General features: G+C 41.5%; 1 protein-coding gene across 1 annotated transcript; it reads left to right on the top strand.

Moving 5' to 3' along the window:
* The first annotated feature begins 106845 nt into the window (after positions 1–106845).
* Positions 106846–275433, top strand: LOC125440940 (ubiquitin-conjugating enzyme E2 E2). The gene is made up of 6 exons (XM_048511120.1): positions 106846–107253; positions 117784–117967; positions 130145–130195; positions 252345–252477; positions 263535–263682; positions 274678–275433. The coding sequence occupies exons 2-6, from the start codon at positions 117792–117794 to the stop codon at positions 274773–274775; spliced, it is 606 nt and encodes a 201-aa protein (XP_048367077.1). The 5' UTR covers positions 106846–107253; positions 117784–117791; the 3' UTR covers positions 274776–275433.
* The last annotated feature ends 12925 nt before the right edge of the window (positions 275434–288358 follow it).

Raw genomic sequence — 288358 nt, 5'->3', positions numbered from 1 at the left:
ACTGGTACAATGGAGTAACCGTTTGGCCACCCCCCCTCAAATCTAGTGGATGAAGTTCAGGTTCACACGCATGCTGCTGGGGGTACAGGGTTCAGGATCCAATTTGGTAGCCAGTGGTCTTGGGGTGTACAGCCTCCCTCTTGGTCTTCTACAGGGATCCTTAGGGACCTGACCTTCTTGGAGCTGTTCCCACTAGTGGTTGCCATCCATTTGTGGTCAGACGCTTTCAGGGCAAAGCGGTTAGATTCTGGTGTGATAATTAGGCTGAGGTCCGGGTGGTGAATAGGCAGTCCAGCAAGTCAGGTTGAGTCATGCGCTTAGTGCGGGAATTGGTCCTGAAATGTCTGATTCACAATATCTCATTTCGAGCAGTGTTTATCCTGGGTCTTCGCAATGAAATTGCTGATGCCTTATCTCGCCAGCAGGTGGATCGCTTCTGCAGGCTTGCTCCGGAGGCCAAACAATGCCTGGACAGCTTCCCCGCTCATCTCTGGCATCTTGGCAGTGATCCGTAGTTGATTGTGTTCTGCACTCCATGGCTCCGTTTACCATGTCTGCCTACGAAGGGGTTATGAACCACTTCCAGGAGTTTGCCACGCAAAATGGAGTTAGGATGGGGCTGGGCATTCCGGAAGGCCTCCTTCTACAATACCTGGCTCACCCTCATGGATCAGGCTTAGCCTATAGGTCTATTCTTGTACTCTTAGCCACCATAGCTTTCTTTGCAAGTCTATGGGGATCCCAGACCCCACTGCTTTCTTCTAGGCCCGGCAGGCTGTTGCAGGTTGGCATCGTTTGAGCCTACACCCCCCAAACCCCAGGCATCCCATTTCCAGAGAGATGCTCCGTTCCCTTATGGGGCGACCGCTGCAGTGTGCACTTTCCCTTTCGAAAGGTTGCTTTTTTGCATTGCCTTTAACCTGGCCTTCTTTGGGGCTTTTCGAGCCAGTGAGTTGGTGGCCCCTCCTAGGCGTTTTCTCCTGGCACCAGAGCTCTTTAGGTTTAGCATGTCACAGCGGGCCCCTCCACGTTTGGCTAATCTATTCCAAGAAAGAGCAGTATGAGTGGGGCTCCCAGGTTTTGCTCCAGGCCATGCCAGGTGACCCCATTTGCCTGCCTTGGCATTCATGTTTGAATGTCCACCTGTCCCCAGACCGTACTTAGTACACTGGGATGGCAACCCTCTGGTTCGTTTCCCAGTTGGCAGCCATTTTCCAGCTTGCCGCACACCTTGGGGCCACCGGGTAGGGAATATAGCCTCCACTCTTTCTGTATTGGCACAGCCACATCGCAGCTAGGGACAGGGTCTCCCCAAGCCGGATTAGGGCTTCTGATCGCTGGCATTCACTAGCATTTAAGTCCTATGTACGGCCTAACCTTCTTGTTTGATTTTCTTTAGTGCTGCTCGATTGCCGGAGGTCGGCCTGGATTGTGGGCCTCAGCGTCATCCACCGGGACAGCCAGTATGCAGTGGAATCAGGCTGGGGTCAACACCTCGGTTGGGAGGATGCCATGCAGGTCCAGTGGGTTGGACATCGGGAAGGAAGTGGGAAGCGTTATTGCCCACAGTTGATGGCGCAGTGTCAGAGTTTAGTCACCCACATGCCATCATAATTCAGCTTGGCGAAAACGATCTCCTGGCTATAAAGAGACTGGAGCTGCCTATGCGGATAGCTGCCGACTTGCGGGAGTAGGAGTTGAATTGTTCAACACCAAGTTGTTTTGGTCCTGCCTACTCCAGAGGATGTTCTGCAGGGATGCTGAGAACCCAACCAAGGTTGATCTGGCTTGAAAGAAAGTGGACAAGGCAGCTGCAAAGGCAGTAGGGTACCACTGCAGAGAGGTTATTTCACACCTGGACATCACAACCCTACCAGCCTTGTTTCATTCAGATGGGGTGCACCTATCTGAATGGAGTATGGACTTATGGCTTCACGCCATAAGACAGGCATCTTGGAATGGTTATAGACTTGAAGCTGGGGCGGGAGCTGAGGGGGTTCAGCTCTGTGGCGGTATTGGGCAGAGGACCTCATCCTATTATTGGAAATCCGAGCCTGCGAGCCGGACATTCCGTGGTCAGGGGCCTCCTTAAGAGGCTTGGGGTGGGGCGGGCTCACGGGGCAGGCCGTGGTGCCTGCAAATGAGCCTGACACCCCAGCAGGAAGGGGTGCCACAAATGGGTCTGCACCCAGGTGGCATCCAATAACTTCCTGTCTTTTCCCCAACATGGTTGGGGACGGTCCAGGCATAGCAGGAGGATGCTGGCCCGATGCAGGATGAGGCCCTCTTGCTCCCCAGCTTCTGTTCGATTATTAATAAACGGGCTGTGGCCCAATTTATTCCAAGCAAATGTTATGCGGTTATTGGGTGCCAACAAGGCGAATTCGACGTATCTGCACGCAACTAATGGATTAAGTGTAAAACTTACTATATGCAGGTCACATCAGATGATATCATTCATAAGGGTATTTGTTGTATAGAAAAAGATGTAAAATAAATTATGCTGATTATTAAATTGCACGATGCATTAGTCAGTAAGAAAAAGAATCTGTCTTCATTATTCCCTGTGTAACAATGAACAGTAGTTTTGTGCTAAAGTGACATGAAACAAGAGAATGCTAATTTTAATTATTGAAAGGAATATAATTCCACATACAAACTGAGAAGATAAATACTTCTAATTAGACTACCATTATTCCTAAAAAGGGGTTTTGTGTGGGGGGTTTTTTTTGCATTTTCTTCAAGTATTAAAATTGTCATTTTTCTGTCCTGGAATGCAGAAGGCCCTTTTAGCAGCACCAATTTCTTAAACAAGATTCTTTAACATCATTACAATATTCTGAAGAGAAAGAAGACTAACAGCCCAATTCATATGGGGAGTGGAATGGGCTGTGGGAGTGGAGTGGGCCTGTCTCATCATCATAAGTGGCACCTACACCAGCAGGAAGGCTAAACAAGGTGGCGGGTGGGCTCTACAGAGCTTCACAGTGCCTGGAAGAGGCCTCCAGTTCCAGAGCTGCATCAGTATAAAGAAGGATGTTGGCGTGGCTGGGGACAGGCTAGGCCGCTAGGGTCATGTCTGGGGCGGGGGGGTGAAGCTGACAGTAGTTGGCTTCCCCTGGGCTTTCAGCCTGGGAGCACAGGTCTGTAAGTTACGGCATGAAAACACATGGTATAAGTCATTTTTAAATTGAGTTTTTTGGACATCAGTGGAGGATTTTCCACATTGCTTGCTGCACTGCCTGGCGCTCCATCAGCGTTGCCTCCTGTGCACCATCCTCAGCCACTAAAGAACTCTTCCCCCCCCCCCCTCAAAATCTGGATTGGGCTGCCTGAATAGCTTCATTTCATCTATGTAAATAGGACAAAATTTGTATTTCCAACATCTAATGTAAGTCATAAAGGATATGCAGTTGTTCCTAGCTGTAATTTCTGGGTTCTTTTCATGGGCTGCCCAAGTAAAATGCACTGTACTAGCCAAATCTGTAAGTTATCAAAGCATGGCTAATGGCAGTATAATCTTCCTTTCCTAGGAGCTGGAGCACTCTTATCAGTCTCCTTGGACCATTATGTCACTTGACCAAAGGTAGTGAATAGTGTCTTCTAACCTGTGAATCGTATTGTTATGGGGGAGTCCAACCTCATCCAGAATAAGGCCAAATGTCAAGCCAAGTTGACACACTGAGCATCCACCTACCATCAATATTGCCATCTTGTTGGGATAAGATTCAGCTTATTGAACTTCTGAGCCAAATAATTAATTGCCTCACTTTTTTATTTATTTTATTTACTTCATTTATACCCTGACTTTCTTCCCAATAGGGACCTAAAGAAGCTTTCATTGTTCTTTCCTCCGTTTTAATCTCACAACAACCCCGGAATACATAGGTCTGTCTTAGACTGAATCAGACCATCAGTCTGTCAAGATTAGTGTTTTATATTCTGACAGGCAGTAGCTCTCCAGGGTCTCAAACGGAGCTCCTTCACTTTATCCATTATTTGATCTGTTTAACTGGAACTGCTGGTGACTTAACCTGATACCTTTTTCACTCAAAGCAGATGTTCTATCATCAAGCCCTAGCAAATGACAAGGGTCCAGGCTACAGGTCACCCTTAACTGTTAAAATCACTCAGGTGAGCTCAATTTAAATTATCCATAAAATTAGGACTGATAGAGTTACACAAATACCTAACCAAATGATAAATTGGCATTCAAATTAAAGAGAGCATGAGAGCTTTTATTTGCAAAAACAACACACAAAAACATCTCAGTTAAAAGCCAAAATCCTTACTTTTTTTGTGATGAGTTGTAGGGATTGTCAATTACAGAATGACAATGGAGCTGGATGCAATTCAGTTTATGATTCAGAATAAATGCAATGTAAACCTTCCCCTGCACTAATTTCCTGTTCCAAAATGGTCCCATGGCCACATAACTAATACTGACTTCATTGAGTATCTGTATGGTTTCTACAACAGGGCAAATAGTACTTCTGCAGGAATGTTACAGTTCAGGAAAACAGAAGGCCCACCTTATAAATGACCCCTTGTAAATTGATATTCTCTTGTCTCCTCTCGGCATCTACTGGCATTGAGTCTGTAGGGGGTAAAGGGATGCAGGACACCTAGTGAATCAGGTTCCTCATGAGATCAGGAGCATTCTGAATCAGGTTCTAGGACACAGAGGCATAGCAAGGGGGGGAAGCGCCCAGTGCACCAGTGCGTCCTCCGCCCTGTCCCATCTCAGAATGCCCCTGTCCTGCCCTGCCACGCCCCCGGAATGCCCTCGCCACACTCCCACAGACGTGCGTGCCCAGTGTGTTGCGCGCAAACCCCCTCCCCTGTCCCCTTGGAGCTATGCCTCTGCAGGAAAAAAGATCCGTTTTGTCTGGCAACGCTTGTGTTCTCCCGTACTGTGGGAACACAAAATGCCAAAATGGATCTTTGTCTAGCATCCTAAAGATGTTATACTTATGTTGTGTGTAATCCACCAGAATTTCTGTCTTGAAACCAGGCCAAAAGCCAGACTGAAGTAGATCAAAATAATCCCAGTCACTTCCGTATTACCCTGAACTCCTGCATTGGTTTTTTTTAAATGAAAGAACATGCCACCTATACACACTAGTTTTCTTTTGTTTTATTTCTTTCTACAGAAAGACTATTTTGCCATACAGTGCAGAATGTCCATCAGCTCTTCCCATTTCTATAATGTCAACAGGTTTTGTGAGTTACAGCTTTCTTACAACATAGCAAGTAATTTTCCCAAGGACAAGCTTTTGACAACACAAACTATTCATCAGCTGCTGATGTGCTTCATTTCCTATATGCTTGAATTTTACTATACCACCTCTGGTTATTTGCAGGTGTCAGCTCGTTTCTCTCTGTTTGTTGCATACCATTATATTTCCCTCCCGTCTATTACCACTTTGCCCATACTTTGTTCATGGCAGTAGCTATAGCAGCAGGGGCAAAATGTAAGCAACCCATCCCCCACCCTGAGCCATATCTTCTGTGAATATACTGCCACTGAATCCACTTATCCATCATACATGCTCAAGAAGATGACTGAATAATAGCAACTCAGCCTATCTCAAACCATTTCCCCAAATTACTAAATGCACTACACTTTCCTTTCACATGAAAAATTATGGGGGGGAAGTGAATTCCAAACAGTGCTACTAGTGAGACAGCCTGTCTGGGAAGAAATAGCTGAATTTGCCTACAGTCTGCTGGTAATTTCTACAACATATCAATCACTTTCAGTATATAATTTGTCTGTAACAGCTTGTCACAATACCCACTATGCTAACATCTACCTAGGAATCTGGATCCATGGTTTTGGGAAACATACCTTTAAATATTTCTAAGAAACAATTAAGCTTCTGCCTTTCAAAAGTTTCCTTTTTTAAAGGGAAAAAATGATTCTAAATAAAGGCTCTGATTACACTATAATTTAAGTAAAATTACAGCCATTAGTTACTACCCTTTCTCACCTTTTGCATCCAACTACTCGTTTTATTCACAAATTATATCACTACCAAAGAATATATCAGCCCCTGAAATGTGCTAACTGTCAAAAAAATACAGAGAGTTATATCTGTATGATGTGCAACATTAGAGATTATTACACAAATATCTGTTTTGCTGTTTCTTTGTTCAAACTTATGCAACAATAGATTGAATTCAACTATTTGGGTTCCAGGATTTCCTAAATGAAAACAGAGGTCTCCTACATACAAAAGGGAACACTATATGCCAAAACTGGGAACTTGGGAAATGTTTGGACTATGATATTTGGACTACAAGCTTTCAAGAGTCAAGCTCCCTTTGTCAGATACAAGTAGGAATGGAGATCTCTGAGACCTTATACCTCAGACAGAAGGTCAGAGGAGTGCTGCAAAAGGTGCAATGCAAAGTGTAATCTGCTTGATCACCGTAATGAGCAAGCCTGATTAAGACTGATATCCTTTTTGCCATTTTATCCCCTAGTTGTGGTTTTGTTCAGAGGTATTTCATGTACAGCACTATGTATTTTAACTGTAATGGCCTTTGGCTACAAACAATAAAGAATATGGTATGGTATGTATATAAAATGCTGATTTCTTAAATGAGGATTTCTGGATACTGTTGTAGAATAATGTTGTTGGTCTCCTGGATAAAGCTGCTAACAATTGATGTAATCTTTGCAAAAGCAAAGCTTCATAAGGTCATAGCAAAATCATTTTTAGCTCTTCTTTATACTTTCAATAAGGCTAAACTGTTCTATAGGTACAAACCACCTTGGAACACTTTTGACTTTCATCTAATTAACACATACCCTTCTAAACCTCCAGTCATAAGTAACTCAGACTTAAAGTATTGCAACCAGGCAAGTAAACTTTATAAGCCCCATTAACAAGTAAATCCTCCACAAAGACAATTATGACAATGTTAACAGTACAGGATAAAAAGCATAGCCCTTTTCTTCATAGTGGAATGTGCGAAGCTTTAGCATGCAGTTGGTTTAGAAAATTGTTAGAAGATGCAGTACAAGCTTCCTTTTTACAGGAAGATCCTTGTAACATACACACAACCCAGCACTAAAGGAGGGAGGGCTGAGGGCACAGCTGATAGCTGCTGATAGCCCCGGCATAACCCACTCACTCACACACACAAGCTCTTCAGACAAATCCTGTCAGGAAATGTACACTGCCACCTTTTGAGGGAAAATTTATCTTTTCAACAGTAAAACGAACAAGAATTTATTTACAGGTTTTCTTTACTTTGATGGTACAGATAGTTTTTATGCTTTTTTCTTAGACAGGGAATACTTAGATGTTACATTCAGTTGAGAGTACTTTTACTTTAGCTGTTTACTTTAGCTGTTGTTTCAGTTCCAATATTATATATGGCTTCATACACTCAGTTATCTCCTTCAGGTAACCCTTCCTGAACAAGATCCTAAACCACCCACCCTTTACCCCTCGGGATTTCACTCTGGGCTGGGACAAAGCAAGCTCTGGGGTTTCTCAAAACCCACTCTTGACTCTGCCAATTATACTAACACACCCTCAGGAACTCTCTGGTCCCATATCTAGGTACGGTCTCCTCTAAGACTATAACCAAGCCCTTCATGTGGTCTTAGGAGTGTCCCCATGAATAGGTTTTCCTCTGTTCTTTCACCAACATCTGGCCACCTAGCCTCTGGTGAAATAAGGATCTTTTCCTCAGCTTTTGAAAGATTTATTTGGAAACTCTGGCCATCAAGCCTCTTGACTCTCACTGACATGATCTCTGACTGACTCGATCTCTCTCTCTCTCTCTCTTGACTGTCACGATCTGTCTCTCTCTGGTGAGCACATACCCTCTCTGTGTTTCTGGCTAACTGCAGTTCAGCCAGCCAATCAGATGGAGCTGTGGTTAACTCAGTGTGCTCCTGTTCTGTCTGAACAGCACCTTAATTAAACATATATTCAGTAATCCGTAATAATCCTCACTCTATTCAGCAACAGTTGCAAACCACACAATCAAAAAACTACCATCGGCTTGGCAACTGAAGAAAGCAGAGTAGGTTTTAACTCTGACTGGAACTTGTAGAACATGGTGACATTCACAAAGCTGACAGATTATGTGAATAAAAGTCTACTGTTTCCTAAACTACACTCTAAACATTTTTTCCTGGTTCAGTCTTCATATGCAATTTTCCAGTGAGCCTTTCTGAAGAGAAGCTGGCAGTCTTTCCTCACCAAAGCCAGCAGGAAGAGCAATAATATGTGGTCCACTGGGAACTTAAACACCAATCTGTCTTCGGTATACACAGTCTCATTGAAATCAAGTGCCAAGGAGATGAAAGCACTCAGAGTAAATGCCTGATAATGTTCAGCTTCTTGGACTCACTGAACTGCCCAGATGTGCACCTTAGAGAAAAGATTCAAAAATAGGATTTTTACTTTCAAGGCTGCTTTGCTGGAAGCTAAAATGATAGATCTCCAGTTTTCTTTTTTTAATGTAAATGTTCTCCTAACAGAGCCTAAAAATGAGTTTTGAAGAAGTCTCCTTTATTCAACTCTTCTTTTACCATGAACAGTAATAGAAACAACTTGACACCCACTGATGCACGGAAATATGGGTGGGAGGGCAGCGTGGTGGTAATAATGAAATCACAATAAAGGATGTTCACATACTCACTGCTTCAACTCACATTCCATTTGCAGAATGTAAACAGAGCCAATTTTTCAGTGATCAATTCATGACCATTTTGAAACAGTTCATGACTTGTTCTACAAGTTCCAATTTTAGCAGATTATTTTTCACATATCCAGACAGTGCAATCTGCAGCCTGCATACACACGATTTCATGTAGCCCAGTGGGAGTCCTAATTCTTTCTCTCCCTCCAACACAAACCTGCTGGTGCTCCATGCTACTTGGAAGCCAGTCATATACACAAATACCCAAAGAGCGAGCAATTCCACCTGTCAATTAGCTATTATAAGCAAATATTGTATTTCTTTGAAAGTGTTACTTTTTGGAGTTCACTTCAATCTGGGTTATCACATTATTTCTCACATGCCCATTTTCACACAGTCTTTTAGAAATTATGGTCTCCCGTTTTTGTCAATTAATTGATCTAACACCTATGACCATGAGGAGAATCATCTTACCTATTGCACAGATGCAAAATTCCACCACCACATCTACTGTACAACTGCAGATCTGTTCAGTTGCCATTTGAGGCAGACAGTGGGTCTGTGGATGGGCAAACAGATTGGAGCTCCAACTCACAGCTGACTGTGTGTGTCAAACACAGTAAATTCACCTCAAAGTTCTCAGCATCCTCATTCATCATGAGCATAATGGACTGTAGACCTCACACAAGTTAGAACCACCATGTGGAATGTTTGCAAGTGGTATTTTCAAATCAGTAAAACAATATTAAGCAGGAGCATTGTTTTCATACAAAGTGTGTTCAAGGTGGAATAAAAATGCAGGAACCTACAGATAGCGGCTATTTTAAGGTTTAAGCGTTATCTCGCATGGGGGTGGGGGCAATAATGGTATAGTTTATCATTATCCTCTAAGGTTTTTCTTGTTCAGTTGCATGGATTTGCTTCCAAAAGAAGTCAATGGATTTGTACTTAATGCTGTACCATTGGTCAGGTACAGCATTAAGGTACAGCATGTTTAGGATCTCTCCCCTCCCTTCACTTCCCCCCCCCAAGTGTGTGTGTGTGTGTGTGTGTGTGTGTGTGTGTGTGTGTGTGTGTGTGTGTGTGTGTGTGTGTGTGTATGTATGTATGTATGTATGTATGTATGTATGTATGTATGTATGTATGTATGTATGTATATATATATATATATATATATATATATATATATATATATATATATATATATATATATATATATATATATATATATATATATATATATATATATATATATATATATATATATATATATATATATATAAAATGACACATAGTTAATACTCACTAAGGAAGTTTCCACTCAGGAACAGACACAGTAGGTTTCTCTACTGTGGCAGCTGTAAAAGATCTTTGACATGGCAGGTTTTCCCTGTAATTTCCCTGCCCCAGTCTTCTGGTAGTAGTCATTGCCACTAGAGTGTTGCCCCTTTCTTATTGGGAATTGAATATAACTATAATATTATAACAATGTATCTATAAAGTTTGCTAAATTCCTCCCTTCATTTCTTTTTAAAAGTAAGTCTCTATCCTCTTTGCAGCGAATCAGTTTTGAGAAGGATCACAGAAAAGCTGAGGTGGAGCCTGTGAGGTACAGGAATTCAACACAATGCTTGGGGGGAAGTGGAGGGAGGGGAGAGATCCTAAACATCAGACTCAGAGTAACTAACCTGTGTGGAAATGCCCTAAGTGTCCTGCAGTATCACACCAAGTGCCAATCAAGTCCAACATTCTGTTTCCCACAGTGACCAGCCAGATGCTGTTTGGAAGCTCACAAGTAAGGCATGAAGGAAGCCAAGTCCCTGTGGCTTATTCCTAACATCTGGTATTCAGAGACAGACCCCATGAATTTGTTTACTGCTTTAAGGAAACATTCTAACTCATTGACTACCATTACTCCTCTGCTGTAACTTCCTGGTGATTGGGGACATTGTCAAGAGTAGTTGACCTACCTGGGAATAAGATGGCTGATCGGCACACAAATCTATGCGTTCTTGTTGAACCAGCATTTCATTTTATTGCTGTTTGGTTTTTTATTTTTTTACTTTAATTAGCTGCTTTATGCTTTGGTTTAAAAGCCATAAAAATACCCCTGTGTATTCACAGAGAGAGAGAGAGAGAGAGAGAGAGAGAGAGAGAGCATATTGCAGTTCCCTCATTCTGAGAGAAGCAACTGTGAGTCAGATAAATTCACAGTTCGCTTCAGAAAACTGAGGAATAAAGGCTTAATCTAGAGTCTGGATTTCTGATGACAACTGAGGTAATGTGAAAGAGCAAACAGCCTTCTTTGTAAATGATAACTCAGGATGCTGAAATAAAACAGTAAAAAGAATCATTTGGTATTGCACTATTACATTTTCATAAATTCTGAGCAGCAGTTCTCTTTTCCCCTACCCTCTATTTTTAGGACAAAAAAGGCAGTGCATAGGCTATATAGAATAATACGAATGCCTCACTAATTATGCCAATACGCAGGAAATAGGTCAGAATGAATTAGAAAAAATGTTCCAAACTAATTTAAAAATGGTCAGAACAAGGCAAGTAGGGAATAAGAATCATCTTTGCCCAAAGCTTATAGAAAAAGATTGTGAATCTAGAGAACAATGTAATGTGGGTCAGAGATAACACCATACCAGGAATAGATGTGCTAAAAAGGGAAAGTTAGCAAAATGTCAGGCAAGTTTAAAACATGCTAAACCTAAAAGAAACGAACAGGCCTTCCAAATCTAAGTTTAGCTACTCAGGAAAATTTGACCCTACAGGCAAAATGCTTGTGAAACATATAGTTCCTGGATGCAGGGAATATTGAAAACATGTTAATCCATGAAATCAGAAATACTGCTTGTCTTTATTGCTTAATCCTGAAGGGAGAGTTTTGGTTCAAATTAGACCTAACTGAAATCACTGATCTCTCAAGTTCCATCTACAAGTTTCAAAGTCCCTGTGTTTGTTGGGAAACAGCATAAGGACTTTGCATCACACATATGATGGGAGGTTTGTGCCTCCCAGTTGTGTACTTCCTACTCTCTTCAGTTTGTAATCACAGCATGCAAAGCACTTCATGAAACCGCTGCTGGCTCCATTGAAAAACTTAACGTAGCCACCTAAGTGACGTGATTTTTACAACAAAGCTAATAGCTGCTTCACAGGGTATTTTGAAGATGTGAAAACAGCAGGTGGTGGATACAGCTACTTCTCGCTGTGTGCTATGGTAGAAACAGAAAAGAGCCTATGTATGTCTGGGATGCACAAAACTCCTATCGCATGTGTAATACCACGTCTTGATGTTGTTCTCAAGCCCTTTCTCCACAGGCCAATTAAACAGGGATAAATCTGATTTTAAAAAAACAGGGGGGGGGGAGACTTTTCACTAGGATCCTGATCCTAGCGAAGATACGCTCCACATTTCCTCCCTCAACAAAGTTTTTTTGAGAATCGTGACTCACAGTCGTGGCCGAACAAACGGCCAAGGCTGCTAGCTACGTTAAAACAAAAGAATCGCACATAATGCGATTCTCAAAAACCCCTTCTCCAGCTCCCATCTGCAGAGCCACACAGGGAAAACGAGATGACACCATGACCCAGGGGGTCAGTCCTGCCTGCCTGTGAAGCTGCGCTTCGCAGGCAGGCGGGTGGGGGGGGGGGGAAGGCAGATTTGCAGATGATGCCAAATATGGTATTATGATAATACCAAAATTTTTGCAGGTGGGTTTCAAGACATACAGTTGACCAGGGCGGCCTGGGAGTGAAGGTTCTAGGAGGCTCGATAATAATTTTGCTTTTAGATAATCTGTGCAAAATGGCCATGAAGTACAGACCATTGAACAAAAATTCTAAGCCTTCATATGTATTTAAAATGCAAAATGAAATGTTAGCTTGTTAAAGTGTTAACTGATGTAAGATTCTTGCATTTTATGTTCGAGTGGGGGAAATTTCATGAGGAGATTTTGCAGGTGGGTCCTGAAAAGTAGAATAAGTTGAGAAGGAGGTCCCCAATTTAAAAAAAAAATGAAGAAGCATGTGATCGAGAAGATTCACTGCTTTTGCAGGTAATACAATGGTAGTAGCAAACTGTCTGCTCTGTCATCATAAATAAGGGTGGAAACCAGGAATTTCCTTCATTCTCTCAGTGTTATTGTGTAGTCATACTAGACCACTTCCCAGTAGGAGAATCAACCTGGTTAATCTTTTCAGTCCCACCTGTACAAATTCTGGTTGTTTAACCATTTGGAATACCCTGATACAGACTAATTTTATTCACATCCTCATAGGAGTAGCTATAACGGGGACATCCAGGGACAATAATCTTGGGTGGGCCCCATTGAGTCCTGTGGAGGGTGGAAAATTGCCCCCCCCCACTTCTGCCAGCCAGCCAGCCAGCCAGCCAGCCAGCCAGGCGCAGTGCAGAGCAGAGCAGAGCTAGGCACCACCCGGGCAGGCCTCGACTGGCTCGGCTGCTGAGGTGAGCCAGAGGGGGCCTCCAGTTTTTTCTGCCTGCCACCAGCCAAAGTAAGTGGGGCACAGGGGGCAGGGGGCAGCACAGGGGTCCTCGGGGGGCAGAAAACTGGGAGTCCACCCCGGGCTCCATTTTCCCTAGCTACACCACTACACATCCTTATTAAGTAAGCCAGCCTGCACCTAAATCCATGAGACTCATGTGATGGGGTCTGGTGGTATTATATTGAATTGTAGTCTTCATAGTAACACTTCCACACATGGTTACAAATTGTATATTTAACATGTATGAATATACTTAGTCATAATCATGATAAAATATTCACTGCATATACATTTGCAAGTTTGGAAGACACTACTTTTTATGTTGCCATATATCAGCAGTATTAATGGTCCCTACTCTGTCACCATCTTCACCTATGCCTATATAATTTGAGGACTGATAAATAGACCCAAGACTGTATGAAACCTTTCTAATAAATATGAGGCCAGAGACATTGCTTCTGCCAATTGTTTCCTGATGTAAACAGAAAATGATATATATGTTGGGCCTTCAGGTTTCAAGACTTGTATAGATTATTTCTTCCTTCCGTATCCCTAGAATGGCTCCTCACAAGTAGAAATCATGAAAGGACAGGAAGGAGGCCACATTTGGTCAATGATCTATGGAACATGCAAGCAGTGGTTTGCACTTTGACAGCATCATTTATCTGTCAAAGCTCTGTCTCCCTAGTAGGCAAATCTCATTTTGCATCATTGTACTGCCTACAGCAGGGGTAGGGAACCTGCGGCTCTCCAGATGTTCAGGAACTACAATTCCCATCAGCCCCTACCAGCATGGCCAATTGGCCATGCTGACAGAGGCTGATGGGAATTGTAGTTCCTGAACATCTGGAGAGCCGCAGGTTCCCTACCCCTGGCCTACAGAGAGCAACAGGTCTTCATTATATCATGCATCAAAAACTTTCTTGCCCAGTTTCTGCTACCTGAGAGCTTCTCACTGGAGAATCTGGGATATTGTGCAATTCCACTGAGGCACAACCACTAACTCTTAATAATGAAGCTTGCAGTCTTGTGCTTTGGGTCAAATTTATCAAAAGATCCACAGTATTCTAGACAGAAGGACGATAGATGACCTATTCCAACTATTCCCGAGCAGCACAATACGTGCTCTTGCTTGTTGTGATATGTTAGGATCAGGGTGAAACCACCAGACCAACAACAACAGTATCCGCAGTGAACATTGTTTGGAAAGTACTACCAGTCATAACCAACATATGGCAGTACATAGGGTTTTCAAGGCAAGAGATGAACAGAAGTAGTCCGCCATTGAATACCTCTGCATAGCAAATCTGGGTTTCCTTGATGTTCTCCCAGCATACTAACCAGGGCTGAACCTGCTTAGTTTCTGAGATCTGCTGAGACCAGGTTAGCCTGGGTCATCAAGGTTAGGGCTTGTTTACAGGGGTGAATTCCACCACTACTGACATCTGATCTATATAAGATCTATATAAAACCATAATTTGTTGAAGCTACACTTTCAGAAAATATTCATGTACACTAAAAGTTTAGTTTTAATATACCACAGCATAATAATTTATTGATTTTTGCTTTTCTAAACATTATTTTTGATTACTCAAATTATTTTCATTTTAATGTTTTGTCATAAGAACATTAATTTATTGATTTTTATGTACATGTATAAATTCCAGCTTGGCAGCATGTCACAATCTCCTCAATGTAGTTGTTCTCTGAGCCGCCACCACTTTTGACAATATGATAGTTCTGTTTTCTTGTTCAGATCCTTTGAACTCTATATCCTAAATGCATACATTGTACCAAATATTTATACTCTAAGCTGCATATATTTATATTTGAAACACAAGGTTTTAATCTTTTTTCCCAATGTGTTTTGGAGATTGTTTGGGTTTTAGAAATGATGTTAAAGGTGATGAAATCAAGAAGATTATGGTGACACCCATTATCATTCAGGGAGAATTTTTCACCAGATAGTTTCTAACAAACCATCATCTCATATCTAAGAGGAAATGTGTACAAATGTAGGTCTATTTTGCTGAGTGTTTACCTGAGTAATATCTTGATGCATGAAATTGTTTTCAAACGCCAAACCTATTAAATGAGGCTTATTTACCTCAAAAGGCTATGATTTAAAATAAAATGAACACAACACAAGTTTAGGGAAGACAAATTTGCAACTATAGGTTTGTTGAAGGACTTATTGGTAGAATCATATACAATACCAACATTTGTATATTCCGGTTCAACAAAATTAACAGGAATATACTTATGATAGCAATAATGTAACTGTTTCTCCCTTAAGACAAGATGAATGTTTTTGTAGGTGACTACTATCTTGAAGGTTGACTAAGATATTGCAACCTATCCTTGTCCAAACAACAGATTAGATCCAGCCAGCCTTTTCTCTCAAACTCACATAATCCCCCTCAAACTCATATAATTCCCCCCATTCCACTTGGCTTTTGTCCATGCAGGTTCTATGATCCCAGCATACCATTTTCTGGTCAAATGAGACCCACTCCCTATTTTTTTGCCAACCCAGTAATTGAGCCCAATCTGAACACAGGACAGTACCCATGACTGTTTTATCCTCAAACTTCTTCAATGTACAACTGTAGACACAAAACACGTGAACATAAGGGAGATCAGCTAAAATAGGGTTTCCTGGAGTTTGTTTGTTTTGACCCTACTGGCTCCTTTGAAATTCTGTCAAAGAGTTGTGATGGAAATGGAGTCAACCACAAAATAACTGCCACAAGAGCAAGAGTCAACCACAAAATATCAGGAAGTGAGGCTACGTATAACTCTGCTAGTAAATCTTCAACATTTCAGCAGAAGTTCTGCTTGTCCGGATGCCTTTCTAGAATGCACATATTGTTCAAAAATATCTTCTTGCATACACACAGCCTACCTTCAATTATGCAGTGAAAATCTTTTTTGTTGTGGTGGTAGCTGCTGCTGAAGCAACTTTTTAAAAAATGTGCAAACCCAATCAGATTTTCAGTGCAAAAGTCCTGCTGGGCTGGCCCAATCTGACCAGACCTACTTTCTAAAAAACATTTGATAGCTACCAGGAAAGGCATTGGTGGGTGTCATGGTACACATAGGTGTCACATGCAGGTCTTCAGAGCTAGAAGGTTCATCACCAAAGTTCCATGGTAGAGGAAGCAGAGTCAATTTTATAGTAACTCACCAAATCTGGACCCAAATATAATGGCAAACATATCAGTTAGACCTACTAACCACAATTTATGGTGCAGACCTCTGCAGAGCTTCTAAGCCTCTTAAAGTAAATGGAATTAGAAGGAGGTAATCCTGTGTAGGATTGCTTTGAAACTATGTTGGAAAAACTGCTAAGGAAATAAACAACTAGTAGCCTCAATAATCTCCTTTTTCACTGCCACTTCATATTTTATCATGGCAACATACTCCACAAAAAGAAATGTTTGCAACTGAAATGATTGTTTTCCTGCATCTCTCCTCCATGGGATTAAATTGCTGTAGATTCCAGTAAAACATGCTTTAAAGACAATCTTAGTAGTTCAAGGATACAAGCTACATATGAGATGCAACTGCACTGCCAATTATTAATTTTTCACCTACATTTGAAATATTTATCTACATTGGACTGTAATGATTAAGGGATAAAATGGATTAGAAGCACTAGAAAATAGAGCCTCCTAATCATCTGTAATCATGTCAATTACGGTAATACCCCCTATCCCACTGAACTGCTATCCCTCACTTTCGCACTGGCAAAATGTTTATAATTTATAGTAGGAGAACATTTAAACACTTCAGCAAGATTGGGGTTCTTTTCTCTCAAGGAATTACACAAGCTGGAGAAATGACAAGTTTCTTCCCGAGAGAAACTTATAATTAAGAGTCCCAATATTTCAAAAAAAAAAGTTGAGGCAAACAAGTAGACAAAGTGTGGGCTGGGAAGGAGGGTTTGGAAAAACAAGAAGGAATACACCAGCTGTGTGCATCAGAATCCACCTACGTATGACCACCTTTTGGTTTAGCAATAATCACTTCATCATGTTGAGCTCTCTACATCTACCAAGCTGTGCAGATTGCTTTGTGGAAACATTTTGAATTTAATAACCCATATCTCAGCATCACTTGTTATGTCCATTTTAAAAAATCAGATTCTGCACAGGAAAAATGAGACAAATGAAAACTAGGGAACCCACAAAGTTCTACAACAATAAGGAACTCAAGAGGGATAAAATGAATGGCATTGATGTTTAGGCATTCAAAGATAAACTGTTGAAGGCTTTCATGGCCAGATTTAACTGGTTCTGGTGGGTTTTCCGGGCTGTGTGGCCGTGGTCTGGTGAATGTTGTTCTTAACATTTCGCCTGCATTTGTGACTAGCATCTTCAGAGGTGTATCACAGAGAAAAGTCTGTTTCACACTGTGTCTAGTGAGAAGGGAAAGTTTAGTGGGGTATATTGTCCATGTCCCAGGATGGGGAACCAGTCATTAAGTGTTTGGGTGGAACTTGCTATGCAAAGGTGTGGTTGAGTGCATCATATTGCGGGTGAGGTTATCAGTTCATTTTTTAAGTACTGGGAACCAAGCTTTGCTAATTTTCAGAATCTTTTCTTTCAAGGGTTTTTCAAAGTAGAGAGATCAAATATAACTGCCCGTGAGTTTAGAAGAACACCCTAGTTTGGTGAAGTATGGGTGAGGGAGGGTGTTCAATTTTGGGAGCCCAAAGGGAGCGTCCCATCTTCTCTTGGAAACAATAGAAAACTGCAATGGAACGTGGGAACACCCCCTTTGGAGACTTATAAAAGTGGACCCTCTGAATGAAACTTCACCAATCTTTGAGATCCTCCTAAGGAGTGTTGACTGAAGCCATGTGCAAATTTGGTGCCTCTATCTTAAAAAATAGCTCCCCATTAGAGCCTCAAAAATATTCCCCACAGATTTTAATGAAGCTGAAAATTTTTCAGATTTAAAAAAAGCCAGAAAAATTTACCAGTAACACTCTTCTGCTTTTTTTTTTGAGGGGGGGGGGGGTCTAATAAACCTAAATCTGAAAAACTAAAAAAAATGGTACATACCCCTAATGTAGACTGGAGAAATTCCACATAAGATTGTTCTGTTAGTATACTGGACTATTAAAAAAACTGCTAGAAAAGCAAGTCAGAGATTGTCATCTGCTTGAATTGTTCTGCATCTCTGAATAATTTACCTGAATTATATATTTCCTTTAATAGCCAGGAATTAGGTGAAATGGGAGATAGGGCTCCTGCTGGTTCATCTACCATGTCAGGATCAAGTTTTAGATGAACTCTCAAGCCTTTAGCCTGCCTGTTGCTAGCTGACCTGATCATTGGCTGGGAAATCTAGCCTCTTTGGGATCAAAGGCTATTTGGGATCAAAGGCTATTGGTTTAGGTCTCTACATTGTTTGTCTGGCTCTCCTTCTACTCTTTGAAACTCTGCCTGGTCTGCCTCCCTGCCCGTTGGCTCATCTTGAAGAGCTGGAACCATATCTGTCATGCTGCTTGCCTGGAAATCCAATCTTGATTCGCTTGCTTGGAGTTCCTGGGATAGCCTGCTGCTGAAGTTGTTGGAATTTGCTGGCCGGAGGCTTTGTGGTTATATACCATTAGTGGGTTCACAACATGTACAGAATTTAACATAACTTGGTTTTCTATAAATTTTTTATCTGAATTGGATTTTAAAAAAAAAATCATAGCCTTCTCTCAGTTATAGTGATTGGGAAGGAAAGAGGGAAGAAATCCAAATGATACAGTTCAGAATGATCAGTTTGAGAAAGGACTGGCATTTTAATGACCACTCAAGATCAAGATAATCTAAAGGCTTATTTCAAACCTGGCTATTTCTTCCTTGTACTGCAAGGTCAAAGTCAGGTTAACTTTTAAGGGATTGTACAATCTACTCCAGAACAGCTGTGACACTTCTTTACAGCAAATTCTCCTCATTGCTAAATGTCAGATTTTGGGTAATTTCTTACTGAATGACAGGAGGCCAGGTAAAACCCAATTGGGAGGGGGGGCATAAAATCCTCACTTACACTGGGGAATATAATTACCCTTTATCTATCAATGGTAGAAAACATCTTCCTTTTTTGTTTTATTGACACACTATCGTACATTTGAAAAAACAGGAAATCTACTTTTTAACTATATTTCCCAAAGATATATATTACTATTTTTCCCTCTCAAAGAGAGGAAGAGGATTGTATTTCCCAAAGTAAGGTTTATTGATTAGGCTTCTAAGTACATGATAAAACTAAAAGATATGTTCAGTAACGGCTGTATATTCGCTGACTCTGCAGGCCACATGAGACAGAATAGAATATATTTTCACCTTCCAGGGGCCATGTTCAAGGTCACTGAGGCTATTTCTGTTGAGCTTTAATATCACACTTCTGCACGTGCTAAATTCTGGATATTACACTATTGACTTACAAAAGAATGACTTTTTTTCAGCTTGACTACTTTCCATTCACAGAAATTTATAGTCTTTGCTTCACTGCTTTTATTGGACGCACTCAGCAAGTGGAAAACCTCCACATGAATTTTGTAGGTGCCCATTTATGCAACAAAGTGAAACTTTTCCTGCTTGTATGTCTTTCAACTTTTTTGTCCCTGAGTTGAAACTATGCCCCTAGAATGATGTGGATAGTATCCTCTCAGTTTGCCCACTAAAGTTAACATAAACTAAAGGTGCAAAAAGGTGTGAGTAGCTGCTGGCCCATTTTTTTAAAAATTGAGACTTATACTTCAGTTACCACAAATGTCCAGAAATAGTTTTCTTCTATCTGGATTTTACACCAAAAAAATAGGGGGAGGGGGAGAATCCTGATTAAGACTTCTCCAGTGTGCCCAGAAAAGCAACAAAGGATAAATCCTGGCTGACCATATAATCTTGTGAATTTGTTTCAAAATAGTTTGCTGTAAATTCTTGGGAGGTGGGGGAGGGAGCCTTTAGTATTCCATGAAGTCTTTTGTACATAATAATTGCAGGGAACATTATGAATATTAATGCAGCTTAAATACTACATATGTATTTTCTCCTTTGGCATTAATCTTTGCCTGCTATCAGTAGATTACCAACACCATTGGTTACGCGCAAAATTACATTTTTAAATCTAAGCCTGTGTAAACACAACTATCTTTCCAAAAGAATATGCAAACACAAAAACTTTCTAAACATGCAGCATTCAGCAGATTAATGTTCCAGAGTATTAATTCCAGTGGAAAGCTGTTTAAATCCCAAACCAACTAATCAGACTGCTATCTATCTGGTGTCAAACAACATTCTTCTGCATTTTAGCTATGCTGGCATTTGTTTATGGAGACAGGGGGGTAGGGGGAGAAAACAAATGAACAGCAACATTCCCTCTGGGCTAAACACGAGACACAATAGCAGTTTGGTCTTACGGGGGCCTTTGGAGTTAATCAGCTTGTTCTTAGTAGCATTTTTTTTTAACCAAATGGTCTCTGTAGGGCCAAATGCTGTTCTCATTTAAGCAAGTTTAAACTAATGTGCCCTATGGGGACTAAAGACAAAAAAAGAGACATACTTCCAGCAATTCCAGTTAAGATAAAATGACAGTGTGATCCTAAGTACACCCTTTGAAGTCCATTCATACCAGTGAGTTTAGAAGGGTGTAACTTTGCTAAGTAACTTTTGCCAAGTTTCTCTCTTTTTTGACCCTCAATCTCACTTTTACAAGTTCTAGGGCTGTGGTGGCGAACCTTTGGCACTCCAGATGTTAGGGACTACAATTCCCATCAGCCCCTGCCAGCATGGCCAATTGGCATGCATGGCAGGGGCTGATGGGAATTGTGGTCCATAACATCTGGAGCGCCAAAGGTTTGCCACCACTGTCTAGGGAAATCCAACTGAAGAATTAGTACTATGGGAAACAAACATTCAAAGGCCAGCTGCTTTGCTTGTCCTAGCCAAAACCGATCCAAGGATGTGCCCGTTGCCTAGCAACCATCCTGCATTCAGTTCTTCTGAACCGGGGACTGTATTGGACTTTTAGGCAGTCAACCAACGTCTCTCCTCAGGAAGTACCAAGAAATGCAAAAGCCTTTGCCCTTCCACATTTGTAATGCCACACCATAGAAATCTTGTGTTCATTAGAGGTATCCCTCTGATGTCTTCAAACCCAATTTAGCTACCAAGCAGGCAAAGGTAAATGCAGACTCTTTGTATATTGCTAGTAGCTGACTCCTGGTGAAATAATGTTAACCTGTGAAGGAAAAGGAGCTTCTCTCACTGAACCCCACATGGTGATTAATGTAGTTATTTCCATTCTTTGCAGAGCACAGTATGTTTAAAAGGATAATTAGCACCACTCGGAGTTATACACCTCAGTACAGTTTCCGCAATGCAGACAGTTTGGCTTATCTTACAATACACTACCAGAAATTTCATCAACAAGGCAAAGCAGGTACTCAAAAACCATGAAAGCATATTCTCAGCACCCAGGTATAAATAGACCCTGTCAGACCATTATATATAAATCACTACTGTGATGCTGTTCCTAATTTTCTGGGAGCGTTTCATAACAGAGAATGGGCTTCTCATGATCACCTGTGCCAGACACTTCAAAATTTAATTTCGCACATATAGCACTGGTAATTCCTTCTTCATATGACAGGGAAGCAAGGCCCATACTTCATAGCCCCAGGTATAATTCAGTTGTCACTACTTTATCCTGCGCAATGTGAGGTCCAGAATGGTCATGTTGTTTGTATCAGGACAGAATCACAATGGCATTTATATCACTTGCTGCCTTGATACATTATGACATACAGCCAAAAATACAAACTGCCAACAGGAGTGATCTGCTTGCAAAAATAACCTTCTGAACCCACAGCCAATGCACCTAACTGTAATGCACTGATGAAGGCTTGATCAAACAAGTGTGATGCATGACTGGCTGTCTGCAGCTAATACTGGATTGAAGTCACTGTGTTCCAAGTTGATGTCACACCAGCTTTGACAATAGTGTTTGCTTTGAGATGGGTGCTTATGAATACACATGCATGAACCTGCTACTGGAAGAAGAGGAAGGTGAACTTGCCTCTGATTGGAAGATTGCTTTGTCCCTGTGGAGTGTAGGAGTTTGCAGATGGCACAATACGGTTGATGATTCAGTATTTTTCAGGCTGTACAATATGGTTTTGAATCAAAACTTTGAGGTGGTAACCAGAGGCATATCGGGGGGGATGGCACCCAGGGACAACACCTGCTCTGGGCACCCCCTGCCCTCTCCCTGTGCTCAGGGGTGGGGCTAGGGGTCAGAGGTGGGGACGGCTCAGATGGGCACTGCAGTGGCAGGCCGGGTCCTGGGCCAACCTGCTGCCATGGCACACATCCGAGCTGCTCCCCCCTCCCAGCAGGTCACCTCCTACCCTCCTCAGGCCCTGGGGAGGGCAGAAGTCAGCCTGCTGGGAGGCTGGGGAAGGCGCCACAGTGGATGGCCCAGGAGCTGGCCTGCCACTGCAATGCCTGTCTGAGCCACCACTGACCCCGAGCCCTGCCCCCGAGGGCCTAGGTAGGAAAAGAGGCAGCTCAGACAGGCACTGCAGCTAGTCTTTAGGTGCCTCCCACGCCAACCCAGCTCTTCCGAGCCAGGTCAGTTAAGGGGAGGAGGGGGTGGGGGCAATTTTGCGCTACTCTCCCCTGCTGGTGCGCCTGGGTTCATTCGACCCCCCCTGTCCTAGTGGGCAGTACATCCCTGGTGGTAACTTACAGAATTCAAAAGCTCACATGCCATTTCATCAGTTATTTACATTCGCTGTTGATTACATATTCTGATACGCAACACTGCAGAATCTTTATTCGAGAAACAAAACACTTGAGTATTTTTAATTGCTATAAGCAAGGGAAAAATTAAATACAATCATTAAATAAGAACCAACAAAACATATGGCCATTTCCTGCTGACACATGTGGATCTACTGCATTGTGAACAAAGGACCCATTGTTTCACTGCAAGATAGCCATTACCCATCCTGCATGAAATCAAACTAGGATTGCCAAACTGCTGATGGGCCTGAGGATCTTCCAGAATTACAAATGACCTCCAGACTTCAAAGAATTTTATTCCTGGATAAAATAATTACTTCAGAGTGCTATGGCATTATCTCACACTGAAGTCCCCCAATTCCCCCCACTCCCAGGCTCTAACCCCAAAGTATGCAATCATCATTTTTGAAATAGTTAATAAATGAGCTGCAACTTCTAAGTTGCTTTCCTGTTTCATATGTATTTTTACAGAGAGAAAGAGCATGGAACCTGCTAATAACATTAACATGAGATTGTTTCAGCATTAAAACAGTATTGTCAATGTAAGGGATAACATTTAATTTTATGTTCACTCTAGGCTACTATAGATTTTTCCCGACAGTATCTCAGAAGTAGTCAAAGCAAATGCAAAACCAAACTGGATTCCAAAAAGTTTTAACCTGACTACATTTTAAAAAATCTATGCAGCAAATTGCCAGGGTTGTCTTTTTCTCATCATTAGGGTCGGAGCAATGGGGAACTGCGCCCGGGCCCACATGTGCCCTACGCCCCTGCTGCCACAGCACTCACCACACCCCAGAAACACCCCCAGAATGCCCCTGCCACAGCCTGGCCACTCCTTCGCCATGAGGCATTGGGTCCCCCCCATTCTGTTGGCGCTACACCACTGCTCATCATCGCAATAATCTGATGACAAGTTAGACTGGAGTAGAGTGAATGACTTACAGCCACACAGTGATTTCTATAGGTGAGTAAGGATTTGGACTACCTTTAATTTTATAGGAAATTAAGACTGACAGCATTTTGTCAAACCATTTCCATAGCTGAGCTAAAACTGGAAAATCTCAGTCTCTCATTTCTTTTGGATGATGAACACATTGGTCGCTTACAAACATAACAGCCAGTAAATTGTCTGATAACTCTCTTAGTGCTAACTTATATTAAAAATCCTGCCAGATAACTCTCCTATTTGTCCATGTTTCCTAGTAAGCGTGAGGACGGCGTGTCTTATCTAAGTATAAGAAGAAATGTGAAAGGCTTATGTGGTTTCTTTGTGTTTGCTATTTCTAGACATGACCAAATATTATATTTGCATTCAAACTGACAAATTGCAGTATCCCCTAGAATATATGTAATATGAATTGGATCATTATAAAAAGATGAGGTGAGAGGATAGTCCCAGGCTCAGGTTTCAATTAAATGCATTTATTTATTTTTACATGCAGGTTAATATGTAGACTGTTTAAGGTTTCCATCTGAAACCACAGCATATCATTTAAGGGGGTTAGACATACTTCTTACAACAATACAGAATCTGTTCCTTTAAAACTATACTTCTGCCCCAGGATCTACAATAGGATCTCCAACATGAGACTCTGTTGGAATGCCATCATTATTCATACCCCCAGATATAAGCACAAGCATGCCTGAACTGATGGGCAGCTAACAGCCTACTATACACAAAACACTTACCTTGGGGCTCTGCATTGCACAGTGGACTTGTAGTAGTTCCTGGTTGTCGTAACTCCACCCACCAACTCCACCTTAAAGACCAGATCTCAACATACCTGCTAGCCTTAAGACCACTGGCTTTCTAACAGCCTTTATATTACTATTATATCAATATTACTGTTATGGCAGTTATACTGATATTCTAGTCCATTCCAAAAATGATACTTCCCCAAATGAAAGAGGCAAAGCACTTCCCTGGACCACAAGCTGCTGAACAAGAGGACCATGTGCTAGTGGTGTCCTCCTCTGTTCCCCTCCACCCACCCACTCTCTCTCTCTTTCTCTCCCCCTGTTACCTCTGCTGCCACAGGAGAAGACAGGCTTGTTTGAAACAAAGTTTAAAGTTGAGCAAGAGAGGTGGGTGGGGCCAAAAAGATGCTTTTTCTGTTCCATGCAAAAGCCAACTATTATTATCTTGATATATCAATATGAGTGTTTAGAGAAGAAGGAAGTAGCTGGCAACATGGAAGCGGGCAGAGGGGGAAGGTGTGGATGGCAGTGTGAGTGAGAAGGGTGGCACTAGATAGGCTGGCTGTGGGTGGAAAGAAGATGTCTGGGGCAAAGCTGTGCTCACTGGAAAATCTGCCTGCTCTAGTGGCGAAGCAAATTGTGTTTTGCCCTGAACAAGTTTGTCTTTTCATATTTAAGAGCCACTTCTTAGCATAAAGTGTTGTGCTATTATTCAAGTAGCTCAATTGAACGATTCCAGAGGTTTCTGGTGCTTAGTCGCCAATGGGATGTATTCACCCATCCCTTTTGTCTCTAATATTGATTCTAAAACCTAGCATTGGTATTTTTGTGATCTGTTCGGTAATGAGTCTTACAACATCAATGAGGACAATCACCCTTCTGCTGGTGAAGTTCCATGCTGGCATCCAGTTACTGAAGATGAAATAAAGCTATTGATCAATAATCTTCAATCTAACAAGGCACCTGGTTCTGATAGCATCCCAGCTGAAATTTATAAACCATTCGCCAATTGGTGGTCTCCTCTATTAACTGCTCTATTCGCTATGGTGAATAAATCAGGCCTGGGTCCATCCTTTTGGACAAATGCCACTATTATCCCCTTGTTTAAAAAAGGTGAGCAAGTTAGATCATTTAAATATTTAGGGGTTGGTTTTCACCACAAGCCTGGCTGGTCCAAACACAGAGACAAGACCTTGAAGGGTAGTAAAAGTGTTGCTGCTGCTGTTCTGAAGTTTTTTCCTTTTAATGGTGGCAGGTTTATTCTGGTGGCCCTGAAAGTATTTAACATGAAAATGGTTCAGCATCTAATGTACAGGGTTCCTATATGGATTCATGCATGGAAAACCACACTTGAACGGTTACAGTCCAGCTTTTTATATAAAATCTTTGGAGTTCCCCACTGTGTCCCTTATGCTGCCCATTGTAAGACCGAACCTTTCGGAGACTAGGGCTTAGGCTACCTCCTTCAAATTCTGGGTGTGCCTCTGCTTCCACTCTGACTCACATAGTTTGATCCAGCTTGCAATGCGTAAACTTCAGACTACTGACTGGTGGCTGCTAATCGAGGCTAAGATTTCCTCCTTGGGCCTCTCCTGGGACTCCTTGCTCATGCTTACTGCCACTGATCATCAATTAAAATTAGTTTCCCCACCACCACCCAACCTCTCTAAAATTTGAAAGGCAAGATTAGTTGATGTGAAGTATAACCCTACTGTTTCTCATAACAGGATTGTGACTCTTATCAGGCTAAGTAATGAAGACTGGATGTGAAACAAGAAGCATTAATTGGTAATGTGGTGTTTCCATTGCTACAGCAATTAATCCTAGGGCATAAATATGTTACCCCCAATTCCATCCATACATGAAGGCTGGCTTATGGGGTGGCTGGTACTGAAACCTGTCCAGCAAGGCGTCTTTGATGGAAAGTGGTGGGGAAAGGCAGTTCTGGACAGTAGAAAGTGTTTGTTTAAGCTTGGGGCTGTGCTCAGCCTTCTTTGTGTGATGGTTTTTATGTGTTCTGTTTCTTTTTAAAATCTGCACATGGCAGATTTTTAGTTATCATAAACAGGTCTACACATCTTGTGATCTACCAGACAATAATAAATATGCAGGTTTTATTTAACAGCTTGTAAATATTCACAGAAGTGCTAGCTGTTTGAGATCTAGTTTTTAATCGTTAGAAACAGAATTTGGAGAGTTCTTTATGTACCTGACTGGGCAAATTTTTTCCCAGAGGTTCCTTGATGAGGCTTAACGGGATGGATCCCTTCTTCTAGTCTAAGCCTTTCGCGCCATGCCAGTGGGACCAAGACGCGTACTTTGGCTCTAGCAGTCAAGGACAAACTCCAGCTCCACCTGGACAGAGGGGGTTCAGCGCTGCTGGTGTTACTAGATCTCACCGCAGCATTCAACATAGTAGATCATGAACTTTGGTCTACCGCCTTGCCGATATTGGTGTTCGGAGGAGTCAGCCTTATGTTGGCTGGCCTCGTTTCTCTGAGACCAGGGACTGCAGGTGGCATTGGGGAGAGAGAACTCGAGGTGTCATCCCACAGTTTTTGGGGTGCCGCAGGGGATGATTCTCTCTCCGATGCTTTTTAATATCTACATGCACCCCACGATGGGTCTGGTCTGGTGTTTTTGGCTGCGGTGTCTTCAATGTGCAGATGACATCCAGCTCATGTTCACGATGGAGGGCTGTCCGTCTTTGGTACCTGGAGCTCTCCAGCGTTGTTTAGAGGTTGTTGCTGGTTGGTTGAGAGCGAGTCAGCTGAAGTTAAATCTAGTAAAGACGGAGGTCCTATGGTTGGGTCGGGGGGAGCAACCAGTGGACTTTTGCCTGCCTACGCTGAACGCTGAGCATCTAGCCTCCTTCATCAAAAGCCTGGGAGTAACCTTGGACTCAGTGCTATCACTTGAGGCCCAGGTTACTCAGATGGCCCAGGCAGTGTTCCATCATCTGCGGCAGGCACGGCAACTGGCCTCATACCTCTCCCATTCTGACCTGGCCCGAGAGGTCAGTCTGTCTTGGGTCCGAGAGACATCCAACTGGACTCCCAACAATTTTGAAGCCATTTTGTATGGCTCTGGTCCCTACCTGATGGAACAGGCCTTTCCAAAGTAGATTCTCATTCCCTGCGGGACTTGCAAAAGCTCTCGCTGTAAGGCCTGTAAATTGATCCTGTCTCCACCCACAGGGAGTTTGGCCAGCCAGGTTGAAAATGTATACCCCATTCCATCTAGGTCTCTTGTGGGCATGGAGGGGGGAGGGTTTTGCCCCATGCACTGTATGCTCCTATTTTATAACATTTTGAGTACAGTATTATCTTCTGACATTTATTTCAGAATAGTTGTTGATTTTGCCGTTCTATTTATTTCTATTTATTTATTTTATTTATTTTATTTGGCTTGGCTTATTTATTTTATTTATTTATTTATTTATTTATTTATTTATTTATCCAATTTGAGACATTTGTGTGCTCAGTGTCAAGTGTCATTTTATCATCTACACATTGAGTGCAGGCATTTTAATTATCATCCATTATGCTTACATTGGGTTGTGTGTAATAGTTAGCCAAGCCACAGCTACAATCATGTCATAAAAATCTTAATGAGACTGAATTCCCTCTCCTGCTGTAGATTTCCTAAAGATTGTCAGATTTCTAAAGAGACTAAAATGGATTATTGAAGGCTTTCACGGCCAGATTCAACTGGTTGTTGTGGGCTATGTGGCTGTGGTCTGGTAAATCTCATTCCTAACGTTTCGCCTGCATCTGTGGCTGGCATCTTCAGAGGTGTATCACAGAGAAAAGTCTGTTACACACTTTGTAACAAAACATTTTAGTTTTGTTTGAGAGAGAAGGAGAATTATCTTCACAAGAGAAATCATTAATCCAACTCTTCTTCTTCGAGGCTACAAGAGATCCTTCATCTTTTACCTTAGACAACTGTTTAAAGTTGACTGCCACAGTTAGCTTTCACTTAATGATTTCCTTTATGTCACCCCTTCTTCAAAGAAATCAGGATGGTGACTATACAGCCCTGTGAAGCAGGGTGTACAGACAGGATTCTGGCCCAAGTCTACCCAGAGATCTGCCTGAATGAGCAGAAATTTGAGCCTGGTCTTCCCAGTGCAATTAACCTGGTCTTCCCAATAATTAAACACAAGGTTGATCTCCTACTTTTCTAAAAACATAAGAAATACCTACAGGGGAACATTTTAACCTTGACCAGCTAGCACCCACTATGCTTTCCTTGGGTGGTCTCTGCACGCACACTAATAATGTGTGTAACTCATTACTAATGAACCTGGTTTACCCTGTTTGCTTTTGCACTGGAGATTCCACCTCTCCGGAAAGCAATTGCAAACAGTTTGGGTTACTGTGGTTCCTTTGGTTTCTTCAAAAAGATGGCTATTTCAGTGACTTTTGCAAAACCCAGGTTGAGGGAAATATAATGAACTGAACCTATTTTAGGAGAGAGTCCTGTGCGAAGTTATTCCCCAAAATGGGATAAATAGCTTCCTCAGCTTGGGCTGTATGGAAACCATTTGTGTTAAACAGATTTGAATATCATATCTCTTATAAACATACCAGATCATGCTTTTATCTACACACCACTATTTCATTATTTATTGACTGAATGCTTCCAATATGTCAGTACTATGCATCTTAATGTGCATTAATTCTCTCTCTCTTCTTCTTCTCCTGACCATATGCACAAAAATAATAGATCTGTTTTACTTTTATGTCTGATAGATTGCTTCATAATGCAATGCTTGAGCGAATGCTTCCTATTTTCTTTAATAATAGATTGAATGTGTTGAATAGAATCCTGTTGTGGTACAAATATCTTCATAGAATTTATATGTAATTTTCTAGATATTACAACTTCTACTATTTCAAGTTCAACATTTATTATTTTGAATATAATGTAGAAAGTTTCCCCACCACCACCCAACCTCTCTAAAATTTGAAAGGCAAGATTAGTTGATGTGAAGTATAACCCTACTGTTTCTCATAACAGGATTGTGACTCTTATCAGGCTAAGTAATGAAGACTGGATGTGAAACAAGAAGCATTAATTGGTAATGTGTTTCCCATTTACAGCAATTAACTGAAAAGTATGTTACCCCCAATTCATCTGAAGGCGATTATGGGGTGGCTTATACTGAAACTAGCAGTGTCTTTGCTGGAAAGTGGTGGGGAAAGGCAGTTCTGGACAGTAGAAAGTGTTTGTTTAAGCTTGGGGCTGTGCTCAGCCTTCTTTGTGTGATGGTTTTTATGTGTTCTGTTTCTTTTTAAAATCTGCACATGGCAGATTTTTAGTTATCATAAACAGGTCTACACATCTTGTGATCTACCAGACAATAATAAATATGCAGGTTTTATTTAACAGCTTGTAAATATTCACAGAAGTGCTAGCTGTTTGAGATCTAGTTTTTAATCGTTAGAAACAGAATTTGGAGAGTTCTTTATGTACCTGATCAGCTCCAGAGGTTCCTGGATGAGGCGAACGTATTGGATCCCTTCTAGTCTGGTTTTCGCGCCAGCCATGGGACCAAGACGGTGCCGAACTGGCAGTGGATAAGTCGGGACATAAACTCCAGCTCCACCTGGACAGAGGGAGGTTCAAGCTGCTGTACAGGCATACTTAGATCTCACCGCCAGTATCTTCAACATAGTAGATCATGAACTTTGGTCTACCGCCTCTGCACGAGCATATTGGTACCGCCAGGAGGAGTCAACGTCTTATGTTGCAGCGCTGAAAGCCTCTTATTCTCTGAGACCAGGGACTGTGTGGTGGTGGTGCATTGGGGAGAGAGAACTTCGAGGAATTGGCCATCCCACAGTTTTTGGGGTGCCGCAGGGGATGATTCTCTCTCCGATGCTTTTTAATATCTACATGCACCCCACGATGGGTCTGGTCTGGTGTTTTTGGTTGCGGTGTCTTCAATGTGCAGATGACATCCAGCTCATGTTCACGATGGAGGGCTGTCCGTCTTTGGTACCTGGAGCTCTCCAGCGTTGTTTAGAGGTTGTTGCTGGTTGGTTGAGAGCGAGAGTCAGCGTGAAAGCAAAATTCTGAAAGTAAAGACCCGGAGAGTCCCTAAGGGTTGGAACGTCGGGGAGCAACCAGTGGACTTTTGCCTGCCTACGCTGAACGCTGAGGCTTTGCATCTAGCCTCCTTCGTCAAAAGCCTGGGAGTAACCTTGGACTCAGTGCTATCACTTGAGGCCCAGGTTACTCAGATGGCCCAGGCAGTGTTCCATCATCTGCGGCAGGCACGGCAACTGGCCTCATACCTCTCCCATTCTGACCTGGCCCGAGAGGTCAGTCTTTGGCCCGAGAGACATCCAACTGACCTCTACAATGGCCAAGGCTTTTATGGCCCTGGTCCCTACCTGATGGAACAGGCTTCCCAAAGAGACCTGGGCCCTGCGGGACTTGCAAAGTTTCTGCAAGGCCTGTAAAATTGACCTGTTCCACCAGGAGTTTGGCCAGCCAGGTTGAAAATGTATACCCCATTTCCATCTAGGTCTCTTGTGGGCATGGAGGGGGGAGGGTTTTGCCCCATGCACTGTATGCTCCTATTTTATAACATTTTGAGTACAGTATTATCTTGATTGGTTTTAATAGTTGTTGATTTTGCTGTTCTATTTATTTATTTATTTATTTATTTATTTATTTATTTATTTATTTATTTATTTATTTATTTATTTATTTATTTATTTATTTATAAGCCTCCTCATCCCTGAAGGGCTTTTGTTGTTCACCGCCCAGTTTATAAGTCTAATAAACAAACAAACAAACAAATAAATAAAGCTAATTTAGAAAGAAAGAAAGAAAGAAAGAAAGAAAGAAAGAAAGAAAGAAAGAAAGAAAGAAAGAAAGAAAGATGAACAGCATTTGATTTTAAATGAATTCAAACAGTGTTAGTTTAGCATAAGGTTCATGGACTAGACCTGACTCATCAAAAGAATGAAAAACATGCAGGGTCGATTCCTGATTTAGGTGGATTCTGCATTGCATAAGTATAACAACTTTAGGATGTTATAAAAAGCATTTTGGGGAAGAACTTCACACAGCTCTCTTTCCCAAAACGACTTCAGCCTGTTTCATTCCTCTCAACCTGAGTTTTTTAAAAAAATCACTAAATAAGTGATCTTTTCCCCTAATTCCGGTTGAAGACATTTCCTGCCTGGTTAGGAAACACAAACAGGCAGGAAACACTTTCTTTCTCCTGCCCAGACTTCTTACTTTTGTTTCCACCACTTGCACCTGCCATTTTGTGCGCTGCAGCAGATTCTCCGTGAAAATTCCCCTGGAGGTTTCCTCTGCTTGCAGTTCATCTATGCATAGTTTCACTGTAAAAAGTAGATAAAGTTTGTTTTGCCTAGCGATCACACACGTCATTTTTCCTTTTTTTTGTTTTGAGGGGGATGTTAGGGAAGCTATGGTGAAACAAATATACACATATTTCAGCTTCCCTAATCGTGTTGCTGTAGCTTTGATGACATCCCCCTCAGAACAAAACAGAAAGGAAAAATGACACATCCACAGGATTGCTAGGCAAAACCAACTTTATTAATATACTCTGTACAGCAAAATCATGTGCAGATGAGCTGCAAGCAGAGGAAACCTCTGTGGGAAATCTTCACCGACAATCTGCTATAGCACACAAAATGGCAGACTCAACTGTGAAATTGGCAAGAGCTCTGTGCAGCAGGTGGAAAAAAAGATCTGTTTTGTCTGGCAAAGCTTGTGTTCTTCCATGCTGTAGGAACACAGAATTCCAAAATGGATCCTAAAATCATTATATTTATGCTGTGCAGAATCCACCTTAGATAAATCATTTTTAAATATTTTAAGTCAATACATGTATATTGCAAGTTAACCCCCACAAAGTTTTTGACTGCTTGATATGTAATGGTCACTGGGCATACTCTGTATACAAACATTTGGAGTGCTGAACTACCAGTAATTTAATAAAGATATGTTTTATGAGAAACCAGAATTTCTCCTGGGGAAATATAATAGGTCATAATAGCCCTTTGAGAGCTTTATTATTCAGTACCAAGATAGTTATATGATCAGTTCCATTTATATAAAAATGCTCTGGAACAAAATGTTCAGGTGTTTGAAGAAGTTCAAACAGATTACATTAAATCACATGATCCAAAGCACTTAAAAGTAGGCCTTCAATTTTTGTCTTTAGAAATCTAAGGCTCAGCATTTCTTTCAATAACTCCAAACTATCATTTTTCTCCAGTTATCTGGCACCTTGGCTGTTTCAGCCAATTTCTTCCTATTGATCAGAAGTCACTCCAATGCAAACATTTTTCACAGTTTGTGTATTCTGCACCTTTTTTGTTATATCTCACTCTCCCCCCCCCCCCCCCCGCCCCCCAAAAGAGGCAAGTCAAAGATAAGGAAGGTTTTTTTTCTCCCTTTATCCTTCTTTTAGAAACATGCAGCCTGATATTTCCATTCCAAAAATATTCCAGAAAATATACCTTAGTGGTATTCTTTCTTTTTTTAAGGCCATGTGTGTGTATGCTATATTCTTAAAAATTGAAATGGTCTTGAAAAATTCCAGAATACTGAATATCTATTCTAGAAAAATCACAGAAGTGTTCAAGAATGTCTGGGATTATTTTAAGACTCCCAGGACTGTTTTTTCCTTCCATTTCTCAGGGCTCTCTAGCAATGGGATGGAGAATGGCAGCTATCCCAGGCAATTGTATTGTACACCGCCCAGAGCCCTACGGGGATGGGGCGGTATAATAAATCGAAAAAATAAATAAATAAATAAATAAATAAATATGATCAGATGTCAGAAGTCTGTCCAATCATGATGATTCTTACATCCCTCCAATTATATGTTTAGTTTTTTAACAAGTTGTTTCTTTATTATGGCTCCCATACCTTTTTGTTCCCTGTCTACTGAACAACTCCAGAACTTGAGGAATTTGTTTCAAAATTTCATTGCAAGTTTTTCTGTTTGATTTGCTGGGCGGTTAAAATGATGTTCCCTCTCTAATTCTTTTTAAAAGAGTTTTAATTGATTTGTATTGTATGGTTTCATTGAATTTTGGGGTGTTCCTTGTGGGTTTTTTAAATTAAATTTGTTGCAGTAGGTATAGAAGAAAATTTCTAAGTTATGTTTTAATAATAGTAAAATGTAGGTGATGATTTAGGCATTTTTTAAAAAACACAAATTTGTTTTGTTTGGATTCTGTGGTTGAATGATGATTCTATTGGGCTTGTTGTTCTGCTTGCATAACCTGGAATATTGCTGTTGAAATGAGATGAGGATCAGGAAGTAAGAGATGCTTTGACAGCTGTAGTGATGGAAGAAAGTGATGGAAGAAAGCTAAGGTATCTCCATGGCTAAGAAGATGAGGATTGCCAGATTCAAAGCATTTTGTTCCAGCTGGGAGGAATAGCATGGTAGTCATTTGACATATTAACATCTCTTGATTGGAGAGTCCAGGTCTGGTAAGTTGGAGTCCCAAGGTTTAGTACTCAGATTGGCTGAGACTCTGGGAGAACATGTGGGGTGGAGTCTGGAAAGAGGAGGGTTGTGGTTTTTTTTTTTTTTACAAATCTGTAAATTCAGTGCTATGAGGCTTCAAAGCCTTGTGCTGGAATTCTCTAGGGGTCGTGTCTATGTAGCTATGTAGACATAACCCCCTGAAATTAAAAAAAAGATGGAATTATAGCATGATACTGCTGACATGAACTCAGAAAATGGTGTCAACTATGAAGTCCAGGGACTGCACTGTGGCATGGAAAACATTTTAAAGAGCTCCACGCAGTATGTAAAAATGGTTCTACAAAAGAAACATTTCCAGAAAACCACTTTCAAAAAGGAAGTGTAACCTCAGCTTGTGAGTTCTGTGGGGCAGTACTTGGAATGAGTTGCTGGCTGGTTTTACTAATATGGTTTACTTCTCTTTACGAATTAACATTAAACATCAACTTATTCTTGTTACAATTCAAGGTCTGTTCAGGTTGCATTTCAAGTCCTTCTATTTACAGTCTACTGATATTGCCAAGTCAATTTCAATAACGCAAGTTGTACAGCTCCTGAAGACTCAAAAGGGCTTGATGAACGGATTTCTACAACATGATGAAAGGTTTCAGGAGAACTCTCACCCATTACAACCACAAAGAAAACCCTGAAGCAATAAACTCCAACATTTACAACATAGCAAAAACAACAACTACCTTCCCTGACCCAGCCTTAATGTACAAATTACCGTAACAAGGTGTTAGGAGAAACATAGAAATCAAGGTCCGAGTCTGGTACCCTTGTCTTCTCCAAAGAGCTCTGAGTTCTGCAGCATTCTGCTTCCCTTCAGACTCCACCCCTTTCTGGGTCAACCCATTCTGGGCCAACCCATTCTGGGCATGGGGGTTACAGAAGCTCGTGCAAATAAAATGTTTTGAGGCAGGAATTTTATTTCTTGCCTCAAAATGTTTGTGTGTGTGTGTAGAAAGGGCCTATATTAGACTTTATCATCTCTGAGGTTATTATATCACTTCCAGGGCTTTGCCAGGTCTTGGTTAAAAAAAATTAAATTCTATAGTCATTATTGGACAGAAGTCTTTGTAATTGGGTCTTCAGAAAAATATGGGAGTTTTAGATTAAAAGAATACATAAAAATGAGATAGAGCTGGGGGGGGTTGATTTTTGAACAGCAGACATGTACAAACAAAACAGCACACAAACTAGTAGAGATTAATCCTTACTAGAAAAAAAGCTAGGGATAAAGGCCACATATGAAGATCTGTTTCAAAATGCTTCAGAACAATATTTATGCAACTTTTCTGTGAACCTTACCACATGCTCTGCTAATTAGTATCTATCTGTGCATTCTTGTTTTACAACTGTTGTTACCTGCTATGAAGAAAACATTCTGCTATCTCTGACAGTAGAGGCACCAGTTCAGCCTGTGACGCTATTCTGCATAAACAGAAATATTCATCTTCATTCAACACTTAACATGACAACACTCACTGGTTGGCATAGAATAGATGGAAGATTGCTAAGTTAGCAGCATAACTAAACCAAATAAAGAATTTATCCTAAGATTATGATGCAGCTGGTGATTCAGTAGTCTAAATATACCATCTCTTGCAATGCTGAAACTTAATACTATTATTAACTATTCCTGTTGGACAACTTTTTGATTAAGGCTTAAAATAGATTAGGCCTCTATGATTGGATCCTTCCAGCCTTTTAAAAAATAAATATCAGGCATGTGCAGTGCTGATTTGCCTTGAGGTTCTGTGGGGAAGGAAGAGGGGTTTAATTCTTCCATGACTACATGGTTTCATCTGTAGGAATCATCTTTCTCCACATGATCCTATAAGCCATGAAAGAAAAAAAGATAGTCCAAATACAAGTGCCAGTCTTTGTTACTTTCTACACTTAATAGGAATGCAAACAAGAAGTGATTTTGACAGGAAAAGCAACCTCTGGGTGACTTGATGCCACCCAACTTGGCTGACTCAACTAGGCCTGGCTGCTCACTACTGTTCAACAGCAGCCATCCTATGAAAACCAGTATGGTGAGCTTCAAAGTAGGGTCTGGGAGACCCAGGCTCAAATCATCATCTTCCTGTGGAAGTTCACTGGGCAATTTTAGACCACTCATATACTTTCAGACTAACCAACTGACATGTTCGTTGCACTGATAAAAAGGAGGAGAGGACCAAATCGCTTTTGTCCACACAAAGGTGAGTATAATGGTGAGTATAATGGCTGAGAAGGAAGTGGCTAAGAATTAGGCAGGGAAAAGGAAGAGGATATGCAGGTTGCCTACAGCAGGGACAGAAGAAATGGAGATAAGAGGAGAAAGTGCAGAACCACCTGACAAGTCCTTGGGAGTTCTCCACTGTGCAAGTAGGCAGGCTCCTAGCACCACACATCTGGGCTATAGTTTTCCTAGGTAGAGGATGCTGGGTGGGAGTGGAAAAGCTTAAGACAATAGAATGGATACAGGTAGGTTGGTTGTTAGGTGGGAAGGTGAAGTCTGGGGAAAGTAGGGTTTGAGGAGGGGAGGGATATTGAAGGGGCATAATAATGCCAGAGAATCCACCCTTGGAAGCAGTCATTTCTTCCAGAGGAACTAGGGCTGCTAGCCTTCAGGTGAAGTCTGGAGATCACCCAGAATTACAACTGCTGCCCAGATGAAAGAGATACATTGCTCTGGAGAAAATGGCTGCTTTGGAGGGTGAAGTTATTTCTCTCCCAAAACGTCTCCCAGGATCTACCCCTAAATCTCCAGGAATTTCTCAACCTGGAGTTGGCAACCCTAGGGAACTAATCTCCAAAATTAGCAGATCTTTTGTGACTCCAGGAGATTTTCAGGACCCATCTGGATTTTGGCAACCCTAGAAGGAGAGAAAACAGAAAGAAATGCAGCCATTTTTTCCAGTGGGACAGAACTCTGACTTCTACAATTGTGATTCTAGATCTCCAGTCATTTAGATGCTTGAAGAAACAGATTCTGCTGTGAACTAGCTGAAGTACTTTGGGGGTTTGGGATCACTCTCTTTTGAGGGATAGATGCAGGCAGAGGATCTGCTTTTCCATAGAAATGCCGTTTATTCAAGTTGTCTAAGGCGGTTTCTGCACGGGCTGAAAGCAACGGCTTCAGCCCGGTAAAACACCGTTTTAGTGGGGACCCTTCGCACAGGCGCCGCTGCCAAATCAATGCAGCAGCACTCTGTGTTCGCCCAAACGGTGTATTCAAAACTCACTCGGGTAGCGAGTTTTCCTGCAAACGCCAGCTTTCATCCACTGCCATGCGAATGGCAGCGGGTGGGAGCCGGCGTTTTCCCCTCCCCTCCCCTCTCCGGCCCCAAACGCCTCCTTACATTCTGCTGGCAGCTGTGTCGCTGTATCGTCACTCTGAGGAGGAAAGGGGACACGTCCCCTGGTCTCTGGTGCTTCAGCCGTCGCTGTGGCAATGGGGGCATGTCCCCTTCCCTCCTCAGAGCAACGATACAGCGACACAGCTGCCAGCAGAAGGTAAGGAGGCGTTTGGGGCCAGGGAGGGGAATACGCGGCTGTGCGGAGTTTGCTCCAACAGCTGCGCATCCCATGGGGCCGTTTGTGCGAACGGCCCCAGAGCCTGCATCGGCATGATTAATGCCGATGCAGGCTCTCTCCCTTGGCTGTGCAGAAACAGCCCTAGTTAACAGCTATAGAGATACTATACATCTCCACTGATCTCTCTTCCAGCAGGAACCAACCAAGTAAATGCACCCCAGAAATATTTTACCACCAAGGGAAGTGTAATAGCATGGTTACACATGCAAAAATTTATATGTGTGCAGCATGATACTGACAATTAATGTTTAAGGATGAATAACCTCTAAGCCACAGCTTGTACTCAGAGTCTCTTAAGCTTAACCAGTTTTGAATTGAATCACAATTATGTCATTGACACATTCAAATACCTGCAATATGACATGGCAAAAGTGGCAACAGAAAGAAATCACATTTCTGTTCTCCAAAATGCCCTATGCAAATTGACCAGTGAGTACCTGTCACATGTCCCGATAAGGTAAAAGGAAAATCAAAGGGGAGCTTAACTAATAAGTTTCCTGCTATCTGGAAGTAACAGCTGGAGAAATATAATGCTCTAAGCTTTTAATATCTCTAAGATGATGTGATCTTATCTGATGGTCCTGTCAAACTCAATTTCCAGTACACTGAACTTTTCGAAAACCCTCCTGATATAATGGTTTTGATGTTGGTTCATAGGAATCTTTAACTTTTGGAGGAAAGAAATATTTAACTTCAATAATTTGTGGCTGAAATAGAGAATGGCACATGGTCAGACTCAAAAGTGCATCCATGAGTTCGATAGTGTTTTGTTTTATGGATTTAACCACAGTCTATATTTTATCAATGTGGGGGTTAGGTGTAATTCTGCTGTCATTGTGCTTCTTATGGCAGGGTCCAAATGGGAGACCTCTTAAACACAATAAGCACCATGAAGAAAGAGGGATGCAAACATAGAAAATAGGATGGGGAACCCAGTATGATATAGTGGTTAAAAGTGGGGGATTCAAATCTGGAGAACCAAGTTTGATTCCCTACTCTTTCACATGAAGATTGCTGGGTAATTTTGGGCTAGTCACAGTTCTGTCAGAACTCTCTCAGTCACACCTACCTCACAAAATGCCTGTTGTGGGGAAAGGAAGGAAAGACAATTGTAAGCTGCTTTGAGATTCCTTACAGTAGAGAATATAATAACAAACTCTTCTTTGTTATTTCTGAATAGTATTTACATAAAACACATTACAAAAATCAAGCATGGATAATTTGGGCAAATCGTGCTTACCCAGGAAGTGACATGACTGATGTTTATTTATTTAGGGAATGTATATGCCCCTTTTTCAAAGTCCTGCTCATGTTGACCAAGGCCGTTTTCGTACAGGCCAAAAAAGCCGATAAAACGATTGTAAAAATAGTGTTATGAGCAGGGAGTTCGCATAGCCGCCGCCGCAGAAACGACATTGAAGCAATGCAGCAATGCTCCAGCGGCCCCACAATGGTGTATTTGAAAATCGCTCAACAAGTGAGTCTTTTCAACAATGGCACTCCGCAGCCGGCGTCATGTGACACACCCACCAGGAATCGGTGCTGCAGAGCCTGCCTCCCATAATGGCAGCCCACATTGGCCAATCCTGGCACCAAACGCCCATGACATCTACCCTGGGGGGAAAAGAGCACCGTTTGTAAAGCACAGCCCTGCGAAGCACCAGGGTTCAGCCGATGCACTACCTGTTCATGGAGTGCCCACCCACGCGAATGCTCCATTGCTGCAGTGTTGCCAACAACACCAATGGTGCAACACTGTAATCAGCTGTGCAGTAAAGCCCCAAAAGACATACACACCACACAAAAAACTTGAACATCTATGTACTATGACTGATAAAAGTTCCCCAAGCTGCAAATATGATCTTCAGGGACTGTTCAGTCCCATCTGAAACAGGCTTAATTCTAATTCTCTTGCTGGCAACATGTTATTGGTCCTTATCCAGTATAATACCACAGCCAGACACTTGTCCAGAATATCTACCATCTTGATTGACTGCGTTGAAAAGTGACATAGAGCTGGATGTCATCACAGTGTCATCACTTTCAGTTTCATCAAACCAAGTCCTCAGCTGATCTCACCAAGTTAGATGTTAAGAGGTAACAGGGGTCAGAATAGATATAGCAGAACCTCAAAAAGACTAGGTAGAACTGGGTTCAAATCCTTATTCAGCTAAGAGGGTCACTAGGGAACCTTGGGTAACCAGCCACTTTCTCTGATCCAAACTCCTTCATAGAATTGTTGTTGAAAAATATATCGGTAGCCCTCTGAGTTTCTTGAAAGAAGGCCAAAAAAAAGTTACAACACAAAGGCCTTACAGAGGTCTATTATTTTTCTTCTTTGGTGAATATTAATAGGGTTAAAATTGCATCAAATCATCAGAGGTTTTGTTTTTTAACAAATAGGGACTGATCTTGTGACTGTGGAGGTTGTATTGAAAACAAATCTGCAGTCAAATATGAGCAGCACCCTGCCAATTATCTTGTAATTTACTGGCCTACAGCTAGATTGGGGTCTGCTTATATGCCTGATCTTTCACAAGTGACAAGGTGTCTCTTCCCATCAGTCTAACAAATCTGTATATGCTGTGTTTCTATATATATAATCACTAAGAGTGCAATCCAACCCAGAGTTACTCCATTCTAAATTCAATTAAATCATTGGGTTAAGACTGGAGTAATTGTATAGGATTGCACTGTGAATTTTTAAAGACATAGATTTGTGACACAAGGAAAAGCCTCAAATTTAAAAAAAGATGGAAACTAGGGATTCAGAAATCAGTTTGGTCAGTGAATACAAACTATTGTTGTGAAATATGACTTAAATATCCCTTTAGTTTGAATCATTATTTTGGTTGGTTGGGAAGCCAAACCAAAAGTAAAGCTCCAAAATCTGTTACCGTTTCTTTCAGTGTTTTTGAGCGAAAAAACTGACTATCCAAGTGAAGCTGAAAAGAGTTTTTGGCTTTCCCCCCTCCATTTTTTCTTTTGGATTTTCCTACAACCCAGTTCCCATGGCCCATTTAAGGGGGATTTTTAACACCCCCCTCAAAAAAAAAAACCACCCAAGGCTGGCTATTGGCTATGGCAGGGGTAGGGAACCTGCGGCTCTCCAGATGTTCAGGAACTACAATTCCCATCAGCCTCTGTCAGCATGGCCAATTGGCCATGCTGGTAGGGGCTGATGGGAATTGTAGTTCCTGAACATCTGGAGAGCCGCAGGTTCCCTACCCCTGGGCTATGGTAATGCAGCAGGACCCTGGGAGAAAGGCAAATGAACTAACACCACGATGACACTAAAGTCCAAGTTTACAGTTTGGTACCTAAATAGAGCCCTAACTTGGATAACTAAGGTTCACCTGATCTCATCAGATCTTGGAAGCTAAGCAGGGTTAGCCATGGTTAGAATTTAAATTAGAAACTGCCAAGGAAATCCAGGGCCATTTTACAATGGCAATGGCAAAGCAACTCTGAATGTCTCTTGCCTTGAAAACCCTACAGGGTCACTATAAGTCAGCTGTGACTTGACGGCACATTCTACTATCAAATGCTTCAGGTAACTGCCAAAACAGCAGAGCTACTAGGGCATTTTAATGACCCTAAGTAGCCACTGATTTTTCACAAGAAGCAATTGCCATTTATAAATTTCTGATTCATGATAAAGGACAAGGTTTACAATGTTTTTTTTTTAAATATAAAAAGATATAAAATCTAAAGCCTTATTCATTTAAATATTGGTGCTGCCAACCAGTAACAAGATTGACATTGCAAGTACCACGCATGTGAAATACAGAGGATTATCTGTATACATGTGGTAGTTTTATTTTTTGAAAGCTAAACAGTTCTTATTCTGGATTATGAGGATGGGTCACTGAATCTTCTGTAAGCCACCATGAAAAGCATCATATAACATTAATGTTTTAAGGAGAAAAAGGTCACCCAGAGCCATTCAGCAAAAACTATTCCCAGTTAGTCAGGATTGCCAAGTTAAATCAGAGGTAATGAAGGAATTCCTGTTGGTAATTATCAAAGAAGAAAATGTATACTATTGTCAATTCCTATTAGCAGATGCTGCATTTTAGGGAGAGAAAATATTTAAACATCAAAGATCCTTTGTAACATCAATATGTATTCAGTCCTGATTTGTTGTGTTTTACTGTCCTCCAGTGGATGCTCTTGATAATACACTGCAAGTCTACAAAAACAGTAAATTAGAATTCTTGTTTCAAGCTTAAACCAATGCTATATCCTGAAGCAGAAGGTAGTCCCAACACAAAGAGATTGATGGAGTTCTTCAGCAGATAGCTGATGTGTAAACAGTTCCTAGAAAGGAGAAAAACTGAGTAGTCGTGTGTGTAGCTGGCCATCTACGCAGCAATGTTAACAGACAGTGCCTACAGTATTTGTTACAATATTCTTTAATTTCAATAGGGACTGCCCAAGCATCTTACTGAGAGGGTGTGATAGAGACACTTGAGCTGTTGGATTGCTAATGGTACCCCATTCCAAGCTGTGCTAGTGATTTAGCACAGAATACTTCTTCCACTTTCTTCCATTAGGAGAAGGCATCAGAAGCACCACTTAGTGGCTTAATACACCTCGTGCAGACCAGACCTGCATTGAGCAGTGTGTGAGATTTCAGCCTAAGTAGTAGCTTTAATCTTTTGAGTACAGACTTATCATAATTGCCCTCTGTAAGTAGGTAAGATTGGCCTTTGCTGTTCTTAATGGAATATTAGTCTGGGAGGATATTTGAAACTGATTCTGTGATTTTAAAAAAAACCTCTTATTTTATGACATTTCAGCTGTCATGGTCTCTTGATAAGCATGAGACATTGGGATGCAGGCTGAATTCTGCAGCTGCTTCCCCAGTCCAGCACCCACATATACCTTCCTGAGTACCAATAACTTTGCTGGCCTCAGCTCCCTTAAGGACAACTCTGGAGCCAGGACAGGAGGAAGGATATCAATGGAAAGTAACTAGAAATGGATAGGGAGTGAACGATGTGTAGAAAGCACTATGGATTAGAGCTGGAGAGAACAAGCTCAGAAGGAGGTAGACTCTAGAGTAGAATTAACCTGGGTCATGACATTCACCTGGCCTGACAAGCTTCCTGACCTCTATAAATTTTACCTACATCAAAGTATATTTGTAGACTGCATTTTTATTTACATTTTGTGCCATTTTACATTTTAAAGTATCCTATTTAGCTTCATTTGTATCAACAAAAAATACAAAACTTCAGGGAGAAGAAAACCTTCTCTTTCATATATTGCCTTCCTTTGGTGAGAAAAGGCCTTTGTGAGCGTTCTGTGTGAAACTCTCATTCTCAGTTAGCTTTTTCTTTTCTCCTGTCATAATCAGTCCTCCAGTAACCTCCCAAGCCTGCATGGAAATCAGTTGGGAAAAGTATGAATTGGAGTGACTAATTTTAGCTCCATAACTAGGAATTACTAGAGGAGATGATTAAATTCTCTCAAAAAATGTTCCACGCTTACTGGTTTCTATGGGAAAATAGAATTTCTGAGATTCATGGATTATAACAATTGTTCTTTCTGAAAGTCATAACTGTTTGCCTTGTTATAATATTGTCAGGGGTTCCCTGATTTAAATTTACATTATTTTTGAGGTAGAGTAATCAGAACTGTACCCAGTGTTCCAAACAGGGCAGACCATGGATCTGCACAGAGGCAAATATTGACCATTTTATTTTCAAACTATTTCCTAATTATTCAAAGCATGGAGCTTTCCTGTTTCATTGCTGACACACACTGTCAATATCTTCTTTGAGTTGTCTAATATCATCTCAAGACCTCTTCTTGTCAGGATTTTACAAGTGCTTGGTTCATTCAGTCATGCAGCAGTTAACTGTTGTAGTATATAGAGTACTGAAGTCACATGCCTGGAATCACTTGAGCTTTAGGAAAGGTCTCTCTGCTGCTTCTTCTACCTAAAAGAGAGAGGCAAACAAACAGGAATAGAAACTGCACAGACACTCAGACCAAGCACTTGCATAGTATAGATTAGATCGAATTTGCTGTGCCCTATTACTTACTCTACTAGCTCAATACAATACCAGCACTTTTCCTTCCCAGGGCCAAACTACAAGAGACCTGAAATGGTGCCAGAAGATGTTATTTTCTCTTACACTTTCCCAACACCCCCCCCTCCCTTCCCAGTGTCATTTTGGATCAGAAAAAAATGCACATGGGAATGCAGGATCCTCTCCTTTCTGAACAGAAATTGACCCCTATGACACAGTTCAAATGACTTCCCAGGTGAAAGTACATTTTTTAGAGTGGCAGTGAGTCACTTGGGCAAACTCAGAGGTGCCCTACATGTCGAGTTGGCCCTCTTGTTTCCACCAGTTCACCATCAGCATACATTTTAAGTTAGAATTTACTGTCCCATGAGCATAATCTTGCTCTGACCTACAATGGACAACAAATGAAGCTTGTTTTCCTGGAGAATCTGACTTGGTTTTCACATCTTGAATAATTTTGTATCACCTGTAGAGAACCTTCAGGTATATAAAACACAGACCCAGAGATGTATTCTTTTTCAGTTTGCCCAAGAGTCTTTTGTGTTTCATCACTTCAGTTGGACTCAACTCTTCAGACATCCTTTTTGAAAACAGAAGCTCTAGTGTTGTTTATATTGTCCAAATTTCTGCACTGAAAACTGACACGAAGCATTCATTTATCTTCTTTCCCATCTCCGTTTTTTCACTCCTTTGTCTTACACCAGTCCAACCATAGTCCCAACCACTCTCCTGTCTCTAATATATTTGAAGAATTGCTTGAATATTTCCAGAAATCCTCTCCTCAGATCTTCTTTTTGCCCAATTTGTTGCCAGCTTAAATTTGTTATATCAAAACCTACCTGCCATATGTTGTAATGAAGTCAAGAGGAATTACTTCAGGTGGTGGGAATCAGAAATCGTAAGTTGCCATGTGTTTAAAATTATAAAACCTGAGATGAAAGGCAAATGTCAATAAAGTGTGGGTGTTTTTTTTCTAGAAACGCCTAGACAGAGGCGGAGAACAGGGAGAGGTCAGGTTACTCAGTTCAAACTACATGATGCTAGAGAGCCATTATGTGATTGCCAGATGTGTAATTTATTATTGTTATTATTTATCAAAAATATTGACCAACTGTCTTTCCACCTCAAAATGCTCAAGGTGGTGTACAGGATAAAATCAAATGACATTTTCATTATACTCTTATAAGGATACAAATCAACAGAGTATTAACAGCAGAAAAATAAAGAAGCAAGCAGCCACCCAATCAACGTGTGATTGGTGTTTGGAAAATGCTGCTACAGGAGGTAGTGATGGCCACTAACCTGGATAGCTTTAAAAAGGGCTTGGACAGATTTATGGAGGAGAAGTCAATCTATGGCTACCAATCTTGATCCTCCTTGATCTCAGATTGCAAATGCCTTAGCAGACCAGGTGCTCAGGAGCAGCAGCAGAAGGCCATTGCTTTCACATCCTGCATGTGAGCTCCCAAAGGCACCTGGTGGGCCACTGCGAGTAGCAGAATGCTGGACTAGATGGACTCTGGTCTGATCCAGCAGGCTAGTTCTTATGTTCTTATGTTCTTAACCATCACTATTCTTAAATCCGTTTTTTACAGTGAACATCTAAACAATCGCTCCATTCTAAGCCTGCTGGCTTCAATAGATATAGAAGGATGCAATTCTGTTTAGGTTTATCATTAACATCATTGGTAATTCATCTTTTTCTCTTTTCCCCAGTGGGGATCCAAAGTGGCTTACATCGGTCTCGTCTCCTCTATTCTTTCAACACAGCAATCCTATAGGTAGGTTAGGTTGAGTGTGTGTGGCCTGTTCAAGGTTACCCAGCAAGGTCCAAAAGCTGTGTGGGGATCTGAACCTGGATCTCTTGATACTCTAACCACTACACCACACTGGCTAAAGGTGCACTGGAAATTCATTCAGAGATAAGACTGTGGGTGGGTTTTGCTTAGCTACCCTGCTCCTGGTTTTTTACATGCTAATGAAAACCTTTAACTTACAGAAAACATGCAGAATGCAGATGCACACATCATGCAACATTCTGCTGGTACTAACAAGTATGCAAACATTTAAACTCTGTTCTGACTGCATTACAGAGCCATCAAGAGATAACTGCAGAAGTCTTGTCCTGTAGAGGACTATCCATCTTTTATCCTTCGCAAGATAATTGATTCTTACGGTCTGTTTCCTCCAGTGTTAATAGCAGGTGCAGAAGAGAGATGCCTTCTTGTTCTCCCATTACCCCACCACAACACAAATTTACTGGATGCCAGGATGAGAATAGTCAGTTGGGAACTATAAGTAATGCTCTGAATGTTCTGGTTCCTCATCACCACTTCAGTATTATTACAAGTGGGAGACCCTCAAGGAATTACAGGGGACATTTCATTTCCCCCCATCTCCTGTTCCCCACGTCATTTCATCTTTCCCTTCTCCTGGCAATGTCATACCCCCAATTTTCCCTGTTTCCTTCCAGCCGCCAACCAACCTATCTTTTATTTACACTGATGGGGTACGTTAGGTTCAGAATATGTAACTGACCCAATGTAGGCTTCCATGGCACAGTGGGGATTCAACTTTGGGTCTCCCATATCCTAGTTTGAAACTCTCATCATTGTACCATACTGGCATTTGTGGGGACAGGGGGAAGTTGCTGTTGAACAGTAACAAACAGCCAGGCCAGGATGTGGTATGTGGTAGCAATAACCTGGTAAATGCTGTTGGAACTAACCCTGATGAGTCTCCCCTCAAAGGGCAAAATAGCCCTAGCAAGGGCCCTTCCCCATCTCCTGTCTTTTCCTGACAAAAACATGGTTTGAGGGCTAGCAATACTGCATGGTTGCTTAGCAATGGCCACTGAAGAAGTTCATTTCTTAAAACTTGGGTTATTGGGGGATTTAACCCCCGATTATTATTATTTTAAGATTTCAGATTTTTGTGTAAACCTGGTATATTTTTCAGATTTGTAAAAAGATCTCTTTTCTCTGTTCATGGTTCTAATTTCTGGGTTTAAGTATTCACAGATCTGACCATGTTGAGATTAGATATGTTGATTTATTTATGCTTCATGCAGACTGAAGATGAAATACATAATGTAAGTCTGTCAAATCAATAGGACGAGGGGGCATATAAATAAGTTAGGAGTAGGAATGAAGAAATCTGCAACAAAGCATACCTATTAAACATGACATGTTAACAATTCAAGAAATATCTGGCTATAGGATTTAAGTTTTCAATAGAAAGGTTATGGGGCAGAGCAAAAGAAAAGAAAATGAGAGTCTGATGGGAAGATAGGATTTCCCCTCCTGCTACTCCTCACAAGTCCCTAGTTGCATAATATATTACTTACCATATTAAGCACCTGATGACTTTGGAAATGTAGGGCTAAGTTTAATATTCCATGTACGTTCTACATTTTTATGAGTTAACCAGAAATAACTGTTGAACCAAAAGAGTTCAAAGAAGTAACAGATTCTTCATAACGTAAAAATATCAGTTTCAGTTTGAAAAAATATATGTGGACAAATTGATCGGTTAGCATAGCGTTGTCTGATGCTTTAGCTCCTCCTTGTGGCAAACACTTGGTTAAATACAATAAAAGAAATCCATCATCTAACTTTTAAAAGTTTCAGCTGTGCCTTCAGAATGTTTCTCTTCAAGGAAAATCAAGCACAACAGCCAGTATTGTTAGTACCAAGGATGAAGGCAGTCTAAAAAGGCAGCTGTAATATTTGATCTTCTACAAATAAAAACTTTCACTGTGACAAAATTGATCTATAAAGCCACAGTCAGGGCTGGTTGGAAGTATTTTGTGTGCTTCTTTTCCTTCCATTAAATCCTTAACTTGGGTTCATGTCAAATAACCTATTGTTTTATTTCTAATACTTTTAACACTATATATGCAATACTTTTTTCTTTTCAAATATTTATAATTCCACAGAAAAATACGTGATAATGGGTGTTCAAACTGCTCTTGTTTCAAAGGTTTGTGATAAATTAAAGAGCAGCACTTTTATTGAGCAATAACTGTACAATAGTTCGTTGCAAAGGTAAGGCTTATGCATAGATTTAAATTTCATTAAGCAGACTTAAATAAACACATTTTGATTTTGGTACTTCAACAGATGGTGTAGACATTAAGTGTAGTGAACTCTAATCTGGTGAATCAAGTTTGTTTTCCCACTTGGACTAGTCATAGTTCTCTTAAAATTCTCTCAGTTCCACCTACCTCACAAGGTGTCTGTTGGGAAGGGGAAGACAATTGTAAGTTGTTTTGTACGGCGGTTTCCACACAGCCAAAAAACAGAACCCTAGGGATGGAAAAAAAACTGTCCCTGGGGTGCTGTTCACACAGCTGGAGCTGCTGCATCACAGCAGCGCTGTGTGCCAGCCCTCAAAACAGTGGGAAAACAGCTCTTTTGAAACTCACTCTTGAAACTCGTGTGCCAGCCCCCAAAACAGCGGGAAAATGACGCTTTTGACATTCTTCCAGCCAGCGTGATGCGAACTGCACCGGTGTGAGGTCGCCACTTTTGGCCCCTCTGGTGTGAGGAAGACACTTACCTTTGTTTCCTGTGCAGCTCTGGTCGGCTGGAAAGACATGCCCACACTGCCCTCCAACCCCCGGGGGGTCGGAGGGCAGCATGAGCATGTCTTTCCAGCCATCTGGAGCTGCATAGGAAGCAAAGGTAAATGTCTCCCTCACACCCTGGGTGGCTCCATGTGGAGCCACCCCTGCGGGCAGCAACGACGTCGGGACTGCCTGCACGAGACCGTGCGAACGGTCCCAACACTGCCTCCGGCTGTGCAGAAACAACCTAAGATTCCTTACAATAGAGAAAAGTGGGGTACAAAATTGATTGGAACAGACCTTGCAGACAAAGATATTCCTGTTTCCCCTCCCCCTGCAATCTATCCTGAACTTTTCTAGCTGAAGATCAATGGGTCTCTAAGAACCCACTGGGGTCTGTGAAGAAAAGAAAGAAATTGGTAGAAATCAGTGCCTTCCCTGGTCCCACAGATGGAACTGGCTTTAAGTCTTCATAACTATATGGTTGGAGGCAAGCCTGCTTTTCTCATCTACTTTATGAGTTAAATTGCCTTAATGTAACTACAGAGACTGATTTTTATCACCAATTATGGCTATGGTAAGTAATCACATCGAAATAATACCTCTGTGTGCCCCATTTAATTTGTCACACTTTTGTTCTATTCTTTCTCCAAGGAGTTCAGGGAGCTTTCCTATTTGCATGTTCAATAGAAGAAAGGGGAGGGAACAACTAGCCAAAAAAGAAGCATCTGTAAACACAAAATGCCAACATTCTTCAGTTCGTATGCACCTTATACAATGTCACCCCATGGAATGTGATGCCACCCCATATGTCATTCTGAAGCAGGGGTTCTTGGAAAGAAACCAGAGTTCTGACCGGCAGATCTGAGGATCAGTTTGCTGGATCGGAGCTGTTTCTTTTTTGGATGGAAGATCCCCCAAGTAGGTAGGGGTTTGAGCATTCTAACTTTGGATTGCATCAAGGTAAAAAATTTAAATCTCAAGGGTTGGTTTAAAGCTAACTGCAGTCAGTAAAAATACCTTCATTAAGCTATTGTTAGCCAAACCTGCATGGGCATAATAAATCTGGGTATTGTTTAACATACCTTAATTAAACTGAAGTGAGCTAGATCTGCATGAACACAAAAGTCTGGGAGAGACAGCGCAATTTCTGAAAAAGAATGGAAAGAAGTAGAAATTTAATACAATTTTGAAAATAAATTAATGATTTGAGTGCCCATTTATTCATACAAAGTGCACAAGTTTTAAAAGTCTGAAGCAGAGCAGCCTTACCCCTTAATAGTCTATCAATGGCTTCATATTGAAATATAATGAAACAAACAAAGAAAATTGACCAGACTGTTTTTCTTAATTTCTGGATATTCTACTTAACCAAAATAATTATCGTTTACCAGTATGCCACTGAAAAGTAGGGAGTAATCATAAGCAGGTCTGTTGAGAAGTAATTCTTATTTTATTCAATGAAGCTCTTCCCCAGGAAGAAGGGCTGCAGTCTTAGGGTTGAACTAGCCATGCTCTTTTTAAAAAGAAATATGTTCCTCCACAGACACACAGCAGCTGTGGGGAATGTCTGTCAAAAAAGAAAGGAGATCCCATTTGAGGATGGAACATTGCCACCAGGGGATGGATGGGCTCCTTCCCCCCTCACCATTTTCCTGTGCTAAAATAAGCACTAATGAAAAGTTATTTCCCATTATTGGGGTTCTGTTTACATGGGAAAATGGCTAGGGAGGGAGGGAAAGGCAGGCCTCATCCTTACCCATCACAGTGATCCAAGTCCAAACAGGCCCTTCTTTCTTTTTTTAACAGACATTCCCAGCAACTGCTATGTGGCTGTGAGAAGACAAAGTTAGGCCTGGGGAGCCTGGAACCCAAGCCCAGCTCTTTGAAAAAGAGTACCTCTAGTTTTGCTCTTTTTAAGTGGCCAATAAAGATTCACACACTTGGCCAATAAAGATTCTATTCTATTCTAATATATGGAAGATGGATTTCAGTAATATGAATAGGGACCATTAGCATTCCTTTCAGGTTCAGAACTGTGACTGAAGATAATAGACAGCAGACATGGGTTAATATTATATTATGTTATGCAACATCACTAATCTTTACACAAAGCAAGAAGGGAAGTATCTGCCCCTAAGAGTTCACAATCTAAAATTTGAGACAACCCAGACAATAATAACATGAACGGATAAACAAAGAAACCTTTGTATATTTAAAATGATAAATCTATAGTTGCTATGATAGCAGATTCCAATGTTGAAGAAAAGCATTACAGTAATGATGGATTTGATAGATGTGTCAAAATAAAATTTTATGTATAATATATTATACCTATATGTGTATCTATGTACATGTATACAGCAGCAACATTAATAATAAGCACACTACAGAAAGAAATCAATATATTTTAAACAGTTTGAAAAATAACCCCTTTGCTGAGAGAATCAATTCGTTTTTCATTTATTTCCCAAGATGAAATACTTGCAATGTTTATGTACTTTATTACCAAAATATTATAATGCTACTTACCACTTTTTACTTATATTAAAGTGTTTCGTTTCAATACCTCCTTATTATTCAGAAGCTTTTAAATAATTTCAGTCTTCTTGCAATTTTAGCTCTTGTTTGTCTTTCAAGTTTTCTTGTCCTCCTGTCTCATTCAAAATAACTTAGCAATTTATTTATGATTACCAGGCATGTCATTTTATTTGATCAATCATTATTCCTTACTAATTTATTCTATCATTTCCAGCATTTAATTCAATGTGTGATTCTTCATCCCACAAATACTGGCTGGAGGATGACAGATTATCAACCAAATCCCCTGCTCCAGTGGATCCCACAAACATATCAGTATTATCATAACACTACACTGGTGAAGCCTGGTAAGAAACTCATGCAGAACCCAAGGGGATGTTAGGGAAACTATGACAAGGTATCACCTGGATTGGGCCTGTCCAAAGTAACAGAAGTGTAACTTCACTACTGGTTCAACTCTATGGCTCAGGAGCAAGAACATGCCTGAATCAAAGCCATAAAAGGCAGGAGCAAGACCTGATCATCATCCTATAAATGGGTACAGTGGGTTGGGTTGCCAGTTGCAGCATAGGAAATGCCTGGATATTTTGGGTAGTTCCTGGGGAAAGCAGAGGGGAACTCCATGAGGATCTGGTGCCTATAGCCACCCCTCTGGTCTGAAGATCAGTTGTAATTCCAGGAGCACTTCAAGTAATCCTACTCCTGTTAACCATAGTTCTGTACCTGGCATGTGATGATAATTACATCGGCAAAGAGTGGAAAAAGTTAACATGAACTCAAAAGAGAGCCAAAAAAGAGTCCCCTACTTACTTCTTCCCACTGTGCTTCCACAGTAGAACTCCCACAATAGCAGGAGATTTCTCAGTCTGGATCTGTCAACAGGGCATCAGGGGAAGCAGTTGGTGCAGGTGTGGGGGGGGGAGCAAATTGGTGCTTCATTGACATACAACATCATTTCTGGTGAAAAACTGGAAGTGATGTCATCACATTCAGGTGGCATTCTAATATTCACTGAAAACATAATGGGTTACCAATTTCACACCAGAAATGAAATTGTGTGACAATGCAAAAATGAATTTCTTATCCTTACTCCCTGGATTATCCTGGTGGCATAGTAGCTAGGGTTGGCAACCCTACTCCACAGCCATGATGGATTATAGGATGAGAAGATATATGTTTATGGGCACACAGTAATTTGATGTTCTGATCATTCATGTACAATATCATTGGCTTGGGAATGGAATTATAATTTCTTAATCAAAATGTGAAAGAAAAACACATACTTTTCATTTACATTCCCTGTATCTTACTTCACATTCTTGGGAGGAGGGGAATCACCACTTTCATATTTTTCTTTTCCCTTCTTCATCCTGGAGATACTATTTCAGGTTTAATCCTCAGTCAAACATTAATGAATGACAAAGCCTATTTGTCAAGATCTAAAGCAAAAAAAAAAAAGGAAGTTGGGTGGGGGCTGTCTTGAATAATCTCCTCTAATTGTATTTCCCAAAATTCAGATGCTAATGAATTAGTAGATATCGAAAGAGAAATGGCAGCTGCAGCTTATCCCACTGTGCTGCTCGGTAATGACAATGTTATACCACATTAGCAATTGTGACATTAATAAAAAAGAAGCCCACAGGATTAGCAGGCGACAGCTGACTTTAGTCAAATGTAGGTCATGCTTTGTTTGCTCAGAGCTGGGTAATAAATTTCCAGGTAAGTGCTCTCATGTGTCACACATGTACACCAAGAGCATCATTTCAGCCACACTCAATGAGCCACCTTCTTGTATTTCTGCAAGCCATTTTTGAATTACTGTTAAGCGTTTAATTCCACCACAGCAGCTCTCAAGCTATTTAAAGCTATTAACTTGTATGACACTGATGTGTAGGTTTATTCTTCCCCACCTTCCCTATCACCACAAATATAAGTTAATAGCATCTTGGATCTGCTTTCCTTTTCACCGGAAGTAACAGCAACTCCTGAGTGTATTTAATAAAAGATATTGAACAAGTCTCCAAACCCAGAACATTTTGCTACTTTGGATAAAGAAAGGAAACACTGTTTGGAATGAAGCCAAGCAGTAGGAAGATAATTTATGGCACAATAAGACAGGCTTGAGCAGGGGTGGAACGAAATGTAAAAGGAAATAAAAGGAAACGCTTTCAGTTGCTACTTCTAAATATTCTTTCCTCAAAGTACCTTTGTTTGGACAACCATCAACACTTGGACTGAATCGCATCTTTGAGCATAACCAAGAGATATGAATATTGTGATTTGAACTCCAAAATAATGGTTTTCCCCAATGCAGGACCTGTTTCTTAAAATTCCATGGCCTGCACATTTTTGGCAAAACTACATGTGATACTTGGGACTCATACTCCAATATCCAAACATATAGCAGCAAACAAGAAACCACCGGGGTGTGTGTGGATTTATTTACTTATTTATTTTATTCTCTATCTTTCTTGCAAGGATGAGACAAAGCAAAGAGAGAGATAGGTTAACATCCACAATGGACAATCCCTGGCTTACAGGTAAGGTAATGTATCATATTGGAAGATGTATGTATGTTATTTGGGATCAAATTAAACAAAATGGTTTGCAGATCTATGTTTTTCCCTTGGCACAACCGCCACACCCACACTGCAGTTTCCCAAAGTAAATTAATTCCCTTATTCTGCAATGAATGAAAAAGTCAAAAGAAGCAGTCACCTCATCTAATCTTGTTTGCCCCACATTTTAGCTTTTCTAACAAGTCGCTGTTGATTGTTCTGACTGTAGGGAGGCCCGTGACATGGCCAAGGGCAGGAAACTGAGGAACCTCAACAATTGAAAGCATCTGTTTATCTATAATATGTGGACCTGCCCCCACCAATTTCCTCAACCAGGTAGCTGAAGAACGTTAGAGAGGATTGGCACTGGACTGACTGCCATTTGAGGACATCAAAGATTGCCCTGATTTTCTCTCTGGCCCTGGAAGTGAGAGACAAATCAACTGGGGCATCATACTATCACCATGGCAACAAGGGCTGAGTCAAGGTAGCCTCATGAAACTTGAACAAATTGTAAAGTCTTAGTACTCAGCTCAGAGTGATTAGCAAGCAGCCAGGATGGAAATAGAGGCATCTCCACTGCCACTGAGGCTCTTGAGTTCCCCTACCCCCGGTTCCATTTTCAAGTCTGTCACTTCCCTTTGTGATACACCTCTGAAGATGCCAGCCACAGATGCAGGTGAAATGTTAGGAGCAAGTTCCACCAGACCATGGCCACACAGCCTGGAAATCACACCACAACCAGTTGAATCTGGCCATGAAAGCCTTCGACAATACATGAAACCCACTATATTTGCAAAGAGGGATGCCATGTAACCAGAAAAAAATGGTTAACCCCTTCCTCACACTGCATGAGACAGAATATGTATTACATGCCCTCCCTCCTATCACAATCATTTGCACCATTCAGACATAATTGTGCCATTAGTGGTAACCACTGGAAAAGCAAAGGTGAACTGTTCATCAGATTTGCAGCTTATCCATGATCTACTCCAGATATCTGGGTTAGGTTCATACTGGTGAACATTTTATGTGTGCTTAAGTGACATATTTGCAAATTGCAATATATGAGATTTGTGTGTGTGTGTGTGTGTAGTGTCATCAAGTTGCTTCTGACTCATAGTGACCCTATGAATCAATGTCCTCCAAAACATCCTCTCATTAACAGCCTTGAAGCATGAACAAAAGTTTTCTGCTCCAGTCTGAGAATGGTATAGTTGTGCTTTGGTTTTCCAACTTTAACATAAATAGATGAACTGACGGAACATAAATCATTCCTATTTAACCCAGGCAGCAAATTGTTGGTGAAGACCTACTTAAATTGGCAAGCACGTAAATCATTTCTCTTTTGGACAACAGCACACATTATTCTCATTTCAAAGAAGGATTTCCTGATTTGTGTTTAAATGGACATGGTAGTGTGAAGGAAAAGGCTGATTGAATGCAACAATAACAAAAATTCCGCCTTTCTCTCTGAAAATACACGATTATTCAGCGGGAAGTGACAGAAACTGGCTGCAAACATTTGTAATGCATGCCAGTGATGTGCCATCGGAACATGATATGGTGATTATGACAATAAGTGGCCTGAAACAGCCATCATATCATGTGTCATTATGGATACTATTGCCTAGTTTCAGCTGAAGTGTTTGACCCTGAGGGGAATCCATGCCGAACTGCACAGGATTCTTGAGTGTAATTCCTGCCTAATGACTTTGAATCGCTGTTAAAGAGGAAAGAGGATAAGTGTACTCAGTTCTGTTGTTATCAACCCAGAGGGGAAGTGTTAACAGCTTTCAACAATACTTCATACACCAGTAGTGCCTTTTATAAGCACATGTCAAGAGGTACCGCTAAGTTATATTAAAGCATACAACTATATATATACTAATGGTTGAGATGGGATACATGATGTACAGGTGGTTGGCAACAAAGGTCAATTCCCCACAGTCAATTTATCACGTGATACTCACATAAAAAAAATCACAGTTTAAGCAAGGACTCCCCACTGCTTAAGTGCCGAACATGGATTCATCCCGGCTCGGGTGCGCGCTCTCCCCCTGATCACGCATTTTTCAGAAACCTGCATGGAAGTGCTGCTTTTTGAAAAACATGTGCTGTAGCCATTTCGGTGGGGAGGTTCAGGGGACAGAGTAGGTTTATTTTTCCTGCCATAGGGAGTGACGTGTAGCCTTCCAACCAATAAGAGTGTATTGGGCTGTGTGCAAAGCATGCACAGTCTTTTGTTGTTGTTGTGTGCCGGTTGAGGCTACGTAGAAACGTAGAAATGCTTATATGCAAATTCTGTAAACTGTAAACTGTGTAAAATGAAATTAGCCTTCTAATTAGCCAACGAAGCTACGCGGGTAAAGAGTTGGAATGGTGAAGCTGCACATTTACGTAGCTGCATGTGAAAAACAAGACGAGCATGGAGTATCGTTCCCACTCCAACACAATAGCCAATCAGAAGAAAGCTGCTCAAACGCATAGGTGGGGAAATTCTACTTACGCATCTGTGTAGCAATGTAGCTGCGCAGAATTTTTTTTTTAAAAAAAAGTTCCTGCCCCAACACAACACAACAGCCAATCAGGACGAGGAAGAACAGACCCACTGAGCAGATTGCTAGTTCGTGGGGAGTGTTTACATTGCTTGAAACCAAGATAGACACTGAGGTCTCATTAGACACACGCTGCAGTGGGGAGGGAGAAACCATGATGAAAAAGGTACTGTTTCTTTTGGAACCCGGATGTATCTGGTTTAGTTTTCCAGTGGGGATTCCACCAAAGTGGATTATTAATTAGAATAAAATGTATTGAGAGCCAGCGTGGGGTAGTGGTTAAGAGTAGTGGACTCTAATCTGGAGAACTGGGTTTGATTCCTTACTTTTCCACATCAGTGGCAGACTCTAATCTGGTGAAATCAGGTTGGTTTTCCAACTCCTACACTTGAAGTCTGCGAAGTGACCTTTGGCGAATCAAAGTTCTGTCAGAATTCTCTCAACCCCACCTACCTCACAGGCTCTGTTGTAGGGAGAGGAAGGGAAGGAATTTGCTAGCAGCTTTGAGACTCCTTACAGTTGAAAAAGGCGGGGTATAAATCCAAACTCTTCTCCTTGTATGTAGTGGAAACAAGTAAATCTTAAGGGCCCATTATTTATAGAACAATTAACTGTATAGAATGTAAGAGGGGAAGACCATGTTTCTTTCAAGGACCTATTTACATTCCTGTCTATTCCAACAAATGTAATTGTAATCAACTTAATACCCCCTATCTTCACTTCAGCTGATATACAATCTGACCACTATGTGAGCAGCATCATACATTCAAACAATCATAGAGTTGGAAGAGGCCTTACAGGCCATCTAGTCCCACCCCCTGCTCAACGCAGAATTGGTCTCTAGAGTATTCCTGACAAATGTTCACTCAGCCACTGCTAGAAGACTTCCAGTTCAGAAAAACTCACAACAAGCTTTTCCTCATAGGGCTTGGTCTCCAGACCCCTGATCATCCTCATCACTCTCCTCTGTACCCACTCCATTCTGTCTACATCCTTTTAAAAAGAGGCCTCCAGAACTGAACACAGTATTTTACGTACGCCCTGAGGATGTGATATACAGCCAGACTATGACATCTCTTGGGACTTGGATGTTATGCGTGTGATGATTCACCCAAGACCGCATTAGCCTTTTTTGCCGGTGCATCATACTGATTTATCATATTTACCTTACAATCCACCCATACCCCAAGATCTTGTTCACACAGTGTTACCCAGAATTGTGCGCCTCAACCAGTATGTGTGTTTTTCATTTTTGTTACTCAGATTAGAACTCTGCACTTGTCCTTGTAGAACTGCATCTTGTTCACATCTGTCCACTTTCCCAGTGTGTTCAGAACTCATTGGATTCTCTCTTTATTTTCCATGGTGTTTGCTACTCATCCCAATTGGTGGTGTCATCTACAAATTTAATGAGTAGTTCCTCCACCCCCTCATCCAGACCATTTATAAAAATATTGAAAAGTACTGGGCCCAGAAGTGAACTCTGTGGCACCCCACTGAACTAGGTTTTGGTGATTTGGTAAACTTGCATCACGGAAAAACCCAGACATATTCAAAAAGCCAAAAACACCTGGGGCCAAAAGATCCAAACTATTCCACTTTTTCAGGTTTCTCTCCTAATGCTCTGCTGCCGTTTCCCAAGCCCACCTGGTTTGGCTTTTCTCCTTCCACTCAGCTGCCATTTCCCAAGGTGAGCTTCTCTCCTTCCCCTCCACCACCAATTCTGAGCCCACTTGGATAGGTTTCCACTTCCCACCCAGTGCCCGCATGCTGATGGAGTCAGCCTTGGAAATATGCCACTTTTTCATGGCACATCTCTGTTATCCCCAGTGACATCTCTTTGTTTACTTTCAGGCTTCCCGCAAGTTTGTTTACTTTCAGGCTTCCCGCACTGTGGGGAAGTACTTTAGTGAGGGCAGGGTGGCTACGGAGTAGCACTGTCCTTGCCACCTGCCCAATCTGGATGGGGCTGTAAGTTAATGTGAAAAGGGTGCATGGCAATCTTGCTGGTTCACTGATGAGATCAGGGTGTGGACATTGGCAAGTTCTTTGTAAAACTGGAGCCAGGTTCATGATCTTAAGGCTGGGCTGTTGCCCTTAGGAAGGGCATTGTCTGAAGTAATACTCTCTTTATATGGGAGGGGAAAGTCTGGTGTCATTTGTCTGGCAAATCCTCTTGATAGCATGCCCTTAAATTAAGATTGGCATTCATTTTACCCTTGCTCTGCTCCGTGAGACTGGGCTGTACATGGTATCAAGATTATGGCTCATAGGGCACTCAGCTGATCCCAGCAGAAATGCCCCCCCCCCCACATCTGACCATGGTTTTCCCGGGTATCACTATAAAAAAATCATGTATGACCCTGTCAAAAGCTTTACTGAAATCAATGGGACATCTCATTTATGAATTCATTAGTAATTGTCATGGCTTAATTGACTACAGCATTTCCATACAACCTGAGGATCAAGTAATAATTTGATTAATAAAAACAATATACTTTATGCATCTTGGAAGTTGAAGGGGGCGGATGATAGGATCAATTCAGGGAGGGAGTCTGCCTGGGAGTCTTGGCAAATGATTTGCTTTCACATGGTTTTCATGTCCAGGCTTGTTGGTATAAGAACAGAGAGGAAATCTTATTCAGGCAGCTCTAGTTGCTTTTGGTGATCCAACCTATGGAGTAGAATGCAATTGTAGTGGAAAACCCAGTCCCATTGTTTAACTCTTCCTCATGCAAAACTAAGATCTTTGGCCGATAATTTCTAAAGCCACACGACTCTGTTGTTACTTATCGCTTGCTGTGGAACTAAGAAGATCAAGTGCTTGATTAGCTGGAAGTGACTCATCCCCTGGACAACCACCACTAGTAAGCAATTGAGGGGAAGAGATTTAGAATTTCTTTGCTATACATGTCCAATAGACTCATTACACAGCATATTTACAGCTGAATAATGATCCCATGCCCTTAAGTTGCTTGACAGCAAGTACTGACATAAAGAATGAAAATGCTATCAGATATACAATTCACTATCTAACGATAAGTCCAAAGATAAGTCCAAAGATAAGTCCAAATATTTACTGACAATCGTCATGGAACTTTAATAATAATAAGGCATCACAATATACTTGCATTTTCATCTTTAATTAACAGAAGTGGCAATAAACTACTGATTATTTAGCCATGGAAATATTATACTGCTTCATTACTTCTGATTTTTATGCCTAATAAAGGTTTACTGTACTACTATTACTTCTGATTGCCAAATCACAAAATTTCAAGACTTCCAGCACTTGGATCTTTGAAAAATTAAGTGTTTAACAAAACACAAAGTTTTGAGTAGGATCAAAAGACAGTGTCAGATGTTTATGGACCCTCAAAACTGTAGCCCCCATCTCCTATTAGCTCCCATTGGAAACAATGGGGGATAGGGGCACCCCCTTTGGGAGTCCATAACTTTGGACTCCCTGAACCAAACCTCACCAAACTTGGGGGGTAGCATAAAGACAGTCTCCTGATGATACGCTGAAATTGTGGTGCCGCTAGCCTAAAAACTGTGCCCCCCTGCAGGCCAAAAATGGAAAACCACTAAAATACCCAAAAACGAACCCAGCATTTTGATGCCCCCCACAAGGTGATGTCCTGGGCAGCTGCCCACCTTGCCCAATGGGCATTACGCCAGTGGTTTAAGATCCCATTCCCTTCACTTTCCTCCCCACGGCAGACACCTTATAAGGTAGGTGGGACTGAGAAAGTTCTGAAAGAATTGTGACTAGCCCAAGAACAGCCAGATGGCTTCATGTGGAGGAATGAGGAAATAAACCCAGTTCACCCAATAGTATCTGCCGCTCACATGGAGGAGTAGGGAATCCAACTCAGTTCTCCTCCATACCCTCCTCCACCCCATGGTGTGGTAGCTGTATATTTTATGAATTATAGTAACTAGACAGAAATCAAAAATGTTTAAGAAGTTGAATTGCTGATTGCTGAGATTGAATTGCTTTGAAATGTATTTCCCAGTTGTTCTTTGCAAGCAGATCTTGCTTTCAATCCTTAGGTTAAAAAACATTTACTTTCAGTGCCTACATACTATACTTTGTGCTTTTGACTTAGAGAATCTTGTGAAGATGTTTTGAAGCATTTCTTCAGCTGATATTTCTGATCCAAGCTTTAACAGAAGAATATAGGGCTTATTCTGAATTGCATTTCCTACTACTTTGGTTTATTCTGCCAACAATGAGACACCAATGCCTCAGGTTCCACAATCTGTTTAATTCAATTGGGCAGCATTCCTCAAGAAAGCTGTTCATCCCACATCTATGCTGCTATAGCTATTTTTATAATATCAGAAAACTGGATCAAACTTCACTGGATTAACAATGGTTTGGGGAACCTGCAGTAATTTAGAGAAGATGTGAGCAAATTGACTTGTAACTGGGGAATAAAGCTAGGATTCCTCCCTGTATCAACTGATCTCTTTGTCAGCATACTTGCTGGGTACAGAGCAGGTGCCATTATTGTCATTTCTGGGCTTGAGGTGGGTGGTGGGGCCTGGAACTGTAGTGGGGGAGATATTGGATTCCCCTACTTGAGAGTTTCATGGGCCTCCAACTTGTATATTCTAATAGTGGCCAAATCACAGGATACCTAAACCTGCTGACAGGAGCTGTGAACTGGCAAGACAGATCTTTTTACAAACATGAAAAGAGCCCCAGATTTGCAAAAAAATGTGCAACTTAAAAAAATCACATTGGATGGTTTAAAAAACACAAGAAATGATAAAAGGGGTGCCTACAGCTTTAAGCAGTGTATTCTCTCAGTGGCTATTGTTAGGCAGCCACAACATTCAAACTTCAGTTTTTGTGAGTAAAAGGCAGGAGAAGAGGCAGAGCCCTTTCTAGACCGATTTTGGTCTTTGAGAGACAGCTCATTTGGGACAGCCATGACTAGGACTGTTAGCTCCTCGATATTTTGTATCTGAATTTGAGGAAGGCAGAGTTTGGGATGGGAAACAGGACACTTAGAAAACATGTTGTGTTCCCAGTTGTGAGTGCGAAGTACTATCAAGTTGCAGCTGACTCATGGCAATGACTCCAACAAGGGGCTTTCAAGGCAAAAGGTTAAGCAGAGGTGGTTTGCTTTTCTGCACAGTCTTCCTTGGAGGACAATATAGATCTCAACTTGGCAAGTCGGTATTGGGATCCGTCTTTATTTTTATACCATCAAATGACCTTTTGGGGGTATATAATGCACACTAAAACAAACTGCAGTATTTGTACATGTTTGGTTCACAGAATTCTTTCGGCATCTAGGATCTAGTCTCAACAGCTGTATTTTTTAAAAAATAGCCATTCTTTAAGGAAATATTATACACACACACACACACACACACACACACACACATACATATAGGAGAGAGCAAACTAGTTATTTTGCTGAGTATCTTCATATTGTAGCCAAGAACTGAGAACTTCAAAGGCTTGATAAGGAATTTGTTTAATGTCATTGTTTGTGCCTACTGCCTTGGTCTTGACTGTTTTTCCACATGACACTCTATATCCAAAGATCTTATGCAAAGTGTTTGCAAGCTGAACAGGTCCTCATCCAATGATTGATCTGGATCTGGATTTTCTAAGAAGACTTGATGATCTGAACTTGTGAGATTGCTGTGCTGGAGAACTGGAATGTTCCAGGTAATGAAATATAGTGACTAAGGAATGCAGCAGCTAATTAGAATGACAGATATCACCGTAGTGCAAAATACTTGGCAGATACAAGTAGCTTGGCACTTCTATTAAGGTGTTACACATATGTGTTTTTAGGTTCAGGGATGGTGATTATGATGTGCTTTGTAGATTGGCAGAAAGTTGCCTTATTTTTTTTAATGGTTTCCGTTAGTGATCGTTTTTTTAAATCTCTTTCACTTAAATTTTAATCAACATCTCAGAGCTGTACATGGCATCATGCCAAAACAGTTAGACAGTGCCGATGGGAAGGGCTCCAAGTATTCACAGATTCATTTCTGACAGGCATGAAAAAAATGAAGCTTTCCCAAACCTTTGTGGAGATACCATCTTGCCTGCATTGACCATGAAGCAAAGGATGTTTAAACCAGAACAAGCAACTTGGGAACATCACAGTTGCACCCCCAAGGAAGCCACCAACACACACAGATTGAAGTCAGTGAGATTTTCAAAAGTTATTCAGATTGCCACCCTGAACTAATTTCTTCAACTTCACATTAAACACGAAGCCACATTTTTTTTCTTTTTCTCGATCCTATGAGAAGTGATAGTTAGTTGCCAAAGCTAAACAAGCAGTTTTTAAAATGACATTTCCTGCATGGTTCAAGGGACTGAGAGTCTGCTTCAGATCCAAGAATTGGACTTGAAAGCTTTCTAATTTCCTTTCTGTCATTCCCTCACCCACTCATATTATAACCCTGGATTGTAGTGATATTTGAATTGGAAGAGGAGGGAAGGAGGAATTGCCCCTGACCTGGAGGATTAGAAATAAACCAAGCCACTCACTGTTCAACTGAATATACCCAATTAAAGTTCAAATTATTTGTCTTAACTGAATTATGTTACAGATTTAAACAAACCAGATAAGTGTGTGTAAAACTGGCTTTTTTGAGTTTATTTAATTCACACCAATAATTACATTTCTTGGATGTCTAGAAATGCTGTTGGAATGTTACTGATTAAATGATAGGAAAATAAATTATCTGAAAGGTGTTTGCCTTCCATCTGCTGATCACTTTAATTGTGTCTTTTATTAAAGGAATAAATAATCACTAAGGACTTTTACAAACCAGAACTGGTGGCAGGAGAATTAAAACATCAGAGATAGAATTAGATTGCCATAAAATTGCGACATAAAAACAGGAAGCACAGATAAAATCACATAAGCTATTACTTTACCCTAGAATTGCAACATAAAACCAGCAGTCAGATGTACTCACACCACTGAAGCGAATCCAAACTCAATCTAATAGTAACAGTGCACAGCTTAGGAGAAGCTATTCCAAGTGTTTCTTATCTTGATTCATAATAAGAAAGATGAAAGTCTCCCACACATCCAGGAGATGTATTCAAAGCACAGAGCAAAGAGTCGGTGCATGTACTGATACACCAACCTTCTTGCTTGGTATCCTATCTTTGGAGTCCAGTAGTTGTTAGAGCATGGAGATATCTCCTAGTTATTGACAACATAGATTTAAATAGTTGGCATCAATAACCAGCTTTATTCCATTAGGAACTCAACATGCCATAACAAGAACATCAGCTTTTAAAATGGTGTTCACCTGCAGTAGGCATGAAACCACACAGATGTTTCATTGTTTCCTATGCCTCAAGCACATGCCAGTCCTGAGCTGTGGTCTGTGCTAAAGTTTTTTAGCGCTGCATCCCCCCTCCCCCGTCAACCTACTCTGCAAGAATCACCCTGTTGTGAATAACCCAAAAACGGTTTTTTTGATCACATTGACATTTTACAAGGAAATAACATCAAAACACATGATTCGGGGGTGGAAAGGCAGAGGCATAATTCTCAGTTTGTAGCCTGTAAAATTTTCTATTTATCCCAGATTCACGCAGAGGCTCTTAGAATTACGAAGAACAGCATTTCATTCCTCTGTTGGATGCTGGAACCTGTTGTACTTTATTAATAGTTTGTAATCTTCACCATCAGTATACCATTAAATGCTGCACCCTCCCACATTTGAAACAAGCATTCTGTCAGCCAATTGCTAAAGCCCTCCTTATATGCTTGCAATCGCTAGCAACAGCAACCTACCCACAGCTACTAAATGAGCACACCTACAAATTGGTGATGTATTGTGTGGATTGCTGAAATCAGCCTGAGGCACTGCATGTCTAACTTCATTTAGTACACTGCCTCACATAATGCATGTCAGTATGTTGATTTCTTCGCAATTGATGGGTTCCACCCAACTCTAGAAAAGCCTTGTTAATACAAAAGAAATTGGAATGCCACAAATACACAACCATAATCACAGCAGTTTAAAAAACTAAAAAAACAACAGTAGCATAGGAGAACACCTTTGCATTGCACTCTCTTTCTCTGGCTGATCTTCTTTCAAGTTTACCTGAGCCTTCCTAATCAGTTTCATCATTCTAAGTCCATTGGCTTCTATGAGTTTAGAAGGGTGTAACTCTGCTTAAGCTGGCATTGTACACTTTTCAATGCATTTTTCTATTTAGAGACAGAATACTTGTAAGTAAATGTATTCAGAAGTAAGTTAAATTGGATTTATTCACCGATAAGAGTACATTGCACTGGCGTAATGCCCATTGGGCAAGGTGGGCAGCTGCCCAGGGCATCACCTTGTGGGGGGCATCAAAATGCTGGGTTCGTTTTTGGGTATTTTAGTGGTTTTCCATTTTTGGCCTGCAGGGAGCGCTGTTTTTAGGCTAGCAGCACCAAAATTTCAGAATATCATCTGGAGACTGTCCTTATGCTACCCCCCCCCCCCCCAAGTTTGGTGAGGTTTGGTTCAGGGAGTCCAAAGTTATGGACTCCCAAAGGGGGTGCCCCTATCCCCCATTGTTTCCAATGGGAGCTAATAGGAGATGGGGGCTACAGTTTTGAGGGTCCATAACTTTGGCCCCCCTGAACCAAATTGCACCAAATTTGGGGGGTATCATTAGGGTAGTCTCCTGATGAGACCCTGAAAGCTTTGAGACTGTGCCTTCTGAAATGTGCCCCCCACAGCCTGCAACCCCCATTGACAGCAATGCAGAAAACTCAATGCAGAACAAAGATTCTTGGGCAAATTTCTAGGATGTTCCTGCAGGGGGTGCATTTTTGGATGGCACCAAAATTTTAGGGTATCATCTGGAGATGATGGCACCCCCCCCCCCAAGTTTGGTGCAGTTTGGTTCAGGGGGGCCAAAGTTATGGACCCTCAAAACTGTAGCCCCCATCTCCTATTAGCTCCCATTGGAAACAATGGGGGTTAGGGGCACCCCCTTTGGGAGTCCATAACTTTGGACTCCTTGAACCAAACCACACCAAACTTGGGGAGTAGCATAAGGACAGTCTCCTGATGATAAGCTGAAGTGCTTATATGTCTAAAAATGCACCCCCTGCAGGCACCAATGTCCTGGTGCAAAAAGAAATTTGGTCGTGGTGGAGTGGCCGCTCATGGGGGGGGGGGGCATCCAACTCAGGTTTTGCCCAGGGCTACAGTTTGCCAAGGGCTGCCTCGTTACACCCCTGGTACATTGAATTGCAGCTGGAACTAGAAGAGACTTCCTGCAACTTTCTTACTCTTGGCTGAACTAGGACCTATTTTCCACTCCAAAAAAAGTTGTGATTAACATCCCATCCAAAGTGTGTGGGGGAGGAGAACATTAGCGAGCAGTGCAGCTTTGCTCTGGTGCATTTGCCCCAGTGGAGGTGGCTGATGCACCAGCAGCTGGCCTTCCCCCAGTCCCATAATCCAGACATCCTGGCTATGGCGGGGCTGCACTGGCTTCCTGATAGGACAGCAGCATGGAGAGGCATTCCTGGGGACGAAGTTGATGTTAGTCAGTTCCCTCCTGGGACTGAGGGCTGGGAGCATGGTGCCCTGACCCTTGGACTTATGCTACCCTTTTGGTGGGGTAAGTTCTCTTAGCCCTATGGGGCTTTCCAGTGGCAGGGAGATTTCCTGAGCTGTTTGTAGCTTCCTGTGCTGCTAGAAAGCCCTCGTAGAGGTGGCGGAACAGCTCTGCATTGTCCCACCACACAGTAGCCCATGAGGAAAGCCCAGCATGCACTTATCAGCAAAAAAAAGAGGGTCAAAATGAATGGGTATATATCCCTGGAGGTCTTAAAAGTAACTCACCTATGGTCCATCACAAGAAACACATCCTAGGGAAGAAGTGTTCTTTGGTACTGGTTAAAAGCAGTGGACTCTTTTCTGGTGAACTGGATTTCTTTCCCTGCTTCTACGCTTGAAGCCTGCTGAGTGACCTTGGGCTAGTCACAGTTCTCTCAGAACTCTCTCAACCCCACCTAGCTGACAAGGTGTTTCTTGTGGGGAAGCAGTTTGAAACTCGCTTTGAATCCCCTTACAAGAGAGCAAGGTGGGACATAAATCCAAACTCTTCTTTTTCAGCTTCTTTCTGATAGATAAGATAAACTTTAATGTCATTGTGCACGCACAACAAAAATACAAACATCCCCCAATGCACATTTCTGCAGTCCTCACCCCATCTTCCTACAACACACATACAGCAAATAAGAAATGTGAGTAATATATCCAAAATTTAGCACAATGAAAAAATACGGACGAAGAAAAAAATGTTCAAATGATCCAGACCTGCTGACATACTTTTCCACACATCCCCACCCTAATATTCCTCCAGAGCGACCATCTTCTGTATTTACAGTGCAATCCTAAGCAGGTCTACTCAGAATCCTGCTGAAGTCTATTCAGTCCATATTATAGCAAAAAAAAAAGTATTCTTAGGATGACACTTTCATTGTACCTTGAGGGATATTAATGTTATACCATTTTCAGGCTATGTTATGTTTAGTGTTTCAGTTTGTGCAAAGAAGTACCACTGGAGTGGGGAAGATTCAAACCAAGATTCAAAGGCCAACTCTTAAATGTATTTAAATTTATGACAAAGAAAAGAAAATGATAGCAAAGTATTATCACTTCTTTATAATCATAATAACCTTTAAACTAGGGGCTCCAGAGATTTTGCCACACATGATTTAAAACATAGGCAAAAAGGCAACGTCCTCTTCTTCTCTAAATAGCATCATGACTCTTGTTAATTGATCTTTCCGATATTCCTTTAGGAACTTTTAAATGTAGAGAACATTTTATTTTGTGTCTTAGCTTTGTCATGGGTTCCAGTTGCTGCAAGAAAGGCATGTTGCTATATATTTTAAACAACTGAACTCCTAATCCAGGAATGAGTCCTGCAATGTGACAAAGGATTTCTGAAAAATTTGCTACTTAGATGGCTGTCCCCCCCCCTCTCCATATTACTATGAACCCCACAGACATCAGAACTTCTGCAGATAACTTGTAATTCAGCTTGTCTTTAATTATACAAGGGAGAAGATCCCTCCAGTTCACCCATCAGAAGTACTGATAAATGTTTTCATCTGTATGTAAAACCTGAAATGGCTTTTCCATAATAAGCAACTGGGATATTTGAGGATGTCTTTGAATACAATACAGGATTGCCCTGTTTGCAGGAGTCAAAGGTGCATTTATAGCAAGCCTGGAGAAATGGGCTGAGTTGCTTTTGTAGCCCTTTGTTCGCAATTGGTCCAAGTGCTCCTCGTAAAAGAGATTCCTTCTTCCATGTATGCCAGCTGTCAGCAGGCATGCCAGGAGATATTATACCAGCCAGAATTAAACCCTAATTTGGCACTGCACTGCTCACATGGTTTTCCCTTGGCCAACTCCAGCACTTTGAGGGCCAGAAAGAGAAAATATGAGTAAATCTGAAGGTGTCAAAATACTGTTTTCCAAAGTCATAAGGTAACACAACCCAGGGCAAACTAGAAATCTTGGCTTCAGCACTTTTTTAGACTTATAGAATTATGAAATTATAATGAAATGCTATTTATGAGTCTTGGCTCAATGCAGTATTAAGCAATTGCACTTTTACATGTGGTCATCACAGAGTTGTGTGATCATTGCCAATTACTGCACGCAGTCCTTAAAAACAATTCATCAACTGGGATCCTTCCATCTGTCCAAGACTCACATATCTTGTTTTATTTTGTATACACCCTTTTACTTAGTTGAATCTTGCCTTTTATGAGTAATTCATGCTTCAAAGCTTGGCACATACATTCTTCTTTACTTTCTGTGACAAGATTTTTATACACAGATACCAAACTCTAGCAAGGTGCCCTGCCAAGAATACTAACAGTTTAGCAGCTAAATCCCACTCTGGAGGAGAATTTAATTCCGACAACATGTAATTTAGCCCCTTGACTCAAATTTAGGGCATAGGGAATCCTATATTCATGAACCACTGCTCCTGTCTCTCTAACCTCCAATCAATCTTCCCTCTCTCAACTTCACACTCTGCAGAATAGTCAAAAAGCCTGCTTCCTGTCTTAGACTGTAGGTTGTCACTATTCATCACCAGAGTGAACCTAATAAGCTCAGTTACCAGCAGAAAAATGTGTTACCCATTGATCAAGTCTTTAGGAAAAGTTGTGAAAAGTAGCAATTGCCCATTTACACATACTCAGCCTCTGTTAAAGGAGCAGAACATTTTTCTACAGGTCTGTAGGCAACCCTACTTGTAAATAATTATTCACCTGATCTTGTAAGGAAAATAAGACTGTCATCCTTCATTTAAGTTTCACATAAGATGGCCCTTGGTTTTTGAGGTCGGCGTTATTGTTATTTGTAAGACACCAAAAATATATACAAGACAAGCCGGCAAAAACTACAGTAGGCTGAGGTCAGTCTCCCAGTTGATGATTCTTGCTTCCTCTCTTAGAGGCCTGAGACAGACAAAGCTCAAGTAGCCTCAGGTAAGTCTGCATTCCAAGGCATGGGTGTGACATAGCATGGGTGTGACATGGTGATTCCTAGCATTGGTAAAATACCCAGTGGTCCTGTTTTGAAGGATATGGATGGGGGCGGGGTCAAAATCCACACACATATTTTACATCTTGGAAAGCTTTTGAATGAAGCTTGATTATTAAGCATCAGAAATAATGATAGTGTTTACAACATAATTAGTCATGTCATAAAAAGTTGTAATTAGCCACTTTGGAATATGAGTTTGACACACTCATTATGTGTGTCTGCATTTCAAGCGCAATGCCGTTCTCTTAATAGTTCTTCTCCAGAACTAATGGTAACCTGATCTGGAAGCAACTTCACTTTCCACCGTTCACTTATCTGGCAGGCGCAGCTGCCAAAAGGGTAGAGACCTCTGTTTCCTCCAGATGCCTGGAGCACTACCACATTCCTGATCAATCCATTTAATTTTGTTTTTCTTCCAAAGAATTTGGGGCAGCGAACATGGCTCTTCCACTGCTTTTTTGTCTTCATAACAGCCCTGTGAAGTAAGTTAGACCAAGAGAGAATGACTGGCCCAAGGTCACCCAGTGAGTTTCGTAGCTGCGTAGGATTTGAAGCTGCATCTCCCAGTTCTCAGTATGACATTCTAACCACTATATCACACTATCTCCTAAGACCAAGACACTGATAAAATTAGGTTGCAAAGTGGGTCTGGCTCTTTAGATACTGCAGCAGCCGGTGGTGGATGATTGAGGGATTGGAGCACCTTCCTTATGAGGAGAGGCTACAATATTTGGGACTCTTTAGTTTGGAGAGGCGACGTCTGAGGGGGGATATGATTGAAGTCTATAAAATTATGCATGGGCTAGATAATGTCAACAGAGAGAAATGTTTCTCTCTTTCTCACAATACTAAAACCAGGGGGCATACATTGAAAATGCTGGGGGGGAGGGGGAGAGAATTAGGACTAATAAAAGGAAACATTTCTTCACACAACATGTCATTGGTGTTTGGAATATGCTGTTACAGGAGGTGCTGATGGCCACTAACATAAATAGCCGCAGGGACGTAGGTATATATATATAATATATATATTTATGGGGGGGTTGCCCACAGCCACAGTGCTTATAAAAGCAGCTGTCTGAGGCCAGGGACAGCAGACTCCCCTGCCCTCCCCTGCCCCCCTACCAGCTGGGCTCCCAGTCGGCAGCTGGCAGAGTTTTGCACACACCCTGGGCGGCCGCTGTGATGCTGGAATCCACCCACAAACAGCATCACTTTCATTGGTGTTTAAACTAGAGAGCCCAAATTCTCCTTTTAAATCCACCTTAAAGGGAGAATCTGGGGTCCCCAGTTAAAACAACATTGAAAATGATGCTGTTTTGGGGGGGATTATCCCCCACCCTGAAACAGCATCACTTTCAATGTTTAAACTGGGGACCTCACATTCTCCCTTTAAATCCATGCTGAAGGGGGTGGATTTAAAATGAGAATCTGGGAAAATTTGGGGGGTGACTGCTGTCAGGGGAGCAATTATTAAGCTAGCAGCACCAAACTTTCAGGGTATCTTTAGGAGACTCTCCAGATGATACCTCTTAGGTTTGGTGCAGTTTGGTTCAGGGGGTCCAAAGTTATGGACTCTCAAAGGTGTAGCCCCATCTTCTATTAGCTCTTATTGGAAACAGTGGGGGATGGGGCATGCCCTTTGTGAATCCATAGCTTTGGACCCCCTGGACCAAACTTCACCAAACCTGGGTGGCATCAATAAAAGACACTCCTGATAACACCACCCAGGTTTGGTGAAGTTTGGTTTAAGAGGTCCAAAGGTATGGACCCTCAAAAGTGTAGCCCCCATCTTCTATTAGCTCCCATTGGACACAATGGGGGATGGGGCACCCCCTTTGGGAGTCCATAACTTTGGACCCCCTGAACCAGACTTCACCAAACCTGGGTAGTCTCATCAGAAGAGTCTCTCAAACAATCCCTGAAAGTTTGGTGCTGCGTTCCCTGCAGACCAAAAACCAAAAAAACTGCGTTCCCTGCAGACCAAAAACCAAAAAACACTAAAAATACCAAAAAACCCACAAATGGAGGGCGGAGCTTTGGACATGCAATGTGGGGGTTGAACCCGAGGGAAAAAAAACCCTTACCTATGTCCTTGATAGCTGTAAAAGGGGCTTGGACAGATGTATGGAAGAGAAGTCGAACTATTGCTACCAATCATGATTCTCCTTGATCTGAGGTTGCAAAAGCATTAGCAGACCAGGTGTTCGGGAGCAACAGCAGCAGAAGGCCATTGTTTTCACATCCTGCATCTGAGCTCCCAAAGGCACCTGGTGGGCCACTGTGAGTAGAAGAGTGCTGGACTAGATGGACTCTGGTCTGATCCAGCAGGTTCATTCTTATGTTCTTATGTGGAATTCAAATAATTTAACAACTGGTTCTTGTGGTGAGATTCAAATAATTTAACAACCAGATGTTTACAAGTGCCATTTTAACAACCGGTTCTGCTGAACTGGTGCAAACCTGCTGAATCCCACCACTGGCAGCAGCCCTTTAGGATTCCAGGAGAGAGAACCTTTAATGTTGCCACAGCCCGGACAGTTGGGGCTTGAAGGTGGTAATGGGGACACTTAGTGTATCTGAACCTTAGGATATAATTTATAAGACAACAAGGTACTTTCCAATTCAAACCAAAATTAAGCTGAGGGGAGTTTACACATCACTGAAAATAATATAAGAACAATAATAATGCAATCTCACAAATTCACCAGTAGCTGCTCTGCTGAAATTCTATTGAGATGTACTGTTTCAGTACATTATTAATTTAATAACAGTCATTAGTTTTGATTTAATAACTTTTCTGTTTTAGTCCAATATAAGCATGAGTTTTGAAACTGATGCTGTGATCTGTTGCACTGTTAAGTATGCTTAAATTATACTTGCACTACTGGGATTGTAGATAGGTTTATGACATAATAGACTCTTGTTATGTGTGGCTCTTCATGAGATATGAAGTAGAGCAATATATCAAAGGTGGCATAAGTTACCTTTCTGCCAGGTTATCTTAGACTCAACTGTTCTCCTCTTCGGAGAATATTAGAAAAGCCCCAGGAGGTGAATTATTTAATAAATGTTTGTGTAGATAAGAAACCTGTATTGGGGGCATGTTATTTGCAGAATCAGAACCCCAGCTTCCATGGAATGCAGTAAATATCATATTTTAATTGATTTAAGCAACTCAGGGACTTGAGAAGAGAACTGAGATTATCTTTTACATTATAAATAATCTGCTAATTACTTCAGGCTTTAGATTATCTGTATGGGACTCTCATAATGAGACTGTGATATTTTCCCAGTCTGTAAGAAATCAAAGTGGTCTGTGCAACATTTTGCAAAGAAGTGATATATTTAAGGTAGAACGAGCTGTCCTACCCAAAGGGATCTGTTAATAATTATGTAAATTCTATTGCCTGGGTATGAACATATTTGTATAAAACATGCCATGCTGCTATGCATATGATAAGGTTTAATGTGAACAGTTTAAGCAGTATAGTTAAATGGCAAAGCTTAATTATTGTGAATAGTATAATTCAATGACCAAATATAATAGCTTGTATCAAAGCAATAGTAAATTTTCACACCTTGTAAAGAGATATGGCAATTTAATTTGTTTACTTCAAGCTGCTTCTAACTTGTTTGTGATCCTTGATAACTGAATTTCAAACAGTAATTATTGTGATCTGCATATTGGAAAGGAGCTCTTCTTGAATGGAAGGAATTAAGGGTACTTGCTTGCTTCAACACTTTTATGATTTTTTTCACTCAATCATTTCTTACCAGGTTTAAATTTCCCTCGGCTGGAAAATAAAACTGTTGCTTTAGCAAAGGCACAGCATTCAGCAATGCTGTCTTCAGCTCTAATGTAGCAGCAGTTCATTCACCTGCCCTTCATATGTATTTTGTAGTTGTGAACAGGACTTCAGTTTGGGGAGAAGGACTACATAGACAACTACAATATAAGCCTGAGAGATACCCAGCACTGTGTGCCTGACAAGTACAATTCAGTCCAATGCATCCTTCACTGTCAGGCAATACATAATTTGAGTGACCTGTGCACTTGATGGGAGTGGGGGGAAGTGCCACTGCTATAGACAAACTGGGGATCTGTACAAACTAGAATAATCAAATTCTTCATTTTAACTGGAACATCAGTTTTACAGTTGCCATTTTTATAATGTTGTATCAGCTCAACCTCACTGCCAAGTAGGGGGAAAATGCAGTATTGCCAATATTTGCCTTGGCCCCTGATGCGTTAAGCATTGAACTTTATACATGTAAATTCCAGAGATGAGTGACCACTATAAACATCACTCACATTTACATGAATGAGCTGTTGGAGTAGTTTAGACCATAGTAACCGAGCCCTAGTGATCATTCATGCTTTTATCTCCGCCAAGATCTACTCGAATGTTGCCTCTATATATGGTTGCCCTTGAAGATGATTTGGAAGGCAATCCAGCATGCAGAGCAGGATGCTAGCTGGCATGAATTCCCAACTTTACTGAATCTATGGGGACTTTTGGAATTTTGAGAACAAGAAGTGGGCGCCAAAAAAATGGCTGCCACAGGAAAGTAAGACTAGTCCAAAAACACTGACAGTTCAAAACAAGCATCCTCTTATAAGAAAGGAAGCCGTTTCAAAAAGGGTGCTCCTTAAAGACATAAAGGAGATACTTCTTGGGATCTTCTGAAGTATCTCCTACTCCAGTGAAATGGTGAAGATCCAGATTTGTATTTTTGCTTTAAGGAAGCTAGGAAACAATTGGGCAGCAAAAGTACCATTCTGGAGATCATTGGACTTCAGGTAGGATTGACAATTAGCATTTTCACCCCAATAGGAGAAAAATGGGAGGTGGAGTGACATCACTTTCTGATGTTCCCCAAAATGACATCATTATTCTCTAGGAGTTTCTTGACTTTCATATTAAAAGTCATTGATGGAATTCCTAGAGCATCATGACATCACTTCTAGGTACAATTGAAAGCGATGTCACCTCCCATCACCCATTTTTTGGAGCAGAGAAGCAGCAGGGGTTGGGAAATTGCCCATCATGGTGGGCAATCTGATAAACCTAACCAAAGGCAGCATAACATTCCACTGTGAAAGATCTTAATTGGTTGGCTGTTCACATGTTGTCTCATTTCACGTGCTGGTTTTGTCTGGCCACAGCACTCTTGATTTTAGGCCCTTTTTCATGTATCACCCCCCTTTCAAAAGTGAAATGTATGATGTGATGTCCATACATTTTCAAATTTGATGAGTTACCTTTTTTTTCACAAGAATCTCAAACTGTTCTCTCAGGAACTGAGCAGCCCTTATTGTATGGTTTCATTCAGTAGTGTAGGTGTGAAAAATGAAATATTGTTAAACAAACTTTGTCCCACCCTTAGCTAAAATATGTGTATTCTAGAAAAATAGATTGCTTTGACTTTTCACTCCATCCTAGGACCTTCACCCAAAAGCTACAGTCACATTATTTCACCACTTTACCTCTGTCATAAATTACTTGGCACTAGAGAGTTAAGGAACTGCCACAAAAGAAATCGAGAAAATTTAAAAATCAGACAGTGGTTTACAAAATCAGATTGCTACTTGAGTTTAGAAACTCTGATAGGAGTTTGATACATCTCTAAGTCCCTGAACATATGTTACAAGTAACTTCAAATAATGAAACCATATCAAAGCTGTCAATTTCTCTCTAGAAAGTTACAAAACTGGTTGTTTCTGTGAGCCTCCTGACCTTAGAGATCTCAGACCTCCTCCTCCACTAGAGACATTTACCCCAAGGAAAAAAATAACTGCAATTCACCCTTTCATCAGACTGAATTCTCCCCGGAGATTAGTCCCTATTCACATGGAATATTTTTAGGATTCCCATTTCTGACTCTCAGAAGAATAATCCTTCCCTCTTTGGGCTCTGCCTTAGAAGAACCGCTGCCTCTCTACTTCAATCCCCCTTCCTCCTAAAGAAAACCAAAATCCCCATGTGTGTCTGTGTTTTGACTGCTACTGAGGAACAGTAGTCCAGACCAGACCACTAGTCTGTCTGACACTTTCCCTCAGTAAGATTAGCACTCCCATCAGAGTACAGAGATGCTCTCTCTACCTTTGCCTCCAAAGCTATACTCTCCCAACAATTTTTTCTCAACACCACCAATTGGTTAACTGCCACTTTTCCCTCTAGCCAGTCAGATATTAGCTTTTGTTTCCTTCTTTAACTCTTTCCAGTCAAGTTGGTTACACTTTGACCTTAATATCCTATAATATATCACAGGTGGCAAGGAGAAATAGCACCTTTCCACTTCGGATGGCCCTGCCTCTCCTTGCTTCTAACACCATGGCTAGTTGTATTTTATTCCAGCTTGTTTTTAATAAATGGTTCCTCTTTGGTTTGTTCTTCTCAGCAGTTTTAAATGGATGGTGTGACCTTTTATTAATATAGCTGTTGTAGCTGTTGTTGTATGAGAGCCAGCATGGTGTAGTAGTTGAAGAGGAGGAGCAGAACCTGAGAAACCCAGGTTCAAATCACCACTTGTGCCATTGCTAGGTGACCTTGGACGAGTCACACACTCTCAGTCCTGACCCTGGCTAATATTTGGATGGGAGACCTCCAAGGACTACCAGGGTCATGATGCAGAAGCAGGCAATGGCAATCCACTTCTAAGTGTCTCTCACCTTGAAAACCCTACAGGGTCATCACAAATTAGATATGACTTGATGGTAAAAAAAAAACCCTGCTGCTGTATGCTGTTTAACACTTTTTAAATTGTTTGATGAATTTTGAAACTCTATGATTATTCAGGTGTAAAAGCAGTATAAAATATTTACACAAACAAACAAATACACCTGAATCACATCCCATTGAAATATGTCCAAATGCAAATCCAAATTCAGTTCCAATTAGTCAACTTATGCAATGCAACCACTACAATGCAACAGAACAAAACTGGACTGTCAATATTGTAAATTTAATGGAAGGATATCTGCACGCTGTTTTGCTGCAGTAGTATAAAATGAAATCTTCTGCATATTATGCAGAACCAAGAGTACTGTGTTAAATAAAGCTTACTCCTAAGTATATCTAGGACTATAGTACTAATTTCCCACTGGAACTTCTACAAATAGAACTATGTGTTGACATAAATCTATTTTTTCAGTGAATTTGGAAAAAAGGGTGTGGAGAAAAAAATACCCTCTCCCTTTAACACAGGCTGAGTATGTGTTATCAAGTCACTTCCAATTTATGGCAACCCTATGAATTAATGACCTTCAGAACATCCTAGCTTACTGTGTGGAAATACACAGCTGAAGCTCTATGGTTTAATGGGATGTTATTCACTAGGTGATTTTTAATTACCGCCAGGCCATGAGAAGCTTCAGCTGTCCATTTCCATACATTAAACCTCTATTTATGTCACAAAATATTTCTTTCCAGACCTCTTGGCAACCCTACCCCATACTGAGTCTCTAAATATTAAAAGCCTAAATCTCAAATGCAACTGTCTTCAATCATAAGCATACACATGGCTAGCTCTTCTGGGCAGTTTCCGAAAAGACCACCGCCTTCCTTCACAAACCAGAGACTTCATTCACTCCAGCAAATACAGTGTTAATTCATTTCCAATTAAACAGAGAACTTAAGCGTTTGCAAATCTCACTGATTTCAGTGGCAGAGTTAGGATTTAGAATGCTTAACTTTGACTAGATCATGCCCTGCTGCTCTCAGTGATGCCAACTCAGGGCTGAGCCATGTGGCGAAATTAGCTCCTTGAAAATGAGGACTACACATGTTTGGGCTAAATGGTGCCTATCATTTAAACATGCACATATTTGTTTCATTACAAGTACTTCTTGCTATTCAGCCCACACATCTAACACTGCTACAAAGCGGACTGAGTAAATATTCCGTAAAAGCGGACTGAACTGCAAGTTTTGATTGTGATAAGACATTACCTCTTCAGAACATGCACATCTCCGTCTGATATACTTCACTTGCATTTTCACCATGCCAGTCTGAACCTTGAACCCGCTCAATTTTAGCACAGACGGAAGGATGCATCAACTCAGCTTTCAACTTCAAAGCACAAATGTTACTATTAAGGTCTCGCTGTGGTTTTACTCAGCCTAACAAACTTGGTTTTGCAATGCAGCAAATTGGATTTTAGATCTCAGAATCTAGCTGCTTTAGATCTTAGACATTTTGAACTTATCAGCATGTACACCCCTAATATATTCTACTTTTAAAAAATTGAACTCATTTCTGTAAGGAACTCATTGGAGTAAGTTATTCAGCACCATTTAAAGCAGTTAAAACTGCCAGCTTGTACAATTCCCAATGTATCTTTTTGTTGGAAAACAAATGTTATATGACTGGCTCTGGCTCGGCTGCAGGAAGTGCTAATGAACCCGCATCTGGTTGGAAGAGTTGTAGCAGCGGGAACGGAGGGCGGAAGAGATAAGGAACCCCTTAACAAGGAAGGCATCAAATTGTAGCAGCATTAATATGTACAAGTCACTTCTCCTTTAGGCATACCAGCTCTAATACATCTAATTTATTTATTTAAGACAGGAACACCCTATTCCTCCTCATACATGAAGCACCTTATAAGTCTGTTAAAATAACATCATAAAAAGCCTTAAAATAATGTAATCTATCAACTGTAGCAGTAGAAAATATATCTTACAATTAACATAGCCAAAGTTAACAAGCCTAAAAAAATAATATTTATAACAAAGCAAGGTCATACCAAAATCCAGAAATTACTTAACAAAGGGGTTTTTCTACCTCCAGGAGTAGAGAGTCCCACAGATCTGGTACCACCACTAAGATAACTTTTTTCTTCCTAAGTGTAGAATCTTACATTTATCTCTGTTGAAGTTCCTTTTGTTAGTTTTGTCCAGCTGTCTAATCTGTCTAGATCATTTTGAATCCTGCCTCTGTCCTCCAACGTATTAGCTACTCCACCTAATTTGGTATCATCAGCAAATGTGATTAACATGCCTTCTAATACATTATCCAAGTCACTGATAAAAATATTGAGTAGCACTGGGCCAGGACAGAACCCTGTGGCACTTCATTTCTCACGTCTCTCCAGGATAAAGGATGAAGATGACAGCCACACTAGCTTTCCTCCAGTCTGCTGGGACTTCTCCTGTTTTCCAGGAGTTCTCAAAGATTACAGTAAGCAGTTCTGAGATTACTTTTGCCAGTTCTTTTAATATCCTGGGATGTTGTTCATCAGACCCTGGAGATTTGAATTCATTTAAAGTATTCAGTTACTCCTGTACTGGCTCTTTATTCTGTGCTGAATTTTCCCTACTGTATCTTCTCCCCAATAGAGCACTGTTTTTCTTTTGGGAGTAGAAGAGTAGTTCTGTCTTTTTTCTGTCTCCTGTTAGAATTTCACCATCTTCTCCATGAAGTGATCCTATCACAGTGATGGCGAACCTTTTCGAGACCGAGTGCCCAAACTGCAACTCAAAACCCACTTATTTATCGCAAAGTGCCAATGCAGCAATTTAACCTGAATACTGAGGTTTTAAAGGTTCTGGTGGGTTTTCCAGGCTGTGTGGCCATGGTCTGGTGGATCTTACTCCTAACATTTCACCTGCATCTGTGTCTGGCACCTTCAGAAGTGCATCACAGGGGGAAGTCTGTTACACACTGTGATACACTCTGTGACTTCCCTCTGTGATATACCTCTGAAGATGCCAGACATAGATGCAAAGACCACTCATTGCTAATGATCCATGAAAGCTTGATGGGGATTGGGGGGTGGTGATGGTGGTGGTGGATGGGAAAGCTGTCACTGCCCATGGACCCTGTGATCCATGGGCAGAGAAAGCTTGATGGGGGTGTGGGGTGGATGGATCAAAGGAGTCTGGAGCACCACTCTCTCTCTCTGAAAGGTAGCCTCTCAGAGAAAAGTGGGCTCCAGCTTGTCTTCTCAGAGAGAGAGGGGAACTCCAGCCTCTGCATTTGTTTGGGGTTTTTTTATGCGGAGAAAGGGTCCCTTTCTTGGCTTAAAAAAATACCCAGGCTGGAGTTTTGGAGGCCACCGAACAGGTCGCCGCCGCCATTTCCCCCTCTGCCCAAGGGAGAAAGCAGCCACCATCTCTCTGGGGCAGATGGGGTTCCCTGCTCAGCGCCACCTGCCCCTGCGCGCAAGGGGAGAGAAGGTGGCCCCAAGCAGGGAAACGCTGCTTCCATTCCCCCTCTGCCTGAGGGAGAAGGCACCTTCTCCCTCGGTCAGAGGGGAGTCCCTGTGATATGTACACATATATAGTTCACAGTGTTTTATGCTGAAAGTCTGATAAACAGAAAGGTAATTTAAAGGGCACCGAGAAACGAAACTCAGAGCAGCCTGACATTGGCCTTGAGTTGAAAGAAATAGGGCCCCACCAAGGAGATAAGAAATTAGCAGAAGACTTGATTGCTATAGAAACCAGTAGTTGTTATAGAAATTTTGTATATGAGGTGTTTTAGACTCAAGTTACATTAAAAATATGGGATGGAAAGGTGTGGTAAAAGGTGGGATAAGATGACCAGGTCTGTACGTTTACTTGACTCAAACCAATGAGCAAGAAGACAAGGAGGGATGTTTCTAAGAGGGTATAAATTATGTTACATAAGCAATAGCCCCTTTGAAGCTCCTCCCTGTTGCTAACATAGGAGAGTTCCCTCTTCTGCGCAGAATTGAAACAATAAAACTCTGAACACTGAAGAAGCTTATGGATGGTTATTTGTGAGTAACCTGACAGAGCCTTAGCTCTGAGGGCAGGGCTAAGCCCTGTGCCTAACAATTGCTCGACGCCGCCTGCTTCCGCAACCGGACAGCAGGTGGCCCCGAGCAGGCCAACGCTGCTGCCATTCCCCCTCTGCCCGAGGGAGAAGGCAAGCACCTTCTCCCTCGGGCAGAGGGGAGTTCCTGCTGTGCGACCTGCTCCCGCAATAATGGGACAGCAGAAGCTGACCCGAGCTGGAAACCAACACTGCTGCCATTCCTCTGCCGAGGGAGAAGGCAACACCTTCTCCCGGGCAGGGGGGAGTCAAGCATGCTCTCCACTTGCTTGGAGACCATGGCGGCCCGAGCCTGAGCCACGCTACTGCCATTCCCCCTCTGCCCGTTGGAGAAGGCAATCACCTTCTCCCGGGCAGAGGAGTCCCTGTGGCGCTGCTCACTGTGGGACAGCAAGGCGGCTAAGCTGAGAAGCATCACTTCCATTCCCCCCTGCCGAGGGAGAGGCAAGCACCTTCTCCCTCGGGCAGAGAGCTGCTTTCGGCGGCCTGCTCCTGCAGGACCCAGCAGGTGGCCCAAACGAGGGAAGCAGCTACACCATTCCCCCCCTCTGCCCGAGGGAGAGGGGCAAGCACCTTCTCCCCTCGGGCAGAGGGGAGTCCCTCTCGAGGCCACCTGCTCCACTTAGCGTGGGAGCCAAGCGGCCAACCAAACCAGCCGCCGCCTCCCCCTCAGCCCGAAGAAGAAGGCAAGCACCTTCTCCCTCAGGCAGAGGGGGTTCCCTGCTACGCGCCGCCGGCTCCTGCGCCGCGAGAGCTGGTGGCTCTGAGCAGATGGCCGCCACCATTCCCCCTCTGCCCAAGGGAGAAGGCAGCCACCTTCTCCCTCGAGCAGTGGGGGAATGGCGGAGGTGACCTGCTCGGGGGAGGGGGAAGATCCGGGCACTCAGTGCCTGGCGAGAGGCCTCCGCGTGCCATGTGTGGCATGCGTGCCATAGGTTCGCCATCACGGCCCTATCATATCCTTTTTCTTCCTTTTGCTATGGACATAACCAACCAACCCACCCCCTTTTATTGTTTTTAACATCTCTTGCAAGTCTGAGCTGATTGTGAGATTTAGCTTTTCTGACTATCTCCCTACATGTCTTGGTTATTTGTTTGAATTCCTCTTTAGTTATTTCCCCCTTTTTTCATTTCTTGTACATGTTCCTTTTATATCTTAACTCACTTGAGAGTTCTTTAGACATCTATCCTGGTTTCTTAAGATATCTCCCATTTTTCTCCTCATTGGAACTGTTTGAAATTGTGCCTTCAAGATCTCACTTTTATGAAACTCCCATCCACTCCTCTTTTAGTATTTCTTAACCACGGGATCACACCCAGTCATTTCTGAAGTTTACTGAAATCAGCTTTCTTAAAGTCTAGAATGCATGTCTGACTAGACTTTGCATCCCCTTTCCATTGTATAACAAACTCCAGGAGAACATGGTCACTCCCACCGAAGGACCCTATCACTCCCACACCATTAATCAGGTTATCCCTGACATTGTTGGTTAAGTACAGATCTAAAATAGCTGATCCCCTTGTTTCCTTGTCCACCTTCTGGACCACAAAATTGTCAGCAAGGTGAGTGAGGAAATTGTTGGACTTGGAAGTCTTGGCAGAATTTGACTTCCAGAAAATATCTGGATAATTGAAATCTCCCATTACTTCTATTTTTCTTCTTTGTGAAAGTTTACGGATGTCGCTCGGGAGGGCATTATGAACTCTTCAGTCTGGCTTGGGAGGCGTAATAAACCCCCCACAATGTGAGATGTGTGTTGTTTTCTCCTCTTAATTTTTTTGCAGATGCTTCCTGGTTCCCAGGATTTAAGTCATGGACCTGCTTACAGGTGTAATCATCCCTAACATATAGTGCTACTCATCCACCTTTCCTGGTTGATCTCTTTCTCTGGGATAGGTTATACCCCTCAACTATTACATTCATCCCACCAGGTTTCAGTGATGCCTATTATATAATATTTATTATGCCATGTTAAGAGTTCCAGTTCATCCTGTTTATTACCCATGCTTTGTATATTAGTCTAGAGACATCGAAGGCTTTGGTTCATGCCCTGTGGGTGCTTATTTAAGGTTTTATCCCTCTCATTGCTGGGTTTTTGAGCTATTTGCTCAGTCCTCTCTATAACCTTCAGCCTATTCTCTCCAGTACTACGTGAATTTCTTCCCACTTGAATATTGTCTCCCTCCTCCACTTCACTCAGTTTAAAGCTCTCCTGATAAGGTTTGCCAATCTCCTAGCAAAAATGTTCTTCCCTACAGCCATGAGGTATAACCCATCCCTTGCAAGTAGTCTCTCTTCATGAAACCGCAGACCATGGTCCAAGAAGTCAAAACGTTCCTGACGGCACCACCTGCGAAGCCAATTATTCACCTCCACTATTTTTCTTTCCTGCCTGGGCCCATATCCTTCAACTGGAAGTAGAGATGAAAGGACAACCTGTGCATCCAGTTGCTTCAGCTTCCTTCTGAGATCCTCAAAAATCAAAGTCCCAAAAGCTACGTCTAGCAATGTCATTTGTTTCAACATGGATTAAAAAGAAGGGATAACCGTCAGTGGGCTTGACAAGTCATCTTGTGTGAGCAGAAACACGAGAAGGAATACAATAAAATTAATTTAAGTGCAAGAGCCTACCACAGTCTTGTTCTCTAGCACAAAAACTCTAGCACAAGTAGAAATTCCAACCCAATGCTTTATGAATCCCCAATGGAACTGTGATGTCAAGGAGAATGCTGGCATTGTAATAAGGAAACAACAGTGTTCTGGACAGAATCCCACAGAAGACATTTTTTCTTTCAGAGAAATTCCTCTGAGGAAACATGAAACAGAATGTTGGATACAATCATAAAATGGTAAAACTGGCAGCACCATTTTGGACTGAAGGTAAGGAGAGTCTAATGCTTCACTATTTTGCAAACAAAATTAAAATTTGCACATCAGAAATTTCTAGTCTGTGTTTTTGCAGAGAATATTAATTTAGGGCAACTGCAAAATATAAAATCTCTCAGATTAATCTGATGTGGTATAGTCCACCCTACCTCTTCTTTCTGCAGCATCTATGGACCACAATTTATACTGTTCCATATCAGAGATGCCCAGTTAGGAGCCATTCTAGTTTGACTTTAAGAATGCATATTAACAAATTCCAGTAAGATGATTTTCTAGAATTAAATATTGATCCAGTCAGATTTGTTAGCAGAAATCGCTTCAGCTTTGTGTTCAAACATATCTTAACTGATACATCTGGTATTTATGTGCCATATTACAATCTGTTTGTGTAATGAAAATTTTCCAGGCAAAAGAGATCACTTCACCTGGAGAAAATGGCTGCTTTGGAAGGTGGATTCTGTTGCATTATACTCAAGTGAAGTCCCTCTCCTCCCCAAATCCCTCCCTCTTCAGGCTCCACCCCCAAAATCTCCCAGTATTACCCAACCCGGATCTGGCAACTCAGCCTACCTTTTCCAAAACTATAAAAAGTCAAAAAGCTCCACAAAATCCAAGATTCTACTGTGGACAACTTTCAGCTGTATGCAGTTGCAATACATATACAAAATAAAAACAAAACTCCTCAGCAGCAAAATGTTGTCATCAGTGAATTGTTGTCATCAAAATTGTTAGATGTCACTTAAGTAGTTTCAAATAGTAGTTGTATTGACCTGCAGTAGAACAGCTAGATTCGAGTCCAGTAATACCCTGGAGACCAACATGATTTTCAGGGTTTGAGGTTTCGAGAGTCAAAGCTCCCTTTATCAAAGTTTCCTTACTTTAAAGGGACAAGAAAGGCTTGTTTTTATTCCAGAGCACCCAGAAGTCCATGATTTCTGAACCGGTCAGACATTAAAGCTATGTTGATTACTTACAGGGCAGCTGTTCTATTATAGGCTTAAGCCTCATTCCCCCATCACTACATGCAGAAGCAATACCATGTAAAACAACCGTGTGAGCCTATTCAACTGTTTCATTATACCTTCTATTTGCTCCAAATCAGCTGACCATCGTTGTTTTCCAGACTCTTATTCTGGGGAAATTGTACACTGTTGTTAATCAGAGTTTGAGATCACCCCGTGGGGAGGAACTGCTGGCAGTAGGAAGGAACAGACTCCAAAATGTAGTAGATACAAATTAAACAGTTTATTGAAGCAGATCAACAACTTGACTTATCCTTTTACAGGACCAGTTCAGTAACTTTTTATTGTTACTGCTAGGCTTTTGTTGTTACTGCTAGGCTTTTGTTGTATCTAAACTGGACACTTAAGTGACAGATATAAGTTTGGAAAAGCTGAAATGTATATAAACCTTTGAATTGAGGCTCCTTGCCATATTTCCCCGTATACATAGTCTCAAATATCCCCTCCCAGCCTGCCTCTCACATCGCCAAGTGAGCTATTTCCCCAAAGCATTGCCAAGCCGAGTTATTTTCCCCATCTCTATTTTAAAGATATTCGTGCGCTGTTACACTCTTAGCAGCTGGTGGAGATTCCTTAAAAATATGTTCACAACCTGTTAAGCTGGTAACAGATTTGGTGGATCACGTGGGCAAGACCTGCTTTGCAAAAAGGAGTAAGTGCACAACTCCGCTGGTACACAGACGTGGGGAATTTGACTTTGGAACTCCGCAAGAGCATTACTTTGGAACTGTGTGTGTACATCTAGAGATGGAAAAACGGGAATTTTGGGTGGTTTTTCCTTCATCTCCTGATCTGCCGCGTGAAGACGCCCACAGCTGTCCACTAACTCCGTCAGTGAGCCAAACTGTATTGCAAGTGGGCAAGTCACAGATCGTATCCTGGCAATCTCTGCTGTGGGTGGTAGAAAACCATATTTCTAGTCTAGGGGGTGCGTGCGGCAGGGGAAATCATACTTCTTAGGGTCCCTTTTCAGTGTGTTCGAAAAAGCTAGCTTTCCTCTTTTCCCCCTGCCTTTCGAGATAGAGTCCATGGTACCAGGTAGTCTGAAAGTTGCTAAAGAGTACTCCCATTGTTTCGCTACAAAGCTCCCATGAGCCAATTAAGGAAAGCTCCCTTGAGCTACATTAAGTTCTAAGTCCAAGTATAGTTACATTGTCCCTTTAAAAGAAAGCTCCCGTGAGCTACGTTGAGTCCTGAGTCCGAATCTAGTTACGTTGAGTCCTTAATGAAAGCTCCCATGAGCTACTTTAAACTTTAAGTTCGAATATAGTTTCGCTGTACTGTCACCATCTCCATCTCCCTTCTTTTCTTCCTGGACATCTTATTGCCACACAACAGTTAATAGCGCAGTTGCGGCCACCAGCAGTCACAACTCTCCTCTAGGAAGCTGCCAATGCCTGCTCCTCCTCAGGTAACTGCAGACAGTACAGTGACTGTAATCATTCAGCAGTGGGAGAGAGGGGTGAATGCATGAGAGCGTGAATAACCACCACATTCCATTGTTTTTGTTTGTGTTGTTTTTAATCTGTTCTGTGTAAGTCCTGCCCCCAAGATATGTGCGCAAGGTGATTGGCTGGGAGTGAATTGTCACCACCACGGTTAGCCTTTTATATATTAAGATAACAAGAGAAAGTTATTTTGCATACAGAGTATTCAGCACATGTGCTCACAGGGAAGGGCAGGACAACAGTTCTAGGCCCTGAACACCCTACAGGTCTGGGAACCTAGGCAAAAGCACTGTTGGTATGTGGCCTTTTATTGAAAGATGGCTATAAATTTCATGACCCATTTATTGAGAGGTAAATGTGACCTTGAGACCCTCACATCTCCCCGTCTTACCTACCTTCTTAGGCTGTAAGCACAAACTGGAATGGCAAACCATGTACACTAGCCTGAGCTCTGTGGTATGTGATTATTGTCCCTGTACCAATACACGAGTTCTGCTGTGACTTGAAAGTAACCTTATGTTGGAAGTTATGCCATTGTGTGGATACAAGGATCCCCCCTCAATGTGACCTACCAGTTTCCACCATCAGCCAAATAAGTGCTGACAGGCAACAGCCATGATTACCCAAAGGTCTTCTGCCATAAATAGGCAAACAGAAACCAGAGTTGGAACAGAATACATCTTTACTCAGAGGTCTTTAAAAGAGATATTCTTTCCAAATTCCAAAAATTAGGCCTGGTATAAAAAAACACCTGAGCTGAGTACAGGCAGTTTTTGTGGAAACTTTGGGAAGGAAAGGGAATATTTGACTGTATGTCAACAGATTGCTTCACCAAATTCCAGTTGGTTCCTGGGTTCAATTCAAAGTAATGGCTTTTGTTTTTAAAGTCCTAAACGGTTTGAAACCTGAAGATGGCAATCTTCATCAAAGGCCTGGGGCTAGCTGAGACTGGCAATCTGCAGGATTATAGTTGCCAGACACGGCATAGCAAGTAGTGGCCGACTGGGGGAGGAATAGGGGGTGTACCATTAGCAACATGTGGTGCCGTGAGGCGTAGTGGTTAAGTGCTTGCACTGCCACTCACACGGTCAGGAGTTTGAGCCCCTGTGGGTCAGATATCCTGGCAGCTGGCTCATGGTCAACTCAGCCATCCATCCATTTCTTGGTTGGTAAATGAGTACCTTGCTCATAGCTAGGGGGTAAAGAATAGCCAGAGAAAGCAATGGCAAAGTGGTTTGCCTATAAAATCACTGCTTGTAGTGGTACCCCAGGGTTGGATATGACTGAAGGGGAAACTTTACCTTTACATTAGCAACAGTATGGCATCACTCTTCCTAGTCATACCTCTCTATAAGTCACCAGAAACTATACAGGCAATTCCTTGAGAGGACTGACATCATCCAACAGTAATTTTTTAAAGAACTTTTTCTCTTGCTGGTCATAGCACTGGCAGTGGAGAGAAATGGGAGCCATTCTTAGCAGCCCTTTGCAAGAGATTCACCAGCCTGTGGGGAAGTTAAAAGGGAAAATTCTAACAACACTTTGTTGCCAGTGCTGGCAATCCTCCCTTCACACCCACATATCGTTGATCCACCAACTCTCAAGCAGTGGGGCAAGAGAGCTGCCATCATAAAATCTCTCCCTAGTCAGGAGACCTGGAAGCTCCATCATCTGAAGTGAGGTAGACAACTACTTTTTAACTGAGGAGACACACATACCAGATTCCTCCATCAAGCACTGAATATGTTGTCCTTTTAGTCGCTGGGTTGAGATCTTTTTATATACCTAGGGTATTTTTAAAAGCTGATTATATGGTATTTTGCTTGGTTTTCTGGCTTCTGCTTTCACCATTGTGCTATATTTTTAAAAGTTTTTGCCATAAATAACTTTAAAGAATGAACCCTCTCCTCAGTTTTGCCATTCTTAAGTAGTTTATTTTTACAAGAGTTTTAGTGATTTTATCCTGCTGCCAGTATTTCCTATTTTATTGTAATATATATTCTTTTATAGCATGTTTTATATATTTGCATTTTTGAAGTGCTGGAAGCCATCTCAGAATTTCTTCTTTACTGAGAGCATGAGGTGATGATTATATTAAACAAAAAACAGAAGGGGGGAAAGTTGAGGAACAACCTTTTTGAGGAACAGATTCTTGAGGGGAAAGAGGAATTGATTGTACTGGTTATTAAAGGCAGTAGTCCTTCTAGAGAGGTGCTGGGAAATCTATGGGAAATGCAATTTTATTACACTGAGGCCAGCTTCCAATTTTAATGTGTAAGGAGGCTGCAATTGTTTAATTATAGGAAAGCAGTCTCTGTATTCTCGGAGTTTAACTATCCCATAGATTTACAGGTCTTGGGATAATAACACCAAATAATTTTACTGACTGATCTTGAGATAATCACCTTGCTGTGCCTTGGTTTTGCTCATCTCTAAAATGGAACCAATGCCATCTAAATGATATGTGCATTATTCTTCATGTCAGTATATCATTTATCAAATATCATTTATCAAAAATCAAATAACATTTAGAGGATATGATCAGCTGAATTCAAAATGGAGATAGGGACAGAACTGGGTCTCTACAGAGCTAAAGGAAATCCCAGGATTGCAAAATAAAATAAAATCTGGAATTGTAAATGAAAAAAAAGGATTAAAACTCTCCAAAAGAACAGAAATAATGCCTGTGGCTTTAAGAAAACAACAGACCACAGAACTTTCACTGATTCTTGAGGGTTGCTTGGCAACTAAAACATTATTGCCAAGCCTTTCAAATATTGGGATCAGTAAAGCAAAGCAAAAGGTTGGGATAGGCAGGGAAGGAGTGGACTGGGATGCAGAAGTAACCCTGGAAAAGGGCCTCTCTTAACTATAATGTCCTCTGACAGGGGTGGACTCATTAGGAACAAGCTCAGCATTGACTACTGAACTCTCACTAGTCATTCAACTTTGTCTGGCCTGATACCAAAACCACTAGTTGCCAAGGGGGCACTCTGACCAGGCCAAGTGGACACTGCAAGCTAGCCTACTTGCATGTGCCCCATGTCTTCAGCTTTCCTTCCTTTCTGACTCCTGACAGCTTCTCTCTGGAAAAGTCTTGCCAGGATGCTTGGCAGTTGGCACTGCACTGGGTTAACTCAAGGTTTCCAACAGTTCCAAGTGTGACCCGTTCTGTCACGCGGTCATCTGATAGCTAATTTTTTTACATTTTTGTAATCTCACCAGCTGCAAGAACAATGTGGGGAAAGACAACAAGGGATAGCAAATCCTTTGCCCATGGTGGGAACCTAGAAATCATAGGGGCTGACCTGGTGCTAGCAGTGGTCACTGCACAACTGGGACCATCCCAGAACTGCAGGACACCATACAGCTAGGCCCAGCACTGTACTCCTTGCCACTGCACAACAGGGCCAGATCTCTGGGCAGAGATTGTTGGAGGGAGGGAGTGAAACCTGAAGACAGGAAGATAAAGGTTGATGGGTTGGAAGGAGAAAAGAAACTAGGCAGGGAGAAACTATGGCCGTTTCCGCACGGCCCCCCAGGCCAGCAAGAATTCTGCCCGGCATGAGGCGGGAGGCAGACCGCCTTGGCGTCGTCTTGCGACCTCAGGAAGAACACCAGCCGGGCGACAGGCGGCTCCTCATGGAGCCACCTCTGCCCCCTTCCCTTTCCCACTCATCTTGTCCCACGTTGGCCGGCCTGCTGGCCTCAGGCCCGCCCGCTGCCCTCCGACCTCCAGGGGTGGGAGGACAGTGGAGGAGCTTTAGTGCTGGGCGGCCAACAGGTGGAAACCAGTAAGAGAAAAAAAAGGAGAAGAAACTGGCGTGTTCAGCGGTGCTGTTGCGCGCAGCGCCCGGAAGGCGTTGTTCCCCTCAAAACAACCCTTTAAGGGTTGTTTTTAGAGGCGACAGCGCCCGCCCTGAGGGAGGAAGGGCAGCCAGGTCAGCTGCGTTTCAACAGCGCCGCCTGTCGCGAGCGGCGTCCTGGGAAGCGGCGTTTTACGCCAGGCAGCGTTTGCAGCCCCATGCAGAAATGGCCTATGGGAACTGCCAGAAAAGGGAAAGAGAAAATAACGGAGGTGGGGGATACAAGGAAAAATGAGATTCTCCTATCTTGTGCATCCCCCACTTGTAATATATGTTTGTTTTACTGTACATGGCTTGTACATTCCATGTATTTTAAGTGTACACTTTGTGCTTGTGCTTTGTTTGAATCTGGATTGCGTTGTCTCCTATAGTCTCTTAGGCTACGATTCTGCTCATCTCCCATTCACACATACACAGAAATGTCTATGCCTTAAACTGTGATACTGGATGTATGTTCTGATTCTCGAAACTAATTTCAAATGTAAATGGGCAGAGAAGCATAAGGAAGATTCCAGTTGTATATGATGACACAGACTGTCTCAACTCTTTCCCATGTAGGTTCCTTTACTTCCAATCCATGCTTTACAGCTGAAATCGTGACAGTTTACAAGTTCTTCATCTATTCTCTCTCCCTTGCAAATACAAAAAAACTGCTGATTCATGAAACTGAAAGGATAGACCCACCAAGAATCCACTGCCTTCCCACTAACAACTACAAGGAAGGGGGAGAAACTTTTCACTTGGCTGCAGTCCAAGTAAAAAAAACAGGACAAACTTAGTCACTTCATGGTTCATTCAGAGTTCCCTCCCCCTGCCTGAGTTTCAATGCCTGGCTGTGTTTTTGAACCAAAATTGCTAGCCTTGTATTAACAAAAAAAAAAAATGCATGAGCAATGCTGGATCACAGGGCTAAACCAGAGCAGGAACTAGAAGTTTCATTTTTTTTCTTTAAACAGCATGCATGTGGGGCCCAATTTGGGTTGACTCTGTGAATAAGATGAAGTGTCCATAAAGTCATAAACTGTACTGTGCTGTTATTGCTAATTGCCATTGATAGATTTTCATCCATGACTTTGTCTAATCCTTCCTAAAAGGGTTAGCAGTCATTACCATATTCAGGTGTGTATGTGGAAAATGAGCCAAAGCTGCAGCGCACAACAACTGACCTGGATAGAGAAGCAGGCATATCGGACTAATAGATCTACGGAGGACGCCATTGCCATTAGCCTCCACACTGCTTTGACGCATCTGGAAAATCAGGGGAATTATGTGCGAATGCTCTTTGCGGACTTTAGTTCCGCATTTAATACAATCTCGCCACAAAGACTGGTGACAAAACTTGTGGATCTTGGACTCTCACATTCAATCTGTTTGTGGATTAGGGACTTCTTGTCTGGACGTTCCCAGAGGGTTAGATTGGGAAATCGGGTTTCCTCAGTTCTTACTCTAAATATGGGAACGCCACAGGGCTGTGTGTTGAGTCCTTTACAGTTCACCCTTTATACATATGACTGTACTCCTGTCTATCATAGTAACACCATTATCAAATTTGCTGATGACACAGCGGTGAGGTGGGGCTCATCTCTGGAGGATGAGAGTCTGCCTATCGGAATGAAGTGGACCCGACTGCTCTCATGGTGCAGGGAAAATAACCTGGTTCTTAACACTATGCTCTAAGACAAAGGAGCTCATAGTGGACTATAGAAGGAATAGCTCAGAAATTCAGCCCTTGACTATAAATGGAGATCAAGTGGAGGCCGGGTGGCTAGTTTTAAATTTCTGGGCGTTATGATTAAAGAGGACTTGACCTGGAAATTACAGACTGCCCGTGATTGGTTCAGAAAGCCCAGCAAAGACGGTACTTTCTGAGACTTTTGAAGGAAGAAACAAATAGATGGAAAACTTCTGGTGTCATTTTACCGCTGTGCTATAGAGAGTGTCCTAACCTACTGCATCTGTGTATGGTTATCCAGTTGAACAGTGGAGAATAGAAAGTGACTCCCAAGGGTGATCACTACTGCACAAAGGATTATCGGCTGCCCTCTTCCCTCCTTGGAAGAAATCTATAATTCCCGAAGCCTAAATAAAGCCCAAAATATTCTGAGGGACCCGTCTCATCCAGCACACTCTTTTAAACTGTTACCATCTGGCAGATGATACAGGGCCCTCAGAACTAGGACAAAGAGGCTTAGAGACAGCTTCTACTCTAGAGCTGTGGCTATGCTAAACTCCGCTGCTTCATATTGATGTATTTGGGGCTGTGTAGGGATGGGTGGAGGAAGGGGAAAGTGAGGATGATGTATGAGTCTGAAATTGTGTGCATCGAGGAATGCTGCTGTAAATTTCGTTGTGCGTGCACAATGACAATAAAATGCTTATGCTTATGCTAATTAGCCTCAGGATAAGCACTGATAAATCAAAGATCACATATATTAGCTCCATAACCTGAACACAGGGAATCATTATTGCATCACAGCAGCTACAGAAAGTGAAAAGGTTCACCTACATGGGCAGTGTGATCTCCCAGAATGGAGATGCAGAGGCAGATGTCAGGTGCCATGGGAAGGCTTCAGCCATTTTTTGAAGAACGAAGACGATCAGGTGCTCACCAACCATTGCCCTAAAGACCAAACTCTGCTTATTCACCTCCACTGTGAGCCTGACAGCAAGATCTGAAGGCATCAACAAGTATCAACAACAGGCTTGACATCTTCCAACAGAAGTGCCTACACCGAATCCTGAAGATCCAATATGGCCACATCACTAATGAAGAGGTGCTCCAAAGGAGCAGCATGTGCAAATGTAACCTCAGCTTGTGGGTTCTGTGGGGCAGTACTTGGAAGGAGTTGCAAAGAACCAAATTTAAACAAAACAGTTTACTTCTCTTTACAAATAACATTAAACATCAACATTTAACATTACAATTCAAGGTCCTGTTCAGGTTGCATTTCAAGTCCTTCTAGTTACAGTCTACTGATACTGCCAAGTCCAATTCTTCTTTGCAAGTGGGTTGGCTCCTGAAGACTCCAAGGGCTTGATGAACAGGATGCAACATGATGAAGGTTTCCAGGAGAACTCTCACCCATTACAACCACAAAAAGAAACCCTGAAACAATAAACTCCAACATTTACAACATAGCAAAAATAAACTACCTTCCCAGTAGTTCCCAACAATATTGCAGTTTACCTTAACAAGGTGTCAAGGGCTTATACAACCAAGGTCCGAGTCTGGTAGCCTTGTCTTCTCCAAAGAGCTCTGCAGCCTTTCTGCTGCTCTGAGTCTCCACCCCCTTACTGGTTCAACCCATTCTGGGCATGGGGGTTACACAAACTCTATACCATCTTTGCACACAGATGACTGAGGCCGTTTCCGCACGGGCATTTAATGGCAGCCTGGAGATGGCAAAAAAGCCGTCTCCAGGCCGCCATTCGCACAGGGGGCTCAGCTGCATCGCCCGCCCGCCCTCAAGGCCGCTGGCGGCATTTCCCAGAGCTTGGCGCTCTTGTTGAAAGCGCCATCGCCGGCCGCTGCCGGCCGAACGGCAGCGGCTTCAAGGCGCCTCCCACCCGGCACTTACCTTGTCCCTGGGCCTCCGGCGTCGCGAGCCGCCAGGCCTGGGGACATGCCCCTGCCCTGCACCGCTGGAGCAGGCGTGCGCAGAAGTGTCCCCAGGCCTCGACAGCGCCGAGGCCAGGGGACATCACGAATGCGGCCGGGCGCCGGCGCTCCACGGCGCCGGCTGCCCGGCTCTTTCCAGGACCGTTTGTGTGGACGGTCCCAGCGTCGTCAGGTCGGCGTCGGAAACGCCGACCCGGCCGCTTCCGCATTCGTGCGGAAACGGCCTGACAGGCTGGCCATGTCCGCATGGAGAATGGTTGGATCCCAAAGATGGCAATGAGTTGGATACCTCCTAATACCAAATAACAGCAAGGACGCCCCCAAAAGACCTGAAGGAGAACATTCAAGTAAAACGTGAAGGCAGCCTGTATGGAAAGAGGCTAAAAAACAGCCTGTATGGAAAGAGGCTATTGTATGGAAAGAGGCTGAAACACTCTCCCAAGATTAGAAATGATGATGAGCACTTGTTGCCTCATATGCTACTTAATATGATGGATTTGATGAAGATGATGATGATGTGTATATGCAGGGGCAATAACTGCTCATTCTGCTGTGTTGCGTAGCATTTACTTTAGTGTCATTTTTGTTACTGCTTTTCTACATCAATAGAGGCCTCAAGACAGCTCACAAAGGAAACAGTACTTCCTTCTGCCTACTCTGAAATGACTGAGCAATTCTGTAGGTGTCCCCTCATTCTAGTAGTATCAGAAGCTGAAAAATCAGAAGCAAAAAAATCACTTCCCAGTGCATACCATTCATCACTTTATACACTACTATCATGCCCCCTATTATTGGTGTTTGTCTAACCTTAGAAAGCCTTAAACAGGCTTTCCCCATAAGGAAGATGCCCAACTTTGTTTTGGTTTCTCATTTCCAGAGCTATATTTATTTTAGAGATAGGCAAATAAAACAGATTGCAAAGTTCAGCTGTACCACAAAATTGTACTAAGGCAGCATGATACTGGCAACGCTATTTTGAGTTTCTTTAATAATTCCCAAAATTGAGATTGACTTTTTTACTGCCACTGCATCCTGAGGTAATTTTTCAATACGTAGGCCATCATCATCCCAAGACCTTTTATATTCTGTCAGTTTAGGCCCAATTCTGATTTTTTTAACGCACATCAGACCATGACACTCTGCACCCATAGTAAAGGAGAAAGAAGGGGTTTTTAAATTTTTACCCTCACATCACTTCTCCCAGAGTTACCAAACACTGCTGCATAAGCATATGAAGGAACTCATGTAAAAGAATTCTACATCTGTGTAATTCTACACGTATTATACCTCATGTTAGAGAATTTCTGCCCATAGAGGTTTTTTTGCACAGTTTGTCTGGTTGGTTTTTCTTGTACTTCATCAGTACATTCAAAGGAAAATTGTGCTATGGCTGCATATTGCCTCTCCTTTCCTACCTACATTTACACTGGAATGATAGAATTCATGGGCCAGAGATTGAGCATTTGAGTCACGGATATGACTCAAAATTGCCATCATAAACTACCACAACAGGCTTGTCTGGCTCTGAAGATTGAACACTAGGGTGAAAAGCAAAATATGGTAGTTCAGATTTGGGAACTGCATGCAGACAAGAGCTCCCCATTTGCCTTGCTTGGGATGTGGACTTATTCTACAATGCCCAGTTAGCATGGAACTAATTTTTTCAATTCACTTTTATACTAAAAGTGAAAGAGTAGCATTAGCATTTTATTTACATTAAATATCAACTAAACTGAAAGTACTCAAAAAGAAAATGAAAAACGAAGTCTGGTGATTTGACTTTATTCTTAAAAGACTAAAAACAGCAACTGCAGCAGAGCAGAAGTCTTCTCTTTTAGTTCATCAGTGCCTGTTTTATGTTACAACTCTGTATATTGCTAATGGAATGAAGAAAACAAAGTTTTTAAAGTTTTTTTGTTCTTTCATATTGACTGTAGATTTCAGGGTTCTGCCAGGAAAATGTCATCATTTACCAATTTACAGTTATATTCAGGATGTTATTGTGACAGACATATTTGCCTAAAGAACTATGCCTAATTAATATTAATTTGCCTAATTAATATGATCTCGGATGTCTTTTTACTAAATGTTGCAAGTTAAATCCAATATAAATTCAATTGAATGTAAACTCAGGCCCCTTCTGCACACGCAAAATAATGCGTTTTCAAACCACTTTCACAACTGTTTGCAAGTGGATTTTGTTATTCCACACAGCTTCAAAGAGCACTGAAAGCAGTTTGTAAGTGCGTTATTCTGCATGTGTGGAATAAGCCTCACTTTCAGTGCAATGAAGTTACATCATGTCATACTACTTTAAGCAATACTTTTGTTCAGCTTCTCAAGTGAACAAAACTCCATGACCTAAATTTACCCTTTGCTCCAAACTCAACAGTACCAAGGAGTCTCTTAAAATTGCTAGCATAAGTTTGCCATTATGTGTTAATACAGCTCACTGAAATGTCACAATGACCTGAAAAACTTATAGGGACCCCTGTTGTTTTAATACTGCTTGGATTATTCAAAGATGACAGAGTCCCAGTTTCAGCAGCTCAGGTTTTACTGACAAAGCTACAGGATCTTATGCTACTGTTCTGACTTCTCTCTCAGCCTTCCAACTTCTATCCAGCAGCTGCACTTTTAGTTCCTTGTAAAACTCAAATTAGTTTTTTGTTTTAGCTAAATTGTTAATTTTTCCCATCATGATATTAAAAATATTCTGTTGCAATAGTTGTGATTGGATTGGACATAAATTAGAATATGAATGTTTTTCAACATGCAGCAAGAGCCAATTAAAATACTTATTGTAAAATAAATTAATGTGGAATTCGGGCAGCTGAATTCAGATTTACTAGAACTATAATGCAATTTTATGCTAATTAAATTATTTCTAAAATGATATAAATGGCTACTGTTATGTATTCTGATGCTGGTGCTTTTCAGTTTCATTGAAAGTAATTACGGGTATGCATTTTCTGAAAATTTCACACCAGAAAAGCAAACATCTCAAAGTTGTAAAAAAATTCAAACTCAGTATATTTCTTGCTTTCCTTTGGTTTTCTATGAATGTTTGAATGCTGCTACTTTCATTTAGAAAATGTCTACTTCTGGGTTTTGCCAGAAATCCAGAAAAGACACATTTGAAAAGTGCTACGTAAGTGTTCAATTTCATGACTTCTGCTGATGTAAGTGAGAAAAACATTCCCTTAATTCTTCCTATTGCTGCAATACAATGTCTGACGGAAGAGTTTAAACAATATCAGTTTGCAGGAAAAGTTTACATATGGCACTAGAAAAGATGCCCCTATCCAAATACTGAGAGAACAAATTATTTTGTGGTCTAAACTTCGTAAGTACATTTCCATTTTTTGTAAACTCTGCTTTCTCTATAAAATTGAACTAGGTAGAACCTCTGTTACTTGAGAACAAATCTGCTTGATACATTCATAGCTCTGAAGTGTACACATGCTTGCTGACCTCTACCGTTATACGTATTGCCTAAGTGATGGAATGATCGATGACAAACCCCCAGTCAATGGGTGAGCAGGTGAGTGAGTCCTGCATGCCCGTTGGTGGCTGACATTCCATCCCATACCCACCACTCTTCCTCTGACCCAGGAGCCTTCCCCTCTGCCCCAAACAACAAACAGGCATGCTCACTGCCCTGCCGAGCTTGCAACTGGCCTTTCCATTGGACCCTTCTGCCACCCCAAAAAGCAACCCAGCTTGGTGTGGCAGTGGCAGCTTGCCACCTGCTGCCCTGTTGAGACCTTCCCAAGCCTCCCCACTGCACCCTCTGTTGCCCCAAAAAGCAACCGAGACCAGCATGGCAGTACATTGCCCCACCACCCTCCCTCCCACCTCAAACAAACAGCAGGATTTACCTGACAGGATGACAAATGCCAGCCTTGGGTAAGTCCGGTTGCAGTGGCAGCTGGTCAACCACTCTCCTGGGGGGGGGGAAGAGGGAGGGATTCTCCCCCTTCCTGCCCTCCCCCCTTTTGCAGCCCATTTTATTTCAATTTAAAATTGGTTTTAAAGCTAATTAACCCTTAAAAGATTCTAGGGCAAACTAGTTCTGCAGCTGGGCCACAAGGTATGGCACACTGGTTGGTCTGTTTCGCTTTACTGCACCAGCCTGACTTTCTCTTTCTCCCTCCTTGAAGACAGCAACTGATCCAATAGAAGCACATTTATGATCCCTTTCTTCTGAGCCCGCTAACACCATTTTAAATTAACAGACAAATGGAAGTATGTTCCTTGTTTCTCTGCTGTGTGAAAAGGAATGTTAGGGTATTAAGAAGTATGGAAAATGTTAAAGTATGTGAGTGCCTGGGATGGGGACCACACTCCTTATACATTAGTGTTTTTTTAAGGAAATAAAAGCATGTGTTATGGTTGGGATTCTAATCTTAAGCACATAACCATTCAGATTTATGATCTAAATGGTGCTTATGATAATAACAAAGAAGATCCTTTGGATCAGAAACCAGCTGCTTGTGTGAGAAATTTTGTAAGACACCATATGACCAATCATGTTTGACTATACACACTTCACTGCCTTGGCAATGGGAGCCAGTTTTATCTTTCCTTGTCATTTTACATCGTTCTGCAAATGGGTACATAAATTGTCAACTCTACAGGGCAGGGACTGCAGGACGTGAAAATATTTGCAAGACATGCCCACCTTTTTTATGTACCGAAAGCAAGGAATTGCATTATGACTATGCCATTGTAGAGAAGGACAGCACATGCTATTATGTATCAAGGAGTTCCAGCCAATGCAGCAACAGCCTTTTTCTGATGCATTCTCTCAGTATTGAATTTGGCATGTTGAGATGAACATTAAGAGCTTTCCGGTGGAAACTGATTTATTAGCTCATTTGAGAGTTCCATGCTGTCACTCTGCCACAAAAATATACTTGAACACCAGGTTGCAAACCCTTGTGGTTTTACTGCACGTTTTACATTTCCTTATTTTTCCATAAATGTTTAATTTCTGGAGAACACCTTGGTTTTATCCTAAATTAGTCAGCTGAAGCAAAAAGGTCTCCCACCCTCTCCCTCTCTATATAAAATAAATTTAAAAAATGAAAATTATGGACCTAAACTTAATTAAACTTACGACAATCTCATGATTTTGTCTGGAGTTGCTCTCCCCTGCATTTACTACAAGAGCTATGGTTGTTCCTGACACAACCACAAGCCTGGCCTCAGGAGACCTAACAGTTGAGCCCACCAATGTGAGAGTGCCCTCTCACTGCCACTGCATTAACACAAGGGGTGTGTGTATTATGGAACCACAGGAAGCCATAGAGACAATTTCTGTGGTGAAGGAGAGACAGTACAGCAGCAGCTGGATCCAGAAGTCACCCAGCAGGAAAGGGGGCTGAAGAAGTAGCCAGAATGCTGGCACCATTAGCAAAGAAGAACCTGGGTTTGCAACAGATGGGTCCACTGATGACTACCTGACTATAGGAATGGCCACAGAGAGTAGTGTGAATTCTGCCACTAGTGGAAGTGTCCTGGAAGAACCTGGCATGGCAGCAGTCATGGCACCAGATGGCTGATCAGGAGGAAGAGTGGGCCTGGTAACCTGATAGAGCAGTGGTTCTCAACCTGTGGGTCGTGACCCCTTTGGGGGTCGAACTACCCTTTTACAGGAGTTGCCTAAGATCATCGGAAAACACATATTTCCAATGGTCTTAGGAACCGAGACAAAAATAATTTTATGGTTGGGGGTCACCACAACATGAGGAACAGTATTAAAGGGTCGTGGCATTAGGAAGGTTGGGAACCACTGTGATAGAGAATGGTTGAAAGTAGGTGGGCAGCAGGTAAGTTCACTGCTAGGCAGTCCATCATGGGGCCAACCTCCAAAACGGCTGGAAGTTAGAAAGGATGAGTCTTGCTCAATTAGGCCCGTAGGGGCTGGGAATGAGCTCTTTAGTATCAGTTGGAGGTGGAACAAAAGCCCAGGAGAGAAGGGGCTAGTGTGGTGGTATTATCAGAATGTTGAACTATAACTGAAAGACGAAATGCTTCCCAATAGAAACACATTGAACTATCATATAAAGAAGAAATTACACTAGATTCTTTCTGCTTCATGTTCTAACATTCTCTTAGCAGAATTTTTTTGTCCTTTGGAAGAAGATTCCATTATGCAAGTCCTCAACAGCAGCAGATATAGTACAGTCTAGGCACAAGGTTACCTCTTCTTATGGTCTTTGAAAGAGCAAAGGGTATATCTCTAACCTAACTCACACTGTTGCAGGAAGAAAGGCTTCAAGTTGATATGGGGAAAGGAGGTATTCATAATTGATTAAGTTGTCTCTTAGCACAAGCCGGGGGTGGGGGGAGAATCTAAACCTTATTGAGCATTTGAAACTGTAGTTGAATTTGTATATAATAGACCACTGGTTTATGACCAGTGTCACAGCTCTATGACTTTTGCCAAGGGACTCACAAACAGAATAACATTTGTATCAAATGCTATAAAGTTGAAAGCTAATTTCAAAAAGAAATGTCGCAAATAGCCCCGCTGCTGTAAGAAGGCCAACAACATCCCAACTGCCTCCTCATTTTTTCCTTTGAGATCCCAAGAGACAATATGAAAATAATTATGAACAGCTGCCTGCTCCTTTTCTATGATAAAGTACAGAGAACAAGCCACCTCTGATACCACTTGCTGATTTGTGGGAAACCATTAAAATGAGGTTGTGTAGTCCAACTTGAAGTTCCCCAAATGCCTGCAAAGCACAACTTCTGAATCTCACAAAAGCCATACAGAGAAGCCCAAGAGAGTCATATTTTGTTTTATCATTATCTTCCCCAGCATTTATTTACTTTTCTATTTTTATCCTATTCTATGCCAAAGGGTCAGGAAAGATTACAGTATTAAAAACTATAAATGGCTGTTTTTCCTCAGAACTTACAATCTGGAGTCATATAAAACCATCTACACTAGTTTTTATCCAAAAATGTTTCCTTACAAGTCAACCCCCTTTATTTTCCCTGCAACATACAAATGGTAACATTTAAGCTGCTGTTAGAATAGCTATTATCCATGTCGAATATAATACATCCTACCAGCCAATTCCAGTTGGTTTCCAAACACAGATCTCTCAAATAAATCTTGCCCCGACATCTTTTCCAGGATAACGATAGTTTACAGAGATGAGTGAGGGAAAAATGACTTCTACACTTTAAAATCACCCAGGCTTAGGAAGAGTTTGCTGGATCCATCTAGCTTTACTGGTTCTGAAAAAGGAGTTTTCCTTTCTGGCCGCTAAGAAATGGCTATCTGAGAATCATGGGACCTGCATTTGGGATGTGGGATTTAGCAGGGATAGGAACTGGGAGAGACTTATTGAACAAGCTGGCTGGATCTAGTCCAGTGGCGCAAGTATTATATACCATTTCATGTGCTTCTCTGAAGTTTAGACCTCTCCCGTTAATTTTGTGCTGGCTGGTATCACTTGAATAGATCTGGGAGCTAACAAACTCTAGGAAGACGCTGTGTAATTTGCCAGTGTCTGATATAAACCACCTTGAGATGGGTAGTACTAATTATTTATACAATATTGATTATGTACATGTTCCTTTTATACTGCATTTGTCTTCCTGCAAAGATCAGGAAGCTTTGGTGTAGTTTTCTTTTGTTACCAAACATTTTTTCTATGCAAAGTATGTCTGCTTTTTTCTTTTCTTTTGGAACTGTTTCCTTTTCACATCACAGTTCTATAAACAGAGCAAAGGATACTATAATAGGATCAACTAGTCTTTACAGAAGTTGGATCAGCACATATACTGTGTTTTAGCCCTTTTCACATAGTTTAAGTTACCAACTGACACAAAAAGTAATAAAAAGTATGTGTTCAATGCAAGCTTTTGTCAGCACTTAGAAGCCTAATTAGCAGCTGATAATTTGTCAACCTATGATGGAATTACCTACTTCAATAACTTTATTTGGTTGTAATTTGGTTAAACAAAGATGAAAAGTGTATTTTATATTTATTTATAATTTGATATATAGGCTTCTCTCCCCTGATGGGCTCAGGGAAATTTACAACATTCACACTAAATCAACTCAGTCAATACAGATTCCTACAGTAAAATATATCCAATGGTGCCATAATTAGTTCAAGCTAAGAAATCACTTTCTAGGCCACAGAAACAATTTATTTTTTCTTTATAATTTAGGATGCTGTTTACCAATGTTACATTTGAAAGCTGTGGCAACAGTCAGCATCACAGTCTTATCACAGGTTACCTGCAATTTTTTGTACTGTACTTGAACGGTAATAGATTTATCACTTCATAGCAAGGGGAACAGGAGCAATAGAAGATGTGCGAGAAAAAGCCAAATAAAATATCTCTGATTATCTGGGACGGTGTCAGTTTTTTGAGCTTTTTAAAATAATTAATGCTTTTGATTAATGCTATAAAGAAATATCAGTATTATTTCAATGACTGAACAAATAATGACATCAAATACATTCTCATACTTACAATTTAAAATTATTTAAATCCATTATGATTTTAAAAGTATCTTTTCCATTGTTCCCTTATGCTCTACTTTATTTCACTTGAAATGCAAGCAATGACACATCTGAAATACAGAGAATCGTATTTCTTTTTTAAAAAAATCACAATCAGAAGAACTGACTGTGACTTAGTGGTTCACAAATCATTGTTCTAGAAATAAATCAACAGAACCAAAGACATATCATACAGAACAAATATAATTTAGTTACGCTTAGATCCTCCATAAAGCTGAAGGAAACGGAACGGCTCAATTATATCTTCCAGCATTTCACTAGATAGACACATTTTAACTCTGTTCTCACACCAACTGTCATTGCCTAAACTTTCCACTCCTATTACCACACTGTCTACATTTTGTCCCTGTCACCTCCAATCAGGTAAGTTGATTGGTTGGTGAGAAGGAGAAAAGGGAATGGGAGAAGAAGAAAGGCTATGGGGCTTTCAAAGAAGGGAAAAATGAAGAAGAGTTTGGATTTATACCCTGCTTTTTTCAACTGTAAGGAGTCTCAAAGCAGCTTACAAACTTATCTTCTTCCTCCCACACCTTGTGAGGTAGGTGAGGCTGACAGAGTTGTGAGAGAACTGTAACTAGCTTAAAGTCACCTAGAGTCCATGTGTAGAAGCAGAAAAACTATCCTGGTTCACCACATTAGAGTCCGCTGGTCATGTGGCAGAGTGGGGAATCAAACCCAGTTCTCCAGATTAGCATCTACAGCGCTTAACCACTATATCACACTGGCTTTCCATAGTAGGGGAGGGAAAAAGGGATGTTCCCCGCAAGTGCTTCCACGTCCCCTGCTTATTATTATATAATATTACTACAGATCTTTTCTCAAGGTATGAATCTGACTTTTCTCTTCCTTTCTAGAAGCTCCCCAATTTTAATTCATTTGGTGAACTGTTCTTCTGGGGAAGCTGCTGGGGCCAAAGGAGTCATCTTCTTATGCTTGATTACTGATGTATGAAGCCTTAGTATGAGTATGAGGGGAGGGGAAGCAGTCTCTTGCTCCCCCAGGCACTGTTCTCAACTCAAAATGGCATGTTGCAATGCCCCTGTGATGGCAAAGGAGTTTCCATGAGTAGCAATATGCAGTTCTGTTATAGTCTTTCTTTCAAGACCCATCAGAGCCCACTGGACTTCAAGAAGAACTATACTCAGCTTCTCCACTAAGTGCCAGAAATGCAAGCTTGCCCAGAAATCTCAGCTCTTGTCAGCATGTACTAAAATGAGGCTTCTGTGCATTACACAGTTCCTTCCCCGGGAAAGCCTGAAAATTTGGCACTGAAACCCTAAGTTCCCTTTTCCTTTGAACTTTTTTCTTGATGACAAACAAGCCACCAGAAAAGAGTGAGGTGTCTGTATTCATGTGTACATGCACAAGAGTGGCCCCTAGGGAAGTCACTTTGTACACTCTGCCCCCTTAATCTGAAGGGCCCAGTGAATGAAACAGATTTAGAAAGGCGCAACTCTGTTTAAGATTGCATGGTAAAATCCCCACAATAAAAGACAGGGATATAGTAGGAGGTGATAGTGACAAAGGGAGGGGAAACTGCGCCCGGGACATGAACACCCCCAGCCCTGCCCCCACCATGTGCCTGTGATGGCGGTGCCCGGGGTGAGCCGCCCCAGATGTTCCCATTGCAACTCTGCCTCTGGAGGGAAGATATGTTCTCAATCCAGAATGACATAAATAAAAAGAGCATGATAAAGAGTGGGAGGGCCAGCATGGTGTAGTGGTCTGGGAAACCCAGGTTTGAATCCCTACTCTGCCATGGAAGCTTGCTGGTACTTTGAGCCAGCCACACATTCTCAGCCTTGGCCCTGGCTAATGTTTGGATGGGAGACTTCCAAGGAATACCAGGGCCATGATGCAAAGGCAGGAAAATGACCTTTAAATGTCACTTGCTTTGAAAACCCTAAGGGGTCCCACAAGTCAGCTGTGACTTGACAGCAAAAAAGAGAGGGATATTGAATAGTATATGTTATATACTAGTGGGGCCCGGCCACACATTGCTGTGGCTTATTGTGGTGAAATGGAAAAGGAACAGTAGCAGCAAATCAATTGCAGAAGCCAGCAGTACGTGCTCATGCAAACACGCAGGCTGATACTGTGCGATGTCATTGATGCGTGTGCCCGCATCCCGGGGGGGGGGGGGGATGGAAAGGCACCCCACACATCTAGACTGGCTGGCCATGATCCTTTACCTGGGAGTAAGCTTGGTTGGTGGCAATGGGTGTCACTTCTGAGGAAACCCTCTGAGGGGTGCAATGCAGCCATTCAAAGTATGTCACAGTTGCTGTACTGAGCTTACTGCTGAGTAATGCGTGCCTGGTTTTCTTAACTGTAACCGCAGTATTCAGGGAATCTAGGGTGCCTGGCCCCTCCCTCCTGTCCCTTGCATGTCACCCCTCATTCTCTTCCCTCTCTCACTTCTCTTCCCTTGCATGCCACCCCTCCCCCTCCCCCCCTTCCCTTTCCCTCTGCTAGGGTGGGTGGGTCATATCAAGATGCTGGGCCCCCTGCCTCCCCTCCCTTGCATGCCATCCCTCACTCTCTCCCCTCTCTCACTTCTCTTCCCTTGCATGCCTCCCCCTCCATCCCTTTCCTCTCCCTCCCTCTGTTCCCTTGCCTGCCACCACTCCCTCCCTCCCTCTCCCTCCCTTCCCTCTCCCTCATGTGTATGTGTGTGTATGTGTTTCACTTCCACTCAAGTTACTGCCTATGTACTGTTTTCACTGCTCATATTTGGCCATCTGAGCGAACATTCCAAGCAGCACAAACATTCTAAGGGTGACAGTTATACACAGACAGCTGCATGTCCTTCACCATGGAGCGCCAGGAAAAAGGCGTTTTACCTGGGCCAGGTGTGAAATTTCAGGTATGTGAACATCTAAAAACACTCTCACCTGGCTGACTATAGTGGCTGGGAATTTTCAGAGGCATTGGCCCAGCAGTTACTGAGGTATACTATTGTCAACAAAAACAGTTAGCTTTTTATATATATAGATAGACTATTCGATATATGATGCTAATATCATCAATATATATAAGATTATAATAACATTTCAGATGAGTCAACATAGTTATACCAATCATAATAGTATCCTAGTTTTTCCAGTGACTCCTATGCCATATTACATATTAGGTGTACAACAAAGAACAAACACATTTTATTCTAAACTAGGAAAAACTATTGCATATAAACAGAAGAATGTTGAACAAAGACTATTATGACTTCCCTGTTTTATTATTAAAGCAACAACGGCTGTTTGTAATTCTTTAAACCTCTAAACTGAATGGCAATTTTTGTTATTACTTTGTAACAAATGCACACTGTAGTCAAACATGCTGGCTTAATAGTATTGTTGAACCTTTGCAGCATTTTCAAGGATTTCCCCCCTCCTCTCTCACTTCTAAAATGCATGCTCAGGGCAGCTGACAGGCAAATATCCAGGAGCTGTGCTCCAGTGCACACAAGAATGAGCTTCTTGTCTGACAAAAGTAAAGAGACGCGGCAAGCTTCTCTTCTCCCGTCTCCTCTTGACTAACAGTTCAAAACTATGAGCTCCACTAATATTCAGTAACTCAACTCAGAGCAGATTTTTTTCCAGGGAACATGAAGTGGAATAGCCAACATTTTTTACCTCCAGCATTATCACCTCCAGCAATTTTACTATTTCACAAGACTGTGAACAGAAAGAAGGATGCACTCTCAAGATAACCTATAACAATCCTTCACAGTCGTGGACAGAATGGTGTCTATAATATCCCCAGATACCAATCCAAACCCAGATTTTAGTGACAGCAAATTCAACCCTACTGTTTAATTATTTTTTTAAATTACAATTAAAAAAACAATAAATACCAAAAAGCATATAAGAATAGTGTTGTTGGGTCAGGCCAACTAAGAACATAAAAAAGAGCCTGCTGGATCAGACCAGAGTCCATCTAGTCCAGCACTCTACTACTTGCAGTGGCCCACCAAATGCCTTTGGGAGCTCAGATGCTGGATGTGAAAGCAGTGGCCTTCTGCTGCTGCTTGAGCAGCATTTTAAAAACTGCTGTGAAGAACAGAACTTTTAGTTACAGTGCAATCTAATCAGAATTACACCCTTCCAAGCCCAGTGAATGAAACAGTTTTAGAAAGGTACAACTGCCCTGTTTAAGATTGCATGGTAAGATCCCCACAACAAAAGACAAGGATATATTAGGGGGAGACGGTGACAAAGGGAGGGGAAACTGAGCCTGGGGGACTAGTTCACCATCCTGTTTCCCAGAGAGACCAGCCGGTCCTCCTGGGAGGAGAGAAGCAAAAAACAGGGCACAGGGCACAGCAGGCAAGCCCTTCTCTTGAGGGTGCCTCCTAGCACTGCTAATCAGATACTTACTGCTGCTGAACATGGAGGATCCTTAAGTCATTAGGGGTAGTAAGCACTTTCCTTGAATATGTCTAATCTTCTATTAAATATATTTATGTTAGTGCCCATCACTCCATCATTTGGCAATGAATTCAGCAATTTACTCCACAAGTTAGAAACACTTCATGTAATTCATCTACGCCCATTAACTGCACTGTGCATCCTTGAATTTTAGTATTACAGGACAATTCTAATATTACAGGAGAAATTTTCTACTCACTTTCTCCACATCCATGATTTTGTAATCTATTATCCCTATGGTTGCCAATCATCAGACAGTGTCTGGAGAGCTGGAATGACAATTGTCCTCCAGGCTATAGGGATTGGTTTCCCTGGAAAAAGTGGATGCTTTGAAGGGTGGGTCTATGGTATTATATTCCACTGAGGGTTATTTTTTGCCATTTTATGTATAACTGTTAACTACACAGTACCTTCAGGTTGTGAAAGAGAACATGAATGCTCCCATCATTCACATAGAAGCATGGAAACTCGGTTTGTCCCAGATAAGCCAATAAGTTTCTTAAATCTACACCTGAAGTATTGATCCCACTGTTTCCATCTTACATCCTGGCTGAAAAGCCTTTGGCTGAGTTTTGAAACTATGGGAACTAACACTGTGCAGTTGTATTCCCATACAACATCTACTCATTCTGCCTACAGTCTTTCAATACTGCCCTCCCAAGCAGATGCAACACTTACTGTCTTCTCTTTCTTCCAGCTGGGACCCAAAACAACTTCTCTCTTTCATTGTATCTTCACAAGAAACCCTGTAAGGAAAGTTCGGTTGAGAGGGTGCAAGCGCAACTGATCCAAAGTCACCCAGCAAGCTTCCATGGCAGAGTGGTCATGTGAACATGGGCCTGATCTGCATTAATGAGTGTCACTATTTCCTAAGTGACACTCTAACCACTACAAAGCACTGCCTAGGATCAGCTGTCTCCAAATCCACACACACTGTCTGAACCTGACAAATCCCATTTATTCACCATGCTTTGGACAACGACAAAAAGCCCACGTAACTGTGCACTTTTTAACAAGGCAAAGCTTTCCACCCCTGTTGGGGCAGGCCACATGGTTTTTGTACCTTCCTTAGCCAAGGCTCTCCATATCCTTTCTTTTCTACCCCACATCCATTCCCGATTCAGGGGGGATTCGATACTTTCACTACACATTGGGGGTTTCCGCACCTCACACATTCTGCCAGGAGAGGCCACGCAACCAAGGGAGTCAGAGAAGTTAGCTGGGCTGCCTGGGATCTCGTCATGCTCCATTATGCCTCTCCTGTTCCTTAGCATAGAACATCCCTGGACTTCTCAGCCAGCACCACCCAACCCAAACACCCCGCCTGCAATCCAGACTGTCCTGAACCCCCGCCGCAGTTCTGCCCCTCTTTACGTCGCTCTCCCACCGCTCCTTCTCAGCCCCAGCGACCCTCCATCAGCCTCCCTTTCCCTTTAACTCGCGCTTTTGCCCCGCCCCTCCCTCCTGCCTGCACGCGGCCTTCGATCCCCCGGGCCGCGCGCGGCGTTCATGTATGCGTGTGTGTGTGTGCGCGCGCGCGCTCCGGCACCTCCGTGACTTTTCCTCCCTCTCCTTCCTTCCCCGTCATTCTGCGAAACCAGCGAGCCGGAGCGCGCCGCCGCCGCCGCCGCCGCCTCCTCCTCTTCCCCTCCCCCCCTTCCAGCCCCGAACTCCGGGCTTCATTGCCCGAAGACGAGAGCGCGCCTCCGTGCGGGGTTCACTTTTCTTTAGGCGAAGAAGGCGACGACGGTGGAAGCAGCAGTCGGGGCTGGAGAAGTCCGTGCCCACGGAGGGTGGAAGAGTGGCGGGCGCGCATGTCTTAGCGATCAGCCGGGAAGAGGAACTCCCCAGCCCTCACCCCCTGCTGGACTTCCCCCCACCCCCAGCCCCGGCCTCGATTCGGATTAACAAGCAGCCAACCGGAGAGTCAGCGACCCGCGCCCGCCCTTCTTCCTCCAGGTAAAAGCGCTTCCCTTGTCTTACCGCCCCCCCCCCCCCCCCCCGCAGCCCTGCCCACGTCTCATAGCAAGCAGTCCTGATACCCCCACCCTTATAACCCACGAGGCAGAAATCCCCTGGCCTCCCTCGCCCCACGCCTGAATAGTCTGGCACAATCCCTTCAACTCCTCCTCGAGTATTTTTAACCATACTGCCCATTATCCCGTAGGTACTTTTTTTTTTCACCTTCCCAGTCCTGTGTTTTAACAATGACTAAATATCCCCCCCTCCCCTTTCCATGCGGCCAGGCTTGTGGTAGATATTTTACTGCTTTTCAACCCCTCATATAGCTTCATTCCCCCTCGCTCATTCTGAACCCCCTACTCTCTTCTGCAGACACCATCATTTTGTCTGTACACCTGTGATACTCAAGATTGTTCCCTCTGAATTAGTTGTCCTATTCATCACCCTGTTGTAGCCATGGTTAAGGAAAGGGGAAAGGTTCCTCCCCCCACTTTCTGGGTATGTGGATTCTGATCTGCATTAATGACTGTGTCTGGAAACAGGATTGCTCACATCGGTCCTCTCTAGTTAGATCTCAGAAGTTAAGCAGGGTTAGCTCTGGTTGGTACTTGGATGGGACACTGGCCCTTTCCCCACTTACCTTAAGTCCCGCTCTGCAAGTAGCGCGGGGTCCCACTGCACTCCCCACGTCAGGGGCGGCAACAGCGCAGCCGCCCCGACGCTGCCGCTCTTGCGCCCTCTCAGCGCGCGGCATCCCTGGCGCTGGCGAAAACGGCACCTTTGGATGACCCCGCGCAGAGCGCGGGGTCGTGGGGACGCCCGGACGCGCACCAGGGATGCCGCGCACTCAGAGCAGCGCGCAGCGACGGCGGCAGCAGGAGAAGTGGGGAAAGGCCCACTGTTAAGGAAATCCAGGGTCATTTGACAGAGGCAGGCAATGGCAAACCACCTCTGAACATCTCTTGTTTTGAAAACCCAACAGGCTCACCATAAGTTGGCTGTGACTTAGTGGTGCTTTCCACCACCACTGGAAACAGGTGTATGAATTGCTATAAGATGGCAGAGTACAGGATTTGATTTTGGGTATGTGTGTCAGGGATCTGCCAAATAGTTCATGTTCCTTGAATAGATACATTCAAGTCAAATGTTGCTTACCGTTTCTTCTAGCCTTTGATGATGATGAGATTTGCTCCACATCAAGTGCAATTCTGTGACCTGCTCAGGTTCTTGTGGTGGTACCACTTCTCTAGGGTAGAGCCACATCCCTGTCTCCCCCACCCCTTATCTCCAAATATCATTCCCTGCAATGATCTGTATGATGTCCACTAACTCATCTTTTCCTTAGGTCCATCTTCACCAACTACAGTTGGAAACCTCTGTGCACAATATTTCTTCCTGGAGTCCCAATTGTCCACATCAACATTTTGGCCTTTTTGCTACCCATAGTCCATTAGGTGCTGATTTGCACAATAGAAAATGGCAAATAACAACACCCTTCTCCCTTGCCCCCCTCCTATACATTATTGTCCCTGTTGCTACCTTGAACTAACTATCCAAAGCACTTTCAGGTTTCATTAAGGAAGTATCAGCGCTCTCTCAAACTTAGTTACACATATATTTTTTTCCAATACAGCATATCATCTCTACAACAATTCCATCACGTTGAACACATACGTATTAGAATAACTATGCTTAGAACTAGTTCGCACATGACAGACTTTCTATGCAGATATTACTTCTATGTAAGAAACTGTTTTCTTCTGTGTAACAAACTATTTACCATTACATGTGATGGGCAGGTATCTATTTTGGCAAGTGGATTTCAGTAGTAATTCCCTCTGGGAAAATAAACACATGCAGTTTTCACTGCTCCCACCTGCTTGTTTTGTGCTACTTTTGATGGGCCCATTTGCAGAGTGGCCATACTCGTTGAATCCCTTGACAGTTTGGGCTTTTATACTTGGCCATTGTCTGCCATGCTCTCTAAGTGCTTTCTTTCATCCTCAGGTAGCAGTGATTCCTTCACTGTACCCTACCTGTGACCATCCAGCACATGAAATATATTTCTCTGTACTCCAAGGCACTAAAGCTTTTTGTCTCACTCCATTGTTCGTCTTTTGAGTTTTGTTGCTAACATGTATATTCTTTCTATATCATCCATTGTATTCTGTTACACTGGGCACACAATGAGGGAACTGCTGAACTGAATTACCAAGGGTTGGTTCCCTTCTGTGGGTGCCTATGTGTCCTTAATGGTTCCTATCTCCATATGCATGTAGCAAATCTCTTTTCCCTCCTTTCCAGTTAATTTGGAAATAATTTGTTGAGCAGTGAAGCACCCATCACCCTCACTCATGGTTGTTTTCTCAGATGGAGGAAGAGGATTAACCAACTTCCTTCTTCTCCTCATTCTGAGATTTAACAAACTCAAGGCATTTGTGTTGTTGGTGCAAACTTTTCTGTATCAGAAGAGTACTTTGTGATGGGGCAGTTTCCAACCTCCCTGTTCTTACGTTTTTTCCTTCTGGAATGTGTTTAGTACATATGCCCAGCTGCTGCCTGAACCGCTCCTTTCAAAGTCTCTTCTTCCAACCTCTTCTGTCTATTTTAAACCCATTTCCTTCTTTTCTCTCACTAGTTTTCACTCTCCTTTTCACGTCTTCCTTTTCTTCTCATGATTTTCCACAGAAATGTTGAATAAATGGAACATGTCATGTTTTAAAAGGTCCATTTCAACCTCTTGCCATTTCCAGTACTGCATAATTATGTCTGTGACATGTATCTCCCCCTCCCCCTCTAGGCAGCAGGAAAATGGGCGAGTTGTATGTGTCTGTTCTCTGTGTGTGTGTCTGTATCAGTCTAGACCAGCTGCTTCAGTCTTCCCCCCACCCCTTCACAAATCTTGGCCTAGTTGGTTATAAACCATACTCCATGGTCTCTTCCCTTCTTCCTCCCACCCCGCACAATTTCCTCAGAATGTTTCCAGGCTTCTGTGCTGTTTGGTTTCTAATGAAGATGAAGTGAGGTTAGTTTTTTCAGCTGTTTTTCGTGCACCCGCCAGAAAAGTTCGATTAATCTTTGCTTTTAGGAATAAAAGGCTGCTTGAGAAAGATATCATCACTATGTCTCCTTCCCATCCAGATTCTTGTTGCTAAGTTTCAATTTGTTTGGGATGTTTGGCAGTAGAAGGAATTGTAACATTTCATGGTGGTTCTGGAGTTTTTAATGTCAAATTCATAGAGAGCCAGATAGTTCATGCCAAGATTTCTTCTTCATTCTCTTGTGTTCTTGGAAAGACTTTAACCTCCCTGACCCTTGTGCATCCCTAATTGTTTCTTTTAGCAGATGCTTAAGAGCTTTTCTCTGAATGAGAAATAATATATTAGAAAAGAGATTTAGACTGCATCTTTTTAAAAGAAATGTTTATTGTCCTGTGACATAACCTTGAGGCTGTTTGATTGTGTGTGGTAGTTGTGATTTGCCTTTTTTCCCTACTGAGGGGATGCATACAGTTTCCTAAGATTTTGGGGTTCTAGATTAGTTTTGAACTATAAATCTTCTCTTCAGTTTCCAGGTATACTACAGATAGCAGTGTAGAGCCTTTGGATTCACTGTTGTGAGATAAGTTTTGTGGTGCTCAAGGTGATTATTGAGATCACTGAGGCTTGATTAATATTAATATAATAAACAAGAAGATTTATTTATTTACAGTTTGCTTTTAAAGAACAAACCAACAGCACAGGTCTCCAGGTAGAAAAAGTAGAAATCTGACCATGGCACAAAAATAAAGGAACAAACCAACAGCACAAGTCTCCAGGTAGACAAAGTAGAAATCTGACCGTGGCACAAAAATGTACAGGTTATGATTTCAGAGAGTGGTTAGATTTTCTACAATGTTTTCAGGCAAAGAGCCTTTTTATTGACTAACCACTATGTTGGATCCTCTCTTGCACACAAGATTCTGCCCAAACCAGCCTGCCCTTTCCTCAGAGTCAGACTAAATTGTGCAAGGTCTGCTCATCACCAGGCCTAACATCAGACCTGCCTAACAATCAAGCACTCTCTTCTCTCCCAGAGATGGAGCTAAACCACTCTGCCACACTACCAAGCAGAGCCACACTGCTCTTTTTCCTGAGCCAGATTTGAGCTATCACTGCTCCTCCCTGAGGCACAAGTCAACTCTCCTTCTCCAATGTTCCCTCCAACATCCCATACCCCATCTTGAGAGTGACTAGATGCTGGAGCAGCCCGTCTATGGGCTCATGTGAGTGACTGACAGCCTCCTGACTATCAAAATATTATTAAAGGCAATAAAATGTTTTCCTACATTGTCACTCTCCTCTGTTGATTTTTAGATTGTTGCTTTGTTTGTTTTCTTTTCATTTTGACCAGCTTTAAAAGCTTGTACTTCACAGACTATTTTTTTTTAAATCCCAGTTGTATTCAGCTTTAGACCTCTTCAGATGAAATACAACTTGACTTTTAGTTTAAATGTTCATAGGATATATGGCATATGATATGGCATATGTTCATAGGATATGTTTGTTTAGAGAGATGAAAAATATAGCTATACATTTAATGACAGAGTCAAACATTTATTTTCTGTTACAAAAGCTGGCATTACTTGTTAAAGTAATGATATGTTGTGGACTGCTGCTGTTATGTATTTATCTGATGAATGGTAGCCTGAACTTCTGAAACAAAATACTGTTGTTTTTCATCAGCAGTAATATTTATAGCACAATTGTAACAGTGAACATGTGCCTAAAATTTCCTGAAAGTGCTACTGATTTTTCGCATACTCAGTTCCAAATGATGTGCGTGTTAGATTCATTCCTCTTTTTCATAATATGTTACTGAACGATCAATAACTTGCACAACAGGTTTCTGAAGCAGGGTTGGAATATTATGATACAGAATTATAATATAGTCTTATTTCTTTTGGTATTTTCATCATTTCATTAAAATGTTACTGTATAAGCACAAGTAATTTTTCATTTTGAAACATGCTAGTGGTGTTTCATATACTTTTAAAATAAACTATTGGGAACTGGCTAGATGATTTTGTTACCTCTGATGTAAGCAAATTCACTTGTAAGAAAGGACCATTGAGCAGCAGGAATAGGACTGAAAGACAGCAGAACTTGTCACACTCTTATCCAATCTTTGGGAACCATGACTGTGGCAGATAACTGGACCATTAAGTCTTTGCAGGAGCCACTCTGGTGAGACATTTATTATACAATTGGCTGTCTTTAGCCATAAGAACCTTGAGCCATCCATGTATTGCTTAAAGCCATGAGAACATTGCCAGAGATGCTGCTGCTGGTGAAGCAGCCTTACTGAAGAGGGAGTATACTATGAATGTAGGTAGGGTATTACAATAATTCCAGATGCTATTCTTGGCTTTTTGTTGGATTTGTGGCTGTCCGGGCTCGTCCGTGGCTCCTGGACTCACCCCGCTGGGTCACGTGCAGGCCGGCACTGCGGGGGACATGAAGGCCGCCGAGAAGCCTCTTGCAGTGGCAATGGAGGCCTTAGAGGCCTTGTTCAAAGAGGAAGGCAGGGGGGAGAGGAATTTTAGGCCCAGTAGGACCTGCCCACCCACAGCTGAGGCGGATGTGGGAGATGGGCTGGGGAAGCAGCTGGGATGAGGGAGAGAAATGAGAAGGGAGAGACAGGAGCTCCTGCAGCAGCAGGGAATGTGGATGGTGGTGTGAAAAGGCAAGGGAAAGGGGCAACTCAGTGGTGGGAAGTAGGAAGGAGGGAAGAGGACCCTGGAGCCAAGACCCCCTGCCAGAACCTAGAGCACTGTTTAGGCTGGTCCCAACCCTGTGAAGTAACAGGGTGGGAACCTTTCACACAGGCTGGAAACCACTCTTCCTGTGAGGCCGCAGGGGAGAGGCAAACCCCTGGAAACTCCTCTCCCTGTGAAGCAACAAGAGGGAGAGAGAGAGAGAGAGAGAGGGAAGGAGGGAAGAGATACCTGAAAGGCAGAGGGTGGAAAGACACCAGGTGCCCTGTGGGCGCGGTTGTTTCTTGGCCCCTCGGGCCAACTGGAACATTGGCTGGGGCGATCAACCCCCAGGTCAGGGAAGGAGGGAAGGATTAGCCGCCCGAGAGCCCCGGGCAAGGAGGGGAAATGCCACAGTGGCAAATATTATAGGAAGTATATTTATTTATTTATTTATTGTATTTGTATTGTATTATTATTATGTATTGTATTCTGCTTCTCAGGCAGAAAGCAGCCACTTTGCCGTTGTTGTTTGTCTGAACCAATGAGAGACAGTGACAAAGTTCACTCTCCAGCTGAGATGGTTAATTTTGATTGAGTTAGTGGAATTAAAATTAATGAATTCTTAAAAGGGTGACAAGTTGATCTGATAAAAAAAGAGAGGTTATCTGTGCTTCAGGATTAGTAGGACTGGGTGTAAAGTTATGAATGTAGAAGAAGGTTTGCATGTTTTGGTTGCTCGCTGAAAATGTCTTATCCGGGGACCTCATAATTAGCTTTCAAAGTTTTCATCTGTTCATTGATATACCAGTTGGCATTCTAAGAACAATATCATTGATGGGTTGATTGGGAAGAAAAAAGTCATCCTGATTTGTGTAACTAAAATCATACTGGTTGAAATAGAGGCAGGAGGCCAGTGTATCACCCATTGTATGGATCCTAGTGAACATGTATATATTGGGTCAAGTTACATGTTATTTTAGTGTATCACTCACTGCTGCTTAACAGACTTGGGCTTATCTGATAATTTCAAAGGTGATGCTTAGATCTTAGAGGCTTACAGTCCTAAATCACGTCAGTTTCCAATTTGAGACAACCTTTAACAGATGCTGCTCAGAACTTTACGTGTTCTGTGACTCTTGTCAGATTGTTCCAAAAGGATTGGCCTGACATACAGTTGGTTTGATTTTCTATAGGCATGAAGTGATGTTTTGTAATAGCTAGATCATTACCTGATGGAGAAAAACAGCAAAGAGGGCTTGTGACAACTTAAATAGCTGCTTACTGTAGCATAAGCTTTTATAAGTCATCAGATGCATGAAATGGTCAACTAAGTGTGTGAAGAAAATACAGAAATGCTGAAGTGAAGCCCAAGACCAAGCAATGCAAAAGCCTACAATAGAAACATCTAATTACTGTGAATCGAACCAAAGGAATGGAAAATTCAAACAAATGAATATAATCACAATGGCTGTAATCTACTCCAAACTAGATGCCACTAGTGATGAATTAAAATGATACAAATGATACAAATGATGAATTATCGTGATACAAATGATACATTACAAATGATAATGCTCAGAAATCATGGGGGGCATTTCAGTCTCACAGAGTGTTCAACAGCACACCTTAAAGTCTCCACATTTTGAAAAGAAAGCTTCTAAGGAAGACTTTAGAGTGATGACACAGATAAAATTTATCAGCAGATTCACACCATTAACTATTCCCAACTAAAAGTGGGTAGCTCACTACAGGAAGTAGTTGTTCCTGTTAGATACATGTTTCAATATTTATTTACATCAATAGACAGTTGTACACCTCCTGATTAGGTCTGGCATGAATCTGAGTTCTGCACGTCTGTGAGTTAAACCTACTGTGATTCTTGTTTTGGTCTTTGGCTTTGGCTTCTGTGTTACAGTATTGAACTTGACCAGTTCATTTATCTGATAAAGTGGCCCTGATCCACAATATCTAATGCTATAATAAATTTGTTAGGATTGAAGATTCCCCCAAGTTGTGTGTTTGCAGTAGCATTTATTGATCTCAGGGGATTTCAACTCGCCCTTCTCCGATGATGTCCTGAAACCTGAGCAGAAATCTTCAATATAAATGTAGAAAATCCTTTATACCTAGAAAAGTTTTGTGTTTAGAATCTGCCAAATCATTATCTGTCCAATCAGGCTAAGATACTGAAATTCAAAAGGAGCCTGTAATTCAGAGGAGGTCAGAGATTTTTAGTGGACAGAGATTTCTGTGGTATAGTGGTTAAAAACAGTGCACACTAATCTGGAGAACTGGGTTTGATTCCCTACTCCTCCCCATGAGTGGTGGATTCTTATCTGGTAAACTGGATTTGTTTTCCCTGCTCCTCCACATAAAGCCTGCTGGGTGACCTTGGACTAGTCACAGTTCTCAAAGTGTATGTTGTGAGGAGAGGAAGAGAAGGAGTTTGTAAGCTGCTTTGAGACTCCTTATAGTAGAGCAAAGCAGGGTATAAATCCAAACTCTTCTACTTTTCTTCTTTTGATCTTCTGAAAGCAGACTATCACTCTGTAGCCATGATAAGCATGAGTTAAGTAGACAGATATGGCATGGGAAGATCTAAGCATTTTTTGGTGATCTAAAAGTTATCCAGTAAACATGACAAAGAGGAGAGTAATATGGGCCAATTCAACCATGGAATCCAAATTAAAAAGAGTAAGAGTAATTTTATCCACAGAAAACTTTGTGGATAAAACTGTTAAGAACATGCAAGGGAGGATTGTAGCCTCACTAGCTACTTTGGCTTCCCCAGCTTCTGACAATAGACCCTGCTTTGGAGGCATAATTGGCAGCATATAACTTTTTTAAAAAAAAATACAATGTGATTGGAGGCTTTTCCCGTACCCACATCACATTCTGAAAATGTGCAGCCTTTGCATCTATAGTTCCTGCAATTCTAAGGCATTCAGCTGTAAGAGTGGTGACAGAAAATATCAATGCTTGCCATTCTCTGTACTACAAAAAGGCCTTCAGGTGATTTCTAAACAAGAGGCATGCTCTGCTGAATGCAGCATTCTCTAGTAAATGTGTTTGATCGCAGACTTTGCTGGACAGGGTCATGCATGCAGCTTTCTCATAGACTGTCCCATGAAGTGAGCTCCCAGCTTGGCTATGGATTATCTTTGCTGATTTGAGGAATAGTGAATTTAGCTATTGCCTTGATTAAGATGATCTTAAAATAGAAACTTGTTTGTTAGTTACTTTCTCTCAAGCTACATGTTAATCATTTCCAGTTAATAATTTCCAGTTAGTATTATTTTGTCATAGCAAACTAATTAGTCTTTAAGGTGATGGACACTTGGTTATTTTAGCTGCATGGTTAACTAACATAGCTAACATTCTGGGATTTTTAGATGTTTGCATAAATTTTTAGTTTGCATAGATGTTCCTTGCCAAAATAAAAGGTTATACCAGAACCAGTTTTTTAAAATGTTATTTTACTTCCCAAGTAATGTGAACTAATAATCATCTGCTAACCCCAAATTTTCTAAAAATACACAATGGTTTGTTTCAGGAGACAACTGGACTATTGCAATTGTAGTGTTTTGAAGGGGTTGTATATTCAGCCATTGACCCTTTGTTTATTATTAGACAATTACTGTTCTGTTGACTGCAAAGACTTGAAAAATACCCTAAATTCTCACTTTCCATTATAAACGTATAGCAATTTGCTTTATTTGACCACACGTTTTCTTCAATTTGTGTACAGTTTGATACTATTTTCCCAATTTCTTCCCATTGTGGGCACATTCTGTATTGTTTAATATTGGTGAAGTCTGAAATCCTAAGGTTTTGTTTTTAAGTACTGCACAACTCCATAAATACAGTTTCTGTACACTTATTTCAGAAAGCTGTTAAGAGGAGGTTAAAAATAGTGGTGAATATTTAAGTTTAATAGTTTCAGAACATCAGCTTGTTTCAAAGTTTTGCTTCTTAATCTCAGATACATTAATGAGGAGAGTGACTAATCAGTAGCAAGAAGGTCACTCTGCACATTTTCAGAACTCACTTTTTAATTCCATAGACTATTCCAGATTTTGCTCTGATGAATTGAAAATATTTGTTCTGCTTTTCTGTCAGTCAGTAGAACTTGGATAATTGAAACCTGCTCAAAATATCAGCCCACAGAAATGCAATACAAAGAAAACAAAGAGAGCAAGTCGTTACTCATCATTCTGATTTTCACCCGGAAGCCTTCATAAGCAAGTTGCCTCTGAAGAGCCTCTAAAATCTTTGCATGGTTGAGGCCTTCCTCACATTCTACTGTAAAACAGGAGTGGCCACTGAGAAGGCCTTTTACACAGAAGTAAAATAATACTGAGCCCTGTAAGAATGGTTTTAAGGAAATTGAGGCTGAAATTGACACGGGTTAAAAATAATAGACCAGACATTTTCTTGAGGTAGATTTTGAAGAAAGGAGAATGTTTGGTATTCTTGTTAAGGGAATGGGTAAACAGCAGGTTGTGAATTAGGAACTAAAGCAATACAACTGCAGTATTTTAGTTTCTAACTAATATAGCAGTATTTTTTTTTTGTTTCAGAGTTTTCTGTTTAGCTACTCTTTGCGGTGTAAACTGTGTCTTTTTGTATCTAAAATATACTTAAGAGTATTGTTGTGGAAAAGGGTATTTGTTTCTCTGATGGAATTTTGTAAGGACAATAGTTTGATGAATAATCTGTTGGCAGTGATATTCTTTCTCACAGTATTAGAGCCAATTTTAATTTTTTTTAAATTGTTGTTTTCCATTTAGAGTCAAAGATGTCCACTGAAGGACAAAGAGTTGATGATAGTCCGAGTACTAGTGGAGGCAGCTCTGATGGAGACCAGAGGGAAGGCATTCAACAAGATCAAGAAAGAGAGCAGGTTCAGCCCAAGAAAAAAGAAGGCAAAATCTCTAGCAAAACAGCTGCTAAACTTTCAACTAGTGCTAAAAGGTACTTATTGTGGTTCTTTACAACATTTTTTTCCTTTTAGTTAATATCGCCAGTAGTCACTGATGTTGGAAAGTGTCCTTGACATTTTAACCCTCCAATGTGTGCGTTTATTGGCCTGTCCTGGTGTGATTGAACTTGAAGAGGACTTTATGTGTCGCTGGTTTCCTAGCTACATGGTTTTAGTAGTAGCTTATTTGATAAATAGTGGCATTCCTTTGCTACTGGTAAATGTAGACAATTTTGTGGTTGCAAAATATATATCTGTGTGTGTATGCACATGTGACTGATGTTTAGGCTTGACAGTGCAACTTATGGTTAATTAACCATAAACATTTCAGACACTTCAGTAATTCAGCATGATAAAAGACTACAGTAATACCTCTTGCTGTAAAAGACCCTGCTTCCTTTCCTCTGTTCGTTTGGTAAAATGTCAGTATGACTGAAAATACCTTTTAGTTTGATCATATTTAACTTGTAGACTTGCTTATACGTTTGACTTTCTTACCCCCAAGAGAGAGAGTAGATTTGGAGAACTGCTATTTAAAAGGCTGTTGCATCAGTCAGTGCTTGGATTCTGCACAGATGGAGCCTGTTTTATTAGATGTCCCCCAAGCACATGGCAGCATAAGCCTGAACAGAAGCATTCAAATCCTATTTCCAAGGAGCTCAAACCAATCATAGATTTTCAAGAATGTTGCTGGAGCTCAATCTTATATTTATAACTTGTGTAAAATTTAGGATTACTGATTGGTTTGTCATATTGCACTATGCTAAATCAACAACCTTGTAAGTGTTAAAATCTATGCAAGACCAATTGATATCATTGTCAAGCATATGAGTAGTTTGGGTAATGTAAGGCTTAACCCCAACAAAGAAAATCAAAAGCTCTTCTTACAGCAAATGCTCAGATAGCGATCTACTGCATACTAAAAGCCTTCCAAATTCACTTCCTCCAATCTCTACCACAACTTTTTAATGTCTTTCTTTTCCACTCACTTCCATGCACAACTCAGTATGGCTTGAAGTTATTATGAAGTAAAAATGATTAAAATCATACAAAAGAGCACATCTCAAATGTTCAATCAATATAATGAATGAATAAGCCTTTATTGGCATAGAGTTACAACAAAATATGAAAAGATAAGAAGAATAAAACAGTACATACACACCATAAAGTATCATTGACATTTGCTTATATCCAAAAGACAATTTGCAAGATGTTAATTGTATATGGGATCAGGGTTACTTAAAAGTTTTGAGATTGCCCTAGGTCTGAAGGAGCTAGGGGAAAATATTCTAACTATATTTCCTCAATCAATATAATTAAAAAATCCCTTTTTTACTACTCTAGATGTGCTATGTTCAAAATGTTGATAATTTTGTGGAAAGAATTGTACTAATAGTTTTATATGAATAAAATTTTCAGATGATGGCCTTTTTCACATGAGTTATTTGCAAAATATCTTTATGTCAAATGTTACTTTTTATCTTTTAATTCTCCACATCTATTCCACTGTTTGGTCTGATAAACATTTTTCCTTCATTTTTCCACCATTATGTTCCCAAGCACTTTAACCATGATGTTTTTTTTCTGACCCACTTCCAAACTAACTTCCCTTGAGCATGCAATCATTTTTATTTTTCTGTCCCACCAAAAACCTGATCCTTATCCATACCCCTGTTTTTGGCCAAACATCTCATTCAGCCATTTTTTCTTACCCTTCCCCCTCCATTTTTGAAAGGATTTAAAAAAAGAATTCTTTGTCATATTGCATTATCAATGTAACATTAGGGCAAAGACACAATCCAGGTTGATTGTATCAGCTTCCTTATTTTTATTTTGAGTTAGCGATGTAACATTAAGGTGAAGACACACTGTGTCTATAGTTAGGAGCCAATGAAATAGACAAGGGAAGTTTCTTTTGCTAGTGGAACTTGACAAATGTGTTAACATAGCTCTAATTTGGCTGGAAAACGTGGTTCTTTGTGTGTGTGAAGGGGGAGAGCTATCTGTTTCTGTTCCTTCAGATGATGGCGCTTGCTCCAGTGGGTTTTTTTGTTTCTATTTTGTGTAAACACATGACCCTTACCCATGCCCCCTGTAGTCATTCAACCTTCCCTTCAAGCATTTTCTCCTTTCCTTTCTCTTCCATTTTTTTTCTCTTTGTCATATCAAACTGGACATGTAATGAGTCAGACACACAAACTTGCATGGTTGTTTGCATCAGTTTTGTCAATTTCACATAGAACTTGTGATCTTAATGTTGAGGCAGACATACAAACTGGCTTGGTCAATTGCATCAGCTTTGTTAGTTTCATATTGAACCACCATTGTAACATTAGAGCAGATAGTGATTTTGAAGCTGGGAGCGATAGAAAACAGCATTAGGAATAATCGCTGCATATAATTGGAGACTTCTGTAGTAATGATTGTGTGTTACTGCCAATCACGTTTGACTGAAAAATATGGTTCTTTTGTGGGTGGTAAAGTTCCTTTGGGTAATGGTGCCTGCTCTAGGAATTGTTTTGGTGGCCAGCATGAAATTTCTATCCTTCTCCAAGATGTTTCATGCTATTTATTGCAGGCAATATGTATAATAGCTTTTGTATTCTATATATTGTGTTCTGTATAATATAGAAGACTTTCATAGAATAGGAATCATATTAGTAATCACCCCAACCATGGCACAGAGTTGTAAACTGTAGTATTGCAGTCAAAAATCTGCTTACAACCTGAGTTCAGTCCCAATGGAAGTCCCCCAATGGAAGTCAGTTTCAGGTAGCTGGCTGAAGGTTGACTCAGCCTTCCATCCTTCCATTGTTGGTAAAATGAGTACCCTGCTTGCTGGGGGTAAAATGTAGATGACTAAGAAGACAATGTCCAACCACCCCATTAAAAAGGTCTGCCTTGTAAACGTCATGATGTAACTGGTTGTGGTGGGTTTTCCTGGCTGTGTGGCCGTGGTCTGGTGGATCTTGTTCCTAACGTTTCGCCTCCATAGGACACAGTGTATAACAGACTTCCCTCTGTGATACACCTCTGAAGATGCTAGCCACAGATGCAGGTGAAACATTAGGAACAAGATCCACCAGACCACGGCCACACAGCCCAGAAAACCACCACAACCAGTTGAATACGGCCGTGATTCACCCCGTGGGTCAGTAATGAATACATTTACCTTTTTATTAACTATGATTCCTGATGTGATTGTAATAGTAAACACACAAAACTGGAAACTGGAATTTACTGCTGCCAGTGTAACCCATCAGATGGAATAAACATCAAGTCCAAGAGTTTGCTGCCTTAAAATTGATTACTCCGAGTAGAGAAAAACATATATTTTCTATGGCAGACTTTGTATGCTATTTAAGCCACAAAGACTAGGGAGAACTGAATAGATGTAGGCAGCACAGGGACACGTGGTAGAAAATTCATGCTGATGAAGTGATCTTCATGCTGAGGTTGACTACAAACCTTCATAATTGTTTCACATGCATCCTGCATTTCATAAGCATACAAATGGAATAACACTTCAGTTATCACTGAGCTGAAAAATCATGGTAAGGTTAACTGCTGAAACAAAAGGGAGCAGGTTGTAATTTTTGAAATTAATGGTTGAAGTGAGTGGAAGGTTTCACACACAAATGAGCTGTCTAAGATCAGTGGTGTATCTTGAGCTAGAATCTGACCTTCGCAAATACTACTGGTAATTTGACACTTCATGACAAAGCAGTATTGATAGTCGTTCAGTGTCACAAGCCTGTGTTCATATTTTGTGCCAGAAATATTTCAATAGTTTAGTTGATTTTTTAATGATATAAATGAAACATTTGCTGTTTATTAAGACTTAAATAATTTCATCAGTGTACAGCAAACATGGTCAGCAAGTCTTGGAAATAGTAATGGAAAATTCAAGCCAGAATGACTTTTTAAAGACAACAGAATAACAGTTCTGTGACTCAATAACTTGAATATGATCAGCATCTTGAAAGATCACATTCAGTCTGAGTGAAGTGAAAAATGGCATACTTGAACACTGTCATTTTTGTTCCCTTTCTTTGCTGTATCTGATCACGTGCTCTGTGTTGAACCAACTTAAGTTTTTGTTCAGCCAATTGCAGATCTAAAAACAGCTATTCTACAGTTATACAAAATTTTGAAGATAAAAAATAATCTATTTGGGGCTGGTTTTTCCTTGGTCTTGTAAACAAACTTAAGTCTGAATGTGTGTGAAAATCTGATGTAGCAGAGACATAGAGAGAGATACAAAGGAGTATCTTGGCTTTATCAGTGCAAAATCTGAATGGCTAAATATATTGCATACTAACGATATGCTGATTGTCAATAGCCCACAGTGACTAGAGATGTCATGAAAACATTTTTAAGCTAACCCAAAATATTAGATTTTGGTCTGAAGCTTGAGCTGTGTTCTTTCAGATAATTTTTGATTCATTCTGCTATCAGTTGTTTCAAAGAATACCTGAGATGTTAGGTTGTATATAGAAGTGAAAAAGTCTCTTTAAATAGGCTATTCGATTTTCTCGGGGGTGGGGGGGAGTAAAGAAACAGCTCTTTAGACTGAAAATTCTGTAGGCTGAAACTTTTTAATTTATTTGGCCTTTTGTCATAAATACATTGTAAAAAATTTTTTGGTTTTTTAAATGCCGATTGCGAAAGTGCATGTTCCAATTTTGGGTTCATTATTACAGATTTGTCTGATGGAACTTGGACATGTTTCATAACTTATTCATTATATATGACTTAATACTAGCTTTTAAGTTTACTTAGGAATGTTATAGGCCTATTACCTACATATGTAATTCTGACATTTTGGCTTAATGGCATTACTAGTGTATGAAGCATAATTTCAAGCGGAAATTTAAACAAGGAGTGATCTTCCTTTGTGGTCAAGACTTTTGAAATTTAAAAAAGTTTGAAAGGAAATTTAGTTTGTTAGTTTGGAATGTGTAAGCATTTGGCACCTTGTTTTAAGGATAGTTCTTAAAAGATTCTCTTATGCAATTAAGTGCTGGCATACCCACCCTCCTTTCAGCGTAACAAGGATGGATTTGTACATCTCCACTAATTATGTGGATTAGTGCTGATAGGAGATACTCTATTTGCTTATTGAGCAATCTTACCTTCTTGAGCACCATCGGAAACCATTCCTTATAGTCACCTTCTATCCTTCCTTCATTCCCTACCCACTGTTTTAAAGTGTCTGTCTCTAGACTCCAAACAATAAAAGGCTAGAGACAGTTTGTTTTGCTGGTGGTTTAATTACCTTCATTCAGTGTGTTTCTGAATTCAGCATGACTAATCCAGGCTGTGTTCACACAGCCTTCTTGGTTCCCTGTGTTTCTTCAGCGAGGTAAAGGAATTGTAGATACAAATTCTATACGTTTGAGGCAGGGAATGTATCATGAATTTCCAGTTTTTTAAAAAAACCCACTGTTTTCTGTGCTTTCAGTTGTGCAGTGAAGTGTGCCTCATAAAGCAGGTCAAGTAGCCTATACAGACATGTTCTTGGTTCATTAAAATAGTGAATAATAATTCAGTAGCTTTAAAAAAAAGGTTTACAAGTACTCATCCTTTGAAAACTGCAGGTCTGAATAAAATTAAAAATTTTAAATGGGATATTTTTCTATGGGCTTTCCATGCTTAAAAAAATCAGCGTACACACTAAATGAAAGATACCTAGGTGCATAGCACATGTTTTTTAAAGCTGTAGTCCTGTGTAAGCATATTTGGGGATAAATCCAGTTGTGTTCAGTTGATCTTATGCTTCATGCTTACATATTAACTAGGGCTGCTTCCGCATGGCCAGAGGTAGCGGCTTCCCACTGGCTTCGATGAAGCCAGTGGAGCTTCGGGACTGTTCACATAGTCCCAAGTGGGCAGTTCTGATGCCGATGCTGCCCGCAGGGGCGGCTCCAAGCGGAGCCGCCCAGGGTGTCTGAGAGGGACTTACCTTGCATTCCTCTGCAGCTCCGGGCAGCTGGAAAAACACGCCCATGCTGCCCTCCGACCCTCGGGGGTCACAGGGCAGTGTGGGTGTGTCGTTCCAGCTGCCCGGAGCTGCAGAGGAATGCAAGGTAAGTCCCTCTCAGACACTGGAGGGGCCAAATCAACTCCCTCACACCAGTGCGGTTCGCACCGTGCTGGCGGGAAGACTCCGCTTTTCAAAACCCTCGCTCAATGAGCAAGGTTTAAAAGAGGCATTTTCGCGCCACTTGGGGGGGGTGACAATGGCGCTGCTGCTGTGCGAACAGCACCCTAGGGACAGCGTATTTTTCTGGAAACAGCCTTGATTTCTTATCACACTAAACTAAAATGCTTTCTCTTAGGGTTTCTCTTGTATCACTACATTGATACCAATTAATTTAATGAGGTTGTTCACAACAGCAATCATAATAGTACATGTTAAATTTCAGTAGTTGGAAGTAATATTGCTGAGTGTAGACATATACTGATTTATTATTTCTTGTTCTTTTATGGAGCTGAATCCAAAACACGATCAGTGGAGAACTTTAGATGCAACACATGTTCTCAACTTGTTGAAGAGACCATAGAACAGAAAACAAAGAATGCACATACACAGTGGCAATGCTTGCTCCATTGGCTAGTGTACCCACAAGGACACATTAAAACCTTGTTTGAACTTGCCCTTGCCGATATCTGCCTTGCAAAATAACTTCCTCACATGGTTCCTAAAGGGATTAAAAGAATATAATGCCCTGCATTGGAAAGCTTTATTTTATTTATTATTAGATTTAATATACCGCCCTATCCCAACAGGGCTCAGGGCTTTCCCATCTCCATCCCTGCACTATCCACACTGTGAAAACAAAGGACCTATAAATGTGTGTGTCCCAGTGTTCCTACCAGTATTGTATTATTCCAAAACTTTTTTCTGAATAATCTGTTTAACAACCACCTTATTTATATTGCCATTGTTTTATAGTTATGATTTATTCAGCACTCTGGCCATGTCTGGCCACTCCCAGTTTAGCCAATCAGGCTAAGAACTCAAACCATTAGATTAACAATTCAGCCACTGAAGTTAATGTTTGCCTCTTGTCTTTCCCCAGAAAGGAAGGATTCCCCTTTGCCTTGGGAGTTTAAGACTCATTCTGCATAATCCTGAGTGTCCCCTTTTCTCTATAAGAAGCCCCCTATCCCAGTAGCCAGTGTTCACTATCTCTGGACAGCTCTTTGCCTATTGATATTGTCCCCAACATGTTGATATTTCTTCTACCAGAGCTAAGCATGGGTTGCTCAGCTCTATTCACCAGACCTTTCTGCTCCAAGATCAGGTGACTATAATTCTTACTCCCCAAATTCCCTTCATCTATTCCAAACCTCTACTCTCAACACTGATTATATCCTAGGACTTTGTGTGTTCTGTTGCTTTGATTAATGTGTGCTTGTGTACCCCTATTATCCTTGAATAAACCTGGGTATAAATATGCAACAAAGACCCCCCAAGGTTCCCGACCTTTTGCTAAGCCAAGGATCTGCTCTTGCTAATTCCCCCACTTTAAAAAGGACAGACTCCCACCATTTCAGGTAACAAGACAGCTGTTGGTCCTTGCCTCAGTCCATGGATATGGCTTGGGGCCAGTGCTATATAGTGTGGTGGATCAGGACCAGCCCAGGATGTAATTATTTGTTTTGTTATTTTGTTTAATTTATATCCCAACCAGGTCAGGCTCAGAGTGGCTTCCAACAATCAGTACATGAAAATACAATATATAATATAAGTAAAACATAGAATTAAAAGCATATTACTAATAAAATTAAAATATTATGTCATAATTTCATACCTACTAAAAATATTAATTTTTCCTGATGATGAGATGGAATCAGAAATGGTCATAGGCAGATGACCAACAATTGCCTGAAAGTCACAAATTCTCAAAGACTTGAGTCCAAGAGAAAAAGGAAAATGAATTGATGGAAGGGAAAGAAAAGAAAATAGAGAGGGAGGAAAGGGAAGAAAAAAGAGAGGAGGAGGAGGCCAGCTGATCAACCAAACCTTTGCTGCCTCAACCATATGCCTGGCAAAACATCTCTGATTTACAGGCCCTGAAGAACTGAGTTAAGTCCCACAGCACTCAGGTTTAAGGAGAGAGTTCCACCAGGTGGAGGCCAGAGCCAAAAAGATCCTTGCCTAGTTGAGGACCACCAGATAATCTTGGGGCCAAGGAACACTAGCAAATTGTTTCCTGAGGTGTTTAAAGTTCTCTGGAGAGTATATCAGAGAAGGGTTCAGTTTCAGGCATCTATGCTTCAATAATCCCACTCTAGACACCCTGGTCAGATCTTCTTGGACAGCATCTTGTCACTTGTACATCTGCAGGTATAACTGGGTGTCATCTGCATGTTGATGGCAACCCAGCCGAAAATTTTTGACCAGGTGGACAAGGGGACACATATAGATGCTAAAAAGCATTGGAGAGAGGTCACCCCTTGCAGTGTCCCACACACCAAAAGGTATTGTGTTGAGACTTTCTCTGTCCCTGACTTTGGAGAAATAGAGATCAGGCACTGCAGGACTGTCCCACATAATCTGAGGTCAGCAAGGCAGTAGGTCAACAGATGGTGAATGATCATGTTAAGCACTGCTGAGACATCTAAAACAATGGTAGCACAGACCCACCATGATCCAGCTGTCTGTGAGGGTGACCAGCATAGTTTCCATCCCAGGGCCAGGTCAAAAGTCAGACTAGGTGTGTTCATAAAGGCCTGAAAGTGCTTTGCTGCAATTTGTTCTCCTACCTAACCCAGAAATTATAAATTTGAAACTGGGCAGTAGATGGCCAGATCTAAAGAATCTAGTGTTGCTTCTCCCCCCGCTCCCCTGCCAGAAAGAAACAATTTGGCAATCCTCTTTTGTGCCCTCCATTGACCTCAGTCTTACTAATGTATAATTAGAACTATTTGACCCAACAGTAAAAACATTTCCATTCTACTTGGTGGCCAACTCATATCCAGTAAGTGCTTTCTCTTGCTTCTGGTAGTCTTGGGACACTAACAGCCCAGTCCACTTTGTTCAAAAGGACTTCCTTCCATATGCATATATAGAAGAGTACTGTCTTAGCATTTAAGTAAATGGTCTTGCTTAATGTTGTCACTGTTTACACATACAGAGAAGTACAAATTTGTCCTTTGTATTTTAGCAAATATTATTCTGCAGTGCATTTGGAATGCATGTCTAAAGGTTTTGAGAAGGCCTCATTTGCATTATATAAAAAAGCAATATTTTTGGCACATTAACCAGCTAATATGCACAAATTTCACATATTTTCCCCCCTAAGCAAAGATCTGAAAGCAAAGATGTCTTTGTAAATATACAGTGCAAGAGCTGAAATACAACAAGATCTATGTTTTAAGTACTATTTGCCTTTTGTACTTTAGCTGGAAATGGTCTTGCTTAATGTTTCACTGTTTACACATACAGAGAGGTACAGATTTGTCCTTTGTATTTTAGCAAATATTTTAGCAAAGACCATTTACTGGGAGAACATCTGATTTCTGTATCCAGAATGGTTTGTGTATGTGCTTTGATGTTTATTTGCATAGTCTTAGAGGATTGTGGCTCTGACCTGGATAGTCCAAGATAGCCTGATCTTATCAGATCTTGGAAGGTAAGCAGGGTCAGCCTTGGTCAGTATTTGTGATGAGAGACTACCAAGGAAATCCAGGGCCATTACGCAGAGGCAGACAATGGCAAAAACATCTCTTTAAAACCCCATGGAGTCACCTTAAGTTCTCTGAGATTTGACAGGAAAAAAAGACTTTAAATGTTTGGAGTCTTGGATTCTATACCTTCCTTTGACTTATGCAGTATTATCCTTCTTTGCAGAAGGGGTGTCCTATTGCTGAGTGCCTCACTTTAACACACACACACAAACTGGAGACGATTGGTGGAGTGGACAAATTAAGTTTTATTCACTTTAAGATCCCTACGTGTTTTGTGTGCACTTCAGCAGGGGATCAGTATTGACATTTCTCACAGCAGAAGTGTCTAGACTATAATATTTTACATATCCACCAGCTAAATAAGAAAGATTAAAAACCAAACCAAAATCTTTTATGGTTTTTTAAAAAAGAAAACTGTTATTGAATGTGTTGTGGTTTAGATGTGCTGTAGATATAACATTTCTGGAAATGTTGAAGTCATGTGTAGTATTAGTTATACCGTATTTAAGAACATTAGACTACCATCTGTAATGTATTACAGTACTCTTCTATATATGCATATGGAAGGAAGTCCTTTTGAACAAAGTGGACTGGGCTGTTAGTGTCCCAAGACTACCAGAAGCAAGAGAAAGCACTTACTGGATATGAGTTGGCCACCAAGTAGAATGGAAATGTGTTCACTGTTGGGTCAAATAGTTCTAATTATACATTAGTATAATTAGTGTAAACTTTGCTTTTAGCTTAGTAATTATTTTGATTCACGACTACTCTACCGTTTCTGCTCTCTTTTTTTGCTTAACATAGTTGTGTGCTTTGAAGACATAAGAGTGTTCAATAATGAATTAAGATTAACTCTGGTAATCTAGAAGGATAACGTATTGATTTGGGGTGGGGGAATTAAAGTATGTGTTGTAAGAGTAACTAAAATGTGCTATAACTATTTTTATGTTTACCCTGGGAAATCAATTTTTGTGCTTGTGATATTTTATAGGTTTTCTGTTCTTTACTAGATACACATGTTCCTGAAGTCAGAATTTAAGTCTGTTTTAGCAAAGGAAATTGAGGTCCTTGGAAGCAAGATTAGTTATAAATGTAATAAATAAATGTGGTTAGCATCTTCTTGTCTAATCCTCTTATGGGAGAAGACAACAAGTTAAAGAGGCTTTATTTAGCATAAGATTCTGGATAATTGTTCAAAATACAGTTTTGCATTTATTCTTTTGTCTTTTCTGAGGTTTTCCCCCTTTATTTTTGGATTTGTCTATGATTCATATCTTGTGCATGTTATTGTTGATTAGTCGCTTGTTTGCAGGAACTAATAAGTGATGACAGTAATTTACTGGAGTTTTTACTTGCATTATATAAAAAAAGTTTAAAGGTTACTGCCGAGTAGTCTTGATATAGGTGTCAGGTAATGACAGCCTGTTCATCTTCCACGTGGGTAAATCCTGTGTCTCACAAGATCACTTAAATTATAGTTGTTGATGACACTCTTGTGTACATTTAACACAGAGTAATAACAGTGGGATTTGTGTGTAAAGATTCACAAACTACATAGCTAAAAGTTTCTGACTTTAAGTAAACTTCAACAGAATGGAGTGGTAGAACTAAAGTAGTCTAAAGTTATCTCTTGTTTAAATTCTGTGTGCCTCTCTAGACTCATGTGCTAACATAAAAATAGACTTCACATTTGTCTTGTTAATAAGTTGCTAGTTTCAAAATTGTTTGTATTGAAGAAGAGCTGGTGTTTATACCCCACTTTTCAGTCTCAAAGTGGCTTACAATTGTTTTGCCGCCTGAGGAGGGGAGGAAGTGGTTCAAGGGTGCAGAAGGAAACACGGAAACCCCCATTATGTGGGTAAAATTTAGCCACTGTCGTTTTATTGGTGTGCTTGCAAAAGGAAGCGGAGGTGCAGCATAGGGGATGGATCCAGCACTAGGATCCAGCATTATGCCTAATGAGCATAATAGAAAGGAAGGAAGGTTAGTTGCACTTAGTGAGTTCTCTCTTCCATTCTTTTCATGGGGATTCATGTATGCACTTTATTTTATTTATTTACTTATTTACGGTGTTCATATGCCTCCTTTCGTGAATCTTGCTCAAAGAGATGCAATCTTACTTTTTTTCAGAAGTTGTCCATTCTTTCTTGGGAAACGGTTTGGTTTTTTACAGAAAATCACTGTTGATATTTGACCTTGGTAAGCTCCACACCAAATGGCTGGATTAAGTTTTTTCTAACGTTAGGGAATTTATAATTAGCAGTTCTTTGGGAGCATCTTTCAGAAAGGAAACTGGAAATATTTAGACGTGTATGAGGGTCAGTTATTTATACCCATAGTCCATAGCCTCAATAATTTGTGACTGATTTATCTAACAACTTTTAAAAAAATTAATTGGAGTACATGAAGTTGGAAGAAGACTTCAAAGAGAGGGGAAAGTTCAGTCTAACCTCTGTTTCTTTTCTTTTAAGAATTCAGAAAGAACTTGCAGAAATTACATTAGACCCTCCTCCAAACTGTAGGTAAGTTTTTCATGGATTTATTAACTTGAGTTAATATGTGAAAATTACACTAGAGTTTCCCAAATTCTTCAAACTGGTTAGTTTATTTTTTGGCTCAGAAGCTTGTAGTAATCATTGAAAACCAAATCAGATCCGTGGCAATAGTTGTTGATGGTGTTGTTGGCTAATAGAGAAAATGCATCATTTTAGGTTTTCTTTTTCTTGGATATGATCTTATGAAAGCATAATGAATGGTTGAATATTGGTTTTGAGTTTGGGTCATTTATGTTCATTTCCTGAACAATTTCACTCTTAAAAATCTGTTGTACTGTATTTCACCTGGTTTGTTGTTACATTATGTGATTGTCTATCTCCAATTATATATCTACCAACTTGACATGAGTTAATTGTTGGACTTCTGCCAGAAATATTCGACAGGGTTTATTCAGGAGACTGGTTTCTGTATCTGTAGTAATGGCAGCTAAAGTTTTAGTTCGGCATTTTAATTTGGATAACTTTTAAAAACAATGCTTGTGATATATCATGAATGCAAAGACTTCATAAATTTAAGTAAGTGATAAGTTGAGGAGCTTACCGGTATATATGCTATAAGAATATATTTTTTAACTCTGGTTTCTACACAGAAATAAGTGTGCGAGAAAATAATGTAATAAGGTTATATTGAGTTTTGAAATATTTCTGGAAGAACAAAATAATTTATGTTAAATAAGTAAAAGTATGATTAGACTTATGCTTTTTTGCACTTAACTACTCAGAGGGCAAAATGTCTGCAAAATATGTGGGTTTGTTGTTTTGGGCAATGGAACTAGAACTCTTGACTCAGATTACGTGGTGTAGTCAGTGGTAGGACAGTGTGAACCCTGCAAATGTATTCCCTGTGTTAATACCTGAGTGCTGACCCTATTTTGCACTGCGTCATTCTTAGTTAGCATTATCATCTCATAAAAAAAGTTTTGGTTGCTAATTGTATGTGTTGTTTTTCTGTGAAGGCAGCAACAGTATTTAAGAGGTAGTGAAATAAAGCAATTTTAGGTGTTATTGGCCTCCTTTATAAGTTGCTTGCTAGAAGTGAGGCTAGGTTTTGGAAATGAATACCATATTGGGTGCTGTGTGGTTTCCGGGCTGTATGGCCGTGTTCTAGCAGCATTCTCTCCTGACGTTTCGCCTGCATCTGTGGCTGGCATCTTCAGAGGATCTGATGTTGGAAAAGCAAGTGGAGTATATATCTGGAGTATATACAGTCTTGACCCTAGTATTTTTCAACACTGGCAGCCAAGTTCTGTTCATTTTCAGAGTTTCTTCCTTCCTGTTAAAATTGTCCATGCTAGGGTCAAGACTGTGTCAAACCAGCTCCACACAAACACAGGATGACCATAGACAAAAGAAACAAAGGCCAGGATACTTCTATTCAGATGCTCCCACCAGTGACCTTGCTATCTACAGGGTTACTCCCAGGCTATAGTCTTCATTGTTACTCATACTTCTATTCAGATGCCCTCAACTATTGACCTCGTTGCCGCCTTTGTTACTCACAGACAAGGTTTCCCCACCCACCCTGGACACTCCCCACACACCCTGGACAGATATATACTCCACTTGCTTTTCCAACATCAGATCCTCTGAAGATGCCAGCCACAGATGCAGGCGAAACGTCAGGAGAGAATGCTGCTAGAACACGGCCATACAGCCCGGAAACCACACAGCACCCAAGTGATTCCGGCCGTGAAAGCCTTCGACAATACAATGAATACCATAGTTATAGAGAGATCTGAATACTGTGCTTTGCTGTGATGTGAGCTGCGAATAAACTAACAAGTCTTAATTAGACATGTTTATCAATATATTTTCAAGTGCTGATTGTGAAGCTCAGGATTTGTTTTAGTTTTAATCCCTTAGGTGGTTTTATGAGGTTGTTTGCTTTCAGGGACAATAAATATTAGTACTATACTTCTGACAGCAGATGGGGGAATGCTATTAGTCTATTCGCAACAAAAGCAAATCCAGTATTGTGGCACCGTAGACTAACTGATTGTGGCATAAGTTTCACAGAGCAAAGCCTGTTTACATGACTTTACTTGCATAAAAGCTTGTGCCATGATAAATCCATCTGTCTTTAATGTGCCACAAGATAAGTCTTTGGGGTTTTTTTCTTGCTAAGAACTGGAGTGAAAGTTTTGTGCATTCTCCTTGATTTTTTTCCATAGATAAGTTGCTACTCTGTCTTCTTACCCACTCCCACTGTTAACTTTGAGGAATGGATTGCTATCACAGCCTGCATGTACAACATTTTATACTGGTTCCTTGCTTCTGCCAACCTTTGTATGTGAACCAAAGGAAAAATAGTGTCCTCCTATATCCTGAAGGGAAGTTCAGAAAATCAGTAACCATAGTGACACCAGAAGTTAAGAAAACCAGCAACTGCAGTGACACTAGCAAACTGCTGATGGCTGTTGATAAGTTTATTTTTATTTATTTTGTTAAGATATTCTAATACTTTTCCAGTATTAGAGCCCCCAAGGTAGCAAACAATCAAAATATTCAAACCAGTTTTAAAAATAAAGTAATAAAAATTGTTAACAGTATTATGCAAATCTGTAGTTGTCATTTGTAGGTGTGATGTTTTACTCTGCCTCCTTCCCCCCATACATATGCACATAGCAATTTTTCTTGTAGATAATTTTATTAACTAAGAGGATAAATCAGAAAATGCAAACCTGGATGAAAATAAAATCATAAAAGAGTGCAGTGTTTATCACATGAGCATATTTTGGAAACTCTGGGGACTAAACATTTATTTTTTAAATGCCACCCTTTCTCCAAAGGAGATCAGAAGGATATATAAGGCTCTCCCCATTCTTTTTTCTCAACTACGATTCAAAGCAAGTTAGCCTGAGAGAATGTGAGTGGCCCATGATTATCTGTGAGCTTCACAAAGTGGTTACATTTCAACACAGGACTTCCCAATCGTAGTTCAAAACCGTAACCATGACAACTCTTGGCTTGTTCACATTTCACAGCAAATGTGTGTACATTTTTCATGTATTTCTGTTTGTAAGGAAGAGCCCTTTAAAAATAAGACCAGTGCTGGTACCATGTAAACATGGAGTTTAAATTGCATGTTGATCACTCCATGCATTGAATACAATGTAAGAGTTTGTACAAAGAAAAATCAACTGCGCACTGTTCACAGATTGTAATGTTTTTATTGTGACATATGAACAGGGACAGTCGTTCTTTACAGTGGAATCTTCAGCTCTTAGTTAGAATGGTATAAATCTACTTAAAATGAGCTTACACTTCTTTCCATTTTATTAGACCTGACTGTAATTGTTCAAGAAAGGTGGGGCACATACTTTATAAATCAAGGACAGCTAAGGTTTCCCTCTAATTTCTACTGAATTATCTCTTTGTTGCAACCTCGCCTTTTCATAGAAAGTGTCTTACTCATTCTGTGAACTGGATGGCTCAGGCTATCCTGATCTCACCAGGTCTCAAAAACTAAGCAGGATTAGCCCTGGATAATTCTTGGATGGGAGACCACAAAAGAGGCCAAAGGTTGCTGTGCGGAGCCAGACAATGGCAAACCACCTCTGAACATCTCTTGCTTTGAAAACCCTATAAGGGAAAGCTCTAAGTTGGCCATCTTGCACTCTACATATATTACAAGTTGAACTGTGCACGTTTAATAATGTTTAGTTTCATCTGTTTATTTGCTCTATTTTGTTGTTTCCCACAAGGCCCATTTTTATATTCACTTTAACAGTGTTCTCAGGATAGAAAGACAATGAATCAAGGCTCTGTTATAATCTAGCAGTTGTTTCTGTGAAGAGTTTGCTTTTTATTTTTTTAATCATCAACTAATGATTAACTTGTCATTTAAAAAATCACCTAGAGGCCATTATAACCTGCAAGCTATGGAAAGCCCTAGTGACATAGTGATCTTATAGTGGAAATAACTGATTTGGAGATACAAAATTACCAGCCAGGATGCCATTTGGGTAAAACATAGGACTCTCATGTGAGAATATGAATGCACATTAGTGGAATAAGTGTTTTGTTATTTTTAATATACTGGGGATCATTTATGCAGAGTAAATATCATATACATTTAAAGAGGAAGTTTGAAGAAGTTAAGAATTTTCTTTGAGTAAAAATCACGTGTTTCAACATGATGTGAAGGGACGCTAATTTCTGTTTGAAATGGTGTATCAGTAGTACATGCAGCTTCACTTAGTTGAACCAAATGTCTAATATGTTTCTCATTTTCAGATGAGCAAAGTTCTGTTTCCAAAGACAATTGTAAACTATTGTGCTTATTCTTCCACAATTTATTACTAATTCTTCTCATATTCTTTGTGTCTATAAACATAAGAACATACAAAGAACCTTTCTCGATCAGACCAGTGGCCCATCTAATCCAACATCCTGTTTCACACAATGACCAATCATTTCCTCTGGAGATCCAACAAGAGGGCATGGAAACTGAGGGCTGATGTTGCTTCCTGGCACTGGTATTCTGAGGTTTACTGTCTCTGAATATAGAGGTTCCCTTTAGTCACCACGGCTAGTAGACATTGATAGACCTATCCTCCGTGAATCTGTTTAACCCCCTTTTTAAGCCGCCTATGCCTGTGGTCATCACCAAATTGTCTGTCAGGCCGTTTCCGCACGGGCGGAATATGGCGGCCTGGGGACGGCAAAAACGCCATTCCCAGGCCGCCATTCGCACAGGGGGCGCAACTGCTTCACAGTGACGCGCCAGAGGGCCAGAGAGCAGGTGAGTTGACCGGGCGACTGCGCCCAGCGGCACCGTCTTCCCGGTTCCCAGTTCTTTCTGGGACCGTCCGCATGGGCCGTGCGGAAAGGGCCTCAGCAAATCCTACACTTTAATCACTCTGTGTGTAAAGAGGTTTTTCCATTTGTCCACTCTCAATCTGTTGTCCATCAGCTTCATTGGAAGCCCTTGAGTTCTAGTATTTTGGGACAGAAGAAATAGTTCTGTCAACTCTGTCCCCCGCCCCTCCCTGCCTAAACCTCTATTATGTCCCCTATAAGCCATCTCTTTTCTAAACTGAAAAGTCCAGGATTCTTCAGGTTTTCCTCATAGGAAAGGTGCTCCAGTCCCCTAACCATTTTGGTTGCCCTCTGCTACCCTTTCTCCAGCTCTGTGATATTCTTTTGGAGAGATGGTGAGCTAGAATTGCATTTCAATTTCAATATACAGTAAACCAAATACTTGTTTCTGGATTTGTTTCTCACAGAAATATGCTTATTTCATGAATTAAGAAAAGTAATATCTCTGGACATTTTTAGCAATTTGGTCTATAATGGTTGCAAGTACAAAGTACACATTTCAGTTTTCTATTTTTGCATATATTTTAGCTTTGCTTATTTTAAACATGAAGTTATCTTGAGTGTGATCCTTAGTTCTTTGCCTTTGTGTGTGTGTGTGTGTTTTTGCAGGAATTTAATTTTCATTGTATTTTTGCTTTCATCAAGGATGAGAATAATGATAGCTCAAAAACAGATTATGTTTTCATTTCCACTTAGTTGTAAAGCTTCTTTGATATGAGGTGGCACTAAAAGTCTTTTGTAATTCTTTCATTATTAAAAACAAGACATAAACAGCCCTCCAAGCAAACATAACAGAGCTAATCTAAATACAATGAATAAACAATAGGAGCTGCTCAGCAGGGTTTTCTAAATCAAATAATGGTCCTATAGAAGAAAATGTTTTCAAAATATTTTCTATAGATAAAAGAATTCACGATTATCATTATGAATTAGACTTTGAAGAATGTATTCCTTTATCCTATCTGATATGGCCTTTGCAATGAGTTTCAGAAAAAAGATTGAAGAAAATGTAGTAAACCAGTGTGGGATGATATGCAGTTTGTCTAAACATTTCATCTTTGTCCTGTTTCACACATTTATCTGAATATGCAATATGACTCTATTGATATGTGTGTTCATTGGAAGCCCTCTAGTTCTTCTGCTATTCCTACAGTGTAATGTGATGTAGGTTGAATGTCTGGATTTAGGTAGGATGCATGTACAGCTCACATCACACACATGAGGCATTTGTATTCAGACACTTAAATGCACTTATAGAGAGCTTCTTCTGAATTTTGTTTGAACCAGTTCTCCCAACTTACAACTTTCAGTTTGGCTTTAAGCATTAAAATAAAGATTCAACCAAAAAAACAGGGGGGGTTACCCAAAGTAGGCAAGTAATCCAGCAACAATATCTCTTCATCCCCAGGGATGTAGCTACTGAAAATGGTGCCCAGGGCGATACTGAAATTCCGCTCCCCTCCCCCCAACATCCAACTCCCATCTTTTGGGAGTAGGGAGTCCCAACTCCAGTAAGGGTGAGAAAAGACAGACTTGGCTGTCTGCTTTGAAATAAAGTTGTTTTGGGAAAGAATGATGTGGTATTAGGAAGCACAATGTAGGGTGCCATGAATAAGTTGGCTAAATGTTTCGCTATTACTAATCTGATTTTTAAAAATATGTAATACTTATCTAGGGCTCAAACTTTAGACATACACTAGCTGTATTGCTACATATCAGAGGTGCTTGTAGTATTGAGACAGAAAATCTATCAGAGAAATTCATTTGAAGGTGATTTTGTTTTATATAAGAATTATATCCTTCTCCAGGAATGGCCAATTGTGTGGATAGTTTCTCAGTGATAAAAATGGAGGCTGAGATGTTTTTTGAATTGCTACTTCAGTGTAATTATGTAGTAACACTTGAGTACCTGCACAAAAGAAGAAAAATGTGGAGGGTTGTTAGTCCGTGTCACAAATTACATCTTGTCAACATTAGGAATAATCCATTTCAACAGTAGCATGTGAAATAAATCCAGCTGAAGAAACTAGGGGGGAAATGGTGTTGAGGGTGTGGGAATGGAGGTATACAGAATGATTTCACAGAAAATGTTTCCAAGACACAAGGTTTTACTACTGGGAAAATCTGTGGGAAAGCTGTGCAGGCAGACAAGGCTTTGTTGAACTATAGAATTGATTGCCTATATATGCCAAATATGGCATATGATATATAGACGTTTTTTAAACAAATGGCTGTCATCTAGAAATCATGCAGGCATCTGTAGACAAAATCCCTTCTTGAACAGATACTGTTGGGCAGTATAAAATTGGACAGTGCTTTTATCTTTTGGACCTGGAATCTGCCCTTGCAAAAAGCAACAATTGTGACTGGCTTGTGCACTGTCAGTGCTAGAGCACCAGGTATGCAGTCCAGTTTCTGGATATATAAAAGCAAGACTCCAGAGCTATGGACTCCAGAGCTCCCTCTTCCTACTTCCCTTCTGAAATGTTCCATTGCTGTAATTTCTGTAATAGGTAAAGGAGCTGTCTTCTTGCCTTTGTATCTGAGGAAGTGAACTGTGTCTCATGAAAGCTCATATTGGGTTCCTGTTTTGAATCCCTTTGTTAACAGCAGTCCTTTTTATAGAACCTGATTTGAAAAGAGTGATTTAATTTGAGGATTCATTGGTACCTTTCACATCCAGATATAAGGAAGTGGGTTTTAGGAAGCAGAAGTGTTTTCCCCCCATTGTGTCTGTTTCATAAAGTCTTCATTTCCATCTTGGCAGCCTTTACCCATGAAATCAAAGCCCCCATCATGAGTATTGGTTATCAGGGCCGGAGCTACAGAGAAAAATGTGTTGTTTTACAAGGGTCTTTGATGATAGAACTAATTTGAGCCAAGCTCAATATCATTTGTGCTTTCATGGGCAATAAAATGCACTCATAATGATATTCAGCATGGGCAGCTGCTGAATAGTTAAGACCACACGGAGCTTTTGAGCTGATATGGAGGAGGGGAAAGGAGGAAAGCCTGTGAGCTTTAGAAGCTACAAATGATTGTAGCCTTGACTTTTGCCAAATTACTGTTAAGTATTTTTCAAAATTAGGTTGATCATGCATATTCTTTATTCATAAGTCTTTCATTAAATAAACCTTTTTTTCCTTCCAAGTGAGGAAATAACAGTGAAGATTTGTTTACACGAACAAGTGAGCTTTATCCTACCCTGCCTGAAAATATTTCCAAGAATGCCAATGAAAAAAATAAATATTTGCTTTCTTTTCCAAGCCCCTGTTGTGCTGCTAAACATTTCAGATATTGATCCTCCTGAAGTGTAAATGCATTGCTTTCTTCTTAACATTCCTAAAACATGGAATAGCTTTTAAAAAATTAAAAATGGTGCCTGCTTTGTCTGTTGGAGTGATGATTTAACAAATACACCTTTTTTGTTGTTAAAGCTTTGAAATTTTAAAAAGGTAATACAGATCAATTTTTTGAGGGTTTTAAAATTTGATTATGTTGGTGTATGGCTTGAGTCCCCTAGAAGTTTTCTGCAAATGGAAGGATTTTCTGTTCATGGAGTATGATGTTCGCCTTTCTCTCTGCTTCCAGACATGACACTTCTAGGAGAGATCCCCAGTAATAGAATGGTAGTGAGGATTCCTTCCTTCCATGTGCAGAAATTCTTTGTTGGAGCTAAGCCAGTATGCTTCACAGGGAGGAAAGTTTCACAGATTTATTATTTTGTAATGTACAAAAGTATGCATCATTATAGTTTGCTTGTTCTAGAATTAGATTGGCTGCAGCATTTTGAATTATGTCAACATTTATTTCAAATGTTTCATAATTACTCTTAAGCTATTAAAATAACTTCTTCACTTGTCAGTTTCTTTTTAACCTGTTAATGTATAGTGAGAGCTGACCTGTCATGATTTAAATCGCACCAAAGCTAATTGATTTCAATTTTTTAAGTTCCTCTGTTGTTTAGATACTTTCTTGATGAAGTGCATACTAATTAATTTCAATGAAAAGGATAATCAAATGTCTCCTGTTTGGATTATAATTTTGTGTACAGATTGCATGCAGCATTTTCACATGGTTATATGTTTTTCACTTTTTCCCAGATGTTCACAATTGGATTGCAAATGCTTTGTGTGTGCAGATTCTAGAATGGTTGTCTCTGTGTACCCAGTGCTTTTGGCAGAGAAATTTATTAATTTTCAAAATAAGTGCTTTTCTTAGCTGCGGTTGGGAAAGCTTATCATTCTAGTTTTCCATCTTTGTCCATTTTGCCTCTGTACCTGATTCCCACAACACATGTCAATTTGTGTTGATGAGCTGTTGCATAGCTGCTGCACAGCTACCTGGGAACTGTACCTTGATCCAGTAAGTTCTGAGCATTGAACAAATATGATGAATGCCACTGCCTTATAATTGGGCAATGGCATCTTTTTATGATATACATGACCTGCCTGTGATGTTACGGGGATGTGCATTATCCATCATGGTAGATTCCAATCTGGAGAACTGGGTTTGATCCCCCACTCCTATACATGAAGCCTGCTGGGTGACCTTGGCCAGTCTCAGTTCTCTTAGAATTCTCTCAGCCCCACTTACCTCACAAAGTGTCTGTTGTGGGGAGAGGAAGGGAAGGAGGTTATAAGCTGCTTTGGGACTCCTTATGGTTGACAAAAGTAGGGTATAAATCCAAACTCTTTTCTTCAAGTGAGGCATTGAATTGTGTACATGCACTGATGGTGGTTACTTGGCCAGTGTCCTTAGTGAATGTCCTCAAAGATTCAAAATTAGTGAGAATGCTTTTCATTTTGAATGGCAAGCGTATTGTCTAGTACTCTTGGTGATCATGTAACGATCTCTGTTGGCAACAAACAGACGTTATGAATAATTTTTGAACACCCATTTGACTATAAAACAATACTGATTTAAAATGGAAAGAGTCTGATCATAATCTCAGAAGGATGAAATTCTTTAATGTCACTTCATATTTTTACCACTTTATGAAATTGATATTGCTTATTTTTCAATATTTTAACTAGCAGTTGGAATCAACACTGGAAAGTTCTTGTTCTGTGTGTAGTGTTACTTTGTATTTTAGTCTATATTTTGTTCATTGTCACAACATTGTCACATAACTACCTTGTTGTGCCCTTCACCATGATCTTGTCCAACCCCAAATGGTGTCTCAGATCCCGGAAGGAAGATTTGTGACATCTCAGACTTTTAAACTGTTGTGTTTGGAGATGAGAGGAATCAGGAGCAGGACTTTTGGACAGAAGGAAGGAAAAGAAGCCCTGAGAGCTACAAAGGGGACAGAGCTGTGAGGAAGCAAGGATTGCCAGGAGAGGACTGTGGGAGTGGAGGGGGAGAGAAAGCAAATTGAAAGCAGTGGAGAGATGGGAAGCGACCAGTTAACTGAGGGAAAAAATGAGAGTGGGTGGGGAGAGCCAACTTGAAAAGTTGGAGTTGGCAAAAGGAGGAAGACAAGACATTATGGAGACCAGGACAGTGGGAAGGGCAATGGGATTTTCTCACTCCCAGGAATGAGCCTGTCTCCTGCTTTGTGTGTATGTATAAATTGTCTGCCTCAGCTGCAGTCACTTAAAGTTCATCATTGTGTCTTCAGTACATTCCCACTTGGGGAACTGCACAGGCTGGCTGCGGAGATCTGACCAGAAGGCCTCTAGAAACCTTTGAGCACTTAGAGTACCCCCCCCACCTCCGCCCAGAGCCGAGAACAGGCAGGTTCCCCTCCCAAATAGTCATGACCCCAGAAAATTTATTAATAGGTGTTCATCTAGGATCTTCCCTCATGACTTTACAGTTTATACTGAAGCTTCCTTGATAGGCTGGGGAGCTTCTTACAGCTCCCTGCAAGTTTGGGATCATTAGTTGGAGAGTGATTCTAATACGCATATATATGTTGGAAATCAGAGCTGTCGGGTATGCTGTTGCATCTCTTTCAGCCACAGTCATGGGAAAAGTCTACTCATCATTAAGGACAGTACAGCTTCAAAGTGATATATGAACAAGCAAGGGTGTACGGGATCTACATCTCTCTGTCCTGAGGCCTCCTGATTATGATGATGAGCCATGCTACACAATGTTTTCCTGGTGGCCATCCATGTGCCTGGAGAGAGCGACACCATTGCAGATATCCTCAGCAGTCAGGTGTCTTCCATTCACGATTGGTCCTTGAACTGTCAGTACTTGATTCCCATTTTCAGATAATAGGTATTTCCTTATGGGGAAATTTTGCCTCCAAGGACAAAGCCAAGTGCCCTTTCTTGTGCTCTGAGATTGGGATGGACAACACTAGAGTTCTTCCAGTAAAGAATTACCTTCAAACGATAGGGTCTGTTCTCCACCATGTTCTCTCTTTTCTACACCTAACGGTGTGGCCAGACTTGGTCCGGTTGCGCAGGTGTTGATAGCATCACAGAAACTATCCAGACAAAAATCTTATGGGTCCAATTGAACATGCTTTGTCCATTTGAAATCATTAGTTGACATTTCAGTATTTGTTGTATTTAATGTACCGGTTTAGCCGCTTCATCTATCAGGGTTCATCGTGTTGCAGCTTCTGTATTCCACATGCCTGTTGGCCCTTGTTCTGTATTCTCAGCACCTCATTCCAAAAGTTTCTTGAGAGGGCCAACTTTCACCTTGTGTTTAAACCTCTTCTCCCTGTTTGGAGTTGTCAAAGACTTCTTTACTTCTGAACACTTGAAAGCCTTCTGGTCAGATCTCCGTGGCCAGTCTGCGCTTGCCCAGTTCCTTGCATGTGCCTGCACGTACGACACTCAATAAACAATAGTAAGTGCAACTTTGTTTTATGTAGCTTTTATTTCTCATAAATGTAACTATACTTAGGAATTAAAAACTATCATATGTGAGAAGCACAATTATGTGCTTTAAGGAGCCTGAGAAAAAAAATACAGGGAAGCAAAATGTTTGTAATGCTAGTGACTCATGCAATCAGTTCCAGAATCTAAATTTAATATTGTTGTTTGTGATGTTGAGCTTTATGTCATGGTTCAATTGATAGATGCCTGAGTTTGGATGGTTCAATTGATAGATGCCTGAGTTTGGATGATACCGTCAGTTAAATGTTTGCACCTTCTCCAGTAATAGTTCATTTTCTGTAGTGCAATGTGCTTCACAGAGAATCACAGACATGGGAGGAGTAATATTTTTATAATAAACTCTGGTGTGGAATTGTCAGTCAAAAACTTTTTAAATACAACTGCCTTTCAATGATTCTTAAGCTTACCAGGATGGGTACCCTCCTAACTGCTTCAGAGAGGTATTCAACAAAGATTAAGAACATAAGAACATAAGAAGTAGCCTGCTGGATCAGACCAGAGTCCATCTAGTCCAGCATTCTGCTACTCGCAATGGCCCACCAGGTGCCTTTGGGAGCTCACATGCAGGATGTGAAAGCAATGGCCTTCTGCGGCTGTTGCTCCCGATCACCTGGTCTGCTAAGGCATTTGCAATCTGAGATCAAGGAGGATCAAGATTGGTAGCCATAGATCGACTTCTCCTCCATCAATCTCTCCAAGCCCTTTTTAAAGCTATCCAGGTTAGTGGCCATAACCACCTCCTGTGGCAGCATATTCCAAAAGCCAATCACACGTTGTGTGAAGAAGTGTTTCCTTTTTTCATCCTAATTCTTCCCCCCATCATTTTCAATGAATGCCCCCTGGTTCTAGTATTGTGAGAAAGAGAGAAAAATTTCTCTCTGTCAACATTTTCTACCCCATGCATAATTTTATAGACTTCAATCATATCCCCCCTCAGACGTCTCCTCTCCAAACTAAAGAGTCCCAAACGCTGCATCCTCTCCTCATAAGGAAGGTGCTCCAATCCTTCAATCATCCTCGTTGCCCTTCTCTGCACTTTTTCTATCTCTTTGATATCCTTTTTGAGATGTGGCGACCAGAACTGAACACAGTACTCCAAGTGTGGTCGCACCACGGCTTTATATAAGGGAATGAGAATCTTTGCAGTTTTATTATCAACTCCTTTCCTAATTATCCCCAGCACAGAGTTTGCGTTTTTCACAGCTGCCATGCACTGAGTTGACATTCCCATGGAACTATCAACTAAGACGCCCAAATCCCTTTCCTGGTCTGTGACTGATAGCACTGACCCCTGTAGCATGTATGTGAAGTTTGGATTGGTGCAGTAGCTGAAAATGAATATGGATTAAGTAGCATTTATTTTTTAGTAATGCTATACATTTATCATAGTTTTGTTATTAATGCTATACATGGAGATAGTAACTTACAGCTGCCACTGCCTTTCCGCTTTGTTAGAATACTTTGAAATTTGAAGAACTTGTAATTGTTATTAATGTATTAGTGAATTAATGCAGCAGTTATGTGGGTACTGTTACTCACTGTAACTGACTTTAGTGTCCTTTTCTGGAAAATTTGCTAAACCGTGTATTTCATTCAATACCAGGTAAGGGACATTGTCCAAAAAGCCCCTTTGTGCATGGAAGACAATGTTCATTATTTCCTTTGAAGCAGTCTCCCACCCTTACCTCCACATTAGAAGCTGTACAGAACAGTCACCTGTATAGTTGAGGGAATCATTAAGTTGGTACAAGAAAACATCCCACTTTCAGATACAGATCTCCTTGCCAGCTTGAAGGAGTATGGCCATTAAATCTAAGGACCTAATCTCACAGTCTATACAAATGTGCCTGTTACAGAATGAAAATTAACCCGTATTGACTGGAACATTCAGCACTCAGCTTTCATTCTGTCTGTGTCATGCTGTCACTAACCACCCATGGGTTTTGTGTAAGGGGCTGTATTTATTAAGACAGAATATTTTCAGAAGATTAGTTTGTGAGAGGTAATTATTGATCATGTATTTTGAGATGATATTTCAGTTTACCCCAAATTACTGCGTTATCTCAGTTGAACTTTATTAACCAGGTTAGTGATGATATATAGGCTAGTATCCTGATATTAACATGGCTCCCAAGGTATCAGTTAGTTAGTTGCTTTATATAGCTAGTCTGACACTGGCGGGTCCTGGTACTTTAACTCTTTAAAAAAGCATGGCTTTTCTTAATTAGCTTATTAATTGAATCGCACACTGTATGACCTTAACAGCATTCTGTACTAGAGGGTTGTGTAGGGTCTTTTTGAAACAGCAGTCCCAGAGGACATTTGGCAGATTCATTACTATGCAACATCTCTTCTATCTAGGGATGGGGGTAGAGCAGCATATGCTGTGCCATGTGAAAGGGCACCTCAGTTGGCTGGTTCAGAGAGGAAATGAGCCTCAGCCCTGCTGCTTGTTGAACAGTTACTACCAGGGCTATTGGTGGGTGATGGCTATTTTCTTGAGCTGCTTTATGGCCCTGCTTTTCCTGGGGCTCTCATGGAGTGCTTGTCACAGTCTGCATCGAAGGATGACAGCTTTGGTACAGAAACTGTAATTAGCTCTCTGTTATTTATTTGTGCTTTCCAACCAATAAAATAACATCTGCCATTCATATTTTTGAAGGTGGCTTGTTTGCTTCACTGCCATATCTCATTCACAGAAATGTCCTGTTGGTAGCAGCAGGAATGGAGAAACACATTACAAAAATGAAGGATTATAGGAAAATGGTTGTAAACATTTTCATGGCTTCTTCTTGCGGCTTGTTTAAAGATGTGAAACTTAAAGATTTATTAGCATTTTCTTCAGTTTATTGCTGTGTGTTAAAAAGGGGAAAAACATTTTACTCAATTTGAGGATCAAATGATATACATGTACAGACATCAAAAATGAGCTGTATGAGTGTACATGTAACATATATGTAAAATGAACATGTATGCATTTTATTTGCTGATATAATTTGTCTTGTGTATGTTTTTACAAGGTTACTAATATGTTAATTAAATTGATGAATTTAATATGTCTTCCCAGGGATTATGTTGATTCTTTGTTGATTTTTCTTTTATCTCCACTTGATGGTATTTACCAGAAACTTTTATTGATTTAATGCCCTGCCTAATGAACTGATCTTAGTCTACTGTCTCTTTGGAAGTTGGCTCAGATCTTCTAGTACTTTCAGTTCTACTCTAAATTATTTTGTAGGTTGTGTGGAGGGAGAGTTGCCAATTTGTTGATTGTCTGTTTTAATGTTGTAACATTTACATGTGGATTTTATATTTGATATAAGCCATCCTGTGAATCAATTTGTGTAAAAATATTTTATAGAAAATTATCTTTTCTTCGGTTATACAGAGCAGTTGGGTTGGTAGAAGCCTACAGTTTCACTTTTGTATCAATATTAGTAGATTGTTGCGTGCGGAGGTGTGGATACTCGCTGCATTAATACAAACAACCATTTGTTTGTTGGAATAAAATCGGCTGCAGCCCCAATTTATTTTAACAATATAACAACCATGAAGCTGGGCGAGCATAACTGAGCACATCCTGGTCCCCAGGCAGCAACGCTGAACCTGGCTATAGGGCAGCCCAGCTAACCCCTCAGGCCCTTTGGACAGATAACGCTGTCTGGCACATCCCCCAAGGGAACAGGGACAGGAAGTTACTAGATGCCACTTGGACGCAAACCCAAATTGTGACACCCCTTCCTGCCGGGTAGTGAGCTCTTGGCGTGGCCCCAAGGCTTGCCCTATCAAGCTCTACCACTACCTCAGACCTCCTAAGAAGGCCCCCCGATGCGGGAAGGTCCGGCATGCAAGCTACTGCCTTCCCAAAAGGATGCGCTCTTATGCCCAGTGCCCCAATGAACTGCAACAAAACCTAGTAAAACATGAAAACTTAACTTAAAACCATGACCCAGGGAGGGTGGGAGGGCCCTTTTGCATCCCTGCCTTGCAAAGAGGATGTCCCCCGGCGGGCTAAGCCTTTTAAAGGCTTGCCTTGCCCCTGTCACGTGCCGGTACCCGGCCACATGACAGGTCCCCGCCGGCATACGAGGGAGGAGGCATTTCACTCCTACCTCCCCCGTCGCAACGGTGCCACCAGGGCGATACCTGGGGCACTTTTTTTTACTAAAGTTATAAAGTGCTAGTTTTGTTGTTTTGAACCTCAGGATCATATCACACACAATTGAGCCCTTCGGGGGAGGGCGGTTTATAAATATAATAAATAATAATAATAATAATAATTAATTTGTAATATGGATTATTAAATTGGGAATTTTGGGTAATGGTTCTGTTAAGATTTTGGAAGATGTACTATGGCATATAGGAAATTTATATGTGTGTTTTGTCAGGCCCCCAGTTCAGTGAATGCCTTTTGACATGTAATGTCCGAATTAAAATTAATGAAATACTTTTTTTCTGAAATATTTTAATGTAATTGGAGGTGGCAGCATTGTTCCGTCTGCTGTTGCCCTGGAGGGTTTTCCCTTCATGAAAATTATTTCGTGCAGGGTTTTTCCTTAGCCTTGAGAATTGTTAATTTATTTTGATGCATTAGGGCATGCATTCAGTTTTGCTGTTTTTCATTGTGCCTTGAAGAATCCATTTATTCACTTGTTAGTTAGTATCAATTTTCTTGCTGCTAAATAGTGGGAGGGGGTCTAATTGAACTCCTTTGTTGTATCCTTTCTCACATATTTTAGATGGATTTTATAATGTATGTGAAGGTTACATTTATTCGTTTAATCCTGGCATTTTTGGAGATTTGCTCCAGAATTGGTTCTAAATACTGTGTATCAAGATCTAAATATCAACAAATAACCTATGAATGAATATAAATTCTTACTTGTCAATTACAGTGACATTTGCTTTTGATCATACACAATAAGTATATTTGTCTGGTATATTTACTTTTATATTCTAAATCTGTTAATAGAGGTTAGTATAATCTTTGAAAAACCTATCTAGAAAACAAAATTTAAAACTTTTCTGTTTTACTATTGAAATACTTTTATATGATTGTTGGTTTTGGTTGTTGTTGAAGACGGTATTCAGTATTGCTGAACATGAGTGAAGTTTGTCCCTAGCAAACAATATGGAAAGGAGCCAAACTGTAACTGTTACTACAGTTGCATAATCAACCATGTACAACTTGTTTGTTACTTCTCAGAACTGGGCCAGTGTTTCAAAGAGAGAGCGTGCTGAGATGATTAGCAAATTCACAGCACTACTGTGAAATAGGCTACTTGGCCATAGTTGGTCTATTCATACTGATGCACGCTACATGTTTCTTATTGTTACAAGCACTGGTAATGTTTAATTTTAGTAGGTATTTCCACTGCAGTGCTTTAAGGAAGTAATGGTTTTAATGTACGAATTATTGTGTTACCCAGGTATAATGAGTGCCATCTGGTATTTTCTTTCAAATTACTTAGAGCTTTATGTAAATACGTGATACTCTGAAGAACTGAAAATGTCTGCTTCGGAGACTTACTTTAACAATTTATTATGTTAAGTATGCATTTTAGCTATGGTCCACATTGCAATTGCAGCAGTTCTGCTGAATTTTGGGTTTCATATCACTCTTGATTCAGGCTTATTGAATAGTCAGGGAAACACTTTAGTCCTGTTGAAACTAAATGTGTCTCTACCAGAAACCAGAAAAGTGCCCTTTTGAGAATGCTACACGAGCTATTCTGAACTTTTTAAAAAGAGAATAGCAAAATATATGTGTAATAAATACAAAGAAGGCCAGAGATGAAGACAGTTATACTGTATGTGAAATGCAAGGGTAAAACTAAATAAACTATTTTGTAAATAATGTAATGTCTCTGATCCAGATGTCTTTCCCAACATAAATAAAACTCAGTCAAATGTTCATATGTTTGTCATTTGTCCACAACCATGGCCTAGGCAAAGGGGGCAACTTCCAGGTCAGGCACCTTGAAGCCACACTGCACCCACCTGCCAGGATAAGAAGCTTTCCCCATTGGCACATTCGCCACTTGTGGCAGCGGATTAGGACCCACATTGGCACAGGGCTGTGCTGGTTCCAGATGAGGTGCCTGCCCCCTCCCCAAACTGAGCTGCCTGTGTACAATTTCGATAAGCTTCACACTTTGACATGTGGTTAGTGCTTATCTGTAATCACAATGTTCAATATACTGTTTTGGGAGTCTATGAAATGTTTTATGCCATTAAGTGACTGCTTTCTGATTGAGAACTTGATTGTGCTTATCTGTCCTGTTGTATGAAAACTTAATCTATAGCTACTTTTATGTAATTTGGAAACTGTTTTCTATCCTTTGTGTTTGCATTCACTTTTGTACATTAATGTGGCACCATTTGTATGTATGTACATTACAGTGTTTTATAAGCAAAAGACAAAACAAAAATGCAACCCCTTATCCCAAAAGTTTGTAGTTTAAAATTGATAACTGGGAACATAGAAAAGGGAGAGATGGCATCAGTGGAGCTGTGCTTAAAGTTCATTATGGCTGGGAAGGAAGATGTTAAGCATTCACAGAAACTGAGAGATTGGGAAGGGATGAAAGCAGAAAGGCCATCAGCACAAATGTTATAGCAATAAAGCAATTATTTGTAAGGAGCACAAAAGAAATACTGCATGGTTTTAATATATAACCATAAAATGTGCTCATCTTTAGTATACGTACTTTCCTGGTTGCTTTCCTTTTGTAGCAAGTGGCACTTCTTCATAATAACTGCTGTGAGGACCAAACATGGCATAAGTAGCTTCATACATCTCAACTTATTGTTTGTTAATAAGGGTTAATGTAACCATAATCTTAGGCATTCACCATTTGGCTACCAGTTTTCACAGTGTGATGCATAAGGCCAGGAAATGTAATCTGCTGTAAAATCATGTCAGCGTGAGACATTTATTTCAAATAATGAATAATATTTTTATTTACATAGTATTGGAATGTTTGCCAAATTAATTCAGGTATTTTTTTGAGAAAGGCATAATCCAACCAGGCTGCTATTAGGGCAAGTGCTACTCCAGCCGAGCAATTTCCTGGGGTTAACACAGTATGACGATACCACGTGCGTTTTCTTCTGCAAGGGGAAAGATATCTTCAGAAGTCCTGGAGGATAACTTTCTGTTCTAGTCATGCTGTCAAGGTAATTTTATTCAGACATAAAGCTAATAACTTTTTAAATACAATTAAACAGTATTCACACTTAAGCTTTTGTATGTAGGAATTAATCTAATGCAGATTGTGAACACAGTGGCAAAACCTAGGAAACCCTCTTACATGCTTTGTGTTATAGAATGAAAAAACTGATTCTATCTGTTAATCAGCTATGGGTAAAGTGTTTGTTAGCAGAAATATAAGAGCAGAGTTCAACCAAGACTAAGTGTTTTTATTTCAAGAGTATATTATGCATAGGCTTAAACAGAACATATTACCAATTACAGAACACAGATGCTCTGAATGGTATTACAGAAGAGTCCATTGGATACTTACCGTGAAGGGCTTTTCTACTGGAGGGAAGGGAAGACATCTTGCTGGAGATATGCTCGTCACCACTTGCAGGAAGGCAGGGACCAATTAGAATTCTTTTTGCCGCCTCTTCCTGTCTGGGTCTCCACCTCTCTTTCCTCAGTATCCCGTCTGACACAGCAGTAGGAATGAGACCCACTCAAACATCCACTCAACATAGAACGGATCAATAAAACTATCACAACACTGAACACAACAATAACTACAGCATGTATTGGCTCCATCCTACCCTCAACCTATTTACATTGGTGTTCGAAACTTATCATCGGAAAGAAATAGAGACCAGGGAGGGCCAAGATGTCTTCCCTTCCCTCCAGTAGAAAAGCCCTTCACGGTAAGTATCCAATGGACTCTTCTACTGGGGGGGGGAAGACATCTTGCTGGGGACCTCCCCGAGCAGTGTTCCCAATTAGGGTGGGTCTCTTTAATCTCCGATGATCGTTTCCAGAACTCTCTTGCCAAAGGCCACCTCCTTGTCCGCAATTGAGCTGAGCTTATAGTGTCTTACGAAGGAGGAGATAGACGACCAGGTTGCTGCTTTGCATATCTCCTCCACTGAAGCGCGGTTTCTTAGAGCTGCATTGGTTGCTGCGCTCCTGATTGAGTGTGCGGACACTCCCTGCGGACTTGGTAGGCCGTTGGCTTTGTATGCCTCAATTATCGTTGCTTTTAAGGCAGAACTGATGGCTGCCTTGGACATTGGGAGTCCCTCCTTGGGGGGCTGAATGTTGATAAATAGGGTTTCTGATTTTCTGATTTGCTCAGATCTTATCAAGAAGGCTTTAAGCGCTCTTCTGACATCCAGAGTATGCCATAAGTGTTCTTTCGGGTGCTCTGGGTTTGGCATGAAGTTGGGAATCGTGATGTCTTGTCCCCCTATGGAACGAAGAGTTCACTTTGGGAATGAACCCTGGGTCTGGTCTCAGGGTAACTCTGTCTTTGTGGAAGATGCATAATTTGGAGTTAGCAGACAGAGCTTGAAGTTCCGAGACCCTCCTTGCTGATGTGATGGCTATTAGGAATAAGGTCTTCATTCTTACCCACTTCATGTTTGTGGTTTGGATTGGTTCAAACGGCTGTTTTGTGAGGGCTGTTAGCACTGTGTGAAGATTCCAGGATGGGAATCTATGCACTGTGGGAGGTTGTAATAACTTGACTCCCCTGAGGAAGGCCATAATGTCTTTTTGTGTCGTGATGGGCGTGCCATTTATGGCTGGGCACACTGTTGCTATTGCCGCTAGCTGCCTTTTCAAAGTGGAGCTCTTAAGCCCAAGGTCAAATCCACGCTGGAGGAATTCTAGGAGGTTCTGTACAGATGGGTGTTCCGGATTCACAGCGTGACATGCGCACCATTTCCTAACGCCCATGATGAGTTGTAGATGCTTAATTCGTGGAACGCTTACGCAAGCTGCTAAGATGGTGTTAGTTACCTTGTTGGAAAACCCTTCGGATCAATCGCCTCCTCTCACAAAGCCACGGTCAGTTGTAGCCATTCTGGTCTGGGGAAGCTGATCGACCCCGAAATAGAAGATCGGGTTCCGGGCACAAGTGCATTGGAGGTGCTATTATCATTTCCTGAATCGAAGAGTACCAGGGTCTCCTGGGCCAATTTGGTGCTATCAGTATACGCTACTCTCTTGCTCTTTATTTTCCTCAGCACTCTGGGTATTAGCGGAAACGGAGGGAAGGCGACATCAGCCCTATAGGCCAGGGTGTTGTCAACGCATCCGTGCCTATCGCTCTGTGGTTGAAGAACCTGGTCATGAACAGCTCCACTTGGGTGTTGTTCGGAGATGCGAATAGGTCCACTAGTGGTAGTCCTAGTTTGTTTGTGATCCTCTGGAAGATTCGGGGGTTGAGTTGCCACTCCCCCTCCTGGATTTGTTGCCTGCTCAACCAGTCTGCTTTTTTTCTTTTCCTGATGTGCTGTGCTTCCAGGGACAACACATTCCTTTCCGCCCAGTGGAGGATTTTTGTCGCTTCCTGGTGGAGTAGTTTTGACCTTGATCCTCCCTGGTTGTTTATGTACATTTTTGCCGTGACATTGTCTGTCCTGACTATCACGTGCTTTTTCCTGAGACTGGGTTGGAAGTGTTCCAACGCTAGGAGAATGGCTCTTGTTTCCAGCAGATTTATGGGCAATCTGGATTCCTGTGTTGACCAGGTCCTCTGTACAAACTGTCTGTCTAGGGTAATTCTCAACCTCTTGGAGGCAGGCGCCTGTGAAGACCTGTGGCCTGAGTTCGTGAAGATATTTCTTCCCTTTGTTGAGGTTGCTTTGTTTCAGCCACCATAGGAGGCTGGTTTTGACCGTTGTGGGCAGAATCAGCTTTTTGTCTTTTTTCAGGATGATGTCTGTCTGGAACTGTCTCAGGAAAAGTTGCAGAGGTCTTGCGTGGAGGCGCGCCCATTGAGACAAGTCTATCACCGATATGAATAGCCCTAGAAGGCTTGCCAGTTGCAATAATGAGTGCTGTCTTGCTGCAATTACCTTTCTGGTAGCCTGCTTGATTTTTGATATTTTTTCCGGGGGGGATGAATAGAGCATCTGCTCTTGCGTCTATCGTGGCCCTAAGTGATCTTTTGCTAATCGCTGGCGCTGGTGTAAGGGAGCTTTTTTCTGTTTATGAGGAACCCGTGTTGTTGTAGGACCTGTTGTACTGTTTTATGTCCTGACTCCCTGTTGAGTGCTCCTGGATCGACCAAATAGGTCAGTTTAGGTAGGGGTATATGTAATTCCCTGTTGTCTGAGCAGGAATGATGGGTGCTAGTAGATTTTGAGAACGCTCGCGCGTCACTAAGCCAAATGGAAGGGTTCTGTACTGTAGGTGCCTTCCTCCCAATCAAGCAAAACCTGAGGAACCTTCTGTGGGAGGGGTGGATCATGACATGGCAGGTATGTTTCTTTCAAATCCAGAGACGCAGAAACTGCGGTTGTAGGGCAAGGGACAGACCTTAGTGTTTCCATCTTGAATTTTGGTGTTTTTACAAATTTGTTGAGGTGTCTTAGATTCAACACTGCTCTGTGGTCCCCTGATTTTTTGGGGACCGTAAAGAAGTGTGAATATATCCCTAGTGATTTTTCCTGCATCGGAACGTTCTCTATAGCCTGGATATGGATCAGGTGTTCTATGGCTTGTAGTGTTATTTTTGCCTTTTTTGGATCTTTGGACAGTGGGGAGTGGACAAAGTGCGATTTTGGAATTGACCAAAGCTCTATTGTGTAGCCGTTTTGCACGGCTTGTTGTACCCATTTGTCCACGTGTGCGCCCTGCCAGTGATGGCTGAATTTTGCAAGGCGACCCCCCACTGGGGGGTCCAAGCCGTCATTGCTTGTTACGATCTGGCTTGAAGTTCTTGCCTTGCTTATTGAAGGGGCGAAAGTTAGTTTTGTTCCGAAAGGAACCCTGGCTTTGAAGACTGCTCTGACTGTTCCAGCTGGGACGTGTGCCTTCTCTGGGGACCCTAGGTAGGGTTCTGTGGGATCTAAATATTGTTTTTTGAAACATTTGATTTCTTTCTGGTTTGACAGATTTGGGCATTGCCTTCTTTTTGTCTTTGGTTTCTATGAGCACCTGGTCTAGTTCCTTACCGGTCATTGCTTCCCCAAAAAATAAGAGTAGGCTGCTACAACATGCTTTGATTGTGTATCTGCTTGCCACATGCAGCCAGGCATTGCGCCTCTTACACCATGTTGGAGGCCATAGTCCTAGCTGTTAAGGTGATGGCGTCCATGGTTGCATCTGCTATAAATGCGTTTGCTATTAGCACTCTCTCAACTCCTTTCTCTCAGGGTCGCTTCTTCGCTGGAAGCTCTCTAGATTCTTTTAGCCACTCCATGGCTGCTCTGGACACTGTGGATGCAGGTGTTAGGATTTGAGTATAGCTGCTAACCAGTCATGAGACTCATAGCAGCTTCAGATCTGCGGTCAAGAGGGTCTTTAATGGATCCCTCTCCTTCTTTGGTTACTAGTCCCCCTGTGTGTAGGTATGCTACTGGGGAGTCTACGGGAGGGCTCTTGAGCATAGAGTGGAATGGGAGGGGTAATAAATAGGTCTTTTTGAAGGTGGCTGGTAGTGCTTTCCTACCAGCCGGGTTAAGCCATTCCTTCTTGATACGCTTAACGTAGTATTCTGGCACTGGAAAGAATTTTTCCTTTTCGGAATCTTTTGGAAAATAATTTTCTTTTCCTCTAGGAAATCCCTTAATGGTTTTGGTGGATGTACCCTCCCCAGTGGGTCCACTGGGTCTTCAAGGCCTCTTTGTCTGTCAAGTCTAGGGGCTGAGACCGTTTTTATTTATTAGCATGATTAAATCCTCGTTCTTAAAAAACTTGTTAGATTGGTCAGATGCCTCTTCTGAGGAATCTTCGCCTTCGGAGAACCTGTCTACTGCCTCCCCTTCTGCGTTGTCTGAGCCCTCATCATCCTCATCTGGGATTGCTATAGGGTTTCTACGGTGTCCTGACCCATTTCCTCTGGTACAACCGGTTGGGAGGCAATTTGGTAAGCGTTCGGCTGAATTTTCCCCTTGGCATAGCAGCTTAGCTGTTCCTGGCCGTTAATGCCTTCTCAATCTCAACTCCAATAACTCAAGAAGGTCTGTAGGGGAGTTGCTTGCCAGGAAAGAGATGGCGAATTGGCGGGAACCGCTAATTCCCTGTGGGAGGAGCCCGGGTTGGGGGCTGAAGAACCGCCATTGCCCGTCTGGGGTGCTATGCCTTCCCCTCTCCCTAAAGCCGTAACCGGACCGGGTTCTTGCCTTGGCGCGCTGGTCGCGCTTGTCTCCTCCCGGTCCTCCGTTGGTTCTGCCGAGCGTTCCCCGTCCAGCTGGCGGTGGGAAGCATTCACGTGGAGCGGCGTTCCAGCGGCGCGCCATGGGAAGCGCGCTGGCTCCCAAGCGTCGTCTTCGTTTTCTTTTTCTTGGGCGCGGGAGGTCCCTCCTCGCGCCCTGCCGCGTTCTCATTTTGCGGGCTTCTCCTTACCGGCGAGAAGCTTTCTACCTGTTTCTTGGCTCTGGTCCTTTCTGCCGCTGAGCCTGAGAAAGACTCCCTCGGGGGAGTGAATGAGCCGGAGTTGCTCATGATAAGTTGTCTGCCAGTCAACAAGACACACACACTTCCCAGTATATGGGAAAACAGCACTAACAATTACACATACAAGGTTGTTTGGGAAGGGATTGTCTCACAGACACACACAAAAAACAGTATTGCAAGTGGAGCCTAGCTGTAACGCTGCCAACCCTGCAAAGGCAGGAACAAATACTGAGGAAAGAGAGGTGGAGACCCAGACAGGAAGAGGCGGCAAAAAGAATTCTAATTGGTCCCTGCCTTCCTGCAAGTGGTGACGAGCATATCTCCAGCAAGATGTCTTCCCCCCCCAGTAGAATTGATTTTTTGTAAGATACTCCAGTCATACCTGCTGCTTGATACTTATTGCTAAGTACATAATTAGATATTAATACTAACATTGATAATATGTAATCCTGAAGATTTATAACAGGAAAAATAGTTACCACTTAGGTTGCTGCACATGTTCTTTCAACAGAAGACCAGAACTGCACCTCTTTGTCTTTGTCTTTCATTTGTCTCTCTTTTGATCTTGCTGATCCTGCAGACTGCTGATTTTCTGCTCTTTTCTTACCTGATGAGAGTTTGGGCAAAATATAGCAATACAATCTGTTTTAAAAAGTATAAACCCTCAGACGTTCTTTGTTATAACTATATACAACAGTTGTTAATATAAAAATCCTATCACAGTAATATTGCAAAAATCCCCCCTCCAAACTATGAGAGAACAGAACAGGATGTTATTGAACCTTTTACATCTGATACTATTTTATCCAGTTCACTCATGCAAATAATATTAGCGAAAATCCCAGCAAGTAGTTGAATGAGAAGAGATTTCTGCTTTCTAGAGAATCCAACTGAAGGAAGTAGATTTTGTGATCTTCTTTCACAGGTCATTTAAGCAAATCATGTTAAGAATAAACTGAGGAAAGCAATATCCAAGTCAGTTCCCTTCCCTGGTAAAATTGTAAGAATTCTGGGTAAGCAGTATGTTACTTCAGATTACAACAGTGCTCCTTACATTTCTCTGAAAATCATTGATTCTAAATAACTGTTAGGTTGTGTGGATGAAATTAATGTCAAGTGTTGCAAGGCTAGGCCCTTCAGTTCTGTCTGCAAGATCTGTGTAATCAGTCATTGAACTGCAAGATGATCAAACTGGAACCGCATGTTTGAAAAATAAATCCTCCAGCTTTCTGAGTATTACACTGTGATTTCATATTGTAAAAGTAGTTGCACAGAGACAGAGTGGTGAAGCCAGGAATTCATTTGCTGTTGTGATACATACATACTAAGAATCCAGACCTCAGGGATTGTTGTGTCTGGATACACTCTTCTAATATGCCATGGGACCCCCTGGCTGTGGTATAGATAAGCATTATCTAGGGTCCAGAACCAACACAGTTCCACGTGCGCAAGTAATATGTGCATAATTTCACATATGTTCCAGGGATTGCCAAGCTACTGTACTGGGAATCCTACTGTGAAATCCTTTGTTTTTGGAATAGCTGCTTGAAGGCAAGCATTTCCTATACTACAGGGAATAACAGCCTGAATTGTTTATCTTATGGGGAGATAGGAACATGGTTGGAATTACCACTTGTTTGATAAATCTGAACAGCTATGTTTCCCTCTGTCCCGCCATGAGCTGTGACTGGCAGACAGGATTACCTGAGCTTGTCAGTGAATGTATATTCTCCAAACTTGGAAATAAAATAATCTGAGAGCCATAATCTGGGTGCCATTATTGTTTATTAATAATCTAACTTTAATTATTTATATGGTGTGTATTATTCTAAGTATAATTCTGTGTTGCTAGCCACCCTGAGCTGGATGAATTTGGGAAAGGCAGAATAAAAACATAATAAATAAATAAGTACACAAATGATATCAGGTTAAATGTTTCAGTTGTTTCGCTCTTTGTGAACTCCAGACATAATTTGAACTGTTGTGAGTTTATGGACGTGAACATTCAAATGGGTCTAGGCAAACAATTAATTCACTATTTGCAGAGAACAGGTAAGGTAGCTTTACCACAGGAAGTGAAGAGCAAGAGATCTCATAACCTATGTTCCTTGATGTGGTTGGGAGCAGTGGAAGGAACATGAAGCTAAACACAGAAGAAAACTCACACATAGCATAGAAGAAAACTCACATAGAGCCTCTGGGAGCATGTTTCTGTTCTGGCAGAAAGTGGGAGGACAGAGGACTGGAAGACAGGTTGAGGGGCTTAGAAGCTCTATGGGAAAAATGCTGAAGCCGCATAAAATACTCAAGGGAAATAATAGGTGGCAAGGATAGGAGTCTGGAATTAATAGAGACAAAGATTCATGGGACTGAGAGAATGAGGAAAAGGCGATGTGGTACAGAAAAGAGAGACTGTGCAAAAGTTATTACGATCAATTATGTGATGGTGATGGGAAGGATCTTGTTGGATGATGTTTTGGAGGTTGAGGAAAGAAGATTGAGGGAGGGTATAGATTTCACATTGATTTGATCTAAAGTAACAAACCAGTGATGATCTTGGACACGTTCTTTCTTGTAACTTTGTAGCAGGGATCCTCAACCATGGCCCCCTCCTTTCCTGGTGCCTGCTATGTTTTTTCCCGGTGCCTAACCAGGTAGGGCCAGATGGGACTCTTTCCCAGAAGAACTTCTGATTGGCTATTGGAGATGTGACTGACTGTGCAGATTAAAATAGTACTGTTTCAGTTGCAGCTGCCACTACAGATGGTTTTATTCTCTTTATCCTCTTTCCTGCTATATTTTATGTTAATTCTTTCTGCACTTGATCTTCTGTCTGTTTGCCTCAGCCTCTTGTAGCAACTGTTTTGTAGTTAGTTCTGCCTCCTGTGGCAGCCATTTTATGTTTGCATCCACTACCCTCAGTTAGAATTCCAAAAATACCCACAGACTCAAAGAAGTGTCAGAGCTACGTAAGAAAGTTGTAATCTACTCCTGCCAAATTCCCTCAGATATCTTGTTTTTCATCAGTTCCTTTGAGGGTTTCCAAAACCAGCTGATTGAGATGCTCTGGAAATCAACTTTAAAATTTAGCTTTTTTGTATTTGTTCTCTCCACACATCTGTTTGGATATGTTATGAAACAGAAATAAGCAACCTTTTTGACCTGAGTGCTGGAAAGTCTCATCCATCTTGAAAGATTTTGGAGTGCTGAAGGAAGATGGGAGCCAGGCACAATAGGAGAAAGCCAAGCCCAATTAGCTCTGTCAAAGTCTTGCCTCAAGGGAGTCTGGGACTGGGAACATAAGCCACGCCCATCTCTTTTTTCTTCTAGTAAGTGCTTTGGGAATTCACCTTTGCTGCTTCAGTGGAGAACTGGCTGTGCATGCCAAGCAAAATTGTCTTCTGTGATGTGCTGGTTGTGACCTGCGTGTCATGGAAGATCCACCGAAACGGATTCTTAGCCACTGTGATCAGTTCTGTGACCCCTTTGCATTCTTACAGCTGTTCTCTAACACTATGTAAAATTGAAATTCCAAAAAAAATCCTAAGGATTTTCTGAAGACTTTATATTTGTTGACTTCCTCTGACTTTTAGAGTTCTGTAACTTGGGAAATTCAGGCCCTTTCCGCACGGGGCCAAAAACAGCGGCCCAGGGATGGAAAAACACCAGTCCCTGGGGAGCTGTTCGCACAGGCAGCAGCAGCGCCGTCCTGTGTGGCCCCGAGCAGCATGAAGGTGCCACTTTCCACCTCCCTGAGGGAGGTTTTTGGAAAGCGCCGCCTTCCCATCGGCGGGGTGCTGTTCGCACCCCGCTGAAGATGCCGCTTTCCCGTCCTCCTCCCACTCACCTCATTCTCCAGCGTCGGTCTGGAGGGCTGCTGAGACCTGCCCACACTGCCCTCTGACCCCTGGAGGTTGGAGGGCAGCATGGGTGGGTCCCTGCAGCCCTTCAGACCGATGCTGGAGGACAAGGTGAGTGGGGGGATGCAGAAGAGGTGGCTCCGTGCGGAGATGCCTCTTCTATGCCGGCCTCTGCAGGGGCTGCTTACACACTCCCATTCAAACAGCCCCCTCCCCTCCACCAGCATAATTTCTGCCGGTGGAGGAGCACCCTTTCCACCATGCGGAAAGGGCCCAACAGTGTAATCCTAAGAACACTTTTATGCGAATATGCACCACTGGATGGTTCTGAGAAGGACTGCACTGTAAATTAATTTCTAAATAAACAACTGTGTTTGTTTCAAATAAAGCATGAATTTTTCTCAGCTGCAACTAAATTTGATACTAATGCACATTTCTCAGTAACTGCCACAGTGAAAATAGTATGTGTTCCAATATGGAGCATTTTTGTCTTATTGATTTGTTCAAGATTTGCCAATTTCAGGATTTCATGCTTGTTATTTCTATTGCTGCACATTCAGGGATTCTTCAAGCATTTTAAACATTTTTCATTTGATGTAAGAAATATTATTGAAGCTATAATTAAAATTATAGTAGTGTTATGTACATGATAGCCATGTCAAGCTAATGCAGGCATGGGATTGAGCTCAAAAGGTTCAAACTTAAATAATTTCACTGAAACAAGGATGCTTCCTTGGATGAAAGATTGCTTTCATGAGAGGAAACCTCCATCATTAGTGAAAAGGAACCCATGGTTCTGAATTGAGAACAAATGGTTCTTAAATTCAAATTTTAGCAAACTTAATTGGTCACATTAACGTGCTTTCTGTCACATGCTTTCAGGACTCTCTTGAAACAATGGTAGACAATATGTATCGAATAGGTTGTCTTAAAATGATGAATCATCAGATTGGTGAAGATTACATAAGGCTGTAATTTAATTACTGTTGGCAGTTGTGGTCCTTAGAAGAAAGTCAGATTTTCTGCTTCTAGAATGCAAACATAAGTCTGGAGCAAGCAAAGCGGTAACACTCGGGTGGATTTCACAGAAGCCAAAAACAACGCCCCAGGGACGGTAAAAACTCAGTCCCTGGGGCGCTGTTCACATGGCTGCCACCTCTACAACAAGGCAGCGCCGTGTCCCCCACCCCTTTGGGGAAACAACGTATCCCTGCCGGCACCGTTTTTCAGCACCTCCATTTTGTTTCCCTACACTTAACTTCCCTCCCTGCAGAGCTGCATAGGGATGGGGAGGTGCGCCCATGCTGCTCTTCAACCCCCGGGGTTTGGAGGGCAGCATGCCACCCTGTCTCTGCGGAGCTCCACAGGGAGAGAAGCCAAGTGTGGGGAAACAAAATGGAGGTGCCTCTGTGTGGAGGCATCTCTGCGGGCCGTGGCTGCTCTGGGACTGCTTGCACCTCAGCGTGTGAATGGCCCCGGGGCATCATATATACTGCTGGGAAGCCGCTGTAGTGGCCCATGTGTAATATGTCTCCACTAACAAATCAGAAGAAAAACAAGCCATACTAACAAATCAGAAGCAAAGATGGGAAAAAATGTGTTCCTTCTTTCTCTGGAATAAAATCACCCTCCTTGATGATGACCATATACTGCACATGTACTGAACCAGGCCATGGTGAATGCCTCATAAAACAAGAATATGATTACTCTCATAAACTGGAATATAAAACTGTTCTCGGAGAGTCTGCAAACTGCGTTCAAGAAGGAACATGATTAGCATTAAATCTGACAAAAGAGTGATAGGAAGAAATGCTTGTCACAGAGACTGAGTCCAAATAAGTGTCTGATAGAGATAGTTATTTAAAAATAACGTCTTCATAGAATCAGAGTAAGTGGTTCATTAATGTGATGCACACTGGCATCAAGGGATGTATTTTTTTTATCCCATTGCAAAGAGCCAATCCTGCTTTTCTTCTGTATTATTGAAGAAGAAGAGGAAGAAGAGTTTGGATTTATATCCCCCCTTTCTCTCCTGCAGGAGACTCAAAGGGGCTTACAATCACCTTGCCCTTCCCCTCTCACAACAAACACCCTGTGAAGTAGGTGGGGCTGAGAGAGCTCCGAGAAGCTGTGACTAGCCCAAAGTCACCCAGCTGGCACGTGTGAGAGTGTACAGGCTAATCTGAATTCCCCAGATAAGCCTCCACAGCTCAGGCGGCAGAGCTGGGAATCAAACCCGGTTCCTCCAGATTAGATACACGAGCTCCTAACCTCCTACGCCACTGAAGCAGAAAATGCTTTAGGAGAACCAAGGAGGCATCTCCTTGTGTCTGCAGAGAGCACCCATTTGGAAAAGGCTTCCTGTATGATGCTTGCTGTGGAACCTCCTGGGTCTTGTGATTAAATCCCCCCACCCATATCAGCTGTTTTGTGCTGGACATAAACATGTATAGGATAAATGTTGTGATTAGCTGCATCTCTAGGCAGTCATTTTTTGATGGTGCTCTCTGGCTCTTCTCACAATTCTAAAAGTGCCCACAGGTTTAAGAAGGTTGGTGACCCCCGATTTCATTTTTTTAAAAATTAATCTGCAAGGAATTGGATTAATTTTTAAAAATTGTTTCTAAGTAATCCTCGGTCTAGAATGAATTGATATAATATTATTACCATTTATCTATCTAATGAAAACAGTTAATTCAAATATTACCTTTGGTTATTGATGTTTTCTATTGTGGGTATACTTTGACGGTTTTTACATTCATTTGCTGCTTCTTAAATTAATTTCAATTTAGTTCTTCATATCTATTCTACTTCTAAATGATGAGCTTTAGCCGTTATGTAGACTGGGCTGAAATACTGATTCACTCAAGGAAGCACAATGACTTTTAAAGCTGATCAAGTGTTTGGACATAGGAATTTATCCTAAATTCATATTTAACAATTATATTTATGTTATATTTGTCTTTTGAGAATGATAAAGCAGGTGTCCCTGACATGGGCACTATGATGCCCGCCAGCACGTTTCCTAGGAACTGCCATATAGCTTGTTGGGTTGGCCAACAAGCTGTGTAGACTTGCTCTGGCAGTAGCTGCCACCACAATACAAGGATCTTCACTTTGTGACTGAAGATAAGCTGTGACCGCCATTTTATGGCTGGCACTGACTCCTTTAGCAGCTGTTTTGTGGGTGTGCCCACTGTCAGAATTCCAAAAGTAACTGACGTCTGAAAAAGGTTGGGGAATCTCTTGTATCAAGTCAAAACAGCTAACAAATACAAATGGATAAAAACCAGCAAAGGAAAGCACCTTGCTGCCTGCCCTTCCTTTTTTAAAGTATCTGGCTACTGGTGTACTTTGGAAAGGGAAGAACTAAGTGACTAGTGGGGTTTTCTGGGTTGTATGGCCGTGTTCTAGTACTATTTTCTCCTGACATTTTGCTTGCATCTAGGGCTGGCATCTTCAGAAGTGACAAGTGGTTAGGCAAGCTGATGGAATTAACCTGATTCTCTCTCTCTTTCCTACTGCAGAATGGGTACCTGTTGATGGAATTTATGCCACAGAGGTCTCATTTCTTTCACACACATATATGATTTCTAGTTATTGGTTACTAGTTATTTCTTTGAAAGGGAGAGAGAGAGAGAGCGTGCTGTCAAACTTACGACTACTTTGCAGGATTTTCAAGGCAAGAATTGTTCAGTGGTGCTTTGCCATTGCCTACCTCTGTGACACAACCCTGGTATTTCTTGGTGGTCGCCAATCCAAATTCTAAACAGGTATGACCCTGTTTACCTTCTGAGATCTGACAAGATCAGGTTAGCATGGAGTTATCCAGGTCAGTGCTGTTACTAATTGGAGCTCCTGAATACAGGTATCTTCTGAACAATGTGGTTTTCATCTTCTTTAGGACTGACACTCAGGAAGTCACTATGCAATACAAACAGAAAGAATAGAAAGCAGCCTGTATTTTTGAAGAATTGATAAAGACTCCGTATCAAAATGATACGAGTAGTGTTTGTTCTTAAAATACCACAGAAATATTCTTGTAGTATTATACAATAAATGTTTTCAGTATATGCACCCTGGCTTATATCTCTGTTTCTTTCATTTATAAGAGAAATTGCCAAGTTGAAAGCCTAAAGTCACTATATCCATTGTAATTTATTGGTTAATTCTTTCTCTGGAAAGCGTGATTGTTTGCGCAAGAATGATACTGGCTCAACTGTGTTCATACAATGCTGGTTCATTGTTTTGGCTGGCATTTCTGGCACACACAACTCATTATAATGTGAAAAGAAAACTTCACAGAGAAAGAATACTGGATGACATGCTGCCACTGGCAACATATATAATTCTAAAAGTACAGACTGGGTTTTTAGAAAGTTGCACACAAAAGCAATTGAGTAGGATTTAGCAGCTGTAGCTGTCACCTCTTGTAAAGCCTCAATGAATTATATTTAAGTAATGTTATAGGAAAAAATTGATCAATTGTTTGTTGAAGTGTGTGATTATTAAATTTCCAGTTTAGATTATTCATTAAATGCTGTGCCAAAATAGTATATTCAACATTTACATAAATTTTCACAGCATTAGAATTTCAATATACATAATTAGAAATTATTTAATTTTGTTTATTTTAAAATACATATAAAATCAGATTTTATTCATTATTTCAAAGGAATCCTGTTCTGGTGTTTGCATTATGTTTCCTTAAGACAAATGTTTAAGTGGCTAAATCTTTTTGTATCCTAATTGAACCGATAAAATGTAAAGTAGTTAAATGTCTGAATCATTACATACCTGCTTCTACAAATCCTTATTTTACATTAAGAGAAGTACGTTAGGGGGTAGATTTGGAAGCATCTCAGCAGTTTCTTAGGACAGAAACTAATATAGATCATTTTAAAAGACACAAACATTTTTGCAGCATGAGACATATTTTCTCAGCACAATTCCTGATTCATCGTACTCGGATGATGATTCTTAGTGTAAACTAGTGGGGCCCGGCCACGCGTTGCTGTGGCTTATTGTGGTGAAATGGGAAAGGAACAGTAGCATCAAATCAATTGCAGAGGCCAGCAGTATGTGCTCATGCAAACACGCAGCCTGATACTGTGCGATGTCATTGATGTGTGTGCCCGCATTCTTTGGGGGGGGGGATGGAAAGGAACCCCTCCCACACATCTAGGCTGGCTGGTCATGATCCTTTACCTGGGAGTAAGTTTGGTTGGTGGCAATGGGTGTTACTTCTGAGGAAACCCTCTGAGGGCCACGACACAGCCATTCAAAGTATGTCACAGTTGCTGTACCGAGCTTACTCCTGAGTAATACGTGCCTGGTTTTCTTAACTGTAACCGCAGTATTCAGGGAATCTAGAGTGCCTGGCCCTTTCCTCCCATCCCTTGCATGTAGCCCCTCACTCTCTTCCCTCCCTCCCTCACTTCTCTTCCCTTGCATGCCACCCCTCCCCCTCCCTCCCTTCCCTTTCTCTACACTAGGGTGGGTGGGTCATATCAAGATGCTGGGCCCCCTGCCTCCCCTCCCTTGCATGCCACCCCTCACTCTCTCCCCTCTCTCACTTCTCTTCCCTTGCATGCCTCTCCCTCCGTCCGTTTCCTCTCCCTCCCTCTCTTCCCTTGCATGCCACCCCTCCCTCTCCCTCCTTTTCCTCTCCCTCGTGTGTTTGTGTGTGTATGTATTTCACTTCCACTCGAGGTACTGCCTATGTACTGTTTTCACTTCTCATATCTGGCCATCTGAGCAAACATTCTAAGCTGCATGAATATTCTAAGGGTGACAATTACACACAGGCAGCTGCATGCCCTTCACCATGGAGCGCCAGGAAAAAGGCGTTTTACCTGGGCCAGGTGTGAAATTTCAGGTACATGAACATCTAAAAACACTCTCACATGGCTGACTATAGTGGCTGGGAATTTTCAGAGGAATTGGCCCAACAGTTACTGAGTTATACTACCACTAACAAATAACACTGTCAGCTTTTTATATATATAGTTTTGTATTAATAGTTTGTCTCTTGTGTAAGTTTATAATACTTTATTTGCTGTTTGGCTATTCAACTACTATGATATTTTCCAATTCGTACGTGGTTATTTTTATTGGTTTGGGTCAGTACACCATAATAAATAGTTCAAATACTGTCTAACTGCTATCTAAGTTAAGCTGTAGGAGTGCTGTCTTTCTTCTATGATCTGTGCTAAAACTCGAGGTGTTTGTTTTAATCACCAGCGTAAAAACACCTTGTACTCCTAGTATGATGCTTTTAAAATACTGCTCGTCCTCCAAGGAGCCAGGAGGCATTCTTTCCCTCTCTAATTTATCCTGTGAGGTAGAGGTAAGAATATGTGACTGGCTCAAGGTTACCCAGCAAGTTTTCATGGCACAGTAGGAATTTGAACCATGACCTTTTAAATCCAAGTCTAGTCTTCTGTTGCTACAATATTCTGGAAGACAATTCAGGAATGAAAAAAAGGGCGAGTCAACATGTCACTTTTATTGACATCTGAAATAAGAACATAAGAAAGGGCTTGCTGGATCAGACCAGTGGCCAATCTAGTACAGCACCCTGTCTCACACAGTGGCCAGACATTTCCTCTGGAGATCCAACAACACAGAGTACAAGCTGAGGCCTTCGCCAGATGTTGTCTCCTGCCACTGCTATTCAGAGGTTGACTGCTTCTAACTATGGAGGTTTTCATGGAGATTAGTAGCCACTTCTAGACCTCTCCTCCATGAATCCAGTCTCCTTTTAAAGCAGTCTATGCCTCTGGAAGCAGATTCAACATTTTGGTCGCACACTGTGTAAATAAGTATTTCCTTTTGTCCATCCTGAATCTACTCACCTTCAGTTTCATTGGATGCCCTCAAGTCCTAGTATTTTGGGAGAGGCAGAAAAAGCTCACCTTGGCCCTTCCGCACAAGTCACCTAAAATGTTTGCTTGCACTCATGCCCTCAAAATATGCTCACACAGCAAGGGAAGATATTTTGAAAACATTTCACACAAAAGAATCGTTATTAAAAGGGGGGGGGGAACAATGCAAAACTCCACAGAGAAAACATTTTATTTCCTGCCTTAAAACATTTTAAAAGATTTGTGCAGATAAAGCCTTTGTCAACCCTCTCTACCCTTAATTGTATAAACCTATACCAGGTCCCCCATTAGTTGTCACTTTTCTATATTGAAATGAGGTTATGCCTGGTGTTGATTATATATAAAAATATAAAGAGTGTCATTTTTTACTTTTGTCCTTCAACAAATATATATAGATCTTGCCCTGGTCTTAGATTCTCTTGGGGAATCTTTCTCTCCCCCCCTCCCCCCATGTTGAAGTGTTCGGTCATGCACCTGATGTCTGAAGTAGTCTAGCCCCAAAACACATTTGCTGCTTTGGTGAGTTCTAGGCCAGAGTTGTATAATTAAAGTATTGTACTGATGACAGCTAAAGTCCTGTGCAACTGTATGACATCTGAAAAATGGTAAATTAATGCAGGTGCTTAAAGGAAGACCAATCTCTTTTCTATTGATTTATAGGCTTGATAGCCTATAAACTGAAACTGACTCCTGGATGGAACATGATGTTACAAAGCTGCTTCAAGGACTGAGAAGATCACGTGTTACTTTTTAAGTCTCCTTTAACAGAAGAAGCAGCACAGCAATGTTCTATATAAACAATTGTGGGTTTAAGTTTTGGTGAGAAGATTTTGATCATGAAAAGAGAGACGTGTTTCTTCAATGCTTACAGAGATTATATCACTGCTACTGTGCCATGTAAAAATCCTTGCTGCAATTGGGGGTTCTCTGATTGGTGGAAAGCCAAATTTGCATAAGAGCCCCATGATTACTTGCCCTGTGTACCATCTCACAAAAACGTATGAACACAATAATGCCAGATATAACTATTAATATTGTTCTGTAACAATAACCTTTTAAATTACCAGATGAATTAACAGGGTACCAAGTTACTTCTGTGCATGTAGGGATGTCTCTCCTTACCACTGTTGAACCCTTTGGTATCTAGAATGAGATGAAAGCCTTCTCTGCCTTTTTACTCCCTCCTCTGAATGATGGGCAAGGCTCCTGGAAGGGAGCACACTGGCATGGAGAAACGGGAGTCAAACCATCAACACTGTACTAGTTCCAGTTTGCTCTTCTCATTGGTGGCTGCTGTGGTGGTGGTTTGTGTACTCACTCTTCTCTTTAGTCTACTGGCCATTGCAGTTCCATTCACAAAAACGTGAGACTGTTAGAAAGTTTACTGTGACAGAATTTTAGAACCCCAGCCTTAGGCAACAGTAAACATCTCTTGCTGACTTCACTGTAAACATTTGAAGATTTTTGTGTACTTAAGCCATTAGTCATTTTCTTAGCATTTCTGCTAAGATACATTCAGATGTTTTATTATTATGGACAAAACAGGCAATGAAATATTAGAACTGCTCCCTCAATTTTCAGCTCTTGGTCATTTCTATACACTGTAGCCATCAGCATTAGTGGCCTTTGGCAGAACAGTTCTGAAGAAGGAAAACTCATTTGTTGTGGGTGCGCATTGCAGATACAGTTTACTATACACTGCTTGATGTTTAATTGCTATTTATTTAAATTGGAACTTGAACAAATCCTATTAATTGTCTCACTACATTCTCTGGAGGATTTCCCCCAGTATCTCCTATTCATTTGCAGTGATGTACTTCATCTTTGTTAATGAAAAAGAAAAAGAAAGAAACTGAGCTCAAATTGTTCATTTGATTATAGCAACAATATATCTTAGGTTTATTTGTGTTACATGTCATTAGACAGCTACAGTCTTGAGTTATGTCAGATAACTTACTTTTCAGGGCAGCAGCATGAAGTGTTTAGTAGAAAGGAACAATATATATAACACCTGGTGGTAAAAAAAAAATCCTCTTTATGTGAATAAATAGGGGAACTCTGTAGAATCCACAAAATAATACCAGTCAGAAAAAGGTGAAATGTGACTAAATTGTATACATTCCACTTCTAGCACATTAAAACTCTATCTCTCTATTGACTGAAATGCTGCTAGAAGTACAGTAGGTCTCTGAAATATTCTTTGGCTGAAGATTTGATAACTTTTACTGATGAAGATCTGTTGTCAGTATCTATATGTATTGCCTGTTTTTCATAAGAGGATTAGACTTTGTACAATGTTTGTGTAAGCTTTCTTACAACTGTTCCAAAAAGTTGTAGTTTGAACACTACAGCATTAATCTTTGCCAGAGTTTCACAAGTTGTGAGTCATTTGCATTGCAAACCAGATAGATAGTGGTAGTTTATTCAAGAAAATTAATGGGTGTTAGGTTCTGTCCAAGGGTTTACCCATTGTGGTACATGCCTGTGCTTGTGAACTGATGTTCAAAACAGAATATTGTGCAAAATCAATGATACAGAGCTGAACAACTAAATGCAGAGTAAATATGGTAGTGCTGCTGTCTAGCTTTGTTATAGAATCTGGTGTTTGAGCCTATGGCTCTGTTAGGTGGTCTATTGTTGGTGGTAAGAAGCTGTTTTAGATTAGATCTCTGCCACTCAAGGCACATGTGAGAAAAATATCAAAGTGAATGCTGCAGATTGTTGACAATGTGTTGGTTTGAGCTGTAACATGTAGGTGATGACCAGGTGCTGGTCTGTTGGGTTCCTCTTGTGTAGTGGCAAAATGTAGCAAAATGTAAAGTGATGCACATAGGGGTAAAAAATCCAAACTTCACATACACGCTACAAGGGTCAGTGCTATCAGTCACAGACCAGGAAAGGGATTTGGGCGTCTTAGTGGATAGTTCCATGGGAATGTCAACTCAATGCATGGCAGCTGTGAAAAAGGCAAACTCTATGCTGGGGATAATTAGGAAAGGAGTTGATATTAAAACTGCAAAGATTGTCATGCCCTTATATAAAGCAGTGGTGCGACAGCACTTGGAGTACTGTGTCCAGTTCTGGTCGCCACATCTCAAAAAGGATATCGAAGAGATAGAAAAAGTGCAGAGAAGGGCAACGAGGATGATTGAGGGACTGGAGCACCTTCCTTATGAGGAGAGGCTGCAGCATTTGGGACTTTAGTTTGGAGAGGAGACGTCTGAGGGGGGATATGATTGAAGTCTATAAAATTATGCATGGGGTAGAAAATGTTGACAGAGAGAAATTTTTCTCTCTTTCTCACAATACTAGAACCAGGGGGCATTCATTGAAAATGCTGGGGGGAAGAATTAGGACTAATAAAAGGAAACTCTTCTTTATGCAACATATGATTGGTGTTTGGAATATGCTGCCACAGGAAGTGGTGATGGCCACTAACCTGGATAGCTTTAAAAGGGGCTTGGACAGATTTATGGAGGAAAAGTCGATCTATGGCTACCAATCTTGATCCTCCTTGATCTCAGATTTCAAATGCCTTAGCAGACCAGGTGCTCGGGAGAAGCAGCAGCAGAAGGCCATTGCTTTCACATCCTGCATGTGAGCTCCCAAAGGCACCTGGTGGACCACTGCGAGTAGCAGAGAGCTGGACTAGATGGACTCTGGTCTGATCCAGCAGGCTACTTCTTATGTTCTTATGTAGTGGGCCATTTTGGCACCACTCTGAATTTGTTGGTCCATTTCTTTATTTCATTGAATGGATACTGTAATGTCCAAAATACTTGATGAAAATCTTCAAGCAATACAGTCATTTGGTGTAATAACATCAGTTGTTCCATCATAGGCTCATCCACTTGCTCGTCTTCCAGTGCAATATGTGCCATCATGTTTCACCAGTATCCCTCCAGGGTACTGCTGCTGATCTAAAAGTCACAGTTCTCGTACAATAGAACTTCAAAGGAGAAATACTGTGTGAAATAGCCCTGTGCCTGGCTTCAGGTTTGAACAAGAATTTAGGATGTCTCACCAAGAATAGGAGTTAACTCCTAAGCTTATCCCATCCTTTCTAGATGTTAGTTATTTCAGCTAGATTGATGATCTTTTCTGATGGAATCTGCTTATCATGTTTCACCCTGCACTTTCTGAGATGAAATTCAATTTTATGGTAATTCTACTTGACCTATCTACTTTCATTTGGCAGTGGATCTTTCCCACTGTGAGTACATTCATTACTGTTTTGATTGGATCTCATTTTAAAAAATGGTCTTTCTTTGTGTCATCTCCCTTCCCTGGGGCCTTTCTGTTTTCAATTTTTAATATACATGAAACTATCCAATTGATGGAACACTTTGTGCATCTGATGAAGTCAACTCTGACTCATGAAAGTTCATATTTGATTTCCAGAAGTTTGAAGCTTAATTAAACCTTAGTGGTTTGGTTTCTGCACCATGCCTGTTTTCAAAGAATGAATTAGAGATCAGAAAATGTGATGTCTAAATTGAACCACTGAAATTTCAATAATGTGGCCTACAGACCTTTGGCATCTAGATAATTTGCCCTTAATATAATTTTTATTTAGAAGCCTTTGGAAACTTTTGAAAGGAAGAAGTGACCTCATAGTAAGGGGTGGGGTTTGAGAATTTCCACTTAACGTGGCAGTGACATCACAGAATGTGACTTTACTTGATCTTGGACCTAGAAGTGACATTACAGGATGTGACAGCATGTCCCTCACTGAGTTCTGCCCTCCCAAATCACTCTTCCCCAAGCAGTGTGTCCTCAGAATCACTAGGAATTTTCTGGGTTTATGTCGGCAAGCATGCTTTAGACTTTTGGAAAGAAGGGAAAAAATGACAACTTTTTTCCAACTGTTTTCCAGTTGAAAATACAAAAAACTACTAATTCACCAAAAATCTTTCTAGCACTTAACCTGATCCAGAACTGAAGATAAATGAGCTGCTCACTATAATAACAAAATTGGAGATGAATTTAGGTGATGTACTGGACAAAGTGCCAATGGAAGAAAAATTGGGCAATCATAGTTATAGACGATAAGAATTGCAATACAAACATACCTATTCCAGGTCATCTCCATTCAGATGAAGAATTATTCTCTTCAATAATTAAATGAAGTCCTTTGCAAAAGAAACAAATGATCCCTTATTGGTTCAATTAAAAATCCCTAAAACAAAGCTATTAATACCTTTCATTAGGATCAACCAAAACAATACAAAACAACCCTGAATTCTCCCTGTTCCTTGTCTTTGTTATGATATTTATCTTATACTTAGCTTTTCTTTAATATACTTTCTCCAATACTGATTAAAGCTATTTAGTGTTGATTAAAGCAGTATCTTTATCTTTATCTTTATTAACCTTTAATAGGCATAAAAATTAAAGCAGTAATTGCCAGATCATTTTTCATTTCATTTTAACTTATTCGAGCTTAACGGAAATGAAACTTTGTTTTAATGATATTATTATCCCTTCCTTCTGCATGTATATAATCTACTATGATGATACACTGGATAAGAAATGAGAATAATAAATGGACGAGTAAAAGGAATCATGGTGACCATACAAAAGGAAGACTTGGGGCATGCTTGTTCTTCCTGTCAGTCGGTGGCCCTCTAGGCTTGCTTGACTTTGCTGCTTCTGTGCAATCCAGAGATAATGACGGAACACGAAGCATGGAAAAGGCTAGTAGAGAATTTCTGTTCTCTGCATCCAGGCCTTTAATCTTTCATTACTTGAAAAATCTGTTAGAGATGTAGAAGCTGTGAAGTAAAGATGGATAAGACCACACTCAATTCAAAATGAACAGCACAGATGAGAGTATAGTCACTGTACATTAAAGACAATTAATGTACAGAGACCATATTCTCATCTGTTCTGTTCATTTTGAAATGTCAGTTGAACTACATGTGGTTTGGCCTTGTAAATTAAGAGCCATAATCCCAAGAAAAAAATAGCATACAGTTTCAAAGAGAGCCTAGATGTTCACGGGGAACTGTTTTTGATTATATCCATGATTTTGGCGGTGTGTTAGTTTATAGGGGGCGGGGGCTTGGAACGGTAAATAAATATTGCTTATTACTAGCTTGTATTTACTGTTCAGTTAAATTTGATGGTAATTTTTGAGTGTTTTTTGAAAAGCACTGTTCCCTAAAAATAACTCACTTTAACATATAATGGCATACTTATCTGGTAATACCCTGAATTCATAAAATTAATCCCTTCAGAGAATAGCAATTTTATGTTTCTTTCTGTCTCTCTGTATTCCTGCTGCATCTGGAAGCCATTGATCACAAGGGTTTTTTTAAAAAAACATTTCGAGTAAAATTTAATCTTGGCTAAAACTGTCTAGCAGCACCTAACAGTATGAAGAAGATTGCGTTGGCCAATCATAATATTAGTTGTTATAATATTTCCTGCGGGATAGTAAGCCTCTTGTTCTTACTCTTCTAAATCGGTTAAACTAGATTTATTCCCATGGGCATTAAAGGCAGTGTCTTTCAATTTAGATCTTATGATCACCGTCTTTGGCTGTGATTCAAAAAAAGGGAGATATTTGTGTGAGAAAGATCAGCATGCACAGCTGGAACTTCACTTTTTATTTCTGCTGCAGCAGTTTTCACTGCCAAGAAGACAAGTTGTTTTAAGCCAAACAGCAGATTGTTTCTTCCACAGTGAGAACTGCTGTGGCAGAAACAGCAAATGAAGCTCCAGCTGCCTGTGCGGTTCTCCCTCTGCACACATTGAACTTCTTTGGATCACAGCCTTTACCACATTTGCAAATTATTCATCTGCCAAGGTGCAGAAATGCGTACAATGGAGAAACTGTCTTGCCTGTTAAGCCAAGAGAAGAGGAGTTGGTCCTTTTCTGAACCTCGTTAAATCTTGTTCTGCAGTAGACTTGCGCAAATTGAGGGTTCCTACCCTTCCATTATTTAAACTATTGAAAATATCAGTTGCTCTTGAGCTTTTGGGTCGGGTTGTCTCTGTTTCACTTTATACCTTCATTTGTATGACAGGAAAGAACTAATATAAAATAAAATTTCCCCTCTTTTCAATTTTATCCAGCTTCAGCTAGAGCCAGCCATAATTCTGCAACATTTTCTTTTGCTGTTCAGTCATGATAATTACGGTATCTATTTTACTGGCTATCAACATATTAACGTCTGTTAACAACTCAGATCACTACTTAGTTATTGGGATCAAGAAGCAACATGATATGGACAACTGAAAATTTAAGTTGCTCTTTTTCTGGAAAAAAACCCAAAATCTTATTAATCTGAGTAATTTTCTATTTAGGCTAGAAAATGTGGTACTTTAACTAGTTGGTCCACAAGTGTATACCTATTTAGGTATATGTTGGTCCACATGTTGGTCCATATGTTGGTAGGTTGGTCCACAAGTGTATAACCTATTTCTGAACTCAGGCATTTTGTGGATTAAGTGAGGATGTAGACGGGACAACAGAGGACCCCTGGCCTTTACAAAAATGTCATGAAGTGAGCAGGGGGTCGTATCACCACAAATCCTCCTTCAAGGTCTACAGCCACTTGGCAGTTAATCCTTCCTGTTACCCCTAACCAAACCTCATAATCATGAGGGGGGGCAGAAATTAGCTAGGTGTTGTTCAAATTCTTATCTTTGAGGAAATTATTGGATGCTTTGGTGGGACTGAATTGAAATGAGTAGTGTGATTTGATGCATTGCAGCAGACCTGGGCATTATACGGCCCGCGGGCCATATCCGGCCCCGCCGGATGACCCTGACCGGCCCCCCTGCCTTGCTGGGGAGCACAGGCATATTTGCCTAGGGACAGTACCTCTTGTCCCCGGGCGCTTCCATTTTGGTCACGTGGGGGGCGCCAAAACGTCCCTGCACACAAGCTGACTCAGTAGGCCTTAGCAAGCCCGGCACTGAGGCAGCACTGTTGCCAGTGCCTGTCGTGGCCCCGCCCACTCTGTACGGTGGCCTGGAGTGTCCAGGGGGCGGGGGAGAAATCCCACTGTGCTCCCAGGAGCAGGACTGGGGAGCTCCGCCTCCCCTCCCTCTGACCCAGTGTGCCTTATTCTCCCTTACTCACAAGCCTTCTTGGCAGACTGGCTCGGAGAAGAGAAGCTGAGCTGGATCCCAGCAGCAACAGAACTGATGATGATTCTGGCATTTGTTTGGTAAACCTTCAGATGGGGGTGATTTGTGAGAGATTTATATGCTTAAAAGTTAATTTCCCCTTGCACTGGCTTGGAGCTGTTTCTCAGGCCAGCCTACCTCACAGGGTTGGTGTACGGACAAAATTAGGAAAGAGAGTTGGTGGGGAGAGAGCCATGTATGTTTTGCTGGGGGTGGGGGGTGATCTGTGAGAGATATTTATTTTTATTTATTTATTTTTCAAATTTCTAGACCGCCCCATCCCCTAGGGGCTCTGGGCGGTGTACAGCACAATAATGATAATATACAATAAAACAGTTGAAACAATTAAAACCTTTAAAAGCAGCGATAATAAAAACCAAATATAATAGTTAAACTAATTTTAAGATGGCATCCGGTAATCTCATTTTCAGACCCTCTATCAGAGAGGGAAGGGCAGTAAGTCCCAAGATGGCAGAGGCACAGATATAAAGGCCGTGGGAGAAGGTGGAAAAGGGGGGGGGGGCACCATCAACGGCTGGTACCTCCAAAGGCCGGGTGGAACAGCTCCGTCTTACAGGCCGTGCGGAACTCTATAAGGTCCCGCAGGGCCCGGACAGCTGGTGGAAGAGCGTTCCACCAGGCTGGGGCCAGGGCTGTAAAAGCCCTGGCCCGCGTGGAGGCCAGCCGTATCATCGAGGGGCCAGGGACCACCAGTAGATTGGCCTCTGCAGAACGAAGAGGCCGTATTGGGACATGAGGGGTAATGCGGTCCCGAAGATACGAAGGTCCCAGGCCGCGTAGGGCCTTAAAGGTCAATACCAACACCAATACCAATACCAATACCAATATTGCTGACATTTGTTTGGTAAATCTTCTGATGGGGTGATTTGTGAGAGATTTACATGCTTAAAAGTTAATTTTCCCTTGAACTGGCTTGGAGCTGTTTCTCAGGCCTACCTCAGCTGTTTCTCAGGCTAACCTACCTCACAGGGTTGGTGTAAGGACAAAATTAGGATAGAGAGTTGGTGGGGAGAGAGCCATGTATGTTTTGCAGGAGGTGGGGGGTGTTTTGTGCAGTGGTGCAAAAAATCATTGTTTGGTCATGGTGGGGAAGGGTGGCCGCCCATACCGGGGGAGGGGGTGCCAAATTCAGGTTTTGTTCCCGGGCTCCAGTTTGCATAGATACACCTCTGCTGGGGAGTGAGGCGCCTTTGAAAGCCCCGCAGAAGCTGGTTGCCTTGGCTGCCGGCTTCTGCGGGGGCTTTAAAAAAGCGCCCTACTGCTGCTGAGGCGTGAGGTGTCTTTGAAAGCCCCGCGGCGGTTGCCTTGGCTGCGGCTGCGAACCACCGCTCGCACTGGCTGCTGGGGCGAGCCTTTGAAAGCCCGCAGAAGCTGGTTGCCTTGGCTGCCGGCTTCTGCGGGAGGGCTTTCCGCGCCCTCAGCCTACTGAAGGTGAGGTGTCTTTGAAAGCCCGCAGAAGCTGGTTGCCTTGGCTGCTGGCTTCTAGCGGGGCTTTCTCAAACCACCTAAACCCTAACTGCTGAGGGGGAGCCTTTGAAGCCCGCAGAAGCCCGGTTGCCTTGGCTGCGGCTTCTGCGGGCCTTTCAAAACCACCTCGTCCCCTGGCTTGAGCTGAGGAGGCGAGGCCTTTGAAAGCCCGCCAGAAGCTGGTTGCCTTGGCTGCCGGCTTCTGTGCTTCAAAGCCCACCCTAAACCCCCCCTTGCGTGGCCCGGCCCTCCACAATATTTTCTGTTTCTTATGCGGCCCCATGGAAAAAATAATTGCCCACCCCTGCATTGCAGCCTACCTGTGACTGGTGACAGGGGAGATAGCGGAGAGGATTAATTTTTCCACACATTTAGAAGAAATGTGAAGCAGGACTGGGGAAAAGAGAGGGGCAAATGGAGGATTCTTTTAATGCCATACCCCTTGCTGGTCTGTGCTTGTTTGTTATGTCATGTCTCTTTTTGAGATGTACTATATACATCCCGATTCAATAATAATATACAATGGTATGTTCTCAGCATTGTTTTCTTTTAACCATTCTCATACATTTCTGTTAGATCCATCCAGCCTTCCCAGCTTCTTTGTGATATAAAATAATTGGATTGTTAATGTTCTGTATTGTGCAGCTTTGTGGAATTTGTAATCTGCAAAAGAAATAAATTACATTGCCCTTTGTTAAGGAAAATATTTGGTTCATTTAGAACTAGGAAGGCCAAGAGAAACAATCTCCATAACAGCTGTACACATTTGAAAAATGTATCCATGCTGTGAGTGGCAATATATATGTGTTAGTAATTCTTAAGCTTTCCGCTGAAAAGTTTAATTATTTATTACTTTATTCAGGCTCAAGGCGGCTTACAACATTTACACATTCCATACCATTTAGGGGTTTGTACATAAGTACAAGAACATTGATTCTGATCCAGTACTCCACCTGGAGCCTGTGCAGTTGGCCGAGCACTGGTTGAATGCGTGCCTTTCACCAGGTCCCTGTAAGGATCTTTGCTGTTGTGTTCTCGATCAGCTAGAGCTTCCAGAGCAGACTCAAGAGTAGCCTTCATAGAACGAATTGCAGTAGTCTAAGCTGGAGGTGACTGTTGTGTGGATCACCGTGACAAGATCAGGTTGGGTATCAGCTTCTTTGCCATAGATGAAAGAATGCTACATGAGCCATGTGTGCTACCTGAGCCTCCATAGTATCCAGGAGCATAACCAGATTCTTGACAGTTGACACAGCCTTCACCTGGGATCAGCAGCTCCCAGATGACCCTCCATCAACAGATGTTAATTGGGTGTCATCAGCTTACTGATGACAACCCAGTCCAAACCTCCAGATTAAGCTGGTGAGGCTTGTGGATGTTAAACAGTATTGGTGGGAGAATCATCCCTTGCAGGATTCCGCATATCAATGGAAGTCCTCTCATCAATTGCTACCTCTGTTCCTGGCCCTGGAGAAATGAGCACGGGCATTGCAAGGCTGTCCCTTGCAAGACTGTCCCTTGAATCCCCACACAGGTGAGGCAGTTGACCAGGATGTCATAATTGACTGAGTTGAATTCTGATCTGCCTCTGCCCAGATGTCTTCAGAGGTCATCTGTGTGAGCAGTCAGAACTGTTTCCACCCCATGACCTGCGCGAAAGCCAGACTGCGTTCGACCTGATGTATCATCCAGAAACCCCTGGAGCTGTTCTGCAACCTCTTTTTCAATTACCTTGTCCAAAAATGAAAGTTTGGATACTGGGCAGTACTTGGAAGGACCTCAAGGAGCCAACCATGGCTTTTTAAAGAGTGGTCTCACCTCAGCCTCTTTTAACTCCTCGAGGGAAATCCCTAAACTTAGGAATAGATTTATAATATTCCACAAGGGAATATACACCACATCCCTGCTGGCTTTCACCAGCCAGGATGGGCATGGATCTAAGAGGCATAAGGTGGGCTTTGCAGCTCTAAGAATTCTGTCCACGCCATCCTGAGAAAGGTCGATTCCGCCCTTGCGTTATCGACCTAAGTTCGAGCTGCGTTCGACCTAAGTGCTACACAACCACTGGGATCGACGTGGTTTTGTACCAGCTTCGCCCCATGTACTGGTCAAATTTCCGACTCCAGTTGGGAACTACTACTTTTTCAGGGAACCACGCTCGAACTCAGCTCGATTCCAGTAAAGTGTGGAATCTCTGGTACCAGGAGTCCTCCATTCAGCCAATCACAGCTGAGTGTTTCGGGCATGCACACAGCTAGAGAACCGCCGGGCCGCGAATATCATGCCTAATTTTTTTCCCCTTCTTTCTTGCGTTTGAAGCGATGGCTGGTCGCACAAACAGCGCACAATTTCCACGTACCAATGTAAGCGGCCAATCAGAAAACGCCACTGTCCCTCCATTCCTGTGGCAGTTTTTTAATAATGTGTATGGGGATAGACAGAACATGGCCATAGAACAGTAGCCAATTAGAACGGAGCGGCAAAGAGGCACAGGATGATTCCACCCTCCAAGCTGGGATCAAGCTTCGGCCTAGGTTAGTACCCTTCTCAGGGAACTGGGTCGAACTCGTGTGCGGAATCGCCCAAAGTCAACTAAAGTGTAATGAACTCTTTTGTTATACTGATGTCACCCATGGATGCCTAAGGCAATTAGAAGGAAAATGGTGATGGGTTAAATGTGCATTTGTGAATTTTTGTCCATTTCTGGAAAGGAAAAGCAAATAGCTATTGTCTGGAAGAACTGTCCGTGATTTGTGAAATGGTAAGAGCAAATACTGGGAGCTGATGGTGATGTTCTCTGTGGGTATTGGAAGCTCTCAGCCCTCTAGCCTGTGTATAGCCTTCAAGTGGCTCCAGATCAATGAAGCAGTCACTTCAGCCTTCAGACTCAAGAAGGAACAAACGGTATCAGCCTGCCACTGTGTGAGGTTCTTCTGCGACCTGTTCAACAAAACACCTTGCTGAGCTACTTTTGCAGCATCAGGTTCTAGTTCCCAATAGCTGCCAATAGCCTGGGAATTTGGGAGAGCAGAGAATATGCTAAAATCCTGGACTGTTCTTACCCAGTCTAAGAGAGTGTGAGCTGAATACATATGAATTCATTCAGCGAGCCAGTATCGATTTATCCATGTCCTTGCCTTTTATGTTATTTTCCCTTTTCTTCCTTTTGTATGAATATAACATATTTGCAGGATAGTGTAATAACCTTCTTGAGCCCTGTATACCTTTTCCGGAACAGAAATCTGCAACTCTGGTTTCTGGAAAAAGCAGTTTGAAGGGCATCAAGTGTTTGTTGCTGCTGCTGCAAATATATTCATTAGTAAATTGCCAGTTGCAGTAAAAAGTTTAACCCTCCATTTTTCCATTTCACTGAATATACCAAATTATGTACAAATTTTCAAGGCTTTGCCTCTCTCTACTTTCTAATCCCTCTTTTGTTTTCTCTTAATTTCTGATCCTTTCTGTCCTGCTCCTTCTTTTCCTGCCTTCCAGGACAATCAGTTTGGATTCTTAAGATGGCAGCAGCCATGCCCAGGCCAGGCAGCCTGCTCTGCATGCATTCAGTGCTGCTGACCTGTCTGTGATTGGCTCCGTGAGCTGCTTATCTTCCCCAGCTGTGATTGGAGGCAGGTTTGCAGAAGGTGGCAGCTGTGGCCGGGGGGGGGGGGGAGATGCGGGGTGGTCAATGTAGGAGCTGTTCTGCAACCCATGGATCTTCCAAGGTATGTCTGTGGCAGGATACTAGTAGGAATAGGCTTTTTTTCTTTCTCTGCTTAGCAGAGGAGGATGCTGTACCTGCCAATGGTGGGCAGCTAACATGATTCTCAGGTCTGCTTAAGCAGCAGAAAGCACTCCAGACTCCAGAATGAAGAAAAGAAAGCTTGCAATCATTGCCAGTTTGCATGCTAGGTAACCAAATTTTCCAGTTAACTAAGCTTGTATAACAAAAATATGGTTCGGGAATCATTCTAAAATATATATGTAGCGGTTTTTTTGTTCAGAAGAATGAGAGATTATTGTATTAAACTAAGTCAGTTATACTAAAAATTGGTTATAGTAATAACTGTGTCTGCTATGCCAGGAATGTTGTGGGTTTTGCACTCAGTATGTTAATTCTGGATTGTGGAATATTTAGTGAAATGTAGCTGTAAGCTGCCATGTACATGAACTCTGATGTCTGAATAAATATTTTAAACTGTACCAAGTAATAAATGTATTATATTTAGAGAACTTCAGAATTTAAAATTTAACTTGTGTTGCTTTTCTATGTGTGAATTGTCATGAAATAATTTATTAATACTATTGAATTTAGTAGAGCCATACAATCAATATCTTGACAAAGTGAATAACTTTTCAAAGAGGCTACAATTAGCTCTTAACACACTATTCTGTGTCTGGGAAACCACATTTCTTAAAACCACATTTCATACTGAATTTCAATTGAACTATATTCCAAGGTGTTTGGGGCACTGTATTTAAAGGTTAATGTAAAATAATGTAATATTGGTATGTACACCATTAGTCTTTGGTCTATGATAACCTTTCATAACTGATTGTAAATATATTCATTATCTTTTTCAGGATTTTGAGAGTTCCGGAGGCTTACTAAGCTTAAATACTAAAGTTTTGCTTTTTGGTTTTTTTAATTATTATTAGAGGCTTTGTAAAATCACTGATGGGAACATTGATTTTGCATTTTTCTTGTTCATAGTGAGTGTATGTACAATAATTGACTTTATGCCCCATTTGTAAAGTATGAACCTGTGATCCTAGTGCATAATATAATGCCAGGGTTTAAAGATTTTTATAGGAATAGATTTTGTGGTATTGCCAGTCATAAAGTTAACTGCATGTAGAAGCACATCAGAAGCAGAGTAATTCCTTACAAGTATTGTTAAAACTATAGCAAATGCTGAGATTGCTTGCTACTTACATATATTTTAGGGAAGAATATTTCTGAAAATACACATACTTCCTCTTTGGACCACCATATGTATATTTTACACATTGGTACTTATTTAGAATTGTAAAAAGGGTCAGATTGGTGAATGGCCCTAAGTTATGCAATAATGTCTATCCAGAGGCATAACGCCTATAGGGACATGGGGTCACGTTTGTCCCTGGGCACCACCTATCTTATCATGTGGGGGGGGGTGCAAAATCGCCCCCCACAGACTGAAGTCTTCCGCGGGCTTCTGCAGGTGCCCCTCAGCCCAGCAACAGGAAGATGCTGAAGACCAGGCAGGTAGGGAGTCCGATGGAGTTTGAGTTTGGTGGGGCTTCCACAGGCCTGCCTGGCACCCCTCGGTTGCTTCCCTGGTCTTTGGCCTCTTCATATTGCAGGGCTGAACCAAGGGGTGCCAGGCAGGCCCACGTAAGCCCCTCCCAGCCCAACCTGGCAACAAGAAGAGGCCAAAGACCAGGCAGATAGGCTGGCCACTGCTGAAGGAGTTTGAGGGGGGAGGAATCCTGCCTATCACCCCTTGGTCGCCTCCTTGCCTGCCAGGTCTTAGGCCTCTTCTTGTTGCAGGGAGGTGGGCCCGAAGCCAGTGAGCATGGCCTGAGCACAGAGAGAGCCGCTGGGTGCCAGTCAGGTCCTTGTGCCCAGCTTCTCCTGTGGTGTGGCAGCTCCCTCAGTGCCATGGCCACGCTTGCTGGCTTTGGGCCTGCCATGGGCCTGCCAGCAGCTGTGTTTCTTCTGCCTTCATGGAGAGAGCCACCAGGCACTGGCAGCAGCAACCGCGAAGGGTGGGGGGGAGCAGCCGTTGTTTCCTAGCCGCCTCCTTCCCAGAGGGCAGAGGGCCTAGGGAGGGCAGGAGCAACCTGCAGGGAAGCGGGGAGTCCCTGGAACAGGTGTTGTCCTGGGGCACTATTTCCCCCTGATACGCCTCTGTTCCTCATTGGTGGACTGATCAGCCAAAATGTTCCCCAGGAAATGTAGGATACTATATCAAGAATTCTCTTCAGATCACTGATAATTTGAGCTTTTTGTGAAATACTAAAATTGGTTTTAGAGTTATCTAAAGAACTTTACACTAGAAATTGTTGATGGAAACCGCCCTGAGCCTTCGGGGAGGGCGGTATATAAATATAATAAATAAATAAATATAAATAAAGACAGCCACCCAGCTGAGTATAATACTTCAGTTTAGTTTGTGTCTCTGTTATATAGCCTGAACATCTCTGGTAGATACTTATGCTACATTCTTAGTCATGGCTAGTTATATTAGTATTTTAGGCAGATCTACAAGATTAATTGTCAAGGACAGGCTTCACCTTTAAGATATAAAAGCACTTGTGAAATCAAACAGTATTATGTATAAGGAACAAACCCTCTCCTGTTTAATTTGAGAGGCCATTTTTGTAAGGTTTCTGATGACAAAAATCTCCGTTTCACTAGCAGGGACAGGATATATAAGCCCCAAGGACATGTAACCTAAATGAAGGTCAGGTTCCTCTGGGGAAGAGAATGGGGGGTGGGGTATGAAATCCAAGCATAAATGGCCAATCATAGATTTTCTGTTTGCTCCTCTTTCACCTTGTACAATCTCAGATTCTCCCCCGCCCCCGTATTTTGAAAAATTTAATACATAGTACCCACAAGACCACCCTCAACACCTTCATCCTGCTCCTAGTTATACAATGGTTCATTGGTCAGTTATACAATGGTTCATTGGTCATGAATGTTTGCATACAGCCCCTCCAGAGTGATAAAATACAGCACCTTCTTTCCCATTGACCCTCTACTAGAAGAGCTTCAAGTAAGAGGCCTTTGTAGCCTTCATCCTAAGCCTTGAATGGTTGTCTCAGTTAACATGGAGGCATAAAGGACCAGAAACACCTTGCAAATTTTGGAATTAGCAAGTAAATGTATTTTTATTTTGTTATTTATACTTACCTTTCCTAATTCCCTTCATTTGTCATATGCAGTTAGAATAAAATTGTATCCTAGTCCTGAAGGACATCTTTTAGATTAAATATCCTAAACTGCTAAATATCAGCTCCAAATGGCCTGAAAACCAGCTCAGCCTTCTGGACAGAGCTGGAAGTTTTGTTGTCACCTATTTACTCTGGCCACTGGCCAGACCAGTAATATTTAATTAAAGCCATCTGTAAATCTCTGTGAGCATTTTGAACTTCACAGGGAGGCACTGAAGATTTTAGGCAGTTCTTTTACTTGCAGTGGCTTCTGATAACTTGTGTAGGTAACTTCTTTGATACTACTATTTATGCTGCCTAACAAGGGAATCCTATATTTCTTCTTTGAATATATATATCTGAAAGTTGTGTATTCTGTAAATGTATGTATCAGCTTATCCAATGCCTTAGTGAGCAGAGTAATTTTTTAGTTGTTATGAGCATCATCTTCAACTTAAATTCTCTCAGGGCCATTTTCCAGTTAGGCTTCTCTTTGATCTGTCCATTTGGCTCCACCACTGGCCCATACTTTTTTCAATGATGTCTCCACTATGAAATACCGTCCCTAAGGTATTTCTGTAAGAAATGTTAGGCCATTCATTTTAGGTGGGCATTTTAACGTTAATTTCTAAAGAGTGTCTCATTTTGAGAGAAAGTCATATCACAGTTTTTCTTGACTATTTGTTATTTTTCATTGTCTATTATGTACAGATCCAGTTTTTTTGTAAGCCACCTAGAGCCACTGGAATTATTGGAAAAAGTATGATGTATATGAATGAATAAATTGAAGAGCATTTTATGACAATGTTTTGTACTTGGAAAGTTGTAATAGATTAAAGTTGAGGACAGCCAGATAGCCTTTGGGCCATGGACCTTCGGTAGATTTTCAAACAATGACTATAAGGCTCCTGTAGATCTACTGCAGAAGTGCTTCCAAAGATAAGAGGGTCCTAGGCCTTTGAAGGTTAGCACCAAAACTTTGAACCTGATTCATAATGCAACTGGAAGCCAATTCAGTTGTCAAATCAAAGGTTTAGTATGCATTCTCCATGGCACCCTAGCAAGGATACACACAGCTGCAGTCATGGAGCTACAAGGGGGAGGGGTGTGCGCCATGCACCGGGCGCACGCCGGGGGGGGGGGGCACGGAAAAACATACATAATCATCTGTATGTTCGTTACATGTGGGATGTCTAGAAACTGGAGGTACTTTCATAGACAATGCATCCTGTGTGAAATACTCTGACTCTTGTGTTTGGCTAACCTTGGCAAAATGCCCCCTTGGATCCTTTGCAACTTTCTTTCCTGTACTCTCCAGTCCACTGATTAAGATCTCTTCTCCAGCCCTGCTGTCTCTGTTCCTGCCTGCAGAGGTGAGGCAGATGGCAACTAGAGGTACAATATTTTCTGTCATGGCACATTTTCTGTAGAATATCCTCCCTTATAGTTCACTTGGCACCTATCCTAGTCTATATTAGATGCCAGACAAAAAGATTTCTTTTTACCCAGGCTTTAAGGGGAGGAGTTCTTTTTTTCTGTCAAGTTGCAACTGACTTATGGCATCCCCTCATGGGGTTTTCAAGGCAAGAGACATTCAGAGGTGGCTTACCCTTGCCTGCCTTTGTATGGCAACCTTAGCATTCCTTGGTGGCTTCCCATCAAAATACTAACCAGAGCCAACTGTGTTTATTTCTGAGATCTGATGAGATCAGGCTATCCTGGGGTATTCAGGTCAAAACTCTGAATGTTTTAAAGCTGTTTTTGTAGCTGACTTTTTGCCTGACTGTTTTATGTATAACATATTTAGGCTGGGTTTTTTGCTGCTTTATACCCTGGCTAGTTTTAAATGACTGGTAGTTTTATGCTGTTAACAATTTACAGTTATTCTTACCTGGAGAAGAGGCACATAAATAAACACCTTATATTTTAATACTATTATGAAGACAAGAAGTTTAACTCTGACTAGCAAACTGCATTGACTTGTATAGTACTGATATTTTTCTAGATACTTAATTTTTCCAATATGAGCCCTGCACTGTGTGGTATACTAATTAACAATTTGTCAATAATTCTAAAACCTCAAGTCCTTCTTAGAGCCTCCTTTTATCCATACACAGTTTATCTGTTATGTGATTACTGTCCTGTTAACCTTTCCTGGCATCCAGAGTTATTCTGTAGATCATCACCCTCAAATTTTGTCTTGTTTTTCCATGTGTACATTATTGTGCTATGTAGATCATTTCATTTGTCCTTTTTTTTCAGCTCACTGTGTCATATGTCTTTTCTATCTTCAACCATTTTCAGCCCCAACCCAGGAAGTCCAAAGTTATTTTTCTTTGTTTTTTTCTGAAGCATATCTTTGTACAGGCTGGAGTCAAGGTTTTATTTCATAGCAAGTTCACAGGTATTCCTGGGCCATTCTGCACCAAATTAGTTGCCCTTCCTTCTGTTTTATTTTTTAGTGGAAACAGCATTGATGTTACATCACACACTGGTATGGATCCTACAGTATATCTTCTAATAGAAGAAGGATGTGCTTTTGGTCAGTTCCCCCCTCTCACTTTAGGACTTTCCTCCATGCTATTCATGGAGTCCACTGTCCTCCAGGACCAGCATTTAGAAGGGAACAAGCAGAAAACCCCCCATCTTACTTTATGTATCTCTGGTTTTCTCTTTTTATCCCTCCCACCACACCTGTTATCACTGTCACTTTCTCTCCGTCTCTCTCCAATGCCTACTGTCACTCCCCCTCTCTGTGTGACTCTTTTTCCTTTCCCCTCAAAGTTAACTTTGTCTCCATGATGCTGCTGGGACTGCCGCAGCTCCCAGCACCCCCTCCCCCCAAGGGGCAATGCTGCTGTGATTGCTGTAGCTCTTGGCCTCCCACACATGCTTAAAGGGGGATGCTGCCAGAACTACCATAGTTCCCAGCCTTCCCACCACCTGGGACTGTCATGGCTTTCAGCCTCTCTCACACTGCCAAAAGAGGATATAGGTGCATTGTCTGCAGTGATGGGATCCAAAAATTTTAATAACAGGTTCCGATGGTGGTGGGCTTCAAACAGTGGCGCTGCCGCACACACTCACCTCCAGTCCCTATTGTGCAGGGAGGTTGCTTTAGTAACCCCTTCTCGGCACTCAGAAAAAATTAGTAACCACTTCTAGAGAAGTGGTGAGAACTGGTTGGATCCCACCTCGGATTGTCTGTCCATATGCAAACAGCAGTTTCGTTTTCAAGGGGGCTATAAATGCCCAAATGCATTTACGTACATTTTCCATTTTTTCTGCAAGCTTGGGCATTTCCCCAAGTTTGGAAAACTATCTATCTTCTTCCTGTGTGGCACCAATCCACAGATTTCGCTATCCACAGATATGAGGCACACTTTGAAAGTATAAATATAGATTGTTTGGGGCTATAATGAAAGAGAGGTGAAGTAAAGAAATGGAAATTCCTTCTGTTTGTGGACATTTACTGCAGTATCTGAGCCAGGTCCTTTTGCCAACCTTATCCCAATTTGTATATTGGATGTTTCTTTCATAGAATGATCAATGAAATTTGTACAGTGAGTTTTGATTGTTTCAAGGCCCTGTCAACATTTTAATGGTTTACCTGAGGGATTAAATTTTGGGTCAGATTGTCAGGGTAGATTTGTCCATACCGTGCAATTGCTGTTCCAGCACAAAACTGATCCCTAGTTTTTCCCATTTTATGTTACTCACCAAAATGCACAGCTAGAAAATATATTAAATTAAGAACCAATTTAAGTTAATTTCAGATGATACTTATTTAATTGATCTGGCTATTGTAACTGAAAGCAGTTCTGGGCAATTCACATTCTTTTGCACTCGGAATAATTATTCTGACTCATTTTTAGGTTCAAAAACTCTAAAGTTTCCCTTTATTAAAGTGTTGATAGCAATATTTTCTCTGGAAAACCAATAACATTTTTTAAAAACTGGGGGGGGGGGGTTATCTTTGAATTTAAAGAAACCATTGAATTCTGCTGTATATTTTTCATACATTGAGTGCTTTTGACCTTGTTTGAGAAAAGGGAGGAAAGGGAAGGGACCGCATGGATTGGTGGGCAAGTGGCAGGGACCTCCCACACAACATCCAAGACCACCTTGGCCAGCTCAGACAGGGAAGCTGCTGGGTAACAAGTTGGACAATATACCAGTAGCAGAACTGTGCTGCCTCATGACACAGTAATAAGAACAAACCCTCAAATCCAGCCAACACATGGATCCACTGCCTGACAAGGGAGGTGGATTAAAGCAACTCCCCCTCCCTTCCCCACCGGTCTGGAACAGTGCTGTCCCGAGTAATCTGGGGGCAAAGCTGGGCAAGATCAAGTCTTCCCAACTCCTCTATCCAGGTTGCAGCTATATGCCAGATCAGCCCCCTCATCCTGGATCATGAATGAGAGATGTTTTATTATGAACTGACCTAGTGCTCAACAGTAGCACCACCAGAGCAGTAGGCCAGCTGGCAGGCATCCCCAAAAACTGCTGGGTGGGAAGCAGATCAAAAGGGGTAATTGTTTTAATACATCTAATACTCCTTCTTTTAATAGCCACTGAAAATATTAATTTCTTAAAATTACAGGCTTTTGTTTTATAATTTGGGGGGAATGTAATGTTCCCCCAGTTTATTTCTATTTAGTTTTCAGATTGTCCTCTCAAACCTGGGGCTTTTCTCAGGTTTGTATAAATATCTATCTTTTCTGTCTATTCCCCCAAACTGTTGGTTTAATTATCCACAGATGGGTCACATTGAGAATTAGATATTGATATGTTCACTCTAGTTTTACTTAATGTGTTATATTAAAGTTGACAGGAATGCAGCTCCTGTTGTTGGGGAAAGAAGACTAGTTTTGTGTGGGAATCTACGTTTTCCCAAGATAGTGAAGTTGCATAAGCATCCAGAAAGTGGTTCTTTATCTTCTGGTTTTAACACCTAGCTCTTGTCAAAATGACCTGCTGAGCTTCAACCCTCTTCCAGCCTGACTTTTCTATCACACTTCCTTTCACCTGATCCACAAGCTTTGCAGACATTCCTGAAAATCCCAAGTGCACACACATATACTTAAAGAGAGAGTTTATTAGCCAGATTATTTTTAGAAGACTTTTGAATGACCTGCTGCTCACTGACTGTTTCATGATGAATCCCCTCTCCTTTCCTGGTAAACTCTGAAAAATAGTATGGGCGGGAGCAAGCTTTTGTCAGTCAGCCTGAGTTCTGTTTCCAGCCTTTTGACAGTTAGCCATCAACATCTGACTGCCTAGAAAAAGTATCTGACCCATATCTGAGGCAGGAGTATAAAAAGGATTCAGTAAGTGTTTGACTGGAAACTGACTGTTTTAGTTACTTTGTTGTGTATTTGCCATGTTTTTCTTTTTGTGTGTCTAGAAACAAACCTTTCATAATTGAATGTCTTCTAGCTGAGAGACTGCATCCAATAAAAGTGAAGTGTCTTCCTTCATGGAGACCTTCCTGTCATACTGTCATGTACTCTAAAACTGACTCAGTTGTCATATCTGTCTTGGTTAAGAGACTCACCATGTGGTGGTGGTAACTGTCACATTCTTGCACTGGGTCTGGGTATTCTCAGATTCATGTTGCATATTTGCCTGAGTGTAAAATCATGTATCCTCTTCTTGCCACCACTACAAGAGAATTAGAGCCATGCCTTCCAGTAAGGTACACTAGTAAGGCTGCCTCTGAGCAAGTACAAAGGGCAAAGCTTCCATTTACCTTAGCTCCCCCCATGGATGCATGTCCTTGGCATATACAAGCAGTCTTTGCATGTGGTGGAATTTCAGACACAGGAAAGAAACTTTATTACTGAATATTAAACTAAAGTACATGGAAAATACCCATCGTAGTGGGAGAATTCAGATCTAGTCCTCTGTGTTTCTCCCTGATCAAATTGTATGATGCCCAGCCATCAGATTTCTTTTGGCAGGTAGGTCAAATGGCTGAAGCACAGTCTTCCTGTTTTCCTGACTCTCCTCTCTTGAGAAAATACATTTGGCCATGGCTTTGGGAATCCTGAATATGACAATAACTACTGAAGACAGGTTGCATTCAGGGATTGTATAGTGTTACACCTAAAATCCCTTTAAGCTACACAGCACAGCTGGATCCAGACCTTCCCTCTTAACCCTTCATTCTTTTCTCCTCCCATCACATGCATTGTTGTAAGTCATGCATTGTTCTAACTTGCCAAATTCTGCAAAAGAACAGCATTTTAAATGTTATGTGAGATACTTCCTGTTTTTTGAAAAATCCAGATCTCACCGTTTTTTCATGGAGGTTGAGAGGAGGTTCAAGCACTCATCTTTTATTTCTTGTCACCACTTCAAAACTTGATTTATTATTCAGCTATCAAGTTCTTGCTGTGAGACAGGGTAGAAATTTAAAATTTAGATTTGAAAAGTTAATGTTAAAATAACTGCATACTGAGTGGCTATTAGGATAGAAGACTGTTTGTATCTTCATTGACTCATTTTTAGGGAGGCTTAGCTACACTGAGCAACAGACTTTAATTATTCTAATATTCTTTAATAGCCCTGAGCAGTGATTTGCTCATAAACTTGTTCCTCTGTTTTACTTTTTAATTTAATTGCAGCCTTGCATTTGTTGCTCTTGGAGAAATTTGTAATAAGGCCAGTTATGAAATCCTGCTCAGCTGCCAATTCAACTTATCTTTCCATGATTTTTGTTTTGGTCCTTCAACAAGCAATATTGCAGAACTGGTTAATGTCCTTTATTTCAGGACTGTAAAAAACGATGATGGCAAAAATTTATTGTACATCTCTCTCTCTCTCTCTCTCTCTCTCTCTCTCTCTCTCTCTCTCACACACACACACACACACACACACACACACACACACACACACACATATATCTGGGGAACCAGGTTTGTTTCCCCACTTCTGCATATGAAGCCCATTGGGTAACCTTGGGCTAGTCACAGTTCTTTCAGAGTCCTCTTAGCCCCACCTACTTCACAAGGTGTCTGAAATGGGGAAGGGAAGTTGACTGTAAGCTACTTTGAGACTCCTTTCATAGATAAAAGCCAGGTGTAAAAACCAATACATTCTTCAATATATTAGCAATATAAAATGTTCAACATACCTAGTGTTATGTGCGCAGACATATGTATACTGTATATATTTATGGAACAACATTTGCTCATGTGGGCTCCACCCTACTGTCAGAAATGGTAAATGAGTAGTTATTGTTATAATCAGGATTCCCAAACCCATGGCCAACTGTATTTTCTGAAGAGAGGTGAGTCAGGAGAGATCATCTCATCTGCTGTTCATGAGAAGTGGGGCAGACCTTAACCAATGTTCTTGCTTCTAAATTTATTGTTCTAGATTACTAGAAGTCCTACAGCTTGGAATGGATTAATTGTATGCTTTATTGAACACATATTCTACTGCTTTAAAATGTTTTATGTTTGGTAAATTGATACATACATTTTAGTGCTTCTGTAATCATCTTCTGGATCAGTTTGCAGGAACTGAGTTTGAGGCTAACATGTTTTGCAGGTTCCAGTCCTATCTGGCTGATTCATTGTGGAAGGTGGTGCTGAAGGACAGCTGTTCAATCTTTTGGTACCTGAAATTTAGTTCCATCTTCTGTCCCATACTGGTTAACTGCATGCAAACACTGCTACAGGTCATCCAGAGGTTTTGGGTGATGTGTTATCAGTATGCAGATGGCAACTAGCTCTACTTCTCATTTTCATCTGAACCCATGGTGGCGAACTTTTGGCACTCCAGATGTTATGGACTACAATTCCCATCAGCCCCTGCCAGCATGGCCAGCATGGAGCTGATGGGAATTGTAGTCCATAACATCTGGAGTGCCAAAGGTTCGCCACCACTGATCTGAACTGAAATTGGTGCTTGAAAGTGCTAATGAAATGGATACCAATAAATTGAAGCAATCTAGAGAAATACTGCTGGTTAGTACTAAGGTTAGTCAAGGCTTGCAGAGTCTGACCATTTTGCACTCTTCTGTAAAAACTGATGTATAGTTATGTTATTTGATCCAGATTCATCAGTGGAGACACAAATCTTCTACATAATGTGAAGCATCTTCAACTGGCTTTGGCTGCATCTTTCCCTTTTCTGGTTATAATCAGGTTGAATTTCTGCAATGTGCTCTGTGTGTGAGTGCCTATGAAAACAGTTTAGAAACCTCAGTTTGTTCAAAATATGGCAGCTAAACTGTTTGCTGCTTTTAGAACCTCTGTGCTGGTTGCTGCTTTGACCTGGATATCCCAGACTAGCCTGATCTCCTCAGATCTCAGAACCTAAGCAAAGTTGGCCCTGGCAAGTATTTGAATGGGAGATCTCCAAGGAATACCAGGGCTATGATGTTTAGTCGGACAATAGCAAACCACCTATGAAGTCTCTAGTCTCGAAAACCCTACCGGGGTCACCATAAGTCCAACGTGACTTGACAGCAAAATAAATAAATAAATAAAAACATTAGTTGCCAGTTTTCTTCCAAGACAGATTCAAAGAATAGGTGTTGATCTGTAAAGCCATGTATGGCTTGAGACCAAGGTATTTATGTACAGGAGAAAGCAGTCATTCATCTGCGTAGCCAGTGATATCATCTTCAGAAGACCAGCTTAGTGTGCCCTCTCATACTAAAGCTAGGTGAGTATGCCCTAGAGATAGGGTTTTTTTAGTGATGGCACCTGCCTCATCCCACTGAGACTTACCTGGTACCAAGGTTGCATTTGTGTAGGTGCAAGGCAAAACCATTTTTATTTCCCCAGGCATTTTGGATCATTCACAGTTGTTTTTTAGTTTCCTTGCCTGATTTATTTGGGCTTTTGGTTTTTAAATTTTATTGCTAGCTCTACTTATTTTGATGTTTTTATTGTTAGATATTTTCTCCGTGGGGGCCTTCTAGCATTATATGTATTGGGTTGATTTTGAAATTTTAATTGGTCATTGTATGGCTTAACCAATCCTGGTTGTGATGATATGTAAAAATGCCCTTGTGGTGCCTAGTATTGTCAACAATAATTTTATTGTAGTACCTCTTGGTAATTCTCATTGAAACTACAGAGCTCATTTATCACTTTACATCAGAATGTATTCTGTTGTATAACATAAAAAATAATCATTCATTTCTTTTTAGCTTGTTTTTTTTTCTTTTCATATATAACTTTTTTGCTTGTTATATATAACTTGGACTTACACCATTTACTGGAGGCAGATGAATTTCTTTCTTAAGCAGCTGCTTTATATACAGGTTCCAATAGTCATTTAAATTAAGATTTTAAAAGTCTTTTAAAAAACTATAGGGAAACTGAAAAGAGGTTAGGTTAGGAATTAGCTTTGTGTTGTAGTGGTAACAATCAGGGTTAGTCTGTATTTATTTATACGCTGCAACATTTTTGCCATAGAGTTAACAGAATTATGAGAAACTGAGAAAAGACGCTGGTATTATGTTTTTGTGGGCGCAATAATTACAAAATATTGCCATTAAAATACAAAACCCAAATGGCTGAAAAATTAGTTTGATGATTTTGGACTATCATTTGGAAAGAAAATTTGTCAAGGCCTACGTTATATTGTAAGCCCCTGAGTTTCAATTTGGGGTTATAAATATTTTAAATAAATGAAAATATGTTTGGGAATTACGATTCTTTCTGCACTTTAGTAATTATACTTTTGAGTTAGATAAAATGGTTCTGTCCCTAAAATAATTTGATGACATTGTGCTACTATGGTTCCACAGAAGCTATTTAGACATTCTGTAGATTACTAAAGTGCATTCATTATCTGTTCATTCTCCTTCCAAGACCTTTAAAGTTGAATTTGCACAGCTAAAGTCCACTGGCTTTACAAGCAAAGAGATGGATAATAGATCCAATTAATACTGTTTGTCTGCAAGCTATACATTATGAGAATTGTTGGTGTGGTAAATAAAAGTTTTGATGTTTTCTTCAGCATAGCAGAAAATGCATGTATTAGAATAAGTGTAAGATGCTTAACAAAACAAATTTTACTTTATGATGTAACACTAATCAGCCATTGCTAATGTGCTATAAAATACTACTTAAATAGATACTGACTATCATTATTCAAGCTGATGACCTACAATTAACTTATCTGCCTTATTCAAAGAGAATGCACACAGAGAAGCTATGGTTTAATTATCACCTAATATTTGTTCTAAATTAATTTCAGCACTATTGAGCTGAAATTGCAATGATGAGACAATTAAAAACCATTATCTAGTCACTCCGAGTATTATACTTCTAAGCCCAACAGTATATGATTCTTCTAGAGCTTAATACTAGTAGGAATGATCTAAACAAAGGGCGAGTTTAAGAGGAACATGTTCAGTCATTCTGTAGAAATTACCATTATGTCCTTATATTTGGAGGTATTCTGTTTAGATGAGCTCTGTGCTTTGAATCATTTTGTTATCTTCCTGATGCATCCTGAAAGATAGGATACTGCAAATTAAGACTTATGCAAATATACAAGTTGTGATTAGTGAACCAGTTAAAATTTTTAAAACCTTATGTTTAGTTCTTCAAATTTGTCACCTTTTTATTGTCCCTTTGTGATATTTTAAGCGCCAACCTTACTTCACGCTGGACTTCAGGTTTGGGAAGATTATTGTACCACAGGATATATATTTATTGAACCTCCACTCCATTTTCCAACATACCACCTGTCCAAGTAAATCTCAAATTAACATGTTGTTTTTTGCTGCTGATAATTGAATAGGCAAGTATTTATTTACTTTGTGTTTATTACTTTATTTACGGTGATGTGAGTGATTTACAGGAAAAGTCACATGCAAGACTGATTCTACTAGGATCACCCCATTCAACAGTTTGATGCCCTGCTGTATACATTCCGCTTTGGAAATACACAAATAGATATTAAGTTAAACTGTTCAAAGACACTGTTGTTTTACTTAACAATTGTCACAATAAAATATGCATAAGGGTTAACTATTATGAGTTTACATTAATATCATATAGGAGAGCAAAATAAAAATACTCAGTGTATTTTGAGGACAACTTTGGCTGTACTGAAAAGCGTATTTTTAAAACATTTGTGGGCAGTGGCCACAGATACCTATTTGTTTACAGTGACCTCTTTTGTTGTGCCTGTCAATTGCCCTTGTTTTATCTATGACACTAGTATTTAACCAAATCCAGTTGGCTATTTAGCATTATGATTAGAGTTGAACAAATGTTTTCACATTCCTGAAAAGCATTACTTCTCTTTTGGTGATTCCCCACCCCAGCAATTCACTTGGAAGGATACACAAAGGTCTGCACGTTTTTACAGAGTTGGGTGTTACAAAGAAGAGCAAATATCTCATAAACAAATGCCTTCTTTGTACTCATTCTGGATGCTTTGATTAAGGGAGCTTCAGTCATTCATGACATCATCAAAGAATCAAGCCATGTTACATCAATGAAAATATTTTTCAAACTGAAAAATCAAGTTTTTAAAAAAGGTTTAGATTAATTAAAATTAAATCTTGTTATATTTATCCTTGTATCTTGTAATAGAATTAATGTCCTCTATTTGGAGTCAAGAGATGAACAATACAGTCCTGAGAACATTGTTCTGGAAGCAAGGACCATCATGTAGCCTTCAGTAGGATTCTAAGTAAACATGCTTTGGATTGCTCTGTAAGCTACAAACGTCAGCATGTGCCTAGGAAAGGCGGCGTCTTTGAGCCTCAACTTCCCACACATAACCAGTGCCAGAAAAAAGGGATGATAATATTGACATTCATTGCTTGATAGCTCTAAAGATTACCAAAAAAAGTGAACTTCTTGGAACACTTTCAAGTACTGTATAACTGTTAAGTAGTACTCTGAAGAGGCAGAATATATGAAGTGTTTCCTTTGTCGAAAGGAACATGATGCCCCTTAGGTCTTTAGAACATGTCTCTTTGTTGTGATCCCAAGGTGCTTCTGTGTGCACCACAAAGCTTTGTGTGCTGTCTTTCCATTGTACCACTTTGATTCCTCAATCAAAAGCTGCTGCAGAAAACTTAGGAACTGCAGAAGTGGACCAAGGAGCTGAAGTCATAATTGGGGATGCTTCTGTTTACATTCCTCAAATGAAAATCTGTATGGCTCTATTCAAACATGATGATAGACGTGTACAAATATTGGTTTGATCAAATCCTGGTTGGGCTGATTTGATGCTTTAATATAAGACATCATAACATTCACAACAAGCATGATGTCAGAGTCCATTTTCGGTTAACCTGAGTGGCCCCTTTGAGATGGATCTTGATAATTTGCTAACAATTTAAAACCAGCAGCTCAGTGCTATCACTCAGTGTGGCATTTGGTCAGATAGACCTTTCTGATGTACAAGTACAATTACTATACCCTTTCTCGTAGAAAGATGACAGTATGGTCGTGCGTGCTGCAGCAGAAGTTGTAGCAGTGTACGACCACATTGTAAAGTAGTGCAGATTATCTTTTAGTCTAAAGAATCTTACTTACACATTGGCTCCATCAAAACCATTATTGTCTGCGCTGTTAAACATAGCACTTTAATACAAGAGCATTTACAGTCCTCCAGATGGCTATTAGCAACACATTCATTTTTAAACAGTTGCGCCTGCCATTTTGTTTTTTTGCAGAGCCTCCAAAATGGTGATTATGCCAGTGTGCAGCTGGTACTGGGATGTCTTGCTGGACACCATGGAAACATTCCAGGGCTCCTGGCTGAAGGCATGACCAGCAGAGGACCCTTTGCTTTCTCCCAGCCTTTGCTGATGTTATGCCAGCGAGCTGCACTTTTAATCATGGAAAAGGTGGTGTAAGTCTGTTGTAGCCCACAGAGGCCAAGAAACCTCTATGGGAGTGGCTGGGTGGCGCTGCATTGGCATCATAGTCCACTGCCTCCTGTTTGAATGGGGCTGCCCTTGATTCCAAATACCAAGACCTTAGCAGTGCAGCAAATAAGTTTGATTCTCCTCTTAATTTGGGAAGAAGCTTTCGAATCTCTTTAAAAGTAAATCAAAATGGCCTCTTACCTCTACTATCTCGATGTTCTAGAACAGAGGTCTGCAACCTGCGACTCTCCAGATGTTCGTGGACTACAATTCCCATCAGCCCCTGCCAGCATGGCCAATTGGAATTGTAGTCCATGAACATCTGGAGAGCTGCAGGTTGCAGACCCCTGTTCTAAACTCATGGAATGGCAATTCCCACTATAATTGTGCTTCGATGTGACAGAGATCTGTTTCTGGTGGCATTGCTCTGATTTACCAAAGAATAATCTGGGGCAGAGAAGGGCAATGTTGTTTTTTCCTTCACGGCAGTATTCAGTTGAACTTATTGTTAACTGAAACTGGTTCACATGACAGTTTTCAGTGGTTACAATCTGAATTAGCCTGGTTTCTGTTTCTCAAGGTACAAATCTAAATACTAACATTATCTCTTGGTATGCACTAGAGTGAATGAACTTTCTGTTTTGGTTTTGTTTTGTTTTTTCAAATAATAATGTCAAATAATAGAGCAGCCTTTTTAATGTCATTTTCCTGTCAAAACACAATCTAAATCGCCAACCTAAATGATATCCTTTAACAGGTTACACATCTGAAATATAATAGCAGTGCAATTCTCATTGTTTTGCTAAATCAAGAACTTTTAACAAAGAGCAGCCAAGAGGGAAAATAGTGTCAAAGGAGCTTGGCAAAAGATCACTTCCCATGTATTTTTTTATAGCATGTTGAGTTATTTTTAAAATACTCCTGAAAATAAACATTGTGTGAAAACATAAAAGCTTGTTGATACATTCTCCCTTCACTACATTCTTTCATCATTACTGTGCAAGTGGTTCATAATCCTCCTCTGTTTTGTTTAACATCATAACTACATTTTGCAAGCAGGGTTGTATAGCACATTTTTAATACACTGCGCTTTAGTGCTCCCTCTGTTTAAGATGAATGTACTTTTCGTAGCTCTTCAACAGAGAATCAGGTTCTTTATTACTGTGCCAAAGAATAAAACTTTAATTGTTCCCTTGAACATTTGTATACTCCCGAATGTAAAGAATAGCATGTCATCTATGTGATAAATTAGAGTTATTTCAGTCAGTCTTCCCATTAAATTATGAAATTAAAAAGCTCAATTTGTGCTGTGGTGATCCTTAACTCCTCTCAGAATCTCAAAACATCACTGATCTATTATGAAATGTTTGTAAACAGTTCCTATATAAATATGCACTGTTTTCTTCTTGGGGAAAAGATTTGTACAGTTGTCAGCTTTCCCCTATTAATTGATAATGAAGGTAATGAAGTTGCTGAGCTGAATTGATATAGGCCATGTTATCTGTCTTGGAGCTGAGCTTCCACCCTCAGGTATTCTTTTAAGATTATTTCACATCACACGTACATGCCCCTAACTGGATTTAGGAGCAAACAATGGCAATAAGCATGGTGAAATTGATTCTACAAGTGGTAATGTCATTGGTTAAAGAAATAAGAATGGAGCGAACGGGGAGAACTAAAATAATTCTTATTTATTTTTTTCTGGAATTGCGTAACGTGACTCACAACAATATAATATTGTAGTTTTTACTATAATAATAAAAGTGACTTACCCCTGTGCCTTTTACAGAAGCAGCAAAGCCAAATCAGACACACAGAAATCTTCAGGAAATGTGAAGGGAAAATTTAAAATACCCTCTTCCTCCTGCAAAAACCCGATAAGGGCAGAAGGTGCCTTTAAGGTATGGAATCCTGAGATCAGGTTAAAGGGGGGGAGGAGGCAGGGAAACTGGCCTGGTCCCACCTCTTACAGCAGCCTTCCAAGGTGTCAGACAGAAGTTGTCCCCAGTCCTGCTGCCTAGATTTCCAGAGAGACATATGAATAGCCTCACTAACCCAAAATACTCCCACGTCCATTTCCATTTCAGCTTTATTATTGATATGTGGGATACCTTTTAAACACAATTAACATTAACAGACCTTTTGTTTAATCATAAAATTAATTTTTGACTAACTTCAATAGGCTTGGTTGTCTTCAACCATGTATCAGATATCAGAAAATCTGTTCAGTACATACAAACTCCCATTTATGTGATGCTTTATGTGTTGACTCGGCAGATTATTTTGAGGTTGAATATAAAGAGTGGTAAAACATTTCCCCCTTACAGTAAAAAAAAACAGAATCCAGAGTGGAATTCTGATGCACAAGGTTTCTCTCTCCCACATACACACACAGGGAAAACAAAAGGAAAAATAAGCATATTACAGATCATTAGATGCAAAAGCTGAGAGAAATTATGTGTCTAACCAATTTTTAAGAAAAAGAATGCCAGGTCTTGTCCAGTTGTGACGTATCATTGCCTTCTTTTAAAGCGGTCAATCTAATAGCCATAAAGGTTTCCTTGCATTTCATGATCTATTTTGCTGTAGTATGAGTAACATTTTTCCATTTGTATATACATTATTCTATCTGTGGTTATTAAATGCAGAATTGTGTTATATTGCTTTTTCGAAACCAAGGCACATAGTTTGACAAAATAGCCTGTTTGACAAAACAAGGGAATTCTATCTGTGAAGTACAAGGGAATTCTACACATTCCACCTCTGATGACCAGCCCTTAAACAAGCTACCACACGTGCAGGTTGTCAGTATGATCAGACCCACAAAACCAGCAAAGTATCGTAAGGATTTCTGTATATTCTCACCAATCTATGTGGACTTAAATGCCAAAGGTGTAGCATTTGCAACAGATTTTCTCTAAATGAGAACAAAATTTAAAACATAAAATCATGGGTAAGTATGAAATTCCATACATCTTCTGGGATTGTATGTTTCAGTAGGAAACTAACATTTGAAGAAATTGTAGCACAAGGGAAATACATGATTTCAGTATTTCAGTGCTAATTCTACTTTCCCCAACAAAATACTCTTTCCAACTTACATGTTCAAGGAGTCTTAGTCAGATTGTGCGAAAGTTATCCATAAGTGACACTGTGTTCTTTTTCTATTTTGTTCTGGAAGACAGAGTTTTTTGTGAAAAATTATTGTGAGGCAAGAAGTAGCTTTGGATAGTAGGCCAGTATCTTTATATTTTTTAAAAAAATACACATTTATAGAACAAATCCTTGGGGGCAGGCAGCAATAAAACTGTACTTTGGGGTTTTGGAGAAGGGGCTATATTTCAGAACAGGCCGCATACTTTGTATGTAGAAAATGTCCCATTCAGTTCTTAGCATCTCCAGTTAAAAGAAAGCAGTGGGCAGATTGATTTTTCACAGTGACTTAAATTAAGATTGAGTTTTGTGACATTTAAGGATTTTTCCTTGGTTTTTTCCTGTATACACATAAGGACAATATCCACAACTGTAGTCTCAAAATGTTTCAAAAGCAAGGGCTGGTTGATTATTCTAAATATCAGTAATTTGAACAATGTATACTGTAGTCCAATGTGCCAGGTTTGTGGAAGTCACAAACAGTATGCCTTTCAGTGCCTGTAACCAGCAAGTTGCTTTAGCAGAAACTCCCTGTCTTCCTTTGCCATCTCATTCAGGCTGAATCAGGCAAGCTGTGGAGGTTGATATTGCTTGGTACTCCCTCTTCTAGTAAATAAGTAGCCGTGATTGTACAGACCAAAGGTACCTGTCCTCCCAAATGGTCCAATCCTGCCTTTACCATTCAGACAGGGAAGGCAGTAGCAACTTTAAATAATACTTACTGGGGTGGATCCTACCCCAATTTTGCCACTCCACTGAGCATTTATTCATTCATTTACTGAAGTATTTCTACCCCACCTTTCATTGTGAATGAAGTTTGAGGTCATCACCCATTTATCAGAATACCCTTGTTCTTACACTGCTCCTTGGGAAATGTCACTAACCCACAGCACCATTCCAATCATCCACTGGCATGCCCAGCTCATGCAGTCCACATGCAGTCATTGTCTCCAGATGCAGAGAGGACCATTTTATGGACACCTTATCCATTAATGACTCTCAACTTTCATTCCTCACAGCCTGGCCCCAGACACCTGACTGAGGTCAGGGGAGTGGAAAGAAGCCACTAGTTATACCACTGACCACTGTAGCTGTATGCTACTGCAGAAGTATGTGTCATTCTCAACAACAAATCACTGGAGAACACAGGAGAACGGAATGCACATGCTGCAGAATGAGCCATCTCTGCTGGGCACTTGAGCCTTCCCCATCTGCTAGCAACAGTCTAATCTTGGGGAAGGGGATTGCATGCTACAGAAAAACCCATTTCTGCTGAGCTCTGATGAACAGTTGAGCCTCCCCCACTTCCTAGCTGCAGCTTAATTGGGGGGATGGGGGAGCATGCCTGCTGCAGTTGAGCCATCTCCTTGGGCAGTTGAATCTCTCCCACCTAATAGGCAACAACCTAAATGGGAGAATGGGGTGCACATGCATGTTGTGCAACAAGACATCACTGCTGGACAGTTGAGTCTCCCGCAACTCCTACCTAGGCAGTTGAGCAACTTCCACCTCCTAGAAGTAGCTTAATTGGGAAGGAGGGGAGAAGGGGTACAGTGCTGAAGAACAAGCCATCCCTTTTGTGACATTAAGCCTACCTCACCTTCTAGTAGTAGGCTATGGCTAAGCCACGATTTTTGAAGTAGCAATTTAGTTCTTCTGTCATGCAATATTCTCAGGCTAAAAGGGTTTAAAGAGCTAACTGTGGCCACATCCCACAAACTGTCCACAGCCACACTGCACCACAGTTTTGCTGACCACACGTTGCTGTATGATTGTGTCAGTCCCAAAAGCGGTGCAGCAGTAATTGGGCCCTAAACCAGCATAATGGGCCCTTATGCTGGTATAACTAAAAAATACACCGGCACAAAGGTCATTCTACCCCCTGAGCCCTTTTGAGTCCCCCTTGGGATTGCACTAAAAATCTTTTAACAAATATTGATAGTTACCAATTTGAAATGTCAGTTTTAAGCTTCTGGTAATCTTCCCTTAATAAAATCTCCTCTTCATTTATTCTGTAATAATTTCATTTTCCACAAAATACTACCCATGGCTATTAATTCATGAATAGATTATGATCAAAGAAACTGAACTTGATCCATTATAAAATAAACTAAAGGCCAATACAGCCTAATTTGGTGTTTTAAACCTGAACTATCACCTGAATTTCTTTGACTGGATTTTCTGAGACTTTTAGCTCATCAAACAGGATCAGCCTCGGTCTTTTCAGTCTTCTAAAATCTTGTAAAATTACTACTTAAAATAAAGAACACAAAATTATTTAGCAGTTGATTACAAGAAGGGGTGATGATAGGGAGAGAATGTGTTTACCCTAATCCAGAGTTCAAATTTAATTTCATATGACTTCTTACCCCATAGAACAGACTTTCAGCAACTCTTGTTTGTGTCATTTCCTGACTTTCTGTTTTCAGAAATGCCACTGTAATAGCATATTATATATCATTATAAATTTATTTTATAGCAACTGTCTAGATTTAAAAGATATGAATAGAGATAGTTAATGCTGTTGTTTCAACACTGTTGCAATAAATAAGATGCAGGCCAGTGTTTTAGACTCTTTTCTTTTTAACCTTTCTGCTCCATGACATCCATTTATCAGGAATAAATTACCAAATCAATTGACTGTTATGTGGCAAGATAGTAATTATCTTTGACATATTACCTATTGTAATAATTTGCAGAGGGATTATCATAATTCTGTATTGATTTTTTTTCACTTTTCTTTTTATTATGTGATCTTGAGCATAGTCGTTTCTTTAACAAAAAAACCAGATATCACAGAATGGTAAATTGATAACCAGTTTTTTCAAATGTCATACATTATAACACATTTATTATCTTTATTGTGATTCAGTTTTATTGTACAACTATAAATGCATTTTGCTTAGATAAACAGAGCTAAATTTATACAGCTATAATAAAATATAAGGAATCTCATTGTTCTCAAGTTACTGATTTTGAAGTATTAAGTCATGCAGAGGTTGATGCGTAATCATAAAAATTAAGAACCCAGTGATTTTACCAAGGTGGTTCAATAAAATGCATTTTCTTATTTTGTTTTCTGTTTGCACAACTGTGTTATCAAAAGAATTTCAACTGAAGGCCTTCGCTAAAATGGCAAAAGGTGGAAAGTATATTTTATAGCATTTCATGGAATTGTTGTTTAACTTCTTGCACATATTGAGCCACTGGAGACATAAATATCCTAGATAGTGCAATAACCAGAATGAAGATCTGTTGAAAAAAATGATTTAATGCAGAGTTATGCAAAAAATAGTTTGCATACTAGAGACAACATTATACCTTGTCACACAGAAAGATCAAACCTCATTGCTGAATTTCTGCAGCCAGTTTTTGGACTTTTTTATATTGGAAGGATAGAGTAGCCATCTTAGGACCACGAAAACCAATGAAATTAGAAGGTTTGAGTTATGAAAAAGTGATGAGTGGGGAAGAATTCCTAGGTGACGCCAAGCAGAATTTAGGTCCTTTCTGCATGGGCCAACAAAAGCGGGGGGAAAGCAGGTTACATGAACCCATCCTCTCCCCGGCCTGTTAATGTGGACAGCCAGTATGTTGGCCAGAGCATGCACCTTCACATGAAGGCACATCTTTTTTTTTCCTTCTCTGACTGCCCCCCCCCCCCCCGGCCATGATATGGCCCATTTTCCCTGCATGGCTCCACAGATGGGAGCCGGGGAAGGGGTTTTCAAGAATCACGATTTTCATTTTCTCTTGTACAAATGCACCTTGCAGCCATAGCCTTGGCCATGGCTGCAAGGTGCATTAAAACAAAAAAAATTGCAAAAATCGCGATTCTCGAAAAATCTGGGTTGGGGGGACATGTGGGGCAGACCTGGTTTAGGGGCAGGAACCATTCGAAGTTCACACGCACACAGAGACACACACTGGGTTTAACTTGTTGTTGTCCAGGGTTCATTGGCCCATGTGGAAGGGGCCTTAGTTAAAACCACTGTGATAGGCCAGGGGATTCCAGAGATGTAGGCATTTTTACTTGCTGTGGCAATTTTGGAAAAAGGGGGGGGTCCAAATTTTAAAAACTGATTAGTGGGGGAGAATCCTCAAAGGCCACTGAACAGAATTCAGTTGAAGCCATTGTGATAGCCCAAAGGATTACAGAGATACAGGTTTTTTTTTTCCTTGGCAACCATTTGTCTTTCTACAGGAGAAGCACATTGTTTTCACTTTCTCTTCCTCCAAACAACACAGAACCACATTTTTATCTTTTGGTGGTACAGAGTATATCAATGTAGATTAAGGGCTCAGGAATAGGCCACAGAATTGCATACTTCCTCTTGATAGTCCCTCTGCTTCTTACTACATCAGCTTTTCCTAGGCAAAGAGTTTCATCAGCCTTTATAACCATTTTGTTCTTTCATTAGTTTGAATTCTTGTCCAGTTTTTGAAGCTGATTTAAAATTCCAAGTAAGAATAAACCCTTGTTAACACTTACCATAGCTAATATTAGTGTTTAGTGAGCCCAGTGGAAGAATTTCATCAGCCAATTTGAAGAGATCTGTACATTTATCTTTCTAGGCTTTGGGAAACAAGGTGTAATAAAGCTGTGACTCATGAGAATCTGGGTTGCATGTAACATGTAATAGCAATAGTTAAATACACAGAGTTTTGGTTAAAACCTTTTGCAATGCTAAGTTCTTATAGCATGAGTCTCACCAGTGCGTTTTTCACTGGCAGCAGAGAAGTAGTAAAGATTCCTAACTCTAAAAGCTGTAAGTTTACAAAAGGTGTTTTTAAGCAAATACTGTTCCGATCCATGTCCTTAGAGTACCATTTTTCAAAGTGCCATTCTGAATGAATAGTTTTTCCCCAAATACAAAAGCACCAGAAGCTTGAAAGGATTGCTTCAAGGTACTTTCTGTGAAGGAAATTCTTTTGGGGGCTGGATTTCCTTGTTCATCCCTTCTGTTGTTTGTACAATGGAATCATGCTACCTTAGATGGAGACAGATGTGATGATAATCTCTTCCAGAAGAAATGTCTTAAAAGATTAAGCTAATGGGATATATCTTCTCCCAACCATAGGAGAAAGAGGCTCTGCTGGTGGGAGGGAGAAGTGATTTTGCCTACTTCAATTCCCTCACTGAACTCTTCTTCTCCCGTCCTTCCCAAGTGACAGGTCCCTCACCCTCAGTAATGCCTTTGAGAAGGTCATCATCCCAACCAGTATGTAGTATTGAAAGTCAAAAGTGCTATAAAATCAACTTGATTTTGTGTAGGAAAGCATATTAGATTAAGGGAAAGCAAAATGTATTGATGGAAGCATAAGATTTTTTTTAAATTCTATATTCTGAGGATATAAACTATGTTGGCTTTCTTTTGTTATTGACTAATTTTATGTAAGTCTAAAGAAAGACATTTTATTATACAATTGAAAACATGTTATATGATCTTTAATTAAACTAAAGGGTTTTGATGGGAAATGAGACCCAAAATAAAATGCTGATTTGAGAGCATTGCTGAATAACTTTACTTTTTCTGAAGTTGTATGTCTTAAGTCACGAGCAGGGGTGGAGCACCCACAGGGACTTGTGGGGTCACATGTCCCTGGGCGTACACCATCCTGTCACATGGGGGTGCAAAATTTCCCGGGTCAGCATGGGGGAGGAGGGTGTGCCATGTGGGGGGCAATTTTGCCCCCCCCATGCCTCCCCTGCGCCAACTTGGTTCATCTGAGTCGGCATGGGGAGGAGGGAATAGTGCCCATGGGGGGTGCAAAATCACCCCCACACTTCTCCCCCTTCTCCTCTCAGCTGGCCCCAATCCCGCCAGGGTCACCATAAGTCAGCTATGATGTGCCGTCAAAAAAAACAACAACCTTTGTCTTTGTTTTCTGAATTTTCTACAAATGTTTATAGCTTTTCAAAAATAGATCCTCTCTGGTAACTTTCTGAAAATGTGGTGGCAAGAAATGGACGTGGTATTCCACGTGAAGCTTTATCAAAACCAAGCAGCACATTGTTGCTCATAGGTCTATATTATAATGTAATTATAATTATAGCAATTGTTCTTTTGCTTTTTCATATCAACACAGTTCACTTCTTACATATAGATCTATTTCTGCCATATCACTACTGAAGAAATACTCATTTCATATGTCTGAATGGCAGACAGCAGCTATGGTCTCATTGCTTTAGAAAGAAAAATTGCATTAAATCCTCCTGATGATTACAACACCAGACTAAAGGTTTTTTTCCATAGTGAGCTTATAGAATCTTCCCCTGCCATTTATATTAATAATAATAATAATAATAATAATAATAATAATAATAATAATAATAATAATAATAATAATAATAATAATAATAATAATAATAATAATAATGTAATATTTCTGGAAGCTTTGAGGCTGGAGGGACATATCCCTCCAGGTTTTTTTTAAATGGAAATTTTGGAGAGAATTGAAGTATATGCTCTGCTCATGACCTGAGTTTGAAGCCAATGGAGGTTGGTTTCAGGTAGCTGGCTCATGGTTGACTCAGCCTTCCATCCTTTTGAGGTCAGCAAAATGAGTACCCAGCTTGCTGGGTAAAGTGTAGACAAGTGTAGAAGGCAGTGGCAAATCACCCCATAAATCCAGTCTGCCTAGTAAACATCATGATGTGATGTCATTCCATGAAGTTATTCATCATTGAAATTATAGCATATTAATTGCTACCAGAACTATTCACATTTAAACAATATGTCTTCCATAAATATTTTCATGCCAGGGGAGTAAAACCTTGTCTTTTAAAGCATTCAAAAGAAAAAAAATATGTTGTAAAAATATTTTTCATCAGAAAAAAAAATAAAGCCCTTGAGAGAAAAAACAGCGTCCCTTTGAATTTTACCATTTTTTTCCTGGTCTTTCACTTCTTTGAATGGCTATCAACATTAGCCATTCATTGAAGTGTTTGTTGACTTGCACATAATCTAACGTGATATATAGAAGCTAATGAAGTCCTTCTGCCATGTATGGATGAAAAAAGGTTACTTTCCATACATAATAATAAATGGACCAAGTTTTATATTTAAAACAGTATCAGAAACACTGATGTACCAAACCCATTGTAATGCCTGACTTTGCTCCTATGGCACTGGAGTCGGAGAGAAGAGAACTAACCTTTGTTTCTTGGGATAGCGTCTCTTTTGGTTTCTCACAGCCTAGACTGCTAGAGCTTCTGCAGGCCAGATGGTCCATATTAATAGAAAAAAATTCTATTGATTTCAACAAGCAGGCCAAAAGTGCCACTAAACTCTTATTGCAACAGTATCTTTAGCTCATCTTGTCCAAAATGAGTTTACTTTCATAGTAAGCAAAATTTAGCAACATGCATGTGCTTCTTCCTCTGAACTTGCCATTTTGCTTCACATGGCAGTTTGTCTTCAGGTTATTATTTTGCAAAGAATTCTCCAGTTTTCTAGACATTCCTGCATTGGCTTGCTTAATCACTAATTACTCAATTTGTTTCTTACTTCCTAGAGGCTGTCCAGTTTAACCAAAATTTTACAGCTAGAAATCTTCCCTTTTTGTCCACTATAACCCTGATACATGTAATTCCTCATCCAAATTGCTTCTGCATTGACAGGCTAGATTATGATATTTTTGATTACAAATAACATTGACAGGGAGAAATTATTTTGATATATTTTTAATAAATTGCAGATTTGTTGGGTTGAATCTAGTGACTCCTACCACAAGAGCCTTGTTCCAGGGAAGAAACCTTGCTCTGGCGGAGGAAAACTTAATATAAAGCAGTCGTTGGATTTAAGCCAATATCTTAAAAACCATGGGAATACTTTGAAAAGGAAATCTTTATTTATTTAGCATTGTGCACTATGAGCTAACTGCCCAAACCAGTTTATTTTAACTGATGTTAGCCTACTATGTAAATGAGCTCTGGTTAATCCTATAATCAAGGATGCAATCGAAACAATCCTGTCTTAAAAGTTTTCCTCTTAGGGTTCTCTTATCTTCCAGTTCTATATGCATAAAGGCAGCATATTTGATTATAAGAATGTGTTTTTTCACAGACAAAACTTATGATCTTTGCTTTAATCCTTGTCCTATTGCATTGTTTATTGAAAGTATTATATTGATCATACTATGCAATTTCTGTATCATATAATATTTGGTCATTGACCGTAAATAAAGTATTCTATTCTATTCTGCATCATATAACATGTCTTATTAATGCTTTGTTTTAGCTCTTTCAGATTTTTTTTGGTTTCAGATTTCTGCAGTTAAAATCCTATTGCAGTGTTTATTGAATACCCTATTTTATTGATTTACACCATGTAATCCGCCTTGACCACCAAAGAAGGTTCTGCAGGGGAAGGCAATGGAAAACCACCCCCGCTTCTCACTCGCCTTAAAAGTACCTTGCTGGGGCCGCCATAACTTTACACACACAATGCTTCTTGAGTCTCAGTGAGAGATGATAAATAATATCAACATAAAATTTGGATTGTTTTTATATTTAATAATCCTCCTTGGAGTCTTGTTGAGAAAGGAAGGTGATAAATGAAGCAAGTAAATTAATAAAACCAGGTTCTTAATATGTTAACAAGGGTTAAGCTAAAACTGTATGTTTTTCATGAACACCTTTACACATTGAAGAGCACCTCGCTTCTCACACTAGAGATGGGTGGAGCTGTTAGAAGCACAAAAATGTTTGCACACCCCTGATTCCTATTTAAGCAATACTTTCATCCTATCACCTTCCTCTGACTTATATTAACCTGTGGTCAGACTTTGAGCCCTTTTACACATCTGAAACATTCTTCTGAATGTGGTTATTTGAATTTTCTATTAATAATATAACACTCTGGAAATCAATTTGTAGTGTTTTGCCTTTGTGAAATACAATCTTTCTGATGACTGATATGATTAAAGCAGAACGGATTCCAGGTGCTAAAATCTGAAACTCTTTGTCAAGCTGTTACCTTGCTAGCAATGTTAGAATGCTGCTAAAATACCCTTAACATTAAATATGTCAGGCCGTTTATGCACGGCCCAAATCTGACGACCTGGGAAGTGCGCGCCGCTGAATGCGCCCCGTTCTGGCGCCCGCTGCTGCAAGCGCCCAACAGCGGCGATATCGCTTCCCTCCCGCCAGGGGGCGACCTCAGGCATACAAACAACAACCAGCAGGGGTTGTTTGTTGAGGAAGGCGTCTTCTTGGCTGGCAGTGCGAACAGCGCCCGCAGAGAACATGTTCCCACTTACCGTGTCTTCAAATTAGATCTGCGGTGATGTAGCCCGCCCACACTGTCCTCCGACCTCAGGGGTGGGAGGGCAACGTCGGGCTGTGTTTCCACCAGAAGCGTGGAAGTGAGCTGGCGACTCCCGATCTTGAGGAGCCATGCCTTCTAACCGACCTCCCCTACCGCCTGCTTCGCCGCGGCTTCGATGCGAGCGAATCTACGCCGGTGAAACTCTGGCGCCCGGCGTGGAGGCGACTGGGCTGGATGCGCTTAACGGCCTCAGATTAAAGGCTTATCAACTATTTCAGTCTTATAGATTTTTATGACACTTCTATTGTTTTCCTAATTAGCTCCTGGGAACATTAGTGCATGATGTGTGCTGAAAGATAGATTGCCATGTGCATTATGAATGATTAACTTTTCAATTAGCAGTTTTTATATGCTTAGGGATACAAACACTTTTTTAAAAATGAAACTTATAACTTACAAATAATGTTGAATCTTTACAAAATAAAGCAACTGGGTATTTTGCTGTGTAAAAATTAGCAGTTTTTCTAATGGTATGGTAATAGGAACAAAAAGGGAGATTTAGGCCATGGGTATTGTATGGTTAGACCGATATAACTTGAAGGCATAAAAAACCATATGGTATCGAGTCATACAGTTCAGAAGCTCCCTCTCCTGAGTTCTTTAATCTGTTTGTTAACACAGACTGTATATCTTTCAAAAGGAAAGCTACTTTAAAGGACTAAAAAGAAGAAGGGGGGAAACCCCCCCCCCCCCAACTTTGGCCTTCAGATAGGTTTCACAACAAGGTTCATTGGTTATGTTTCTTTTTGGGCACTTTTGCACATGCAGAATAATGCACTTTCAATCCACTTTCACAATTGTTTGAAGTGGATTTTGCTATTTCACACAGTACAATCCAGCTGCAAAGTGCTTTGAAAGTGGATTGAAACTGTTATTCTGCATGTGCGAAAGTGCCCTCTGTCTTGTAAGTCTTGCATCTATGGGTCATTTGTTTTAGTCTTTATTTTACTGTTCAAAGACAAGTATGAAATACCTTGATACACCAGCAAAGTTCAATGACATTACTGTTGGCAGAAAACAAACAGAAAAGTACAAGAATGCCACTAAAAGTCATTGTAAAAATTTTACAATTTGATAGTGACTACAAGTAAAGTAGAAAGGGGTTGGGATGGAAAGTACTCTTATTGTAAGACTGAAATGCCTGTCTATAATAGAAATGCAAACGTTAGCAGAGGACATTAGAAAGTGGATGGCAAGAGAGGTGCTGTTTTGGAGATACTAGAAAGGCTATGTGTGTATCTCTTGTGCAAATAAACTGAAGGATTTGGTTTTGCAGCTTGTATTTGCTGAGCTTTATTCAGCACATATTTACAAAAATATAGTAGTGTTGGAGAGTGATAAATCTTTTCATATCACTCCATGGAACATTGGAGAATACTTTGCACATTTACAAGAGAACACCTCTATTTCATCTTATCCTTTTCACTACCTATATTGTATTTGCATATGAGTTTACATTATTTTTGCTCAGTGACTTTATTGTATAAAGCATAAGATTTGTTCAATTTCAGATTTCTTTATCTGCGATAAGAGTTCCAGTATCAGAATTCTGGGACATCAGTAGCTTAATTTTGTTTGTTCAGTTCTGTTGATTTTACTTTAATTTGCCATAATAATTTTACTATATTGGTCTTTACTGGAATTGTTGAGGTTAGATGAGATTTAGAAATATAAAATTTCACACATCCATTCAAGATTTGAGGTGGGAAGGAAACTTTCAAAATGGTCCTGGCAGTAGGCAGGTCGGAGATAGTTCTTGTTCTGGCTAGGAAAACAGTGCCTTCAAGCCTAACTTAGTAACAGAAAACCTGCATTTCCTCAGAGCTGGGAGCTTGTTCAGTAACAAGAACAACAACAAAAATCTGAGCTGCAAAGCATACTGGGAGCCCTGGGCATCATTATTTAAAAGCATCTCACTTCTTTAAAGGTAAAAAATAGTGGCCTCATGTGTGACCCTAGAAATTCTTAGGAGGAGGGATAGGATACCAATATGGTATAATGTAGAGTGGTATTATACAAAAACAATGGTTAATTCATACAGATATATGGATAGAAGGTACTGCACCAGAAATTGAGGCAAAACTTCTTGCCAATCACTTTCTACTGTAGGTGGGGGACATCTCAGATGGGTGTCTTCTCCACCAATAGCAAGGAGGCAGGAACTCGTCATAATTTTAGCCGTGTCACTTCCTGTCCATTGCCGAGGCCATCTTTAATCAGTATTTTTTCCTGCCTAGCAGGGAGTGCTAGTGATTTTGAGAGGCTCTTGTGTATTTAACGTGTGTGTGTGTGTGTTTGGGGTGTGTTTGATGCGGCAACAACTCCAAAACAACAAAAAAGCCTAGCTCTACCAAGAACTGCGTCGAGCAAGCGCGGCGAACCCCAAAAGGGGGAAAAAGTCGACTTCCCGCCTTTTTCAACGGCCCGCCAAAAACCAACATGGCGTCGGGCTCGTTTACTCTGCCGCGTCAAGCCTTCGCCAAATCGGCAGCCGAAGGCACTCGCGCTGCCAAAGGAGGGCGCAAACACGCTACCAGCTTGGAAGAGCTGCCAGCAATCAGAAAGAACGGCAAGGCAGCAGGGCACGCGGAGGGACCTCCGGCGCCCAAGAAGGCTAAGAAGAAGCTGCCTGGGAGCTCAGCGCATTCCCAGGGCGTGGCCGCTAGCGGCGGCTCCCCGGCCAGTTCCTCCTACCCCGTCAGGGCCACGGAGTGCTGGGCCAACCCGCCGTCTACCCCTCCACCCGTGGATGCGGCGGAGGGCACGACGACACAAGAAACGCAAGTACCAGGGACCCGGGCTATCGGGGAGGGAAGAGAGCGACCCGGATCAGCCGGAGGCGCTCGCACACACCCAGGGAGGCGTGAATGACGATCTCATCGCCTGGCAGCGTGCGCCTCCCGCCGACTTTGCACTAATGCTCAGAGAACAAATCGAGAGAGTGCTAGATGATAGGGAACGGAGAGCCGCCCTAAATAACAACCCCCCTCCCCCCTCCAGAGCCATCACCTGCTCTGCGGGAAACGCGACCAACCCACAGTATAGAGACCCTCTTGCCTTACAAGAGGATGAAGAGGAAGAGGATTTAGAAGGGGAGGAAGAAGAAGGAGTAGAAGGGGCTAGGTTCTCAGATACTGAGGAACCTACCATTGAAAAAACTGATCTATCCCCACAATTCTTCAAACAGGAGGATATTCAACTCCTAATAAACAAAACTATCTCAGCCCTGGACCTCCAGGACCAGGCAGATGCAGAAGAACCTCCAGCACCTGATAAAACCAACAACTCCTCTAAACCCATTAAAGGCTACCCTAAGGGAAAAGCGGACTACTTTCCCCCAGATGCGGAGTCACACAAATTCTTCCCAGTCCCAGAATACTTTGTTAAGCGCATTCAACGCGAATGGCTTAATCCCACTGGCAGAAAGGGTCTCCCTCCAGCTTACAAGAAAGTCTATCTGCTACCACAGCAATTTCATACGATGCTTAAAGTCCCAGCAGTGGAAGCGCCCATAGCAGTACTCCACTCGGGTGCACTAGTAGCAAAAGAGGGAGAAAGCAATATCAAAGACCCTCTAGACAGAAGGTCTGAGGCGGCGCTACGTAGATCCCACGATTGGCTGGCAGCAGCCATCAAAGCACTGACTCCAGCCTCCACGGTGGCCAGAGCTACTTTGGTATGGAACAAAAGAATTTTAGACATGATCCCAGCAGAACACACTGCTGTCAGAGAAGGCATTGAGCGAGTACTCATCACCAACGCATTCATTGCAGACGCCACACTTGACGCCATTGCCATGGTGGCTAGAACCATAGCTTCCAATATGGTAGCTAGGCGCAACACTTGGCTAAGACCATGGCAGGCGGACATGCAGTCTAAAAACGCAGTGGCAGCCTATTCCTACTACGGGGAACAAGTATTCGGAAAAGAACTGGAACAGGTACTGATCCAAACAAAAGATCAGAAAAAAGCTATGCCAAAATCAGTTAGACAGGATCGTGCCTCTCAATCCACAAGAGGGAGGCCTTAATGCGACCACTTTCTCAGAGCACACAAAACTCTTCCTAGATTTATTAGAGACAACAGCCGTAGCTCATGGTAAAACCTAAATTCCTTTCAGGGTAAAACTTCTTTCCAAGACATTCCAAAAATAAGGAAAGAGGTTTCTAAACTAGATAAAAATAAACAATGACTTTCGGGAATCCCCAGTTTGACGCTTTTGTTAATTTTCTAATAGTTTGGCAAGGAACATTATTATAGACTTAGTGGACATAAGAGGTGGGATGGTATTGGCTACGTAATAGACTCTTTCTTTAAATTTCTTTGACCATTTTTTTGAAATTCCGTCTCCGCTATCCTCGAATCCAACAAAAGCCAAAAGAACATTAGAAGCAGTCTCACACCTGTTGGAAATACAAGCGGTAGAACCGGCCCCCCCCCCCCCCCGGAGAGGTCATTAGGGACCTATTCTCACTTTTTTACAGTTCCCAAGCGAAATGGGGAATCCAGGGCGGTGTTAAACCTCCGCTTCGTCAACAAATGTATTCGACTACCAAAATTCAAAATGGAATCCCTCCGATCCATCACTCTATCTCTGAGACACAGAGAATTCCTAACCTCCCTGGATCTGAGGAAGCCTATCAATCCGGCTCACAAAAAATTCCTCAGGTTCACAGTAGGGAACGCCCACTTCCAGTTCAGGGCCTTGCCATTCGGATTAGCCACGGATCCCAGAACGTTCACAAAGGTTCTACTGGGCCCCATTATACAACTCAGGGAAGAGGGAATACATATACATCCCTACTTAGACGACCTTCTAATAAGGTCCCAAAACAGAGGCAAGGGAATACAGGACATTGCCAGGGTACAACAAACACTACAACAGTACGGATTCCTCATAAATTCGGACAAAAGCTCCCTCCTGCCAACTCAGAAGCTGGAACATCTAGGGGCAATCATAGATACCACAAAAAACTCCCTATACATTCCTCTAGAAAAAATTCACAAAATACAAAACCTGTCACAAAAAATCTTAGACACTCCCCGACCAAATCTCTTGCAGTTGGCGAGCCTTCTAGGCCTGCTCGTTTCTGTAATAGACTTGAATCAATGGGCACGGTTACATGCCAGACCACTGCAACTGTTGTTAAGACCTTTCCAGCTGGATATTACCCAAAAGAAAGACAAAAAACTTTACCTAACGCCACAGGTCAGACAGTCTCAAATGGTGGATTTGCAAAAACAACCTAAAAAAGGGAAAGTGCTACCTTCACGGCGACAGACTTCAACTATTCACAGACTCCAGTCTGTCGGGATGGGGGGCCACCTTGAACCAAAAGTTCGCCCAAGGCACTTGGTCGAAACAAGAAGCATCACTCCCCATCAACCTCTTGGAGACCCGAGCGGTGTTCCTGGCCTTACAACATTTCCACACAGAAATCAACCTTCAACGCCTAATAGTGAGAACAGACAACATCTCTACCAAGATGTATATAAACAACCAGGGGGGATCGAGATCCCCAAGACTACACAAAGAAGCTCTGAAAGTCCTAAATTGGTCAGAAAAACATCTGCTGTCAATCGAGGCACAGTACATCCGCGGGATAAAAAACGAAAAAGCAGACTGGCTGAGCAGACAGCAGGTACAAGAGGGCGAGTGGAGGCTCTACCCACAGGTTTTCCAGGACATTTGCCAACAACTGGGTCAACCCAAAATGGACCTGTTCGCCACAGCGAACAACACCCAACTTCCTCAATTCATGTCCAGATATTACCATCAAAAGGCAACCCAAGTGGATGCCATCACAGCCCCTTGGCCACGCCAGCTGTTATATGCCTTCCCGCCGATCCCACTGATTCCACGTTTCCTCCGAAAAATCAGGTTGGAGAAAGCTCAGGTCATCCTCATCGTGCCACAATGGCCCAGAAGACCATGGTACTCCACACTCTTAGAGATGTCTACACGCCAGCCTCTAACTCTACCAATATCCCACAACCTGCTAACACAGGGTCCTATAGCCCACCAAGATCCAGGTTGGCTCAAGCTGACCGCGTGGAGTGTGAACGGAGAAAATTGAGACAAAGGGGCTATTCAGCTAAGGTTACAAACACCATACTGGCAGCATGTAGGCGCTCGACAGTCAACATCTACAACACATCCTGGAGGACCTTCGTCAGGTGGTGCCACCCACGAGAACTAGACCCGGAAGCTCCATCTATAGGCAACATTCTAGACTTCCTCCAACAGGGGTTCGAAAAGGGCTTGCCTTGCGCCACCCTAAAAAGGCAAATCTCGGCATTATCAACAGTGTGCCAAGTGATAGATGGCAAACCCATTTCGAATGATCCTGATGTGACGAACTTTCTCAGGGGAGTCAAATTGTCCCAGCCACCTGTGGTACACCGATTTCCCTCCTGGCGCATACACGTGGTATTAATAGCCCTAACCAAACCCCCATTCGAACCAATCCAAACCATTCCTCTACGATGGGTACAGATGAAAACTCTTTTCCTACTCGCTATAACATCAGCCCGCAAGGTCTCAGAAATCAGAGCACTATCAGTCAACTCAAAGCTCTGCATATTCTTTAAAGACAGAGTAGTCCTACGCCTGGACCCAACCTTCGTCCCTAAAGTCTATTCAAAATTCCACCTACAACAGGAAATTGTAGTACCTAATTTCATGCCCAACCCTTCTCACCCTAAAGAGGAGGCTTGGCATACATTGGACGTCCGGAGGGCACTAAAAGCCTTCATAATCAGAACAGAAGACATCCGCAAAACTGAGAATCTCTTAATCAACGTCAACTCTCCTAACATAGGCGCTCCGATGTCCACAGCAGCTATAAGCACGACCTTAAAGGCCACAATCATTGAAGCGTACAAATCTGCCTCACTACCAATACCTTTGGGCGTCACTGCACATTCAATACGCAGTGCAGCAACGAATGCTGCATTCCAAAATAGAGCATCAGTCGAACAAATCTGCAAAGCGGTCACTTGGTCGTCAAGCTCATCTTTTATTAGGCACTATAAAATGAACTCACTAGCCTCAGCGGAAACTGCTTTCGGCCGCAGAGTGCTAGAACATATCATCGGGGACTGATGGACCCACCCTAATTCGGGACACTGCTCGGGGAGGTCCCATCTGAGATGTCCCCCACCTACAGTAGAAGGATCCATTGAATACTTACTGTGAAGGGTCTTTCTACTGTAGGTAAGGGGGACATCTCGACCCCCCCTGGTCCTTATTAGTCCCCGATGCCTTGTACATAGTTTGAATGTTGGTTAGCACACACCTGAGCCTCTCGTTATCAGTTGTTATTTTGTTCTGTTACTAACATTATCGTCTGGTCACTTCAAAACTGTAAAACAAACTGCTAGGTCATACGGATACTGATTAAAGATGGCCTCGGCAATGGACAGGAAGTGACACGGCTAAAATTATGACGAGTTCCTGCCTCCTTGCTATTGGTGGAGAAGACACCCATCTGAGATGTCCCCCTTACCTACAGTAGAAAGACCCTTCACAGTAAGTATTCAATGGATCCTTCCACGATAGTAGGTTTGTTTTTTATTCTAATCACCATAATGGCAAGATTATGCAATATGTTTCTTAAAAATTCTTGCCTGATGTATGAATCTGATAAAAGTTATAATTATGACCTTGTCAAGCTTTAGTTATTATGATTTTTGGTCCTCAGACAAATATGAAAGGAAAAATTAGATAACTACAGGGAAAAGTCTGGTGGACTGGTGGGAGATAAAATCATACCACTCTTTGTTTTGTTTGTGAGATTTGGTTTACTACATTTGCAGTGGACTCCTAAGCAGAGTTGAATGGAATGGGTATAGAAGGATATTAAATCTGCTTAGGTTGCAGCAAACCATTCCCTAATAATGCAGTACAGAAAACTACAGTTTGAATTAGAATGTATGCCCTTAACTTTAGTCATAGAGATAAGGGCGTGAAATCAAAGTAATGTGCAGAAAAGGCTTTTAAAGATGACAAGGATCATACTTTTTCTCATCAATCTGTTTGGGGTAGCTCATTCCATTGTCCCAAAGCAGGATTGCTTTGCTTATCCTACCCCTGAAGCCTGTGATTGGGCTTAGCTGATCTTTTCTGGTCTAAACAGTTGCAGTGTCTTTCTTGCCTGCTATCCAGCATCTTGTTAATCCCCTCACTTGCCTCTCCTGTTGTCCTGTGTGATGTGCTTAACCGTCTTGTGTTTTAACCTCTCTTCTTTCTGCTTTTCCACTCAGTTCAATTCCTTCCTCATAGCCTACATTTTGTTTTCCCGGTTCTCTTCCACCAGTGAAATTTTCAGTGAAATCCAGGTAACTATGTTTCAGATGTACAGGAAAAAGCTAGACCATTTAAAATAGCTACAGATCTTGAAAGATGTGGTTCCCGTGAGTGTATGTGTATGTGTGTGTGTGTGTGTGTTTGTGCATGTGCTTTTTACTTATACACAAGTATGAAATCCTGCAGTTACTCAGTTTTCAGTTCTGTTAAAACAATTTTTTGAGTATGCTGCACATGGGCATAAAGATTTCAGATAGTCCCCAGCCACTTTTTTTAAGTGTCTGAGTGTAATAGATTGGACAAAATAGCATTGCTATTTGAGTGGGAGTTAATGCTTTTGAAAGCAGCTAATACACTTAACTACAGAGTATTAACAGTGGGCGTTCTGCTTATTTTTATTGCAAGCTTTAGCACTGTGCAATTTCCCTGCAACATGTTAACAATAATCCGCTTCATGCTGGCACTTAAATATTTGTTGAACATTACAGTAGAAGAGTTATGGAGAAAGACAGATAAAGAAAACAAATGATTTCCCAGTGTGGCATCCTGTCTCATAAGAAGCACTGAAGAAGATTAGGGTTTTGTTTTAAATGTAGCAATGTGAAACACATTTTCAGCATCAACTGCAGTTGTCCCTGAGAGAAATGAGGACTCTGTTCTGGAAAGGTTACAAATAAATTACATATGTTTCTACCACATTTACTATACAAAAGGGATTTTATGGCAGAGGAAAAGTTTACAGATTCACAGCTCCAGCAAGTCTTTCGCCTCCTTTTTTTCTAACTCCTGGATAACATCCCACTTTAATGAATAGTAAGCATCCATTAATACTATGAATGCTTTTATAGAACTCATTCCTTTTTTGAATTATTAATTGTTTTAGAAGTATTTTTAGGCTATTTATGTTTCCTTGTAGAACATTTAGCCAACAAAACAGAGCACTCTGGAATGATTTTGTATGTTCAATGGAGCTTTTGACATTAATTTTTATCAACAGGATCCCTTCATCTTCCTGCCTCAAAGGGTTTCAGTTTGTGAGTGATGGGTGGGGGAGTGTGTTTTCATTGAACTGAATTTGAACATGAACACTGAATATGAACAAACTTGTACAATCCCTAAAGGAATTCCCTAGATCATGATTCTGCAAATATGTTTTCAAAGAAGTCAGCTGACTTCTGACTAAAGACACCAGAAGCCGTAACTTTCTTCTGTTTCAACGGAGTCACCCTGGTCCAGAAAGGGAAATTCATGCATGCAGTTGATACCCAAATCTGAATTGCAGAGCCTGTTCACTTGCTGCTGAATTGATTAATCTGACCTTTTTGGACAGGGATACCTGTCCCATGTAGAGCCAGGCTTGGCATTAGGTTCCACATCACTGATACCACACACTGGCAAATGGCCTTCTGCACAATACCACAAAATTACCACTGAAGCATGGCAGTTGTTATACCTTCTGCTTTTCTCCACTGCCACCATCTGCTCCTGTCACCTTGGCTTCCTGCATTCAGCCTCTCCCTCTGGACTCAGTCCTGAAGCATCTGCAGTTCCTTCTTACCATTACTATTACGTTGGCACTGAAAAGCAGCGTATGTTTCCTGGTATTTAGAGAATTCTAAAGCTCTCTGTAGACCACTGCATCAATGTGGTCACCATCATGCAGAGGCGTGGCTAGGCCCTGCCCCCCCCCCCCCGACCTCACCCCTTACCTTAGTGCAGGCTGGAGAAGCAGCCTGTTCCCTTCATGCTGAAAACTACACTTTCCGAGAGACCCTGGGGCTCGCCCCCTGGTAGCTCTGCCTCTGCTGTCATGCACCAGAGCTGGGAGCCAGAAAATTTTCCAGTGATTTTTTTTTCCATAGAAAACTTTCCATTTTTAAGTAGAATCAATAAATATATATTGCAAATTTAAAATCAAATTCTGAATTTATCTGATGACTGAGCAATGCAAATCAAAACTAAAAATTCTCAGGTATATGTTTCCTCTCACATAGTGGAAGCCTGATAGAGAACAAGCAAATAATACAAGTGATGTTGTGGAAAGTGACCATGAAATTGAGCTGCCCCAGTGATATAGGTCTCACTCTATAAGAGTGTTCAATTCTGTTGAAATAACGACAACAACATCCATGGCAAATGTCTATGATATACAGTTTTTTCTGCATGCTAAAATAATTATCAGTTTTCAGCTCTTTTGCTTGGGTTTTCCTTAAATATAAACTACAAAAGGAAAGCACATGATGTATGGTCTTTAAATTTTTACAAGTAGCATCCCAATAAACATTTTTGTGTAAAGCTTTGGAATTTTAATATAGCATTTAATTTACTGTTCATGTATTTTTCATAATCAGAAATCTCAGTTCAAGTCTTTGTTGCCTTACATGGAGTACTATTAAAATGTTGTTTACTAAATATGTTGCAACAAAAATTCTAAGCAGCTCATATATTCTGGAAAACTTTCCAGTTCAAATTTTTATGGCACACGCGCATCTTTTGTTCCATTGCCTACTCCTTCCTGTCATCAGGTTGGTATGCCAGGCCTCTCTGCTCTTCTGCTAAAACAGTACTAAGCAAGCACATGCATACGGGGAGGAGAAAACAAAGCTGACTTCAAGTCTCTTTCTCACAAAAACCTTTATTCAACCCAAACCAGATTCATTGACTGATTCTCTAACTCCTTTCATTGTGGAGATTTATCTTTCTCCTTATATCCCTGCAACAAAATAGTCTACAGAGTGGTTTTTCTTTTAAAAATGAAAGCTGGGAATTCAGAGTATCTGATAGATTGTTGTAACCTTTTGACAGCTGTAGATTCTTTAAAAAGGGGGGAAATGCTGCTGTTTTCATGACGGCATAGGAGAGAATGGTTACCCCAGGGGTCTGGGACAGTGGGAATGCAAAAAACCTACCATATGGAATCTCCATGGTGGCTGTGCTGTAGTGGCAGCCACACAAGCTCATTCCCATGGAGAAAACATCCTCTTTTGCAAAGTATTCCCTGCAGTGAACATGTAGAAGTGCTGCCTAGGTTAACATAAATGTTGGCCATAACCATATATTGTGAATTTTAAAGGATTACTTTGTAAAGAGATTTACATTGATGCCATTTGACCACGTTTTTGTTGTTCGTGTTTGCTTGCTTGTTTGTTTTCAAGCAGTTGTCTGACTTCCCTAAGATTAGCTGTCATTTCAACAGTAGATATGCTTTAAAAAGGAAGTTTGTCATTGTCTGTTGGGTCAACAGGCTGTTCCACTTAAGCAGTTTCTGAAACCTGAACCTCCTAAAGGTCATAAAAAGTGCCTTAGCTGCTACACATAAAAGTTAGAATTCTAAAGAAAGGCAATGTCCATGTTGAATTAAATGCCTTGACAGGGAGGGGTGGCATTGTACAATTCTCAGCCTAAGCCTTTAAGGGCTTCTGGACCAGCTTTCCACTCACTGAAGCCATTTGACCTGGTGTTGTGCCAGTGAGAGACCTCTAACTTCAAATGAAAGTTAATATCTATTTGACAGTTGCCAGGCAGCTGACATGGTTGTCACAGCATTATAATCACTGAAATACTATCTATTTGGGGGTCACAGAAATTACAAAGGAAGTGTGATGTGTAAAGGATTAGCTGTCTGCCTTCGCTGGACCCCTGCAACATGCCTGGATTCCTGAGTAGTTGGACAAATTGTTATGCAAGTGCAATGCAGAGCACACTTGTTGTGAAAGACAGCCCTTAATTTACTTCTAATTAACATTTGGCCTGCAGCCATTGAAAAAGGTCTACATTTTATTTTGTTAGTGCTGGTTTGTTAAATTGCATTAAATCTTACAGGTTTTTTAATACAGACAATCAATTAAGCATCGCACTCACCATAAAGTAGAAAAAAAGTATAAGTAAGCTAAAAAAATTATTAAAAGTTTCATGGAACATATATAAAAAACCTGTCAACTTTACTTTTGTTAGGAAAGAAAAGGGAAATGTTTATACTGAATAATCTATTTTCTCCAGGTTTTTTTTAAAGGAAAGGCAAATATTTTGTTCCTTGGTGAAAAAAACTGTACTATTTCAGAAAAAAGTGCTTTAGATAAAATGAGGAATGTTATATTTGATATTGTCATACAAATTACATTTTGAATTCTAAGATTTGGCTTGGGATTAGTGTTCTGCATTTCCAGTCTCTGCCCATTAAAGTTTGCACCCCCATGTGCTTATGTGAAAGGTCTTAGTTTAGATCTCTTCAGGCCATTTGGGCACATGGGTTCTCTTTGAGGCAGGCCCACCTTCACTTTGGGCAAGGTTTTCAATTATGCAACAGATTTGTGACATCATCTGAGTTTGATTTTCATTTACCCAACTGTTGCAATGCTACTTCCTGATTAATGAAAAGACGGATTTTTCCAATGTGGGCAAACTCCAACCTTTTCCACTTATTTGCCAGGACTTGAACATGTGTACCATGCCTGCCTCAGGTTCTTTTTCCCCTCCTTCCCACCTTTTCCCTCCTGCAGAGCAGTATGTTCCTCCATTTCTCCACCCACATTCCACCTGTTTTGCTGCCAGCTCCCACATTTCCCTCCCAGTATTCCTCATTTGGTTGAAGCTACCATTGTATCCATACACAAAATCACAAATCTTGACTCTGAACCTTTCGGTGGCCATTTGTGTGCTCCTTTCTCTGTTCTCTGCCCATCTGCATAGGCATCCCTTCCCCATTTGCAAGGCTGGATCCTGGCTTTCCAAAGGGAGGGGGAGCCAGCAGGGGGCCAGAGATTCAATATGACCAAGTGTAAAGTGATCAGGGCAAATAATCTCAGATTCACATATATACAGTTGGGATCTGAGCTGGCAGTCACAGATCAAGAAAGGCATTGTCTGGGAGCTCAGCCAGACCCCTCCCCGGACTTCCCTGAACCCTGTTGCGCTCCCTCACACTCACCGGTACAGAGAGGGAGGTCAGTGATGGCCCTCTGCCAAGAGCCCCCCAGTCGGGGAAAGGGACAGCCGCCAGGCAGTCAAGGCTGGGCCACCAAGGCAGCCAGAGCCGACTGGGAGGCCCCAGCCTTGCAATGAGAAAGAGGAGGAGCTGGGTCACCCAATGGGCTGGAGCTGATGGGGAAGCCCCATCCTCATGTCAGCCCCACACTCCCACCATCGGCTCCATCAGGGCAGCAAGGCGGGGTTTGCCTGGCTGCAGCACCTAGAGGACAACGGCCAGCCCCAGGCCAATGCCAGCTGGGCCAGCACAGAATGAGGCCGAGCCTGGTCGCCAAGAGGGAGGCATGGCCATGGACTCTTTAGGAGTGGAGGCAGGGCAGCCAGGAGGGGGCGAGGGGATAAAAGGGACGGGACACCAGAAACAAGGGAGGATGATGATTGGGAGAAGCAGAGGTGTAGCTGGGCCAAACTGCACACATTCCACATTTTCTCCGGGCTTCCACGGCACTGGCACACTGGAGCTTCCTCCCCATCGCACCTCCTCTCTCACACTTACCTTAGTTCCTTTTGCAGAACCTTTTCAGGCTTCAAAAGACCTTGTTCTCAGTAAAAAAAAAAAAGGCCTGATGGGAACTATACTTCCCAGGAGACCTTGTGAGCCCCAAGGTATTCTGGGAACTGTAGTTCCTCCGGCTGTTTTTACTGAGAACACCGTCTTATGAAGCCAGAAAAAGTCCTGAAAAAGGAACTAAGGTAAGTGTGGGAAGGGGGTGGGGGTGCCACAGGGGGAGAAGGGGGAGGGGCCTGGAGTGATTTTTGCACCCCCCAGGCGTGTGCACGAATGCACCTCCCGGCCCCTTGTGGCTTTGCCACTGGGGAGAAGGAGGGAGTGGGAGTCATGGAGAATTGGAACACAGTGAAGGAAGTTGAAAGGAGGGAAAGAAAGGGTGAGTTGGAGGGAGGCGAGAGGAGTCTGTCAGGTGAGCCGAGGCAGAGCAGGCTCGCTGTGGGTGGTAGTTGGGCAGGGGAGTGGCAAGGGGGAGAAGAAAGCCCAGGGGAGGTACCTCCTTAGCCAGACTGTGGCTCAAACACTTATCCTTTGTAAACCACTCCCCTGAGACTGGGGTGAGGCCAGGATTACCAACGCCTGGGTAAGGGATGGAGGGAAGGCAACAGGCCCCCTGCCAGGGATCCTGCACGGGGAATGGGACAGGCATCTTGGAGCTGTAGTGGGTATGTTGATGAAAATGTCGACCTTTTTATATCAACAGGGGAGCATGAATGGGAGAATGCTATTGCAGTCACCCTACTTGTGGGCTTCCTAGAGGCAGCTGGTTGGCTGCTGTGTAAACAGAATGGACTTTGGACTGAGCCAACATGGTTGTACTCATGTTTTTATGTTACGTCAGGTCTAGACAAAAAGTATGATATATATGCTTCAAAAATGATAAATCCTTTCCAATCTTCATTTCCATGTACTTGAATAACTATCCATGATTGGGTTTTTTTTTCGAAATCCGTGTTCCTTTATACCATGTTTATATTATAGCTGTTGTACACTTTTATATGTAATACATTAATGTGTTTTATACTGAAATTCCCATGAAAATGTTATCAAAATACTGTTTTTAAATGGAAGTATTTCCTGATAATCTATGCTACACTTCCTAGGATTGGGTGGGGGGGGGGGGGGGAGAACACAGGTTGATCCAGTAACTGATGGGTAAGATCTCAGATAGTCATAGCCTGTTTAAAGAAAAAGATAGTGTTAAATTTGTAGCTTATTTTCAAAGAGATGCTAGGTATTAAACCCACTTCAAATTCATTCTCATATCTGTGGAAAACCTGTCCTTAAATTCAGATCTGTTTATTTTATTGTTTATCAACAGGGGAGCATGAATGGGAGAATGCTATTGCTATGTTTATTGTTTATTTTAAATATTTATACTGTGTGTCCCTTGCCACAAAAGACACTTAAAGAACGGCTTCCAAATTCATAATAAAAATACTGCCTCCTAGAATAAATATACTATTACCAGAAAGCCACCAGTGGAACAGTTGGTCCTCAGAAAATGAGAATCTGATGTCTGTTAAAATTGTTTTGGGCATCCTCTCTTGTCACTTCCTCTGTCATATCTCTACTGCACACTCTGCCCTGATACCTGTGTTGCAACTACAGTAGCCCCAATGTATCTGTTTTTGTTTCCTGACTACTCTTGCTTTCACTGCTTCTTAATCTTCAACACTTAACTTATCACATTTCTGTCAGCACTTCCAATGACAGCATTTTCATGTTTGTATTTTTGTTCTGGACATGCAAGGCATATTCCAGAGTAAGCCTGAACTCAAAGTAATCTCTGTTCTAGTATTTTAGACTCTCTGTCTACAAAAGGACAAATGAATTAAAATAGAGATCGCAGATCTACCTGTTCCTTTTAAAGAGAAATGCCAACTGTGTGTGGCCCCAGTTCAGACCGGTGATAGCCATACATATTGTTTCAATTATCAAAACCAGGGTTTCCACATAGTTGTTCTTAAGGCAGTTAATTAGTTAGATTCTCCCATGTTAATAGCATATTGGGCAACAGGTGCTCTCCAGCATTTCTGGCTTGAGCGGGTGTTTCAGCCTCTTCCCATGGCAATATTCAGTGCCTTAGGTTTTGCTTGAATATTGTATTTCTTTTGTCTTTAAAGAATAAGTAATAATAGAGCAGTTTCATTTAGAAAACCCTGTGAGGAAGGAATCATTAAACTCTCTTTTTGTTCTCAATGAAACGGCAAAGCAAATTTTAATTGTTCTTAAAAAATCTCTAGAAAAAGTCATTCATGGACATGGACCATGCCCTCTCTGTATTATCGTAAGAACATGCTAGCTAGCTATTCTAGATCAGATCAGTGGTCCATGTAACCCACCATCTTATTTCCAACAGTGGCTACTACAAGGAAGCCCTCAAGTAGGGCCTGTGAACAACAGTCCTCGCCTATTGACTGATCCCTGGCATTGGACAATCAGGTTCTGTTCACATTCTATATTGTTGGGCCTCTTTCGATGCACTCTAGTGAACATGCCTCTGTATAATTAAGGGCTTCTCCAATCAGTGATGCAGGAGAGCTGTCTACATATCTGAAGCTGGGCCTCTTTTGAAAAGAATTGGAAAACATGTGCAATTTGGAAATTCTGTGTACATTTGAGTTCATATGGTATTTTTGATCTGATTTTTTTTATAGTCAAAGGTTTAATATTTCTTTAATAAGGGTCTTTACTTCAGAAATGAAGATTTTGCTTTGTGAAATGCGACCATTAAAATCTGCCATTTTACTGCCTAGATCTATGATCTGTTTTTAGTAACTTTACGAGCAGAAGTTGTCAGTTTTTTAATGTGGAGAAAATTAAAGTTTCTGACAATAGAATTTACTTTGTAAAAGTGTGTTTATCATTGAACATTTTCTCCTGATATTCCTCAACCTCCTCTCTGAGTAATAGAAAAACCCAGTCTTTGGAAATTATTGATTTAGTAGCAGTGGGCAAGGTTTGTAACCTTTTAAAAAATATATCAGTTTCTCTCTGTCCTCTGAGATGCCTTGTATTCTAACTTCTGAAATTGAATTTCCGCATCAGAAGCTGATGTTACTACTGTGTATATTGTAAATACTTACACTGCTATTCCAGTGGAACAGAATTGTTTTCATTTAATGGAACTAAGAGTTTGCCCACCATTTCACACAACATTCATTAGCATTATATTTGGGGTATGTCTCTCCTGAATTGCATCTCATACCTTGTTAGCAGAGGATTTTAAAAAAAACAAATAGTAAATTAGGTATGAGCACAATATTAAGGTACAACTTAACAGAACTGGCTTTCTGTTTTTCAAGCGCTTGGGGCTGCTGCTGTTCTTCTGCTTGTTGCTCACATAAAGCTTTTGTGGTATTGAAATGAACATCTATTGCCTGATGATTTTATTTACATTTAGCAAACCTTCTGTTCCCTGAGGCCCTTTCCGCACGGGCCATTTACAGCAGCCCAAGGATGGCAAAAACGCCGGCAGCTGTTCGCACAGGCAATGCTGCTGCTGCAACGCAGCAGCGCCGTCCTATGCGGCCCCAAGCGGCGTGAAGGTGCCGTTTTCACCTCCCTTCCTGAGGGAGGTTTTTGGAAAGCACCGCCTCCCATCGGCTAGTCTCAGACCAAGTGCGACTGGCACCGAAGGCTAGCCACTTCCTTCCATTCTCTCTTACTTCACCTCATCCTCCAGCATCAGTCTGGAGGGCTGCAAGGACCCGCCCACGCTGCCCTCTGACCCTGGGAGGTCGGAGGAGAGCATGGGTGGGTCCCTGCAGCCCTCCCCAGACCCCTTAATACGCTGGGAGGACTCCAGGTGAGATGGGGAGGTGACGCAGAAGAGGTGGACTCCTCGCGCAAGCGGAGTCACTTCTGTGCTTGGTTTCTGCAGGGGGCCGCCCAAGATGCTCCCATGCGAACGGCCCCCTTCCTCCACTGGCATAATTTCTGCCGGTGGAGAGGCACCCTTTCCACTGTGCAGAAAGGGCCTGAGTTTCCATTTTCTGGTGTTCCCACATGCTTTTTCTTTTAACATCCTAGCCTTCATATTGCTATTTGTTGCATTATCACTGTTTTGGGAACAAAGCTAATTGATCCATCTTGAACAGGGGACCCAGAGAGAGAATTATAATTATTCGTTGTAGTGAATGAACGTGGTACAAACAGAGTTACATTACTACTGAAGTACAGTGGAAAACTTCCCTTTGACATTGGTGAGAAATAATGTTGTAAATTTCAGCTTCCCTAATTGTTAGTGTTATCTGTGTGTCATCCTTCTTTTTCCTGCCTCTTTCACTCTGAAATTTTCACAAAACTTACTCTGAAATTTTTATTTATTTGTTTGTTTACATATATCCCACATTTCTCACAAATAAGGACAGAAGTGGCTTACATCAATCTTTTACATTTTCCCTCATTTCCTTTACATCTCTGAAGCTAAGAATTCATCTACATACCTTACAGTGCCATGTTTTGCTATTTCACTAGCTTTCCTTTTGCAGTGATTCTGTGCAAAATGAGAAGGCTTGTCTAAGTGTGAATCTGGAACCCAAAAAAAACCATTTTCTTCACTTGAGAGCGATTATTTTGATATTTCCATCTATTTGAGAATAAACCTTTCTCGGGAGATCAGTCAGACCAGATCAGATTTCAGACTTTAGGTGGTTTGAGACTTTTACATAAGGTTTCGGTTATTCACTTTTTACTTGGGGCATTACTTTCTGCTGTTCATTTATTTTTCTACCCAGTGCTGCATTGGATGGAAAGTGTATATGTGCTGAGTAGATCTTTATGAGCACCTGATTTGAGCCATGATACATGGAATACTGCAGTCACTGACATGAGAAATAGCTTTAATGTCAGCTTACAAAGCTCATGCACATATCACTAATAATAAATTGGATACAAATATAGAAAAGAAAGGGTTGCCAATCTCCAGGTGATGACTGGAGATCTCCTGGGAGTACAACTGGTCTCCAGGTAACAGGCACTTCGGAAGGTGAACTGAATGGCACAGTGTGAAATGATTGTGTGGTGAGGTATGTCTTGTCCACCTCACAGGTGTGGGGGTTGGATGAGGTACATTTGTCCGGGTGGAGTTCATTTGCAGTTGTAGTCACATTTGGAGTTTGCTATTGCATTTGCATTACCTTGTGTCACGCTGGTGTTCATTTGCAGTTACATTTGCCATGCCTCTGAAGATGCCAGCCATAGGTGCAGGCAAAACATCAGGACCAAAATGTACCAGAGAGAAAACCCACACAACCCAGAAAACCTACAGTAGTCAATTCCAGCCATTAAAATCTTTGACCATACAGTTTTTATTTCATTTATTTTACTTCACTTATATCATTCTAAAGCAATTTATATCTGTCCCCTGTCCTCCATTTTATCTTCTGCACAACCTGTGAGGGAGGTTGGGCTAAGAGTATGCGACTGTCCCAAAATCACCCATCAAGTTTCCTTAGTACTTGAGGATTTGAAGTGTGTCTCCCAAATCTTAGTATGATACTCTAACCACACCACCACAATAGCTGAGAGGCATTTGTTATATGTAATTCTGAACTGGGCCACAGATTATATGATCACTATGTCCACAGAATATAAGTCATGTTTGCAGTTCTTCATAATAGGAAATGTAGGGTGTAACAGATTAATAGAACTGACAAGATTGTTAAAAGTGATGTGTTGTACTTTCAGTGTATCAAGGTGGTTCACATACAAGTGTTTTAAACATTTAATTTATACTGAGAGTGTTTGTCCTTGGCAGTCACTGGTTTTGTTTCTTGAACGTAACCTTTTTTTCCTATTCACAATGGTTCTATAGTCATAGCAGAAAGATTAAGCTGGCCTTGGATCACTCAGTTCACAAGAGATCCCATTAAACTCTTATGAATTATTCTATGAACCTTATAGCTGTTTTTTCTAGCTAATTTGTCCTGGATTCTGTCCTAATCCAAAACCTCCAAATTTGTTCCTTTTGACTCCTCAGGCAAAATCCTCCACCAGACAGCATATAGGTTCACAAAGCTGTGACCATGTTCAGTCTGTTAGCTTCTCTCTCACTCACCTGTCAGTTCTCAACTGTCAGAGTTCTAACTGCCACTCTCAGAACTCTCTTCACACTCCCTGTTGATCATGGAGGTTCTATGACTGGGACAACTTCCTAGAATGCAGCTGTCTGTCACACCTTCCTATTCAGGTCAAATATGTATGAGTAAACAGCCAAGAAAGGATGTGCAAAAATTAGAGCACATATTTATGCAGCGGATTTAAAATGCAAAAGGTGACCTGCAGCTAGCGAAAATAAAACTGTGTTCTTTTCATTGTGATAATAGCCCAGATACATTCAGTACACTGATCAATTTTACAAGGTCCTACACTTCAAATGTCTACTTTCAAATGTGGTTTCCTTTTTATTAGTAGCACCTCAAACAAATTTTCTTTCTAATCTCTAGAATACAGAAAGAGATTAGAAAGGATTTCAGGTAGATTTTAACTATTTTTTCTTTTAAGGAAAACAACTGTCATTTTAGTGAGAAAAAATCCTAATATCCTAAGATCTGGTACGAAAAATGCAACTGCTTAAGTTTTTTTTGAGACCTGATTCCATGCATCATTGGAATGACAGTGCTTTATATATGAAGTAGTAAGAAGTTCTTACTTATGGAAGCATGGGAACTGAAGAACCACCACTTTCAATGCATCCCCCAAAGAATGTTACACATAGTAATAATAACCTACTGGTAGTCCATAGCTCCCAAATGTCCAGCTATCCTCAGCCAGAGCCAGTGGCTCTTGATCCAGCCTAGTGGAACATTCTGTCAAATGAGACCCAGCTCTTGCTTCAATTTCACAGGGCCTGTATGGTGGAGATGTTCCACCAGACCCAACATAGGGCAGCAATGGTATCCAACTTAGCTGATTCCTTTTCCTTCCCCTCTTCCCCTTTCTCTCCTTTCCCTTTTCTCTTATCATTTTATTGTTTCCATGCTCTCCCATGTATACATTTTTACTAATTTCTTCCCTTTGACTGGTTTTATTACCATAGGTATTGGGACCTGAGGAATTGGGATGGTAATGTGATGTAATTTTATTATTGAATAATAGACTGTTGTGAGCCACCCTGAGCCTGTCTCAACTTGGGAGGGTGGACTGTAAATCCAATAAACAAATAAATAAACTGCTGGAGAAGCTACTTTTTTTAGTTAGGATTAGACTAGGAGTAGGGAAATCTGTGCAGATTCTCTGCTTTGAAATTCAAAGGGTAGCCTGCTATCAGTATCACCTACTAACACCATTGCATGGCGACAAAAAACAGGGATGGAATCATTCTATGTTTCTTGGAGAGAGAATGGCAATAACAAAAAATAAGATATTGCAGCATTCTGTGAATTGTTGCCGCAGCATTAGTAGAGCTGAGCAAGCTACTCCTGTACAGTGCTCATGGTTTTTTGGATCCAGCCTTTATATATGAAGTACATAGAGGCCTGGAAAAACAATGTGCATGAAAAAGGCTTACTCATCATCAATTATCCCTGAAGATTAAACACTCTGTTTATTGTCAAGAAAAGGACCATGCTCTGAAAGTCATTTTCTTTTGCATAATCCACAGAATGCAAGGATAGGATTTTAAAGGCCTGCATTCACCAGTCCACTAAGCAAAGTTGGAAGCCTTCCCAGTCTAGCCCAAGGAAGTTTCCTCCAATTTCAGTAACTCTTCTACTGGCATTAAGTTGAAGGAAGGCTGGCAGGAGAACTGCTCAAGTTGGAAGAAGGCTTTTAGGTTAGAGGAACTTCCTCCAGCCTATAGTAAAAATATCTCCCAATGTGATTTTCTGTTAGTGTGGTCTTGGAGCTAAATTGCTTTCATTTTTGAAATAATATCGAATGATACCAGAAGTTTGCCTGCCACGTTTCATTCTATTCTGAATTATTGCCCTCTCTGAGGGGAATAAGTTTTATACATTTTTATCTGGGTGAAAGTCTTTTGTCTGGAGTCTGTGATAAATTTTTATTATACTTTGGAAAAGTACAGCAGATATATAAAATGTGTCCCTTAGCACCAAGCTACATTTTGTTAACAATAGCATGATTTATATTTTTCTCAATGCATAGTCTAATTTTTTCTTCTAGTTTTTTGTTTCATACACACTGAAAAAAATGACCATTGCATATGCTGTCTTAAACCAAATTCCTCCTCTGCTGCTCAGTTTAAATATATCCCCAGGGTCAGTGGTCTTAACTTATGGCCTCCTGAGCACTGTGCAAATATCATCTGTTTGACAGGGAAAATTAAATGCATAAAGCTTAGAAGTTAAGTTTGCAAAAACTGTATCTAATTTGTCTCTCATTAAGTCAGCATGCTGCAAGGTTTTAGACTTTGAGATGTGTCGGGAATCAATAATGAATGTACAGTATTTTATGTTTAAATTGCTAGAAAAATATGAATTCTTTATCTCAGGACATGACAAGCTATTTAGTTGTGTGTGTACATAACATTATTCTACATTAAGAGATACAATGCTGCCCCTTTTCTCTTGTTGGGAGATAATTGAATTTGTGTGGAAAGAAGACAATGAATTATGCTGAATTAGGTGACAAGCTCCTGGACATGTAATAGCCGTTACAAACAATTTGCCAAGTAATACAGGTATTGATATAATAAATCAGTAATGCTATTTGAAGCTCAAACAAGGCTAATTTTTTTATCTGATTCATGATAAATATATATTGGAAAACCATTGCTGTTAAAATATACTCTGGAGGACTATAACAGATGTGCCCATGTTTCATATGTAATTAATAACAGTGATTTTTCTTTTACTAAAAGGCTGACTGTGAATAAGAAAGACTGCGACACAAAGAAAAAAGATTGTTATAAAAATGGATTGTCTTCTGACTAAAGCCTCATTGAAATGAATGATGCTTCATGACAAGCTCTTGACGGATTGTTCTGATTCTTTACAAGTCATTATAGTAGTGAGGTTTTAACATTTTCCAATTCTTCATGTACTTACATGGCCAGTTCTTAGATATATCTGGAGCCATATTGAAGAGTTGAAGGTTTTTTAAGTTAAAATTTCTTCCCCGTTTATTTAGAAACCCAAACATCATATTCAGAGTATGTATTTGATTTTCATCTAGTGGTTAAACCCATTGTACCCTTTTCAGTGATTTGAATCAATGTCAGTTGTCTAATACCAGGCTTATATTTTGTACTTGCATCAACATCTGTGGAGTTAGGTAAGGCAAATCCAACTGATCAAGGATGTAGGTAAGGGGGAGTCCTGGGTTCAACCCCCGCATTACATGTCCGAAGCTCCTCCCCCCGTTTGTGGTATTTTTTATTTTTTAGTGTTTTTTCACTTTTTGGCTGGCAGGGGGCGCAGTTTTTAGGCTAGTGGCACCAAAATTTTAGGGTATCATCAGGTGACACTCTAGATGATACCAGCCAGGTTTGGTGTTGTTTGGTTCAGGGGGTCAAAAGTTATGGACTCTCAAAGGCGGTACCCCATTCCCCATTGTTTCCAATGGAAGTTAATAGGAGATGGGGGCTACAATTTTGAGGGCCCATAACGTTGGACCCCCTGAATCAAACTTCACTAAACCAAGGCAGTGTCATCAGAATAGTCTCCTTCTGATACCAGCCAGGTTTGGTGTTGTTTGGTTCAGGGGGTCAAAAGCTATGGACTCTCAAAGAGGTTCACCCATCCCCCATTGTTTCCAATGGGAGCTAATAGGGGATGGGCTTCACCTTTGAGGGTCCATAACTTGCTGTATCAGAAGGAGAGTCTCCTAAAGATACCCTGAAAGTTTGGTTATGCTAGCTTAACAATTGCACCCCTGACAGCAGGCATCCCCCAAATTTCCCCAGATTCTCCTTTTAAATCCACCCCCTTCGGCATGGATTTAAAGGGAGAATCTGAGGTCCCCAGTTTAAACATTGAAAGTGATGCTGTTTCAGGGTGGGGGATAATCCAACCCAAAATAACATCACTTTCAATGTTGTTTTAACTGTGGACCCCAGATTCCCCCTTAAAGGTGGATTTAAAAGAAGAATCTGGGCTCCCTAGTTTAAACACCATTGAAAGTGATGCTCTTTGGGGGTGGATTCCAGCATCACAGTGGCCGCCCATTGGGGGGAACTCAGATTTTGCACCGGGCTCCATTTTCCCTAGCTATGCCTCTGCCTGGAGGGGAGGGCAGAAGGGACTGCCAGCTGCCGGCTGGGAGCCCAGCCGGTGGGGGGCGGGGCGGGCAGGACAGGGGAGTCTGCCATTCCTGTCCTCAGAGAGCTGCTTTTATAAGCACTAAGGCCAGGGGCAGGGCTTGTGGAGGCGTGACCATGCCCCCAGGGGTGGGTGGGAGCATGGCCCCGCCCCCCCATACCCACCCCGTAAAAATATGTACCTACCTCACTGCAACTGATGATAATGTATTGCCCCTTGGCTTTTTCACAAACTACTGGAGGGGTGTAGGAAAAGTCTTATTTATTACATGTATTATTGACTTTCCTATATTTTATCCTTAGGAGAACAATGTGAGAATCATATTCAGCCTCAGATTATACTGTAAGCATGAGATCTAAGCAGAAGTCAACCCTGAGCCTGCTGAGAGTCACTAAATTGCAGAGATATTTCTCAAGTTTTCACATGTACCATCTGATATTCACGTCCCAAGTCTTTTGTGCAACCACTGTCTGTCACCCTCTCACATTGTGGTTATGGCAAGGTTGTAGTGAGGCATGAACACTGAACAATGCTTTTAAAAATACTATGTGGGTATCAAACAACTAGGCTATACATAGCAGTAAATGTTCTTTCTTTGTACTACTTCCATGTTCTCCCCTTAACTGTCATATATATTCTCTCTCACACACACAAATACACTCACGCACACTCACACACAGTTGCATCTGTCACTTCACAATGCAGACCATCCATGAAAGGAAAGCTGTGTTTTTGCTCTACAATTTAACAAATAGTTATAGTATGAAAAATATATTACTACTAATAAACAAAAAATTCTTCTAAAGGCAAAATTGTATAGTGGCAAGGAAGCAATTGTTCTCTGTCTCTGTGTGTGTGCTAGCATGGAGACTAGGCAATGTACATTAATTTTTAAAAAGAGTATTTCTGAAGGCATCAAAACATTGTGAAAATGCAAACTCTGTGACTAGAATAACTATCTCTGCTTTTCTGGCTTTCTTTGTGTTGATTTTCTATATTTTGAAATCTATCTCAAATGTAATGAGCAGCAGATCTGAGAGGGGAATGGGCAAGAAAAGGCGTCTTTCTGAACAGGGGTGGCCCACCCACCCACTTGATGGAAGCAGTGGAGATTGCCAATCTTCCATTTCTGGTGGTGGCATTGGAGGAAGAGCCGCTACCCATTAAGACTACATGGGCAAGAAGAGTATTCATGAGGGCCAAGGCAGAGTTTGCAACTGTGTTCAAACCTATATTTTACCCTGTGGCAGGATGTGTCCCTTTTGACCTCCCATAGCCCACCCTGCTTGGGTCAAATTTCCCAATGTGAGCCCCACCAAAACCAACCAGAGTTTGTCACTGATGAGATCCCAAGTAGCCTTTTCAGTGTGAGACGCATATGAAATGCCTCATCATACTGCTTGGCTGCAACATACCTTGCCAAGTGCAGGCGCAAAGTATGTTTGCCTAATGCTTTTTGGGGTGCCAGCCACGGTCAGAGTAGGTTTGCTGTACCACATCCATAAATACCGTGTACCCAGCTACATATACTTACCTGAGATTCCTACACACACACACACACACACACACACACACACACACACACACACACACACACACACACACACACACACACACACACACGTGATTGGCCTGGATGGGAGTCTTATCAGGAAGCCCACACAGCTGTTGAGGTTTCTCCAGTGACTGCAATGTTACAACACCAAGAACCCAGAGGCCACAACAATTTAATCGTTCTCCTCCTCCCATGCGGGCCCATGGATGGAGCCCAAGGTGAGTTCAGAGCCTTCTATCTGCCTTTCTTCCTTTCTTGGTGTTGATTCACTATATTTTGAAAGGATTTTGAAAAGTGTCCCCCAGGGATCCGTTTTGGGACCAGTGCTCTTTAACCTATTCATAAATGACCTGGAAGTAGGGGTGGGTAGCGTGGTGGCCAAGTTTGCAGATGATACCAAATTATGTAGGGTGGTGAGAACCACAAAGGATTGCGAAGAGCTCCAAGCGGACCTTGATAAATTAGGTGAGTGGGCTCAGAAATGGCAAATGCAGTTCAATGTAGCAAAATGTAAAGTGATGCACATAGGGGCAAAAAATCCAAACTTCACATACACGCTACAGGGGTCAGTGCTATCAGTCACAGACCAGGAAAGGGATTTGGGTTTCTTACCATGGAAATGTCAACTCAATGCATGGCAGCTGTGAAAAAGGCAAACTCTATGCTGGGGATCATTAGGAAAGGAATTGATAATAAAACTGCAAAGATTGTCATGCCCTTATATAAAATACTGGTGCTTACCCACACTTGGAGTATTGTATGTCCAGTTCTGCTTCGGGCCAGATTCTCAAAAAGGATATTGAGGAGATAGAAAAAGTGCAGAGAAGGGCTACAAGGATGATTGAGGGACTGGAGCACCTTCCCTATGAGGAGAGTAATACGCGTTTTGGACTCTTTAGTTTGTAGAGGAGACGGCTGAGGGGGGATATGATTGAAGTATATAAAATTATGCATGGGGTAGAAAATGTTGACAGAGAGAAATTTTTCTCTCTTTCTCACAATACTAGAACCAGGGGGCATTCATTGAAAATGCTGGGGGGAAGAATTAGGACTAATAAAAGGAAACACTTCTTCACGCAACATGTGATTGGTGTTTGGAATATGCTGCCACAGGAGGTGGTGATGGCCACTAACCTGGATAGCTTTAAAAGGGGCTTGGACAGATTTATGGAGGAGAAGTCGATTTATGGCTACCAATCTTGATCCTCTTTGATCTGAGATTGCAAATGCCTTAACAGACCAGGTGATCGGGAGCAACAGCCGCAGAAGGCCATTGCTTTCACATCCTGCATGTGAGCTCCCAAAGGCACCTGGTGGGCCACTGCGAGTAGCAGAGAACTGGACTAGATGGACTCTGGTCTGATCCAGCTGGCTTTTTCTTATGTTCTTATGCTCTTATGATATTCCTCTTCATTTTATTTTATAAAGTGCAGATCATACAATGACTTCCTCCATACAGTTTGCCAAAGCAAGGTATGGTGGACTGGAAATGAACTTTGAGCTTTTTTTGCCTTCTCCCTGCATTTTCTTGCCTCCTCTCTCTAGTTTTTGTTTAGTCTTAACCACAGTTTGCCATGGTGAATGCTTTCCCTCCAAACCAGAGTCAGTAACTCTTTGAAATCATAGCTGCTTATGGCAGTATTAATAGACATCCTGAAACCAAGTAGCATCTTTTACAATTACTCTAATGTATAGATTTTTGGTGCAGGAAATAATTGTGATCAGTTTGGTCCTGGGGAGGATATTGTAATTGAATTCCCCCATGGGTGTAGACTTTTTGCAGCTGACTGCTTACCCTTGAGATAGAGAATGAGACTTCTCCTCCATCAATCTGTCCAAGCCCTTTTTAAAGCTACCAGAGCATCTTATCGGGGGCTTATGAAATCCTACGAGATGGCAGTCAAGGTGACAAAGAGGGTGCCATGCAAGGGAAGGGGAGGGAGGGAGGGAGAGGAGTGAGTGAGAGGTGACATGCAAGGGAGGGGAGAGAAGGGCCCAGCATCTGGACATGGCCCGCCCACCCTGGCAGAGGGAGGGGAAGGGGAGGGAGGGGTGGCATGCAAGGGTGGGGAGGGAGGGGGCCCAGCATCTGGACATGGCCCACCCACCCTAGCAGAGGGAGGGGAAGGGGAGGGAGGGGTGGCATGCAAGGGTGGGGAGGGAGGGGGTCCGGCATCTGGACATGGCCTGCCCACCCTAGCAGAGGGAGGGGAAGGGAGGGAGGGGTGGCATGCAAGGGTGGGGAGGGAGGGGGCCCGGCATCTGGACATGGCCCGCCCACCCTAGCAGAGGGATGGGAAGGGGAGGGAGGGGTGGCATGCAAGGGTGGGGAGGGGGGGGGCCCGGCATCTGGACATGGCCCGCCCACCCTAGCAGAGGGATGGGAAGGGGAGGGAGGGGTGGCATGCAAGGGTGGGGAGGGAGGGGGCCCGGCATCTGGACATGGCCCGCCCACCCTAGCAGAGGGATGGGAAGGGGAGGGAGGGGTGGCATGCAAGGGTGGGGAGGGAGGGGATCATTCAAGTATTTAGTGAGCTTTTGCTTTTTAATAAGCCCATCTTAGATTTCCTTTTAGAATTTCAAACATTTTTCTCTTTCCCAATTTGAGCTCCTTTGTAAGTAAACTTTCTTTCAGTCCGTTAGGTAAATTTAGAGCTTGTGATAATGCAAAAACAAAGGTTATGGGCCTCCTTTTAAAAAGGTTCAGCATGTGTTTCAGTTTATTGTATGTTTCTTCATAATGGTAGCTTAGCTGATATCCATAGTTGCTGTCCATGATTCCCAACAGTGCTGAATGAGATATTGGAATCTTGTATAATAACCAAATCCATCAGTAAGAATCCATGAATACTTCCCTTCCTGATTAACCGAAGATGTTATCTTAAATGGTTAATTGGGCAGTGAAGAAAACATTTAGTTCCCTTAGATTTAATGTATGAATGTGAAGAAATTTGGCTGCAAAAGCAGACACAGTGATTGTGAAGCATTCGAAGAGATAAGATTTTTTTAAAAAATCACAAAACTCGAGTAGCACCTTAGAGACCAACAGCATTTTCCTGAGTTTATAAGCTTTAATGATTCAGAGTTCACTTCATCAGATACAAAAAACATTCCACGCAGTGTATTGTTATTTCAGGCTCTTCATTTATGAAATGGGAGAGAATGTGATATTCTAAGATAAAATTTACAGTGCAACTAAAACAGATTCAAAGACCAAAACATAGTATAGCATTCAAACAATTAATGGAAAATAGCCAGATAGTTCTGAATAATAACAGTGTAAACTGTAATTTATATGCAGATTTGGTAAAGGAAGCCTTAAATACAATGAAAATTTATTTAATATAGCATGCCGAAAAATAGCTTAGATTCTGTTGGAGCTAGGCCTTTACTGAAGACTCTTTGCATCTACATCGCCTATCCAAGGAGTCCTACTTTTCCACTTAATCGTACTTTGTTCTTGTTTGTATGTAACCCATACCCTGTTCTCCCCATCCAGATGTGTTCATCCACACCAAAAGTGGATTGTGAAATCTGAAATGAACACAAAGAAACACAGAGAATGGTAGGAGATGAAAAGTAGAGTGGGTATGGATACTACTGTCCCTTCAGTGGTTGGCCAAATGTACAATTCCTTCAGGACTCAACTGGGGGCTTCCCAAAGTTAAAGGAAATAGATACATAACAAAATTCTGTAGGCAGCATGCACAAAGGCAACTTGTACCACATTCCCTTCAGATATCGCAATCACTGCCAAAACCACTATAGGCTAATTGCATGGGACTATAACATATGTAGCTACTCTCAACATCATTGCCAATTAACATCAGTATCTTGCTGAGAAGGGCAGGAGGGAAACTTGGCAGTTGCTTCAGTTCTCCATCAAGTGGGTATCATATAGATTCCTCTTACCCTTCCAGCAATAGTTATCAGTCAAAAAGAGAGAGAGATTTAAGAACATAATACTTGGTTTGTTCTAACCATAAGTATCCAGATACATAGTCTTAAATCATGTGAAGCTTGGCCTGTTGAACATTATGAGATGCTGAAGCAGAGTGTCATTCATTCCAGCAACACAGAGTGTACAAGCATCATACACTTATATTTGAGTGAAGTGAATAGATTTCTAAAGATTCAGAATTTTTGGCAAGATGATGTTTAACAGAAAATGAGACCTTTGTAATTTAAATCATTCAGATCTTTTCTGTTCTTAAAGAAATGGGATGTATCTATCATTCTGTTCTTTCCCTCATACAAAGAGGAGTTCAGCCATTTTTATATACTGCTGGAATATGCCCCAAGGAATAATCTTTTATTTTATCCATTATTCTACTGGTAATAACATAGAGATGTTGTCTCACACACAGCCCAAGACTCTTTTTGTAAGTATAAAAAGATTGTTTTCTTTGCAGTTTGCTTCATATTTCATCCTCTGAAATGTTCATCTTCTAAAATAAAACTTTAAAGCTTTAATAGTACTTCAGATATTCACTTGTGAGGTAATCAATTTGAACAGCATCAGACCAATGATTCTCGGCTGATGCACTGTAGGATACTTTAGGCATTTTCATACTTCGTGAAATAGGCATGCTTTTTGTATACGTTTATGATTTTTCTCAAGTCATTATAATACTGAACATTATAGTAATAAGCAACTTTAAAATGCCAGGGACAGATAACTAGAAAGACATTTACTGCACTATTGGAAAGTAATATTTTCTCAGTGGTTTCATGAATATTCTAGAAAATTATGCTTCTCTTCATTCATAATGGTACGAAAAGAGGTACACCAAAACTCTATTCAGTGGCAGTGACTTTGAACTTTTTGCTAACACAACAGACATGAGTCTAGTTCATACGTGCCAGACCAGCCATATAGCTGACATCAGTTGAGAGTCACGTACTCCGCATAAATGTCCAGTTTCTAAGAGGCCTCTTCCTTCAGTTTTTAATGGATTCTATTGACTTCCAGAATGCTCTGCGGTACTCAATACCCTGTGGCAATTTGCTAGATGAGCTGGCAGATGATTGGGAGAACCAGTTCTCTGAGGTCATCACTGTGATTGCTCCTAGACATCCTCTGCACCCCCATTCTAAGATGGCTTCCTGGTATACTAAGGGGCTAATTTGAAAGAAACAGGAGCCCATATGACTAGCGCGAGTTTGGCGGCATACTCACGACAAAGCTGCAAAAGTGTCTTACAGGATGGTTATGAGATCCTGTAATATGGCAGTGAAGGCTGCTAAGAAAAATAACTGTGTGTCCTGAATTGCATCTGCTAGCTTCACACCCAGTTCAATTATTTAAAGTAATTAGGTCTCTTATATCCCTATCAGAGGATACACATAAAAATAGAGATTCGGCCATTAGCTGTGAGCCTTTTGCGACACGTTTGTGGAAAAAGTCCTGTTGCTCTGCCATGACCTCCTCTTGCCATGACCTCCTCTTGGGACTGCCTCTCAATGGCTGGTCTCATTTCTCCAGAATCAGGGACAGAGTGTGGCATTAGGAGAAAGGGTCGTGACACAAACCCCATTGGTGTACAGAGTACCCCATGGGGCGATTGTCTCTTCAGTGTTTTTGATATCTACATATGACCCCTTGCCCAGCTAGTTAGGCACTGTCCCAGATACATTGGCCATGTGCCTGGAACCTGTAGTGATATGGTTGAAGTTGAGTCAGCTGAAGTTGAATTCAATGAAGATGAAGGTTCTTTGACTGGGTCAGGGTGATCAAGAGTATGAACCTCAAATACCTATTCTTGACAAAGTTCATTTAGTACCAACTTCCTCCATCAAGAGCCAAGGCATAGTCCTATATACCTCCCTTAGAATGGAGGCCTAGGTCATGGATACTGTAAAAATGACTTTTTCCATCTTTGTCAATTTAGGCACCTGGCTCCCTACCTGTACTATCTGATCTAGCCACAGTGATCCATGCAATGATAACCCCTAGGTTAGACTACTGTAGTTCACTGTATGCAGGGCTACCCTTGAGATTGATCCAGAGATACAACTGGTCCAGAACATGGTGTTGTGGGTCCTTACGGGTACCCTGTAGAGAGTTAGGCACTGTAGAGAGTACATATTTAATCTGTGCTTCACCAACTGCAGTGGCTCCAAATTGAGCATGAAATCATCAAATCAGGTTCAAGGTCATGGTATTGACCTTTAAAACCCCAAATGGTGTAGGACAATTGTACCTATGGGATCACCGTTCCCATTATATCCCCCAAAGAGTTATGCACTCGTCTGGTATCACCTACTGGTCGTCTCTGTCCTTAACCAGAGCAAGGGCCCTGGCACCAGCCTGCTGGAACTCTTTCTCTCGTGTAACACCCAGGCTCTGCAGCATTTGAAGTTAGAGCTGGTTGTACATCAGTTGGCCTTCCTGCTAGAGAGACCCTCTCAGGAAATTATTCCCTGCTGGTTTTCTATGCTGCCCTGTTGTATTTCCCCATTTGACTATTGCTGCTACTGCTGCTGCTGCTGTGTGTCTTGTTTAGGGAGAATTGAAGGCACCATCTTTTAAGTATTTTAGATGTTAATTTCTGGTTTTAAGAGTTATATTGGTTGATTAGTCATACGTTTGTTATGGCATAGGCTATTGTTATCAGACTTGTTTGGGAACAGCAAAGTAAAAATGAATCAAATAGATGAATAAATCAAGGACAAAGAATCATGAAAATCAATTAAAAGTCTTAAAATAGTAATTTTGCTTTACAGAATTCTTTCTCACGCTGCCATCTTCAAAGGAGGTGGAAAAAGAGAAAGATATATTACTAGTCAAAGTTATGATGGAAGTCCATGACTGAATAATAGGATTGTGGTTTATTATTGAAAACTAAAAAAAAAAACAAAGGGAGAAAATAAGGGGGGGGAATAACTAATGAGGAGCAGGAGGCAGTTTCCGAGAGCACAATGGCTCAGTCACACTGCTGATTCTGGATTTTCTCAGAACTAGTGGGTCTAAAATCCAGACCCTTTCAGTACACCTGTCAGACTCAAGGTTCCCAATGTCTGGGGAGGTGAGAGCTAAGAAAAGCTTGTTCTGAAGTTGGCCAAGTAGCCCCTATCAGCAGTGTGTCTTCTGGGAGCTCTCGCAGGTTCAAGCAGTTTGAAATGCAATTCTACTGGATTGTAACTTAATAGACTGGTTATAAGATTCCGTTTCTTGGCTCAAAAATGAAAGAAACCTGAAATCTTTTACTCTGTGCAAAAACTAACTGTGCAAATAATCTCTTTAATCACTGTTTTGAGTTACTTATATTTTAGGCAGGGCTTCCCCAATGTTTTGCTTGTTTGTTGCCAGCAACAACTTTTTTCTGTTATTCTCCTCCCTGGACAGCTTCTATTTATTGATATCCAGGCTGAACAAGAATTCATTGTAACTCAAAAGCTTGCTACAGGGATGTTTGATCATCAATTTGTTTATATCACTATTTATTCATAAATTGCAAGCATCTGCTCAGACTTTTAAAAATGAGAATGTTCTTCAGAATGTTCAAAATTGGATCAGAAATGTTCTGGCCATGCATGTTCTCAGACTGCTTTCCACAGTCTTCTTGCCCATCCATCCTCTTGGCTGTATGCTTGAACATCCTGCTTGGGCAGAAAGGATAAGCTGCTTGACTCTGCTGTAGCTTCGATTGATCATCTAAATGCCCCAATACTGAGCAAGAGTTGACTTCTCCTTGGCCCAGCTGTTTTCCTTAGTAATTGTGGTAAAATTAGTCGCAGTCACATGCCTAACTCTGCAACATCGCTTGCCTTTTGTTATGGTAATTGACCAGTCTGTTGGCCCATGCAAAGTCAGTGATAGGTAGAGAAAGAAAAGCCAAATGGAAGATTATTGGCGCTAAGATGCTTTTTATATCCAAGACAACCAACACGGACTTGGCTTTGTAAATCCATTCAGGAAAAGCTACTGCAGAGTAGCTGAATATAACAGTGCTTTCAGCAGTGTGTATCGCAGGGAGGCGCAGGAAGAAATTCTTGGATAAAATTGGGATTATATGCATATTTGTATTTTCATTTATGAAATGTTGGACTGTGTGTGATCCCACATTGTGTGATGATATTGGGGTTTCTCTTAAGTGAAAGGAAACAGATATTTTCAAATGTGAGCTCCTCTTTGCAAAATTGTAACATAACTACTCTTTTGAAAACTAGGACTGATACAAAAGCTTGGTAGAAGACAGATACAATTCTGACCTTCCCAGAGGCCCATTTAAGCTGTGAAAAAGAAGATCCTCAACAACTTAATGGATCTTTCTTGGCGTGCTATGCAAAGGAGGGCAAGGAGTGGGCAATCTGTCAGTTACCAGGGTTTCCAGCCTCTTTACAAACACCAAGCAGATGGAGCAGGTTCACCTGAGTTCCTTTGTGATGCTTCTAGGATTGCACACTGAGACTGAAGTTGGAAATCTCAGTTAGTTAAAGAGCCCAAAGTTGGATTTTATGAATAATTGGAAAGACTGGTGTTAGTATAACGCAACTTCATGGGTTCATGTGGCCATAAGTATCAGTGGTGTTCCATAGTCCAAAGTCCATGAATTTCTGCCTTCTTCCAACAGACATTTTCAAAAATATATCACCAGTAATTTGCTAGTACCCCAGAATGCTATTTTTTGTATACAATTGATTGATAATTGTATCTAAAGTGAACTAGCGAATAGAGGTACTTGGAGCAGAACAGAATCCTCTAAAAAGAGCCTAGCTTGTATTTCAAAGAAGTCCTTAACCTGACACTATTAGGGAATGTTTCAAAAGTGCAGCATACTAACAATGAAGCAGAATCCTATCATGCCAACTGAACAAATGATTTTATTCCTTTTGGCTTTTTTTCCCCTTGACATTCTTCCAATATTATCTTCTTCATCCATGAACAATATGAACAAGATTTATTACATCCAAACCATGGCTTAAAAATCTTCTGTTAACCATGTCTAACCAGTATGTTTACTAAAGTAAGAGAATGCATTCAGCGCAAACTCCATTATATGTGCACTTATCTGTGTGTTGATTTACAAAACTTGTTTATGCTGAACTCCAATTTTATTTAACTTTCTGATGAGACATGAGTATAAAAAGCAAATCCTTTCAGTAACAGTCTCCTTTTCCTAATGATATGAAGTATCTACTTTTAGAGTATGAAACAATGGAATTTCAGTGTTCTCATAAGAAATATCCTTCTTTTTCCTACTCCTTATGTATCCAAACCATGAAATTGGGTTGCGTGTACAGATAACCCTCATCAATTATAAACTTGAAGGTTTAATACTCTTGTAGATTCAGGTTGGTAACCATGTGAGTCTGTTGCAGCAAACTCAAAAACAGGTCTTTATTACTCCTTTAACTCATGTACTGAGACCTAAAGTTTTGTGGGCCAGAACCTATTTTGCTAGATGAATAAGCTAGACGAACTCTTAATCAACAGAAAGATTCAGATAAGGACTTTACCCTACTTTTAGTCTCTAAGCAGAAGATCTGGAATGCCACTCAGCATTGTTTTCCTGCAGAAATATAGAGCTTAGTATTGACTTAGACAAGGCTCTGTATGATCTGTCCAGTTAGGCAGGCCAGATTCCTCACGTGAGTGTAACTAAATGCTACAATAAAACACACCAAAAAAACCGAACAGGAGGCTGTCCTTCTCCTATAGGGAAAATCCGTCACTTTGATGAGCCCATAGGAAAGCTGCTGCAGCATCCAGTCATCCTTGAGAAGGGGCATGGGATGTTGGAGGGAACACTGGAGAGGGAGAGTTGAGTCCTGTCCAAGGAGAGAACAGGGTCAGCCCATGTCTGGCTCAGGAAAAAGAGTAGGCGGAGTGAAGGGTAGTTCTTCCTGGTAGAGTGGCAGGGTGGTTAGCTCTGCCTCTAAGAGAGAAGAGAGTGTTCAATTGTTAGAGCTCTCTCTGGAGATGAGCAGACCTTGTACAATTTAGCCTGACTCTGGGGAAAGGGCAGGCTGGTCTGGTGATGTTCTGTATGAGAGAGGATCCAACCTAGTGGCTACTCAATAAAAAGAGTCTGTCTGTACCTGAAAACATTGTAAAAAGGCCTAACTACTTTCTGAAATCATAACCTGTTTAAAATTTTGTGACTCAGCCAGGTTTCTATTTTGTCTACCTGGAGACCTGTGCTGCTGCTTCATTTCTTTAAAACCAACCTATGAATAAATAAATCTCACAACAGCAAACCCAAAGCCTTTACACTTTCTGCTTAGAGAACACCTAGAAAGTGAAGAGAAGGCTTGTTACAGTCCTACACCCCACATTTCTGTGTTGATTAGTCTACACCAATCTCATTGTATTGTGTCACAAGGGAAGAAAGCAGACGGTGCTTTCTAGTTTCAAAAAACAGTTCAGTTATGCAGGCCAGATTCCTCACATGAATCTAGCTAAATGCTAAGCCAAAAAACAAACTATTGCTGCTTATGTCTTCTAGATAAAAATTCTTTTTCTATAGGAACACCATTATTCAGTATTATGCTCATCATAAAATGAAACACATCCACCAGTTTACCCCAATGTATTTTTTCTCAACCACTAGCATAAATCCATCTGCTGTCAAAAAAGCCAAAAGCAAGCCAGCTACAGAACTTTGATAGCAAAAAAAATAGTTGAAGCTGCGGGAAGTATGAGAGGGTCACCCAATCCATCTGTTCATCCTCCAAGGAAGGACAATGGATATCTCCCAGCAAAAGAGTTGGAGAGTGGCGCAGGTATGGCTGCATACCCTGCCTGCAGGTGATCTATGATAAGCCTTGAAGGGGAATATTAGAGATGTGATGGTTCACTTGGAATAAATACCCCAATTAAGAGGCGCAAGTAGAAAAAGGAGCTTCGATATCTGATGAAGACGAAGTTTGAAAATGGTGAAAAATCACGTATCCCGTTCATCACGATCATTTTTTGTCTGTGCGAGAACTCAGTAGTGAGGAAGATCGCACGAATTACAGGAATTTACAGACATTGAACTATTGTTTACACGTGTTGCAGTACTTTGCGGGACGTTTCTAATGCTTTGGGCAATTCTGCAATACCTCACAGGTGTTTAGGAACGTATGTTATAGAGCACTTTAAGATTGTGTAGAGCACTTTAAGATTGTTGCACTTTAGCACCTTGGTTTATATGTTTTATGATTCGCTGATATCTACAATAGATGTTGAATAGCAGCAGGTACAATGCGTGTGTTTTCCTTTAAGTGATTGGTCGTTGCACCTTCTCTTGGTTGTGCCACCTTATACCTCATCTTTCCGGTCACCTTAGGTGACTCCACAGTCTGGGTGGTTGCGGAAGTGGACAGTTTGTCACCCCTGGACTGCAATGCCTGACTGGCCTCTGGGTGTCAGGACACCTCACAGAGGGATGTCCTTAGCTGGGTACACCTAGCTTGTTAACAGAGTGCAGGCCTAGCTTGTTAACAGAGTGCAGGCCTTCAGGAGGAGATCTTGTCAGCCTCTCAAGGCAGGCAATGCATTCTGCATGGCCAGTGTGGGCACTAGGCCCAAGCCGCAAGCACAGCATTTCTTGGTGAGCACCATTGCTCCTGAGCATGAGGTAGCACAGCTTACAAGAGATTTGTCTAACCTGCAAAACAAAAATAAAACAAAAACAAAAAAGCAGAACTACACTAACTCATGTTGAAAAATAAATTAAATGAAAAACCAGTTGTCCCAGAACCAATTTAGGCCTTGAGCAGCTCTGCTATCAGAGGAGAAAAAGAAACAATACTGCTCCTCACAGCAGCAAAGAAATGACAGGAGAGAAGGGTGCACCCTTCCTCCCAAGTCAGATTACCTGGGTTGAGACTGGGCCAGTCCAGGCTGTGACTGGGGGAGGAGAGCACCCAATATCCTAAAGCACAGTCCTACGTGTCCCTGCACAGAGGACAACTAGATAAACAACAGTTACAGTAAGCAACACTGTTCTTATGCGATCAATATTTTGATTGCATAGCTGTTCTCATACTCATGGAGAAGAAACTTGATATTCTGGTGGATTTGAATGGACAGTAAAATTATACAGAAATATTTTTCTGCTTAAGATAAAGGCCTGAAGCATTTTAATTCTATACGTAATGTAAGATATGTCAATTAAGCAAAACAGGTGAGCTTTGTAGCTGTTAAGACAACTCTTGTAATCAGCCATATGGCTTTTCACACTAATTAGTGTAGTTATAATTTTCATACAGTTCAAGCTGAGATATGCATTGTATGTTGTCCCAGAGAAGCTGCTTTTAGCGAAAGGAAGTATTTGTGCTTGATCTGATAGTCGTATTGACACAGAAGACATAATTTAATGCAGTGTTTTCAATATGAAATTCGGTTTATTTTTGTTCAGAATTTTGGTAGCGGCGGTTGGTTGGTTTGCATTTAGTGCAGACTACATTCAGCCCCCTTCTTCATAGCCTTCAGACTTTTATCTGATATTAAGCCCATTATTGGACCTCATAAACTGCAAGCTCATTATGATGGAATGGGGCTCGGCCTTCTTACCAAACCCCACTTACTAAGTTTATCAACGGGAGTACCAAAACTAAGATTTTCTCATAAGTGGGTGGCACCATGGTTCATCATTTCCTACCATGTTGCTGTATAGCAGAAGAAATATGCAGAATGTGGCTTGGAATACCACTGCCAAAGACACAGGCCATATTTCATCTGCCAGAAAGTAGAAATGAAATGTCACTGTCAAATACCTGCTGCATTCCTTTTTTTGCCTGCAAAAATTAAGTTATGGGTGTTTTATTATAGGCTACACAACATGCAAGTCTGGTGAGTGTAGCAACAATTCTCACACATCAGTTCAGGAACCATCCTCTCTATTTCTCTGAAACCCTTTTTGTTTGTCTGTTTATTATTTATTTGATTTGGTATGCTGCACTACCCCCGAAGGGCTCTGAGCAGTCTCCATATTAAAATATCCATATGTTGAACATGTACATGCCTGGATAAGTGCAGTGCACCATGACCTTTATTACCAATCAAACAATTACTGTTTAGAACATAATACCTTTTATAGCTGTGACAATAGAAGTTAGCATCAGTTCTATAAGAATTACAGCAGTGGAAGCTCATTGTTTGACAAGCTGCTGCTGACAGCAAATCTACTCATTCATACAACATCCCCTCATGTCTAAGCGTTAGATCTTTAGGTAATATTTTAATAGTGGAGAGGTATGTCCAAAATAATCAGTATTTCAAGAGCCATTTTTATTGTTTTGCCATTTCCAGCAGGAACTACCGAAGGCAGTATTAAGTTGAAACTGATTAATTTTATTGAAATTGACATCAGCAGCATATATAAAGGAGGGGACAGTAGACTCTTAGAAGGATTACATTGCCCTTTCTCAGAAGTGGTGTCCATCTGAATCAATCCATTTAAAGATAATATTTCCACTGAGGTCTGTGGTTTGTTTGCCAGTACAATCAAATGTCAGTATAAATCACATGTCAGTATAAATCACATAAAGTATAAAATGGTTGGGTTTCAGCATATTCAGCAGATGTCCGTGTAACGAAGAGAGCAATTAAATCTTTGTGCAGTATAAACCAGATAGAATAATTTTCTTGTGAAGGGCTTGCACATATGGGAATTTTCTCTGGAGAATCCTGATGTCCCATCACTCTTGGGGATTGTGTGTTTATAAATGGCTTCATAATTATGTAAATATAAGGCAACATTAATGTGCAAGGGGGGAATTGTTAATTTGGTGATTGCTGTCTGTTTTTTGGATGGTGCCTGTATGCTTTTGTATTGTCCTTTAAAAGTTTCAAAATATGCAAGAAAAATTGATCTACTGAAACACAGGACAATTTTTTTTCTTATTCTGTGTCTCCTAAGTAGCAAATCAAAGAATCCAAATAAATTATGTCATTGCAAAATAAACTTTGGGAAGTATTAACCAGTGCAATGTTATCAAATTACAGCTACGGTGTAGTTATAATGGCTAGTGTAGGTTCAAGACAAAGAACTTGTAACCACAAAACCTGGTTCTGTTGCCAGACCTGGCAATACTCATAATTCATATTCAAGAGCTGTTGCAGTGAGTGCTAAAAAGTTCCTGGTTCAGATCCCAACTCAGCCTCAAAACCACTAAATGGTTTTAGGAAAAATACTGTCTCTTAGCTGTCCCTTTGGGCAAAATGCTGTCTTTTAACTACTGCAGTACTACCCCAAAACGTTCATATGAGGATAATATTGGTCTTCTTCATCAAGTTGTAAATAGGCATTCCTGCAATTATGATCTACAAGAACTTGAAGGCAACATCTCATTTTCTGCCGCCCCACAATTTCTTCTTTCCCTTTCCTGAAAGCTCCATAGCCTGTTCCCTTCTCCTGCTTGCTTCTTTCATTCCCAGCCACTAGTCGAACAACCTTTTATCTGCCCCGTTTTGCTTTTCTCCTTCCCTTACCCTGTTAGCCTCTCTCCGGAAAAAACTCTTATGTGGTTCCAGCCACCAGGTTGAGCAATGCCCTGCTGAACACTGTTGACTATTTGACCAGGCCCAGCTGTGCTGTGGGAACCTACAAAGACTTGCGGAGGGCGTCTCACTTTACCCTGTATCCCCCTCTCCACACCATTTCCTCTCTTTTTTCCTCCTGACAGCACCATCTCCTTACCTTTCTTTTCTTCTTTCTGATCTTCCCACCCACAATCAGTCGTTATCTATCCTCCATCTTCAGCTAGATTTATTATTTCTGACTTCATGTATACCTTGCCTGTCTCCATAATGACGACCCAAATAAGCTTACATCGTTTTCTTCTAATCCAGTTTCTCCTCACAACAACTCTGAAAATGTATGACTAGCCCAAGGTCACCCACTGAGCACTATGGCAGAATGGGATTTCAAACTGTGTCTCCCAGAGCCTAGTATGAAACTGTAACCATTACATCACACTGAATTTCATGGAATGGCTAATATTGAACAATAGCAAGCAGCTATGTCTGGGTGAGTCATTTAAGTTGTGTGTCATCAAGTCACCCAATAGTTGCTGCCAGGCCTAGCCCTGATAACTCCTCCCTCAAAGGCCAAAACAGTCCTGGAAAGGACCCTGTCTACCTGTCTTTTATGAAGAGAGAGCAATGCTTGAAGCCTAGTAATAACATTGTGGTTGCCAGTGACCGCCACCAAGGACATCTCTCTCTCTCCTCTCTCCTCTCTCTCTCTCTCTCTGTTTTTGAAGGGTTTTACCCCTCCAATGTTTGTTTTTAAGATTTCAGTTTTTTCTGTATACGTAGTATGGGCATACCTAGTGTGGTATACCTCACATGGACATCGCTGGTGGGCTTGGTCTCAGCTGAGTTGTCCACTAGCCTCAGAAGGATCAGAAGAGGTGAAAGCAGATACCTACTCTGCCCTGGCCAAAACACTCCCTTGTTATTAGGAAGAAACTCAGCAACTTCTTCCCAGGCCTCAGATTCTGGCTCCTTGTAAGGGAGTTGCCTTTCCCTTCATTGGTCCCCTGGGTTGCCTGAGCTGGGAGCAAGCTTGCCCTGGGACCTTGGGATTGGGACCTCCTCTTGTCTGTCTTCACTTTGTCTTTATTGCTATCTCTTCTCCAAGCCCCAGGTGCTGCTTTCCCTGAAACCTTCTTCCAAATACTCCTTTCACCTATGTGAGTGCAGGTGTTGGTAGGCCACCTAGTTCTGCTGATGAGGGTGGAATCTGGTTCTGCTCTTTTTGGGCTTTCATCCCACCACCAGTTCTCCAACCTGACCTCTGCTGTGCTGGCTGAAAGAAGCCCTCTTCCCTGGCTTCCTGGGAGAACCCTTCTCCTCTGGCTTCCCATGGTTTGTTGTCTCCCTCCAGCCTCCACTACCCATCTTTGCGGCATCCTGTGGACTCTAGTCCTGTGTGCTTGGGCAACCTCTCCTGGGGACTGCTCTTGGTCCTGGTCACCTACTCTCTATTTAAGTATCCACAAATAGGGTCTTGTTGAAAACTAGATATTGTAATGTGAAGCACCTGAAATGTGCTATGTAAGTTCTAAGTATTATAATTCAAAATAAAATAACTTTAGATAAACAATAGCCTTGGGTGCCTTCCTGCCCCCACCATGTAGATCAAAATATCAGCATTAATGATGTCACCCAGAGTTTTCTGTGAACTTGCAGAAAACTTGCAGAAAAATTCAAAAGTTAACAAAAAAAAACTTTACCCCAACAGTAAAAGTGATATCTGCACTTGTGCAAAAATAACTCTATCTTAGTGTCCAAGATCAAAAGAAGGTGAGTGAGAAGGAAAATGGTGGAAACATTGATCAGTGACTACAAAGAAGGAGAACCAGCAAGGAGGGGCAGATGGGATGAGCAGCCAGGGTGAGGAGAGGCCTGGTAGGCAGTTCACCGAGGGGATGGAGGGAATTGAAAGGGTGAATGATGAGGAGAGCAGAAAAGAGCTTGGGAACATCAAGTGGAAACAGCAGGAGAACAGCCAAGGTGTGATGGAAATGGGGGGCAGTAAGGTAGAGAATCATTTCCCATATCCCCTGAGTCCTCTTATGCCTTCCTCATTTGAAAATATAATTGCAATTGCTAATCAGGAGTTTTTACGTTCATATAGTAGAGAACCAGCCAGACAGTGGTGGGATTCAGCAGGTTTGCACAACTTTGGCAGAACCAGTTGTTAAAATGGTGCTTGTAAACAACCGGTTGTTAAATCATTTGAATTCCACCACTGTATCCAGATTCACTTGTGGATTCCTTTTCTGTTCACAGATTGATATAACAATGTTTTCAAGTACATAATCAATCTGGTTGACTCTTCTGGAGATACTTAGGTGTGTAGACAGTGTCCTGGCACTCACTATACTGGAAGTATTTATATTCTGAAATTTAAAATTCCTGTGTCAACTGATTTTGAAGCACTGAAGGTTTCACCTTATTTTTTGTGTATGGATTTGTGGTCTCATGTTTGGAGGCTTTGCTTTCTTATGCCCCTTAGAGACAGTGACACGGCTTTGGCCCCATCATTTCTTCAGCTTGATAAAGAGTACAATTAGGCACCTTAATGCTTAGTTCAGTAACAATTAAACCTCCCCAGACAGCTTGGGATTGATAATTCCTTAGACAGTAGAGGTATTTTTAATTATTAATTCTCTGGTTTGTTTCTTACAGCAGTCTCATCTGTGCTTTATTATTCAAAGGTTAATGCAAACTGAGAACAGGGTAAATTAATTCATTTGGTGGCTGGTTACCTGATATAGATACTGTGGGATGCAGATTAGAGGCAATACTGTAGCTGTTTGAAAAAGCACTCGCTTTGCCTTTAAAATAAAAAAATCATGGCTTTTAAAAGTTTTTGAAAAGATCTCACAACATAATAGGTTGAGCATCCTGCTTTTTAAAGCCAGGTACGCCATCTGTACATCTATAGAACATTATCAGTTATTACAGAAAATTAATGCAGATACCATGACTAATGAACTGATCCATGACTTTAAAGAGCCATCATCCAATTATATGTAAGAAGTCTTGCACTCTGATTTTATTGCAGAATTCCTAAGGAGATTCAGGTACAAGAAGGCTGTATTATCAGAACAAAGCCAAAAGTCTTCATTTGTTCTAGATATAGTTATTTTTCACACTCTGCTTAAGTACTACAGCAATTGCAGCAAATACTGTTTCATAAGAAAATTCCTGAACATATGTTGCACCATTTACTTTTTTTCTTTCAAAACAAAAAAAAAATACTCTGCAGGGAGAAGGAATGGTGATCATTTATTCATACCACAGAACCAGTTAGCACAAGCAGATATCTTATATTGTTAATTTATTTTATGGAGGCATGTTATAAAATTAAAGACACGGAGGTCTTCCTTAGCTTACTCAGGGCATTTTTACATCTAACCACTTGAGTTAATTAAAATCATATTTAAATCATGTGCAACCTCTTATATCTTCTGTTATTTTTAGCTATATGCATATTTTGAATGCTATCATTATTGATGATCCTTAAACTAAACGATGCTATTTCTTGACAATTCATGACAAAGGGGACAAGGTGAATTTGACCCTTTTCTAATGTGCTTTCAGCATTTGTTGTTGTTATAACCAAATCTGGGACACTGAGTGCCAGAAACTTAAAATGTATAGGGTGAAGTCATTAGAGTTCTGATAGGAGCCTACAAGTTAGGGATTGTCTACCTATGTTTATATGCTGTACTTTACAAATATATTTTGTAATTAAATCAGCAGTTTGTGGAAGTTTTTTTAAAAAAACTTTCTTGTAATAATTGCGTGAAATAAAGCAGTCTTCCGTGTAAGCCAGTGGTGTGACTTAGAAGTCCAGATAAAGCATTTTACAGATGATACCAAGGTTTTATATCAAAATGTCATGCAATATCATGTTATTACAATACCACCTAGTGATAAGGTAAGTGATGAGGTAAATTAATACATAACACAAGGATGTAGGTAAGGGTGGTTCCTGGGTTCAACACCCCCCCTCCATTACATGTTCGAAGCTCTGCCCCCCGTTCATGTTTTTTTGTATTTTTAATGTTTTTTTTTCAGTTTTTGGCCTGCAGGGGGTGGGATTTTTAGGCTAGCAGCACCAAAATTTAAGGGATTTGTTGGGAGACACTCCTGATGATACCACCTGGTTTGGGTGAAGTTTGGTTCAGGGGTTTCAAAGTTATAGACTCCCAAAGGGGGTCACCCATCCCCAGTTGTTTCCAACGGTAGCTAATAGAAGATGGGGGCTACACCTTTAAGGGTCCATAACTTTGGATCCCCTAAGCCAAACTTCACCAAATCTGGGTGGTATCATCAGGAGTGTCCCCTAAAGATACCCTGAAATGTTGGTGCTGCTAACTTAGCAATTGCATCCCTGACAGCAGGCACTCCCCAAATTTCCACAGATTCTCCTTTTAAATCCACCCCCTTCAGCATGAATTTAAAGGGAGAATCTGAGGTCCCCAGTTTAAATATTGAAAGTGATGCTGTTTCAGGGTGGGGGATAATCCAACCCAAAATAACATCACTTTCAATGTTGTTTTAACTGTGGACCCCAGATTCCCCCTTAAAGGTGGATTTAAAAGAAGAATCTGGGCTCCCTAGTTTAAACACCATTGAAAGTGATGCTCTTTGGGGGTGGATTCCAGCATCACAGTGGCCGCCCATTGGGGGGAACTCAGATTTTGCACCGGGCTCCATTTTCCCTAGCTATGCCTCTTCCTGGAGGGGAGGGCAGAAGGGACTGCCAGCTGCCGGCTGGGAGCCCAGCCGGTGGGGGGCGGGGCGGGCAGGACAGGGGAGTCTGCCATTCCTGGACTCAGAGAGCTGCTTTTATAAATACTGAGGCCGGGGGCAGGGCTTGGGGAGGTGTGGCCACACCCCCAGGGGCAGTGGTTGTGTGACCCTGCCTCCCGAACCCACCCCATAAAAAATCTATACGTCACTGGTCTAACAGCTGTGTTAAAAAACCTGATTTGAGTCAAATGACATTGGATATGTTCTGAATTGGAAAGTGATTCAAGAATGGAATTTCACCATTTTCAGTCTGATGCATTTTCGAAGTCATATATTGATGCACTGTGCTTTTCTTTGTTTCTGCATTTACTAAACATGCCACATTTTGTGTTTGTATTATAGTGCTGGACCAAAAGGAGACAACATATATGAATGGAGATCAACTATATTGGGGCCTCCAGGTTCTGTGTATGAAGGAGGAGTTTTTTTCCTTGACATAACATTCTCACCAGACTATCCCTTTAAACCACCTAAGGTAACAGGGGCAGGGGGGTAGATGTGTGTGTGTGTGTGTGTGTGTGTGTGTGTGAGAGAGAGAGAGAGAGAGAGAGAGAGAGAGAGAGAGAGAGAGAGAGAGGAAACAGTAATCTCTTCAGACACTTTGGTACTGAGGCTTGGTATGCACATGTATTATGTAGAACAAAATGTACAAAATTTTAAACGCAGTGCTTACAAAGCTTCATGCCTACTTGTGCCATTAAGTCAGGAAATAATAGTAGTGTGAACATTTTGTCTAACTGCTGGTGTTAATCTGCAATCTTACCAGCCTGAGTGAATGAACTGCAGGTCTCATGGGGTATAGAGAAATATATTATAATGAAAAGTTGTTAAGATTGTCTCGGACATTTCACTTCACCATGCATGGATGGTGGACATACTAAATTAGTCTCAGTATATAGTGTGAATATGTTTGACATAGCTGTATATTATAACCTATAAAGCAAGATTGATACTATTTTGGCTGTCGAGCCAGCATCCCTATACTCTGGACTATACTCCCTCAGAATAATTACAAAAATTGTAACATGCAATCTCATTAGATAAGACAGTCTTAGTAATATCCTAAGAAAGCAGCTTCTTTTGAAATATTTCTAATCATATCAAATTAATCTGATCTGTAAGAATCTGAAACTCTTATTTGTAAACATTTTGCAGTAAAGCTGTCTAAAATTAGAATTTGTTAGAAGTGAAATCCATAAACATGAATCTAGACCACAGAAATGTTTATTCCGTAATAGACATGAAGGAACAGAGAGACGGAAATTTGTATTTTTGTTTTTCCAAGCTCTGTAATTATACAGAAAGTAACATTTATTTCACACAGTTATTTGTCTTTGGCAAGTATACATTTTTAAAATTAAGTAATGCACTTGCAAAAGAAATATAAGGCAGCAACGTACTGCTTCACACTATATGAGCTTTCTTTTGACACAGTTCATATCTTTATAATTTCAAAAGATTAACAGCCCAATCCAGAGCACATTACAGGTGAGTATAGCACCGCCCCCTTCAAGGGGCTTTGCACAGCATGGGAAGGCCACAAATTTGTTTTAAAAATCCTCTGGAGAATTCCCCATAGGGGATAACAGAGATACGCCATGGAAAATGCAGTGAATCTCCAAGCCAGCCCCCACTGGCACATGGGGGCTGGATGGGCAGTAGAAGCTGACTCAAGAAGAAGAAGAGTTTGGATTTATATCACCCCTTTCTTTCCTGTAGGAGACTCAAAGGGGCTTACAATCTCCTTGCCCTTCTCCCCTCACAACAAACACCCTGTGAGGTGGGTGGGGCTGAGAGAGCTCCGAAGACCTGTGACTAGCCCAAGGTCACCCAGCTGACATGTGTTGGAGTGCACAGATTAATCTGAATTCCCCAGATAAGCCTCCACAGCTCAAGCGGCAGAGTGGGGAATCAAGCCCAGTTCCTCCAGATTAGAATGCACCTGCTCTTAACCACTACGCCACTGCTGCTCAACCCCTTGGCCTACCCCCAGAATACCCCCACCATGCCAACGCATCTGGAGGTGATGTGAGAGAACCAACACAAGGACACACACTGCAGACAGCTATCACAGTGCACCACAGTGTCTGGGCGCCAATGGATTTGCCCATTTGCTGGGGAAGTGCCCTAGGGAGGGCATTTCTACTGGTATAGGCCTCTGCCACCTCCAGAAGGAGATTTGCTCTCCCCCCCCCCCAGATTGGGCTGTTGGACATATAGCAGTGTGATAGGTCAGGTGGCCTAACCTGATATATTATTTAAAAGAAAGGTAATATGAAAGAAATTATTCATCATCATATCTTCACTTTAGTCTCTAATGGGATTGCGTAGGTACAAGCCAGCCATGGAGAACTAACCAGAAAACTTCTAAAAGCTTTTCAGTGCTTGCTCTTCCCCCATCCCCTCCAGAGCTGCAAGGTCCTCTTCAGTCCTTTCTTCTACTTTGTACCTTATTAATCTGGTTTTTTTCTCAGATGTGCTGTCAAGAAAAAGAGGAAACTCTCTTAAATTTTGATATGTTACAGTTTTGAGGGGCGGCACCTCATTTGGCCTTTTCTGTTGCATGGGCTATTGGGCTATGCCATGGTTTTTGATGGGGGGATTCCCTCCCTGAGAAGGCTTAGAGAGCTAACTCCTGCCATGACCCCTGGCTTACCCCTTCCCACACTGGCTCAGGGGCTTGACTTGGTGGCTACTGCAGGGTTGTGCTGGCAGCCAGAACTAGTAGCACAGAACTGGATGATGCACCAGGGCAACTGTAGCTTACTCTGATGTGGCACAGTCAGCTCCCTGACCATTCCTTTCTCCCTTGATTGTTTTTCCCCCTTCACTATGCCATGCCCTAGGAAGAAGTGATAATGAAAATATGAACTGAAGTGGCTAAAATTATTTTCCTTAGTAAACCTGCTTGTCATTATAATTGTTCTCAATAACCGAGTAACAAGAAAGAATAAATACATGAAATATCTACGCTCCATACCATCCAAAGTGAACCCACCAGACCATGTCTTATTGTTAGAGCACCAACTTTGTATGAAGAAAATGCCAGCTTGAATCCCCAGCATCTGTTGTTAAAAGGATTGGGCAGCAGGTACTACAGAAGACCTCTCACTGTGAAAAAAGGTACTACAAAAGACATCTCCCTAGAGAGCTGCTGCCAGTCAAGGTATATAGTACCGCCCCTGATTGATCAGTGGTCTGACAGAATTAGACAGCTTCATATGTTCATCTCTGCAGTTCATTCCTGCAAGAAATCAAATAGTAAGCATGTTAATTTTAGGGACCTTGTGTCAGACATTGATTATGAAAACCTATATTCAACGTTGAAAACTATAGATTATAAACTTTGTATAAGGAAGGAAAATTAACATTCAGAGGAGCATAAGAATTTTAAGGTTCACTTAACTATCTCTTTAAAATATTTCTATGTATGTTTTAAGGAGAGTTTTCCAACAAATGGAGTAAAAAATGTTTTTGCAAGGGACGACAAGAAGGGAGAAACTTGTATCTCTTTAAACTAGGTTATCTACTAAGGACAAGAGACCTGGAGTCTTTCATTGGCTGACGTGAGAAAGAAAAAAACTGGGGAAAGGGGGCAATTATGCACTTTGAAAATATTTTCTTGAGATGAAGTAACTTAAAAGTGTTGCTACAAAGGAAAACAAAATAAGGCTTGAAGGATGATTGACTCTTTGCAAGAGTAATAATATTAAGGCTGAGATTTGGATTCCAAACTGATCCAGCGTAGAGAGCTGTAGCTCCAGAAACACAAAGAACTTTTTTTGTGGAAAAAATTGGGAAGGTATCTTTGGTCATGACTACCGTTGCCTGTCATCTCTATGTCATTGTCAAAGGAGGTAAAGACAAATTTGTTATCAAGGAATTGCAAAGCAGAAATTATTAAATTGCAACTGTTGTAGAAATGACTTCTGAATATTAGGGCAAGAAATTATGGGCAGCCCTATCCAGATGGGGGGAACTCTGCTAGGAATGGTACGGGAGAGGTGTGACCATTGCACCTTCAATGGAGCTCCAGGTGGCACAGCAACAATTGCGGAGAAAAAAGCCTGCTGCCGCCTGGAAAAACTCTATTAGAACTAATGGGTTTTGCCACATATTTCCATGGGATGTCAATGAGCTGCGCTGGGGCATTCCCAGCAAAAAGCCCAGTGGAAGCCAACCAAAGTCAGCTCTACCCTCAGGAATGTCCCTGGCCCACCCACCACTGTGGTGCACAGCTTCTTACGCAAGCAGGTTCAGAAGATGCATTGTCATATCCCCACATCCCCACATTGTCATATCCCCTGGCCCATTCTGCCCCCCCCCTCAAACCGTATTGGGCCATAAGACTTTCAACCATTTGACAGTATTAATAATTTAAGCTCAAATTTGTTACTTTTAAGCGTGCTTCTTGTTGTCATTTCTGTTTAACTGTTGGTACTGTATTCTGGCTTTATCTCCAAGTTCCAATCAATGTAGCATGGCTGCTCCAATCCAAGATATAGCTGTCATATTTAGATCAGGTGTATCAAGTATATATTTGAATTGGGTAGAGACAAATTGTATCATCAAATCCAAGATCTTATATGGGACATCAGCCACATCATTTAATATGTTTGCATGTTGAATTTTTACCTCTGCTTCCAGCAGCCTTAGAAACACAGCAGGCTAACATATAAAGGAGAGATCATCACATATAAAGGAGAGATCATGGTTAGAGGTGGCCACTACATCTATAAATACCGAAGCACTTCGAAGGTTTTATTTTCAAGTTTCATATTTAAACTGTTTATTAAAATATTTTAACCTTATGTGTAATTATCTCAGTAATTGGGAAATTGCAGAATTTCAGTAGGCTAAATCCCTTCTAATTCAAAACTAAATAACAGACAAATCTGTTCTATTTCTATTGCAAATCTCAGTTTTTCATTAATTTACATACTATTCAGGATTTTTAAAAGATTAGCACTGATTCACATTACTTTTCAGGGTGTTTTCAACTAGATCTTTTTGTTCAGATTGTATAAGCCCCATGCTGATAGTCTTGTGAATAAGTCGGCATATGTTTAAGATGAGCAACTAATCCATGTCCCAAAGACAACAGTAGTAAAAAAGTTGAGGGCACCAGGAAAAGAGGAAGATCCAACATGAGATGGTTTGCCTCAATAAAGGAAGCCACGTGTAAGGCCTGAGTGTGTAAGACCTGAGCAACGCTGTCAGTGATAGAACGTTTTGGAGGTCTTTCATTTATAGGATCACCATAAATTGGTTGCAGCTTGACAGTACATAACACACACAAAATCCACATCTCAAGATCTCAAACTGTAGTTATAACAACACAACTGTCCACAAGATTGAGACAAGCTATAAAAACCAACAGAACTGATGAAGTGCACGACTGAGAAAAGGTTATTTAATGCCATAAACCAGCAATTAGCTGTATTCAATCAGATACTAGGAAATCAGATTCAACTCCCCAACACTTCACAAATAAAAATAAAGAGATTTCTATGAATTAGTGGCAGGACTGCAGGTGGAGTCAGGAAGCGCATTAGCATGTATTTGTCGAAGGCTTCCATGGCCGGAATCACTGGGGTGTTGTGTGGTTTCTGGGTTGTATGGTTGTGATCTAGTAGCATTTTCTCCTGATGTTTCACAGATTAAACTTAATACAAGTTTCTAGTTACAATCAGATACGTAAAATGCATGCATACAGACCCATATGCATTACATTCCATTTATAGCATTTGGTGAACATGGTTACAGTTGAAAAACACTGAACATAGTAATGAGCTGCTGGCACAACGTTAATCAGTATGTTTATGGCACACAAATCTTAAGCAGAAATAACAATATACATCTGAGTATAGGCAGAGTTCTTTTCCTCACTTCTGAAGTGAAGCATTCTCACCCAGAGAATTAAGGAGCAGTGTTACCAGAATGATATTTATCTACTACAAAAATTAAAGCCCCAGCAACATCTATCTAACTAGAAATTATGTGTTGTGATCCCACCAGTAACTATTACAGGAGAGCACTACATTCTGTTTCCTTTTGTTACACTTCATTGAGCCAGTCCTTTGTAACATTAGTTTACTCTCCATTCTGCCTCAGTCTGTCTAGCACATTTTCAGGCTGCCCTTTCTCCAAGGAGACAGAAACAGTGTATGTGATTCTCCCTTCCTCATTTTATTGTTACACCATCTTGTGATGTACACATGGGTGAGAGAGAGCACCCAGCAGACATCACAACAGAATGGGATCCAGGGGCGTACCTAGGCAAACTGTAGCCCGGGGACAAAATTTGAGTTTGGTGCCCCCCCCCCATATGGGCAGCCACCCTCCCCCACCACGACCAAACAATGATTTTTTGCACCAGGTCATTTCTAAATCACCATCACATTATAACTAACATCACATGTAACCCATTAAGCCTCTATTAAAGGGACAGGATTTTTTTCTCCAAGAAGTTGGTCAACCTAGCCAAGTGCCCCTCCACTAGTTTTCTATCATGTCAGAGTTTTCTTCCACATAGGTGGCACACTAGATGCTTCACTTAAAAAAAAAACCCATAAAGCATCACCTTTTACATCTGCAAAAAAAAAGATTCGCTTTATCTTCCAACCTTTCCAGTATTTTCTGATTGGCCCAAAATCCATGCCTGTCATTTTGTATTAGTGCCCACTCTCCTTTCTCTCCATATCTCCAAATCCTGCCAGGGTGGGGGGGAGCAATGGAGCCATCAGGGTGTACTCCAATCGATCGTCGCGGTCAGCTGGCCCATCTACTTCCCCCTCCCCCCAGCCAACAACAACAAACCTTCCTATGCAGTGGCATAAGGTAGTTAAGAGCAAGTGCATTCGAATCTGGAGGAACCAGGTTCGATTCCCCGCCTCTGCTGTGGAGGCTTATCTTGGGGAATTCAAAATTAGCCTGTGCACTCCCTACACACACCAGCTGGGTGACCTTGGGCTAGTCACAGTTCTTCTTAGCTCTCTCAGTCCCACCCACCTCTCACAGAGTGTTTGTTGTGAGGGGAAAGGGCAAGAAGATTGTAAGCCCCTTTGAGGTCTCCCACAAGGAGAGAAAGGGGGGGATATAAATCCAAACTCTTCTTCTTCTTCACTGGGTAACCTTGGGCAAGAGAAAATGCAGATGAGGAGAACCACAGTCCAGCCTCCTTTAGAGGAAGGACTGGATTACAATGTGATAGGTAGAAAATATTCTATGGGATTCATTGCCACAAGATGTTTAGAGTGGCTTTTTGCTATCTAGTCCAGGTGCTCAGGAGCAGCAGGAGCAGAAGGCTGCCATTGCTTTCATATCCTGCATGTAGAGGCTCCCAAAAGGCACCTGGTGGGCCCACTGCCCCGAGTAGCAGAGTGCTGGACTAGATGGACTCTGGTCTGATCCTAGCAAGGTTCGTTCTTATGTTTTTATGCTTATAAAAGGAAGTAAACATGAATGTGCATGCAACTGCTTTCAACAGGCAGAATAATGGAGGAACAAACCCTCTATGTTCAGAAGAATTATTCTTCTGATTAAACACACACTTGGTATAAACAGAAGGGTCATTGCTATAGCTGTTCTGTGTCTGAGCTTATCCAACAGTATCTGGCCACAATAATTGGAGGCAGAGAGAGGACTTGGAAGCTCATCTGTTCCAGCAAAAAATTCTCACAGTCCTAACCAACAGAGGACTCCACAATTAACTGTACAGAATTAGTGTTTAAAAAAGCCCAGGATGACAACTCAGTATTGTCTTTATGTGTAAAGAGCGCACCGATAATAGCAGAAGGTGCAGCACAGGGTGGGAAGAGAGTCATTTTTATTCCCAAATCAGATGAGTACAGGAGGTGCTTTTATTGTTGGAAGTGACGGAGGGGAAAAAGTCTGTCTTTGGGAAAACAGAGCACCTGCTCATGTGTCTCTGTTTAACCCCCTCCCAAGACAAAAAATGGTTTTTTTTCTTCTCTTCAGAATGACCCAGAGGATGTGCTCCGCTGGCCCATCACCCCCCCCCCCCCCCCCCCCCCACAGCCAGCAACAACAAACCTTCACTCCTTCAGCTGGGAGGCCACTGGCACCTTGGAAGCTTAGGGAAGGTTTTGGGGGGGGGGGGGGAGAAGTGATGGGCTGGCGGGTGCACTCTTCTTTCATTAACAGACATCACATCACTACCTTTACCAGGCAGACTCTGTTAACCGGGTGGTTTTCCAGTGCCTTCCTGATGCAGAAGTAAGTGAACATAAGGTTATAGCCTGAAAGAATGCACATTAGATATTTATAACCACCAAGACTCCTGTGTCACAATGTCTTCTTATATAAGCTTCACTAACACCCAGTCAACTTGGAAGTGGATCCCACTGGACTGGTTGCCGGGATCTGAATGACTGTTGTCTGGGGAGTAAAGGCTTAGCCCATTGCACCATTTCCATGCTCTCTTGCACACATGGAGAATGATGCACTTTCAATCCACTTTCAGCTGCACTTTGCAGCTGGATTTTTACTGTGCAGAACATCACAATTCACTTTGCAAACAATTGTGAAAGGGACTGAAAGTGCATTATTCTGCATGTGCAGAAGGGATCTTGGGATTTACTTCAGAGAGGAGTCTTGATTTCAGGGCTCTCCCTCATAAGGTGCCCCTAGATGCCTGCTTTTCTTTTACTATTTGACTTTGATGCAACAGACTAACAGGGTCCCTCCCCCCAAAAAAAAACTGATTGTGAAAAAGTTGGGGAGACTACAGAGCCAAGCCCGAGGGCAAAGGCTGTCTCTGGCTTTCAGATCCCAAAGGAAGGGGCATTTTGTCCCCTGATCGCGTCGGGCAAGCAATGCCAGGAAACATAACTTGGAAATTAAGAAAAGTAAAATCCATCAAAGCCAGTCCTTTTGGGGGGGCACACAATTAGGTGGAAAGTGAGGTTCCCACAACAATAAGGCACCCGGATTTGAAATCAGCACCGCTGTTAACAGAGTGACAATCTGCAGATGTGCTGGCGGGGGGTGGGGAGAGAGAGAGAGAGAGAGAAGGGAGGCTGGGGAGGGATTCACTCATTTGGGCTCTGGGAGGGATTCACTTCCCTTCTCGAATTCTCCCAACTCATGAGAAACCTGGAGCTCCACCTCTCCAAGGACTTTGCTCCCACCCCACCCCCTGGAGCTTGTCCTTTGTCTTTCTCCTCTCCCCTTCCGGAGCCACTTATGCCAACGGAGAAGCCCGCTCTATGCCGTAGCAGCACTCTGACTGGGTCATATTCTGCACATGCCCAGAGGCTCGTTCTTCTTCTTTATTAGAGGGCCATTTCCAGGGCAGAGTCCTGGCACTGAAAGAAGGAGGAGTTTGGGGCTTCTGCCTGCCTCTGCCTTTGCAACGCCTGGAGCCTTGTGCTCGGGATCCCAGCGCTGGGAAGGAGGGCACCCCCCCCCCAGCCAGGTGCTTCCCATCGATGCTTGGAAGCCAGTTGCTCTGGAGCAGAGAGTAACGCCTTACACTTTGGAATGAGCCGTTTTTCTCCTTGCTTGGAATGTATTGTCGGATTTCTCTAATCCTAAAACACCAGGCTGTATTTCTACCTGCGCTTCCAGAGTCAGAAATCAACAGGCTGTTGTGGGTTTTCCCCGAGGCATTGGGGCATCTTCCAGTCCACGGGCAGTAAATCGCAGGCCCGAAGCTAGCAGCAAAACTGGCTTAGACCAGGCAGGGGCCAAACTGCCTGGAAAACCCACAACAGCCAAAATAGTTGGCCTTTAATGCCCTGCCCTCCACCCCACAATACAATAATATTTCGCTTTAAGCTCATCGGACCCAATCCAGCCAAAGTGGTTTCAATAAGAGGTCCCCAAAATCCAACTTTTCTCAGCCTGTTGGGGGGCGGGCGGGAGTGGGAGGGAGGGAGGGAACAATGGAGGGACAAAACAAACCTTTCTCAGGCTGTGACAGAGGCAGCTGCTTTCGCGTAGGGCTTCTCCTCCTGGGCCTGCTCACCTTTCTTTCCCTTCTGTGCTGGTGGCCACTGGCCAGTCAGCAGCAGGGGAGGAGGTTTGTCTGTGCGACCACATCCTGACCCTGGCAGAAGGCAACGCACACTGGGTCAAAGGGAGGTGGAGCTTGCTAATGAACTGAGAGCTGGAACTGACCCAGTGAGCCACCGTACAGAGTGGGCGGGGCTAAGACATCCCGAGCCGACTTCTGTGTACAGCAGCTTGCCAGCTCCATGATGATGGTGCAGTCTGTGTGTGTGGGGGCGTTTTGGCTCGGCGCCCCCACGTGACCCCCCCACGTGACCAAAATTGCCGCGCCCGGGGACAAGGGGTACCCCTTGTCCCCTAGGTAGGTCCGCCAGTGATGGGATCCAAATCCAAACCTCTAACCACAACACTACACTTAACTCATCTTCTGCAAGACATTATCATTGACCATTTTTGTCCTTTTTATAAATATATATATAGTTGTCATGTTCTCTGATATTTTAAAGACATTTTTACACTTTCAGAAACTGGCAACAGTTTTTCAGAACAGTATCTTACAGTTGTGACATGCACTATGGGGTGTTAAATCAAGAGAGCAGTCTTAGGCAGGTCTACTCAGCTGTCCATTTTATTCAGTATGATTCACTCCCAAGAAAATGTTATCAAGATTGCAGTTTTTATAGAGGTATGTCCCCCCACCAGGCTGCTGCTGGTTTCCACACTGGTTCTGCAACCATTTGCCTAGGCACTGGTATATTTAGAGTGGGGTAAGCCGGGGTTAGTGCCCCAGATGCTGCTTGCCTGGGAGCACCTGATGCCCTGACCACCCTCTATCTTTCTCAGGCTCAGCGATCAACATTCATTCTGGTGACCCCTCTGCATCTGTGCTTGAATGGCCCCCACAGCTCCATGCCCCTTCTGGGTTGTAGCTACCTTGAGCCCCCCTTCCCTGAACGCAGGACATGCAAGAGAAAATTCATGCTGGCCTGATAAGAAAGGCCCAGAGCGCAACTGCACCCCACTAGCCTCTGCCACCCACCATAAGCAGCCCCCACATGGCCAAGCCACTCCAGCCTGTGGTCGCCCTACCATTGCTTTTTTCAGCCTCATGGCTGGAGCCAGGCCCAGCGAGAAGTAGGAGGCCTGGAAGAGCTGACGGAGTGGCCTAGGGCACTGCCTCCAGGCTTGGTGAACTTTGCTTCTGGCGGCAGGCTGATTTTCACCCCAATCTGAATTCATCCAGATTTGGGCCCAATCTGGTATTTGTTGCACCCAAATCTCCAATTCATAAATATATATCTTGATTTTATGGTGAAAATATCTAGGGCTGTGGGTCAAATCTTTACTGAGATGCAACATAATAGAGCTGACTTGGCATTTTGGATATGTACCATTTGCTTCAGTGAAACGTCATATTTATCATATTTTTAAAATGCTTGTGGTTTCAAAACATATCTTGCTTTTATTTTGTTAACGTGTAGAATTCTATATCAAGAAGTGGACATTTATAATAAATAACATTATATGTTGTTTATACCCTATCACTTTTTTCCCTAGGTCACATTTCGCACAAGAATTTATCACTGTAATATTAACAGCCAAGGAGTGATTTGCTTGGATATTTTAAAAGACAACTGGAGTCCAGCATTAACCATCTCTAAAGTCCTTCTTTCTATCTGTTCACTTCTTACAGACTGCAACCCTGGTAATATTATTTGTTAAATATTTGTATTTTGTGTGTGTGTGTGTGAGAGAGAGAGAGAGAGCGAGAGAGAGAGAGAGCGCTATTGGTCTTTGTTTCTACAGTTGTAAGTAAAATATAGTGTCATATAGACTACTTTTGCAGGAGGACTCTTCATGGTATGTTAAACTAAGTGGATCATAGCTTTGTACATTTGATATTTTAGCTAACATTGACAAATTTAATAAATCCTTGATAACTTGCCACTGGCAGCATAGCCAGCTGATGGTAAAATAGATTTAAATCTACTGTTAGTATAGTGATTGAGATTTGTAAGTGGCAAACCAAAAGTACTTGAATTACAGATAATTAAAGTTCAAAGAATGCATAGGGTGACCTATCCTTTAACAGCAGTGTCATGGAGAAATTAATCAAATGAGTCTCTTCCCACCATCTTTCTGGGAAAAGATTTACCTGCATAAAATAGAAGTAAAGCAAAAAAAAAGGGGGGGGGGAGATTTGCTCTATTTATTGCAAAAGGTGGCAGCCTTATCCTAATGTGTTTGCTTTACAGTCAGTAATGAGATCTGCACAAGACATTAACAGATTTTTATTAGAAAGAGTATTGTAAGATACAGACAGTTATTGATGTTTCCATCTTGCATGAAAAATATCACTGCCAATTCTGTTTCCTTTTTGATACAAGAGTATTTCTTGCCAGTACATCCATCCTGGACTCCTCGTGCATTCTGCTAACTTAATACTGTGCCTTAGTCTGCATTTACATATCAGTTGCTCATTGATTTCAACATGACTGTGTATGAATAGTGTTTGAAAGGTTAAATACCTAGGGATTTAATAAATTCTCTACTTGTAACATGACCTTGGTTTGTCTGAGTTCATGACAAGTTTATATGAAATGCTTTCTTCAGCATTTTTCCTTGCATGGTTCATTTCTTTCTGTACTGGAATCAAAGATCGTTAAATGTAGGGATTTCTTTTTAAGTGTACAAGCTGGCATGATAAAGTTATTTTTATTTTCTAAGATTGGTTATCTCCTGGCTTTAGGCCCATTTCTTTCAATTCCAACATAGGTCTGGTGCAATTTTAACAAATTGGCAAATTAGTCATGCTTTGTGATTTGAATTTGAACATGGTGAAGCACATTGACTACCTTTTCCATTCAGTGAGGGAACTACTTTGAGAAAACCCCAGGCACATCTCCGAGAAAGACATATCCGCGCACATGCTTCTGTTCTCTATCAGCTGGGAGCAATTTTCAGTTCATTCCATCTTCCCTTCAACTTAGCCTGCCCCTGCCTACTTAAAAGGCAGAAACCCAGTATGGTCCCCAAGTTGATAAGCAACCTTGTTCTCTTTGTTCAGCACTCATCTAATGGGCTAAAGTGGATCAGGTCAAATGGAAAGGCAACACTGAATGTCTCGACACACACACACACACACACACACACACACACACAAATAAATCACACATTTAAAATACACAGGTTCCTCCTCCCCCACCCCCCAAAACTCAAGTATCGGTTACCCAGCAGTCTTCGATATATGCAAATCTTTATTAGAACAACAAATAGGAATAAGAATGGCAGCTAATTAACCTCCAGCTATACACAGTGATTAAACTGCTGAAGCCCAGCTGCAGCTTCATTGGCAAGCGCTGCTATTCTTTTCAAGCAGGCCAAGCAAATGAAAAGAGGTATTTGCTCCTGAAGCTTCTGTCACTCACAGGGTAATCTACAAAAGATGTGGAGAAGAAGCTCTTTCCTCTTTGGTTTTACATCACCCCCCTTTTGTTTTGAATCACTCAAGGCTGGCACTTGTCTGTCCCTTTTAAACAGCTAGTGTGATATTTGACTTGTAAACTGTCGGAGACTCTTCCGTTCTGCTGCTTGTGTGCTTTTGTTTGGCACTCTCGAGCAGCAGGCCACATTAAGATGTGTCTGATTTTTTAAAACAACTGGATGAATTTATTGCCATGTTGGGGAGGGGGGGATTCTGTACACGTGAATTATGGTACCATGGTTGGGGGAGGGAGAGAAATAAATGAGACAGTTAAAGTGGCAATAAAGTAAGCCTGCAAGTATTTTTTAATTTGAAAATGACACCATGAAAATAAACACTTTTTTCTGAAATCTTGTTTAAAGTTATCTATATGAGTTTATATTCCATGTTTAATTATAATTAGGATTTCAACGTTTTCTTCTCTTGAGATGTAGCATTTGTGCTTTTTGTGTAGTTTGCATTAGATGACCTGCGTTAAGTAATATCTTTTTTATTTTTGAAATATAGTGACAATTGTGTGATTTCTGTATTAGGATATATAAATGTGGCACAAGTATTGTTTTATGCCAGACATAATTATGTGATTAAATTGGGTTTGTGTTCACTTCGTATATTGTTGTTGGAGGTCCTGATCATTGTGTTCCTTTTTCTTTTCTTTTTCTTGTAAGAAATTTTCCTCTTCTTTTTTCAGGATTCCAACCTAAATGTTTTATAATCAAATGAGGGGAAATTTTTCTCTTTTAAAAAAATATGAATGAGTTAAAGAAATTAAAATACAGACGCCATATTTGTATAGACCCTTTGCTCGGACCATAGTGCTAAAGCACAAAAATATTTTATGGATGAGTTACAGTTCCACATGGAGGATCAGATATAACTTCCCTGTGATAGCACTTTATGTGTTAAGTGCCATATTTTTAAAAAACACCTTTCTCATTGTATAGGAACAAATACACCAGTATCTCCCAATCAAATGCCGCACATTCTAGGATAGTGTTAGCATGCATTCTGTAATATTGGTATTTCAATGTTGCATTCATTTCAGGCTCCAAATGAAAACTGTAGAATTTAAACCACTTCTGAGAAATTCAGGCATATCATCGCAATTGGTGCTGAGGTTGTATGTATGTTGTGAAGAAATAATTTTTCTTTGGAGATTTGAACTAAGCAAAACCTTCACCTGGAACGTAAAAAGTTTTTTTCTCTCTCTCTAGGCCAAGAACAGGCAGGTGAGAAAACAGGCAACTTCACCTCAGCTACCATTTCAGAAGTGCTAATGGGTCTAGCTAGAGACAATAGACTGGTCTAGTTCCCCCCATCTCTAGCTAGACATAGACAGGGAACAGACTTTTGGAGGAGTTTAGTGCTAGAAAGACATCAGGGAAAATATCCTGGTGACTAGGGAAAGCTTCTTTGACCTGGCCTGACCTGGATAGTGGGAGGAAAAATAGAGATGATAAAACTCCTGGGAATGAGAAGGGTCTTTGTTGTGCTGATTCCATTGTGGCAGACACAACTCTCACCAGAGGTGTGTAGGAGGCAGCCATTGCCATGTGCTGGCCTGTTCTGAGCAAAGGCTTCAAGGTGATGAAAAAGCCCTTTTGGACAACTTTAACTTTAACCTACCTTAGGTTGACATCTGCTTGGAGAGAGGGACAAAGGAATTGCTTTTTACCTTTACCTTTTTAATTCCTTCCTCAGTCTGGTGCTGTGTGGTAGATATGTTTGTGGATATTTTACTTTTAATAAATGCTTTCTGTTAGTTCTGGTGGTGGTTCTCCGTAATCATCTTAGACCTCCATCGGCCCAGGCATGCTATTTTAAAAGGAGCACCAGAAAGGAGGGGGCAGTCTGTGAGAAAATGGCTACTTCCCCAGTGACACACAAGGCAACTATCCCTGTGGTAACCAGACACTGGATAGTAGGAGACGCCAAGACAAGGCCTCAGAACTGGAAAGGAAAGGTGAGCATCCTGGCCATCTCAGTGGGCAATTCCTACAAAAGCCAGGTGGTGGCAGAGGTTGAACTGAGAGAAGGTAAGAAAAGCCCCTCCAGGTGCGGGGAAAGCCAGGTGAGTGGCCTCCCACAGCCATTGGTACCCAGATACCTCAGAGGGCATAACAGAATAGGGCCTGTAGGTCAGAGCAGGGCGGTTCTGCCACGTCTGTTTATAGTCTTGATATATGGCAAGAGAGAAATACCACATCAGCTTTATATCTGGCCCTTTTTAGAGTGGCAGGGAAGGAAAACCCGTATACTCTACATTTCAGCAGGGGGGAAAGTTGGTGAGGATAATAAGGGATGAATGTGGGGAAATATAGTTAATGTCCTTAGGTTGTTTCATTTAACAAGACCAACAAGATTAAGGCAAAAGCTTCACAGATGAAACAGGAAGCAAAGCTTGAATAGCTGAGAAACTGGCAATAGGGCTTGACTAGACATTTTTGCCTGGAGCAGAGCTTGAATCTACCAGCTCTCTTGTGACAGTTTCTAATTTCTCAGTGAATTACATGAACACGGGTATATTTGTGTACTTATGCACACATTTTTGACACACTTCTTGTTACATTAACTCAAGAGCTAGCATTTAATGATACCTCCATATTTGACTCCTATCTAAATGTAAATGAGCAAAGTAATTCCTGAACTAAGGTGAGATTGTTCATTGAGCTTTTTACTGTCCTGTTAAAACGTGAAAGGCTACCCCCCAAGTGAGTCATCTTTCTTTCTTCTCCCAGTTATTTTAATAATATAGCTAAAAGTTGTTCTGAAAAAAATCTGGACAAAAACCCTTCTTTAGTAGTTGCTAACATTGTAGTTGCAATCCTAAGCAAGTATGCTGAGAAATAAATCCCATTAAATTCAGAGGGATTCAGCCATGTGGAGGATTACAGGCTTCCACATTTTATTAAAGAATTTGAAGAATTGGAATCCAATTTTCTATAATAATTGGGAAGCATCCTAAATTCTGCAAGGTTCTGACATAACTAAATTTACAAAAATCCTGTGTTATTTTTGGCTTTTTTCTGCAATTTGCAAGCTGAGCTTCAGTGAAATCCCTTGATATACACACATTCAGTTTATTCATTATTTTATCCTATAATGGTTAATATTTTACCACAACTCTGCAAACAGGATACACGTTGTACTGAGCGATTTAAAACATCCATTTGTCACAGTTAAAAACATTATATACAATGAAATAGCTGAGTAGCTTCAACTATTCATTGTGCCCCAAAAGCTTCTTTAATCCCCATTCATTCAAGGCTTTTTTCCCTCTCTGCCCTGCCATTTTCCCACTGCCCTCAATCTTTGCCTGATGACTCCATGTCTTTTCCAGACTTCCCCTTTCCTTCCATCCTTTCTCTTCCCATTTTTGCGCAGCCCGTAAGACATGTCTCCTCACAGGTCTTATGCTTGCCACTTCCCAGCAGGTTGAAGTGGCAACCTCCCCTGGGCCTGAAATGATATCTGAACTACAAGTCCTTCCTTGTTTCCCTCCTTCCCAGCTAGAATGCTACAAGGGTTTTTGCAGAGTCAGTTCTATTACCATCCAAGTGCCCTTGGTGAGTCACAGTTGCTGCAATTGTGAAACATTCTTGAGAGCAGACGTCGTTATCTGTCTGTGTTGCATATAACATGAGGGGTAGAACATTTTCTAATGACAGCTGAGAAAATAATGAATGTTAAAGAATGTAGCAGATTCCCTTGTTGTCCACATGAGTTAGTTGTTTTCCAGGAAGCTAAGATTTTGCATTTTCCCAGACTGAGTTTTCCCACTGTTAGCTTTGCACAACAGGCAGACACAGGTTCTCTGTCTCTGTCTCTTTTGTCTCATGTCTGGGCATGAGAAGTACACAAGGTGTAGGGATACGATTTTCTTGCCTCCACATTCTTCCTCTCTGCTTTGCATTGGAGTAGAAACATGTGAAGAGAAACAAGGAAATGAAAGTGGTCGAAACTTCACATACATTTACAAGGAACAAGGCCGACTACAGGTATATATGGGTAGGGGAATGAGGCTTCCTCCTGCATCAATGTGTATGGCTGATAGTCCACCATACAAGATGTGGTTCAGCAGTGCAGTTCAGAAACTAGGCAGCTACCAGCCAAATGGTGCCACACACAGGTATGGAGGCACACCATAAAGGAATCAAGTCCTGGGTATCAAGATCTGAACCAGGAGCTGGAGGCAGAGATGTAACCAGTCCTGGCAAGTGTCAGGTTTGAGATGGCAAGCAAGGTACAGAATGGGAGCAGGAACTGGACTAGGCAGTGGCTTCGCTCCAAAGACAGGTGACTTAGATAGGGTTGACTCAACCCATTTTTTCCACTCCAAGTGCCCCTGCTTCCCATGAACAAACAAATGCTGGTTCATCTCCACAATAAAGTATTCCTTGTGAGCGCAGTGGGGTGTTTCAAGTACTATTTCATCCCCTACTTTAACCAACCCTGGCAAGAAGCAGGCTGCAGAAAATCAGTTATTAGCAGCCGTAGATTGACTGTGAGCCACCTCTGAAATCCCTGAGACTAAGCAAACCACAGATTGGATCACTCTTCCTCCTTGGTTGAGGAATACAAATCACATTGTTCCTGCAATTGGCTAGAAAGAAGGAGCAGTTGCTAGCTGCATGCAGCTGGAGGGGGGGGGGTGCTCTCTTCCATGCGACTCTGTGGGCTTCAGGCTACAGAGATGATCTTGGAGTCTAGTAAGAGTAGGAACCACAGCCGTCAGTTTGCAACACCAGTTTTCAAGGTGTTAATGATAGGACCTTTTTGGAGGTCAGGATTCATAGGCTCGCCATGAGTTGGAAGCAACTTAATTCACACACACACACACACACACGTACATACAAGGACCATAGTGGCATTGACCAATCAGTCTTGGACCCAGGCAGAGTAGCAGAGGTCGGCGAGGCTTTGACCAGTGCAGGCCATTCCAATTTCCTTCTCCAATTTGCCATCCTTTGCCAGTTTGGCACAGCCTTGGATCTCTTGGGCATTTCACTGGTCCCAGACTTAGAATGTTTGTAGGGCTTGGAAGGAAAAGATTGGTCCTGTAGATCAGTTGAATAGGTGCTGCAGCCGAAAAGGGCACCCTTGAGTCCACTGACTACATTTATGAACGTATACAGTAGATACCTAGTACATAAACTGTAGAAACTGGATCTCGTACCTGTTAGATTTGGACTGGCTATAGATTGTGGGTGGTGTGGATGGTAAAGTGCTGGAGCCTGGCCTCTAGGCTCTCTGGCTCATAGCCCTTCCTCAGTACTTTAGAAATTCTAATATATATTTGGGAGTGGGAATGATTCTTGCATATGAATGAATTCTTGTTTCTGAGCATGGGTTTCATAGAAGTATAAAGTTAGACAGGCCTTTTCTGTACATATTGTTTAGAACACCTCCAGAACTTTTTTGATCCCCCATTTACCACAATATTTGCTCGCACTCCCCTCCAAATGTTTCTTTTTAATTTTTTTGCTGATTCAGTGCCCTGCCAATCTGTTGAATCTTTGCTTCATGCAATCATGGGTTTCCTTGTGAGTAAATTTATCCACACATAAGAGAAACTGCAGGAAGAAAATCTTTTGAATTGTCACTTCATGTAATTGTGAGTTTATTTGTGAGTAAATTTACCCACATGTAAGAGAAAATGCCAAGGGGAGAGGAGTGAGAAAAACAGCCAAAAAATATGAAATACACAAAATGATGAAAACCAACCTGTGAGGGGGAAAGGCGTGAGGTGAGTGACACAAAAAAATGGCAGGCCAGGCTCCAAGGGAGAAGTTGAATGAGGGCACAGGGACCTGAGAAACAGGCTGGCTTTTTAGCTGGAAACCTAAAATGTTTCAAGAAGGAAGGGAAGCTGACTTGGCAATGTTTCAGCCAACAGAATTATCATAAAAGGGTTTTTTTAATACAGTGGATTGAAAGGAAAATGAAACGTTTCTGGGATGAAGTGGGGGAAAATGAAGTGAATAATGCTATGGAGGAAACAATGAATTAAAGTCCCAGAAATGTTTTAAGTGACTTGACCAGAAAAGGCCATACAGATCTTCTAGTCCTGGTTAATGCACGATCAGCCTAAGCATCCCTGACAACTGTTCTTCCAACTGCTGCTTGAAGATTGTCAGTGAGGGGGAGTTCTCCACCGCCCTAGGCAGCCGATTCAACTGCTGTACTACTCCTACTGTTAAAAAAGAAATCCTGATATCCAGTCAAAACCTTTCTCCCCATAATTTAAACCATTATTGCAAGTCCTATCCTCTGCTGCCAACAGGAACAGCTCCCAGCTGTCCTCTAAATGACAGCCTTTCAAATATTTAAAGAGAGCAATCATGTCCCCCCTCAACCTCCTCTTCTCCAGACGAAACGTTCCCAAGTCCCTCAGCCTTTCTTCATAGGGCATGGTCTCCAGGTCATTCTCCTCACTCTCTTCTGTACCTGCTCCATTCTGTCCACATCGTTTCTGAAGTGAGATCTCCAATAACTACACATAGTACTTCAGATGTGGCCTGACCAACATGGTGTACAGCAGGACTATTACATCTTGGAATTTGGATGTTATTTGGATGTTAATTGGGCATAAGTGTTCTAAATAAATCAGAGTAAAATAATCAAATGGGCTATATGTGATTAGATACTTAAAATGACACATATGTTGCAGTTGCTCTGAAACCAAAGAACAGGTTTGGTAAGATGAAGTCATGGTTTACAATTCAGACTGAGTCAGCCAAGCCGTTTTCAGTTTTTTAGGAACAGTTTTGAAGGCATAAGCGAAAACATTTCAATAAATGATTTTATACTGATCACTTATTTCAGCATAAAAATATAACAGAGCTTTGTTAGCTGTGCAACTTGTCACTGCAGTGCCCCCCTCCCATTTTTAATTATTGTTTTGTTTACACTTGTCTGTTTCCGACATCTGTTTAATGTCAGAATAGCAGAATATGTTAGTGGTTGGAGTGTCAGTCTAAGACCTGGGAGCCTGACTTCAAAATATGCCTTCTGCCATGAAGCTCACTGAGTGACCATGGACCACTTACTCTCAGCAGTTGTTGTACAGGTGGAACCTTCTTTGTAGGAAGAGTAGGATAAAAATGTAATAGAATTTGGATAAAAGCTGGAATACCAAAGTTCTGTCAAAAGGGATTTCTATACTGGAATCTGGATGTACCTGCTTGGCAATATGATCTAATAATTTACTGTGCTATTGTTATTTTATTAAAAGTTGTAAATAACATGTGGTCTACTTTGTTCTGTAAGGTTAATGGGTGTTAGCATTTTGAGTTTCCTTAAAGAATAAAGTTTACTTTTCTGATTATACTCTTGGAATTGTGTGTTATAAACCATTGCGCAAAGTTTCATTTTTGTTATCTGCCTTGCTTTCCATTTATATGTGGTGAAAAAAAGCAGTTGAATTGGCTTTTTTATATCCATACTTAGCAATATTTTGTATGTGTTGTATTTGCTACTCTATCGCTGTGTATAATGGTTCCTTCTCATAGTTCGTCAAGATATACTGTCCTGTGGCAACTGTAGAAGCGCCTTTATTTACAAAACTGATATTATAGAATATCAGCTCTGGTATGTTTTTGAAGCATACCATTTTCTGGTCCTGTCCTTAAAAAAAATGCAAATAACTGAAAGGATTTCAAAAGAAATCAAATTGTTTTCTCTGTTTGTGGTATAAGGAATAGATAAAATAATATGCAATTTTGTGGCCAAGTAATGTTGTGGACAAGTTGTCCACTAACTCCAAAGTACTACCTGTCCTGGTATTACCTAAGAAATTCTAATTGCCACTTCCAAGAAAGGGAGTAACTGCTACCGGCAAACAAACATTTTCCTTATACCACCACCCCCTTACTTTACTGTACACCATGAATTCTTTCTTCCCATCCATTGGCAATTCCTACTTAGCCAATAGAGACCAGACTAGGTAGTTAAATTGAGATAAGCCAGGCTTCAGGCCACACTATCATTTCTATTGATCTTGTGGTTGTGGCCATAAGCAGATTCCGAATACTATGGGCAGGGAGAAATCTACAAACATGTGATATATCAGCATTGCTGGGAGAAATCCTGGTTTGCTTTTAAGCCACCAATTGCTGTGGTGAGTCCTAATAAAAAGTTTTCACATAGATTTGGGTTTTGGATTCTGTTACAATGGAGATCTGTGAACTGCATCGTCACAGCTAATTTCTTATGTCTACCTTGTGTAAACCAGTGGCCTGTTTCAGATGAAGTTCAGGAGCCAAAGATCTGACTTACAGCAGCAGCAGCCTCAATGTCTCAGCCGTTTCCCATAATCAGAGGTAGAACTGCCTCAGTCCAGTAAATCTGAACAGCATTTGGCTCTGTCCCAAATTTCTGTAGGGCACTGTGACATCTGTATTTTTTCTTACCATGCAAAGATTTCAAAAGGGTTCAAAGATCAGTGTGTTTATCCCTCTTGCCACTTGTGAACAATTTTTATGGTCCCAGCATATTCCTTTCTCCTTTTAGCAAGGAAGAGACTCACAGTTTTCCCTTTCAGGAGCAGTATTGGTGTGATGAACATTCCACTTTCCCTTAACTGCTTTTCTTCTCACTACCCAGATGTTGTGTGTGTTTTTTTTCTGTCTGCCTTAGGGTATCTGCTTTCCTCTCATTCATCAGTTATGCCAACTGCCCTCTCTGCTAGCTTGGTGGGCAGGCTTCCAGGCGAAAGCAAAATGTAATACTTGCAGATGGGCCTGGCCTCACAGAAATTAATCCCTGTAGTCCATTTCTGTTTTATAACTAAGTTCTGAAACTGCCAAGAAGCATCCGAGGTTTGTAACTTGAAATGTGCTCATTCCCCCCTCCCTTTAAGAGTAGTTGTATGCATCTGATTGTTGTTAAGTTGTCGGCATTCTCTGTTTCACATGCTACTGAAGAAGGTGAACAACTGGTGTTCTACCGTATCATAAATTAAATATTATGGCCACAGTGGCCTGATCTTAAAACTTAGGTGCACCAGCACAATATGACAAACCTCGAAACTGTCTCGGTGGTTGCAGCATATTTGCACATCTCAGTGTCTAGTAGGGCAATACCAATCACTGTTCTTCATTCCAGCATTTCATTTGGCATCATGCAACTACGAAAAATGTGATCTTTGCGTTATGGTGCGAACGAGCACTCACTGGGAGCTCAGCAAAGTGGTTGACTGTTTTGTTTTCTTTGCAGCTGACCCGCTTGTTGGAAGTATTGCTACTCAATATATGACAAACAGAGCAGAGCATGACAGAATGGCCAGACAGTGGACCAAGAGATACGCTACATAGGAATCTGCTGTCGAACATGCTGGACCTGTGCAACCACATTCACTAAGTGCATCAATAGCCCTTCCCTTTCCTTAATTTTATTACAAGCATTTTGTGACAAAAGTTGACCCCCCCCCCTTTCCCTTTTTTCCTTATTTTTATTATTTTTATTTTATTTTTCTGTTCAACTTGAAAATTTTAATCTTTAAAATATAGATTGGGATTTTTGGGTTACAGTGCAAGGAATGTTGGATCTGTACTAGTATAGAGCTTTGCCACAAAGCTTTGTATTAATGTATTTTTTTTTTCTTTTATGTGGTCTTTGGGGAAAAAACAAGCAAACAAACTCAGAACTATATCTTGTTTCTACTTAAATGTAGTGTTTAGGGTTATTTTTTTGTACAGAAGTCTCTAATGGCGGGTGCATGTGACTGGGAACAGGTTTTGTATAAAAAAGCATAAAATCAAGAATCACTGTGCATTACTAAGACTGTGTTTTAATACGAGCCTTCTGTGTCCCTAACACAAGGCTATTGGGTTGAACAAAACGATATGTATTTTGATTTACCTAAAAGAAAAGTGCTTGTAAATTTCTTAGGGACCTGCCACTTTTGACTGTGGATCAGTTGATGTACACTTGTATTATTGAAACACTCAATAAAAACACTGTGGCTGATAACATGTACTTTTTGTTTTACCATTTCCACCCCAGCATTTGCCAGACTGTTCTTGCTCCCACCTTGGGCGACCAGTTGTCAGGCAAGCAAACAGTACCCATTCCAGAAACCGGGGGGGAGGGGGGTGCGTTATTTTACCCCCTTTCCATGTTGATGTCAAGAGGAACATCAGAAAAGGGACTTTTAATAATGCTATGATGTCAAAAGCACACAGATAGGAATCCAGTCAGCTTCCTTGTATCTTAAACAAACGAAGGCTTTATTCTACTAACACATCTCAAGAGAATATACAGCATACAGAAATTATGGTGTAGATCAGTGGTTCTCAACCTGTGGGTTGGGACCCCTTTGGGGGTCGAACAACCCTTTCACAGGGGTCGCTTAAAACTCTCTGCATCAGCGTTCTCCATCTGTAAAATGGATAAATGTTAGGGGGTCATCACAACATGAGGAACTGTATTAAAGGGTTGCAGCATTAGGAAGGTTGAGAACCACTGGTGTAGATACTAACAAATAAAATGAAAGATAGAAAGATTTGTAATTGAACTTGCAAACTAAAGAACCTGTCATCTGTTCTTTCCTCCTGGAAGATGCAAATGGGTATATGTGTAAAGAGGACCCCCTGTAGTTGTCATTCACATGGACATGCTCTGCCTTAGTCACACTCACAAATAAAGGAAGAGTGGCACCTATTAAATTCTCTCCTAGGGGGGTAGGGAAGTCCTAGCAGACCTGGATTCTGGGTGCAGGGGCCTACCAGAACCCATCAGCCAATAGACAGCTACTTGACCATCAGAGGGATGTTTATTCTATTTTTGTCAGTCTTTTAAAAACGATTATTTAAAAACTCTGAGCCTCCAACTGTCATACTCCCCCATGAAACTGAACTTTTATTGGATCATGTACTCAGAAATTATTTATAATAGCCATTTTGTGGTCTCATTCATGTGAGCTCCTGATCTCCCTCTCCTAGACCTCCCTTAAATTCCTGGAGTCCACTGTTCTTTTTTTAACACATTGTTCAGAAATTATTTCAACATTCTTGTAAGTTTGTGAAGAACAGACATGGTAGATACACTCTCCGATTTTATCTGGGGTCACTTCTGCTTGATAAGTACTTGGTAACATCACTACACACACTTGATCTTAGCCAAAAGGCCAAGAAGTGACCTCATAGAATGTGACATCATAGAATGTACACTGTAAAAAGGAATCTGTCTACAGTGTATTACCAGAGCTAGGTTTCTTAAATACGAGGTGGAGGGAGACTCTAAACTTATTTGTTCTATCTGGGTTTACTGTATATGGCAATTGATGTTGCACAGTAACATATTGTTCTTTGTTCATAGCCATGTTTAACACCATGTTTAACACTATTCATTCCTCATACTAGGCAGTCAGTGGCAAAGCCACCAGGACGTGGGGAGGTGCGCAATGCACCAGGCAACCAATTCTGGTCACGTGGGGGGCGGAAAAATCCCCCGGCTCCCCCGTGGCGCCCCCTGCCCCCCCCCACGGCGCACCCCCCACTTACTTTTAGGAATGGAACATCCCAGAGAAGAAGCCTGCCTGTGTTGCCTGGGCCTGGTGGAAACTACATTTCCCAGGGGCTCCTGGGAAATGTAGTTCCCACCAGGCCCAGGCAACACAGGCAGGCTTCTTCGGCCTGCTCCTTTCCTAAAAGTAAGTGGAATGAAGTGGCGTGGGGGGGCTGCTGCGGGGGGGCACCGCGGGGAGGGCAGGGGGCCACAGGGGCAGGGGGCACCACGGGGGGGGGGGTGAAAAAACCAGAGTGTGCACCAGGCACACTCTGGCCTAGCTACGCCTCTGGGCACAGTAAGTTCATTTCTGACTATTTGATATGAGGAGTGCACTGTGTTAGTTGTACAGTTATATTCTATGTATCTCTCTCAAAACACCTCTCCTTAATCTCATACTGATTTGAGGCTTATATGAGGTTTGTTGACTGCCGGCTCTGTGCAACTCACCACTATTCAATCTGTGAAGAGCCTAAATCCGTGGTGGCGAACCTTTGGCACTCCAGATGTTATGGACTACAATTCCCATCAGCCCCTGCAAGCATGGCCAATTGGCCATGCTGGTAGGGGCTGATGGGAATTGTAGTTCACAACATCTGGAGTGCCAAAGGTTCGCCACCCCTGGCCTAAATGTATAACTGGATGCCTCCTTATCAACCTCCTTATCAACCTCTTCAATTTGCTGTATGCAGGGCTCCCCTCCCTCCTGATCCAGAAGCTCCAACTGGTCCAAAATGCAGCAGTGCAGTACCTTACAAAGACTCCCCTGGTGTGCACATATTCAACCTGTGCTGCATTGACTCCAGGTGGAATACCAGGTCAGGCTCAAGGTTCTGGTGTTAATTTTTAAAGCCCGAAACAGGGCCCACATATTTATGATATCATCTTTTCCACTGTGTCCCTCAGAGGTCACTGCATTCAGCTAATGAAAATCAGTTAGTAATCCCTGACCCAAGGCAAGTCCAGCTAGCCTCTACCAGGGCCCGAGCCTTCTCAGCCCTGGCCCCCACTTGGTGAAATGCTGTGTCTGGAGAGACCAGACCCCTGAGGGATTTAATACAATTCCATAGGGTCTGTAAATCAGAGCTGTTCCATCAGGTGTATGGCTGAGGCAGCTACAGTGATCCATCAATAGCCCCTCCCCGCTTTTCCCTTCTTTTCTTGCTTTTCCCTTATTTCCCATCTTTTTTCCTTTTTCCTAACTTTCCTTCCTTTTTCCTTTTCTTCCCCTCCCTTTATTCTTTAGTTTCCCCTGATCCTTCTGAAGGGATCCAGTTAGTGAAGGTATAACAGAAAATATGACCCATGTGCAAACTGAACTGATGGCCTGAGGAAATTTAGGCTGAGATATTTTAAATTCAAATATTATTTTAGAGTGTAAAGTATTCATGATTTTATGTATTATTGTACCGGGTGATGAAAATTGCCCTGAGCCTTTTAGGGAAGAGCGTTAAATAAATCCAATAATAAATAAATAAATGAGAGACTTTTGTCCTCTGCAATGAAATCATACATGAATGCTCAAATGGAATAGCTCAGCGCTTTTGTGAATGCAGGATGCATATCTAATGCCTGAGCCATAGACAGAATGGAACTAGTTACCAGACAGTCTTGTAATCAATGCTAACCAAGTCCATGCCTGATACAAGCAAAGTATCCTACAGTATAGACATGGCCTATGCAGATAGAAATAATTTGTAATGGTTGTGTCACAATATCCATCTTTACATCCCTTATGAGAGTTCCTGATCTCCCTCTCCCTGTTCTCGGTTCATAAGCAGGCTTCAGTTCAGAAGTAACACAAAACCATAGTTTATTTTAGCTGTGATTAGTTTGTGAAACCACAATTCAGCTTACTATTATGCAAATCATGATTTGCCTCAGCAAATGCAGCTTTCACTTCCTTCTCTCCATTCCATTCCGTTGTTGCCAGACAACAAGCAAAACTATAGTTAAGATTAACTGTGATTAATAACTTCAGATCATGGCTTGATGGAGCCTAATTAACCATATTAGTGGAGTGGTCTGCATTCAGCTAAGCACACTGACCATAGGTAGCTTAATTAAAACTTGGTTTTGCACATTGTCCGAACTGATCCATTGTCTCTGGTCGAATCCCCACTTGAAATTTGCACGCAGATCCAAACCTGTTCGTTGTGAAACCGTGTCCTCTTTCATCGGAGTTTCTCCCTCCCCACCACAGCGAGCACACAGCAGACACACCCGGTTGCAGAACTCTTAGTAATCCCCACTACCAGGCGAGCTCGCTTCGCCGGTCTCCCCTGATTGGCTGGAGTGCCTTGATGGGAATGGACCTTTTCCCACTCTTGAAGCATTACATTGTAGGGGCATGATTTAAAAAAAACAGTGTGTAAAAGTTTAATATTTAACTGTGCAAACAGTTAATCGTTAGCTGTGTAAACCATTAATGATTCAACGTTACACATTTGACTGTTTAACGTTTGAGTTCCCTTCTGCTGGCCGATCGCAAAAGCGTGAGCAGCGAAACCAAGAGGAAAGGCTGCGCTGTAGCAGCACTGATTGGTTACTTAAATTCCAGCATCACACTCCAGGAAGGCAAACGAGTCAGGGTTTCAACCCTCATCCCTCCCCTCGTATCAGCTCTGAACTGTGTTAATGGGGTTTATGCCACTTTCAACCAGGTCCTGCCGGAACGCAGATTAACAGGGAGAACGAGTGCCAGAAACAGAATCTGCCACGCAAGCAATGGGGAGGTCGTCCCTCAAACCGTGTTAGTTTGTGTTCTAAAACCTGGCTAAGACGGTAGTGGGGATTCGATCTCTGTTAATTCTTAGTCTGCACATTGTGGAGCCCAACAAACATAAACAACATAGCAATCTTCATGGATATTTGCTTCAATCCAATCCCTGAGTGAAGGACACCTGCGAAGATACTTACCATGCTGTGCCATAGAATAGCATGCTGTATTAAAGACAAGCTACATCTGTCCTTGGTGTACAACATGTCTTCACAACTTCAACCCACATTACTCCAAATGTTGTAGTGAGATTCATAAAACATAGAAAGAAGTGGGCCTTCATTACTGACCAGTAAGTTAAAAGAATTAAATGCCTGCAGTCTGAATGACCACCAGAAACCTTGCAAGATGCTGGTAACGTTGCAGATTGGCTCGTTGTCACCCTCCCAGCCTTGCCTACATACATAACTGTCTGCAGAAACTACATATTGAGTTTATTTTATTTTCCTAGAGTGTATTTTATTTTTAAAGCAACCGTGGTTCTTAATAAATCTGAGTAGTGCTGCACAAAAAATGAACCCCCTTCACCAAACATTTCCAGCATGTACCATGACAAGGGCATTTCTACTGAGAATTGACCTTCAGGCTAATTTTAGACATGCCGGTCTAGAAGGAAAACTTCTAGTCAGCTAAGGAAGTGTGTGGGTGTTGTGATTTGGAAAGTATATGTTCCAATTCTGATATTTAAATTGTCTTCATTTTACAAATGCAAGGCTCAAAGATGATTATTTCACACTGCAGAAATTGTTATTCAATATTTAAGTTTACATTTATGCATAAGATTAATATCACAATTTTGCATCATGATAATACTAGTTTTATTCTGGAGTGGGGTGGGAAAATGAAAGGAAAAACTTTGTATCAAATATTGCTATATCTAATAATAAACTCTCTGGACTCCATGAGGATGATAAGTCACACAATGCAGACCCCTGGGGGCCAAGAGAACCAGAATCCACTTGTGCTTAACTTCATGGGAAATGGATGTTCCACTCCTTGGGTTCCATCTGAATGGGGTGGAGGGTAAACAGGGACAGCTCTCCCAGGCCAGACTCCATGTACCCTTATGCACAAAGGCCACATTGAGGGGTAGAGTGTGGGAGACAGCATCACTAGGGCAGCTAACAATCATGGACAAGGGGAAAGGGGATAGGGAAACCAGACCCCTGTCTACATGTTAGTGTGCAGGCACTCCTTTGTGCCCCTCCTCTGGAGATAGACACCTGTTTGGGTACAAAGCTAGGAATGGATAGCCATGGAATGTCTCTCAGTCCTACCTCTCAGTACATTTTTTTCTAATTTCTAATTTTTACTCTCCATGGTGGGTGTTGCCCAAAATGCTCACCCAGTGTTGCTAAGTGTACTCTCTGTGTTTTACCAACCAGCAGAGTGCTTCAATGTTTGCTTTAAGTCCAAGTATGAGTTGTGGGGCATCCTGTCTAGTGTTCTTGAAGGGCTGGGGAGCACAATTGGATGCTGGGAAGGGGGCATGGCTACCACAGGAGAGTGAAGTGATCAGTTGCACCCTTAGGCCGTTTCCGCTGCGGGCGAGAAAGCCTGGCCTTGACCTGGAGATGGTAAAAAATGTAGGTCTCCAGGCGCCGCCGATTAGCCGAGCAGCCTGGCACCTACAGCGCAGCCGCGCCACCCTCGCACCGCCCGGCTGGCCCGCAGCCGGCGTATTCCCAGAACGCTGGGAAGCGTTCTTTTTGGGAATACGCTGCCATGAAGCCGCTGCCGAGCTGAGCGGCAAGCGGCTTCACGCCGCCTCCCGCACCCGGCACTTACCTTGTCCCCTGGGCCTCCGGCGCGTCGCCCGAGAGCCTGGGGATACGCCCCCCTAACCTGCGCCCGCTCGAACAGGCGCGTGTAACCATGCAGAATGGGTTGGCCCAGAATGGAGTTGACCCAGTAAAGGGAGGTGGAGACTTTCGGAGCAGCAGAGAGGCTGAAGAAAGAGCTCTTTGCAGAAGAACAAGGCTACCAGACTTCGGACGCCTTGATTTCTATAAGCCACTTAACACCTTGTTAAGGTAATTTTCAATATTGTTGGGAACTACTGGGAAGGGTAGTAGTTGTTGTTTTGCTGTGTTGGTAAATGTTGGAGTTTATTGTTTCAAGGTTTTCTTTTGTGGTTGTAATGGGTAGAGAGTTCTTCACCGGAGACCTTCATCATGTTGCAACCTGTTCATCAAGCCCTTGGAGTCTTCAGGAGCCAGCCAACTTGCAAAGAAGATTTGGACTTGGCAATATCAGTAGACTGTAAATAGAAGGACTTGAAATGCAACCTGAACAGGACCTTGAATTGTAACGTTAAATGTTGATGTTTTACAAGTGTTAATTGTAAAGAAAAGTAAACCATTTTGTTGTTTAAATTTGGTTCTTTGCAACTCCTTCCAAGTACTGCCCCACAGAACCCACAAGCTGAGGTTACACGCGCAGGGCCAGGGGGCGTGTCCCCAGGCCTCGGCAACGTGCCGGAGGCCCAGGGACATGCCGGGTCGGCCGGGCGCCGGCGCTCCGCGGTGCCGCCGTCCCGCCCCTTCCCAGGACCGTCCGTGCGGACGGTCCCAGCGTCTTCAGGTCGGCGCAAAATGCGCCGACTCAGCCATTTCCGCCGCCATGCGGAAACGGCCTTAGTCAGGATCCTGAGCAGCTTGAGGTCTCATGGGCATGGCTGAGGCAGTAAAGGGGCACCATTTTTTTCAATCAATGGCCTCTTATGGCACAACTTTGTTCCTCTGTCAGGAGGTGTCCTTTGACTGAAATGCATTAGGTAGTGGACCAACACTGGCCACACCCCACAATCCACCCACAGTGAGGCTGGCGCATGGCCATATACCTGAATAGCACAGGCACCTCACCACTTCGCCACTGCAAAACTGCACTGGTGCCCAAGAGCAGTGCTGCAGCATTGGGGTCTCCAGTGCTGGTCTAAGTAGCTCTTACACTGACATATCTCCAGGATACACTGGCATAAGGGCTTTCTCCCCTTCCCGTTTTAAGTTTGCATGGTAGATGTCTATTAAAAGAAAAAGAGGAGAGGAGAACCCAACTTGCTTGAGAACTGCAGAGCTCAGAGACATAGGAGAGAGTAGGGAGGCTTCTCAAACTGGCCCCACTCCTGAAATTCCTCAGGGAAACCTCATGCCATTATAAAACCTAGATAAAATCTCTCCAAAATTCTATGAATAAGTTAATGTGGATGGGACTGTTAAAATGTAAATGTGTATTTTCATTCTCTTCTAATATGTTATGTATACTAACATAGTTTTCAAGCCACTGTATTGTTTTAAATAAATCTACTATCAGGACCATAGTTGTGTTTGTATATCTACAGATTTATGATAATCTGAAAGATCTAAGGATTAATTTCACATTTTTTCTACTTTCTAATTCGTGAGAGATCTTGCAGTCTGGTGTCTTCATTGCCATTTGGCTTGTATTTTGCAATACCATTAGGGAAGATAGTTCTAATTTAAAACTATTCAACTAGATTAGTTCTTCCTATTTGAGCTTAGGTTTGTTTCTTTTTTTAAACAAACTATTATCTCTGTGTTTTTCTACAGCTATGGTAAACACAAACAACACATTTACAAATCAAAATCTCATATTAGCCCCATCCCTGATGTTTTGTAGTTTAGGTGACTGTAAATTACATTCGATAAGGATTGTGTCAGTCTTTAAAATGGTGTCAAGGTGCTTTGTTCAAACAAGTGTTCTGCCTTCCGGTGCTAAGAGAAGCAATTATGAAAATCATGTGTTGTACCATTGCTGTCTTTTTCAGCTCATTTCAGCCACATATTCTGCAGCCTTATTGTTAGTCTTCGAAAAATATAATCAGGCTACTATTCGCGATAGAAAGGTAATCTGCAAATTTGCAGGGAAGTCATGTGGTGTCAACCTAATTAGTTTCATTTGAAATCCAAAATAAATCATTCTCTGCCCAAACTTTTCCAGTGCCAAAGTCTAGATAAGGAAAGCATTTATCAGTATCAAATATTAAGTTTTCCCTAGCATCTCGAAACGGTTTGCAGAGTATCTATGCAGTCATTCTTATCAGGCTGAATTCTTGAAACGCTTGGTGTTCTTGACATAAAAAGCATGACATGAAAAGCATGACTTCTACCTCCACTGTACCCTACTTGGGAGATGCCCTTGGCAAAAACTGCTTGTGCAAAAGATTACATTTTTTTCTATTGCTAGGAAATACGATTTTACTTGAGATTTCAGTTCATGCATGTGATACCCCCACAACATCATGTGCACCATCACCTAGAGTCCAGAGAACATGGCCAGGGTTCCATGGAGGTGCCATTTGTGTATCTGTCAACCTCTTGATTCCTGCAATGGTAGTTTTCTGAAAATATACACTACCCATACTGAGGCACCATCGTCGTGCAAGCACTGATGTATTCTTTAAACAATTGGGATTCTTTAAACAATCTCATGTATATGAACTGGCCCAAGATAACTTATGAACCTAGTTTATGAACCTGGCCCAAGATCAAGCTTAAGTCTGATCCAACATAACAGCTTTTATATAGTGTTATAAATTCCATTTGAATCCAATAAACCCTGTCTAAACTATACAATTAAAGGCAGGAAACATCTTGAAATGATAAATCAAAGGAAAGGAGGAATGTATCTGTACCTGAAATAGTTCATGGGAGTTTTAAAATGTGTAATTGTAACATCATACCAATCAACTATATGAAGCTGGCATTCTTTTATTAACCAGGTGCACCCCTTTGTGTTCTATAAGAGATTCACTATGTGAAGAAGGGGAAAGAAGTTTGAAAGTCGCCTTGAGTTTCGAGAAAGGCAGAGTATAACTCCAAACTCCTCTAAAAATGTTCCACTCTCATTAGCAAATTTTCTGGGCTGTGTGACCATGGTCTGATAGTTTTTATTCTTAATGTATATGGTTGGCTTTTTCAGAGTCATGCCACTGTATGATATGTTTCTCTTTGTGACAGAATGTACAATCTGTTGGGCTGGATCCAAAGAAATATGGGTTGGGTCCTATCATCCTTAGGAAAAGGCTTGTCAGCAGCCTTTCCAACTTCAGGAAAATTGGTCATAGACTCTTAGAATCATAGAGTTGGAACAGACCCTAAGGACCATCAAGTCCAATCCCCTGCAATGCAGGAACACATAATCAAAGCAAGAAGCAAGAACGTTGTTTCACCACCTCCTCAACGAAGCACTGGGACCCACATGGCTCTTAGTCCACGTGGGTGCTGTTGTCCCAAATCATCAACATTTTTAAGGGTTGGAAAGGAAATAGGAAGAGGAGAATATGGGAAGAAACTGCACCCATCAGCACCTTCTGCTGAGAAATCATGGGATCCAACCCTATGAGTGGAAGGAAAATGTCAGTAGTGCTGTTCTGTGAAAGCTTGTGCAAGAATCTCACACAAAGCTGTTTGAGCTCTCATGTTTCTGCAGCATGCTTCCATAAGTGGAAGAACATCTTTAAATTTAGTTTTACTTTTCATGCATAGTGTGTGTGTATGTGGGGGTGGGGGAAAGAGAGGTGTAAGAGCCTTCCATGAGCAAAAGCTTCCTTTTACACACAGAAGAGCTTATTGCAACTCATTGCAAGCTTGAAACTCTTAATTGATTGAGCTGCAGGTTCAGAATGTTCAGGGGCAGTGACAGATGAAAATGGACAGTTTAGGGAACCCATTGTTTTTTCTTCTAGAGTGTGGAGGTAGCTGAGAAAAGAGTGGAGGCATTAAATTTACCTTAGAGGAAGAGGAAAATAAGGATTTGCTGGAGTTCTAGCTAAGCCTATCCTTGAAGATAATGTTGTTGCCTTTTACCAGGGAGACTAGAGAACCATTATTTGTAGAACACAGTAACTCTGAGCAGTTTACTTTTTACTGATCTATCCAATGTCTTTTATTCCCTTCAAGACCAAGGATTTAAGCCCATTATTTATGGATTGCAGTAATTCTGAGGGGTCCCTTTTATCTTTTATTCGTTTCTTTTATTTGTTTGTGGTGCTCTCCTGTGTTTCTCTCTGTGTGTAGCGTTGATTAACTTTTGCTAAACGTAATGTTATTGAATGTGTAAATTTATCTACCTAGGTTTATTAATGAGGTAATTCTGTATGAAGTAATTAGATGATCTCATGCCACTGTTTACATTTGTCTGAAGTAAAACCACTTTCCCTTAAGCACTTATGCATCTTAGCCACATGTGGCATTATCATATTGTTGTTGTAACATCTGGCTTACATTTCTGGAAGGCATTTTCATCCATCCCATAATATATTAGTGTAGCGTGTAAAGTGATAATGTTGCTGTTTTTTTTTTTAAAAAAGTCTTTAACTGAAAGACAGTCACAGCATTTGGTCAACTGGTGAGGTTTTGCAAAAAGGAGTGCTGAAAACTGATGGCAAAAATATTACTATGGAAGACACATGCAATCCACTCTTAAACAATCTAGTGAGATAATGGTCCAAAGGAAAAAAACAAATTGTCCATTTGTGTCTCTATAAACTTTGTGACAGTTTAATAAAATGCATGGACATTCTCTTATTCATATATGTAATTTCTTGGTATGGTCACCATGATTTCTGATTTTGAAATAACTAGTAAGTCAGCTGGAAGGCAGACAACAACAGTCTCAATAGACTTCCAGAATAGATTCTCATCTATCAAGGGCATTTATTTATTCATTCATTGGTACTCCACCAGACTTAATGGTAAAGGTAACAAAGATGTAGGTAACATCTAAATAAGCACTAACACATAAAACACATCACCCACTAGGCAGCCAATTTAGGTTTGGTATGGTATACCTAGGTTTGGTATGGTATACCAAACTTAAATTGGCTGCCTAGTGGGTGACGTGTTTTATGTGTTAGTACTCCACCAGACTTCCCAATGGGAACCAATAGTTCCTTACATCCTCCTCCTCCTTTCTTTACTCACAACAACTCTGTGAGGTAGATCTCGCTGAGTGTGGTTGGTCCAAAGTTACCCAGCAAGCTTCCATGGCAGAATGAGGATATGAACCTGGGTCTCCCAGATTGTAATTCCACACTCTACACAGTACATCACACTATCTCTTTGATGTGCAATTTATCTAGGCACAACAAGCAAATGGTTTTGACTCTCTATTGCTCTGGGGAGGTCCTGACTTTCCCAGTGGCCAGTTCCTACAACAGTCAGGTGGTGGGAGCAGTTACCGGAGAGGGGGGAAGCACCTCCAGGAAGAGTTTTGACCTCTGGGAGAGTGCAGGGGTGGAATAGTGCCTGCAGGTCAGAGCAGGCCACTTTTGCCACAGCCCTAGTGGAACAAGATTCTTTCCGTTCTCTGACCGCTCAATCCGTTCTTCCAAACATGAAAGCAAAAGAATGGCCACCACTGAAAACAGACTCATTTCAGCCACATTTCTGTAACATTTAATGAGCCCTGCCTCCAGTTGTGCCATGACCGCTTTCAGCATTCCCTTTCCCCTTTCCACCTGCAATCAACCATGCAGAGAAACAACTAGGAAATTCAGAATGTGGAATAAAGAATATTAAATTTCAGGCTAAATGTTCCACCAGGCCTATGGTTAAGGCAGCAAGGGTTACATCAATGGCATAGTGGTGAAGAGCAAGTGCACTCTGGAGGAACCGGGTTTGATTCCCTGCTCTGCCACTTGAGCTGTGGAGGCTTATCTGGGGAATTCAGATTAGCCTGTGCACTCCAACACACACCAGCTGGGTGACCTTGGGCTAGTCACAGCTCTCGGAACTCTCTCAGCCCCACCTACCTAACAGGGTGTTTGTTGTGGGGGCAAGGGAAAGGAGATTGTCATCCCCTTTGAGTCTCCTTACAGAAGAGAAAAGGGGGATACAAATCCTACTCTTCTTCTTCTTCTCCCTACTTTTACCCTTATTATCCTTATTTTTATTTACCCTTTTTCTTATTTATCTTATTGGTCTTATTTCTTTAGTAATTGGATCTGACACTTGGTTTTGATTCTTTCCTCTTTTGTTCCTCCTTCCATGATTGATCACCAGGGTGGTGAAATGAAATTGGAGCACCAGTGGGTATTTTTGTTTAAAATTTGATAAGCTGACAGCCCCCTCCAGGAAGAGTTGGAACCCCTGGGAGAGTGTAGGGGTGGAATAGTCCCCTCCCTCTCCCTTCCCTCCCTTGCATGCCACCCCTCCCCTCCCTCCTCTAGGGTGGGTGGGCCATGTCCAGACTCTGGGGCCCCTCCCCTTCCCTCCTTTCCCTTGCATGCCACTCCTCCCCCTCCCTCCCCTCCCCCTTCCTCCACTAGGGTGGGTGGGCCATGTCCAGATGTTCAAAAAAGGGCAAGATACACATCTAATAATAAATAAAAATAAAGTAAAACTAGACAAATGTATCTATAACTTCCTGAAAAATATTACTGAAGAACTATTCATGTAATTATTTTTCAGTCCCTAATCAATGAAACTATGTGGAAATTATTTGTATAACCTCATGTACTTAGGTTTACAGGCTGGTAGAGAGAAAACTAGTTAGTCTAATGTATTAAGACTTTTGCAAAGTTCACCTGCAGAATTGATCACAGGCCCTGAAAATGCAATCTTAATACTTGAAAGTTTAAATTAGATC

The sequence above is a fragment of the Sphaerodactylus townsendi genome, linkage group LG11 (genome assembly GCF_021028975.2).
Source record: "Sphaerodactylus townsendi isolate TG3544 linkage group LG11, MPM_Stown_v2.3, whole genome shotgun sequence".
NCBI classification, from domain to species: domain Eukaryota; kingdom Metazoa; phylum Chordata; class Lepidosauria; order Squamata; family Sphaerodactylidae; genus Sphaerodactylus; species Sphaerodactylus townsendi.
The sequence above is the reverse complement of the archived record's forward strand: the minus strand, read 5'-3'. Positions and strand labels throughout refer to the sequence as shown.

Excerpts from the sequence above, each read along its gene's own strand:
- LOC125440940 (XM_048511120.1), top strand. The coding sequence starts at position 117,792 with ATGTCCACTGAAGGACAAAGAGTTGATGATAGTCCGAGTACTAGTGGA. Across the intron at positions 130,196-252,344 it reads GACCCTCCTCCAAACTGTAG|TGCTGGACCAAAAGGAGACA; the intron begins GTAAGTTTTTCA and ends TTTGTATTATAG. Across the intron at positions 252,478-263,534 it reads ATCCCTTTAAACCACCTAAG|GTCACATTTCGCACAAGAAT; the intron begins GTAACAGGGGCA and ends TTTTTTCCCTAG.